This window comes from Cimex lectularius, unplaced genomic scaffold (genome assembly GCF_000648675.2).
Source record: "Cimex lectularius strain Harlan isolate CLEC.00 unplaced genomic scaffold, Clec_2.1 scaffold174, whole genome shotgun sequence".
NCBI classification, from domain to species: Eukaryota; Metazoa; Arthropoda; class Insecta; order Hemiptera; family Cimicidae; genus Cimex; species Cimex lectularius.
The window spans coordinates 881,012-1,147,176 of record NW_019392881.1 but is presented as its reverse complement, the minus strand read 5'-3'; the positions used below and the strand labels follow the sequence as shown (position 1 = coordinate 1,147,176).

Below are 266,165 nucleotides of genomic sequence, written 5' to 3'. Positions count from 1 at the left end.
ATTTCCAAGTAGCGGAATGCTACAGAGGTAAACAAACAATATCATTTGGAAGAGGATTAATAAGTGTTGACATTCATACAAATGAGTAATCCTGTAAACGTAAACAGAATATTTTATATAGATTTTTTTTAATGAAAACTTAAAATCCTGCATTATTTTCCGGACAACCCGATATCTTTGCCGACAATATTTACTTTTATTAGGTTTCGTGGTCCGATTGACGAAATAAATTATTTTCAATTAATTAATCTTTAATTAAGGTTTTTGGTGGAGATAAAGAAGTCAGTGTCAAGAGCGGGATTCGAACCCACGACCTTCGGCTAAATACTTTTATTTGTATTGGTCAATCGGACACGAAACCTAATAGATGTAATAAGCAAAATGAAGTATACTTCACTAAAGCTCTCCATGGCCATTTCATTTGTCGTCCAGAATCAAACAGATTACACTTGAAAAATGGCAAAAAGGAGGGAAAATTCAAAAGGTAGGGATGAGATGGGAGCTGGTGTCCGAGAGGATCGAAGTCAGGATAGCTCAAGTGGTAGAGCAGTGGCGTATTTAGCCGAAGGTCGTGGGTTCGAATCCCGCTCGTGACACTGATTTTTTTTATGTAAACCAAAAACCTTAATTAAAGATTAATTAATTGAAAATATTTACTTTCTATATCTTAATTCTAGCTGTTTATATATAGTATCTATATATAGTAGATTATCATTACCTCTAAAAAAAATTCAAAGTTAGCAGTTAGTTGATTGTTACCAGTTAAATACATTATGATTATCATCACTGTTTACATCAGCTACTTAGGTAAACATCATTTTGCCATGAAGTTCTCTTTATATAAAAATCTGATTGCCGTATGCGGTCTGCTTTACTCTCCTCACAGTGGAATTGAAAGACGTATTTAATGACACTGTATGACTTAATTTCATCTTCGGCGGCCCTGCATTCGAATCCGACATATATACAAATGGGTAGAAAATCTTCTCTTTAAGTAAAAATCAGTTTGCCAAAAGTGGTTTGCTCCACTGCCCTCACTGGTGCTTCGCCAAACGTGTTTCTACTTAATTCAATATTGTGAAATACAAAAAGTCTTAATTCGATCTAAAAACTTTCATTTTTATCGATTACAGTATGTTAGTTGATTGTGAAGTGTTTCTATTTATTTTAACCATTATACAAAAAATCTAGTTCATCTTACTTTTCTGCTTATATCAAATAACTAAAAGAGAAAAAAATAAACTGATTTTTCATTCTATCAAACAAATTTAAGCGGATTGATCTTAATTGATCATCTTCGAACGCATTATCGTAGCGATTTCGGTCACTCAACTCCTGCTGATTTCCTATAAACCAGGAAGAAGGTGATACTCCAACGAAAGCGGATCTTCCGACATTGACCTTAATCCTAGACCTAATCGGGTCAAACTGCGCTCTCTGGCAAGCTAAGCTGAATCACAGACCGAGTCTATTCGAGCCGGTTCTACCAGCAGCCAGTGTCTCATGAGGAGCTGGATCAACAGGACCAAATGACATGACGGATACTAACAAAAGGTACAATCATTTTTACAGATAGCATAAGTTTGAAACAGAGAAAAATCAATGTGAGACAGCAGAATATATAAACATTTCCACTACTGAAGATAAACATTTGAAAAACCACAAAAGATTTACCTACTAATCTTAAACAAACTACTATTGTAGTAGAAAAATGTATGTTTATTGTGCAAAAAGAAAAAAGACGATAGCAACACAATGCCTCCTACTTTCCATCAGTTCTTATTCACGAGTCATAAATTGTTTATCTACATACGCTCTAATCTATGACTTTCTATTTGACAAACTTCGCTTGTTTCCAGTCAATTAATTAACTTTTGAGCTTTATATATATAAAACTCAAAAGTTATANATATATATGTAGCAATAATTTACGCTAAAATATACAATGTTTCAGTCAAAATTATACTAGAATGGTACTTCTTATAGTAAAAAATATTCATTAAAAAAATACACAATAACACCGAACGGTTTTGTTACTGTTAATGTTACTGATTTCTTTACTTAATTACATTTTTTTATTATTATTATGTGTTCATTAAAAGTGAATATCAATACACGCTTCCAAACTCCAACCGAAGGGAAACTATATATAATTATTACTATCTTTACTAATAAATAAAAAAAATTAATAACATCCTCATTTGGTAATAATATAGGATGGTGAGGTTTTTATTTTGTATTGCGTAAATAAATGAGATTTGATCTGAGATTTTCTGATAAATTCGGCATCCTTAATTTTCTCTTTCTACTGATGAAGAAACCTTGCTGAAAATATTCCGAACCTTGTAAAGTCGGAAAAAGAAGAAAAATGTATAGATTTATTTGTTGGTATTTGCATTAAACTTTTGTTATTTTATCATAAAATAAACATTTGTTATTTTATTGTTGCCTGGATAGATTTCATTTTTTGTTATTACAAGAAACCAAGTAAAAATTATAGTTTTGTAGTTATGTGTGATGATTAGTGACTGTTAGTATTCGGAAATCGTGAGATGCGGTCTGGTGTGACGTAGGTTTCACGAAAACAAGAAAATGTTCTTTGTCGTGCCAACGTTGCGATCTTTATAGAGATCATCTTCAGGGCCTGGGATTTGCAAACATTGTTTAAATTTAACAAATACATATAGGATGTGGAAAAAAGTAAATTTATTCAATGCAAAAAAATGTTAAATTTAAACAATGTTTGTAAATCCCAGGCCCTGAAGATGGTCTCAATAAATATCGAAACGTTGGCACGACAAAGAAAATGTTTTTCTGAAACCTACGTCACACCAGGCCGCATCTCACGATTTCCGAATAATTTTAGATTGAATTGATTGGAGACGTTGGGAATTGGAATCTTTGGTTGATCCCCACACTTCACAACCGTCATAATATTGTCTTGTAAATTAAAAGTTTTCTTTTTTAATGTTTAATCGCGAGTCAAGTAGTCTTTTTAATAATTTATAACGTCGGTTTGTTTGCTGTTTTTTCAACCTTGTGTGGGGATTCCAAGTCAATCGTTTTTTAGTTGTTGTTCAATGAAATATTTGTTAGTAATATCGACGTAACTTGAACATCCTCATCCTCTTATTTTCACAGTTTTATTTAGATTATATTTTTTATTTTTAAATTGGTTAAAGAAAGCGTATAGTTTTGTTGATGGGCCATCGTTCTATACCTTCTTTTTATCATTTACATCGGAGCCAGAACAATTCTAGTAGTACCGCCCAGTTGTAGTATACTCTCATGTTCGTTGCCCTGGACGCGGAACATGGTTATCGCTGTTTAAAAAAAAAATTGTTTACTGTGTTTTATCAATTACTCTATAGCGATTTTCCCAATAATTTGGGTTGAGGGGTGGGACAAAAGGGATTCGAAAAAGTCTAAGTGGAGACTTTTTCAACAAAACAAAACACAATTTCAATACAACAGTTTACAGTTTCAACAAAGGAAGGGAAATTAGATTGGTTTGAGAAATTTGAAATAAAAAATGAAAAATATACATGGAGATAAACGCATAAATAATATCACAGATTTTGATTTACCCCCAATTTTAAACATATACTTATGACATACAAATTAATTCATAATTTAAAATTGTTTTCTTAGAGTATTTATTATGATAATATTTAGTAGTGTTGCAATATTTTTCACAAGTCCCCACTTCTTATCGGAAAGTCGCGTTGACGAGGGATTAGCGGATTCACTCGTAAATCATAGTATTAGTCTCGGTGGGTTTCCTTCAAATATTCATTTTTTTTAATAGACCAAAGGAAAAGTCCATGAGACAAAAGAAAAAGCCTAGTTTTTATTGTTGGCCGTTGAATTATGCCTTTGGTAATGTGTTCATAATCTGATTGATTAGTAAGGTGAATCTCGAGCTCTTTGGTTTAAACCTTTGTTTACCTTTCAAATCGCATCCTGAACATTGCGCTCCGCGTATTCTCGTTAGGTTTCCTAAAGATTTCCACTTTTTATTATAACTAAGGAAAAGTCGTTTTTGCTGTTTATAGTCTGATTTTCGTGGTCATTCACAGTTTCTTTTAGATTTTATTTTTTGTTTTTGAGGAGAAATAAGAAAATGTACAGTTTTTTTGTTTGATCTAGGTTGAAATATTTGTTACTAATCTGATAATCTAGCCGGAGCCTGAATATTCTGATCCGCCTATTTTTGCAGGGTTTCCTTAAGATTTGCAATTTTTCAAAGAGACCAATAGGAAATTTTTATAGTTGGTTTACGGATTAAACGTATGTTAAAAAGATCCTGAACATCTCCGTCTATCATCACAGTTTCCTTTAGATTTTATTTGTTATTTTCCATAAGACAAAAGAAGAACTGTTTGATTGTTACAAAGTTAGAAGGTTTCCTTAAGATTTCCTATTTATTTATTTTTTCAAAAAAACGAAATGAAAAAAATTTTGTTTAATGATTTAAAAGCTGTTATCAATGTGGTCGGTCATAGATTGTACACCTTGCTCCACCAACTCTCGCCGTTTCCGTTAGATTTTAGTTTTTATTTTCCAAGAGATCAAAGCAAAAGTATAGCTTTTATGATTGGCCTTTTAATTAAATCTTCGTTAATAATATGATTGTATATTCCTTGTTTTCAGTATTAGACACATCGACTATTTTTTCACCCACGAACCTACAGGTTACAGTCCTTGGCAATGTACGGACTGAGTTCAAGAAAATTTGAGATCGCCTGTAAAACACTTAAAAGTGTTAATCTGTAGACATATTTAAGATTGATTTGATGATGACCTTAAAATAGGTTAAAAACTTGGCTGTGATCTAACTAAATTTGCTTTCTTCTTCAAGACCATACCTAGTGTTCGTATATTCACTGTTTTCTAGTCATTTGATGGTTTGCTTTTTTTTCGAAAGAAAAGGTAAGTTTTTGTTTGATCTTTAAGTAAACTCTTGTTAGTAATTTTTGTGTTTCTTTAAAATTGTATTTATTTTTATTTTTTAAACGTAACTTTAGAAAAAGGAGCGCAATTTATTTAGACTGCCTGCTTTGAATATGTCCAAATTACTTTCATTTTATTTATTACAATAGCTACTATTCCTTATCCTTCTTTTCGGACATAAAATATTAGTTATATAATTATCACTTGCATAAATTTAACTATGAAAAGTCTCTATTTTACATGAACGGGTTGATCTGAAGAATTGTTGGACTTAAAGTGTTGAAAATTAAGTATCAACGTCAAAGCTGTTGAATTAACTACGGGTTACTATTTAGTTTATGTCACAGTTTGTAATCCAAACATTATTTATAACGAAAACAAACTATCACAGCTAACTGATTCGCTCTTTATACATAAATAGAACAAAATTATAATTATTTCGTTCTTCGAATTTGTTGTGTTGAAGTTTTAAATTGTTCTTTACCCCCGTCCGCCCGTTTGTTTTCGATTGAATGTAATCTTAAAGCGGTGACGATAAGTTTTATACGGTTCCTTTATTTTTAATTAACAGAACTTTATCCCGTTGATAAACAATCTATATTAGAAAGATAGGTCACCAGTGGAAACCTAGATTGTGGTTATCAATGAAATGATTTTCACGTACTCTCTATAACTTCGGAATACCCGGGAAATCTAGCTTCTCCTAGTTACCATTCACAAAAAATTTGTCAACAATTAATCTAAATTGTATAAATTATTTAACTTTTTTCTTCACGGCTGTTAACCTACTCTTGATTAAACATACACAACATAGATACAAATTATATTAAAAATTTCTTATATTAACTTAAAAGCTTAAATTTAATCTAAAATTTCTTCTTAGCAAAACGTATACAAATAATATCACTTGAAAAAAAAATTACAAATGCAAGTAGCGAATCAATCATTATACACTTACCTATTATTCGTGAGGAGTGGTCAGGAATGAAGTATTTTAGATAAAACAACATCCTCCACAGTACACAACACATCATCAACTTAATCACACAAAATCCATTCCATTCGTCCATACACTGTCACTCAAATTAAGTATATTTCTCTCCTCCAACCACATTAAAATAACAGACCAACCACAAAACAGTACATACATGTGTAGAGATTAGTGACCGTTAATCGATAATTATTCAGATATCGTGAGATGCGGTCGGGAGTGATGTGGGTATCAGAAAAACATTTTCTTTATCGTGCCAACGTTTCGATCTTTTATTGAGATCATCTTCAGGGCCTGGGATTTACAAACAATGTTTACATTTAACAAATACATTTAGGATGTGGATAAGTGAATTTATACAATGCAAAATATATTTTATATTCAAACAAAGTATTTCTACTCACTCAAAGTGTTTGTCTTCTGTGTAATTGTGCCATCCTTGTGTGTCGTGTTGAGAGTGCCAGTGAGATTTTGCTGTTTCATGTTTATATATGTTTGGTTTTGAGGGGGTGGGGAAGGAAGTCGGTATATAAAAGACAATTTTGTGCAAGGCGTCGGCTCCTTTTAAGTGAAAAAAGCCGACAAAGGGGAACAATGTGTTGGTAATAGTTCGGCCAGATTATTCTTTCAGGATTATATAGAAAGGGGATAAATAGGAAAAGGAAAGCTAAATTGTTGGAAAATTAGACTATGTGAAAAGTATTTGATGTGTGGAATGTAATGTAATGATGTATGTAATTTCCCTTTGTAAAACAGTAGATTTTAAATTTAAAATCCTGAACTGAAATAATTTCTATTGTTTTGGTTGCGTAAATTTGGCATTATTTGGAAAAAAATCGGCTGAATTTTCGGAAAAACCTAGGAGAACTGTAGTTCTACTAGTACAAGAGTAGAAAGTTTTGGGATTTTAATCATCCGTGACTGTTCAAGGTGACAGTTGTTCTCCTGATTATCACCGGTTCTGTGACCAACAACACCATTCTTGGCCAATAATTTAACAAATAAATTCTAAAAAATACAAACACGAATTGTTAGAAAAGTTGATTTTCTTTAATGGCATTTTTTGGAATAATTTTTAACATTGTTTCCCCCACAGAGCCATAATCACACACGATTTTAACGAAATGCAATACGTGATTTACTATTTGACAATGTTAGAACGATTAACTATCCCCAATGATTTTTTAATATAGATCTTGAAAGGAAATAATAGCGTTATCTATCGGATATAAATATACGTCGATTCAGGAAGTAGACGTGAATGAATAAAGACGTAGTTTTTATCTGTATACAGCAAACACACGAAAAAACTCACAGCCACAACCAAACATGAAACAATGGAAGAATAGTAGATAAAATAATTTACATATCTCATATAAGCAAAAAATAATTTACGATCTAAACCGCCGATAAAGATATTTGAGAGATTAGGTTCGAGATATTTAAAACAAGAAGCACAAGCGATAAACCTCTAACAGAAGAAAAAAAATAGGTACTATCATAACCAAAAATATGTAGAACAAAGCAAATCTCAACAAAGACACATTAATCAAATCAGACAAAAAGCTGTGTTAAATGTAATGTTAAAAAACATGTTATATATTCTATATTTGGCTAGTTAGTTTGTCTTACACGATGATATCACGTTTTAAAAATTGAACTACTGTTTTTAAATAAAAACATTATTATATAGGTAAAATGGTAAAAAAAAAACAAGTGTGGCACTTTATATGCTATTGCTTATCATTCACTACATCATCTGATTTATCTTCTAGTTCTACAAATTCAGCTTTCTTCTGACAGTCTTTTAGTTTTGATCAACCCTTTTCCAGTGATATTGAAACAGGCAACCTATTTCCAGCATATCCTATAGCTAAAACTTCACCTGTAATTTTTAAAAAAGTTTACAACCTTTCAAATCATATATATGGCATCATAAATGCCATANTTATTCAGAAATCGTGAGATGCGGTCTGGTGTGATGTAGGTTTCAGAAAAACATTTTCTTTACCGTGCCAACGTTTCGATCTTTTATTGAGATCATCTTCAGGGCTCAAAGTGTTTGTCTTCTGTGTAATTGTGTCATTCTTGCGTGTCGTGTTGAGAGCGCCACTCTATATTTATATTATGAATATGCGTTTTGGGTTTAAGAAAATAGTTAATATCTTTAAAATACATCCTATACCATTAAATAAACCTCTTTTCATTCTAGTATTATTCTAATTTTTTACAAAAACTATTTCTAACTTTTCTGCAATTACATTTTTTGTATGATTAATTAATCTTAAAGTATTTACAATATGTCTTGATTTACAACTATTATCAGTTACATAATCTACATTTTTACTATTTAACAAAATATTATTAGAGTAGACAATCAATACATGGTTATAAAATTCTTCCAAATAATCTAATTGATTAAACAATTTCCTTAGTCTAAAATAATGAATAATTATTTCAGTATGTTCAGAAATTTCCAACTTTGCCAATCCAAGGTTTACGGGAATTATGCCAATGCCGTTTGTAATATCAATTATGTTGATTCCTCTGGTTGTGGTCCAGAAGAGGAGTGGGAAGAACCTGGAATGTCGCGAGAATTTGTTAATTTTCTTGGTTTTTTAATATTTGATATGCATATTTTGTCTATTGTGTTGTGATGACTTGGGATGATTTCGGCAGTTTTTAGATTCTTATTTATGGATTTTATTTTCTCCTTTTTGTATTTAGTCTTTGTTTTTGCTTGACTTTCACAAAAATTCGTTCGGTATATTTACTTCTGGTATTTCTATTCTGTTTTCGTTCCGTTTTTTGATAATATGGTCTTTATGCACTAAAGAAGTTTCATTGATCTTTTTATATAACAAATCTATTTTCCTTTTATGATTACTGACATAGTTACTTAAAATTTGTTGTTCTAAATTGATTTTAAAATTAGATTCGTTCTGTAAAGCCCAATGATTATTTCAATAGGTTTTAATTTTGTTACTGAGTGAAGCGAGTGATTATATGCCAAACTAGTATAATTTACATTGTTATCTGACACAACAGTCTTTGGAACATTGTAAGATGTAAAAATTTTTATTAATTTATTCACTATTTCGATTGCTTGATTCGACTCTATTTTGTAGGCTTGAGCAAATTTAGAAAAAGTTGTTTATATTATTGTTAAAAACTTTTTATTCTCTAGCGTAATTGTGTCAATATGAACAATCTCAAAAGGTCTGCTTGGTGTCGGAGTCAAATTGTACTTTAAATTCATGGGTTGTCTATTGTATTTTGTTAAAAGACATACTTCACATCTATTAATAAATTCCTGTACAGACTTACTAATATTAGGCCAATACATTTAATTCTACTTTCCGTTTCCGTGATGCCCCTATGTTTTGTTTTTGAAATATGATATTTCTCTATAATTTCATTGATATCGGATTCCTCTGAAACATCGATACGTTTTTCTGTACATTTAAAAAACTTTAGTTCTGTATAAGTGAATACCTCCATTATTACTTTCGCAAATTTTTCGTATAAATCTGACTCGAAATACAAGTGATATGCCGTTTTAGGCACGATGAATTCTTTTATAAATATAATAACGTCATTAGTAAAATCGTTCTTTGAAAATTGGACGCTTATTCTCGTTTTTGAATTCCCGAACAACTTAATAATTTTGGGTTTTGTCGGATTAAATTCGACTTCTGAAATTATTATTTGATTTTTACCGAAATTAACCGGACCCTCAATAATCGGTATATTTGTAACCGTATTTCCAATTCCGTTGGAATGTACCGTCGCATCGTCATCGTCGATGTTTTCACCTACATTTCCATCAAGTTCATCTACATTGACCGTGACGGATTCATTTTCTAGATTTATATTAGATTCGTTTTCCAAATTTAATCTATCGGGTTCGAGATCTGGATTTTGTAAATAAAAGTCTCTAATTATTTAACTAAGTCTATTACTTCGTCACCGGTTTCATGTATATTCAATTCTATTCTCGAAAGAGCATCAGCTACCTTGTTCTATTTTCCTGTTTTGTACTTAATTTCGTAATTGTATTCTTCCAGTTTGAGTCGCCAACGTAATAATTTAGAATTCGGCTCCTTCATAGAAAACAGCCATTGTAATGGTCTGCATTGTATGACAAATTTCCTACCGAACAAATATGGCCTAAAATATTTTGTTGACCGATCAATTGCGAGTAATTCTCGTTCTATTATCGACAATTTTGTTTCGGATTCACAGAGAGTTCTACTAGCATAAGCTATAGGCAATTCTTTTCCATCAAAATTTTGGAACAAAACTGCGCCCAACGCCACATTGCTGGCATCAGTCGTTAATATGAATTGACGAGAAAAATCGGTGTATTTTAAAATTGGATCATTCATTAATATACTTTTACAAATATTGTAACTGTTAATATAAGATGGTTCGTTGATGTTAATTTTCGCTCCTTTTTTTAGACAGTGTGTAAGGGGTTTCATTATGTCTTTTCAGAGGATCTTCGGAAGAGGTCAAAACAGTGAAAACTTCCTTACGGTTTTCGCCGAGCTTTCGACAGTTTTATACTGTCATCTTCAGGGCCTGTTTTATTATCATATAAACAAACAATTAAAACATGAACAACATGTTTGTTTATATGATAATAAAACAGGCCCTGAAGATGACAGTATAAAACTGTCGAAAGCTCGGCGAAAACCGTAAGGAAGTTTTCTCTGTTTTGACCTCTTCCGAAGATCCTCTGAAAAGACTTCTTGTATCCAGCAGGTCGATAATCTAGTTCATCGTTACGGGTTTCATTATCTTTGCAAAGTCAGGTGTAAATTTCCTATAGTGCCCGACTAGACCGAGGAATGCTTTAATTTCTTTTATTGTTTTGGAAAGGGGATATTCTTGGATAGGTCGTACTTTATTTGGATTCGGTTTAACACCTTCCGGAGTAACGACATGACGTAAATAATCTACTTCCTGTTTTAAAAATTCCGTTTTGTCCGGTTGTATTTTAAAATTAGCACCTCTAAGTTTTTCGAAAACTTCCCTTAACGTTTCCATGTGCTCTTGAAGACTGGTACTAAATACTAGTATATCGTCTAAATATACTATAGCATTTTTTGTGCCTCGAAGTATGTTGTCCATTGTCCTTTGAAAGGTTGGTGGACTATTTTTTAGACCGAAGGGCATACGAAAGACATTCATAGTGGCCCCGTTCTATTGAAAATGCCGTTTTTTGAATGCTATTTTCATCCAACTCGATTTGGTGAAAACCTGAGGCTAAATCTACGGTGGTAAAATACTGACATCTCCCTAATTTGTCAAGTAGTTCAGTAATGTTAGGAATTGGATATTTGTCATCTATTGTTTTATCGTTCAGTTTCCGGTAGTCAATTACTATTCTCCATTTCTGACTTCCAGACATATCCAATTTTTTTGGAACTATCCGGATTGGTGAATTCCATGGAGAATAAGACGGTCTGATAATTTTTTGTTGTAACATAGAATTAACTTGTCTATTGATTTCCTCTCTATGAACGTCCGAATATCTGTACGATTTTGTATATATGGGAATTTCGTCCCTTGTCCGTATGATGTGCTTTACTTTATTGCTAAATGTAAGTGGCGTACCTTCTTCATAAAATATGTCCATATAATTATCCACCAGTTTCATAACCATTTCTTTTTCTTCGGCGTTACTATGTTCTGTGCGGAATTTTTCCCAGTGTTGTTTAAAATTGTTCGTGTTTACATAATCTAAACCTAATTTTTGTTTCTTTGTTGTACCGAGCATGTTAAAATTATTATTAATTTTTGAACTCGTATGCCGCGATTTAATTTCGTAGTCTTCTAGATTATTTACCACGAATGGTTGTGTCATTTTTAATTTAATGCTAGTATCCTTTGGGTTGTACATTTTACAAAATGCTTCATTATTTTTAATTTTTACTAAGCGTTGTGGGATTTCTATTCTCGCTACGTTTTGTTAATTTAATACACCTTCTCCATCTTTAATGTTTTTTACTTTTATTTTTACAGTTTTTTCGCTTCTGGACTCCAGAACGTAACTAGTCATCTGAGATCCAACCGGTGTACTCCCTGTTGGAGGCTTCTCTTGACTAGAACGCGTATCAAAATACAAAATAGGAATGTATTTTCCTTTAAAATGAAGTTTGTTAGATTTAAAATCTAATTGTATGTTTAATTTCTTAATGTTGTCTAATCCCAGAAGTAAATCAAACTTATTATGAAAATCAAACAAAAAAATTTTTTATTTTATTTTTGTTATTTAAGATGGATAGTAGGTACTATAGCATTCCTTTGAAGTTCAATGTACAGTGGTCACTTCGAAAGGATCCTTTTTTATATTATTTTTACAGAATTCAAAACCGACAAATTTTATTTATAAACGAACGCGTGCTTCCCGTGTCAATGAATATTCTAGTTTTCGTCTCTGGATCTATAAAATATGGTAGTTCGTTGTCCGAAGATTGTTCATTATTTGAAATTTGTTCCTAATTGAGTAAGCCCTAAAAAATGATTCTCTGTGGATTCTATTTGACTATGTGGTTCGTGTTCCTGTGTTTCCATCTGGAACACTTGCGGTTGTGGATGAATGTTTGACTGGTTACTATTTCCAGTAGAAATACTCATTGGTGTTGGTGTTCTGTTTAGAAAAGTTTTGATTTTGTTTGTATTGATTTGGTGGTTTAAAAAAAATGTTTTGGGGGAAATTAGGTTTGAAATTCTTTGGAAAGTTATAATGTGTCCCTTTACTAATTGGTGGTCGAAATTTTTGCGATCCAACTTGTGTTGTGTCTTTGTTGTTTTCGCGCAAGTACTGAAAGTCGTTTAATAATAGTTTTTGTATGTCCGTTAATGCCTGTGAGTTTCTGGTTGCTAGATTATTACGCAAGGGGTCTTTTAATGAACAGATGAAATTTGTAGCTATAATTTTTTCCTTGAAATTCTATCAAGTATGCTTTTTGTTCATCTGATCCCTTTTCGGTAAGTATTTTTGCTCTGAACGAGTCAAACTTTTCTTTTATTAAATTTAGTGATCTGAAAGGGTTTTATATTTCGATCTGCATTATCTCTAGGATAATGCTGGCCGGTCCTTTCCTATCACCAAACTCTTTGATTAGAAACTGCTTCAACTCATCCCAGTTTGCAAATTGTATGTTCCTTAGGGCTTCGTTCGCTCTATATGTTAATTTGTTGTTAATGTGTATGTAGGACATAGATTTTTGTTTGTTTGTTAAAGGAGGTGTTAGAGAAGATACAATGTTTTGTGCTTCTTCCACTTTTAATGTAAATTGTGTCCGAGTTTTCGGATTGCCATCGAAGTTAGGGATGGCATCCAAAATGAATTTTAATTCAGCAAAATTGGGCATTTCAACAAGTTATAATTATACAATTATATTAAAGTTATAATTTTAAGTTTAATTAGGTTATAACAATACCCAAAACGTTTACAATTAAAAACAATAAATTTGTTATAAAATACAATAATTTCCTACTCACAAACTAAATTTCATCCTCATCAGGTCCGATGCAGCAAATTCACCGTTGACACGATTGGTTTCCAATATTCCCTTGAAAAACCTTTGCGATGTCCTACCGACTGCGCCAGTTACGTGTGTTGACTAAACGAGAGTCTTTTTAAAAAGAACTTTATTAGTTAAACACACTTACAATTTGAGAAGAACCTTTCCTGTTCACGGATATGATTAGTCTGAATCTGTCTTCACAAGTGTAATGGGAATAGTGAACAGGGAAGGGTATTTTGCTTACATAGGCTTACAATACATTCTTTGAATTTGTACAGGGGTAATATCATTTGTCGCTGAATTAATAGTTTTGTGCAGGCGTAACTTATATATAGTTCCTTCTGACGAAACTCAGAGAATCGATTCTACTCTTCGTTTGGAGCAAAAAATGCCCAGGAGAAAATTTTCGTAAAGTTCTCTATTTTGAAGGTATTCGTCAATTTAGGTTTTTTCAACTTTTCACTACCTTACCACATAAAAACGCTTACAACTTCCAAAATGTTGAGACTACAACAAATCCAATTGCACCATTTGAAAGAACGCTAAATTTGCTGTAAGATATTTCTATTTGCAATAATCTGAATGACATAAAATGTTAGCCAATATCAGTTGGAACATGTCAAAATTACAAAATTAAAAAATTTTGGTCATGATTGCACGTTCTACTGAGGTTACTAAAAAATACCTACAACTTGTCAAATTTCACAAAAACTTCATCTAATATGCTTTACGTTGATATTTCCAGGTTTTTAAATAACGTTCAATTGTTATTTTTCAACTCTACTAGAACGTAAATATATATATACATAATTGCCTATTTTGATTCAGAACTTTAAACTTTACGTCTTGTTTTTAAAATAATTATATTCAATTAATTATTAGGGCTAAGAAGGCATGCAATACAATGAACTAATTCTTTCAAATATTTCCAAAGTTTCAAACGTTGTGCTTTAGTTTTTATAAATGGAATTTAAAAATGAATTGCAGATTGTTCAGTACTTTCAAATGAAGTTAACAAAACGAAATCACTAATAAAATTACGTAACAACGTTATTCAGGAGAAAATTCATTGATTCAAAGGTGAAAATTTTCAATGTTTTTTGGACAATTTCTTTAAAAATGTATTTATCCAATTTTGAAAATCAAACGCTTCAATATTTTGCTTTATAATTTGTGAAATCGTTTTCATTGATCATTTATCCCAGACTGGCATTTGGAACATTGTCCCAACCCCGTGGTCAGTTTTGGTTTGCTTTGAATTTCCAATAGACTTAATTTCAGTTCTTCTTAGGCATGTCGTACAGGTTTGCCAGGGGTACCTTCGTGACCACCACCGCTATGTATCTGGCAGAAATAAATTGTCAAGCAATTATCCCATATACAGTTATTCCTCGCTCTACAAACACACTTTGTCCAAGAGCCGTTGCGGGTTTTCGGACCGGGGATAAACGAAATTTTTAAAAATGGCCTTACCATCTTAACAGTCAATTAATTAATCTTAATCAAAAATAAAAACAAAAAGTAATAGTAAGTAAAACCCTAACCCACAAATACACTCTAAGGCAAAAACCGGACAGTATTTTGTTGTTTATTTCAAACTATTTTTTTTTCATAATATTTGTATAGCATACTACATACTTAATACTAACATACTATATTCTTTATANTATATATAACATACATTTAAAGTAAATTAAACGAGAGCAGAAATTCATGCGTTTAATTAAAATTATTTAGTTGTGATGATTTGAAAGAAAAGCAAAACAACGGAAAATAGTGATTAAAATTTAACGAATAATTTATTACCTAGTTTTGGTTTTTATAATGCGTATTACATCCTCAGTCCTCGTGGAAGACCTTAAGGCATCGAGTAAATAAGCGATTTTGTCTTGTGAAACAGAAACTCATTTCTAAACAAGAGAGGTTCGAAGATGTTGGAGGCAGCGAATGATTTCTAACTCGTCCTTTTTTAATGTCCCAAGTTCTATGTGATTCATGTCAGAACATGCTGACCAATTCATTGTGGTGGTCCCTAATCCTCCTAGTAATGGGCTCTAACTAAATGCGGTTTAGTAATATCATTAAAACAAATTGCCCCTAATAAATGGAGCGCATGTGACCACAGGCTTCCAGAAGAACTTCCTCGATAGTACCGTAGTGCATTCAAAGATGTATACAGATCAGTTGTTGATCTATCCATGACGATCAGTTCGGTGCGCGAATGGGGACGTTGTTTCCATCCCATACCATAACTGTCTTTGAAATGTCTGATGCATGACACATAAAGCAAAGCGTTCTCCACACTAGTCCCTGTTATCTGATTGCCACAAACCAAACCAGTGAAGAGAATAGCCCCCCCTGTTGTTCAAGTGTCCAAGTTAGTTTCTAATTTGCGAAGTCGCCTTTCTACTCAATGCTTCTCAAGTGTAAAGAACCTGATGCGGGTCGTCTAGAAGAGACTAGGCTATAAACACGAAGCCTTCTGATGACTATTTTAAAGCCCACCCTGACCGTTTGGAGTTGACTACATTTCAAGGATTTCCTATCGTCTCTAGCCGTAGTACATCGCGGTCGATAACTTCTCTTCGAACAAGACTTCAGGAGCCCCTAAAACGCTGAAGACTGTTGTGGATGGTAGAGCGTGGCATACCCAAGACTATGAACGGACTTCGTCCTTCGTTGGCCAACGCATCTGCCCGGGCGAGAACTTGACCTAATACAGTGCTTTTGAGAAAAAGTAATAATTTGTTCCTCAAATTTATTGTTTCATCAAAAAACACAATTTTCGTTCGAAAATTTGGCTCCGATAAGGATTTAAAAAGTAAAAGTAACCTATAAAGTAGCCAACATGTTATTAATGTTGTCGTTTAAATCAAGTTTTATCTTTATACATAGTAATTATGGAAAATAAACAAATAAAAGTGTCCGGCTTTTGTCTATGAGTGTATGTCAAAAGAATAAAATTTGTTGTACTTATAGATGTAGCAATATGTGTGAAGCTATCTATCTAGCCGTAAGATCCGCGGGGGGGAGTGAGGTGTAAATAGAGAAAATTGTTAAACCAAAAATTTTAAAGTACTCTCTACTTGTTGTAGCTACATATACATGGTGTGTAAACTTCTTTAGCCACCCGTTTAATTCAAAGACAATTAACCTTAGCAAAAAATGGTCTAAGTTAATTTTGTCTAGGAATCGCGTGATGGTAACTGATTTAACATAACTTTATAATACAATTGGGAAATGACGCTAACTTTGTTATTTTAAATAAGAATCCCATATTTTTATTGTAGAATTCGATTCTACAGCTTATTTTCTGCCTCTTCTTCGGAAAGGAAAATTTTGATTCGATCGACCATTTCTGAATTATGTCCGATTGTTTTTGCAAGTTTTGACCAAGTTATGGTAGTATCATCCATTTCGTTTATGCTTTCTTATCTAATTGTAAATATGTAATTACAAATATTAATGTTTCGATGTTATGAAACGTCTAGGTAAATTTCGAATGTCAATGACTTCTTTTATTGTAATTTTCGTTTTATTATTTATTTATATGTGCATACGGATGAAAGATACTTTTATAAAGAATATACATCACAAGGTTATAAACAATTTAAGTACTAGATAAACAAAATTGATAAAGTTATTTTCTCGAAGATAATCTTCTTGAAATCATTTGGATTCTATCGCATAATATATATATATATAAGTTATAGTTTCGATGTAAGAAACTAATTTTTTAAAAATAAGGTTTATTCAATATAAACTACAACTTTACACAAGGATTCTAATTTAAAGTGTCTGTACTGTTCGGAGTCCCGAGAGGATCTGTGAAAGAAAGGGGTCATACAATACAATCTACATTTTATGCTTATAATCTATTCTCGGAATTTGTATATGGGAAGAATCGTTTGTTGCTGCATTAGTGGTTTCGTGCAGGCGTAACTNTAGGGCAATAAATTAAAATACTTGCCAAGCTAAAACTAAACACGTCAAAAAAATTTGGCTACTTTATTAAAAAACAACCAGTTCATTCAGATCTCTCATGATATATATATAACAGGAGAGATCTGAAATTTTTTTGGCATGTTTAGTTTTAGCTTATATAAATAAATATATTGGCTTATGTATATATATATATATATATATATATTATATATTTCATGTTCAGCTTTCCAACAAAAGTGTATTCAAGAGCCGAGAGAAGAGATATGCTTGTTGCTTATGATGCTGGGGAGAGAGGAAGGTCTGAGTCTATTCTGTACGGGTTGCTTACGATTTCTTAACGGTTAGCATATCCTTTGAATTCATTTAATTATCCTTTTCTTCACTTTTTTCAGAGAGAGGTTTCCGGATAGGTTACATCCTGATCATCGTATTTTCCTGCGTTGATATCAGAATTAGGTGAGCGTGGGTCATTACCTATGCTAACGTCCGGTAGTAACGTCCCTCACGCGTCTTCCGTCGGGCATGGCTCAGAAATGCCTATCAAAATTTTCCTTCCAGTAAAAGTGGCATAAAATAAGCTCTAGAATCGAGCTGTACAACAAAAATATGGGATTCTCATTTAAAATAACCAAGTTAGTTTCATTTCCCATCTAGATGAGAAAGTTGTGTTAAATCTGTTACCATCATGCGATTCCTAGTCAAAATTAAATTGTGGTTTGTATAAGACCATTTTTTGCTAAAGTTAATCGTTTCCGAATTAAATGGGGTGGGCCATCTTGTTACAAAAAGCATAACTCCCTCACACGTCTTCCATCGGGCATAACTTAGAAATGGTTCACCCTATCAAAATTTTCCTTTCAGTAAAACTGGCAAAAAATAAGCTCTAGAATCGAACTGTACAACAAAAATATGGGATTCTCAATTAAAATAACCAAGTTAGTTTCATTTCGCATCTAGATGAGAAAGTTGTGTTAAATCTGTTACCATCATGCGATTCTTAGTCAAATTAAATTGGGGCTTTGTGTAAGACCATTTTTTTTTACTAAAGTTAATTCTTTCCGAATTAAATGGGTGAACTATAGACGTTGATACACCCTGTTGTAGACATTTTTTTAGTTTTTCACCAAGACATTTACAACTAATAAATTAAAACAAACAAAAAAATGACACAGGTTTTGAAAAATTAATGCTAGTTTATCAGGATCTATTTATAGTTTCTTTCTGATTCAACAGGTTATCTTCCTTTCATAAAACTCACTGTGACCGCATACAATCTAAGCGCGCCCTTGATGACGATTGTTCCATGCGATAACACTAATTCTGTAATTATCTACAATAGCAAATCAATCAAATTCTTAGAAATCATTATTTTTCCTTTTTATAACAGCAGCTTATATAAGGAGAGGATTGTCCTAAAAACGGACAATTAAAGTGTCGATTCCCATGGAATATTTGTTATCTTCGAAATGTTAATTTAAAAAGTACCTGTTTTCCTTCTGAGGACAGGAATTATTGCATAGATAAGATTTATGAGGAAGTTTTGTAATATGTAAATACTTTTGTGTGCAGTCCGATCGTCAACAGATTATCATGATCCACTAATTTTTCAAATTGCAATAAATCACTTCAATTTATTTAAGGAATTGCCATTTGTCAATTCTTTTATCGTCGCTTTATCTAATTCCATACAATTATGATTCTGAGAATCAGGGTGAAATTGTCAACAGTTGACAAACCCCACAGTCATTATTTCTAATTCAGGCTAAACTCGTATAATTTTTTTCCTTACAACATAAATTTTATTTTATTTTTTCAACCTAGAGACAAAAAGAAGGTTCTTTTGTCAATTTTTCAACGAGTTAAACATTAGTCTCAAATTTGAACACTCATTTCCTTAGTCCTATTCCTGCTACAATTCCATAATATTTAAATTTTGTTTTTATTTTTTAAACAAATATGTCCGAAAATAAGTGCATTTTATTAGATCTATGTATTATAGTCTGATTATTACATTATCATGCTAGTCCGCCTTCTTCGCTCTGGTATTTTATAAGTTTACAATTTTGCTAAAGCTCTTAGTTTTCAACTTTAAATACCAAATAAGATAGAGATAAAAGAGCCAAAAGGCTTTCTACACCTCAACCCAAGTAGATCTTATTGTATTCCTCTATTTTTCTAACTCACTGGCCAGCTTCAGATTGTCAATCAACCTCCATAATCTTACCATCGGCTTCTTAATTTACGTTGACCCTCACGAAAACATAAAACGTGTTCTGCGGTCTCTTCTTCTTCCAGTAGCTGCATAGCGTGTCTTCTGCCTGTACTCCTATCCGACGCATGTGTCTTCTTAGCTGCCCTGTCAAGAGTCTAACCAGAAATCTGATCCTGGCGGTTGCCCTCCAGTAAATCCTTCGAAAGACTCGCGGATGGCCCTTCCATGAATCTCTTCGCATGCCTCTATTCGAGTATTGTACCACCAGGTTTTGCACTCAAAGGATCCATCTATGGGTTTGCCTTTTTTTGTGGCAAGATGCTAGGCAACATAAGGTTCAGGGACGAGAGAATTCATATTGGCTCTTTTTTGGCCATGTCCACTTTCTCTTTGTCTCTATGTCCTGAATGCCCAGGGACCCATACCAGGGTCTTGTCATTGGTGCCACTGACGGTCTACCAGGACTTTTTACCTGTACCTCGCATGAGGCTCAGGCGTTAAGGCCGCCTGACTGTTCGTCGTTATATTCCCAGAATGTGTTCCTAATCTTTTAATTTCTCTGGCGCAGTGGTCAATTGCTATGATATCAGACTGGAAAACCATAACGTATTTACCTAAATTTAAACAGTCTTCGTATTTATCCCGAGGACTCCTGCTACCGTGCCTTTATCTGTTTTTGAGTAGTCGGTATACCAATAGGAATTGACCTTCAGAGGTATTCTTTGGCCATTTGACCAGTTATATTTTGGAATAGTGGCATCGACTGGCATGTCTTAATGCCTGTATCTCGATCCTCAATTGCACAATCCGTTGACATGGCCTATCCTTCAAGATGATTGTCCATTTATGAGCCACTATTCTGACTTCCCCTGGGATTAAAATCTGGAACGGAGGAACGTTTAACACCTCCATGGACGCAGTTGTACTCATGGCCCCAGTGAGCTAAACATGTCTTTTGAGGGTCACTTAGCAGCTTGATTGTTTAAGATTATCTTCCCTACCAGCGGCACCGTGGTAGCTCCGCGCCCATTGACCATCCTAAAAACCACGCAACACGCACAGGAGGTTGATAGGTTTATCAATTATGTGCAATTTATTGATGTGTATCAATTATTTAGATGAAAAAAGGAGATAAAAAGGAGGGAAAACTCAAAAGGTGGGGTTGAGATAGGAAGTTGGTGTCCGAGGGGATCGAGGTCACGATAGCTCAAGTGGTAGAGCAGCGGCGTATCTAGTCGAAGATCGTGGGTTCGAATCCCGCTCGTGCCATTGACTTTTTGATCTCCACTAAAAACCTTAATTAATTGTAGTAAAATAAATTTATGTTCTTACAGTTAGTTTAATAATTGTGAACATGTGGTTCCGATTCTTTACAATTTACGTTAAATGTTAAATTTTAAATGAAGAGGCCAAAGAAAAAATTAAGGTTTTTTGGTTTAACAGCGTTTCCGATTTTTATTTTTAAAAATGGGAGTCATTTGTCACGAATATTTATATGTAGAGGCTGAAAGAATGTTTAACGGTTTTTAAGCACGTTGATCATTCGTAACCATTTAAGTCGGTTAGTTTGGGAATTAATCATTTTGTTATAAATTCCTTGATCAGCATTATACCCTTTTTCTCACCGTATTTCCTAAATATATGAAATTTAATTTAATTTATAAATGTATACTCCAAAAAATAAGTGCGAGTTAGGTTCTATAACAGTCTGAACGTCGGTATGATTCTTTAAGATTTCAATTACGTTTATTTTTTAATCGTAGAGACCTAACATGAGTAAAGACCTACTGTTCACACTGCATTTTCGTAAGTTATGCAATTTTATTTTTCATTTATAAACAAAGATACCAAAAAATAAGTGGAGTTTAGTCAGTTTTGGAATTAACTGTTGTTTTACGGTCTGATCGTCACTTGATCATCCTGGTCCACCTTCTTCGTTGTTTTTCTTTATCCATATCAATTTTATTGTTGTTTTTAAACCAGCAAGCTTTAATTATTCGCGTTATTACATTAAATATAATTTGGCCATCGCTTCTTCTTATTCCGCCTATTTTCGCATCGTTTTCTTTAAAGTCTAATTTTAAAGCTGATCTATCGTCATCTCCGTCATCATAAGCTCAGTTCGAGTTACCACCTTCCCGAACAAATTCGTTTACTTATAACCTCCAAACGAAGAGCAAGATGGCAACGCCATCGTTACCCCTCTGATGATGTAATATTTAACCTTCTAAGTTCGGTTCTGAAACTCAAACCTGTCCAAGTACTGTCCATCCCAGTTCCAGTAATAGTTCGAATCCTTATCGACACAAGAAAACCCCCTCTGGCTAGCTACTAACGAAACCAAACACTATCAACTGCGTTCTCCAATTACGTGTCCGAATGGTTCCTGGGCCAGGTCAAACGCAGAAATGTGTCAGTTCCTTTTCGACCAACTTTTCACAGTTGGTATTCCTCATCCAGATCTGAATACCATTTCATGCTCAGATCATATAGCTGAATTCCTTGACCCCCTCTCATCTCGCTCTACGTACTTAGCCCATCCACCCAACAGACAAAATATCTTAGATTTTCCTCCTTTCCGAAAGGAAATCTCAGGTCAACTTTTACCTCTAAAATCATCGGAAATCTACCAAAAATGCAATAGAGTACATTATAACTATTTATAATGTAATATTTCCCACAATTCATTTCCCCACCCGGTGGAAAATATCTTCAGTTACCCAAATATCAAAATCACACAAGTCCCTCTGTGCCCTATCCTCTCATTGAATAGTCTTCTTCCTATTTTATCCAAAATCTTTGAAAGTCTCCTCTTTCAAATACTAATTCCCATACTCGAATCTAAAAACATAATTCCCAACCATCTATTTAGGTTCAGCAGTGCTTCTGAGTATTCGACACGATATCCGCGGCTCCAGAACCTGCTTTACAAATTAAATATTCCATCGAACCTACTCCATTCTGAAATCCTTCTTCTCGGATTGATAGTTTAAAGGGAGAATCGGCACCGATTTGTCACTCATCACACCAATCAAAGCTGACGTTCGACAAGGAAGAATCCTAGGTCCAATCCTCTCACTACACTGCTGACTAGACAGTCGGAAAATAACGATTTTTTATCTAAGACTTGTTCAATGGTTTTTAATTGTTCACAACTGAGTTTATTTTTATGGGTATGCACTAATACAATGCCTAAGGCAATGCGCTTACCAAATTGTACCAGTACCCGACAGCCTTTTTGAAGTCTGCTCATCCAAGCACATAACTCCAAACTATGCGGACGTCACCGTAATCCTATCTACACACTCCAATCCTTTCCTGGCCACCGGAGCAATCCCACAATATCTAAGCCTCATTACCGCCAGGTGCACTTTGTGGCGAATCAGGAGTACGAACAAAAAAGCTGGCATGTAGCATTTACGCTCAGCCTACCCACCAGTGCATATAAACAAAGGTAATATCTCCATCCTAGTAAGTTAGCTACCTTTTACGTAGCAGACTTACATCGAACGCACATACAAGATTTAAAAAAAGCAAGAACTTCACCAAAGATATGGAACACTAAGATACCTACTGCGATCAAAATCAACACTAAACATACATACATACAAACTAACCGCTTAAAAAACTCTTTTCAGACCAATTTGGACTTAAGGAGTCGAACTGTGGAGCACGGCAATCCTCCAACATCCACCGAATCCTGTTCTCCGCCTTAACGCTCGCTTCAACTTCAAAAGATCCATAAAGATTTTAAAATCCTATTCGTGAAGGATTTCGTCCGAACACGCTTCCTCAATTTCCACTCTTAACTATCCACCCTAACCCACTAGCCCCCAAACTCTTTTATCAACGCCCCACCCCTTATATTTAATTTAAAAATGTAGAATTCAAAACGGAAATGATGTATTTCTTAGAGAGAGAAAGAGTTAGATTTTATTTTTATAAGTAAATGCAAAAAAATGCGATTTAGTCGGACTGTTGGGATGATAAAAATAATCATTTTACCATTACTTTGATGGACCACCTATTCTCGCAGTACTCACTTCCGATTGATATTTTATTTTTATTTAAAAGCGTAGAAGCCACACAAAAATTGCAGTTTAGTCGGTTTCTACGAAATGTCAATATCTCAACTGTGTATCAGCCCAGTATTTAGATATATTTTAATTGAAGAAGACAGCAATAAGGGGAAAATTATTCTTCGTATGTACAGGGAATTTGAATTTGATGATCACGTGAACTTGTTCATCATATCTTTCATTTCAAAACTTTAGTATGTACCTCTTTCCACGACAAAATCATTTATGTCTTAAAGCAATGCTTCTTTTAAAAACAGAAAATTAATAATGAATGTTGCATGGTAAATAAAACATGTGCCTAAACATATGTTTTCGGGACAATTATTTAATATTGAAGTGTCTATTATTGATTACCCATTACGATCAAACTATTTAAAACATAAAAACTCAAAATCCTAGTTTGCTCTCGAGGAATGGATAAGGACGCCGACGTGAAACAAGTGTTGGAATTTTTCGAGCTCAACGAGACCGGACCAGTCGAAGAGAAGACTATGGAAAACGATGGTGAAACGCTACCCGCGGAAAACGAAGAACGGCCCATGGAAAAAGAGGCGGTCGCAGAGAAGAAGATCCTTTGGCTAGAGCCGATGGTGGCCATCCTCCTCATCATCGCAACCATATTCTCGGCCTATTACTTCACGGTGATGTTTGGGACCAGAGGCACGAATGTCGAATCGATACCGATATCTGATGTTGACCTTCCCCAGAGCACAGAATAATAAATGCTTTGATTCGATTTGATTTGAACTTTTGTACGTAGAGAACGTTTTTATATTTTAACTTATCGGTGACACCATTCCTGGTCTGATTGAACAGTTGCAAAAGTTCTAGAGTTTTAAAACTTTACTTCTGAAGTCATAAGGTGTTTTATACCACTAAAACTACCCTTCATTGAAAAAATATGGTAATTTACTGACCGTATTGCTTAGGTTGATAGGTATGATAAAAGCCAATCAGAGGTCAGAGAGGGCAAGGTTATAAATAGGCTAGTTTTTTCCATGAAGGGTGTGCTGGGAACAATTGATTGGTCCATTTCTTTATGGGGTTGGGCAAAACGTGTATTATGTGTTTTAAACTTTACTAGTGTGTAGAAAAAGTGAAGTTTAGTTACAAAAGCTTTTACCCTAATAGCAGATTTAAGATGCGTAATTTCAAACAATGCGCCCCTGACCCGAAGAGACCATGGATGTGGCCTCTTCAGGATTATAAGCAAGGTGAGACATTGTCTCTTCCTATTTCAAAGAATTTTGTTCAAACCGATGTGTCCGAAAACCGATGATTGCTTTATGTATGTTGGTCTAAACTATTATTTATGAGATTACTTGATGTCATCACACGTTGCGTCTAGAGGCAAAAGCGTTTATCCTAATTTCAAATCATGGTAGTCCAAAGTAGACAGCCATTGAAATAATGCATTCATTAACCAGAAAAGACCACAAATGGAACAAAGTCAGTTGATAAGCAGGGTAAAATAGTACAGTTGCTCTTTCTAGAAATGTTGAATGGAGGAGTGAATGCGGAGTTCATTCCTTTTTTTTTTTTTTTTTAATATTTCCTACTCACAATAAGTTGTTTTCAACGATGCGGATTTCGAGCTTTTAACTCATCATCAGGTTGAAGGGGTTCTACCACCTGATGATGAGCAAAAAGATCGAATTCCGGTTCGTGAAAACAACTTACTGTGAGTAGGAACTATATTTTTAAAAACGATTGCTCTTTCTTTGTCTGATAATTTTCGATTTTCAAATGCCAAGGATATGCCAGACCTTCGGCTCGATCGTTGATTGCTTCGATGTTGGTCATAACTTCCAAACCGTTATTTATGAGTTTAACATTACATTTACATAGTTAATTTTACATACTTACATGGTGACAACATACGGTAGGCTTAGACGCAAAAAACGTTTACCATAAGCATCATCCGAGTTAATTAAGTGGAGCACTTTCAAACATGTGCCATTGACCAGAATAAGCCCTAGATGGATCTATGTCAGAGTGTAAGCAGGGTGAGACACGGGCTCTTATCATACACAATATACAATAGATTGGATATAGAGGTAAACAACATTTATATCTAATTGTACATCATCGTAGTTGCCTAAGAGGCATACATTCAAACAAGTGCTACCGACCAAACAGACCCTAGATGTAACTACTCACTACTGTTATAAGCAGTGACTCTTTCCTGATAATTATGCTCTCAATCGCCAACGATTGGCTAGAACTGTGGCTCATTGCTATGTTACAGTTGGCCAGAACCGTTATTTATGAGTTAAAACTGTACAAACTTCCTTCAAGAGTTATCAATTATCAAGGGAATTATCCTTCTTTCAAATACCAGAGATGTGCTAGCTTGCTCGTTCAGTGCTTTATTGGTGTTGGTCATAAGTGGAAACCATGGAACTAGGCAGGGATAAAAGCAAGGTGAGGCAAGAGGCACTTCTTAAAGTTGATATTTCTTACCTATCCGGTATACATTATTTTCAATGATTCCATTATAAAATTGACGTAATTGTTGGCCTAGCCTGAGTTCCAATTATGTTGACAGGAAATTCCAAAACCAAATATGTACTGATTTAGACTTACTGTGGCAATCGAAGCCCTGATTTTAGTCCATAATCCTTTGTTAATAGAGTATCCTGGCTCGTACTCTCGAGCAATTCACCAACATCGACCGACCCTCTGAAGAGGGATCATCTGATGTTCCCAGAATGAAACATCGGATCCCAAATGTATTACGATGCAATATCGTTCACTATAAGCTGGGTAAATTTTTTTAGCTCATAATTCAGACTATCTCGTCTGAATACGATTAAGGTAAATAGAACGAATAAAGAATTGAAGTATTAATGTAAGTAAATATATATGAACAGAGGAATAAGATGCAAGGTTCAATCGCGTTTTCCCTCATCCTATGTTAAACACTATACGTTTGAAAATATTTTAAGCAGATAAATTAACCTCAGAAGGATTATCAGACCTTTGGATTGGCTAAATTTTAGGTTATGTTAGGATGAACGTCATCATTCCTAGAATTGGTAGATTGGTTTATTTAAGACAATCTATAACTAGGATCGAGCGAGCTTGGGCGGACCAACTTATTTTACTTTTACCTTAGACGATTTTAAGACAAATATTTTTCTTGATCTCTTTTATCATGACTATCGGTTTCTTTTAACAGACAATCCACAGTGGTTCTTAATACGTGTTGCGTAAGGAAAAAAATTCAAAATATGACGTTAGAAGAAACGTCACATAGCGGGACTAGTCAGGCCAGATATCTTCAAATGGGTCAAAATCAAATTTTCTTGAGGATTCTTGTTAGCCTCAGATTTTCTTGGTTTCAAAAATAACCAAAATGCTACAAGATTGTTTACAAAATTCCTCTCAAGGAATCCCGCTAATCCTAAATCTAAATGTCTTTCTAATACGTTTCGTTCGACGGAAAGGAAATATTTTCGATTTGAAAAATATACTTTTTCGTAATTTTCAGTTAAATTTAAATGGTCATTTATTGTGGCTTTGTCCACTACAAACTACACCGAGTTTTTCGAGCGTATTTTTCCTAAAACTGTAAAATCTGTGTTCTTGTAGTTGGTCATTTCTGAACGTTCTGGTCTTTCCCATCGTTGTTTTGGTCTGTCCGACGTATTTCATCTTGTCGACATCCTCAGAAAATGGTTTTAACAAAAATTATTATTAACAAAAGCTAAGAGATCCAACAAGCCAAAACGGCGAAGATAGACAAGTGAAAATTATCCCAAAATGTTTTACTACACTATCATCCTTGTCCTGCTTTCGCAAAATTGTCAGCTTATTTTTCATCGTGTGTGTATCACCTACTTCGATGTGTTTACCAGTCCTGTTTTATTGCATTCTTCTGCATTGTGGCAGAATTTCGGCAAATCCGAATTTTTGCTAATTAGAAAAGGACACAATCAGTTTGGGCTAACTACCTTACTGGTAAATTTATTTGTTCCATTTCTATATTTTATAAACAAAGTTTTCCACCTATTTTTAAGAATTAGTTTTAATAGAGTCATTTATCTGCATTCAATTTATAACCAGCAAGAGTTTGACAGTAAAATTATGAATAACTAATGTTAATTTTTGAAAAATCAAAAGCTTTATTATAGTAGGATAATGTTTTTAAATTGATGTTAGACATTAATTATGATTTGGCAAATATCATCCTACTAAAATTCCTATCTATTAATCCATTTTTTTTCTTAAGTAATATAAAAACAGTAACTAATATGCTAAGCCTAAGCGATGGGTCGTTTATTGTTGATAGTGTCATTTTGACGATTTAGTATTTTATGCTGTAATTTATAGTGGTGGAGTTTTCTATCGGAGGTTGTATATTCTTTCCTGCATTCTTACCCTCGGGCCTTTTGTAGATCCTTCCAGGTAAGAGTTTTATAGGATTGACAAGCTACTATAAATATATTCATCCTATACTCTCTTTTGGAGCCTAGGTTCTTTCCTTCGTTGGCTTTAAAAAGGAAGATTTACCGTATTAAAAAACCTATTAAAGTAATAAAATCGTTTTAAAGAGCATAATGCAAACACTGTAAAATCAAAAATTTGTCATCGTTTGTCTTTCGTCTTGCCTTTGGAAGGGAAAGATTTGTCGGGAGTTAGCAAATTAAATGTAGGTTAATTGAAAGGGTCCTAATGAACATCGAGGTTGCATTACATGCTAATAAATGTGGGTATAAAAAGAGAGAGAGGGGAAAGAGTGAGTGAGAGTGAGAGAGAGATACAGAGAGAGAGAAAAAGCAAAAGAGTAAATAGAGAATTATCGATTGATTAAATAGAGATGAGAGAAAGGGAACAGTGAATAGGAAAGCAAAGAAGGAAATTATCGATAGATTAGATAGAAAAAGATTGAAAGAAAGAAAAAAAGAAAGATAGATAGATAGATAGAAAGAGAGAGAGATACTTGATACTTTTATTTATTAAGTGTTATAGCATAGGACATGTACGTCCTGTCTTCCTGCTACCACCGCTAAATATTTAAATACATATTATCTCTTGGTAGTTCAATTTACAAGTTAATAATATAAAACATTATAATTCAGTGGAGTACAGCAAATATAATAATGAGTGGAATGTATTACTATAATGTGAGAACAAAATAAAAAAACTACAAAAACTTAATTTTAACAAGCAACTTAATAGATGTACAAATAATAGATGTAAGATATACGTGAACACATAAGTAAATAGCTACTGATTTGTTTCAGTAAATAAACTCACATTCATCAGCAAAGCTTTAAAGTAATACAAAAATAACAATTAAATTCTATCTAGTATCGAGAGTAGTAGAGAAATTAAAAAGAGTACATCTTATAGTAAATAATAAGGTAAATATTAAGATTTATAAAGAAACATATGAGAGAGAAAGAAAGAGAGAGAGAGAGAGAGAGAGAGTGAGAGAGAGAGAGAGAGAGAAAGAGAGGATGAGCGCTAGCACTACGCACTAGCGTAAAGAAGAGTATTATCGATCAATTAGATAGAGGAAGAGAGATAGATAGAACAAGGGAGGAAGGGATAGGAAGAGACAGAGAGAGTGAACAGGAGAACAAAATAGAGAATTATCGATAGATTAGATAGAGGAAGATTGAAAGAAAGAAAGAAAGAGAGAGAGAGAGAGAGAGAGAGAGAGAGAGAGAGAGAGAGAGAGAGAGAGCTGGAGAGCAAAGAAGGTAATTATCGATAGATTAGATAGAGGAAGATTGAAAGAAAGAAAGAAAGAAAGAAAGAGAGAGAGAGAGCTGGAGAGCAAAGAAGGTAATTAGCGATAGATTAGAAAGGGAAAGAAAGAGACAGAGAGAGGATGAGTAAGCAGTAGCGTAAAAAAAGAATTATCGATCAATTAGATAGAGGAAGAGAGATGTCGGAAGGGAGGAAGGGAGAGAAAGAAAGAGCGTGAACGGGAGAACAAAATAGAGAATTATCGATAGATTAGATAGAATGAGCGCGTGAGAGAGGGAGTGAAAGTGTGTGAGGGTGAGTGATCAGGAGAGCAAAAAGGGAATAATGGATAAGATTAGATGAAGATAGATGGATGGAGAGATGATTGTTGGAACTGTAAACTAATGCTACAAAATAACAACTATGACAAAGCAGTTTCTTTAATAAGAACGAAAAGTCAGAACAAAAAATTATAAAAATACAATAACGACCAAAATAGTCTGAAAGAAAAACCAAATGGTCAAAATTAGATGTGATTTGGGTGCAATTGTTTAGTTAATTTAGTTTGATTTGATAACGACTAGTTTCATGAAGTCGCAATATTACGAAAGCTACGAGCTGACAGGCATTTAATATAATGTAACATGGACAAAGGACAGAAAAATACCAAAATTAGCTTTCCCAGCGAACGTCTATATCGAAAACTCCACCCGTCCGTGATGGTCTCAAGGTCCGTTATAACAGGTTGTTTACGATGTAATCATTCATTAGCCATTTCCTTCGGCGGAAAGCGATAATTACATACGATTCGACCAGCATAGAAACTGCTGATGCCGTCTGCTATTTTCTGATGTTCTATTTAAGTTTCTGAACAATCGCAAAAACGAACATACCTGGTCTTCCGTCGCCCGCATGATTTTGATGAATTATGCCAAATTGTACAAAACCAAATTGTACGTTTCTTTCCAAGGCAGAGATTTAAAAGTCCTTATTGTATTTCGAAAAAGCCTCGATCTTTTACATTGGGCAAAAAAAGTCCAGTTTTTAATTGAGGTCGTTCGATAATTGGCTAGTTTTATCTTATCGCTTTCATCTTTTTTTAAAACCAAATCATAATTTAATTACTAACTGTTTTTATTTTGACGCTTTTTTACAGACAATCTATATTTGGTAGGTTAAACACTCAAAAATTAAATATTTTAAGGGTTGGATACCCTATTTTATTGCAGATAAAACCTTCTAAATTCAAAAAATGAATTTTGATTGAATTCTAGCTGCAGAATATAGTGCACAAGCCATTTTTTATGCAAATGATAATTAAGTTATTAAAAATATGTTTGTTGTTATTATTTAATTGTTATTAAAAACTGTTTTTATAGTAGCTAGTGGGATAAATTTTAATTTATTGATAGATATTGTGAGAAAGAGAGGGAAGGGAGAGGGGGAGGGAGAGAGAGAGAGAGAGAAATTGAGTGAGTGAGGGAGTAAATTAGTGAGTTGGTGAGAGAAAGGGTGAGAGAGAGGAGAGAGAGGGAGAGAGATAATTAAATTTTTGTAAACATGACATGTGACATTTTCTTTAAACGTGATTAAAATTTATTTGCCACAATATTTATTTAAGTGTTGAAATTAAATAATAATCAGTTCGAGGGAAAAATGAATGTACTTGTGAAATTTTATACTGAATCATACGACAGTACACTGACGACGTTACGACAATATGTAATGTACGTCATTTTACACAAATGAGCCTTGATAAAAGCAAAAACTACACCATTTTTGACAACCGTAGAATTGTTTCCGAGAATCAATTAAAATGAGGCAGAACTTTGATTATTTATCTCAGGATGTTCATGCAATCGTTGAAAGTACTTGTGACATCTCAAAAATATGAAAGTCATTCTAGTTTAATAAAAGTGCCTTGCGCCTAAAATATTTTTCAACAGTTATTTACGTTCGTTGGATGAATGTCCATATTTGGCCAACCTTTTAATTATTTTTGTATTGTTTAAAATGTTTATATGACAGTTCAAGCTGTATAGTAGATTACCAGATATGAACGAACAACATACTTGTGCACATCGGTCGGTGAGTGATCGGTCTCCTCCAGTTTTTGGAAGAAATGTAGTGTAAAGCTTGTCTTAAATGCCTCTCTGTTAAACGTCTGTTGTGATCGAATGTATGTGTTAACGTGAATCATTAATAGAATAGGCAGATCAGGGTGGTCGAAAAGTGACAAAATATACGTTCATCACTCGTCAGACTTCGCCAATAAATATCAAAATGAAATATAATTTTTATATTTATTTAGAAATCGTGAGATACGGTCTGGTGTGAAGTAGGTTTCAGAAAAACATTTTCTTTATCGTGCCAACGTTTCGATCTTTATTGAGATCATCTTCAGGGCCTGGGATTTACAAACATTGTTTATATATTCCAATTACATTTTGGATGTGGAAAAGTGAATTTATACAATGCAAAATATATTTTTTATGTATTCACTCAAAGTATTTCTACTCACTCAAAGTGTTTGTCTTCTGTGTAATTGTGCCATTCTTGCGTGTCGTGTCGAGAGTGCCAGTGAGATTTTGCTATTTTGTGTTTATATACGTTGGATTTTGAAGGGGTGGGGAAGGATGTCAGTATAGAAAAGACATTTTTCTATAAGGCGTCGGCTTCTTTGAGGTGAAAAGAGCCGGCGAAGGGAAAAAATGTGTTGGCAATGGTCCTGAAGATGATCTCAATAAAGATCGAAACTTTGCCACGATAAAGAAAATGTTTTTCTGAAACCTACATCACACCAGACCGCATCTCACGATTTCTAAATAATTATCGATTAACGGTCACTAATCACCACACATATAATTTTTAAATATAATTATTTTATAGTATTACAACTTAATGATTTAGGCACGGTACTTCGCCAATATTGGACAAGGTTTTTTTCCCACGATTTAATACTAGGGGAGGATCTAGGTCTGAGGAGAAGGCACGCCAGACTCAGATTAAGCCATATGCTTTCACACACCGACTTGGGACAAAATCTGCGTGTTTTGCATCAAGAAAAAAGTTGCTCGCAATGTACAACAAAAATTCATCGTTCCTTAGCTCTATATAGGAATCGTGTAGGCTGTCAGAAATGAACGTCTTAGTTTGACACAGCACCAAACTAAGGTAACTAATCAGGTCTCGGTGTCTCCTGTCCGATATTTGGAAGAAATTTATGTATTAACGTGAATAGGACCAAATTATAGATTCGGTTCGCAGCCTATAGTTTCATCACCCCACAGACCTGAGCAAAATGAACTTTGCATTTTTGCCCGATGTTTCCAGCAATATCTGATGTCTTTAATAAACAGGAAAGTATTAATATATTTGCATGGTTCCATCGTGGATATGTAACATAACCCACCTGTAACACTAACGGCCCACCTAACCTAACCCAACCCATGTCCACTGTACATTCCTTGTCTCGAGAGTACGAGTAGACTGCCATATACGAGCACCGTACATGAGCATAGCAATCTGGTTCTCCCGCATTAAAAATCTACTGCTGTTCAATTTAACATACCATTTTCTTTTACTTTAAGCAAGATGGTTAGGGCAAGTTGTGCAGTTTTACTTTTCCCAAAAACATTTGATGTGTAATGAATCAAGAAAGTTATCATCGAAATGTAATGTTTTAATGAATACAAATGAATCTTTATTAGTTTGAGTTAATTTAGGAAAGAGTGAATTTTTATTTTACTTCAAGAGAGAAAAAACCCTACAAATTAACCGCATTAAATCATTCCGACCATTTACAATTTATCTTTTCATTACTGATTAAGTTTTTTCTTTTCATTTTGCGTTATTAATTTCAATTTTTTTTTCAAATTGATAACATTTATGTTAACAAACGATTAGAAACTCATTAGGTGCAAAACCCTGCGTCTGTTTCCTTTGAAACTCGTAACAAATTATTCATTACGTTGAAATTTGTTAAAATCACCTTTTAGTGTAAAATGGCAACTTTCTACCTGAGGCATCAATTACGTTAATATTAAAAAATCAATTTTCGCCTTTTTTTTTCATTTCATCCCTGCTGTTAAACAATTGCCACTCTTTCCTTACCATTGTCGTTCCCTTTCCGGAAGCAATTGAACATTTGAACAACAATGCCATCCATTTACAACAGCGGCTGCACGCAAGTTACATTCAACCAGTGTACTGTTATTCAATTTAGACTTTATTCAAGATAAGCAAACATTCGACACAAAAACAGACTATGGAAAATATATACTTTTCACTTTCATTCACCAGATCAGACACAACACATTTTTACTTTACAATTATTGATACTTATTCAGATATCGTGAGATGCGGTCGGGTGAACATTATTCATGTATTTTATATTTTAACAACACAAAATACGTTCGGTCTGGTATGATGTAGGTTTCAGAAAAACATTTTCTTTATTGTGCCAACGTTTCGATCTTTTATTGAGATCATCTTCAGGGCTCAAAGTGCTTGTCCTCTGTGTAATTGTGCCATTCTTGCGTGTCGTGTGGAGAGTGCCACTTGTTTGTTGTTTTTTTTGTTTTTTTTTTTTTGTTTTTTAGGGTATATTTTGTTATTTATAAAAATTGTCAAATAAAGTATTATTTTTATTAAATTCATTAGTTTTCGTGGTCAGCTTGACCAATTAATATCTTTCAATTAATTAAGGCTTTTAGTTGAGATAAAAAAGTCAGTGTCACAAGCGGTGAGATGGGAAGTTAGTGTCCGAATGGATCGAAATCACGATAGTTCAAGTGGTAGAGCAGCCGCAGCATAATCTAGCCGAAAATCGTGGGTTCGAATACCGCTTTGACGCTGACTTTTTTAACTCAACTAAAAACCTTAATTAATTGGAAAATTATTATTAGTGTAAATTCAGCAGAAAAATACTTAATTTGGTCGTTTCAGATAATTTTGGCTTTTTTTGCCTGGCAAATGTCTTCGTGTTAGATTTTCTAATGTTGAATGTATTTATTAGCACGATATTTTTTTTTATACCTGGCATGTTTTTAACTATTTTTGGCATCTTTCCGGTAGCAAGTCTTTTCCTATCGTATAAAAATTCCCTTCTTTTGAGTCCAGAAACGTTCGAACGGCTGTTTGCAAACTTTCAAAATTTTAGCCATTTAAAACATTTTGTAAAGACCAAAATATATATTAGTCGCAGGGTGAAATGTCCGGAGAGTAGTAAAATTTCCCAATAGAGATTAGTTAATAATTGTTTGGTCCTCCAAGAAACTCGGGACGGACGTTGTACTGGTGAAGGACTACACCTTTTTTGTTTTCTAGTGCAGGCCGATTTTTGCTTTATTTGAAAATCTATACGGATTAGCTGTTCAAATTACAGTTCACTATTAACGGTTTGCCCTTGTGGTAAAAGCTCAAAGTGCATTGGGCCGGATCTGTCCCACCAAATGCACAGAGTACGTTTTTTTCATGCGTTCTGTGTTTTGGAAGAACTGGGGGCCACTGAGGTCGCAGTGTCATGTAACATTGAGGTTCTTTAGCGTGCGCACCTAGCCGTCTGGCCTTATCATACGTTTAGATTCTCAAGTTAGGAGCGACTCGCCTCCGCGCACGGAAAATCTGCTTCTTCCGTGAAGTTCGGTGTAGATGCCCGCAAATCCACAGACTAATCGACAGACATGCTGACTTCTCCAGCTTGCCCCTTCCGAGGGGGTGGGTTAACTTGTGCGTTTAACCAGTGTCGCGCGTAAAGGGATACCCAAAAGGTGGTCGAAATGTATAGACCAAGTCTCCGACGCACTCCCTAGATAGAGACTACAACTCTATCTCCCTGAGTATAGGGGCTCCTCTAGCGTCGAAACCTCCGGATGCGCTCCGGCCGCGGTTTCAATGTTAGTAGAATCTCTAACCACTCGCTAATTTTGTATGTGATCCATTTCTCATCACCTGTTACCAATCTATGAACAAATAGGTCGTAACAGTGACGACAGAGGAGTGAAGAGCAAATTAAGATGCGATCCGCCAAATTCCTTTCGCTGAGTTCGTATGGTATCCACGTAGGGTACTTTTAAGCAAACCCATGCCTTTGGATGTGGTTCCCAATGGTCGTAGAGGAAACATTTAACATCTCTGCTCTTTCTCGGGACGTCAAAAAACGATTTTCTTCTATCCTATACCTCAATATGTCGTCAACCTCAGAGGGTCGTCCATTGCGCGTATCATCTTCAAGGAATTTCTTTCTCTGAATCAACCAAACCACCGTTGGACTTTACGAACATTTACAGCATTAGTACCAAACACTGCACACAAATTTGCAGTTCCAATAATTTGCACTGTTCCCTTTGTGGAATTCATAAAGTAAACAACGTCTTAAATGCATTTCGTACAAAGGCTTGGTTACCTTTTAAATTATTCGAACTAAAGATTTTGACAGAAATTGAGGAGAAATAAAGCCTATAGACATGTAAATATTGAGCTAATTAATCCTATAATTGAAAACTCACATCACTTTCTTGCCAAACTAATATAATATGATGAACAAGCCAAAAGGATCGGAAACGGCCATGGTGCAGGTTAACCAACTTGCAAAACCCCAAGACGAAATCACAAGAAAAAAATAAAATGGGCTAGAAGATTGATGAAAAGGAAACCAACTGAGGACTAAGTGCATCAGTACAACTTTTCTTTTTTTTTTAATCACTGAAGAGACAGCGCAAAGTTCGTTGCAGAATATGCAAGTCTAGTTTCCCATTTTCAAAAACATTGCTATTTTTGTTCTAAATTATTGCTAAAGATGAATAAAAATCTACTCGGTTATGCAGTAAATAATATATTTTTGTAACTTTGTGTGCCAGAGGTTCAGCCAAAAGAGGTAGGAAAGACTTGTTTAATCGCTTCTCGGACTATGGATAATCCAGACGCATAAAAGACTCTCAAATTCATTGACAATTCTTCCAATATTAACTAATTACCTACATCTTAACCAGCACTACAAAATAAATATATATATATATGTGTGTGTGTGTGTGTGTGTGTGTGTGTGTGTGCGTGTGTGAAGTTTATATGTTTTATTTATTTATACACAACTACCAAATGTAAAAGAGAGTTTTCAGCCAAAAAATAGCACAATTTTACTCGAAAATAATTTAAAGTTGGTTGACAAAGATTTTTCAAAACGTGGGTTTTCGATATATGAGAAATAGGTGAATTAGGCGTTAAGTGAGTTACAAATCAATTAAATAAAGATCTTAGTCAATGACAAAGAAAAATTTACTCTGTATGCGGTACATAGCATGTTACAATAAGCTAAAAATAAGGAGCTTGCCAGAATCTTTTTAATACTTGCTGAAGATAACGAAAACTCAGGAAGGCCAATCGAGGCCAATTTAACGCTTTATTCGAAAATAATTGACGCTATTTTACTTAAGAGTCGACATAGATCCTCGTCGTTTTACAGGCAACATTACATGGTTTCAAACTGACAAAATCTTGTTTTGTTTTGGTTTTTTAACTTCTTATTACTTGGATATCATACTAAGTATAAAAAGAGTTGGTCAAGAAAAGTTTGAAAGCTAAGAAGGCCAATGTGATCAATCGCGGCCAATTTAACGCTTTATTTGAAAATAATTGACTTGAGTGACAACGATTTCGCAAACAACAGTAGTTTCTTATCTATCTCCAAATTAAATAGATATCATCTTTAATACTATAATTTTATATTTAAAAAGGACCAAGGGATAAGGCAGTTTGAAATGAGATATCATCGAGCTGGAGCTTAATAGTCTTTTTTAAATTCCTCTAAAGGGCAAGAACCATCCCGTACCATTTTCTGATTGAGTTGCTTATATAGTTTTGCCTATTCCTGTTGAAATTAAAAATTTCGGAAATTTGTTGTTAGTTAATCTAGTTAGTAGTTAAGAAGTTGTTAAGTAGTCGTTTGTTGGTCAGTGATAAGTTGGATCCGTTGTCAAGTAGTCAAGTCCTTAGTCAAAATTGTTCATTATTTTTAGATGAGTGGTGTTTAGTGACCATTACTTGATGATTATTTGGAGGTCGTGAGATGCGGTCTGGTGTGACGTAAGTTTAGAAAAGCATTTTCTTTATCGTGCCAACGCTTCGATATTTATTGAGATCATCTTCAGGGCCTGGGATTTATAAAAAAAATTATAAATTTTACACATACATTAGGATGTGAAAAAAAGTGAGTACAAATATTTTGATTGAATAAAAAAAAATTCTAGCATTGTATAAATGTATTTTTTTAATCTAAAATTTTCTAGCATTGTATAATTTTTTTTCACATCCTATATGGATTTGTAAAATTTAAACAATATTTACAACTCCCAGGCCCTGAAGATGATCGCAATAAAGATCGAAACGTTGGCACGACAAAGAAAATGTTCTAAAACCTACGTCGCACCAGACCTCATCTCACGATCTCCAAATAATCATTATTTTTAAAAATGAAGTTCACGTCAAACTTTTGTATTAAAAACAAAATTGAAGTAGGTAAAAACATATCAAACAAAATCATCACTGGAGATGACTAAACGAACAAATGAGAAAACCAGGATGAGCAGAAACGACTATTATTATTTATTATTGTTAAGACGATGAGTAGGAAATAAATTGTCTTTTCTTATTGTGGAAAATTTATTTCCTACCGATCATGTTATTATGGTGTTCCACAAAAAATATCAGGATGGACACCATGAAAAAATTATTATTATTGTTTTTCGAGATAAACAACGTTGATGTTCATTTTCTACACCCGAACAAACCCGAAATACACATTTTTGGAAAATAAAAAATGTTTTTTCCTCAAATTAGTTATCTTTAAAATGCCTCCGATTTTTTTTCTCGAAAATTGTAAGAATTGTGATAAATTTGAAACGCCTCGACTAATCTATAATAAACTTTACAGAAGTTTAGTATAATTTTGGTGTCAGTGAATAGAATTGAAAATATAAAATAAATATTCAGAAATCGTGAGATGCGGTCTGAAGTGATGTAGGTTTCAGAAAAAACATTTTCTTTATCGTGCCAACGTTTCGATCTTTATTGAGATCATCTTCAGGGCTCAAAGTGTTTTTCTTCTTCACTTCGATTAACGGTCACTAACCATCACACATATAAAATAAAACTTTTGTGAAGCTTTTGTTGCTTTTAACCTTATTTTTCTTACTAACAATGACATTAAATCTAATTCTTGTTTAAATCCTAAATGAAGAGAAATCGATCTTTCTAATGTTAAACATTTAAAATCGAATAAAATCCGGAGGTGTTACGAACATTATTTTAAAACGCAACATTAATTAAAAAAACAGTTCAAATCAGGTTTAAATAGATGAAAATCTGCTTTACATATAAGCGGGCTTAAAATATCATACTTATGCCGTTGAAAACAGAAAATTACAATTTTTATTTTTTAGATTATTTTATAGTAATTTTAGGCGTGACAGTAAAGTCTATGTTTTGAGTTCGAACGTTAAGGTGTTATTTTATTTCTGCACTTGATTTCGGTATAATTTTAACATATCAGAAATTTGAGCGAAACAATCTTTCATCAAATGACTAAAAGGCTTCTGTGTCACCAAAATATGTCCTCAGGAAAAAAAAATCAAGAATTATCAGCCAATCGAAGAAAAGTTCCCTCATCTCCTCTATCTTAAAAAATTCAAGATAACTTTTCTTATCGCACAGATATAACACAATCGCAATTGACTATAAGTACGACAGTTACAACAGTCGATGTTTACAGTCCTTGACAGTGGGTGAATCCGTCGATGGCTTCTGTGTAAATGTAGATCGTCGATGCACCCCTGTAATCAACGATTTGTCAAACTATTTCGTCAAAAATGGAAAAAGGGTTGCAATTGGAGGAAAGTCTCTTGGGGAATAAGCAGGACCGTGGAACAGCACGGAAAGAACAGTGTGTATATAATTCACTTCAATAATATTGTTTGTTTCCTTTCAAAAACTAGTGAGTAAAATAGATAACATAATCACAAAATTATTGGAATTATCAATTTAATTGTCTAGTTTATCAGCTATTAGATTTTTCGGACTTTACAAGCTTTCTTTACATACTTCATTTAGATCGTGCGTGAAATATTTAAAAGCAAACCCAATTCTGTTGTCTCACAGAACAGAGTTTTGTCAAACTTGCATAAAATATATTTTCACCTAATTAAACATGGTTGTTTTTACCAGAATTCTCCAACATATTGAATGTAGTCAAATATTTTAATTAATTATACTAAAAATCTTAGGTCTTGGTTGGGATGAAAAAGCGGGATCCCGCTTGTGGCACTTGCTTTTTCGTCTCAACCAAGACCTTAGATTAAAAGTATAATTAATTAATTGGTTATTTGTGACCACTAAATACATATATAGATCAATAGTCAAATATATTTTTTTTCTTTTTCTAATGTAGCCGGTTATTGTTTTGTAGGCATTCGAATTCTCCTTCAAAAAGGAGGAAGGTAAAAGCTCCGAACTCCGCCCAATAAATACCGGGTGATTACTTATAAACTGCCCCCCCCCCGTTTTATTTGTTTTGTTTGGAAATAATTAAAAAATAGATCCGGTCATTACATGATTTTTTACTTAGAATCTGAATCTGAAGTCAACAATTTTCAACGCACGGTATGTCCCTAGGGCGCAGCAACTTTTTTTTTCAAATGGGAAGATATCATTTTTAGTATGGGATTAAATTCTACGACTTTTTTAAAGAAGATTTTATTTTTACTTTACTAATTTTCTAGTAGAGTTTGTCGTTTAAGAGTTATTAAGGTGTGAAAAACTAAAAGTTCAAATTTTATTTATCTCAATCGTCATTCATTTACCTCCTAGTAACTTGAAGTTAAATACTAATTACTAATTCAATTACCTCCTAGAAGTAACTTTAAGTTAATTACTAATTTCTAATTTAACACCCCCCTAGTAATAACATTAAGTTAATTACTAATTTCTAATTTAATTAACTCCTAGTAATAACTTGAAGTTATTACTAACTACTAATTCAATTACCTCCTAGTAACTTGAAGTTAAATACTAATTATTAATTCAATTACCTCCTAGTAGTAACTTTAAGTTAATTACTAATTTCTAATTTAATACCCCCTAGTAGTAACATTAAGTTAATTACTAATTTCTAATTTAATTAACTCCTGGTAATAACTTGAAGTTAATTACTAACTACTAATTCAATTACCTCCTAGTAACTTGAAGTTAAATACTAATTACTAATTCAATTACCTCCTAGAAACTTTAAGTTAATTACTAATTACTAATTCAATAACCTCCTTTTTTAAGTAATTAACTTAAAATTACTACTAATTAATACTACTAGTAGTAATGTTAAGTTAATTATTAATTTAATTAACTCCTAGTAATAACTTGAAGTTAATTACTAACTACTAATTAAATTACCTCCTGAAGTAACTTTAAGTTAATTACTAATGTGTAGAGATTAGTGACCGTTAATCGATAGTTATTCAGATATCGTGAGATGCGGTCGGGTGTGATGTAGGTTTCAGAAAAACATTTTCTTTATCGTGCCAACGTTTCGATCTTTTATTGAGATCATCTTCCTGAAGTTTTGAAAATGTTTTTCTGTTCTCACGATATCTGAATAACTTAATTACTAATTAGTAATTTAATGAACTCCTAGTAGTAACTTGAAGTTAATTACTAATTCAATTACCTCCTAGTAGTAACTTTAAGTTAATTACTAATAATTCAATTACCTCCTAGTAACTTTATTAAGTTAATCCTAGTAAAGTAAATTTTCAAAATAGACACCACCGATCTCCTTACAAAGCAAAATCCTATTATGAAATTAATTTCACACTTCACGGAAAGTATCTGGTGATATCCCAATATCGGCAATTGTCACAAATTAATGAAATGCGTGAAAATTAATTGTACGAACTGTCCAGCTACATACATTGGAATTACATCGCTATATCTACAAAAACGGGAAAAACAGCACACCTATGACTGTAAAACACCAAAACCAATCCAACAACATTGGCCACACACCACATTGAAAAACAACGCAACTTTGGTTTCGAGAAAATACAAATACCAAACGGGGAAAAAACAAATACAAACTCAACTTTCTAGAAAAGGTTTACATTAACAGAAACACACACACACAGCATTAACTTCATTACAGTTGGGCTGGGAAAACCCGGTCGTAGTCACGCCAACATCACATAGCAAATAAACTATTAAACCTTATTTTTATCTTTCCCTTTCCTTCGTTATCGTCCTTAAAACTTCCTTTCCAATAATGAATGCCGAATTTGTGATCCGTCCAGAAAATCCCCATTCTTGACTTCCTTCGAGTTAAATAAAACCGCCTATGATCAAAGAAAATTGCCCAGATTTACCGCATTGTATAAAAAAGCAGCATACAAATTCACGTTTCACTACTACACTTTCAATTTAGAACCTATAAGCTATACGTAAAGGTATAATTTTGATCTGATCTTGAAAATTAGAATTGAGATATAAAATAAAACTTTTGAGCAGAATTTGTTGATTTTAACCTTATTTTCCTCACTTTAACATTAAATCTAAATTCATTACATTTCGTGGTACGATTGACCAAATAACATCTTTCAATTATTTAATCTTTATGTAAGGTATTGGTTGAGATAAAAAATATTATTAAATCTAAACTTTATTGATAAATTCAGAAAGAAGAGAAATCAATCTTTCTTTCTAACGTTGTTCTAACATTTAAGATTAAAAAGTTAAAATCGAAGGTGTGAAAAACTGTTTAATTAATAGAGTCGAGATGACTTTTTGTAATTAGTGGTTGTTATTTTAGGATTGCGGTCAGAAACAACAAGTTTCTACGCAATAATTTTGTCGAAATCGTAAGGGGCGGTCAAGAATGAGGTAGTTTAGAAAAACTACTTTTTCATGTTTTTGCCGATGTTCCGACCTTTATTCGGGTCATCTTCAGACCCGGGTAAATTACACAATATATGTTCATTGGAAAAAATACAATTTAAGAGGTAAATATAAATTTTGAACCAAGTATTTCGTACTCATGTAAAGTGTGGTGCTATTCTTGCGGTGTCATGTTTGTGTTGTGTGAAATTGTTGTGGACAATAATAGCACATCAATTTCATACAACGTCAATATGAGACCACAAGAATAACGCTACACTTTATGCCCTTAAGATGACCCGAATTAAGGTTGAAACGTCGGAAAAAAATTATTAAACAACCGGTTATTAAATAAAAACAAATTTAAGAAGAAAAAAAAAACATTTTTTGTTAAAATTTTGCTTTTATTGGACACTTGAAATGCACATTTACATAGGGTATCATTGTGCCACATTAAAAAATTTGTGTTGCAGGTTGTCAGATTACTTTTTTAATTAAATTTGTTAATCTAATTTGAATCAAACTACTAAGAATAAAATATTGCTTAAAATAATAGAATTGAAAATTGTCATAATTATATTTCGACGTCCTAGAAGTAAAACCAAATAGTGAATTACTAGCATATAGGCTTTTCTATTTTTGAAAATTCAGCCCATAATTTATAATTTTGATTTGTCTAATTTCTAAGCTTTTTCAATAAAATGTATTTATGTTTTAGTCCAAGTGATAGCTCTGGCTGTGGGTTAGGAACATTCCGTCCAAAATGGTTACAACACTTAGCCCACACCAGATCCTTCATGATCGTGTACGGACTGCTCGGAATGGTGCAATCCATGACATTCGTTTATTTTATAGCCACGCTGACAACGTTAGAAAGACAATTTGGCATACCCAGCCGAACAACCGGTAAAGATTTTTTGAACTTGAATAATTTTTTATATTATAAAATTTTTTATTGTTTGTAGGAGTCATGATCAGTGGAAATGAAGTCAGCCAGATACTCCTGTCGCTGGTTCTCACCTACGCAGGAGGGCAAAGAAACCGTCCTCTATGGCTGGGTTGGGGTGTGGCATTGTCAGGTATATCCTGTTTTATCATCACTCTGCCACATTTTATATATGGACCTGGGAATCATGCTCTCTCTTTTACTAAAGAATACATTGAAGAACATGGAATTAACCAGACATCGATTGATCTAAGTAAGTACATGAAATAATGATTTTCTTCTAAAAAAAAATTATCTAGTGTTAATTACACTAAAGCTTGTTTGTTTTTAAACATAATTGAATTTGTCTATTTAGAAGAAAAGATGGGCTTGTGTTCTAAAGAGAGATCTGTAAAAGACTGTGATATGGGAGAATATTCCGTAATCCCATCAGTTCTTGTATTTATTTCTCAATTCATTCTTGGTATCGGCAGTACTCTTTACTATTCCCTCGGTCAAACTTACATCGATGACAACACAAAAAAGACAAAAACTCCAATGGTATTAGGTAAGTTTAGCAATAAATAATCATAAAAATAACAATAATTGGCCACATCGGTTAAGGCATTGGCAAGGCACTCAACACTGTAATGTAAAGGTCCTGGGTTCAAATCCAGCAGCCTTGCATTATAAATGTGTTTTTTTTTTTTTTTTCAAAAACATCCTGAATCAACTAAATACCAAATAACTGAATTTCATTTTCAGGATTCACTTTTGCCTTAAGGACAATAGGGCCATCAATCGGTTTTGTAGTTGGATTCCTTTGTCTGAGCGTTTATGTGAGCCCAAATTTGACTCCTCTTATTGATAAAAAAGACCCAAGATGGATTGGAGCATGGTGGCTAGGTAAATAGGTTGTTTCTTATTTATCTTGTTTTTTTTTAATCATTCTTTTGTGTTAGGCTGGTTGGTATTGGGCTCAGTGATGCTTGTATTTGCATTCCTTATATCTTTATTTCCAAAACATTTGCCCCCAAGTAAAAATAAAGTCGACGATAAGATGAACGTCAAAAAGAAGTCAGAAACTCCACTTTCTGAAAAAGAAGCTCCTTCTTTTAAAGGTTTCTGTCAATTTTATTATAAATTTTTTTAAAGTTTTTTTTTTATAATATTATTATTGTTTCAGAGTTTCCCACAGCTTTGAAAAGATTGCTCAAAAATAAACTACTCGTCATTAATATATTCTCAGGTGTGTTTTACATTCTCGGTAGCTCTGCTTATATTACATATTTAGCAAGATACATTGAAGTCCAGTTTGAAAAAAGTGCAACAAATGCAACTATTGTACTTGGTAAGCTGTTAAAAATAATTATTTTGCGAAGTGGAAAATTAATAAATCGTGGGTTTATAGGTCCTGCGGTACTCGGTGCTATGGTCATCGGGTTCCTGATTTCAGGCTATGTCATATCAAAGTTTAAACCAAGACCAAAATACCTTCTAGGATGGAATGTTATTGTCGGAATGGTGTATATTGTGGGTGAAATCACTCTTATGTTTATAAGTTGTCAGGACACAAATTTAGTCGGCTTTAACAGAGATACAAATAGGCAAGTTGTTTTTATAAAGTACGCTTGGTCGAAAAGTATACGTATTTCATAATGACATCTATAATGGTGAAGGTATTACCATCGATTAATATCGAATGAAACTGTAGAAAAAAAAACTTATGTTCTTGTTGTACTAATGCATTTAAATATAAAATGGCTTGTTTTATAGAATAGATGTAATCAACCACTGTAACAATGATTGTGGCTGTGAAAATCTAAAGTATTCACCAGTATGCTATGAAGAAAAACTGCTGACTTTTTACAGCGCTTGCCATGCCGGTTGTCATCAAGCTAACAAAGGCGATAAGAACAAAGTAAGTCAAAAATTCTAATAGTTATTAAAATGATTGTTAATAAAGAATTTTTAGACTTATGAAAACTGCATGTGCTTATCAAACGACCCAGAAGAGAGTGCTGAGTATGAAACATACATTTTGAAAGATGGGCCATGTCTCATGCCATGTGGATACAATTTTCAAATATTTATAGGCCTTATGTGCATCATGCAGCTTTTAGGGAGCAGTGGGAAAATTGGAAACCTTCTAGTCAATTATAGGTAAATCAGTTGGAGAATTGAAAAAAAATTAATATAGATTATTTAAACCATTTTGTTTGAATTTTTCAGAGCTGTGTTACCTGAAGACAAATCGTTTGCGCAGGGTTTTGCTTTATTGTTAATAAGTTTATTGGCTTTTATTCCTGGGCCAATATTGTTTGGTGCTATTATGGGTAAATTAAATACTTAAAACAAAAAAAAATATATATAACTGAATATACATACATTTTAGATGCTTCATGCCTAATTCGAGATAGCGATTGTGCAGAAAAAGGAAACTGCTGGTTTTATGACAAACATTCATTCAGGACTAATTTAAATATGGCATCCGTTGGTACGTATCTCGTTAAGAAAATAATAAACTCTATCTTGACAAAAATTGTTTTTCAGCTTTTACAAGCATAGGAGTGATCCTCGACGGTTTAGTCTGCTACATGGGAAGAAATCTTCCCCTTTATGATGAGGAAGAGCAAGCAGAGGAAAATGGACAAATCAAAACAAGCTCAATGTAAACATACAAAAAAATGAAAATTGTTATTTTACTTAATTGGAAAGTACCTGTTTTGTGTACATAAAAATTGTACATTTTGTTTGTAATTTATTTTTTAAATATATTTCTATGTTTTACTGTTTTATTAAATGCTCATTCCCTCTTGTAAATTAATTTAATATGAATTCTAAATGGTTAAGAAAAATTTAACTGTGACAAATAATTTAATACAGAAAAACACAACTGGAAAAATGAAAATATATCAAGTTTTTGGAGAATAATGTGAAAGAACAACACCCATTTCTAAAATCAGGCAGGGGTCACCCTGAGGGTACAACCAGGTTTTGTTCAAACCATAAACAGGCCTTGCATACTAAGTCAAACACATCGCTTATCTGCCACCTCTTTGCATCACAAACCTGGATGGTAGATCAGCCCTAAAATTTACAATTGAAAGACTCCTGTTGCTTTATTCAGCTTACATGGCTCAACATCACATTCTCATCAGAAGAGGTTACAAACAACCAAAAACAGAATCTTAAGAATAATACCTGCGCACCGTTGTACAGTGGTTTCATACACAATACAGCACTCCATTTGAACCACAAAATGCCTGTTTTATGTTCTCAATCAATGAGGCTTGTGAGAAGCTCCACATTGCAATGTTAAACCACCGAAACACCCTCATGTGGTAGACACCTGAGATGGACCGCAACTACATAAACCAAAGAAAAACAAAAAATGCTCTCAAGATTCACTGGAAAACTAATCCCAAAGCGACAAGCATTCAATTGCTAATTGTTATAAATGAACGATAGTTTAAAGATATATGTGTATATAAGTCTAGTGAGGCGTCTATTGGATTTGTTAAGGATGGTTAGGGAAATGATTGATAATGTAAGCTCAACTTTTTCATAAAGTTGTCTTGTTTATTACCCATAAACATAAACTGGAATTTGAACTTCTTTCTCTTCCAGTACACCTTAACATCACTATTTCTAATTAGCTTACAAAAAGTAAAAACTGTTTGAATTGAGTTTTTATTTTTCAAGAACCATCCTGATATTGCTTTAATAGAAATTATTATATGTGACTCTTTTCTTATAATTATTCGGAAATCATGAGATGCGGTCTAGTGTGACGCAGTTTTAGAAAAACATTTTCTTTATCGTGCCAACGTTTCGATCGTTATTGAAATCATCTTCAGGGCCTGGGATTTATAAACATTGTTTAAATTATACAAATACATGGAGGATGTGAAAAAAGTGAATTTATACAATGTTAGGAATTTTAGACTCAATCAAAGTATTTGTACTCACTCAAAGTGTTTGTTTTCTGCATGATTGTGCCATTCTTGCATGTCGTGTTGAGAGTGCCAATGAGATCTCAACACGACACGCAAGAGTGGCACAATCATGCAGAAAACAAACACATTGAGTGAGTAGAAATACTTTGATTGAATATAAAAAATCTTTTTTTGCGTTGTATAAATTCACTTTTTTCTACTTCCTACATGTATTTGTTAATTTTAAAGAATGTTTGTAAATCCCAGAGAAGATGATCTCAATAAAGATAGTAACGCTGGCACAATAAAGAAAATGTTTTTCTGAAACCTACATCACACCAGACTGCATCTCACGATTTCTGAATAATCATACTAAAAGTATAATTATCTTATGAAAAAAAATTTAATTAAAAAATTACCCTTGTTTACAATAATTTACTTAGTTTAATTAAGTACATTTTAAGCTATTATCAAAGAATAATTGTTAGTGCATGATAAAATGCATACAAAAATTACAAAGTTGATATAGTATGAACAGATTGTACATTTTGTCCACTCCAAACTCAGTTCATAGATTCAAAACCATAAATTTCACTACTGTAAATAGATTTGATGCTGGGTGTTGGGAGCATTGCGCCTCACTGAAGATGGTGCAATTCCGAAATGCATTTGAGTAGTTCAACAGACCCACGAGTGAATATGAACCCAATAAGTGACTCAAAGCCGGTTCAGCATGTAAGTTGTTGATATTATTTAAACATTAAATTTATAAGTATGTTATAGTTTCAAAGAACTCGTGAAAGGATTCCTCAAAAACTTGACAAAGGAAATGATTCTTTTCTTTTCGTTCAAATCAACCTTATTCTGATTTTTATTAAAAAGAGAGAGAAATATAGTTTCCTTGATTTAAACAATTTCATGAAGACGTTCCACAATTCATTGCAACTGTTTAAAAATAGGTTTAATTTCTGAGTTGAAATGTAATTTAATGTAAAAAAAAATTCAAATCATGAGATATAATTGTTTATTATGATGTGAAATATTTATGATAGTTCACTGTTGCCAAATTAAGGATTTTTGTCCTTTTTTCATAGAATTAGAATGCAAATGTTTTTAAAATCATTGTTTGGGCTCTCAATAACTGCTAGAGCATCAAGTGGGGAAATAGGAAGACTTATGTTCATGTTGATTGCTGAATGCTGAGCAGTGAACACACAAAAACCTTCCTGCGTGTTTATGTTGTTTACTTATTAACTCAACAAAAGACCTGCTGAGTAAAGAATGATAATTATATTAATTGGTCAGTAATAACAATTAAATAAAAAGATCAAATATGAAGCTTGTAAGTATCCTGTGCATTTCTAGGCTAGTCTCATGTTGTATTTTTGTTTATTATTTATCATATTTTGTATAAAACATGTTGGCCGCATGCTGAATATATTCTACATTATATTTACAGTTTACTAGATTAAAATAATAATTATGAGTCGAATTGAAATTTTAACAAAAAATTCTATAAAAAGCCATATTTGATTTTGTTTTAGTACTGTTTAAGTAGTCATCCAAATAAGCCATGCTATATATTGAGGTTCAAAGAAATCACTGTCATGCTGGACTGCGGTTTGTCAGCGCAGACTGCGCTCAACTTCATTCCGCTACCGCTTGTCCCGAGCTCCAGGCTCGCTAATCTGCCCGGCTGGATGCCGAGAGATTCTGTCGAACCGCATTTGGAAGGGGTACAAATCGTTGACCGTATTTGACGTAAGAACTTTCATTTTTGTTCTTCTGTTCTTGCAGGAGCTAAAGGAATGCTGCGGAAGAGTTTTTGTCGACTCTTCGCCCGAATTTTGCCCACCTCTCGCCAACATGGTCGACTATTCGGAAATCGACATCGTCCTAATTTCAAACTATTCATCAATGCTGGCCCTTCCTTTCATCACAGAAAAGACAGGTTTCAAAGGCGTCGTCTACGCGACAGAGCCAACATTACAGATTGGAAAGTACGTAATCAAGTATTTCTTATCAGACCGGTTTTTATTTTTTATTTTATTTTTATACTCTAGGCTATTCTTAGAAGAACTTGTCGAATACCTTGAACAAACACCAAAAAGAAATCAAGCAAAGTACTGGAAAGAGGTTTTGCATTTACTTCCTAGTCCTCTGTGCGATAGTTTCCGACCAAGAAGCTGGAAACGGCTTTACTCGCTTGCTAAAGTCAAATCAAGTCTATCAAGGATAAAAGTTGTCGGATATGATGAAAAGCTGGTTTGTACTTATTTCTTTTAAAACACTGAACCAAAATTATCTCCAATTTTTCTTAATTTTAAGGATGTTTATGGTGCACTTAAAGTAACTGCTGTTAGCTCGGGCTATTGCTTAGGAAGCAGCAATTGGGTGATTAGCTCAGATTACGAAAAAGTGGCTTATGTCAGTGGCTCCTCTACGTTAACAACTCACCCTAGGTAAAAATTTAAAATAATAAAAAAATTAGATAAATTATTTTGAAAAATTATTGTGTTTTTAGACCTATGGATCAGTCAGTTCTTAAAAACAGCAACGTGTTGATTCTCACAGGCCTGACGCAAACGCCTACTTCTAACCCTGATTCGATGCTCGGCGAATTATGCGTAGCAGTTGGTTTGTTCAATTAATTATTTTTAAAAAAATATTTGTTTGATTTGATTGTAATTTTAAGCAATGACTCTAAGAGCAAATGGGTGCGTTTTGATCCCTTGCTATCCTTCCGGAGTCGTTTATGACATATTCGAATGCCTTTCGTCATATCTCGACAATACAAACTTGGCGACGATACCAATGTTTTTCATTTCGCCTGTTGCTGACATGTCACTCGGGTACTCGAACATTTTGGCAGAGTGGTAAGTTTCCAAATGGCAAGATTTCTTTAATTTTTAAAACTGATATTACCCGGTTTTCTGCAGGTTGTCCAATACGAAACAGAGCAAGGTTTATCTGCCGGAAGAACCTTTTCCCCATGGATACTTGGTGAAGATGGGAAGGCTGAAACATTACAAAAGAATTTACTCCGAAGGATTTAGCACAGACTTTAGACAAGTGGGTATTTCAAGGCTATTTTGAATATACAGTGTTCTGACAGACCCATTTTTCTCATCTAATGAAACAAATTTAAATTATTGCGTTTTATTCAACAACATTGGTGAAGTTGATATGGATATGCCTATAAGTATCAATGTATTAGGTGAGTGCATAAGTTTTTTAGTTTTCAGAAAAACAAACTTTTGAAATATAAATGTATTTTATTTTTAATCCTGTAATTTCCTTCATTTTCTATAACATACTTCCAATGTTTTGGTAGCTGAAATATCCTTGTAAATGTCTGGATAAGAAGAAATTTGTGAGTGCGATTGTCAGAACATTTTTGTTCAAAAATTCCCAACCTTTTAAGTGGCTCTCTAGGGAGCAGGACAATTAAAAATTGAAAGTGGCAAGGTCTGGAGAATACAGGCTGGGGCATTTGTTGTCAGTCGAAAAACAGCGATTTTACTCCAAGTGAGTGTCATGGTGCATCAATTCACAAGGGCTGGTCGTTTTTCCTTCAGTGCTGCCCTAAGATGCTCTAACTGCGCACATTATACCTATTATACATGAACACTCAAAATGTGGTGTTTGATAAGCCTCGTGCCTCTTGTTACTATGGAATTTGCGTTCCTGGGAAGTGCGTTCTGCTTCCTCGTTGGCTTGTTTGAGATCTGTGGCATCTGATTTTTTCAAAATGACGAATCATCTTCTTTCCTTCCCATCTTCCTTTTCTTTTTCCATCTCCTTTTACATATATTTTTCTTCCCAAAAGGTAGATTGGGATGAGGCCAAGAAGACAGAAACAACATTTATTTTCTTGTCAAGCTTTTGGCAGAATATATCACCTTCATCAGGACTTCAAAAAAAATCATTGTACTATATGAACAGGGTTCTACCCGTTATTCACACATGTACCTGTTCATATATAGTATAACGATTTTTTCAAAGTCCTGATGAAGGCGAAATATTCTGCCAAAAGCTCGACAAGAAAATAAATGCTGTTTCTGTCTTCCTGGCCTCATCCCCAATCTACCTTTTGGAAAGAAAAATATATTTAAACTGAGAAGGCTGATCAATCACCATAGAAAATATTAATCTCTTTTTACCTTTCGTCTCGTTCTGCTTTTCTTTTGTAATGTGATTTCATCATTTGATTATAAACACTATAATTATATTATTGTCATTATTGATTTGCATATTTTATTATATGTTTTATTATTATTGCTATTATTATTTTACTTCGTTTATAAAACTTAATTTATTTCTAAAATATGTACAAGTAAGGGGGCTTAAAGCCCTATTTGTACCTTTAAAATAAATAAAATAATACAAATAAATCAAGAAATGTGAGTATAACGTAATTGCCGAGATGAACATCAGTGTAGATTGAACAATATCTCCTACTACGTTAGAAACGTTAAGTGGATCTGTGTTTTTCTATACAAATATCAACACGCGTTTTGACGGTGTACCAAACACCATGTTTTGAGCATTCATGTAGAATAGGCCTAAGCGTATGGTAGCATGGTAACTGTTCCCAATAAATTATTCCTTGAATATTCCAGTAGACAATAGGACCTTATGAGGGGGCAATCCTGCTCTTTACATCCAATGGCGGAGTTTCATTCTTCTTGCAAAAGGCCCTTCAGTGTTTAAAAAATTTTTAAGAGAGTACTTCTCATCCCCAATGACCAAATAGGAAATAAACCTGTCCAGTTTATTCCTATTTAGAAACGCAACAAGCCATGTGGTTTTCATCATCTTTGTTCCTGAGGGACGATTTATGGGTTCTTCTAGAGTTTCACAGCATAACACAGAGATTAGATTCTTTTTTCTATTGTTGTGCGATGTATCTTAAATCTCTCTGATGGCTCTGCTACACTGTTTGTTTTCGTCCTCCAATTCTTAACGAGCCATCGCTTTTAAGTTCATTACGTGTTCCATGATGTGGGTGGTCTTTGATTCATCTATTTCCATTTATAAAATGTCGGAACCACTGTTGACTCACATGTTCAGTTACTGTGTTAACACTGTAAATTCCAAATACATTTCTACAAGCATCTGCCAAACTCATATAGCAAGCTTGTCTTTTGGGATCAAATACGCCTTTCTTAAAAATCTCTTTCTATACCGTTTTTCCCTATATAATAATGGATCTCCTTTGTAAGGATGAAAGTTGAAATTGAAAAATAAAAAAACTTATGCACACCCAATATATACATTTTTAAGATTTACATTTTACAATCAATTAAAAAGATTAATTATTAAAGAAAAATGAAGTTTTTGCCTTTTATGTTCAGAGGAACTCTTCTGATCAATTGTCTGAAATGTCTGTCGAATCTTGAGTGTGAAAAGTTCAAAACTATATCTTTATATTCCTGTACCAGTTATTTTTTTTTATTATTATTATTATTATTATTATTATTATTATTTTATATTTATTTTATTATATATTAACTTTCAGCCTTGTATTGTTTTCTGTGGGCATCCCAGTTTGAGATTCGGCGATGCTGTCCACTTTATTGAGCAGTGGGGCTCCAATCCACTCCATACCGTTATTTTTACAGGTAATTTTTTTTTCTGTGTCAAACTCCACAACAGAAAATGTTAGAATAAATTAATCTTTGAAATTTTTCAAACAGAGCCCGATTTTCCATACTTGGATGCTTTGGCACCATTCCAGCCTCTTGCTATGAAAGCTGTGCACTGTCCTATAGACACAAGTCTTAATTTTACCCAGGCAAACAAGTTGATACGAGAATTGAAACCAGGTACTTTGGTTGTGCCACAAGCTTACACTCAGCCACCTCCAGCTCATGCACACCGATCCGAACTGGCTATTGACCAAGTAATAATTTGACTTCTGTGTTTTCATTTCATTTTAATAACAATATTTATCGTACAGGAAAGTCGATATGTTATTTCAATCACAAGAGGGGAAGTGGTTTCATTGGCCGTTAAAAGGCACACAGCGAAAGTCAGCTTGTGTCCAACTTTAGCCGATAAAATTTTGAGCTCCGAAGTCCGTCCTGGGATAACCCTGGCGACAATAACGGCAGCGTTGCATGTCAAAGACAACCAGCACAATATTACTGAACTGCCGGAAGAGCCGACTTCAAAGAAGAGGAAGCTTGCCTTGAAGTGTGAAGAGGCTTTGAAATCGCCGAGGTACGAATGGGGGACGCTCGACGTAGAAAACTTCATCAAAAGGTTGAAACAGGAAGGAATCAACGACACAAAAGTGGAACACAATATGGGAGGATATATCATACATTTGGTATTTGTCTTTATCAACTTACCCATTTATTCATGAATTTAATTAAACATTTACATACCAAAACCACACAAAATCCCCTGTGCCCCATCCTTTCATAGACCAATAAGTCTCATTATTTTAAACAAAATCTTTGAACGTTTCTTCCTAATTCAAGTCTAAAAACAATTCCCAATCAATTTTGATTCTGATGCCTCTATTCTTCTGTTCAGCAGTGCTTCAGAGCTTCAGAAGCATTTGGCTGAATATGAGACCCTGGCCTCTTTTACAAGTTAAAAAGTATCCTCACTCACACCTACTGTCTCATCCTGAAGACCTTCCTTTCGGAACAATGGTTTAGAGTGAGAATTGGCACTGATTTTTCACCACTCGCATTAATCAAAGTTGGCATTCCACAAGGAAGTATCCTATGTCCAATCGTGAACACCATCTACACTGCTGACATACCTTCACATCCAAACACACAACCTATGCGGATGACACCACAATCCTATGTACACACTCCAATCCTATCGCAGCCTTAGAAGTAACACTTCTTCTGAAGCGATTATCGAATGGTGCACTCAGAAGCAAATCAGGTTGAACAAGCAAAAATGCCTATGTGTGACATTTATGCTGAAACATCAGTACACATACACAACAAGGTAATACCTATATCCGACCATGTACGCAAACTTGGACAATTATGATACTAGAATAGACTTACATGGAACCCACATGCACGATTAAAAAGACAAGAACTTAACAAAAGACTGGGACTACTAAGCCTATATTAAAAATTTAAAAAAAAAACTGCTTACAAAATATTCATCAGACTGATTTGGACTGACAGAGTCGAACTGTGAGGCTAGGCCAAATCCTCCAATATCCAATGAATCCAAAAGTTCCTAAATGTCAGCACTCAAAGGATAAATAAAGACCTTAAAATCTCATTCGTAAAGGATCTTGTCAATTTCCACTCTAAAAAATCCCTAACCCACTAGTCAAAACGCTTTCCTCAGCGACCCACCCTTATTTTTTTTCTTTTCTCCCCACTGCCTCTTGGTATTACAATCGGTCAGATTTGTTTTTAATTATCTATACTATTTGCTCAATGTATATTTGTATTGTAACATTTTTCATTTTATTACAGCAAGAAGAAGATACAGTCATTCAAATTGAAGATTCAAACACTCATATATACTGTGAAGCGAATGATCTCTCGCTAAGGCAAAAATTAAGAACGATCTTAATGCAGTGTTTAAATTCTTTTTAATTAATGTATTATGTATTTAAATAAATTAATATAGATGTTATTGTATATTGTAAAAATGTCATGTTTTTCTTTTAGCTTGCTCCAAGTTATTGTGATAAATATATAGTCATTTTTTATTTTAAATCATCTTTTTCTTTTCTTTTTTTTTTTAATGAGGGTGTTTCAACTACTAGGTATATGAAGCCTCAGTGTGCTGGTGTTTTTGAAAAAGAGCCCATTTGTAAGTATGTCAGGTTCGAACCCAGTGACCCTCAATTCTAAACCGGAAGCTTTACCTTACAGTGATGAATGCCGTGTCAGCACCTAAACTGTTGCGGCCACTGACACCCAAATTATTCACAGTTTAAAAAATAAGTAGAGGCAAATGAAATTGTTAGAGGTATAAACTCGGAGATCTAGCCTTCATAAGAAACTAAGATAAAACTTGCATTTCATTTCTTTTTTTAACAATAAGATGACATCATTAAAACATAATTTAAATATAATATGCTCGGTGATAAAAATGGCAGTGAAATTTTCAACTTTTACTTAACCATACTACATCCTGTTCAGCCTAAATTTGGTAAAAGATTATATCTCTCTGAAGATGATGTAAAGCTCAAATGCATTTGAATAATATCAAAACCAGTACATACCTATTGAAACAACCTGACTAACTTCAATTTTTTATATACCCAACAGAAAATAATTTCAAGCTTTTTGAAATTATTTTTCTCTTTTTTTAATTTTTAACGCTGATAATCAATAAAATCGGTGATAAATGAGAAGCCGTTGTTTGCAAACTGAAGAGCATCTTCGTTGCAACTCTAATTATTTTCTGATAAAGCGATAAAACAGCCTGGAGTGATGATGGCGTTGTCCTTCCTACGCTTTTATTATCTCCAATTTTTTTTTTGTAATATTTTTCTATTACAAACTTCTTTTATACATTTGACATTCAACTATATTGGAACTAACAAATATAATTTTTTTGCCACTTCAAAACTATTGTTTTAAGGTCTCTTACATGAAATAATGCCAATTATTTTTTAATAAAGCGTTAATCCGCTTGAATTGACAGCTTTTGTCTTCATTTTCACCAAACATCCTTTTTTCAAAAATATTTTTATTTATGAACTTCTTTTGTACATGAAAATTTTGTTTTTGTAGGCCTTATTATTATTCAGATTATACGGTGGTTCAGCGATCCTGTTCCATTTTCTATATACATTATTCATGTATTTTATATTTTAACAACACAAAATACGTGCGGTCTGGTATGATGTAGGTTTCAGAAAAACATTTTCTTTATCGTGCCAACGTTTCGATCTTTATTGGGATCATCTTCAGGGCTCAAAGTGTTTGTCTTCTGTGTAATTGNTTTTCTAAAACCTACGACACACCAGACCGCATCTCACGATTTCTGAATAATTATCGATTAACGGTCACTAATCACCACACATGTATTTGCAATGTTAAGAAATAAAAAACACAATTTACAAAAAATTGTTTTGTAATGTTAAAAAATAAAACATATTTACTTGAAAATGCCACAGGATCGCCGTAACTTCGTAAAGATTAATTGTTTACATTTTTTCACTTTTTGTTGAAATATTTGTCTTGTAATTTTGTTGTAATGTTAAGATATGAAATATACGATTTGAAAATGGCTGAAACGTACTCGTAAATAAACGTGGGCCTTAGTATGTTATTATTTTATTTTTTATAATAATGACGATTTTACGTTTCGACGATTCTGTGCCATTTTCGAGTAAATATATTTTATTTTTTAATATTACGGAAAAACATCTCAAGCAATACCTTTCATAAAAATATTAATTAATTGAAAAATGTTAATTGGTCAATCGGACCACGAACTGTAATGGATTAGAAAACATTTTTAATAATATATCAACAAAAAGTTTAAAAACGTAGATGTTTTTTGAAATGTTAAGAAATAAAAACATACATGACTTGAAAATGAGACAGCATCGCCGAAACGTAAAGAAAAAAACGTATTTTATTTTATTTTTCCTAATAATAATGATTTTACGTTTCGACGATTATGTGCCATTTTGAAGTCATATATTTTATTTTTTAACATTACAAAAAATTGGTAAAAATATTCCAACCAAAAGTTTAAAAACGTAAAGCTGTTTTAATGTTGACAGATGGGACAGGATCCCGAAACGTCGTAAAGAAAAATCATGTATTTTATTTTTTTTAATGATTTTATGATTTTTTTTCCATTTTGCGACACAACTTGCACGAGAAAATAACAAAGGAAGAAAGCATGTGGAAAGAGGGCAAAAGTTTTCTGAGAGTAAATTAGAGCCTCCAATCCATTTCTTAAAGAATTATTTTCGATAGGAAAATAAATTTGTTTACGCAACTACTTTGATATTGTTTTTGTATTTAAATTATTAAACAATCTCATTAATAGTTCTTATCACCTCTCTCAACTACAGCTACATGTCCCTTCGTTCTCTCTTAAAACCAATGTTATGGAAGAGGACAAGAGGAGGGAAAAGAGGCGCCCCTCCGAAACATTAGAAGAGAACCGGCGGCAACACTGGGACTATATATTTTGCATTGTATAAATTCACTTTTCCACATCCTAAATGTAATTGTTAAATGTAAACATTGTAAATCCCAGGCCCTGAAGATGATCTCAATAAAAGATCGAAACGTTGGCACGATAAAGAAAATGTTTTTCTGAAACCTACATCACACCCGACCACATCTCACGATATCTGAATAACTATATTATTTATATTTTTTGTTATTGTAAAATGTCTTTTTTATAGTGGATTTCGATCCGTAAATAAATAAATAAAAAATAAAATAAAATAAACTATTTTTTTTCCGCGAAAAAGAAATCGGACTTCCGCAAATGTTAAAACTTTCCTCATTTTTTTCATACGTGAATAGTGAAAAGCGCGAATGTTAAGGGATTACTGTACCTCATTCTTGACCGCCCCTCATGCATTCAACAAATTATTAAACAACCAGTCACGAAAAAACACATTTATAAATTATTTTTTCTTCGACTAATTTGACCATGATAACTATTCCCTGGTACTTGGTAGACATAATTGGACTTTGTTTTTATTTCCCAAATAACACCAATCATCAACCAAACCAGTCATCACATTAATGAAATGAATTTAAAAAAATGATTGCATCAAATTTTGGCGTGTCTTGCGTTGGAGGGGGATGTGGTAAGGCGCGAGGAGGGTGAGTGGCACTGTGCTGTGATGTGGCTGCTCGCAGAAGGGAAAGCGGCTCGAAGTCGTAGTTGGAACGGGACGAGGACGAGAGTCGAGCGGAGCCGAAAGCCGGCGTGGAAGGCGAACGGAAACGAAGCGGAGTGGATCGGACTTAGAGCCGGGATCAGCCGTCGGGCAGGCGGCCGAGGCCGAGGCGGAGTCGCTGTGATGCCAGGCGGCCGGCGGGCGAAACTCGGTCCCGAGCTGGCTCGCCTCGTCCGCCGGGGAGGGGGCGATGCAGTACGCGGCCACCCGAAACAACGACACAGCTCACAGCTCGCACCACGCAACACGACCGTTCACCGCACTCCGCCGCATCGGCCACAGCGGACGAATTCTCTCGAGATTTCATCGATACGGATACACGACCGCTAGAAAGGACTCTCCAACTCCTCTACGAAAATAAACGGTAAGCCGTTTAAATAGAATTTAACCCGATCTGCCCAGGTGACATCGCCTTCTGGCCGTTTTTGGCCTTCGGGTCGGAAAAACCCGTTGCCCGCCTTTTGAAAATAGGTTTCCGCCTTACAGGGGCGTCTCGGCAAAAGTGTTGCGCTTTCGAGGCTCGCCTCCTCGCCATTTTCTCCTCTCGCGGCCCCTGCTCCACGAACCGGGCCCTCGCTCCGCTCTTCCCGACCCGCATTTATTTTTAAAAACAAGCCGTTTTTTTTCCTTTTTAACCGTCCTATTGACTTTTTATAAATTCATATCTTTAACTACGCACGTCAGATTTCTTTTTTCCCCATTTTAAATGAAATCCCACTAAAATGGAAAAATCACTTGATTACACCTTGTTTCTAATTTTCAATTAGATATAATCAATTTAAAAAATCTATCTTTACATTCTACAAATCAATCTTTATATTTTATTTCTAAAAACAAAAACCCCAGAATTTTGACATCAAAACAAAAGTCGGTTAAACAGAAGAAACGTATACCTGTTCCTATTTTCGGGACTAAAATAACCGTTAATCCCTTGCACCGCACAAGGATTTTATTTTATATCTTGTTTTGTCCAAAATTGCGTCATTTTTTATTAAAAAAAGAAAAAACACTTAATAATAATAAATAACTTTTATTGGATTACTCTCTAACAAATTATACACTTTATTTTGTATGTACAATAATATTTTAAAAGATTTAATGAAGAGAAACGCGCTAATTCTGCGTGGAAATGAACATAAACTAAAAACCTTTAAAATCGATTCCCGAGGACGTGGGGTTTTTGTTTAAATAATTTTCCCTCGCAATCTCTGATATTTTTGTTTTTATAAATCACGCGGTTCAACTCTAATTCCCTGGCAAAGGATGTTATATGTTATACATAAATGTTTTTATATATTTTGTTTTTTTTTATATTATTATTTTTCCCTTTTGTCTTCATTTATTTTTGTCTACAACTATATATGTAATGATTATTTGGAGATGGTGAGATACGGTCTGATGTGACGTAGGTTTTAGAAAAACATTTTCTTTATCTGGCCAACGTTTCGATCTTTATTGACATCATCTTCAGGGCCTGGGATTTATAAATATTGTCTAAATTATACAAATACATGAGAAAAAAGTGACTTTACACAATGCCAGAAATTTTAGATTCGATCAAAGTAATTGTACTCACTCAAAGTGTTTGTTTTCTGTGTAGATGTGTCATTATTGGGTGTCATGTTGAGAGTGCCAGTGAGTTTTCTATCCCAACTTCCTTCCCCACCCCTTCAAAATCCAACGTACATAAACATAAAACATGAAAATCTCACTGGCACTCTCAACACGACACCCAATAATGACACATCTACACAGAAAACAAACACTTTGAGTGAGTACAATTACTTTGAATGAGTCTAAAATTTCTAACATTGTTTAAATTCACTTTTTTCACATCCTCCATGTATTTGTATAATTTAAACAATGTTTATAAATCCCAGGCCCTGAAGATGATCTCAATAAAGATCGAAACGTTGGCACGAGAAAGAAAATGTTTTTCTAAAACATTTAATTAAGGTTTTTAGTTGGGATAAAAAAGTCAATGGCACGAGCGGGATTCGAACCCACGATCTTCGGCTAGATACGCCGCTGCTCTACCACTTCAGCTATCGTGACCTCGATCCACTCGGACACTAACTTCACATCTCAACCGCACCTTTTTGAATTTTCCCTTCTTTTTGCCATTTTTCAACCGTNGGATTCTCGATCGAGGTCACGATAGCTCAAGTGGTAGAGCAGCGGCGTATCTAGCCGAAGATCGTGGGTTCGAATCCCGCTCGTGCCATTGACTTTTTGATCTCAACTAAAAACCTTAATTAATTGTAATATATTAATTGGTCAAGCGGACCACGAAAATAGTGAATTTTTCTAAAACCTTCGTCACACCAGACCGCATTTCACAATCTCCAAATAATCAGTAACTAACGGTCACTAAACACCACACATATATATGTAATGTATACAACGTGCATATTGGATTTGAATTTATGATTGTGTCATTAGGGCGTTTTAGAGAAAGCTTTCCATTGGTAGCCGCTCTGGATTAATAAATTTGTATTATTCATTGAAGAAGTATTTTATCCATATTCTTTTAAGTCGATTACGTGGTAATTGTGGGGAATTGAGTAATTGTAGTGTGTTAGGGTGAATTTTATAATTCACTATGTAGTCTGTAATATGTTTGGACGGATGAAAAAACTGTTGGCACGTGAAGTTCTCTGTAAAGTGTGTTGTTGTTGTTTATGTTAGGAGGCTCAAAAACAATTAGTTTTAAAATTTTGGATTTTAATTTTTGATTGGAATATTTGCCGATCCATAAACTTGCCACCCATACGTCCAAATAGATTTGAGGAGGTATGTGTATGTTAAAAGTTGTGATTTTAATGATTATTTGGAGATCGTGAGATGCGGTCTGGTGTGATGTAGCCTTTAGAAAAACATTTTCTTTATCGTGCCAACGTTTCGATCTTTATTGAGATCATCTTCAGAGCCTGGGGATTTATAAATATTGTTTAAATTATACAAATACATGTAGGATGTGAAAAAAAAAGAATTTGTAATGCTAGCAATTTAAGACTCACTCAAAGTGTTGGTTTTCTGTGTACAGTATTTGTAAACACTTTGAGTGAGTACAAATACTTTGATTGAAACTAAAATTTCTATCATTGTATAAATTCATTTTTTCACATCGTACATGTATTTATACTTTTGTCGACACCTTTTAACTCAAAAAAGCTGACCCTCATAGAAAAATGGATATCTATCCCTACTTCCTTCCCCACTTCTTCAAAACCCAACGTATATAAACAAAAAAAACTTTAATATATCACTAACACTCTCAACACGACACACAACATGACACATCTACACAGAAAACACACACTTTGAGTGTGTACAAAATACTTTGATTAAACCTAAAATTTTATACTGTGTACGCCATCGTATAAATTCCTATTCATATCGTATAAGTATTTGTATAATTTAAACAATGTTTATAAATCCTAGGCGCTGAAGATGATCTCAGTAATGATCGAAACGTTGGCCCGATAAAGCAAATGTTTTTCTAAACCTACGTCACACCAGACCGCATCTCACGATCTCGAAATAATCATTAATTAACACCTCACATTTGATTTTAATGGTAATTTTGATTATCGGTTAAGTAGGTAATAAAGCGTTTTAAATCGTTTGTTGAGTGTCTGTTTTTCTAATAGTTTACTATATTTTTATTGCAATCTGCTTAATAAACGGTGAGAAATGAAATATTCACATAGTTGATTTGAGCAAGTAAAAAGGCAAAAGAAAAATATTGAAAAACAGAAAATTTCAACTTTTTTTAAAAATTATCTATTAGGTTTCGTGGTCCGATTGGCCAAATAAATTCTTTTCAATTAATTAATCTTTAATTAAGGTTTTGGTTGAGATAAAAAAATGGCAAAAAGCAGGGAAAATTCAAAAGGTGTGGTTAAGATGGGAAGTTGTTGTCCGAGTGGATCGAAGTCACGGTAGCCCAAGTGGTAGAGCAGCGGCGTATTTAGTCGATCGTGGGTTCGAATCCAGCTCGTGACACTGACTTTTTTAAATAATTTTAACTTAATTTGGTTGTAAAAATATTTTAAATCTAGAATTTTTTTTAAAACTATAAACACACTTAATTCATTTTTATGCAATTTATTTCAGTTGGTAATGCATTTCGGGCCACGTCCCTGGTCCCTCTTCAAGCTCGTTATTTAGCTAAATTAAACTCAAACTTACTTGGAGTTCAATTTTGCTAAATATCGAGCTCTGAAGAGGGACCAGGGACGTGGCCCGAAATGCATTAGCATCTGGAATATATAGCATATATATAAATTGGCGTCTTTAGTTAAAAAAATAAATAAATAAATAAATAAAATAACCAACATTCTATATGGAAAATTTCAAGATTTTTTTTGCGGAATCAGGGCCTATTGATAAGAAGTGGCGTACACGTGTCAGGTATTTTGGAGTGTAGAATCTCAAAAAAAAGTTTGGACCAAATCCGTGACCCACCAACCTGCTCCTCCCCTTGTCAGCTTTGGGCTGATGATCTTTAAACATATGGCAGCCTCATGTGTGTGCCAGAAACGACCGTTACGTCTCTAAAAAAAAACGCGTTGGGTAGATGTAAATGAATTATTTTATTACTTTAATAATCTTCATAAATTCAAGATATGTAGTCGTTTTCAATTAAAAAGTAAATAAATAAGAACAATTTTTCTGTTGTTGGAGATTTTTTGCTAATACTTATGTTTTCTCAAAATTGACAGATTTTGATTTGATTTATACAACTGATATGTATCTGTATCTATAAAAAAATACACTAACAAAACCTCAGATTTAGGCTGAAAATCGTTAATCTCGTGGCTGCGTCGTGCGGGGGTCGTTACGTCTCTAAAAAAGGACTGGGGTCGATTTAAATGAATTATTTTATTGCTTCGATAATTTCCTTTATGATTTAACAAAAAACTTTATTTCTCCCTGAAATTCTAGAATTTTTGTAATGAGCTTGAGTAATACTCAAAGAAAAAAGATGGTCGGAAAAAGATCTTGTTTCCAATTTAATTAATTTGATATATAATTTAATTAATTAATTTGATAAGCTAAAGCTTAAGTTTAGAAATAGACTCTTTTCTAGCTATGCAAATCGTCGAGGTTTCATGTGTCATGCTGAGGTGATAAGTTTCTGGGAATCTGAGGTGGGAGATGGTGCTTCTCTAGCTTTTCAAACGATTTCCATGTCCTCATTGTTTTTTTAATATATATAATTATATTAATCCATGTATGTTTAGCGGCCATAATTGCCCATATTAATTATTTTAAGTAATTATTGTTTTAATCTAAGGTCTTGGTTGAGATGAAGAAGTGATATGAACCCACGAACTTTGGCTACCCCGCTCGTGGCTATTGCTAACTTTTTCATCTCAGCCAATACCTTAGATAAAAGGAATAACTAATTGATATTTATTGGTATACTGTACATTGTTCTAATGGTATAAAACTCCCGGGCAAAGCACTAGCACTTCTGCCAGTATTGCACCCGGAAGACACGTGTTGTGAGAAACTTGCCAATGCTTTAACTCAGTTTGTTATGGGATTCAGGCGAGGAGGTCACGGGGCCATCGTCGTTTGAAGCGACGTGGAGGGTTCTTGGGATGGGAAAAATTGGAGAGGACGTTTGTTTTGTAGGGTTAGGATGATTTGAAAGATTGGACTGAAACTTAAGGAAGCCAGAACGGATCACCTCTTTGACGGAGGGAATGTTAATGTCATTGTGGATAGTTAGATTGGAGACATAGTAAGGAGTTTGGATAATTCTTCTGAGGACTTTTGATCGGAAAGCTTGGATTCGTTGGATGCTACATGGCCCACAGTTCCACTCCATATGTCCAAATAGGTCGAAGTAAAGTTTTGTACAAAGTTAGTATCGTCTGTTTAGTTCTTGTCGTTTGTCTTGCAAGGACTCAACAAGGACAAGGATTCCACGTCAGTCTACTAACTATTTACTTTAGCCCTAAGTATTCTACTTGTGTACATTTCGGTAGTTCTTTATTGTTGACGTATAAACGTGGGCAAGGCTGTTTGTAAGCGCGAAGGTAATTTGGGTGCATTTATCCTCGTTCATCTTCTTAATTTTCCACGTTTTGCACCATTCTTCAATGGGCACAAGATGTTCACAAGATGGATATTGGAAGTGGCTTATCTAGGATTGAGTTGACAAAATAGCAGTATCGTCCGCATAGGTTGTAAGAATGGTGTCAGGAAGTATCGGCAGATCATTAGTATAAATTGTATACAGGATGGGACCAAGAGTGCTCCCTAGCGGGACGCCGGTCTGGATCGGTATGACTTTCGTCAGTGTTCGTTCAAACAAGTTTGGGGTTTGGTGATGAATGGGTAGGAACGCTTTAGTTTGAAGAGAACTCCCGGGTGCCAGAAAACGTCAAAAGTCCGCAACACGAGTTTTAAATTGGTTTGGGAAACTTTCTTCTTCAATAGGAATGTACATGATAAATAGTCTTTAATAGTTTTTTACCTTGCATTTCATCCAGTTGTTTCAGCCTGTTCAGGGCTAAAAAAATTAGGAACTGCCAAAGGAGTCCCGTTTTTCTGTACATGGGTAATCCTGTGTAAAAGGACTAAGTGCGAAATAAGTGGAGACTAGGTGGAAGCTGGTTAGATGAACAACGCTAGTATATATTTATGCTTATTGTTGAGTGATGATGCTGGTCAGCCTGGATTTTCTGTGGCTTCATTTCGTCCATTATTAATGCTTCGAATGTCACGGAAAGTCTTGGAAAACCTGGCGGTGGTATAATATCTGGTATCTGTTAATATTAGATCTTGGTTATCATAATACCCTAGATAAAATTATTCTCTTCGAGGTTTTTTTTTTGAAGAGTTTTGCTTTGAACCGATTTCCTTATCAGTTTAAAACGGATTCCGTTGGTCGATTCCCACGGCCCGTTCGTCTCGGGTCTGAAGCGGTCAGAACTGAAGCCTTATCGTAGAAAATCCCGGTTCCTTTCTTCCCCTCCTATGTAGGTTGGCCATGTGTCCATCCCGCTTTCGTGCTTTTGAAATCGATCCTAACTGCACGCAAATAAAAATGCCGACAGGTGGTGGATTCAGCGAGGCTCGCTGGCCTTAATCGACAATGGCCTCGAGACCTCCTTGCCCCTTAATCCCTCACTCTAGGTACCAGCATTGGCCGGCTTCTCATAGCCGTGTCCTCCGGGTGCTAGTGCTGTGACCGTTTCATAAGAACAACATACAGTGGTCACATTTGTAATACAAATCAGTATAGGCCAAAAATAAATAAATATATGTATATAAATTATAATGGCTATTCTGAGTTGCTTCTTTGGGCCTGAGAAGCCTTCTTTTGGATTTGGGTCTGAGGGCACCAAACTACAAAAACTTTTTAATCTACACCCAAGTAGAAGGAAAAATATGTCGATGATTTGGAATTATACTGGAGAAAAAAATAATTTGATAATGGAAGGTCGTTCTGAGGTCATAGCTCTTGAGCTTATCCAATTAAAAAATTCGAAACTTAAAAAAAGTTTCGAGCTTATCACTACATCGTATAAAACCATATAATAACCCCATAATAAACTTGATACCCAACATCATTGAATATAACAGTCAGCCGTGCCATCTTTCTGTAAAAAATGACCTCCGCCCTATTAAAAATTAATATCTGCCTTTCTATAATGCCGACTCTTTTATTTTCAAGCTGATTAATCCATGATATATTGTACTTTATAATATTTTAGACCAATCGCCATGCGATATTTTGCTGCTTCACGAATGAAGTGCGGTCTGTAGGCTGTACAGGAGTCATGTAGGATATGCTAGTTCATTTCTATTTGCTTTTTATTAATACCTCTTGATATGTAAATGGTTAAATGGTGCAGCCTAAATAGAACATATTTGCCACTCCAGAAACGAAATTTAACTCTACTTTGCAATGTAATATAGTCCTTCCTTTGCTATAATTTTAATAGGTGCTGCTTTTTACTGCTCCATTTCGACAACGGAAGCACCCCAGCCACTGCGAACCACCCACATCACATGAGAACCGAACCCACATTAGCCTGGCACCTTCAAAAGCAAACGACGCTTAGGAGCTCTGTCATAGGTCAAATACATCGGTATGAGCGATGGCCCAGCCACCCCCCAAAAGAGGTATACTGTATAGCGCTTCTTTTAGTATTGGGAGTTGTTCCTAAAGTGAAGTTTTTAGTTTTATGAGGTGAACCCTCCTCACCTTGGGCAGAACTACTGGCTCCTACGAGTCTATTCCAGTAGCAGTCCACTAGATTCGTATCGGTAATAAGACCACTTATCGGTTTAGCCTTGTAATTAGTTGCTGCCTCCGAGGTGAGTTTGTGACCAGGACGCCGAAGTTGACTAACGCCTATTACTACGCTAAGCGCAAGAGGCACTATCGCCAAAAAGGTGCAGCAAATTGGTGATCTATGAGGCACTAAGTGCCTGGGCAGAGAAACTCACCTCTTAAGAAATCTCTCCACCCCAAGTCACATCCGCATACCTTCGGTGAACTGTTTAAAGTATTATCCTTCTCAACTTTATTGGATTCACCCCTGGAACAGACGACAACTACAAAGCTTAGCTCACCCTTCTGGGTTGCTTCTCGAATCATAGGCCTTACAGACACCACCTTCCCCAGCAGCAAGCAGTTATGTAAGTATGTCCCGTTCTTCACTTCACCATCCCCCGGTCAAAATCTACCATGACGAGCGTAGTAAGAAGTTATCATCGCACTTCTCGCTTTCTTGTGACGCCTACTATCTTCACCGAATCACGGGAAGCGGTGAATCCGTCTCCTGATACCAAACATCGTTGGAGGCCCTGTGAAAATTGCCGCACTTAGACGAGGAGTTTCCTTATCCGCCAAACGTTCAGTTTAGTCCGAAACTACAAACATTTCCCATTAAGTATTCGCTTAAAAGTCGAAATATAAACCTGTTGTTTCATAATTTGATGAATTCGTGAGGACATTCACTCTTGACCGCTCCTCACGACTTCTACTACTGATTAATAATCTAAAAGACATAGGAAATTAAAAAGAAGAATTAACCATCATTGATATAAAATCAATGTATTCTTCCACAACAGATACAAATTCAATATTTACACGATAAAAAGTAAACCAAACTTATAATTGCCAATTGAACAATTAAATCACTAGCTGACGAATGAAAGGATCTCTTTCACCTCTCATTCCAGGTCTGGAGTGAAATAAAAAGGAGGCCTTTTATTTGTATTTTTATAATACGATATCTAATTCAGTGCCTACTTAGAAGTAGTTATCCTACTATTTAACTACACTTCCGTTGGGAAATAAAGTAATCGCAGTCTCACACTTTCTTCGTGATGGGGTACCTCATCGAACATATTAACCTAATTGGATTATGTTGTTGTTATGTTATGTAGGATTTTATGAAAAAGTAGTTTCCCATTGACAAGTTTATATTCTACCAAACTATGTACCAAATCGGGTCGAATAAACACAGCCATCGTTAGATAAAATTTAATTGAGAAATAAAATTGTGATCGCAAATCCTACATGACACGCATAAATAAGAAATAAATAGGTTTTTTTAATTTTACAACTTATTAGTCGTTAGTATATAGGCAGCAGGGATATTGGTATCAAATCGATTTCACGACATTTGAAAAATGGCAAAAAGGAGGGAAAATTCGAGAAATGAGGTTGAGATAGGAAGTTTGTGTACTGTATATATTTATATATACGGACGGGGGAGGGTGCATAACCATCTGAACTGCAGGGCTTCCAAGTTCAAGCCCAGCTGCATGGGTAAGAACTCGCAGTGGCCTAGTGGCAAGACCCCTGGGGGTACCTAGAGAAGAGGTTGTGTTTCATCCGTGGCCATCGACCAGGGCCCTTGCTATGATTTCCGAGTAACCTCCCGACCTCCGGGAGTCGGAACAATCGGACTGCCGAAGCGTGCAGCCTACCAGGAAGGTCTTCGCTGACGGAGTACCTCGAACGCGTGAGGTATGGTGGACGGGGGAGGATGTTTTTCGGTGGTGCTCGTCTGGGCTGCCTTACCGAAGGCATGATCTCCTCTAGGGGGTGGTTAGAGATTCCACTAAAATCGAAACCGCGGCCGGAGCGCATCCGGATGTTTCGTTGCTAGCGGACCCCTTACCTAAGGAGATAGAATTGTCTTCTCTATCTAGGGAGTGCGTGGGAGACTTGGTTGATGCATTTCGACCCCTTTTGTGTATCCCTTTACGCGCGGCACACGGTTGAGTGCACAATGTTAACCCACCCCCTCGGAAGTGGCAAGAGGGAGAAGTCAGCATTTCTGTTTGATTAGTCTGTGGATCTGTGGGCTTCTACACCGAACCTCACGGTCATACAGCCAACCTTGCGCGGAGGTGAGTCGCTCCTAACTTGAGAATCTAAAGGTGTGATAAAGCCTATAAAGCGATAAAGCGTGCCGGGTGCGCACGCTAAAGAACCTCGATTTTTATAACACATTGCGACCCCATTGGGAAACGTATTGTCTCCCTATTACATTCTGAAGTCTTATCTCTGTTGATAGACAAGATAAGACAATGGCCAAGTTTTCAATGATGAAAAAGGCAATGTATACTGTCGTATTTATCAGATACTTCCATTAAGATGAATGAGATGAGTCTTACTTTTCAACGGAAGAGTATCACAACTTTCGATGCTAGTGACAATGATAGCGCCTTCAAAATCAAGTTTTGGGTTTATTCTGTTTAGAAAGAAGAGGTGTAGCGTTTTTCAGTGATAAATATTTTTTTAAAGAAAAACTGGTGCTTGCGAACTGCACGTTGATCGATGAAATATGTGTACACTTAGAAGTTCGAAGATGTCCTTTGAGCACTACTTCCCAACAGCTCGAGAATGCTGCAAGACCGTGAATGGGTGGTCAAACCGTTTTCAATTTCGACAATCTTCAACTGAATAAGAATGTTTGATAGACATTTGTTCAGACTCTACCCTGAAATCTACTTTCGAGTCCGATACCCCCATTTTTGACTCCGACTGGAAAACAAAAAATTTCAACGGTTCTTTGAAAAAGCAAAAGTTGTTCTTGTTCCAGTTGCAACAACTTACCCAATCGAATCCGGATTTTCTATCTATTCAGCCACTATAACTAAATACAGAAGTTGTCCAGATGCCGAACCGGACATCCGACTCCAGTTATCAAAAATTAAAACCAACAATTCCAAATTGTGCAGGCTAAACACCTCACTCTTCAAAATAATCAATTGGAATTCATGTTCAAATTATTACTTTTGAAAGTAACTCGAGGTTTACATAACTATTGATTCCGTTCTGTCCAATTTGATTTTTGAGTTCCGGATTTTGTATGTAAAGTTAAGTTATGTCAACGAAATGTTCGTTTTCTTAGTGATATCCCCTCCTTCACCTAATTAAAAATGGACTGGCTAATTTTGTAAAAATTTTATTTACTATATATACTATAAGTATCTAATTTTAAATATTTGAATGGAAGGGGTCCGCTGGCTAAAAAAATTGGGAAGCCCCTGGTATAGAGGAATACAAAGCTTTTCTGTACACAAACGTCCAAAGACTTGTCGGGCCGCGTTTCTTTGAAAATAAAGTACAGTACTTACAAGAGTCTTTGGATATGTCACAATTTTGTATATCCCACGCTAATTGCCCCAATTAAGTCGGTCGATCGTCTTTTTTTTTGGGGGGGGGGCATCCGACAGCTTGGTCATTTCAGCCCCGAGGGAATGCGAACTTAGTGACCTGTTCTTTCAAAATTTGTTGAAGTCCTGAGGAGCGGTCAAGAATGAGGTAGTTTAGAATAACACCTTTTTATTTATTTTTTGCCGTCGTTTCGACCTTTATTCAGGTCATCTTCAGCGCCTGGGTAAATTACAAAGCATACGTTGATTGGAAAAAAATATAATTTAAGATGTAAATATAAATTTTGTACCAAGTATTTCATACTTACATAGAGTTTATTTAGAGATAATCAGATGGGGTCTGGTGTGACGTAGATTTTAGAAAAACATTTTCTTAATAGTGCCAACGTTTCGATCTTTATTGAGATCATCTTCAGGGCCTGGGATTTATAAGCATTGTTTAAATTATACAAATGCGCATCAGATTTTAATACGAATTTATACAATGATATACACAATATAGAAATTTTAGGTTTAATCAAAGTATTTGTACACATTCAAAGTGTGTTTTCTGTGTAGATGTGTCATTGTTGGGTATCGTGTTGAAAGTGTTAGTGAGATATTAACATTTTTTGTTTATTTATTTTATGTAATTAAAAATAATAATTTGCTGATTCGTGAATTGGGTTCAGGGGTGAAATACTTGGGAAAATAAATAAAATCTAGATAGTACCAACTCATGCCAATGGTAAATTTACGTTAAAACTTCAATTCAACGTTCAACAATCGACCATCTTGTCAAGTCTTCTGAGTCTGTTGAAATAAGTTTCTGTTTTAAAATGATGAAAAGAAGAGCTACAAAAGCCGAAAAGGCTACAAAATTAATGTATGACTATAATGTTCAGCCTGACATAGTTGCTACATAATCTTTTGCTACATCTACTTACTGTATGTATGTGTAATTTGTATTTATTAACTTAAATATAATTATTTAGAGATCGTGAGATGCGGTCTTGTGTGATGTAGGTTTAGAAAAACGTTTGCTTTCTCGAGCCAACGTTTCGATCTTTATTGAGGTCATCTTAAGGGCCTGGGATTTATATAAACATGGTTTAAATTATACAAATACATATGAATAGGAATTTATACAATGACGTACATGGTATAAAATTTTAGGTTTAATCAAAGTATTTGTACACACTCAAAGTGTGTGTTTTCTGTGTAGATGTGCCATTGTTGTGTGTCGTGTTGAGAGTGTTAGTGATATATTAAAGTTTTTTTGTTTATATACGTTGGGTTTTGAAGAAGTGGGGAAGGAAGTAGGGATAGATATCCGTTTTTCTATGAGGGTCAGCTTTTTGGAGTTAAAAGGTGCCGACAAAGGGAAAAAAGGAGGTAATGGTTTATCGTTCGGGTATAGATAGCCATTTAGGATTAATATAAACGGGGATTATTAATTGTTGAAAACTTAGACTTCGTAGAATTCTTGTGGTTTCATATTGAATTTGTGTGAAAGTGAATTTGTATTCTGCTATTTTTGTGATTGTGACAGGGTGGAGGAAATCTGAGAAATTTTCTTTGATCATAGATCCCACCCAAAAATTTCAAAATTTATATTTACATCTTAAATTGTATTTACCCAGGCCCTGAAGATGCCCCGAATAAAGGTCGAAACGTCGGGAAAAAAATGAAAAAGGTGTTCTTCTGAACTACCTCATTCTTGACCGCTTCTCACGGCTTCAATCAATTTATAACATTTTATCGATCCTTCATGGCTTTTTCGGCGAATTCTCAAGAACATTGCGTCCGTAATATTGTGCGTAACGGTTTCTTACGCAAACGGTGCTGTAACTAAAAATAAGATGGTTTAAAGAAAAAATAAGCTTGGATTCAACACTAAGTGTCGGCAGATTGATATTATTTTAAATATAAAAGGCTTCAACTGACTCAGAAATCCCACAAGTCAGGACAATTTTATAAGCAGTCGGTAATATTCCCTTAAAACGGGATATCGACAGGTCGAAGCCATCAGTGGCTCAGTGCTCCTGACGCAAATTTCCGTTAATCGATGAAAGAAAAAAAAAATGACGTTAGACTATAATAGAAATGATTCATAATTAAACCACGGGTCTTGACATTATGTTAATAATTTAGTGATATATAAAAAAAAATTAGAAAGGTCATACAGAAATAACCACGTTAGTCCTAGGCTAAGTTTTAATATTTTGATGTTAGATCTTTTTTATTTTATTGTTGAGTACATTTATTACCTCATTTACATTAGTAATGAGTGGAATTTAGAAATGACATTTGTGTGGCATGAGGGAAATAACAATCGTTGTTCTCCCAACTATACGCGAGGACCATTCTTCGTTTAGTAGGTCGCGAGGCCATGTCCTCTTCAGTCTTCTAGTGGGATTATAAGGGTGGTTTATATTAGATAAGGATTGGGGTGAGAGGGAAGTTCATTGTGGAAGGTGGAAAATGTTTTGGGAGTTTGTTTTAGTTGAAAGGTGTGACAGCAATCTGTAGAGTAGTCTGAAATGTGCCTATCATTTCAGTTGTGGGTGTTGGTTCCAGGTTAGTCTTGAGTCTAGTTGGAACCGAAAGTAGCAGACGCTTTTGATGTGGAAGTATTATTGAGGAATATTGTATGGGGGGTTTGCATTGAAGGGTGAAGAAACATAGGTGCTTTTGCTTTCGTTAAGGTTTATACGCCAGTGTTTGTGCAGGTATGCAGGAAGTGTGCATGGAGCTCGTCTGAAGTAATTATGGGATCGGGTTCAGAGCTGTGTGTTGGCAAAGAATGCAAGGATGGTGGAGGATGAAGTCGGGAAATCTGCAGTGTAAAAGAGATAAAGATTGGACCAAGCACACTTCCCTGATGCACTCTCATTCCCAGAGGACAATAGGCCTATCCTTGTCCGACTCTGGATGACAGATCAAGGATCCAAAGTTCAATAATTGTACCAAGTTTAAAAAAAATTAATTAAGAAGATATTAAGAAATTATGTAATGTTAGACTTAGAAAAAATTAATTCAACTTTCAAGATGTGGATTTTCCACAGCCAATTTTGTACAAAATTTTGATTATTGATTAAGGTTAAACAATCAATACTTTTCAAATTACATAAAAAATTGATGAATGAAGGTATTAATTTTAATTTTTAAATTAAATTTTTAGGGAAACTCACAAATTCATTTTTAGGCATTTATGGCTTATTAACTCCTATCCTCTTTGTCCACTTTGTCTTTTATATTTTAATAGATTAATGTTCAAAAATTCAACAATTCTGCCAACAAGTTTCAAAAAATTCATTTGGCCAGTTATTGAGGTATTAAATAAATATGGGTCTGGGTGCTATTAAATATAATGCTGGTGTCCGAGTGGAAATTTTATCGTACATTAAGATCAACAAATTCAATAATTCTACCAAATTAATTAAAGTTTACAGTTAAGATAAAAAAGTCAATGGCACGAGCGGGATTCGAACCCACAATCTTCGGCTTGATACGCCGCTACTCTACCACTTGAGCTATCGTGACCTCGATCCACTCGGACACCAACCTTCCATTTCAACCACACCTTTTGAATTTTCCCTCCTTTTTGCCATTTTTCAAATATCGTAATTGTAAGATATTAATTGGTCAAGCGGACCACGAAACTAGTGAATTCTACCAAATATTGCACCATCAAATTCAATTGGTAAATTATTGAGCATATTAAATATAAAATGCATTTGAGGGATAGCAAATCGTATAAAGTCACTTCACATTTATGTAGGATCCAAGGTGGTTACTAGGTCATAAATTTCCGGTTCTTAGTAATATCTCTTAGCAAAAATTGTACAATTATTCTATTAAGCATTTTTCACATAAAATAAAAGCAATTTATTCATTTTTTTAATGATGCGCATTGTGCTGCCAATTTCTTTAAAAAAGAAAAGTTCCTGATTAATTGTGCTTGTGTGTGCGCATGTGTGTGTGTGTGTGTGTGTGTAATATGTGTACTAACACAAGGCAATCAATCCTAGTTACATTACACTATTCAACAATTAACAAAATGTTTATCTGGGCTTCAGAGAAACTTGTATCGTTGGGACTCTTTTTTTTTTTTTTTAATGAGGGTATTTCAACTACACGGTTATATGAACTTTTGGGGTGCCAGTGCCTAAACCGCAACGGCCACCAATGCCCCTCATTGGGACTTCAAAACATCTGAATTCTCGTTAAAAATAAAAACAATTCTGAGTATATACGACACAAAATTTAATTTCAAATTTCAGTCAGTTTTTTTCTCTCTATACAATAGATATTTCATATACATTGAAGGATAATGTTACATAATTTATTTTGAAGAATAATGCTTTCTTTACTTTATCTATTTATATTTTCCGTATACTAATAGTAAACCTCAATTAATAATTGTTTCAGTTCGACAATGGGTTCAAATTCTCAGTTGAAACCCGAGACGAAATCTAAACTGAAATCAGTCGACACATCAAGCAAGCAGTCATTAAAACATGCGACAAGTTCTCCTTTGAATCGCAGCAAAAAATCATCGCACAGTAACGACGATTCTCCCCCTGTGAAAAAATTCAAGCAGGAATTGGCGCAGCGTCATTTTAACGCTTCAGACGATAGCGATTCTGAAAAAGAATTACAGATCGACAATTCTTTACATCTTAAAATGGACATGTCCAGCGCAGACTCGGACATCTCCAATGATTCAATACTTTTGGAAAATTTAAAAAAGAATACCTCAACTCCTAAACAAGCCGTTTCATTTTCCCGTGATAAATCTAATAAGAAACACAAGGAAAAAATATATTCCTCTTCAGAAAATGAAGGTATTAAAATTTTTGTTAAAATAAATTTTTTTATTCTTTTTTCATATTTATTTATTTTATTTTTTTTAGAAGACGTAAAAACAAATGAAGTTCCAATTGCAGAAGTGCCTAAACCTGAAGCAGATGATATTTATTTTGATGGTTGGACCAAAGCTGATGTTGCTGAATTAATAAGGAAAATAGATGCCGTCGTTTCAAACAAAGACACCTTAAAATATTCTTCGAGGGTTGAAAAACTACCATGGGATCAAGTAAGTTTTACTCAAGTAAATCTTAAGACAATTTCTTAGTTAAATTACTTATTATCCAATTGCTATATTTTCAGATAAAATTTGGCACTTACACTGCAGCGGATTGTAAAGAAAAATGGAAATCCATCGAGAAGAAAATACGAGGCTACAGAATATTAAAAGAAATCCTCGAAGACGCTAAAGTATGGATTGACCAACCATGGATAGATTTTTATAGAGGGGGCAAGAAAAAAGTAGGAATTATCACTGTTTTTATTTACTTTATTTATGTAAATGTTTATAAACGATAGCATTCTTTCAGAACAGACACCCAGAAATGCCAAAGAAGCCATTAACGTCGTATATGTTATTTTATATGGCTAAAAAGGCAAAAATAGCAGAAGAACACCCTGGCTTAGGAATGGTAAGTTTGCATTAAGTTTAGATAAATGCTAACAACTTTAAATAAATTATGAAGTAGTGTGAGTGTGCAAGTGAATAAAACTACACTCAAATGCCAAGCTTTTATCTGTATGTAATCATCATCAGAGTGTGTAGAATATTCAAACCTCTACTCACATAAATTTTAAATAAAACATCATAAATGGCGCATTTGCTCTTTAATTTTAAATGATTGAACCAAATCTACGATTAAAGATGGCAAAATGCATTTGTGATAACAAAACCAAATCAGAAAGGATGAAGACCAAGATGATTAGTTTTTTTTTTTTTTTTTTTTTTTTTTTTTTTTTTTTTTTTTAAATTAGCTCCATGTATTTTTATTTAAGTTAACACCACCAAACTTCATGACTTTTATTGCAATGCATATTTTCTCATTACAAAATCAAAAATTTCAACCCCATTTTCTGATTTTAGACACAGCTTTCAAAAGTTATAGCTGAAAAGTTCAATTCGTTGCCCGAAAAGAAGAAAGCCAAATATCACAAGAAAGCTCTTTCAATGAGGCAAGAATATCAGGAGAAATTACAAAAATTCTAGTAAGTTAACTTTTAAAAAAATGACTTGTTATCAGATTATTAATCAAACTTTTTTTATCTCCAGTTTAGACCATCCAGCCGAAGAGTTGAAACTGGCCAAAACAAAGAAAGCAAAAGCCCAAGCTGGCCCATTGAAACCAGTCCCTCCAATAAAAGTGATTATATTTAAGAACAACATTTATCAATTAATTTAAACACAAATGCTGATGTATTTTTATCATTTTAAAGCTCTATGTTGATAGTAAATTAAAAGCTCATGAGAATGAAAAAGATGCTAATATTCCCAAATTGAGGTTGGAATATAAAGAAAAATGGAAGACTCTGAGTAGAAAAAAGAAAATCCCATTTATAAGATGGGCATATGAAGCTGAAGCGAAGTATTTAGATGATCTAAAAGCATACGCAGCTGTAAACCCCAATGCAGAGCTGCGCCAGTTCAAATCAGTACTTTCGAAAGAAGAGAAAAGCATATACCAAAGGTAAGCTTTGTTTATTAAATTGTGTATATGACAATTTTTTATCTATTATGTTTTCAGAATGGAAGGCAAACCAGAAAAGCCTCCAAGCTCAGCATACAGCCTCTTTTCAAAGCTGAAACTTAAGGATGAAAATTTAAAAATGAAATACCCGACACCGAAAGAAAGGCTGCAAGAGATCGCCAGGTTATGGAAGAATGTTCCCAAAATTGAAAAAGACGCCTATGCCGCAAAGCTCAAATGTGTAAGTGTGTTATGTTATAATTAACGGACAGTCTTTTAATGTGTATTTATTTACCTACATAGCTCTTGGAAAATTACAAATTGGAATATGCATCGTACTTGGAATCCTTGCCAGAGGACCGACGAGAAGAAGAACTAGCGAGTAATCTACCTAAAAAGAAGGCTAAACCAGAAACGGAGGCAAAAAATAAAATCAATACTCTCTTTGCCAAGTCTAAACAAGTGAGTTTTCTTTGTGTATAATCATTTTGATTTAAAAATAAGAAATCCAAAACACAAAAACCACGGTTGTTTTAACTTTCAGAAGCCACAGAAAAACCTTAAAGAGGCTGTTTTAGCGAAAGAACCTGCTCAACCACCACAGTATGTAATTTTCTAGAAATTTTATTTAAATTGGATAAAAATAATTACAATTTCTTTTTCTATTTTCCTTTCAGAGATTCTTACCAAGTGTTCCACGCAGATATGATCAAGATGGGCTATCCTGAAAAGAATATTGTCAAAACTTGGAATTCGATGAAGGATTCTGAAAAAGACCAGTACAGAGTGAAGTTAGAACAGTTGAAGCAAAAATACATTTTAGACTACAAACAATTCTTATCTGTAAGGAGCAGAAAACTTACACTGCGTGTATTAAAACGAACCTTATAAATAATTATTGTAATTATTTCAGAACCTGACAACTGAAGAGTTGATGATCTATTCAGAGACTAAAAAAAATCGGCAGGACAATGATGCTTTAAGTGAAGAAGAAGAAGACAGTTCAGATGATGAAGAAGAGGTAACGTTTTTCAAGGAAGAAGACACTCTTAATTAATATTTAGACCGCATTATCATCCCTGGACAGCTTGGTTGCTGTATCGGCTTGACACGGTCTTTTGGCATTATTTTAGGCTAGGTTCACACTAGGGTAATAGATACACATTACTTGGGCCCGTTAAAACCTTAAGGAACAATAAAATGAGTTGCCATCTTTACGATTGCAAAATTTTTAGTAAAATACATAATTCAAGAGACATGCTGGTCTTGCCATCTTCGTGATACAATATTTTGAAGGGTAAAGATGAACGCTTTCGTTTTGTTCTGCACTGTCTTGTGCGTATTGCTCCATTGCAAAAAGTAATTTTGTGCTTAATTAATATGCTAGCAAATGGTGGAAGTGTTCTCAAATCAAACACCGAGCATCACTGGTACATAAGCAAGGAGATCGTATGAAGTTATGTAAAACACAAACACCTTTTATGATTTTTATGCACACTCCTCAGTATAAGTAATTAGGCTAGGTGGTTCCATACATGCGGTATTCGCCAAATGCTGCTGAACATTTACCAAGTATTGAGATGCTCGTTTTGGAATTTGCCAAATAGCGTGCCTGCATGTGAGATTCATACACCCAGCCAGTTTGTGCAGAAACAGCAATTACAAATTTGCCAAGTGCTATGCGAGGGCTACCAATTGAGATAGACTGTCATTGTGCAGCTGTGGTTACTGTTTTGTGTAGTGGCTACTAACTCAGTCACAAATCAGTCAACAGAATACTGTTGCCTGATCCGTTTCCATTCATCAAAAACTTTGTTCCAATTTTCGTGATTCAGAAGTGCAACGTTCGAAATTATTGATTCTACTTAGTATAGACCGAGGAACTGCAAGACTGTTATGTTGGGCCAATCCATTCCTAACCGACAGAAACAACACTACGATGTTCTTTCATTAAGACATCTGTACTAGTTAGCAATTGTTTATACTTGAAAAATAAATATCATCGTTGATTGATTCCCGAATGTGTGGATGCTTTGAGTTTGCCTACTTCGGGATGGTTAGGGATTATCCCACCTTCAAGAAGGAAGAATCATAAGATTTGCCTACTTCATAAATATTTGTGCCTTTTGAAGCAGACAAGGAAACTGACAATTAGCTGAGCAAAGCAAGCACCAAGGGGCGTCGGTGGCTGCAAGGTTTAGTCTTTGACACGGCGCTCATCACTGTAAGGTAAAGGTCCCGGGTTCGAATCCAGCAGCCCTGCATTCGAACCCGACATACTTACAAGTGGGCTTTTTTCAAAAACACCGGCACTCTGAGGGTTTATATGACCTCTGCTGTTACGAAACCTCAAAGCAAGCACCAAATATTGTTGATCGGCAAATAATCGAGTAGCCATCCTCACTAGTTGGGATTCAGCATGTCTGGATCCACCTTAACACACAAAATTTAGATGTGCATGATGAAAGCACACTCCACTTTTCATCCCTCTACTATGGCAAAATAAGGAATGACTTTTTAGTGTACCAACTGCTAAAATGGTAGGGAAATGTCAACACCATTAGCAATTCAGACTTCAATGGAGTTGCAGGATTCGAACCTAACTTTCTTTGGCAGTGGCTTATAGGCTAATGTAAAAAAACACTTACAAACATTCTTTTTTATATCCTCATGTAAGTAGGGCCTTAATAATCGGGCAAATCCAAAGGCACTAATACTTACGCTAAAATTCTACTAATTATTCGACCTCAACTCTACACCATCATAAAAGATAAATTCTACTAATTTTAGCATGTCAAGTTTACTTGATGACTTTTTTTTAAAACTATTTTATAAACAAAACAACACGTGTAAAAGTTAAACCAGAATAGTCAACTAAGATCTTCACAAGTTTCAAGTTATGTTTCAACTCGAAAGAAATGTCTCAAGACTTGAACAGGAGTTAAGACTTAACGCCAAAAGTTTAACTGGATCAAACATTATATAATTTTTACATTTTGTTCAATTTCATGCTGCTTGAATTATATACAGTTGGAGGTAGAAATAAAATTGGATATGGTTCCGTTGTCCGAAGTAGAACTGGTGGACACTTGTTGCAACTGAGACTGAACTGCCTTGTAAATTAAGATATATACCAAACCGTTTGTGCCTTTTGTGTTTTGCCGCTCCTAAGCCATATCTGGCTCTTTGCAGCTTCTTGGCTTGCGCTGCTAAATAGCTTTTTCAATTATAGACGAAAGCTATATGTCTTGTCTATTAGACGGTCACATCTCTATTCCACCTGGCGAGCACTTTGTCACAGTTCTTTACTGTGTCCGGGATGGGCCTCGCGGAGGTGGCTCGCTCGGGATATTCAGGTGGAGGAGGTATAGGCTTATCTGATTTCTAATTATAGTCTTTCATTTATGCCTGCCATCCTTTCTGTCTCGTAACGCTTTTCCACATCTGCTGTGTAGCGTTGAACCCCGCCCGAGTGGTGATCGCTCTTCTTAGGGTCTCCGTGATCGCTCTTCTTAGGGTCTCCATACTGGCTATTTGTTCATTTATCTCTTGAAGCCAGCGTACACAGAGAAAAATGTGTTTATCGCAACTCAGTACGACGTGTTCCGCTGTCTCTTCGTCACCACACTCACACATCTGGCTTTCATATCTGGATTTCAGTCGGAAGGCATGGAGCTTTGCAGTGAAGTCTCCATGTCCTGTTAGGAGCTGAGACATGTAATGGTCGATGGCGAGATGTTTCATCTTTAGTCTGTCTTCCATTTTTGGGAGGAGCTGGTAGGTGTGGCGTCCCTTGGATGTATCATCCCATCTTAACTGTCACTCTCTTACCAACCATTCCTCTGCCTCTTCCTGATATATACCAAACCATAAAATTTAATGTATCACTGGATGTATCAATGGATCACTGAGTTTGAAAACATAATATGTCCTGATTTGTAGTTAGCAAAATCCTCAAGTGTATTAGAGAACAGTAGGTGAGCGATTCCTAAATAATGATCATTTGGCATTTTTGTGAATACCTTGCTGGTTTTTATCTCCTTTGCGACTTTGAGCTTGAGGACCTGGAACAATTAAGTCCACCCAACTCCGAATCCGGGGGTTCACTTGTGCCTTTTGCGCAGATTTGCTCACGACCCAATTTCGACACTACTGGAGATCAGATGGACCCCCTGCTGATTGTGAACTTGGGGATGATCGTGATCTCCTGTTTAGCAAGGAATTTGATCTTGGCACTGTGCATCCTCCCTCAGTGTAAGCCGCTAAGCAATTAGTCGAAATAAAAATTTGATCAAAAGTCTCAAGAACACAGCTTAATGTTTGAGAATACTATTAGTACTCCATTACTAACTACTAATGTATTTAGTTTTAATATAAAATTACTATTTTATGCTATATTGTTCATAATATTAGAATGTATTTTAACTGGTTTTATTGAATTGACTAAGCAAATATCATTTCTAGGTTAAAAAAGACAAAGCGCCTTCCTCATCTTCAACTTCTGACTCGTCATCCTCTTCTGATTCTTCAGATTCTTCTTCTTCAGAGGAAGACAATTTGAGTGATGCATTTTAACGTTGTTTTCTGAAAATGACCTTTATATATATAACAACAAAGACTGTTATTTTGTATACATTGTTGTATTTTGTACACATGTTTGTCATTGATGTTTGCCCAGAATATTCATTTTATCGTTTTTTCTTAACGTGATCTGTCTTAATTGTCATTGACAGAAAAATAAATTTAAAAAGTGCATTATGGTAAACATTGAAAACCTGTTAAAATCCAAAAATTTGTAAATAGTTTTTTTTTTATTGAATAGTTAATGATATGATAACTTCTCAAGAAACAATTGTATAAAGTTATATTTTTTAAAACATAAATACAGTAAGTGTACCTTATTCAATGTTGTATCCATCCTGCTTCCCTTTTTTCAGAAACTTGGCACGAAAGTGAGCTACATACCTTGTTATGAGTATTCATACAGCTAGAATTTGTATTATCCTTTGATGATTTTTTTAATAACCTATAGGTTTTAGGTGAATAAGAAAGGTAAATAAATTTAAAAAAAGTAATTTATTAATTAGTTTTATTTGTAAGTGGAACAAAGTATGCATTGTTTTTAAAGATTGCATTTAAGTATCTTATTAATTTGATTGCATTGATGCTCTTTTAAATTTAAACTAAGCAACTTTCAGCCAAGACACTACGATAAAACTTAGAATAAAATTATTCAAACTAAAAATTAAATAGTCTTACATTTTTCAAGAAAAAAATTAAAGCTTAAAAATACTAGGAAATTACAAATAGAAATGAATATTGTGAGATTTTAAAGAATTCGGCCTGAGGCGACACCGAGTGCCAACCCAGCAACGAAGCACGCCAAGAAAACATGAATCTCCTGAAAAGCAAAATAAGCCTCATCTCCAAGGACATTCCTGTGGTACCAGGTCTTGGCTTTCCTTTCCTTCTTCTTAAGAGCACTTTCCACCTTGTCAAGTTTACGATCAACAAAGCGTTCCACCTAAATAAGAATACAGCTACTGAAATGTCTACAATAAATCTATAATTTATTAATAAGTAAACACGCTTTAGATCTACTACGTATAATTTCAGAATCAAATGTACATCTATAAAAAAACTTTTGTTTTAAAAAGAAAAAAAAATTGAGGTGGAATGCGTTTTATCCTAAATCTGTCACATATTTTCTTCCAATTGTTCGGTCTAAAGACATACAACTATAAATATCAATTTTTTATATTATTATTGCTTAGAGTTAATTTGCCCACTTAAGTGGATGCAATTCCGATAAGGAAACCACCAGCATATCCGGCTGCCATATAAGTATTGTCTTGGGCGAATCTTTTCACCTGAAAATAACAAGCGAGTGAAAGACTGGTGTTAGTAATAATTAGCATTCCATCCTATTAAATAAAGAGAAGAGTTATTAAAATGCAGATATACAAAGTCCAAAACCAAAGCTTTAATTTCCCTCACTAATTGAACTAGTAAACAACGAATTGACGATTATTTACAGAATATTTACACACATTTGACACAAACATTTAATTTTAAAAGAGAAGTACTATTTATTAATATTATATTGGATGGTACTGCACAAGAGTTAGCCGGTAAAGAAAAACTGTCTATATTTTGAACATTTATATAATTTCCCAAATAGTCCATTTTATTACTTATTATTCTTCTGAATATGGAAACGTTTCAGGGTGTTTTTCATTTAAATTTATATCTGGGATTGCACACCATCAATCTTTTTTTTTTACATGTTTTAGATAGTGGGTCTGTAAAACTGTGTTCGTACTATTTGATAATTGTTTCATGGGCTGCCGAACCCCCATCGGCCACAGCAGGATTGCCAGGGATAGGCCTGCCAAAAGATAAATATAACAGTCACTTAGTTGACACACCGTGACGATCTGCTGTCCAGAATGATCAGATTTTTTAAAAGAAACGTGCACGTTAATTTTTCACCTATAAGCAGTCCTAAATAAATGGTGGACATTCGCTGATGCAGGTGGTCGGATGTATATGATCAATTTCACAGTTAATTTATTGCGTTATTGTACGTTATATGGTATAATTTAATTAGTATATATGATGAGTGTCAATTAAACTTGTTTAAGCATATTAGCTAAGCGAAAAGTGCTAAGCCTTAAGAAGTTTTCAATAATATTCATGTAAATTAAAAAGAGAAGTGAACCCAAAACGCTATCCTGTGAGGCTCTTGAGAGAAAAAGTGGCTCTGATGAAATATATCGCATGTTTCTTTTTGAAAAATAACAAAACTTGAAATGGTTACTGGCAATTCTAAAAATGTCAAGGTACTGAATGTTAAATTTCCTTTTTTTCCCTGTACCATCAACAGTTCTTTCACGCTCATCTAAGATTGATATGCCGATTTCCTTCCATCCACATAAGTATCAAGAAATCATGGTTTAAGGTAGAGAGGTAAAAAGTAACATTTAATTTCTAATAAACAGGAGGCCTAAAATTTGTCGAAATCTAGCCAAGATTTGACTCTTGACATGAAAAAATACAAAAATTGTACGCCCTAACATCTCGGCCACTAGACACTGTTATATACAAACAATTAATTAAGGTTTTCAGTTGAAATAAAAAAGTCAATGGCACGAGCGGGATTCGAACCCATGAACTTCGGCTTGATACGCATTTGAAAAATGGCAAAAAGGAGGGAAAATTCAAAAGGTGTGGTTGACATGGAAGTTAGTGTCCGAGTGGATTGAGGTCACGATAACTCAAGTGGTAGAGCAGTGGCGTATCAAGCCGAAGATCGTGGGTTCAAATCCCGCTCGTGGCATTGACTTTTTATTTCAACTGAAAACCTTAATTAATTGTAAGATATTAATTGGTCAAGCGGACCATGAACTAGTGAATTTAATAAGTTTAAAATGAAGTATACCTTCACTAAAGCTCTCTGGCCATTTCATTTGTCGTCGAGAATCAAATAGATTACACGACATTTGAAAAATGGCAAAAAGGAGGGAAAATTCAAAAGGTGCAATTGAGATGGGAAGTTAGTGTCCGAGTGGATGAGGTCACGATAGCTCAAGTGGTAGAGCAGCGGCGTATCAAGCCGAAGATCGTGGGTTCGATCCCACCTCAAAGGTTTGCCACTTCCCGATGTGCTGACTAGTGTCAATACCTAAGGGGAGTCCATTTACACCGTAAGTGGCCGGGTTGCTAGTTTCCCCCTTAAGCCAGATGCCCAGAAGATCGTCACTTCCCTACCAATCCCCTCCAATAGGGGCTATTGACAGCCAGGTCATTTCAGCTCCAAACACTGCAGCTATAATCTAGCTTGATAGTAATTAAATTAGATAAGTTAGTCGCACAAATAAATACATTCATACATTGCACCCATTCTGATTAGTCGGTGGAGTACTGGATATTCCTCCATTAACCTACATACAGTATTAATAATTTAATCTAAATTAGGATACTTTTATAAATATGTCGCCAGTGATATACACTGTGAAGGGGCGATGGTGATGCTAATATTACCCCTCACTACACACTAATAAATACATGCATTCAAACACATAGAATATAACTATATACAGTAAAAAAACCATGTCACCATGTCCTCTTAAAAATGGAACAGGTTACCCAGAAACCGACTGCTGTTTTCGAGAACAATTCTTAAATCTGCTGGTAAATCTGTGCGTCAATAAAATATTATAAATTAATAAGGCTATAGTCATTGTACTCAGTACTAAATAAATTCAAACAAGGGGTGAAAAAGTCAGTTTTGGTCGGGATTATGAGAAATAAGAAGTCACACAAAATTTGTGCTGTTTATAAGACAAAATATAAATAAGAGAAAATTTGTGATTGTGTTTACAGAAAAAAATCAAATTAATTTTAAATATCATAATTTGAAGAAAGAATAAAGTCTCAATTAATTATACACAATTTTTTTGAAATGAAAAATTTGTGTCACAGGCGGGATTCGAACCCACGACTTTCGGCTAAATACACCACTGCTCTACCACTTGAGCTACCATGACTTCGATCGCCCATGCCACAAACTTCCCATTTTGACTCTCTAATTTAATCCAATTGTAAAAGCCGAAAGTCGTGGGTTCAAATCCCGCCTGTGATACAAATTTTTCAATTCAAAAGAATTGTGTATAATTAATTGAGTATTTATATAAATAAGTAGAAGCTGATAAAATAATTAAAAATTTAGAAAGAATAAAGTATCTGTGCTAAGATAGCTCTAATCAACTATTCATTATTACAAAACAAAAATAAAAGAAATGGCAAAAGCAGTATTTACATGCAACTGTACAGTGTTTATTGTATTAAAAAATAAACAAAAATAATATAAAACAAAGAAAGAAAGACAAAAGTGATGCTATTTATTTGGAATTGAAAGAATTTAAATATTTATTTCCTCATAAAAAAAGAATAGAAACATCAACCTTGAGCTAGCTTATACTATAAGTTACATAATATTCTACTGTTCAATGTTAAATGACTGAAAATATATCATAAAATGGGGAAAACAACTGTACTTCCAAAAAAAAAAAAAATTTTTTTTCTCAGAAATGTTGAAATTGAAAAAACCACTAAATTTTTACACAAAATATGCAATTGGAATCTAATTGAGTAACAAGTATCACATGTCTGACTTGTCTGAGTCGTTTAAATTATTTAATCTGAAGTTGAACTCGTGAGAGATAAGATGTTTCACTCAATTTCCTATTTTTGTAGAACATGAAATTAAGAAAACAATTCAAATATAATTACTAACATGTATTGTATAAAGTTAAACTAGTTAATGGTTAAATTATTCTAGCTAAATGGCTTGATAATAATAGATGTTCATAGGTTTTAATCTTGACCATGATTAATTGCAAAAGTCTCGATTAAGAGTATAAACTAGCAAGCTCGACAAAAATTTATTTCCAATTGACAGCTTTCATCTTGATATTTTGTAATGTAAAACCCAAAAGCAGATCCAATTGTTTAACATTTAGTGGTAGCTTTGCTGTTTACAATGCAAGCTTCACCTAATTTGGTCATCGAACAAGCTAAAATTCACAGTACATTTTTATAAGTGTAATGAAAAGACAAAGGAATTATATCCTTCTTGTGCAACGCGTAAATAATAAAAGTAAAGATCCTATTGTGCAGTGTTTTGATAATTAATTTTAAATGAAAGTCGCTTAAATTTATAATGACAGAAGATTTTAGAAGGGATCTTTGTAATATAATTTATATAATACCTCAGTCTTATTTGTCCCGGTGCAGAAGTTAGGCTACAGGGGCTATCAACAACTAGATCATTTTATCCCAATACATGCTATGTTTAAAATCAAAACCCACTAACATTCTCACTCACTTTTGCAGTTTTTCTATTTATATATTTATAGGGTGGTGGAGTACTCAATATTCCTCCTTTATCCTTTACGTATATTATACAACTAATCTAATTGAGGTCGTTTGGGTAATCAATATTCCACCATTGACCCTCTCACACAGTGTTCACACTAATAATTACATTCACCCTCAACTTACACTATAGACACAAAACTAACAATATTATATACAATAAAAGAACCCTGTTTCCTCCAAGAATCAGAACAGGTGACCCGGATACTTGCTGCCGAGCTCAAGTACAATTCTCATATCAGGTGGTATTCCTATGGGCTCGCTCCATATAGAAAGCGGCACATGCTTTGGCCTTAGCCCAAAGGTAAGAGTCCATGTGTCAACCACACATGGTCTATTCTTAATTCAGGTGAGGATGACAATTCTTCAACGAGCGAGATCATCTGAGAGCCACTTATTGGCAGTGCTCTTGATACATGAAACCTCTGCCAGCCAGACCCATTGATACTGACACTTTCTTTTAATCAAGTTTTTATTATATTTTTAGCAGCAGGAGGCTGGATCACGGCGGTTATGTCTGGAGGTTGGGAAGGCCTTAGCAACCTCTTCTGCCTTTTTGTTACTCTCCAGCCCAATGTGTCTAGTTATTATGTACTCAATACTCCACCATCCCCACCATACCCTACATATCACACTAATAAATACATTCACTCTCAATATATACAAAAAACACAAGCTATCAAATACTATATACAACAAAACCATCTCATTCCTTCAAAAATCAGAACAGTGGATTCAAATACTCGCTGCCTGACCCAACACAATTCTCAAATTGGGGCTCTCCACTTGTTCTCTGTATGAAGCCAAGAAATGACACCCTTCAATTAAATCAAGACACATGCTGGACAAATGAGGGCCAGTCTGACCCAAAATCAAATGTTCGTGTAGCCAACCTCACACATTTTACTCTTAATCAGGGACCCCTCTTATTCGATTCAGATCCTTTGAGTGTTTCTTATTAAATGGCCTTTGATATATTTTATTGTATTTTTAGCATCTGAAGGCTGGACGCAGTGGTCAGGTCTGGTCAGGAAGTCCTAGCCTTAATTGCCTCAGCGAAGAAGACCGGACATTTGTTCTAGAAATGTTAAACACCCTGGCCATATATGCTTGACTTCTTCCTTTTTCCAACAACGATTCCAGCCAAATTTGTATCAGTTAAAATCACCACTCAAACAAATTTGAAACTTAAAAAGACAACATTTAAAAATCACCGGGATGTTAGTAAGTAGCTTTGCAGAAAAACCAACAAAAACAAGATTGTCAATTAAAAGATTTATTTACAAAATTCAATTGTAAACTCAAGTGGGAAGTTTTATCAGTGTTTTATTTACCTCTAATTCTTTAAAACGGAAAACATATTATTGTAAGATAATTAATGGAGGTTGTCTACGATATAATTAAAAATATTAAAGATGGCCACTTTTTGCCGCTCAGAGTGTTTATAATGAAAAATTAAAAAATATCAAGAAAAGAAATAACTACTTGAAAAAAGTAATTTAGTCAATTAGACCTCTCAACATAATGGATTTAGTAAGTAAAAGAAGAATCATTGCACTAACAGCTTCCTGTGGCCGCTTCACAAGTAGTAGAGAATCGAACCCTGATTACACGACATTTGAAAAATGACAAAAAAAAAGAGGAAAATTCGAAAGGTTGTAGGTTGTGAGAGGGAGTTGATGTTCGAGTGGATCGAAGACATGACAGCTCAAGTTGTAAAGCAGCAGCATATTGAGCCAAAGGTTGTGGGTTCGAATCCCGCTCTTATCACTAACTTTTTCATCTAAACCTTACATAAAAATGTATTAGGTTTCGTGGTTCACTTGACCAAATCAATTCTTTTCAATTAATTAAGGTTTTTGGTTGAGATAAAAAAGTCAGTGTCACAAGCGGGATCGAACCCACGACCTTCGACTAAATATGCCGCTGCTCTACCACTTGGGCTATCGTGACTTCGATCCACTCGGACACTAACTTCCCATCTCAACCCCACCTTTTGAATTTTCGTTCGAATTCCGCTTGTGACACTGACTTTTTTATCTCAACCAAAAACCTTAATTAATTGAAAAGAATTTATTTGGTCAAGCAGACCACGAAATGTAATACATTTTTATGTAAGGTTGAGATGTAAAAGTCAGTGTCATGAGTGGGATTTTCATCTCAACTAAGACCTTACATAAAAATAATAATTAATTGAAATAAGAAATACGGTCTAATTGACTAATTAATTCATAATAGAAAAAATATTATCGTTTAGTGCCTAAAAAAGGCTTTAGTTATAAAATAGAATGAAAGAAGAAATGCCTCAAAATCAGGTGTATGAATTATTTCAATTAATTATTTTTTTAATGTAAAATCTTGGTTGAGATGAAAAAGTCTGTGTCAAGAGTGGGATTTTCATCTCAACTAAGACCTTACATAAAAAGAATAATTAACTGAAATAAGTAATTTGGTCTAATTGACTAATTAATTCATAATAGAAAAAAATATTATCGTTTAGTGCCTAAAAAAGGCTTTAGTTATAAAATAGAATTAAAGAAGAAATGCCGCAAAATCAAGTTTGAATAATTAATTGAAATAAGTAATTTGGCCAATTAGATAGGAGAAAATATTTTGTTGAAGGGTGTTTGCAGGTATTTCACCGAAGGCCGACGATTTCGTCACGAGCGCGTCTGCAGGGCAGTCCGGCGATCACAGAGAGCAGCAGGCGCCCGTCCTTCGTGATTCGTCAGACATGTATTCGTCAGGGAGCCAGGCGAGCACCAGTCCCGATTCCCAGTTGACGACGCTGCCCGGATCGATACACGGCTTCGCCGGCGGTCAAGGCCGTCATTTATGATCATCCGAAGGCTCGTACGAGGAGTCAGTCGCGTCTCGGCGATCATGGAGGGAGTATCGAATCCGAAAGTCGTCTTCGTCCTGGGCGGGCCCGGGGCCGGCAAAGGTACCCAATGCAGTAAAATAGTCGACAAATACAACTTCGTACACCTCTCGGCCGGCGATCTGCTCAGGGCCGAGCGGAACACCCCAGGCACCGTCTACGGCGACCTAATCGAGAGCCACATACGGAACGGGACGATCGTCCCAGTAGAAATCACGTGCAAGTTGATAGAAAGGGCGATGCGCGAGTCGGGACGGACCAACTTCCTCATCGACGGCTTCCCGAGGAACAAGGACAACCTCGAAGGGTGGCAGCGCGAGATGGAGGACAAGGCCGAACTGCTCTTCGTCCTCTTTTTCAAGTGTTCTGAAGATGTGTGCATCGAAAGGTGTTTGAAACGGGGGGCCGAGGGGAGCGGCAGGTCCGACGACAACCACGAGTGCCTCAGGAAACGGATACAGACTTTCCTCAACGACACCATGCCCATCGTCAACTACTACCAACAACACGACCTCGTCAAGTCTGTCGACGCCGACAAAAACGAAGATGACGTCTTCGCAGACATCAAAACCATTTTCGACGGTTTTATGTAAATTCGTCTATATACATATGTACAACTAAAATACGTGCAAATAATCCACAAACAATTTTTCTATTTTATTTATTATAGATATTAAATTTCTATGAAGTTAACGGCTTAATATTTGTATCATAAGTGCACGCTTTTAGAAATATCGTACACTATTGCAGATTAATAAATAAACATGAAATTTAATATAATGTAGTATAAAATAAATAGTTTTCAAATAAACGTTATTACTGTTTAATATTAATTTCATTTATTTATTTTTACGAGGGTTTGAAAAGCAGAGGTTATATCAATCCTCGGGGTGCTGGTGATTTTGAAAAAAAAAGCACATTAGTATGTCAGGTATGAATGCAGGGCCGCTGGATTCAAACCAGGACCTTTACTTTAAAATGATAACATCCAGTGTGGTGTAGTTTTCATTAGCTCCTTAAAATAAATAAAATGGCTAAAAACTGTTCCGAGTGATCATAGTTAACAGAGATCTGGAAAGATAGCCCCCAATAAGGTACATGGATGAATCAAAGATGGGGCTGGGACTAGGTGTAGGGATAAAGGCTGGATTATACCCTAGCAAATGGGGACCGCGGCGGCTGAGTGGTTAGAGTCATTGCCACGCTATCGGTCCTGAATTTGAATCCTGGCACAGCACATGGATTTTTAAATTAAAACAGTATAAAAGTGATTGGACCCCTCATCGAAGACACCCAATTGGTAATTGGACATTAGGCCCTTTTTTTCATACCCGAACCTCCCAAACTAATCAAAACAATCTTCCACAAATGTGCATTATGAAAAGTATGAAGGTTCATACTCATCTACATACTTTAAGACAGTCTGGCTATAAAAGCACTAAATGCATTTAAACTAGACTGGGAATGTCTAAAATGGCTTTAGGAAAACAACAAGATTGTTTAAAGTTAGTTCCTCAATATGAAAATTTTTTAAATTCACTAATTTCGTGGTCCGCTTGACCAATTAATATATTACAATTAATTAGGGTTTTTAGTTGAGATAAAAAGTCAATGGCACGAGCCGGATTCGAACCCACGACCTTCGGCTAAATACGCTGCTGCTCTACCACTTGAGCTATCGTGACCTCGATCCACTCGGACACTAACTTCCCATCTCAACCCCCATCTTCAAATCCCACTTGTGCCATTGACTTTTTTATCTCAACTAAAAACCTTAATTAAATGTAATATGAAAATTATTGAAGGAAATGAACAGGCTGGCCAACAGGCAAAAAAAGGGGCAGCGAGGGTGTGTGTTAAAGTTGGAACAGGAAATATGGCTGGAGAAGGAAAAACTCGAGCTGTGGGCAAAAACACCAGGTATGTAGCAAGCTATGAGATTTATGAATCTCTCAAAATGAATGACAAGTAACTCTCTCAGCAGGAAGAATTTTAGGAAAATTACAGGCCTCTATTCCGGCCACTGCCTTTTTAACTGTCATCTGAAGAAAAAGGGCAAAGTTGAGACAGAAACTCCTCTGTCAGGAGGAATCAGAAAAGTTGTCTCATCCTATGTAAATGTGAAGCAATAATCCATTTTCACCAGGGTCACTTTTGGTAAGGCCGTTCTCATACCAAAATTGAGTACCACAGTGTCCGCTGGAAAAATACATTTTCCCAAGGTATGGCGGTAATTATAGCGGTTCCACAATAGAACTATGTAGGTAGCAACTGAGAAAAGGTTTGGAATCCTTTTTTGACCACCATCAAAAAATGTACCACCCTGTATTTAAAAAAAATATTTTTTTAAAAATGCCGTTCAAATTTTTTATCTAGGTTGTGTAGTGTTTAAAAAGCCAGGGGTGACAATAGTAAATTGCCAACATATAAGAGTGAATTTAATTTGTAAAAAGGTAAATTGGATTTACAAATGTATGAATTTAAATCTAAAAAGGGTCAATTTAACTTAAAAAACCTGTAGAACAATATTGTAATTGAATGAATATGCTTATCTAATTACAATTAGACTCGCTTTCTTTTCAAATTTTTCCTTTAATGATCAATCATAATTATTCATATTTGTTTTTACAATTGGAAGCCATTATTTCAACAAAACTTATTATTAACTTTATTCGATTATTCAAATGTAAAAAAAAAGTAATGCGATTAGTAAGAAAATTGTGAAAACGATCAGGAAATTTTATTCCGTAATAACACTTGTGTCTACAAAATTCCTTTTTTTCTAATACAAAAGATGTGTTTCTAGTCAGTTTCACATATTTTCTCTCAACATGTAATAACTATTAATATTACTAGAATTGATTCAAATTTTAATTGAGCATGAACTGCTCGGCAGTATGTAAGGATAAAATCATCAAATATCTAATACTGATGGTGATGAGCAATTAAGCTGGACAATACAGAACAGTATTGGTTCAACACATCACTTTACTTGGTCTATTTATTCTTTGCGGTTTGAGTGAATAGTAAACCAGTGGCCTACAGACCCAGTAAAGTGATTAGTTCATCCACTTACAAACACAACACACAAACTTCAATTTCATTTAAACATTAAGGAGTAAAACTTTAGTTTCGTCTGTACATTTATGGTTTTCACTTAATAGAAGTGCTCGCCAAACAAGATTAAAAAACGTGTGGTATTTAGTGTCTGTTAATTACCGATAAATAATCGTTTTAAAAAAGTGTCCCAAATTGTAATTGCAGTATTGAAGTAGAGGGGGGCTTGCAAGATATTGAAAAGGCTAGTTCTGCGATTTGAGAATACGTGGCATATGTGCACAGATGGACACAGCAGATGATCAAGTTTTCTAAATGAAACTGGCTAAATAGCTACTCTCATTTAGAAGACATATAACAAAAAAAATCTAAGGGAAGAATAATCTTTGAATCATGACATCATAACTAACGAGTTAATGAGTCACTTTTACACAGGTCTAATTTTAATGTGGAGATAACTGGTTTTGAAGACCTATTATCATTGGTTTTATGAATTAATTTAGATTGTACACAATTTGTATTTATCATTGTTTAATCCTTTGCATGGGTATTTCAAGAAGTATTAAGCTTGATACATAATACACTTGACTATTTTGTTTAGAATAAAAAGACTTCTGATTTAGATCCTGTGATCATCTAAAAATTTCATGTCTAATATGTTTAGCTCTTATTTGTTTTGTATTAAAGGCCACGTAGAAAGCTGAACATTAAAGTTAAAAATTAATTTGTCAATTTCAAGTCTTAAAAAAAGCAATACTTAACTTACACTTAGTTGACTCGTCTAAATAAAGCAACCTAAATTTTACAACCTATATCACAAAACTGTGATAAATATTTTATCATTACTGATAGTGTTTGAGTTACTTCGGCTATGACTAACCCAAGAAAAACAACAGAATTCTAACAATTTATATCGACATCAATTCTTTTAATTTACGTACCTTTTTATATCAAATTATGCAGATTAGCACTTTAATTTGGTAATTTATGAAACCAATGCATGAGTTTTCTTATAAATATGGCGATTTTTTAATCGTTTTTATTTATGTTAAAGGAACATACTTTTTATGAATAGCTTAATTTTTCTTATTTATAGGCCTTTTTTGAGGGTGGTTAATTTTTTTCCAAAAAAAGGCCTATAAATAAGAAATATGAAACCATCCTTAAAAAGAAAAAAAGACATCAAAAACTAAACATACCTTATCCATAAGTTTGGGCCCTTTCTTCGTGGCAGAGGTTTCGACGGCATCACCGACCTCATCGACCTTCTTGTACAACCTGTCCCAGTTGACTTTAACGTAGCCGTTGTGGTTTGCGACCTGGAGAAGTATTATACCACCACCGAGAGCAACGGCGGCGACCTTGCCTACCTTCATCATCAAATAACCGGTCATCCTAAGAAAAAAAAAAAAAAATTTTTTTTAACAAACATTTTAAGAAAATAGTCTTGATCAATTTCTCAAAATTTTGAAGATTTCTTTTATTATTTCTATTTGTAAATAAATTGGATGGATGAATTTAAGTATTTGTATATTCAGTTTTTTTCCAATATTGACAGTAGTTGAAGTTTGATTTGAAGGCCAACTCTTGTTAATTTTTTCCCCTAACAGAGTTGATGAGAATTGTTTGTATTGTTACAGTGTGTAACACTCCTAATCTCATTCAATGTAAATTTAACAAGTCGTCCTTTAGCAAATTTAAAAAAATAATCTCAAACCCAAAACACGTTTTTGGAATTAATTTATATGGCTAGTCATAAATTAGCTATTTGCTTTGTTCCATTGATTTCAAACAAATATGAAAATTAAAAATAAACTGCTATAATGATGTTATGTTTGACATTTCATTATTGGTGTCAAGGAGCATGAAGAGAGAGAGAATTGACCTTTGGAATTCAACGATTTATGTAATTATAAGGTTTTATTGTTTTACTTCAACGTGAACAGGGGGAGAGGCAAATTAAATTATTTCTTATAAAATCCATTTAAAAATATACATAACAGGTGGAAGAAATATGCTAAGTTGCCAGAAGTGGATAAAGTTTTGACATGGTAACTAAAATCATTGAACTTTTATTATGTCGTACGTTGATTTTTAAATAATTTAAGTAAGACAGGTAAGACAAATAGGATGTATTTCTATTAGCCTGTCATAATCGGCTAAAAGTTACATGCACCGCACAGGCTTCTCGTTAAATCTTTTTTGTCAGATCTTTCTTTTAATCCCAAAATAAATTTATTTTTGAGTTGAACGATATGGCTTTTTAAGTAATTCAAATCATTCAAATTTTACATACACATTTTCTCTACCAGTCACCTAAATACAAACTATAAAACTATAAACTATATAAAAGTACATTCATTCGTATCTTGTTTATTCAAAACTATATGTATTTTTATTGTTATATTTATTACTACATACTTATTTTAATGTAAACCAAATTAAATGAGATCAGAAATTCATGAGTTTTAATAAAAATTATGATGGTTTGAAAGAAAATTATCCAAAATGCTGGATTATCGTTTAGTGATAGATTTAAATTTAACTAACAATTTTTAACTTCGTTTTGCTTTTAATAACACATATTACCTCCAATGACCTCACGGAGGGGTTAAGTCTCCTAGGCATTGAGTAAATGAGCAACTGGAGTTTGTTTTGTGAAACAGAAACCATCCTTCAATAAGAATGGTTTGTTCAACGCTTGTTGGAGGCAGTGAATGATTTTAACTTGTCTCTTAATCATGTACCATAAATTTTCCATGGATTTCATGTCAGAATGTGCTGGAAAATTCATTGTACTAATTCCTACATCCTACAAGTGACAGCTTGAGCTATGTGCGGTTGAGCATTATCATGCACTAATACAAAGTTGTCCCAATAAATGGAGCGAACGAGATCACAGCTTCCAGAAGAACTTTTTTTTTCAAAATGAAAAATTTGTGTCACAGGCAGGATTCGAACTCATGACTTTCAGCTAAATACGCCTCTGCTCTACCACTTGAGCTTCCGTGACTTAGATCGCCCAGCCACAAACTTCCTCAATGAACCTTTGAGTTAGTGTAGTACCCCATACCATAACTGACTAACTTTGAAAAGACTGACTCGTGCATGGTGCTTGCATCTCCATGCACTGTCCTAGTCATCTGATTGCCACAAACAAACTCATGTGAAAATAACACCCCCCCCCATTTTTATTCAAGTGTCCCAGGGAGATACTGATTGGGAAATAGTTGCCTTCCTATCGGTGCCTCTCCAGTAGTAGAGTACCTGATAAGTAATGTCTAGAGACTAGGTATTCTCACAAAGTCTTCTGAGGACTATTTTAGATCTTACCATTTGGAGTTGACTATATATCAAGGAAGCCATTAAATGATGGTTCAGTAAGGTAAGAGTAATGAAAAAATCGCCTCTAGCCAGTGTATGACACACACTACTACATTTTCTTTGATCGATTCTTTCAGTGGCCCAACACTGCTGTAGACCATCATGGATGGTAGAGCGCGACATACCAGGTCTTGGGCTATGTAACAGATGCTAAGTCTGTCATTGACCAAAGCATCTGCCTGGGGAAAAATTCTAGACTGATTGATGATTGAATTGATTTTTTAAATTTTTATTCTAAAGAGTATACGATTAGTAACACTCTATAAAGGAAAACAAGTTATTAATGCTGTGTTTATGTTCTAAGTCAACTATTAAATTTTATATCTATTTATTATGTAAAATAAACAAATAAATACAACTGTCTGTTTTTGGTTGTAGTACATTTATAAATTATGCTTAGGAAGAAGCTTCCACTGAGAAGAACCTTGAAAATGACTGATTAAAAAACCCATATTCATTTCTTTATGCGTCAAAAATTTTGACAGGGAAGATAGAATCTCAAAGAAATATTGGGTTGTCCGGAAAATAATGCAGGATTTTAAGTTTTCATTAAAAAAAATCTATATAAAATATTCTGTTTACGTTTACAGGATTACTCATTTGTATGAATGTCAACACTTATTAATCCTCTTCCAAATGATATTGTTTGTTTACCTCTGTAGCATTCCGCTACTTGGAAATAATTCAGTCATCCTTATAATGTCAAAGCGAGAATTTCGTACGATTTTCTTTTACGAGTTTAAACTCGGCCGAAGCGGAGCCCAAACGGCTAGAAACATTAACCAAGTCTGGGGCGAGGGTTGTGTTAATGAGTGCACTGTGCAAAGGTGGTTTAAAAAATTTCGGGAGGGAGATTTCAGCCTTGAAGATGAAGAAGGTCGTGGAAGGCCTTCCTCTCTTAATGATGATGTTCTGCGATCAGTGGTGGAAGAAAACCCCAAAACAACTGTTCGAGAACTTGCAGAGCAACTCAAAGTCAGTAAAACGACCGTCGCTGACCACCTCAAGGCGATTGGAAAAGTGAAAAAACTCGAAAATTGGGTTCCACACTCATTAAACGATCGCCAAAAAAATCAGCGCTTTGATGTTTGTGCATCACTTCTTTGTCGAAACAAAAATGACCCATTTCTGGCCAGAATTGTTACATGTGACGAAAAGTGGATTCTCTACGATAACACTAGACGTTCTGGACAGTGGCTCGACAAAGGAGAAGCTCCAATACATTTTCCAAAGCCCCCAACTCATCAAAAAAAGGTAATGGTTACGGTATGGTGGGCTTCATTTGGTTTAATACACTACAGCTTCTTAAATCCTGGCGAAACCATCAATGCTGAATCATACTGTAACCAAATTAATACCATGCATCAGAAATTGGCAGTAATGAAGCCCTCTTTGGTCAATCGGAAAGGGCCCATTTTGTTGCATGACAACGCTCGACCACATGTGTCACGTGTAACGTCACAAAAATTATTGGAGCTTGGCTATGAAACTTTGCCTCACCCACCCTACTCTCCGGACCTCTCGCCTACTGACTACCATTTTTTTAGACACCTGGACCACTACTTACAACACATAATATTCAAAAATCAAACGGAACTGGAAAATGCATTTATTGACTTTATCAATTCTAAAAATTCTGAATTCTACTCAGACGGAATTAATAAGTTACCAACACGTTGGGAGAAATGTATTGAGAGTATGGGAAATTATTTTGATTAAAGAACATTGCTTTAAAGTAACTAGTTTCTTTTTTTTTGTTTAATACCAAAATCCTGCATTATTTTCCGGACAACCCAATATAAGATCAGCTTTGATTGTGGCACAAGTCAGGTTGTTTTTCACTTGTTTACAAAAATTGGATTATACTCAATTCAATACAGCTTTAATTAGATTTCTACTTTTAGCCCACATAGACAAACATTCATTCTTTAATAACATGTATTCAGAGAGGACTTGGTTGAAGATGATTTTTTTTTTTAAATTTTTAAATGTGTGAACAAATTTTTTCAAGAATTTCAAGCTTTTTTAAGCCAGTATGTCACAATTGAGATATACGAAGGGTGGAGAAGCCATATTCAACCCACAACTAGCTTTAAAAATGTTTGGTTCTTACATTCACAACATATTATTACATAAATTACAATTACAAGACTACTCAAGAAAAATATTGAAAGATGAGAACCCTGTGAAAATGTGAATAAGAAGACCCTAACCATTTTTATCCTCCCTTAGCGTTGTAATGAGCTGAGATCCACACCCAGGCCTCCTATTGCCACTTCCAGTCTGTCGGAATTGGGGTAAAGACCAGACCATCTCAAAGAATCGTTAACTGCCTGTACGACATTGCTGGTGACCTCAATGGCTCATTCTCACAATAATATTGCGAACTTCTGATTCAAGATGATATATTTCCATTGTTAAAAAGAATACAAATAGATTAAATTGGAAAAAAGATGAGAAAAGGTGTTTGTTTAAAAAATGGGTAATCTTCATGTTTAGTATTCTTAAATAAATCCATTATTAAAAAGAAGGATCAACAAATTTTTAGTTTTTGGTTTGTATTTTCTATTTTGCTTTATCCAACTAACAATAACATATTGGTTAATTTAAGTAAAATTAATAGAACAAGAATAAATTATGAATATCTCAGCAGGAAGGATTTTAGGAAAATTATAGGCCTCTTTTCCGGCCACTGCCCTCTCAACTGTCATCTGAAGAAGATGGGCAAAGTTGAGACAGAAACTCCTCTGCAGGAGGAATCAGAGAAGTCGTCTCATCCTATGTAAATGTGAAGCAGTAATTCATTTTCAGTATGGCCACTTTTGATGCCAAAATTGAGTACCACAGTGTCCGACTGGAAAAAAACACTGTAATTATAGGGGTAGCTAGTAAGTAAGAAAAAAAAATTTCCACCCTGTATTTTTTTTAAATGTATATTTTAATAAAGGTGCTATTTAAATTTTTTATCTAGGTTATATAGTTTTTAAAAAAGCCAGGAGTGACAATCGTAAGCTAACAATACTACATGTATATATGAGTGAATTTAATTTGTAAAAAGGTAAATTTGTAATGGAAATGTATGAATTTAAATCTAAAAAAGGGTCAACTTGATTTTTAAAAAACCTGTAGAACAGTTTAATTGAAAAAAATGATGAATGGTAGAGTGAGTGTGGTGTTCAATCCTTTTTTATAGTTCCTACTCACAGTAAGTACTGTTGGTAGTAGTATACTTACTGTGAGAAGGAACTATCTTTTAAAAAGGGTTGTAATTGAATGTACATGCTTATTTAATAAGACTTGCTTTATCTTCAAATTTTTCCTGCAATGATCAATAACCATTGCTCAAATGTCTAATCTATTTTAAAAGTAGCCTTGATGGTATAAAGAGAATATAAAATTTCCTGACACAGAATTATGAACACCCTCAGGAATTACAATATGATTTAGACAAACGGTTAGCGGAATACAATAACCAACTTATCCATGAGTTTTGCATTGACATATAAAATTCTAAAAATAATGAAAATGATTATTCATTAGCAATTTATTAATTATTCCTATTTGTTTTTTAATTGGAAGCCATTATCAATAATCATGAATCAGGACAGTATGCATTTTATTTCTATAGAATTTATTATTAACTTTATTCGATGATTCAAATATAAAAAAAGAGTCTGTTGGAATTGGGGTAAAGTTCAGGAGACCTTTGTCCTTTGACCTTGATCTTTGATTGAATCTAAAAAAATTTCTAGCATTGTATAAATTCATTTTTTTAATCTAAAATTTCTAGCATTGTAAAAATTCATTTTTTTAATCTAAAATTTTCTAGCATTAAATTCATTTTTTTTAATCTAAAATTTTCTAGCATTGTATAAATTCTTTTTTTTTAATCTAAAACTTTCTAGCATTGTATAAATTCTTTTTTTTAATCTAAAATTTTCCAGCATTGTATAATAAATTCATTTTTTTTAATCCAGAATTTTCTAGCATTGAATAAATTGATTTTTTTTTAAATCCAGAATTTTTAGCATTGTATAAATTCTTTTTTTAATATATTTTTTTCTTTCCAAAAGGTAGATCGGGGATGAGGCCAGGAAAACAGAAACAACATTTACTTTCTTGTCGAGCTTTCGGCAGAATATATCGCCTTCATCAGGACTTCGAAACAAATCGTTATACTATATGAACAAGTACATGTGTCGATAACGGATAGCCGATAGAACCCACCTTCGATAAACGAATTATTTTTAATCTAAAATTTTCTAGCATTGTATAAATTCTTTTTTTTTTTAATCTAAAATTTTCCAGCATTGTATAAATTCATTATATAAAAATATATTTAAAAAAAGAATTTATACAATGCTAGAAATTCTAGATTTAAAAAAAATCAATTTATTCAATGCTATAAAATTCTGGATTAAAAAAAAATGAATTTATTATACAATGCTGGAAAATTTTAGATAAAAAAAAAAAGAATTTATACAATGCTAGAAAATTTTAGATTAAAAAAAAAGAATTTTCTAGCATTAAATTCATTTTTTTTAATCTAAAATTTTCTAGCATTGTATAAATTCTTTTTTTAATCTAAAATTTTACAGCATTATATAAATTCATTTTTTTTTAATCTAGAATTTTCTAGCATTGAATAAATTGATTTTTTTTTTATCTAGAATTTCTAGCATTGTATAAATTCTTTTTTTAAATCTAAAATTGTCCAGCATTGTATAAATTCATTCATTTTTTTTTTTAATCTAAAATTTCTAGCATTGTACAAATTCATAATTTTTTCCCCACATCCTACATGTATTTGTGAAATTCAAACAATGTTTTTAAATCCCAGGCCCGGAAGATGATGTCAGTAAAGAAAATGTTGGCACGATAAAGAAAATGTTTTTCTAAAATCTACATCACACCAGACCGCATCTCACGATCTCCGAATAATTATAAAAAAAAGTTATGTGATTAGTAAGAAAATTGTGAAAACGATCAAGAAATTTTATTCCATAATAACATTTGTGTCTACAAAATTCCTTTTTTTAATACAAAAATATGTTTCTAGTCAGTTTCATATATTTTCTCTCAACATATAATAAATGTTAATATTACTTGAATTGATTCAAATTTTAATTGAGCGTGAACTGCTCAACAGAATGTAATGATAAAATCATCAAATATCTAATACTGATGGTAATGAGCAATTAAGCTGGACATACAAAACAGTATAGGTTCAACACATCACTTTACTTTACTTTGTATTTTCTATTTTGCTTTATCCGACTAACAATAACATCAATTAAAATTAATAGAATAAGAATAAATTACGAATATCCCCATTCGTTTTTAAGCAGTTTGTATAAAACAGCTCCGTGACTGACTGAGAGACAAAGCACAGACCAAGCCGCTGGATCTAAAGCACTGATATTTCAACAGTACATTCCTATAATGACATGATTGGCTAGATGTAGATGTAGATGTAATAGGGTGTAATATACCACACCCTTTAAGAGCTATTGTATCTGCCGTTCTGTGTCTAAAGTACACCGGTAAGTCCTATTTCGTCAAGGAGCTTGATTAGTAGGCCCGGTTTCAATGGTTGAATCTCTTCTATGGTCACATTGTACGTCCTCCTGCATGCAAGTGTAGCACCGCAGTCTGTATAATTAGCCACTAAGAAAGGATTCTTTGAAATTCCATCCATAATGGGATCATATGGACAATTGTTTACCATGTAGAGATCAAAGTTAAATGAAGAAGAAAACAATTTGAAAAACGAGACATTATAGAAAGAAAGCCATACTAGCCCTCTGCATCGCATTAGAAAGGTACATTAAAACCGAGTCCCACGAGTGAGGAAAAAGCTAGTGTGACACATGATGATGCATAAGAACCAATAATTTATTTATTTGTATGTACTTTTAGTAATGTTTTGTATTCAGCATGTAGTAATTTATTGGAGCATGAAAATAAAGGAAAAACTGTCATTTGTTTCTCTTGGACGGTTTATGACTTAGGGCCATCGAGGCAAACTAGGCAAGATGACAGTTGTTTTTGGCGCATAGCTTTGCGAACCATCCGCAGAATGGATGAAACCGTTTCGGTTTATTGTTTTATGAATTTTTTTTTGTTATTCTAAAAAAACCTTACCATCCTGAAGCACAACCGATTATCAGTTGTTTAGTGGCCGAGGTCTTTCCGACGTCTTTGATCACCTTGTCTACGATGTTCTTCGCCTCCTTGGAGACATCGTCTATGGTGATCGGGTCGGTTTCGTTGCTGGAGCCACCCCTGTTCGTCACAGTCGGCATTCTGGTTGTTCTATTGTCTGAAAATTTTTCGGGGAAAAAAGCATACGATTAAGAAAGGGCGGAACAGTCGAGACGGAGCAACTTACTAGATTAACAGAAAAATCTACCCTTAAACTCTTTCTAATCAACTAGGTGAATATTTAAAATTTAAAAGTGAAAACTTTTAGGTGATGCACTGCTTATCAATCAGCTGCTGTTTCTAGATGTAGATCGCGACCCTGAGGTTTAGCTAAGGTTTACTCCAAATAGAAATAAAGTCATGTCTATTTTTAAACTTAAGATCCTTTCTTTTCATTCGTCACATTTGTTTCAATCCTAAATAAAACGCAGTTTAATAAAAACCCATAAACAAATATAATTTGAAAGAAATAATTTGTTATTAGAACTTCCCCCCTGCTTGTAAAGATTCAACATTCAATACCTTGCACAATTCTTGACAAGTTGCAAAGCCAAAAATTAAATCTTTCTTAGTAATGCAAACTTTACAAACAAATAGAAAAAAATAATTGCAGGAAATATTTCCTTACTAAAAACAAGTTATGAATCAACAGAAAAACCCAAAATTACGAGATTGACAAACATATATTCGTAATAAATTTGTTTTTATTCCTCCGTATGATACAAGCTTGGCAGTAAATTATAAAAATCATAAAGTACCTATAATGTTTGGCAAATTTGGCTCCCTCATTCAGCAAAATTTTTGCATTCAATATCCTTGGTTATTAGGCTTTTCTTTGTCTCTGGCAAAAGTAGGCTTTCTTATGTAATCAGGCAACAAATCACAGTCGAAATAACAATAATTGCTCATATTTATCTCTCAGCCTTTGCTGATTATCCAATTTTTTTAAATCAATTTTTAACCTTGTCGTAGAAGCCACCAATGTCCTGAGTGTTACTCCAAGATCTTACTGGGTTCTAATTAAGGATATTAAAATATAAAATGTTAGTTGCGCTTCACAACAATTAAGTGGGACTTTCTTTCTCTTCCCCATCAATTTATGTATGCTTAATAGCACATGCACTTTTTTTGTTATAGACTAGTAAATTTCTAAGATTATTTAAACTGAAAGTAGTAGATTTTAAGTCCTTTCATTTTCTTAGATTTAATAATTTGCCCCTTGTGCAGAGAAAGGTTGCTCGATGTGTCCCACATAAAAGAGGCATGTCATGACTTGGCTCCATACAGAGAGCATGTAGGCATGCCGCCAGACTTAAGAAGAGTTCTCGAACATGGTAGCAAGTTTCAGAGTCCCTTGTTCCCCTTTTTAGGAGAAATTGGGTTTTTTATTGTATATATATGCCTTATGTGTCTATATGTTTGTCGGAGTGCATGTATTTATTAGCGTGAATGGCGAGGGGTGAGGGTGAAATATAACGTCATCATCACCCCTCGAATGTTGAGAGCGTATGAGTGTGTTTGGGGTCGATGGTTAGGGATGAATGTATTTACTTGCATTTGAAAGGGTAAATAGAATATAGACTTAGTTGGGGGATGAAATGACCTAGATGTCGGAAGCCCCAGTCAAAAAAAAAATTATTTCTAACCTGTCCATATTAATACAAAATGACCATGACTAGCATGCACCCAGAAAACACGTTATAAGAAACTAGTCTATGCTGGCACACAATATGAGGGTTTTGAGATGCAGAGTGCAGAGAGGACTTCGGCAAAAGGGCTAGGATGGATTGAGAGTTTGGGTGGAACTTTTCTAAAAACAAACAAATTTTCATCAAGGCCATATTGAGACACATACTATACACGATTGTGGATAGTGACATCCATGTGTGAATTATCTTAACTTTACTATTATTATAATAGTTCAACATTTATTGATTTAATAAAAATAATTGGTTGATAGCATAGGGTTATTATGCAATTTGTATTAATTAAGCAAGCATAAACAATATAAAAATACGATAATAAAAGAGAATTTATTTACAGTATAAAGAAAAGTAGTTTAATAAATTTACATCAAATATATACATTTTTCTACCTTAATATTAATAATACGGATTAACTATTATTTTTTCTGAAAGAAACTTGTGATTGATCGTTGTTTGTTTCCTTTGGGCGAAACTTTCTTGCCCTTTCCCTTCTTGGGTTTTTCTTCCACCGTCTCTGGCTTCTCTGCCGGTTTGACTTCTTTTTTTGGCGTTTCGATCACTTCAAGTTTTGGCTTTTTCTCATTAGAGGCTTCATCGTCGCTACAGCTTTCAACGACGTATTCTTTCTTGGTTACTAAAAACAATTACATTATAAAAAATTTTATTAACAAGATAATATAATTTGATCGGATCTTACCCATAAAACCATTATCATCGACGAAAACGTTGTCGACTTCTTTTTTCACCTTTTTCCTTCCTTTGGTAAAAGGCGTCGCTGGGATTATTTCTTCTTCACTATCAGGAAGGGCTTCAGCGAGTGTCTCTTGCTCAGGTGTTGGAGGAGCCTCTTCTGTATACTCCATTTCTTAGGGAGAGAAAAAAATATATGCAAAAAAAAAAAAAAAAAAAAAAAAAAAAAAAAAAGCTTACCTTCATCACTACTTTCTGATTCACTTGCCAGTACGATTCGTTTTCGTTTTTTATTTGCTAACTGACGAGAATCTTTGCTTTTCTTTTTCTTGCTTTCATTCTTGTTTTTGACCAATGGCTATAAAAAATATTGATAGCAATTTTAATATAATTTTTTACTATTAAAATAAAGTATGATAAAAATACCTTTTTATCTTTTTCATTTTCTTCAATTTTCATTTCATCATTTGTCTCATCTTTGTTTGAGACATGGATGTTTTCTTTGAATTCCTTCTTTTCGACTTCCTTAACCTCTTTATTTTTTGCATTTGTCACTTGCCTGCTGAACAACACGCCAATGCCACCACCTTTTACAGGCCCTGTTTTTTTCTAAAAATAATAAAACAATTAAATATAAATAAAAGATTTTGATAATTTACGTGCATAATTTATTATGTACTTTAGTGGTATTTTTCTTCGGTGATGTCCCTTTTTTAGAAATTTCTGTCTTTTTAGGCGAAGTTTGAACTTTCTTGTCATTTTCTAACTATAATGGATAAAATTAATAAGATATAAGTATTTATAAACTAGACAAAATGTATACCTCACTCTCCTGCTTAGATTTCAATGGTTCAGTTTTAATCTGTTTGTTTGGTAGACCGTTGTTAACTTTGGTGTCCGCCTCTTTTACAACCTTCTTAATCGGCTGCTTGACTTCTTCTTTAACGCTGATCGATGCAAACTTTCGTTCTATTAATTTTATTTCTCCGTTGCCACGAATTGATGAAAACCTACTCGGGCATGTTTAGATTAATGCGCGCAAAAAAAAAAAAGGATAACAAAGACGTACCTTTTGTCCTCTTTGGTCAATTCGTAGCTTTGGTCGGCATTGTACAAATCGGTGCCGGTTATGCTGGCCGCTCTCTGAACGCTGTAGACGTGCTCGGTCGAAACGGTGGAAAATTTTTTCTTGGCTTCTTCGATCTCGTCCGATTTAACGAGAATAAATGCAAACTTCCCTTTCTTTCCTTGCTCCCCACCGATTAAATAAGTTGTGAGAATTTTATCAGCATTGTCTGACGATTCAGAAAAAGCATACAGAAGCCTATAAAAATAGTTTTAACATTTCTAAAAGTTTCTTTATTTGTTATCATTCTAATTGTATGTTAAGTGTAATGCCCAAGAGCCTAACGTAAGGGATCATACAAATTAACTTATAAATATTTATTTTTTCTTAATTATTATCAATTCAGTTTTGATGGGGTTTTAACTTTTGACTCAAATAAATGAACATTCTAAAAACCAAAATTTATTTAATTTTAGAGTTCAATTCATCATCAATCACTTCCCAGTGTAAAATAAATAAATCCAATAAATAAAATAATCACAAATCAGAATATCCTTTCCCCAAGGACCCCAATCCACCATGGAGAAGCAAGTGTTCCACAAGGCAGCATCCTTGGTCCCATTTTTAATCAGTATACACTGCAAATATTTCTACCAATCCTCAAGTCAAATTCATCATCTGCACAAGCAGCTTTCAAGCTGAAATGCATGCCATCAACACTTGTGATTGAGGCCACACTGACAAAAAAAAAAAAAAAAAAAAAAAAAAAAATCAAGGTCAGAGAGCCAAGCAGCCATTAAAGCATTAATACATAAAAATATCGAATCAAAAATAGTCAGTGAATCAATCCAAAATCCGGGGAAACGATGACATCTTGGAAAAAATGGTAGTCGGTAGGCATGAGGTCTGGAGAATAGGGAGGTCATAACCAATATCCAACAGTTTTTATGTTGTCACATGTGAAACATGGGGTCTAGTGTTGTAATATAACAGAATCGGCCTTTTCTGATTGAACAAAACTGGCTTCAAAATGCCAATTTCTGGTGTATTGCTTCAATTTGAGAGCAATATATTTCAACATTGATTGTTTCACCAGGATTCAAGGAGCTGTTTTTTTTTTGTGTTTTTTAAGAGTTTGTGGCTTTGGAAAATGTGTAGCTGCTTCTCCTTTGTCGATCCACTGTCCAGAACATCTGCTGTTATCTAGAGAGTCCACTTTTCATCATAAGTAAGAATTCTATCCAGAAAAGGTTTGTTTCTCTTTTGGCAAGAAGTGTTGCATAAACTTAATAATGATGATTTTTCATCATTTAATGCCTAAGGAGCTTTTGAACTTGTCACCTTGCCAATTGCCTTAAGGTGGTCAGCAATGGTCGATTTGCTAACTGAAAGATTCTCTGCAAATTCTCACAGTTTTTCTAGGATTCTCTTCAATCAAAGCTCGCTGAACATCATCATCTAGGGAATACATTTGTCTTCAAGGCTAAAGTTTCTCTCTCAAATTTTCTTAAAGCAGCTCTGAACTCTCTCACTCCCACTGCCACCGCCCAAGACTGCATTAATGTATCTAACCATTTGGGCACCGTTCGAACGGGGTTTAAACTAGAAAATAATGAAGCAAAAATTGAGCGTTTACATGCTAATAAAGACTGAATTATTCTCAGTAACGAACCGATCACATTTTTGTTTGGAAGAGGACATTTGTACAAAAGAATAATCTATTAAACATAAACAGTTTATTATGTAGAGGGGTAATTGAAAGAAAACATGAAAACCTGATTTATTTTCTGGACAACCCAATAATACTCAATTTGGGGTGAGGCAAAAACATAGCACACTTGGATTTTATTTCCAAGCAAAAACAAATCCCTCTAAGTAATCAAGACTAATCCAGTTCTGTTTCTGCTTTGATTGTGATAAAATTTACCTGTGCAATGAGATGTTGAGATGAGCAAAATCTTTAACATCAGTTTAGAAAAATATTATTCAGTAAAGGAAAAATTGAGGATTTTTGCATTTCTGATGTCTTAAAAAGTACCGGTAGGAGTAGAAAAGTGATTTTAAGGTTTCTGAACCACACCCACGTTTCAACCTGCCTTCAGAGACAGGTTCAAACAAAGACGTGACCCTCAGGTAAGTACTACCCCCGCACAGTATAGACTGGGGACCAGTATTAAAAGAAGTAGGATGGAGTATTCTTCCACTCCACCTTCTGCAAAAGGACCTGCCAAAAAACCAAGGCAAGGAAAGGCAAAGGAAGAACAGGTAATGACACATAAACCATTGTTTAAAGTTGATTTTAGGAAAGCCAACAAGGATTTCTTCACAAACGATGAGGCACTAGAGTTGAGATCACTGATCTGCAACAATGTCCTCGAACTGATTGAGGAAGAAGACAAGGACCAAAGCGTGGATTTCATAAATTCAGGTCTTGTTAAAGGAGGATCCATGTTCATGATAAGCTGCGGGGATGAACTCATCGTCAAGTTTGTCAGGGAGATGCTAAAGAAGCTGTGGGATGAAAGGGAATATGTGGTCCAGAAGCAGATGCTAAAAACTCCAACAAAATCCAATGATGACACTGGAGTTGAACCGCATCAGGGTGAAAGTCTCCATACCCTCTCTACTATAGATAATGGAAATTGGTAAGGACCTATCTCCACTGACAAAGAACGATGGAAGTGACTCTAATAGAGAGTATGGATAGAGGTAAGGATAATGTAGGAGCAGGCGGTCCTGGTGTGGAGGGGATGTTTGTCAGTGAGCTTTCTAGCGAAGCCGAGGATTCCCTTCTGAATCAGAGTTAAACAGTCCCCTTCTCATTTAAGTAACTCACCCCGAGTGTACCATGGATTATTCATGATGAATCTCAGGGTGTCACAAATTAATGTGCAGCACAGCAAGATTGCCACGGCCGAAATCAGTAGGGACATGACTGTGCTGCAAACATTGATTTATTTAATACAGGAACCCTATTTCTATAGAGGCCTAGCAATCGGTTTGAAAAATAAAACTTTTGAACTGTTTCAGGATCTAAGGCATAACAGGCCGAGAACATGTATTGTGGCCCATAAGGAATTAAGACCAATTCCTATAACCAGGTTTTGTTCTAGGGATATCATTACAATATCAATTGATTTCAGGTATGCTAGGTCTAGATTTGAAATCTTTGAACGAGCGGGCATCACCAAATCACTCCCTGAGATAAAATGGTCCAAAATCTTGGGGTTTGTGAACAAGTCCAAGAGATTTATGCAGGACACGTGAGCCGACCAAGTCCCGGACCTTTTAGGGATGGGGTACGAGTCTACCCAGGCATTTAACCCCTCGGGTCTTGGTCACCCACCCTGCGTAATATATAAGGTTTTTGAAATCTCCGGAAATCTCCTGGAAAACTGTCTGCCTTAACAACATGACAAAAATGGATAATTTTAAGGACACTTTCAACTCTACTTTAATGGGCCCGTCAAACTGCTGCATGAACTGGGTTACAGACAAATTTTAAAAACATCCAAAGGGCTGTTCCCACAGTTCCTCACATTCAAAGGAAAAAAATGAAAGGAATACTAGCCCTAAGTACGGCGCATAAAGAAGGACAGAAGAAGTTTGCCTGCGATCATGTTCAATGGAAAGTGCAATGGAAATCCTGTTTACTGATGAAAAAATTCAGAAAAAATACCCTGTATGCAACCAACGTCACAACCATCAAACATTAAGCCCAAGATAATAAAACTAAACAAATTCCTCGCAGAAGGCCAAGAATACTGAACATTTCAAAAGGTAAAAATAATATACTACAGCAAAAATGGACATTAGACGACAATGAGGTGTTAAGTATAAAGTTACTTACTGCTTAGCCGTGTTGACGTGTACTTGAAGAGCTTTGCTCAAGTACTTATAAGTCACCTTTTAAAACAGAAAACGTATCAAGAAAATCAAAACAAAAATTAAAAAAAAACAATTATGGGAAACTTACGATTTTATCCTCGACCAAGACAAAATCTTCGATGTTCCTTAAGTATTTCTGAAGCTCGCCCATGTTTGTTTTTAAGATTTGTATATTTTTAGATAAAATGTTAAGCTAAAATGTGAATTAAACATGAAAAAAAGCATTGAGAATAGATAAAGAGAATCGAAATCAAAAACTGACCTTACAACACACACAAACTCGTCTTTAGTAGCTAGTTTTTGTTATGGCAATCGATCATTATGTTACTTTAGAATTTAATACTGGTTTAGTTTAAAAACTTATGTAAACATAAAATGGCTATTTACAAATAATAAATTTAATGATTGAGGTTTCTAGCAACATGTTAAGGTTACTTATAACGAACATGCACACTAGCGCCTGTTTGCCGCGCAAGTTCAAGGTCAAACTGCACGCACTTTTAAGCGCAAAAAAAGGACAATTCAATTATTTTGTTTACGGTTTTATAAATGAATAAAAAAATTTATGGCATAACATTAAAGAATTTTTATATTTCTATTTATATTTTATATATATATTTTTTTTATTATAAATATATTTTATATTTATATTCCATCCCTAACCATCCCTAACACAGGGATCTTGTATTAGACCTCTTTTTTTTTGTCTATTAACGATATATCAGGTTCAAATTTCTACTTTGTGCAGATGAACTAAAAAATTCTAGAATAGTTGAAAATTTTGGTGATGCTATCTGCTACAGTTAAACATTGATAGGTTCATGGTGCAAAGGCAAATCTCTCAAATTGAATGAGTTATTTCAAGTGCAATAAAAAATTAATTTTTAATTTTTTATGCAAAATTGATGGCACTCCTCTCCGTAGAGTCAATAGCTTTTGTGAACTTGGGATTCTGTTCACATCTCTTTCATCTGTAAATCTTATTGATGTCATTAAGCAAAAATCATTAAAAATATTAGGTTTTATTAATAGAGACACCAAGCACTTTAGTAATATTCAGTCAATCATTTTGTCCATCAGTGTATATTATAATGTTAAGATTAGACTTTCTATTACTTTTGTAAATGTGGATCTTTTGTTTTTGCATTATTTTTGTTATGCTTTATTTATCAATATTCTATTTAATTTTTCGATAGTGTACATCCCGATTTTATTGAAACTCCATAATAAGTTGTTAAGTAGGAAGTAAATTGTCAATCCAAAATAGGAGCTTATTGTGGAAAAGACAGTTTACTTCCTCCTCATCAACTTAATATTCTATTCATTTATGTTTAGTGGTCTAATTGACCAAATTACTTATTTCAATTAAATATTCTTTTTAGGTAACGTCTTGGATGAGATGAAAAAGTTAGTCTTGAGCGGGATTCAAACCCACGACCTTTGGCTCTATAAGCTCGTTACTTGAACTATCGTGATTTTGTGTCTGAGTGGATTGAAGTCATGATAGCTCAAGTGGTCAGAGCAGTGGTGTATTGAACCCTAGATTGTGGGTTCGAATCCCACTCGTATCTCTAACTTTTCCATTTCAACCAAGACCTTACATTCAAAGAATAATTAATTCAAATTAATATTCTGTTTTTGCTATTATTTATATGAGATGAATATTTGTGTTTAATAGGCATTATTTGCCTGTCTATGTGAAAATAAATAAACATATACATATAAAACATATTTTTCACAAATTTGTTTTAAAAAAATCGTTAATTGACGGTTTTCTGGATACAGATTGGTCTGTAATTCCTAATATTGGGGTAAATTAAGATTACTTTTAGGAAGTAAATGCTGCCTAATGATTGTTTAATGCTACTTCTATTAAAGTGGTTTGCATTGCGAAATTGTCGATTGAATCAAGATTTAGAAAAATGAAAATTATGCAAGACAGCAGATGACGCATTGATCAAGTGCGGCGGGAGACAGTATTGCATTTTGCAGTTTGTCGTTGTGCGCAGGCCGGAAGAGCGCGACACTGGCGCCTCGCCTCTTTTGAGTCAAACACGCATCGAAAAGGACAAAAAAGTCCAACCAAATTCCCCCGTTTTCGCTTTCCTTGTCGGCCCCTTTCTCCGAGCTCGTATCGCCCGTTCACCGGGATGAACCAGTAGAGGCGCACCACCTGAAACCCCTTGAAAAGAGGCTCAGACGGCATCGGCAGTCAGGTGCACGCACGTAGACACTGGAAACGTGTGCACTGTGCGCCTCGCGCTCCGCGAAACCCGATCTGCCAAGGTTTCACCGAGTGGGCCGCTTCTCATCTCAACCCCTGTCTCCTTTCCACACCGCTCACTCGCGTTTCTGCCCTGTGAGGAGCCTCGAGCGGATCCTCGACCATGGCGAGAGGTCACCAGAAGATCCAATCCCAAGCCAAGGCGGCCGAGCGGGCGGCCAAAGCCAAGAAGCAGCAGGGCCACAACGCCAACTCACAGAAAAAGGCAGCACAGAAGGCTCTCGTCTTCGCCTGTGCTATCTGCAAGGTAATACGTTTCGCTTATTCACGAAATAAACATAAAACGTCAGACAGTTCAATCATTTATTCAAGGTAAAAAGGACGGGAAAGTTTTACAACTGATGACCCGTCCAAAAGAGAAAGCCATTTCTCCTCTTTACAAACGTCTGGCATAGTAAAAGTTCTATTTATTGATTACTCGATAATTCATCCCCAGAAAACAGCCAAAGACAAGGAGGTCGACCAATTTTTAACGATGACAACCCTAAAACCATCATCTCCTGGCCTCAACATGACAAGTTAAGGAAAAAAATCCATTTTATGTGTGTTTTTGGATATTTTGCGGAAAAAATTGAAGTTTTGTGGCTGATTCTACCAAAAACACAAGTGTAAACACTTGTCACAAAATTGCACTCAAGTTTGCCCCTAAAACATCCTAAATACCGAAAATTCAAGGGGTTTAATTAAATAAATGCTATGGTTTTTGACAAAGTGTGCCTAAAATGTTTTCAGTGATTTTTCTAAGCTCATGTTTTTGCTGACTTGTCAAGGAAGTACCAACGGCAAACGCTTGTTACAATATATCGGTTGATTTTGTATCAAAGAAAGCACAAGAAGTGCTTTAGATTTTGCTAAATGATTATAATCTGAAAATGTTCAGTGATACTCTCAGCTAACAGATTATAGATGTGCCTGTAAAGTCAATGATAAATTTTCCCTGAAAAAGAAATTATAGTAAAAATCACAACTGCAAACAGAGAAAACTGCAAAGAATTGAGAAAGTACCAAAATAAATTTAAGTCTGCCCCAAAAACTCTCTTAAATACTAAAGAAATGCTTTGATTTTGCCAAAGCTGAAGCCTGAAAATCTTCATAGAAATTTTCTGGTTTTTGCTGACGTCAAGAAAGTACCACCAAAATTTCAGTTGATGTGTGTTTTAACTCAAATTAGACTCATTTGATATTAATTTTGCATGTTTTGACAGTAATAATTCATATTATCAATGGCAGCATAAATATTTGATATAATATTTTTTGTTTAGAAAAAGAAATTGTGAATTTTGTGCCCCATTGTTTTATCCATTCTAACAAAAATCACAACTGCAAACACTTCTCACAAAATAAAATCTAAAAACTAACATGCGCAGATGTGCCTGCCTGTGGAGGTCAATGACAAATTTACACTGACACGGAAATTTCCTGGTTTTGCTGACTTGTCAAGAAAATACCAACGGCAAACACTTCTCACAAAATGGGAGGCAATTTTGCCCCACCATATAAAAAATAAATTCATTATTTATCCATTCCAACAAAAATTACAAACTGCAAACACATAAGCAGTCAGTTTTGCTCCCTCTCATAAAAAATAAAATAAATAATAATAATAAAAAATAAAATCTAAAGTTTTGAATTTTGCCAAAGCTGAATCCTTAAAATTTTTGTTGATGTTTTCAGGTAACATATAGATGTTTCAGTACAAGCTAGGATATTTTTACACTGAAATAGACATTTCCTGGATTTTGTTGATTTATTGAGAAAGTAACACTAGAAATTTAAATGGACACTTTTTTCAACTCAAATTCAGACTCATTTGATGCTTTAATTGTATTAGGTTTTACAAAAACAATTAATAAATTCTTAAAAAATGTTTTAGATTTTTGTAATAGCTGGTGCCTGAAAGTTTTTAGTTATACTTTCAAGTAACAGGTTATCGATGTGCCTGTTTAGGACTCATTTACACTAAAATATAATATTTTGCTTTTGATGGCTTGTCAAGACAGGCATGATGTAAACGTTTATTACAAAATAATAGCTTTTACAAAATCTGAAGAAATGTTTTAGATTTTGCCAAAACTGAAGCCTGAAAGTTTTCACATGTCTACAGTCAATGAATTTACCCTGAAATAGTGTCCTGCTTTTGTTGATTGATCAAGTACCGAATTTTTCTGTTTCCTATAGAAATTTAATTTGGCGCTTGTTTGAACTCAAATTTAGATTATTTACATTTTTGTATCTGTGAGTTTTTACAATAAATATTTTGTCAGTATTATATGTTTTGAGTGAAGGCATGGCGGTGTTTTGCTTAATAATTAATCCTTTATTTATTTTTTTAAACTGTTCTGCCAGTTTTTATTTTTTTGAAATCTTTCGGACCAACACACACACATCCTCCTCAGTCTCTGGAAAGAGATATTGAATTTTTTGGCTTGTTTATCTGTTCTACCTAACATCACAATCTTCCCTGGACTCTGAGATTAAGGAATCTCCAGTGAGCTTAGAGGAGGTGTCAATGGTGACTAGACACCAACCCCTCCTTGATAAATCCCTTTGCATAATAGAAAGATTAAAAGCATTAGTTGCGAGAGATTTGTGGGGTTTTGTTCTTTCCAGGCCTGGGTTTGCACTGCTGACTTGTATAGACTTAAGGCTTAATGACTAATAAGGTCACAGACTTTAAAAAAAAATCAAATTTTTGTCGCATTTTGACCATGATTTTAACAAACATGGGGCCTGTCAATTTTCAGTGCCTGCTTAGGTCAATATCATTTATAACTGAAATAGGTGCTTTCCTGACCACAGGAATTTTCAAAAACAACCACAATTTATTGTTAATTTATACATTAATTTACAATAAAAATTCGAATTGTCACAAGTCAAGTGAAGAATAAAGCTTCGTTTTAAGGCAATATTCAAAGGCCAGGAGATTTTTAGACAATGACAACAATATAGCAATAATATCTTTGTCTCTTTTGAACATTGTTTAGCTATAAATTATTAATTTCATGTCCAATTGTTTACTAATTTTATCAAAAACACAACTGCCAACACATGTCACACAACAAAGTTAATTTTATCGCAAAAAAATTGATAAAAGCTTAAATACTAATTTACGATTTTTTATTTTCCCAAGGCTGAAGTCTAAAACATTGTAAATACTTTAAGTTTTTAAGATGTGTGACGTAAAATACATTTATAAACTAGATTTGTACCTGGATGGGAATTTTAAAATTGATCTGGAAGGGTTTTATTTTACAATGAGTTATTTTTACAATTAACCCTTAGTTAATTTTGAAAAATCTACTTTAGTTTTGATTCTACAATTTTTAATTTGTTGTAAAAAAATAAATTTATTTATACAACAAAACTTTTGGTAAAGGATTGCTGTTCTTAATGAATCAATGGGATTTTAAACCTGATACAGAAATACAGTTTTTTGAGTGGCTTGGAAATTTGAATCAGTTTTCATTCCTCTCCCCTTTATTATAATTGATGGGGCACTACAAAAAATTTCATCAGGATATTTTCATAAGCTTTGTTTGGTTTGGTTTTGGACAAAAAGTCAAATTAAGTAATTACATGTTTTTTGCCATCTTAACCAAAACCTATTTTATTAATTAAATTATAATTCTCTGTTATTATTATTTTTTATAATAATCATATTTTTTAATTAATTATTAATTAATATTATGCAAAGTGTTGACTCGAGGACTCGAACCAGGACATCTGACCCTTTTCAACAAAGTTTACTTCTAATTGATGAGATAATTTTTACTATTTCCATTGTATTTTCATCTTAAGAGTGAGAAAACAACTTCTAAAGCATTTCTGAATATTAATTCAGTAAAAAAGTGCTGTAATAAAATTTTGATTTGAAATTTAACCTGATATGGAAATATGTTTTTATTCTCTGTTTGCAAAAACGTGATGTCTGGGCAGTTTAATTATCAATTTTCTGTCCATTTATCAGTTTTCCTGTTGATATGGGATCATTGAAATAAAAGTACATTCTCTCAGTAGTTTGGTGGTATAAAAATGATACTAGGCTAATCAATTTAATTTTGTTAAGAGGGAAAATAAAATGCACTTTAAAAACACTAATAGATTAAAAAATTTGCAGTTATTTGAGAAGTATTGCTTAAAAATAGATAATATAATACAAAAGTAAAATTGTTAAATTAATAAAAAAGGAATGACAGTAAGGTCAGTAATCTTTTGAACAAGAAATTAAAATATTGTGTATTCCCTGACAAAAAAGCCAATTAAAATAAATTGTTTTCTAATATATTAGTATGTATGTAAAGAGATTGGACTTGATTTGAATTTTAAAAAAAGTAAAGTTTTTAAAAATCTAAAAATTGTACAAAGTGTAAAAATATATTTAAAATCCAATCTAACAGGGGTTTGTTTCATATTATAGAGAAAAAAAATTAAATTAAACTCTTGCATTATGGCTTGTAACTGTTGCATTCATTAGCAGTATTAAGAAATGCAGGAAAGTTGCACAAGGATAGTTGAGCGAAGGATTTGCCCCCTGGTGAAAGTACCATCCGACCTGTCGGGCTTTCACTCTCTTTTGCTTTTTCCACAAATGTTTTGAGGAAAAAGGGAAAAAACACATTTTCTATTTTTATTCTTAATAATGATTTAATCATCTATTTTTTTTTCTTGTTAGTGTTTTTGGTGTGTGAACTTGATTTATTTGTACAAATCAATTAAATTTTGTTAGGACAGTTTAAAATTTTACAATGGATATTAATGATTGTATCTATGGTCAGTTCATATTTGATCTAGCTATCTATGTAATTAAAAAATGGAGATAATTTTAATCTTAACAGACCCGAAGTTCAGTCTGAACTAAGTTAACAATTGCATAATAAGCTGAAAAACTTTTAAAAATTAATTAACTAAAAATGATTAACTAATCAAAAGGTGCGACAAATGTGAGATAGTTTGTGGCCTGTAAGGTGAACAGCTTGATTTGCTCTGTTTCTGTCACAAACCCACTATAACATGGTGAAATGACAACTTGAGAATAAACAGTGAAGCTACAAATAATAAAATACTTTTCAAGGATAGTCAGTTATGATGAGGTGGAATCGACATCCATGCCCGTATCGGACTGATTGTGATACAGAATCAATGACTGCATTGACGTTCCATTGACGAAGTTCTTCTGAAAACTGTGGTCTCATGGCTCCATTTATTGGGGAAGACTTCGTATTAATGCATGATAATGCTCGATTGCACGTAGCTCGAGTTGTCATGCATTACTTGGAGGATGTAGGGATTACATAGCAAATTTGCCAGCCTGTTCAGACATGAATCTTGTAAAATACTTATGGGACATGATAAATAGATGGGTTAATGGACAAGCATTAAAACAGCTTCAATCTGCTCTTGTTGAAGAATGGGGTTCTGTTTCACAAAAGAAATCTGTTTGTTTATTTTCTGAATGTCTAGGGTGTTAAGGCCCCTGCGAGACAAGAGGTCTAGTAGAACCTACCACTAAACAATTTTCTGGTGTTTTGGTGAATTTTCTTTCAAACCATCATAATTAAATCATTTTTATTAAAACACACGAATTTATGATCTCGTTTAATTTGGTTTACATTAAAGTTAGTAATTGTTATAATTCATATAACGATAAAAATATATACTATTTGAAATAAACAACAAAATGTTGTTGAGTGTCCATTTTTGTCTTTGATTTTTTATTTTGTAGGTTTTATTCTCTGAGTTTTCTAACAAAGTTCTATCGATATATTTGTTTGACTTATTTCAGGCCCAGATGCCAGATCCAAAGACGTATAAACAGCATTTTGAGAACAAGCACCCAAAGAACCCGATACCGAAGGAGCTGGAAGAAGCCGAGGCGATGGCATGACTCTTCTTGCCAGTCAGAAATATTTCTCTAAACTTAAAAACTCACTTCATTAACAAAATTTTAAATACCCTTGTTCCTAACATACAGAACAGTTTATGACCCTCAATTAAACACTAGGAAATTGTTTTTGTTCTTTCAAAATAAAAGAAAAATAACTTTAACGTCTTGTTCATTTAAATTAATGTTTATTAAAGAGAAAACATTCAACGTTTTCCTTTGATGTATGCGGATATTACTTGAGAAGTGACGGTGTGCCTTTTTAATCCTGACTTTGTTCAAAATTGTTTTGATGACATCCTTGGCTTAAAAGTCAGATGGATTTTTTTTTGTTTGTCGTTTTAACTTTCACTTTTTATGCGGTCACAAGCCCATACAGTTGAAAATTTTGATTTCTTTTTGACAGTTATTATGTATATTTGCGCACAGTCGTGTACCTAAAAAAATGATATGAGTAAAGAGTAGATATTACTTTGAAAAGAGCATTTAGACTTTTTATACTATTTATGAATTTTTGTATGATAATTTAAAAAAGAAATGATGTTGCAAATTAGAAAATTTTAAAAACATATTTTGTACATTTTTATAAACTTTATTTTGGCTTGAAGTTTTGGTAATTTACGATAATATAAATTTCTTTCTCTTTTTTTTTTTTTTTTTCATGTTATCACAAGTTATAAATTGAAATCAGGTTAATGTACTTTTTGATTGTTTGTTGTGATTTGTTAATGTTTTTAATAAAAAAGAAGAAAAAAAAAGAAATTATTAGGCATAGACTTAGAGCCTCATGTAAACTATTATAAATATATATATATATATTAAAAAAACACAGAAAGTACACATTGCAAAGGCCTATAAATGATAGAATATAATAGAAAGAAAATAAATTAAAAACCTTTGACATACCATGGCTTGGTTTATTATGTAAATACCCCAAAAATGTAAATTATTTCGTTTCCTAAAGAATATATATGAAATAAATATGCGCTATAAATAAAAAAAAAATTGTTTATATCCCTCTTAACCCTATATTTGGTGAAATTTTTGACAACTTGCAGTTTTACTTATTGTCACTTAATGAAAAGACGATTATGCACTGCATCGGTAAGAAAACTTTTAAAAGTCAATTGCCTTTTTCTTTCAGATTGGATGAATTCGAATGAATACTTTTAGTTATTGTAAAAAGCTAATTGCCCAAAAGAAAATTCTTTGTCCTATAATTTAAATAATGAATTGTATTATTTGCCATAATGTTGAAAAATGTTAGTAGATTTAATAATAATTATTCTCTCACATTACTTTTATGCGATTTCTTTATGTTGTCTGTAAAATGATGAACCTGCAATTTGGTCGTTAATAATCATTTTGGTCTGTCTATCCTAGTTTTTGTCTTTGTTTGATTATTAAGATTTTAGTTAAAAGCCACCATTAACAAATATAAATGTGTCATTTGGTTGGTATCGATCATCCTGTCCTGTCTACTGTGTCGGTGTTTCAGATGCGTTTCAATATTTCGCCATCTTTGGTGTGTCTCCAGACCAACCCAGTAAGTATATGCAGACCAAAATGATCAGTAATGACCAAATTTCAGTTCATTTTGAACTGGCACATGGTTCAACATGAGTTCACCGACTCGCAGACCAAAACCCATCTTCTACCAAATTTCAGTTACTTTCATGGATATTTTGACTATTAGACATTCCATTAAAATATGGATTTGAATTATAGGTTTATGAACTTGTTACACGTGTCTAAAGGCTAGTGGGAAAAATTGTGAGTTTAGGTACTAGTATTTTTACCTGCTTATTGGCAATATTTTTTTTTTTTTTTTTTTTTTTTTATGAAGGCAAATGATTCCTAATTTTTTGTGAATCTTCATGTCCTAAACATTCTATACAAATTATCAGTTCCCCAAGTTTCTTTAATGCGGGTGAATGGTGTTTTCTTACATTACCTGTAAGCAAAAACGACCCAACCACTTGGATTCCCTGCAAGAATTGGAAAAATAGTCTCGTTTATATCTTTTTCTTCATCTCAGAAAATTTGTAGAGAAAAGAAACAAACATTCTAATCAATTTTTCGCATAGTGGGCCAGAAAGGGTTGTGTTGTGTACAACTGGGAACTTTAAATGGATACATCACATTATTTCAAAAACTGGGTTGTGGGCTTTAAAAAGGGCTTAGAAAAATATGAATTTTAATGTGTGGTGATTAGTGACCGTTAATCGATATTTATTTAGAAATCGTGAGATGCGGCCTGGTGTGATGTAGGTTTCAAAAAAACATTTTCTTTATCGTTTAAGTGAATTTATACAATGCAAAATATATTTTTTTATATATTCAATCAAAGTATTTCTACTCATTCACTTTTCCACATCCAAAATGTAATTGTAATATATAAACAATGTTTGTAAATCCCAGGCCCTGAAGATGATCTCAATAAAGATCGAAACGTTGGCACGATAAAGAAAATGTTTTTCTGAAACCTACATCACACCAGACTGCATCTCACGATTTCTACATAAATATGAATTGTAACGTGAACCCCATAAATATTCATAATTATGGTTAGTTATGTTGTAGTTAATTATATTCCATTGATTGGTCCTTATTATTTACATTCACTGTGTCCTTTTTCCTTCAAGCTTTTCAGAATTTTTTCAATCATTTAATTTCTTTCCTTAACTATTTTTTGTCTCAATTCTCTTACCACTTGGCTATATGTCTAATTTAAAAAAGTTATAAGTACTTTTTCTTCTATATTACCTTTTTTTTTTAATTTGCTCTAATGTCTTTCAGGTTATTTAGTCTCCATTTATTTTTACTTTCATATCTTCTTTTACTTTTTTTAAATTTTATTTATTTTTTATTTTTTGCAAGCAGCGATGTATCAAGATGAACTGTATTTTATTACTCTCGTAAAATATCATATGTAATTTTCTTGCAGGTTTTGGTAAAGACTAAAGATCACAATTAAAGGTTAAATAAAAAACACATATTTGCATGAAACTATGTATTTATGGACAATACACTGTATAAAACCGACTATTTTAATTTAAAATACAAAAACAAAAACAAAAGTTTGCCTGGACCACAAATTACACATCTTAAAAATCAATTTAAAATAGTAGTTTGCGAGTCTTTCATGTTTTTGTTTTCTAAAATATAAATGAAATAGAGAAGAAAAGTATTAAACAGAAGATAGAATATACAATATAAATTTACAATAAATTAAACTGAGCACACATTCCTTGTTCATTCCACCTTTGAAGGCTGTCGTACGGTTGAAGCCTCCCTCATCCTCAGATCACAGTACAAAAAACAAAATTAATAAAGATAATAATGGCTTAAATCTGGTAATAAAAATTATAGTAGTAAACATTGCCGTCGTTATGTGGCTAGTCCTTCGATCTTATGCCGGTTGTTTTTGAAGTCGGGCATCAAATGGAGAAGTAACCACATAGCAATGATGATTGAATTTCCAAAACATTTAAACGTGACAAAATCTACTTTCTGCTCTATGACCGTTACTAAATTTTCATCTCTTTTGTTCAATTTTTATCTTTTATAAAAATTAATATACAATAGGAGTCAATAATTTACAAGCGTATCACAGGAAACTAAAAATTTTCTAATTTGTTTTAATTTTTTTTTTTCAAAAAGCACGTTTAAACATCCTCTTTTTACCAATGGGGAGACCCCAAGATGTTAACATTGTTATACTTAAATTACATAAAAAAAAAGATAAGAGCTTGACAGCTCATTCATTCTTTCTTTCTTTATAAATTTCTTTAAAAAAAAAACAACCGGAATAAATAATGGCTTGTATGGCTGAGTGGTTTTCCCTTTCTGCTTCAAGTCTTTACTCCTGTATTATTTCGTTGTCCACCTTGCTGTTCCTCACTCCGGATTTGCCAGTCCAAGGGTACACTTCGGGACAAGGCTGGCAAGTCCTCATGTACCTGACTCCAGATTTGTGCCAGAGATTGCAAACCTTCGGGTTGTTACATTTTTTTGGCCTGTCCTGAAGACAAAATAAAACAAGTTTAAACAAAGTACAACCAACAATAGACCGGAAAAAATGTTAACTTACTGGATAATTGCATTGGAACGGTGCAAAGTTGTTCAACCTTGAAATTGGTGTTGGATCTCTAATCCATTGGATTGCTTGCCAATTGGTCACTAGCCATACTTCAGGCATTTTATTGATGGTGTCGAGGAAAGAAATAAAGCCTTCTTTGTGGTGTGGATGTGTAAACCATGCAGCATGGTAGAACAAGCCAAAAGGAGCCCTACATAAACAAAAAATATTTAGACCATTTTTGTCTTTATGCTTCTCCTTCTGCATTACCTGTTGGTCGAAAAATGTCTTTCGAAGTTTTTGATGAGCATTTTGTAAACACCTTCAGCATTCGGCGGGTTCGAGCAGGCGTCTCCCATCGAGCACCTTCCTCCGTTAAGATCCTGCCACATGACCATAGGGACTTCCCACACTCCTGTAACATAACAAAAATACATTTAAAATAATCAATTTATAAATTATATTGATTATTTTTTTACCAGGATAAGATCTTGATGGACAAGGGGGAATCATGCAATCATGGAAAATCTTGTAATCGAGAGTGTATGGCCAGGATGGAGGCCTGTTTTCATAAACTGGCATCGAAGAGTCATAAGTGAAGTTGGAATCAAACAACATTTTAAACATTTTGTTTCCACCGACCTATATAAAAAATAAATTAATTAAAAACAATAGAGTTGATACAAATAAATGTTTAAAATTATTTTGATATTTACAGCCAAGAAAGGTGCTCTCATTCCTCGGACATCCTCAAGTTTAACACCTCCATAAGCAGCAAGGATTTCCCTTTGACCAGCTATTTCTTTAGTCCATTTCTTCTGGGAGAACTGTTCACCAAAACTGTGCCTATAAGAACGATTTTTAACTTGAGCTAAATTCTGTAAATAGCAAAACAAAGGAGAAGAGCATTGAAAAGAACATACGAAATGGAATGCGAAGCCATTTCGTGTCCAGCGGCATACAAGTTTTGAACTTGGCTATAGTCGGTCCATTCGTGAGATACGTAAAATGTGGCAGAGATAGGACAGCCGTTGGGATTAACACGACCCTTTTCAAAAAGATCGGAGTAAAGACCCTTGTTCAAATCGTTTACAGAATCATCAAATGTGAGTAGGACAATCTGTGGAGTCTCTTCTGGGGAGAGATTACCTAGAACAAATACATCACTTCAGATTAGTTAAAAAAATTTGACTTAATGAAAGGTTTTCTAAAGTTTTTCATAATTTATATGTTTTTTAGGCAATTTGTTTTTTGGGTGGGATTTGTAGCATTAACTTACTAAAAGCAAATTATTATTAAGGTAGAAGATTTTAAATTGGAAATTTTACCGCGAGTAGGTTTTAATAAAGTGAATTTTTAAAATAATTTTACCAGGGATATCTTTTCCTCCGCAGCTGCAGTCAGGTAGCAAACAAACATCTTTTCTACATTTAGCAGCAGTTTTGTCAACTTGTGGTGTAGGAAAGACGTTAGATGGCCTGAAAAACAAAGTAACATTTATAGTATATTTTGTTAGAATATTTAATGATTATTCGGAAATCGTGAGATGCGGTGGGCACTCTCAACACGACACACAAGAATGGCACAATTACGAAGAAAACTAACACTTTGAGCCCTGAAGATGATCTCAATAAAGATCGAAACGTAGGCACGATAAAGAAAACATTTTTCTGAAACCTACATCACACCAGACTGCATTTCACGATTTCCGAATAATCATTGACTAACGGTTACTAATTACCACACATTAATATTTAATTATAAACCACGGTGGCTGAGTGGTTAGGTCGTCCAATTAGTATGCCATGCTAGCGCTTTGAATCCCAGCATACCCATGGATTTTTAATTGTGAAACTATGGAGAAAGTATTGCAAAGTGGTTCGGCCCCTCGTCTACGACCCATTGAGAAGTTGGACATCAAACCCTCCTTATGATAGGAATTACTTTATTTTTGCTCTTTAAATATGCAACAAGCCAAAATGTCGAAATTAGTATATTGAATGAATGTGGAATGCACAAAAGGGCATGTAAGGCAGGAACGGTGTGCATCCAGTGATGAGAGCTGTTAGTTCACCAACTGTCGCTTCAGCCTCCGATGAGGATTGGCAGGTAAGGTTGTGGATTATAATTCGCAGATTAAGGAGTTTGAATGAACAGGTTAATTTAGAACGAAAATGTTTGAAACGTAATTGAGCATGATGAGGTAAGAATGGGATTTTTAAGTCTGTATGAATTGTATGTTACAGACATAGAAGGAGCATTAACTATTTATCGTTCACAGAATTTTAGATTGTAGGGTTTAGATTGGAACGCTTAGCGTTTCAAGTTTGTATGACCATAGGGGGGCTAACAGGGTAGAGAATATATATTTTTGTTTGTTTCTAAGTATTGATCTCTTGTCAAGTAGTAATAGTTAATTTTTTTTTTTTAAATTTACCTGTGTGGTGGGTATCTGTAGATGTCGACATACTCAGAGGCTTTTCCGACGACAGTTGTTGATGGTTTCAATGTGGGCCTTCCCCTGCTATTTTAACACAACATTAGTATTTCTATTTTTTAAAGATTTTAAATATCTAGGATTGTGATCTTACGATGCAGGAGTTCCTCTGTTTAGAGGCTCGGCTTCATTTGGTGAAAGCGTGTATGTGTGGCTTCCTCTATGTCTAGAATTTCCTCTGCAACAAAAGACAATTCCCTTGTCGGTAAGAATTTACTTAGAAGAATGTACTTGCCCAAAATTGTATAGTGCATTATAAAAATAAATTGAAAGGAGATTCCCTCATGCAAGATTGCCATAGTTTGAGAAAAGGTGTAGATTGTTAAAGGGTGCTAATTTTAGTCATATATTGCAATTAATTCACAATTAGTTTTGTATTAGTCAGCCACAAGCGTTATTTGGGGCCAAGTGAGTCCTAATGTCGGCCTCTTAAATGTACTTAAGAGAAGTACTGTTGTACCGACCTAAATACCGGTTGGATGCCATGCAAAACGCTCTTTCAAAAGCGTGATGGTTTATGAACATGTGAGCTCTAGAATAAAATGATTTCCCTACCTGGTTAAACCAGGGGTAGACTGGGTGTCAATTGTCGTTGGTCGCACCCTGTTTTAAAAACCAAAAATTATTATCCACTGGATCCTATAAGACTTCTACACAAAATAGTGTCTGTACAAAATTTTTCCATACCTTACAGTTTTTTCCGGGTCAGTTTTCAAGAGAGGGATAGGAGTGTCAAGGGTCTTTCGGAGTTGGTCAGTGTACATGCGTGGCGGTAGTGAAGTAGACTCTAAATTACTGCTTTGTGAAGATGGGATAATGGGACTTGGTCTGGTGACCTCTTCATTTAGGGAAGGTTCATTTGAAATAGTGTTGTTGTAGCTTAGATATTTTTTAGGTGGCTTTGTATCAATTGTGTACGGGGATCGTCGGGTGGTGATTGTATCATCTAGGTCCACTACTATTCTAAATCCTGAGTTCCTATTTGGTAATACTCTAGTTTGTTTCTGTGCTTCGATTTGTGATCGAATTCGTGATGAAGCTTTTTTAGTTTGATAATAGTAGTTTTGATTTTCCCTTGGGGATTCTTGAGGAGTTGGTCTTTTTTGGTCGTAACTTACTTGTTCTGATCTCAGTCTGTTTTGTTCATTCATTGCTTGTTGCTCTGCAAATAATTTCCTTCTAATTTCTTCATTTCGTTTGATAATAGCTTCTTCTTCCTCTTTGAGTTTAATCTGTTCTAGTTCTCTTCTTCTTGTTTCCATTCTTAATTTTTCAGCTTCTTCTATCTCTTTTCTCCTATTCTCTTCAGTCTCTTTCCGTTGTTTCTCTAGAAGCTCTTTTCTCCGTTTCTCTTCAAGTTCTTTTCTTCTCAATTCTTCAAGTTCTTTTTTTCTCGCTTCTGCCCTAGCTTTTTCAGCTTCCTCGATTTCTTTTCTCTTTCTCTCTTCAAATGCTTTTCTCCTCGCCTCTTCAATTTCCTTTCTTCTTTTCTCTTCTAATTCTTTCCTTCTCAATGCTTCCAGTTCCTTCCTTCGATCTTCAGCCTTAATTCTTTCAGCTTCTTCTATTTCTTTTCTCTGTTTTTCTTCAAGCTCTTTCCTTCTTATTTCTTCCATTTCTTTTTGTCTTTTTTCTTCGAGTTCTTTCTTTGCAGCTTCTTCTTTTCTTTTCCTTTCTTCAATTTCCTTCTTTCTCTTCTCCACAATTTCTCTAAGTCTGGCTTCTTCTTTAGCCTTTCTTTGTGCCTCAATTTCCTTCCTTCTTGCTAATTCTGCTAATTGCCTTTCTTTCTCTTCTTTTGCTTTCTTTTCTTGTTCAGCTTCATACTGTTGGTTTTTAAGTTGTTTTCGTCTCAGTTCCTCTGCAGCTTCCCTTTCTGCTTCTTCAATTTGCCTTATTCGAGCTTGTTCATAAGCTTGTCTCCTTGCATTTTCTCTCTTTGCTTCTTCCAATTGATGTCTCCTCAACTCCTCAGCTTTCTCTCCTCTTTCTTTAGCCAGTTTCTGCTCATCATAGTTCGAACCTCTCCTTGTTTCAGGAGATTTGTTTTCTCCTTGTTGTTCCAGCTCCAGCGGGATTTGAGTGAAGTCTTCCAATTCATATACAGACTCTTGGAAGCGATACGAACCTCTCCTATCATTTTGTGACTTTTGGGACTCAACATTTCTTTCCTTTTGATCTGGAAATCTAATCGAAGAAGGCCTTCTTTGTCTAAATTCTTCTTCACTTCTCAAAGGTGGTTTACTTTCTGGAAATTTTATGGTTGGCACTCTTTTCTCATCACCCCCTTGAAGCCATTCCAATGATTCAAAGGCTCGGATCGGCTGTGGTTTTGCGGTTACTTCTTTCCTCTGATATTTATTCAAGTCAATAGCTGATTCCGGAATTCTTATAGCAATCGGTCTTTTTGTTTCCTCCTTCCTCGGAATGTTAACCCTAGGTTTAGGTGTAATGTCTATAGTCAAAAATTCATGTTTTGGTTCAGGTTCTTTTACAATAAAATGTCCTCTAGTTTGTAAGCTCACTGGTGGGTCTTCAATTAATTTAAAGGGTCTCGGGGTGTTGGCAGTCTTTAATTGAATTACAAAACTGTCTTGTACAAGTCTCTCAGTTCTAGGCCCTTCAGGACTGTTTAGCATTTCAATTTTTGGCGTTACAGTCTCAGTCTTTGAATTGGATTCCTGCTGAGCTAACCCGGGTGACACTGTGCTTACAACGCTCTTGGTCCCATCTGATTCACTCTCCTTTACCCCAGATCTGTATGGCAATTATTTACATAGAATGGGAATTTGTTTAAGATATCTACATTTTGAAAGACAATTAAAGGATTTTAGTAGTCAAAGTAAAAAATTGGTGAACCAATTTTTTAATGATGGAGTAATTTTTGTCTTAATTGACAAATAATTATGATATTACCTTTTAATTATTATTTTAAATCGAGTCATAATGTTTTGATAGATGCCAATGAAATGAAAATAAACAGATGCAATTAAAAATGGATTAACAGAACGAATTTGAAGGAGCATCCTTTAAATGTCTTTGTATTTAAATTTTAAACAGCTCATAAATTTGTCTTCTAAAAATATTTATAATGAAGCCGACAGTAGGCTACAAAGCCGTCAATTCTACGATATCCAAATACCTGACATGCCGGTGTGTTTATAACACCTTTAGTATACAAGGAAAAATGAATGTACAGTGTGAGTCTATTCAGTGACACAGTGCACAAGTTTTCTTTATTAGTCTATCTTTTGTTTCAGAGGATTAAAATTAAATATAAATATAGGCAAAAGAAAAGACAGAATTATTGTACAGTCATATTTACCTGTTGGAAGGTTTCTGTTGAATTTGTTGCTTGTAAGGGATGTCGTCGTTGGTCTGAAATTATGTACAACAGTAAATACACACAAGTTTTCAACTCAACAAGTCTCGTTATACCTGAATGCTATAAGAATCGTATTCTTGCGGAGTGACGGATTGGTAAATATCGGACTGAGTGTTGTATTTGTTTTTGGAGTAGCCTCTTTGTAAAGGCTCTTGCTGGACTATTTCAATTTGAGGCTTCTTTTCCTTGTACTGTGTACGGTATTGATTTTGATTGTTGGTGTATTGGTAATCGCCTGTAAAGTTTTAGGTGTTATTAAGGCTGATGATTTTTTTTTACACAACATATATTAAATAATTAACTGAGGTTGCTTTTTCACTAATAAGAAAGTGATGTAGAATTTCTATGCAATTGTTTTTATTTAAAATAAAATCACAATCAACAGGAGGTGTGTTAAGCTGTAGGTGTAATTTGACAAAAGTTTGAACTGCAAGTAATAAATATGAATATTCATTTTGTTTTACACATTTTTTATTGCTCCCCAAGACAGAGAATAATAACCACTTGGACTACAATAAAATATAGTAGGTTTTTTTTGTCATACATCAACATGGATCTCATATTTAATTTAGCATATGCCAAAAATATCATAATTAATGAACTAAGTCTGCAAAAAATGAGGATATGACAAAAAAGCAGATAAGATCAAAGAGTCAATTCATCATTCTTATCGAGTTCTGAAGAACAAAAAATGAAACAAAAACAAATAAAAACAAAACAAGCTGAGTTAGAGGTCGATTAATTATATTAAATAGTTGTCTTTAAATAAAGTCTAATGGGTGTTCATACTATATCAATTAATTATACGTTTTATCTAAAGTCTTGGTTGAGATGAAAAAGTTAGTGTCACGAGCAGGATTTGAACCCACGACCTTGGGCTCAATATACAACTGCTCTTGAAGGAAGTCATGAGAGCCAAGTGGTTAGAGAAGCCAAGATTTTAGATAAAAAGTATAATTAATTGAAACAATTAAATAGGTCATTTATGACTGCTAAACGTACATGGGTTCATACTATAGTTGAGAAAATTGAAACTATATAGCTTTTAAATGGAAACAATTTGGTTTGCTTTTTATTGCCATAACTGTTTATATTATAGGTTATTGTTTTTGTGTGGATTTTAAACTTAAAAAATTAATTTTACCATTTCCAATTTCTTTGTAGAGATCGACTTCATCATCGTAAAGATTATAGAAGGGCGAGTCATATTGTGATGGCACATATCTTGACTGAGAATAGTTCCTAGAGGGAACCGGTGTCTGCTGTTCGACGTAGGTCTGTTGAGGAGTGACACTTGCTCTAGACAAATTCATAAACAAATTAGATTATGGGAATCCTGTTTAATTATTCCCAAAAATATTCGTCTCGTTTAATGTTGTTCTGTACAAGTTCCTTAGATTTCCAGGTCATATTGCTTACCTTAATCTGGTTAGGGCTCTTTGTGTGTGTCCTTTATCGTGGTACCCTTTTGTTACAAGACTAAGGTCAATGTCTCCAGACTTGTTTCTGTTCTGTCTCTGTCTCTGTTTTTTCTGCACGGCCGGATTTATTTGGGTAGAAGACGGATAGGAGGGTGTCATGTAGTTTGAAGGTTTGGTTCTTTCTGTGATAGGTTTTATGTTTTGTGATGGTGTCTTTTCGGTTGTTGTTGTAGTCGTGCTTCTGTAACGCGTCCTAGGCGTGGTCGTTTTCTTTGTAAGACTGCTGCCAGGCGTCTGGCATTTATTTCTACCGCGATTAGTGCATTTTGGCACGAGGCGAGCCGTGGTATACAAGGCATATTTTGGTGTAGTCGGGTCCAGATACAATTTCGTCTTTTCAGTCATGCTACTGTCCGTTTCTAAAACGGTGACGGGTCTATCGCTCTGTTCTTCCTGAGATTCTTCAGCTTCTTCCCCTTCTTCGCTTTCATTACTGCCCTCGTCGTAATATTCTTCACTGTCTCCTTCGTAATCGCTACTTCCTTCATCATCATCTTCGTTATTGTCCTTATCATCTAAATGCTGCAATCTTTTTGGCACTTTGGGAGCTTTAGGCGGGTTTATATAAGTCTTATTGGTTATATCGTAATCATCGTAATCGTCGTAGTATTCATCTTCGTACTCTTCACTTCCTTTGTTTAAAGTAGCTTTGGTCGAAGAGGGTGCAGTCGTCGTCGTAATCGAGCCGACCGGTCGGTACATATTGCTGATTTGAACACCCTTCGATGGAATTAAATTTGGCTCCATGTAATAATGAGGCGCTCTTGTTTGGGAATTGTACTTTGGAGTGGTTTGCACAGGAGTTGACGGTATAAACGAAGGATCCACCGCTTGTGTCCTTAGTTCGGATAAAAATTGGTCAAAATCAAAATCGTGGCTGGCAAAAGGGTTTCTTTCTTCATAGCTTGAATCGCGGAAAAAACTGTCAGGAGGGTCTGGAAACATTGGTTTAAACCCATCTTCCGTAATCGGGCTACTTGTGACTTCTGCTGATTGTTGTTTTTCTTTATTTTGTTTGTTTTCTTCTTCTCTACTTTGTTCTTCGCTGTTGCTATCGTCATCTTCATCATCGTATTCTTCGTCATCTTCTTCTTCGTCATCTTCTTCTTCTTCCTCTTCCTCCTCCTCCTCTTCTTCCTTGTTGATTGGCTGCCTGTTGTTTTTATTCGAATTCTCTTGTAAATTCGGTACAGTTTTAGCCGTAGTGCGAACGGTCGTCGTTTGATACGTCGGCTGTTGGGGAAGGTGTGGCCTGTATTGCATCTGTTGTAAAGTCGGCTTGGAATATTGAACCCTAGGCGTCGTGTAAACCTGCTGGTAAGTCGCAGGTGAGGAATGAGGATTGTTAGGTACGATTCTGGCATCGGCCACTTCGAATTTATACTCAACGGGGGGTGGACGAGGATAAGGATGGTTAGGTATGATCAGCGTCGGCGGATGATGCGGTCTTCTGTGGTATGTCTGTCTGACGGTGTGCGTGTTTTGTGGTTGTTGGTGGGTATGAGGACGTCTGGAATTGAGGATTCTGGGTTGGTAACTACTCCAGGAAATAGGACGGCCGTCGAACGTTTCCCTTCCCATATCTTGAGGGCTACAAATGTCAAAAATCCATTATGATCCGAGTTTTAAAGTTCAAAATGGGGCTTTGTATTTACAAAGGATTGTATACAAATTTTAAACTATATCCCAACTATTTAGCAATCAAAAAGTACAATGAACTTTTATAGTACAATGAAATTTTAAACAAAACAAATACATCTTTTGGTTAGTACTTTATGTACAAGATTGAATATATATTTTTTTGTATGTACATATAATATCAAAAGTTCAACTAAATTTTCAGTGCTGATTTAAAGAGATATTTTTAAAAACAAACTAAAAAACAAATCGTGCCAACAAAGTATTTACAGTGAAAAACAAATATTAAAAAAAATATGGGAATTTAAGGGAAACATTATTTTGAACTTTTTCATTTTTCTTTTCGGAAATTCGTCAAGTACCTCCTTAGTATAGAGTGTCGTTTCATTCTCGATCTCGTTGGATTTGTCACAAAATTGTGGTCGGATTTGTCCATTGTAACTTGCCCATCTGGAGTCAGTCGTTTTGATCTGGCTCAGTCGAAAAATATAATTATGACATGCTTACTTTTTCCTTGTTTAAAAATCAAAGTCAAAAAATGTGTCTACTACAAACTCGTGCAGTTCGACTAAATACTTTATTCGTTCTCTGGCCACCTTTTCAAACTTACCTTGTGTATTGCTGCTGCGTTCCGTAAGACACAACCGACAGTTTATCTCTTCCGCCGGAAGGGATCTGAAACGGCTTGCGTTAATTTCCACAAAGCAGTATATAATTCAAACATTTCAAGATAGTATTTAGAAGTTTAGAATAACTCAAGAATAAAAGAACATTTTCTTTTCGAGTTTTAATAGTATTTTCATTTTTTATAGGTACCGGTATGGCGTTTGAATGGGTTGAAAGAGCATCTCGGTCACTAGCAACTTGGCCGATTGTAGATGGCTGGCCACGGTAAACTCTCTGTTGCCTGTCAGATTCTAGCTCTTCAGCTAGCCCTAGTTGTTCCTCTTCGGTGTACAAGTCATGCTAAAAAGAAGAAATTAAATTTGTAGAATAAATTTATTGACGATTCATCAGACACAAACCTTAGGAATCGTCCTTTGGCTCTGTTGAACCCTATGGCTCTGCCTCGGTCTGCTCTCAGGCTGCACTTGCTGCTGAACCTGGCTTGCAGAGCCCGGAGCGCAACCTACATTCCTGGGCCAGTCGCAGGTCTGAAGTTCGTGACTGTTAAGAGGAGTACAATTAGAAAATGGTGTTCGTTGGTCTCGGGGCATTTATGAGTCGTACCTGTACATGAGACCACCTGTACACGACTCGAGGAGTGCTCCACCGAAGACGCACACGTAGTACTGCGTGCAGTCTGTGGGATGTGCATAGTAACCGAATTCTTCTGGACAATCGAAGTCGATCGGTTGGGAAGAAGGCGTGGGCGTGGGCGATCTCCTCCTGTTTGAGCTACCGCTCTCGCTCCCTGAAAAAATTAGATGGATAAGAATAATATAGTACATAAACAATCCAAATTGACCCAAATCATAAGGATCTGACAAACTTTAGCCATTATTTGCGTATGGTCTGAGGTTTTGACCATATCTGATTAAAAAATCGTGTTTTTCAGTTTGTTTATAATCCGTTTGTTTTTTTGCAAGTTGTCGACTTTAAGCTAGACTAAGCAACTAGACAAAACTCCTTCAGGTCATTCTTCCCAACTTATCAATTTTACACAACTTAACTTCTTTATACGAATTGTGATATAGTTTAATATTTAATCAGATTCAAGACCAGAAGGAAAGATCAGCTCGAAAATAGAATATTCAAAAGCGATCGATTTTTTGACCTTGATGGCAGGAATATTTTCCAAGGGCGCGGTGGCAAAAACCGGTGGCTAGAACGGGTTGCACGTCCCGAACTTTGACCGATGCCGTTCGAAGCCCTCCGTACCGATTATGCTAATTCGCCTATAAAAAAACACGCCAAAGGCGGAGAATTCAGCACATTGAGGATAGATAATACGAAGCCATTAAAATGCTCTCCCCTTAAATATAGAAGTTCGTCGTTTTGCATGTTTGGGTTCTTTTGAGGTTCCACGCAGTTGGTTCCCACCATCCAGCCAGTCTGATCTTTGAAAAAATGTCAAGCATTATTTCAAATCTAGGATTTTTATATTATGTATTATACTACGTTTTAGTAATACCACTTTGCATAATATTATCGTACATTCAACTTTTATAGTCCTCGATCATCCTGATGCCCCTATTCTCAGCAAACTTGAGAATAAACGAAGGAAGATTGCGATAGATATTTCAAAACAGCGGGAATAGGTAGAGGAGGATAATACAATAAAAGAGATCAAACTTCATTCGTAAATTCGATTAAATGAAATTCTACTGAGCCAAATGTAAAATTTTGAATAGGCTTTTAATCGTAATAGTTAAAGCATATATTTTTATTATCCTATGAAATTTATTATTCCATGAACTACTGCTTCTTATTAAAAGAAACCGTTATTTGTAAAAAGGAACATTATAGTTGGGACAACAATAAGTATACAAAGAACATGGAACTTGTGAGGAAAAAACACCAAAATAATTCCTATTACTAGTGTGGTATTATAACAATTAATAAAAGGAAAAATAACAAAAAGATAATACGAACATTAAATGATTTACGTATTATAATACAGAAGGTAATAAGGAACATCTAGCCATACAAGTAATGAAATTTGAAATGAATTTTTATGTGGAAATGTTTTTTTTTGAAAATTCAACGAACATTGGATGAATGAGCAGAGCAACATAACAGCCTAAACAGCTAAAATGAACACAGCGAGAACAGGCGGACTAGAAGTGATTTACTTTTACCGATGTTATAAACATATTGGATAACCACTGTTGGTTTGAAATGTCAATATGCTTCGCTTCTATGATGATGCTAAAGTTTACTGTTAATCCTTAGAGAAGAACCATCTGACGATTTAGTTTTTATAGACACGATAGCTCAAGCTAGCAAGTTTATAAGTATTTTTAAAGTGAAGTGACGATAGCTCAAGTGGTTAGAGGAGCGGCGTATTCAGCCGAAGGTCATGGGTTCGAATCCCGCTCGACACAATCTTTTTCATTTTAGCCAAGGCTTTAGATAAAAAGTATAATTAATTAAAATAATTAATATGGTCAATTATGTCCACTAAATACATATGTGGATTAATATAATATTTTTAAAGATAATACTTCCTTATTTACGACAGGTGAAATCCATTAATTTATTTCTGAAGGGACCCGATTTTTCTCTTCAGTACATTTAATCTTTTGCGCCCTTTTGTTTAAATTCAATTGCTGAGCATCCTTTTATTTATATAAATTTAACGACAAACTAGCACAATGAATGAAATTTCCGAATACTCATGGATCACTGGTTCTAAAAATACAAAGTCACCCGGATCTCGTTGAAATCTGATACCCTTGCACTTCACGCGCTTTTTACCCTTTAGAAAAATGATATAATTTACAGTATATCAATCTTTGTGTTCGTGTCCGGAGTAGACGTATTGATCATGTTACACCGGTTCAAAAATGCGCGTCCTTGCCACACCTTCTCGTCCTTGCCTCCCGGGTTTCCGCCAGTCACGTATCCTGGTTCTGGAGTGTTAAATTTGGCCTTTCCTTCGCAATCTGATCAACAGTTAATTCAATAACTAGATCGGAGTGTTTTAACGTACCGATGACGGTACAGAAACGCCTCCGAGGCGGTTTCGTTTTAAGTAAGATTATCTTCTGAGCTGTAATCATCTGTGCCGTTCTGGGCGAGATGGGCTTTCGTGCCTCCGAGCCGTTTTTGTTTCTCTATTTTCAAAAAAGAATCGGGCCTTTTATTTTATAAAATTATCAAGGTTTCTAATTGGCCATATTGCCTAATAGACACTTAATATTTCGTTTTGGAACGTAAACCAGATTGAGATACAACCCTGGAAGTTCTCAGGGCTATCTTGGTCTTTCATCATAAAAATTCACTTCATAACCAATAAATAGGGGATATAAAGTTCCTTTTAAAAAAAGGATATACTTTCGAATTTGAATTCATGTGGAATAATACATTAAGCGGTTCTTGCCTAGTTTTTCCCCTTTTCACAAATACTGAACAACCAAAGGAGGAATTAATGTTAAAAACTTATAGGTAAAAAGCATAAGTGCATTAGAACAGGCACACCTTAACACAAGAAGCGTATTCAGTAAGTTACTTTGGCCTCGAAAGTTATCATTTTAACCTCAAAACACGGCATTCGGCGAGGATTGCGTTTGAATGAAATTCGGTCTTCCAGCTTTGTAACGTTGCTGTCGTTGCTTACGGTGTCATCGAGCCGTGGGAAGACGTCGCCGGGAGAGCAGCACGACTCGTTATGCAACGGACAAAAGCACAATTAGGAACATCAAGTTTCAAAACGGTCATAAAGGCATTTCCTCCTCGTGGACGGCCTGGTGCGGATGGAAGAAGATTTATCACGACAGCCAAGACCTCGGAGATCTTCCAGATCCGACACGGTAATATTTGCGCAACCTAGTCCTTTCCTCGATTCTATTTGTACGGGAAAACAATGACAATGAACCTCGTCTGACCTGGTGCTGAAATAGGTCAGAACCAACTAAGTGCTTCAAGAACTGATCCATACAAAAAATGGACCAAAATCTACAAATCACAAGCTTTGTCAAGCAAACACCGAGATTCAACTGTCATATTATGTGTGTATGTGGCCATCTGGGAATGAGTTTTTTTGGTTGGAAACTATTCCAGAAATAGGATGGCCTTCAAACGTTTCCATCCCCATAACTCGATGGCTACAAATGTCAAAAATTCTTTATGAGCGGAAGCGAGAACAAGCGGACCAAGATTTTCAAATCACAGGCACTGCAAAACACCGAAATCCAATTATGCGGTTTTTTTTAAGTATGAGATCGTCTGGGATTGAGAATTCTGAATGGTAACCACTCCAGGAAATATGATGCTTTCATGCTGCTGATGATGCTCTCGAACGTATGCATTCCTATATTTTTAAGGCTACAAATGTCAAAAATCCATTATGAGCGGAAGCGAGAACAATCGGACCAAAGAACTTCAAATCACAAGCACTGCAAAGCTAGAAAGAAGCTATTAAAAGCTAGCTAGAAAATTGAACTATTAAAAGTTATGACTGTATGAATCGTAAAAATTAAAAATCCCTAATTGTCAAACCCCTATTACATAATGTCAAATCTTGCAAATATTATTTAAGCTTAACTAATTTTTTTAAAATTATGTGAACATGTTAATTCTGTGTAATTTATTAAAGAATGTTATGTAGTTCAAATGGATTTATAGTTAGCAGTTATTACACGAATGGCAAATATGAAAAATAGCCAATTGTGCAACGTGTAGCCCTCATAAGTTAGGGCTTTATTAGCATTACCATTCTATAACAAGTTCTTAAGTGCCCTATATACTACCTAATCCATTAATCCTTTCTGCAGTGTAGAAATTGATTGAACCAAATGAATTTTAAATGGCGCATTTAATTTTTTTTACGTAAGTTGCAATTATTGCAAAATTGACATATTTGAAATTGGGCAATTCTGAACCTGAAAAACATGTAACATTCTCAGTCGCCTACTGTTTTTAAACCTGTTGAATAAATCTATATTATAAATGTAAGTTTTTTAATGAAAACAGATTTACCGGGTATTTTTCTGTGTACATTTTTGATTCGGGCACGTTTCGGGAAATCGGAGAAGAGTTAAACCGAAGAAAAATGCTTACCATTAGGTGAAAATAGGGAAGTGGAAAATGCCACTTTTCATAAACGATTCTGACAACCGGTAAATTTGTGCTCGCGCGCACGTTCAACAAGAGGCTACGACGAGAAAATGACCAATTTGGTTATTTACCTTCGTCTCATAAGTAGACCATTTTGTCCATCATTTCTGGCACTATTGTCAATTTCGTCGATGATTTCAATTCAACAAACCTTTTTGTTGGTAAAAGTTGAATCTGTCTGTTTAAAATTCATTCTTGAACAATCGGGACAACAAGAAAAAAAAGGAAGCAAACTGAATTTGCCTTTTCTTTTTTCTTCAAGACCATATCTTTTTCCAGTGTTCGTAACAGAACACGTAACAGTCAATTGTTCAATGGTTTCTAATTAAAATTATTTTGAAGAGATTTAACAAGATCTGCATGATTTATGATCCATTTTAACTGTCAAGGTTGAAAAACAATACAAAATTAAGAAATTGCATATAACAAAAATGCAGAATTCATGTAAAATTTGTTTACTTTTGTGAAATAAAGTTCTTCCTTCTTGTTAACCAATCAACAGAATTATACTGTTAGTCAATGGGTCAATAGTTGGACCTATACATTTAATTATATGTATTATTCTATGTAAGGTTTTGGTTGAGATAAAAAAAGTCAGCGTCACGGGCGGGATTCGAACCCACGATCTTTGCCTAAATACGCCGCTACTCTACCACTTGAGCTATCGTGACTTCGATCCTCTGGGACACTAACTCTCCATCTCAACCTACAACCTTTCGAATTTTCTCTCTTTTTGCCATTTTCACATTTTTAATACCTTACATAGAAAGAATAATTAATTGAAAGAAGTAACTTAATTAATTGACCATTAAAACGTAAGTGTATAAATTTAACCTGATCAGTATGATTTATGGGTCTATATTGATGGTCGGCCGACCGCAGGAGGTCCCAGAGGATGTGGACATTTCCATAGGTGTATTTATTGAATGCGGTTTTTATCCTCATCCATAGAGAAGAGGGAACTAGTGAAAAAGTGGTCAATATTTTCTAACATTGAAAATTACTCTGCTAATTCGTCAACGTGAATCTTGCATTATTTTTGAACTTTTCCGAAATATTGATCAATTTTTGGTGATTGTGTTCCTTTTAAGTGTTTTCCTGCCTATTGACTTATCCATCGTTCTTTCGAGCAGGATGTGTCAAGTCCTCGCAATTGATCATATTATTCTATTAACTCGATACCGTGAAGTCGTCCGTCATCATGAACTCTGTTATATTTTTAAATTTTTCTTTAAACGTTGGCCAATTTTTGATTCTTGAATTTTGAGTTCTTTGAGGCGTTTTCTTGCTTATCGACTTATCCAGCGTTGACGTCTATTCGTGCGTAGAGTGCGAAGTCCTTGACAGCAAAAATGGATTATAAATCATATTGATCTCGTTAAATCTTTTCAAGGTATTACAAGTGAAAGCCTGAACTCCATTAACATTAGCGAAGATATCCAATATCAGCATGAAGTTTGTATTGTTTTGTATGGTCTGGTACGGTAGGTGATAAGGATACTAGGAAGCGGGGTTTGTACTCCCCAGGCACTGCAGCCTTCTGACTTATTGAACCTTCCTAGTTCCTTAGTTCAGTGCAATAGACTCTATCATTCTCCTTAGAAGTATCAGGTCATTGACTGTCGCTGCTGCAATTTGATTCCCTAAGTTTTTTCCGTACGTTAGGTTGAATCTCTATTGGGCTGTTGCTTCTCATTCGAAGATGATATGGGTGGCTGTTTCCTCCTCCTCATTACATAATATGCAGATGGGATCATAGTTGTATATGCCCATGTTGTGTAGATGTTTTCTCAGATGCCGGTGACCGGTTAGTAGTCCTATCACTCCTCTGAGTTTAGTCCTCTCCAGTTGCAGCAATGCTTTTGCCAGTCTTGGTGAGGGTTGTTTCATCGTAAGTTTACTATGTCTAGCACCGCTAGAGTTTATCCATTTCTCCTTTTGTTTTGTTGGATCAATTCTATATTTGTTTTTGTTATCCCAAGTATAAGTTCGGGGCCTATGCATGGTCTTGCGGATACTCCTCTGGCCAGTCTGTCTGCTTTTTCGTTACCCAAAATTTCCCCAGGTGCTTCCCCAGGTTTTGGAGATTTTGGATGCATTCACTAACTAAGTTTGATGTAATTCTTTTATATGCTTGTGCTTTAATGGCTGCTTGGCTATCAGATCTTATGAGGATTTTTTGCCAGTGTAACTCCTTTTAAGAATTTTCCGGGCATTGATGGCATGTATTTCTGCTTGAAAGACCAAAGTTGTACCAGTACTTCCGTAATGAGTTTGGTTATTCATGTTTTGGGCTTCCCGGTTCCTTCGTTTATTTTGGAGCCATCTATATACTACATCATTGTATCTGATGCTCTCCTGTGTTCTTCCTCTCCTTTATAGACCGTTGAGACTTTATACGATGTTGTGAAGAATGTTTCCGGGATCATATAGTCAGTCCCCATTTCTAAGCATGGGTGTCTGGTATTATTTATTAATTATTTATTTATTTTAGTATTATTTTGTACTTTTCATTGAAATTTGATTGATTTTTGGTCGTAGTGTTTTCCTGCGTATTGGCTTAATCCGTTGACGTCCTTTGGATTAAGCGCCAAGATTTTTAAGTATCGAATTAAAGAAGGCGGACGGCCCTCGATCGTGCAGGGAGTGTGAAGTTCGTGACAGTTAAACTGGGATTCTTAAAGCCGAGGTAAGTGTTATGCAACTTTTGGGCCGCTAACGCGTCCTTGCCGGTTACCACGCCCGTTCCCGACCTCGATTACTAACTGGTCCTTCTTGTTTTCAGTTACTCTCCCTTTTTGCTCGCTCGTGACCGTGCCTCGTCGATTTTCGAACGGGCATGACTTGACGACGCCGATATTTACGATGGAAATTTGATTAACGTTTCAATAAATTAACACTGTGAGCTGTTATAGGCGACCGTGATCTTTAGGCGGCGTCGTAAACATTTAAGGTGCCACTCAAGAAACCGTTCATCTCCATACAGTCAATTTAGTGTTGAATGTTCTGCCTGCGGCGAAATAAATTGAATTGTTCGAGATGAGGGCAGATCACCCGAGCAGAATAATAAGTCGTGAAGTCACTATCAACTGGCTACATAGTACAACCTCACATCTCTTTTCATACCTAGTGTGAACAAAATACTCCAATCTTCAAAATCTATACATTTTATGATCGTGCAGAAGGTTATCGAATTTTTCTTTAATTAAAGTACGTTTTAAGCTGGGAGGCTAGGTGAAAACTTTTTTTCATTTATTTATTTATCCAAAATGCAAATAAGCCAAATTTTGTTATTTACAATGACATACACAATATTGTATTCACATTTACAGTGTGGCATGATTGATTTGAATCGAGTGAAATTAGCCGTTGATGTCATTATGGCGTGACGTCAACAGTACATAGATTTGCCTAAGTACCAAATTCAGATGGTCGCGATGCCTTCAGTCTTCTTTGAGGGTTGCAAGTAAGGGTTGAGCTGGACAAGTTGCGGATTAACGGGTTGTCTGTTTCGAGAGAAATTTATTGTGGCGGGACTGAGCCTGGTTTGGGACGTACATATGTTGAGAAATGAGTGGATAGTATGATGGGTGATGTAGAATGGAGTGTCTATTGTACGAAGGATTTCGGATTTTATTAAGATTGGAACATTTGACAGTCAAGCATAGTAGTCCATAGGACCAAATTGGGGCGATTAGGGTTGTGTATAGTTAACAGTTTTTTGTTAAGTAATGTCAGTTTAGATCTTTTGCCAAGTAGTTTCTTCAGCATTTTTATCGAAGTTTACAGTTAATCCGTTTTAGTCGTGTGTGTGGATTCCACGTAACTCTTTTCTCCGAGTAAAGTCCAAGATATCGTAAGATATCACTATTCGCTGGAGGAATTGGAGTGCCTTTAAATAAACAGTTTTACGATTAAGAATGAAAACTATGTATTTAGATTTTTGATTGTTTACCTTACTTCTCCACTGTCGAAGCCAGAGTTTAAGCATATGAATATGGGATTGGGGGTTGCGGATAGAAGTAAAAGGAGCGATGATTGGAGAGGATTACCGTGTCCTCGGCGCTTGTGAAGGTTAAGGTGTCGCAAGATGAAAACTAAAGACAAATTCTTGCATTGCATCTTCGATAAAATCACTCTGGGAAAGATGGAAAGACGGACAGATGATGAAGATATATATANATAGTCCCTCAGACGGTTTTAAACCATGAGGAACGTCTTTCTTGCTCTGTAATATATACTGCCGATTTGTAAACTTTGTATATATATTAAAGAATAAAGACATATAGTAGTAGTAGTAAATACATAAATAAGTACATAAGAGATAATTAGATAGACGGATTGGGTAGATGTCAAATATATAATACATAGATAAACAGACAAACCGAAAGAAAAATTGGGTAATAAATTAATAAACTAATAAATAAAGATAGATGAAGTACACGACTCGATCTCTTGCTACATGTATGATATATAAACAGATAAAAGACAGATAAACAAAAAGTTGACTTGAAATATAGATAGACAGATTTTTTCACAGATATGTAAACAAATATACGGGATATATAAACAAATATATCTATATAACACATGGAAACAAAAATGAAGAAGAGTATAAATGGATAACTTTTGGATTATATAGGCAGATAGATCGTAAGGCGTTTGCTTAGATATATCGATTGATAGTTAAAAAGACAATAGTAATAGAAACTAGTAAGAATAGTAAATAGATAATAAATAAAGCGAGAGTGAGAGAGAAGGAGCTATAATTAATTTACATGTATTTACGAGGCCAAATAGATTTAGATATTTAGAAAAGGTTTTTTTTGAAGTTATTTGAACTTGTGAAGGTATGTAAATATGCAGAAACTCGGAGAGGTGGATTGTCACTGGAGATAAATGGAAGACATAGAAAGATACAAAAATATATATAAAGAAGAGTTATGGATAAGATATGTAATTTATAAATCAAAGCATCATCATAGAATACACGCTTTCTCTGTATCAGAAATGAGTATCACAAATGAGCGTACAAAACAGATTTGATTCTGTTGTTCTCTTAGGCTTTAAGACAGTGGCTATAGTGATTTTGAAGGATCTCATCTTTAAGATGGAAGCGGAAAGTTATTAACTTTACATACAGCTTGTTTTCAACGATTCTTTAAAAATTAAAATCGTCACACACGGAAAGATTCTGGGATTAATTTTCTTCCAGGGAAAGTATAGCATTTCTGCCCGATCATCCTTGGGCTAATTGTCGCAGATTGGTGAAGGATTGTGACCGCGGATTTTCGACAGCGCTCACTTTTCAAAGAGCTGGGGCAGCACGGGGGCGGACTCCTTTCACTATCTGGCCCTTTCTCCGAGATCGCTCGGCTAGTTGGAGATCCATCAGTTGCGACAACCTGTAATTTGCGCTCCTTGAAGAAAAAAATGATAGTAGTTCTCGTTTGCCATAATCGCCAGTCTTCTATTTTTCAGCAGGAAAACGTTTTATACAATTTAGTAGACGCTTTCAGATAGTTTAATTGGCAACTCGTCAAAGCGCAGTTTCAGATTTCCAGCTATCAGGACTCTAAAATTATCGTCATAAACTATTTCAAAAACCGACACTGGATTTTTTTTTTTGAGTTGTAATTTTTCTATCGACCTCTGTTGCGATTCTGCCATATGCTGATGAGCAAATCTTGCGTTAGTGTTAATCTTTAAAAAAATATTTTATTTATATAAACTAATTTGATAAAGTATCGATAAAGATCGATAAAGTAGGAGAAAAGAAAATCGGGGCTACACATGAAATTTATTATTCAGATTAGGAAAGCAACCCAAGCTTGTGTCAACCATGAAAATGTGGGGAATACACAAGCTTCAATTAACAACTTAAATCTACCATTTACTTCAACATTTAAAAATTGTGTGGAAATGGTCTTTTCTAAAAAGGGCATTAGCAAGGTTTCTGGTATTTCTCGTAATTTAAAAATAATTATTTATACATCTATTGGGTTGTCCGGAAAATAATGCAGGATTTTAAGTTTTCATTAAAAAAAATCTATATAAAATATTCTGTTTACGTTTACAGGATTATGTCAACACTTATTAATCCTCTTCCAAATGATATTGTTTGTTTACCTCTGTAGCATTCCGCTACTTGGAAATAATTCAGTCATCCTTATAATGTCAAAGCGAGAATTTCGTACGATTTTCTTTTACGAGTTTAAACTCGGCCGAAGCGGAGCCCAAACGGCTAGAAACATTAACCAAGTCTGGGGCGAGGGTTGTGTTAATGAGTGCACTGTGCAAAGGTGGTTTAAAAAATTTCGGGAGGGAGATTTCAGCCTTGAAGATGAAGAAGGTCGTGGAAGGCCTTCCTCTCTTAATGATGATGTTCTGCGATCAGTGGTGGAAGAAAACCCCAAAACAACTGTTCGAGAACTTGCAGAGCAACTCAAAGTCAGTAAAACGACCGTCGCTGACCACCTCAAGGCGATTGGAAAAGTGAAAAAACTCGAAAATTGGGTTCCACACTCATTGAACGATCGCCAAAAAAATCAGCGCTTTGATGTTTGTGCATCACTTCTTTGTCGAAACAAAAATGACCCATTTCTGGCCAGAATTGTTACATGTGACGAAAAGTGGATTCTGGACAGTGGCTCGACAAAGGAGAAGCTCCAATACATTTTCCAAAGCCCCCAACTCATCAAAAAAAGGTAATGGTTACGGTATGGTGGGCTTCATTTGGTTTAATACACTACAGCTTCTTAAATCCTGGCGAAACCATCAATGCTGAATCATACTGTAACCAAATTAATACCATGCATCAGAAATTGGCAGTAATGAAGCCCTCTTTGGTCAATCGGAAAGGGCCCATTTTGTTGCATGACAACGCTCGACCACATGTGTCACGTGTAACGTCACAAAAATTATTGGAGCTTGGCTATGAAACTTTGCCTCACCCACCCTACTCTCCGGACCTCTCGCCTACTGACTACCATTTTTTTAGACACCTGGACCACTACTTACAACACATAATATTCAAAAATCAAACGGAACTGGAAAATGCATTTATTGACTTTATCAATTCTAAAAATTCTGAATTCTACTCAGACGGAATTAATAAGTTACCAACACGTTGGGAGAAATGTATTGAGAGTATGGGAAATTATTTTGATTAAAGAACATTGCTTTAAAGTAACTAGTTTCTTTTTTTTTGTTTAATACCAAAATCCTGCATTATTTTCCGGACAACCCAATATAAATAATACATACTTATTTTCATACATATCTGCACAAATTATAATTATACAACATATATACTATTTATAATAAATTTATTTATCATTTACCATCATTATTTACCAGTTATCTTCCGTTTATAAAAATATATATCATTTTATCTATCATTCTTCCTGCCTTTCTTTGTATCTATCTATCCATCTATTGTATTTATATATTTATCTGCCTGTCTGTCTATGTTTTTATTTGTCTTATTTCCTTATATCTCTACCTATTTACCTCTGTACCAATCTATATATGTGTACGTGCATCTATCTATATATCATCTACTTATCGAAATACATGTCTATCTATCTATTTATCTATACATGTGTGCATCTGTATATTTATCTATTTGTCCATGTATCTGTTTGTCTAGCCATTTGTGCATTATGTATCCGTCAATCTATATACTTATCACCGTTTTTATTTGTCCTATTTATGTGTCTTTTTATCTATTTATCGGTCTATCTATTTATCGATCTATTTATCTCTCTGTTTCTTTATCTATTTATCTTTCTGCTATCTCTTTAGCTATTTCCTTATGTATATGTTTCTATATAGCTTATCATTCTTGTTTTATTTATGATACTTTTAGCCTGAGAGAAAATAAACTTTTTTCTAAATTTAAAAATTTAATGATTGGGCATGTTATAAAAGGCATTTATATTAATGTAATGATGTGGTCAAGTTTGGCAGAGTTTTTTTATTATCCAAAGACAGCTTTACCAAACTTTGGACTTTATTTGAAGTCATTCTCAGGATCAGGCTCCATTCTGGAGTTTAGATTTATGATAACTACTCTAAAGAGCCGTAACGAATTCCAGTCTTGTATTACTAGAGGCAATTTTAAAGAAAAAAAGTGTAAAATTTAACAAATAAAACAATAAATATCTATTATTTTACATTTTAAGTTTAATTATCAACAATTTTTTTTTGGTTGTTTTTAGACTTGTTCTTTGTTGAAGATTGTTATTTTATTATTGGCTTTTATTGACTATAAAGCTATCAATCTTATGAATAGTAAAAGAGTGGAATAATCACACAGAGAAGTAAGATAATTTTATGTATATAATTATAATATATAAAAAGATGTAAAAACGCATTTAATATTGTATTATCAGTGTCCTGAAATATGCTTCATTGTTTTTGTCATTTTGTCAAAGTCGAAAGCTTGGCAAAACTTCGTTAAATTCAAAAGCACCCCCAACCTTGACCACAGACTCGATCATTACGCAAGTACAATTATAATTGTTGGTCGATACTATTACTAATCTGTATTAAACCATGTACCATAATAAATTAAGGTTAAAATTTAAAATACGAACGTTACTCGCGCAGGTTATTTTTGTAATTGGCCTTCATTATTTGAGAAGAGCTTTTTAATCTTTGTAGGCGCATTAAGATCTTAACGAATCAATAAAATCTAAAATCACGTATCATTTAGTCATTTGTTTACGTCAGACGAAGCGCGTTAATCAGAAATTCGTGAACACAAGGTTCGTAGAACTTGATTGAACCGCTAAACACATTTCTACGGGTGTTTCAGCACATATATAATAAAACCAATAATCGTCTTTCATCTATGACATGCCTTTCATTTATTTCACAAAACCTATATTGTAATATCGTTTCGAATCGGACAACTTCCTAGCCGGTAATTCCTGTTTGAACAGGAGAGACACGTGTCTTTAATTGATACAGCGGTTTGTTAGAACTAGATCATTAATTACGAGTTAATTGCAGTGAAAGTCTTAAGTTACAGTATGGCTAAGGCCAAATTTTAATGTTTTTATTTATTGCTGGTACTAATTAGAGAAGAATCAATTGACACGAGTTTGTAAAAAGACCGTAGCGATGTGCTGCAGTGAAAACGGATTTGTTAAACTGACTCCAGACGATTTTTAGCGAAAGTCGCGAATCCATTGAAACTTGTAAATTTAAATTCTTCTTTAATTTTAAGAATTAAGGAAATTTATTAATTGTTTATTTTTTGAGAACAACAGCAACAGAAAAGGGGAAGGAAATAGACTGCGCTCTATGCAAATGCCGACATTTTACCAGGATGCCAGGATCGGATAGGGGTCCGGCTTTTCAGACCGGGTCGATAAACATATTATGACCCTTTTTGATGCCCGGCCGCGGACGCCTGTAATTAATAATGACGGGCTTAAGACCGATTTCAATAATCGTAGATTCTCATTAATATTAAATTGCTTTCTGAACAGATCTACCGTCATTAACTACAAAACAAGTACCTGTAACACTCATGTGCCATTTTGTTTCGCCCTCATCTGGTACGTTTCTTAGGGCTAAATACAATTTTTGCAAGAATTTGAGGAAATTTATATTAACTTTATAATTTTATAACTTTCTATTTGATCATGAATAATCTGCATCACGGTCTGGTCTTGAGGAAAAAGAAAATTCAAAAATTTGTTGACATACTTCAAACTTTTCACCAAAGCAAATTCAATTTTTACTGCTTTACAAAATTTTTAATAGACGATTTCAAATTTTTTTGAAGACCGAATCAGTCACAACATTCTGTTTTTAAACAGTTTCAACCCTAAATTACTACATTTAGTCCTAAATGTAGCCCTCCCTACTAAATTATGTCAATTTCTATACATATATAAGATTATTTTGCCTTGCTGATGGCCTTAAAATAGGTCGAAAGCTTGGCAGTAAAAATTGAATTTGCTTTATCATCACGATCCGTTATTCGGGAGTAAAAACGTATCAAAATTAAACCATATGTATTTTGTAGTCATAATTGACCTATTAATTATTTTAATTAATTATATATTCAAAATAAGGTATTGATTGAGATGAAAAACTAGTGGTTAGAGCAGCGGCGTATTGAGCCGAAGGTCGTGTGTTCGAATCCCGCTCCTGGCCCTAGCTTTTTCATCTCAACCAACACGTTAGATCAAAAGTATAATTAATTACATTAATTAAAATTAAAGAAAAATTAGTAATTAAAAATGTATAAAATATAAGTTATACATAAAAAGTAATCGTCGTATACCAGTTTGCTCTGATACATATTTTTTACATAATAAGCCTCGAAATCCGATTACGAGTTGATTAATAGTCTGGATTTTATGTGACTCCATTTCCTTTTTTAAAAAGTTTTTTCCGTAATAGTAATAAAAGCTACATGTTCTCTATAAATCTTACTGGCCGTTGAATCCGGTTTCAAATTTAATCTGAAGATTATAGAAAATTTTATTTTGTGGGTCTGACAAAACGAAGGCGAGACAAGTGTATTGTCACACAAAACGCGAGGAATGTATAAATTATGTTACACAACGAAAAAAATTACATAATATTTTCCTTAACACTTTAATAAATAAATAATATATTTTTAATAATATATGAGTAAGTAGTTAAGAACATTTGGAAGAAACACAACTTGGAAAGAGTAAATTCTCAGTCAAATATTACTTTATCAGCTTCCAAGGCGAATCTTCATCCGACAGCATTGTTCAATGTTGTAAATTAATTTGAAGATTTTAATCCACTGTTGGTCCGATTAACCTTGCTGGAGCTTATACAATCAGGCAGTTAGGATTTTTAGATAAAAGAAATATTATCACCCGGAGTCATACCAAGAGTAGAATTTAATATTTTGTATACCCAGTTATGAAACAAAACACTTATTGTAAATTTGGAATATTTTATTGCTTTTATTTAATTAATGCGACATAAAACAGGAACTGTTAATGTACGGTGACAAAGAATATGTCTTAAACATTTTACCTTTCAAAGTTCGTTAAATATTTTTACTAATTGTATTGTCTTAATTTTATGGCTTTTATTTTGCAAAATTGCTGGATCATAAAATAGTAAAACTTATTAATATTATAAAAACTCTAATGGAAAGTCTTATACATTTCAAAATTGCTAGAAAGTTGTTTTGAATGAGGCAATTTAATTTGAAAATATTTATTTTATGTTGGTCTTGTGGTTCGCTTAATCTCGCTTGCGTCTTGTAAAATAAGCAGATATGATTGTTTTTCGATATTAAAAATAGTAATTTTAAATATAGAATTTTGCATATCATATTTAACTACCATGTTAGAAAAAATAATAAAAACGTATCCTAAAGATATACATTCTTTCTTCTTTTTCTATTCCTTCTGCTCAAATAGAGTGATCCCACATTACACATATAATAAAATAATTGAGGATCCATGGGGTACTCAATATTCCACTATCGGTCCTCTCATAGTACACATTCTCTCTAATAAATATATTCACTCTGAGTGTACATAAAACGAGATATCGATCAAGTACACACAATACAGCCTTAAAAAATCGGAACAGCAAACCCAACTATTTCCTGATCAAGCAAAATTTTCATATCGGATCGCTTTCCTACTCGCTCTCTATAAAGAGCCAACGAATGTAACCCTTCAAATATTTGACTCACATAGAGCAACTTTTCGCTACATGCCGGACACATACACGATCTGTGGCCCAAAAGTAAAGTGTTCGTCTGTCACCATGCTCTTAATATATGAAAAAATTTCTGCCAAACCGCTGACGCTCGATTGTTTTAATTAGAAATATTTTATAGCACTTAGTTTTCTTATAAAACAGGAATATTTATTAATAGAATAATAATAACTCTAATGGAAAACCTTATACTTTGAAGTTTCAAAATTGGTAGAAAGTTGTTGTTGCAAAGAGAAAATTAACTTGACGATTTTAATACTTTGCCCCGATAATCCTGGCAAGCGCGGATATAAAATCATGCAGGTATGATTTTTGAAATAAACGGGCCAATTTTAACCGGAACCCCAACTAGAATACTAGCTAATATTTACTTTAAAAAAATATTGTAAACTATAAAAATATATCTTAAAACTTCCCCATGGTATATATAATCCAGTTTTTATTAATTCCACGGTCAAAATTTGGAATGTCTCGTGCAGTTTTTCAAATGTCTATGTCATTAAACGGGAAGTTTATAAATAATTATGGTGGAAAGCATATACTGAAGTTTCCAAATGGTAGAAAGTTGTTTTGCTAAGTGTAAATAGTTTTTAAGATTTTAACCTATTTCTATAGTAGAAATAAAGAGCAATCTACGGTAGGGACATCCAACCTATATAAACAATGCTTTATTTATTAGGGAAATATATATTTTAAGTTGAGCAAAGAATTTTTTCAAAACGACTTTTTTGGAGAAAGGACTGTAAACTAAAACACGAATTTTATACGGCAGTATGTAACATCATTAGGTTATGAAACGGGGATAAAAATAAGTGCCTTTCGACATAATTATACAACCAAAGCTTTGTAATAGTGTATTAAGATGAAAGTATTCATTCCGCTTAAGCTCGCCGTGCGGGGCGGGCGGTATTCACAATTTTCCGGCTACAATTGCGAAACCGACCCGGGTCACGTTAGGACGATTGTCGCGTCGAGGGGGGGAAGAAAATTTCCGTTTCCACGTGCAACGAGTTTTCCATTTAAGGGACTCAGCCTGTCTAGTAACATCAATATTTTTTCTAAATGAATAGGCAGGCAAAGAAAGGGAATAGTTTTTTTTTACTTTCTCCTGCCCTTTGACAAAGTCAATTGTGGCCAATGACATTAGAGCTAAAGCACTAGTAAAAGCAAAGCGTCCCTTTAATTCATCTGTAATTATTACAAAACGGAAATGGTACTTTTCTTGACCTTTACCTTGAGCGGTTGAAGAACCGATTTGGGTTTTGTGGTGTCGGTCAAGTCAGTACTTAAAAGAAAACCTGTGATTTATTTCCACCACTTCCTTCGAAAATGTTCGACTGATTATTGTCAATAGAACAAAATAAAATAAAACTAACGTAGTGGTCAACAAAAACTTCTTATTGGAAAACCTTGGTTCAATTTACATATTGTACCTCAGACATTTATTTCTAAGCCACGTAGATTATCATTGATCAATAAAATCAACAAAGTTTATCTATATATCGAATGTTTTTAATTTTATATTTACATTAAAAGTTGAATGATTAATCTATTTTATTCAACATAATCAAATGATTTAGTTAAACTTGGCCAATGGTTTTATGTTTATTATTTGCCTAACTTTGTTGTTATTCTGGATCATTATTTTTTGAAGATTTAAATTAAATGGCTTGTTTAATAAAAGATCATTTACTGAATTTTTGATCGAGTCTATTGTAAAATTAATTATTATTGGTTTTTGCATTATACAAAGTGATGTTTTAATATTTTTTATGATTTTATTTATTATTTTTTATTAATGATTTGTTTTGTGTTTTTATTTATTATTAATGATTATATTTTGTGTTTTTAGATGTTGTTTGTTAAAATAATTCACTGACCACCATTATTGCACTGAAGCTGCAAGACTATAGTACAACAATAAAACATATAAAACGAAATAAAGATTGTGCTCAGAAGAAATTTGTTATCCCTCATAAACGTCACTCTTTGTCAGATCATTTGTCACAATAAATCTTTAAAAAAACATTTCTAGGCAAAAAATTAACATTTTTATTGTTTACTAATTTACTACAAACTTACTATATAGAAATGTTAAAAAAAAAAGGTTGTAATGAATATTGTTATTGATTATTTTATGACAGGCAAGTAAGTACTTTGAAAGTAATTAGGTTGGAAGATAATACATTTTTATTCATGCTTTTTCGAAGAAAACCAAAAACTTTGGTTAAGCATAAACTTCTCAAACATTTTATTTTATTTCTCCGATGCTAATTTACGTGCTGTTAGGTGTAATATAGAGGGTATAACACTTGGAAAGTTTCCGGTGTATCACCGGAATTGTTTCAAAGTTATTACCATTTTGTGATTTTAGAAACAAATCGGAGGCTGATGAAAGGGGAAAATTTTGGGAAAAAATTATACTTTGATTTTCGTAAAAAATTGTATTCGGGTTTTTTAGACGAGAAAAACAAATTTCAATTTTTTTTAACTAAAAAAAATAATATTAACATTCTTCGCTAAATTCACTAATTTCGTGGTCCGCTTGACCAATCAATACATTACATTTAATTAAAGTTTTTAGTTGAGATGAAAAAAAGTTAATGGCACAAGCGGGATTCGAAACCATGATCTTCGGCTAGATACGCCTCTGCTCTACCACTTGAGCTATCGTGACTTCGTTCCACTCGGACACTAACTCTCCATCTCAACCTACAACCGTTCAAATTTTCCCCCTTTTTGCCATTTTCATATGTCGAGTAATCAGGAATCGATTTAAATTTAAAAGATACTTGAAAAAATTTGATTCTTGTTGATGTTCTTACTGAAACGACTATAAATTTTTTTAATAATTGAACGAAATAATGGTTTTGATGGTAGCCTAGCTAAAGTTTGAGCCTAATGTAGTTGTAATTTGCCTTTTTTAAGTAAAAAAGAAGGCTTTACATTAGTCATATCATATGAAATTGACAAAAACCAGCCTACAATTGCAAGCTAATATGCCCTCATTAAATATTAGAAGAGCGTTACTGTCGGGAAAGTTTCCTTTTCTGTCCACACGAATCGAGGACTGCAACCATCCGGTCATTGTTGAATTTGAGGAATTGGCACTCTCAGTTTTATCAGATTATAGGTCGGCTGGAAATCATACAAACATCTCCTTCTCGAGGTTTACCTGAAGCTAAAGTTGTTAATAATGGTATATAAGATAATGGAGACGCAGAAAAGGACACCTTGGAAACTCAATTTGCATCGTCCGAGTGTAATTAAACGGCAAAAGACTTAGAGGACAAACAAGTGACTATTAAAACCAGCTTCAAAGTGGTAAACTGCAGGCTTGTAAAAGTGATATACACCAATGGATCTAAAACCGACAGAGGAGTTGGCGGAGCTTTCCTTGACCTGGAAGAAAGGTTGAACCGACAAATGAAACTACTCCTTATAGCTTCTAGGTTCATACGGAAGATATGGCTGTATTGGAGACCTTTGTAGTATGTCGGTGGCCAGATCCTCATAGAGAAGCAGCGATCATCACCGATAACCTTAGTGTAGCCATTAAACAAAAAATTGCCCAGGAAACCCCCTGATTAAAGAAATCTAACTGGAAAATCTCACCATAATTGGCATTATGCATTTCATATCGGTCAAGGGCTCTTCACACAAATCAGTTTAATAATGAGTTTAATTTACTAGCGGAATGTGCAACCCAAAAATGGGTACCAAGAAAACTATTAGTCCCTCGGATATCAATGTCCACCTTAGAACAAATCGCCAAGAAACATTACCAGAACGAAAAGGATATATCCAAAGCAACAGACGGGCGATATTACGCAAATCTCCAACCTCGTATCGCATCCGTACCTTGGTACAAAAAGCTAACAGGCCTCAGAATTTTTTAGGCTACGTATCGACGACAATCAAATGCTCATCATCTGTCGAAGATTGGAATTCTGAAGAATGTGGAATGTTATGTGGTAGTGGCTTGACAGTGAACCAGGAACATATGATCCTTTCGTGCTCCCAAAGGTCGACAGGAAGGGGAGATTTTTTTCAAAAACTTGGTAAAGGCTGAGGTGCCTCGGCCCACCAACATGTCCATCTCTGTGTGTAATACGAGAAACATTCCGACCTTGATAGCTTAGTTTCACACTTAAGGACACACAATATCCAAATACAAAGCCGAAGGTAAAAAGAAAATGGTTCTCTTTTTTGATCCAAGATGAATGTAAAGAAAATAAAACTGAACCCCGACTTAGACCCTTCAGGGCTCAACGCGAGGCATGGCTTATGTGTTACCCACAACGCAAAAACAGTTATACGTACAAGATGATGCTTTGGTTAAAAAATTATAATGGTTTATCTGGTTGTCTTAAGGTTGTTTTTATAAGATGTCAGAATTTAATTTTAATTTTTTCTATAACTGTTTTTTTATTCTTACAAATCATAAAATTTTATGGGACTAGCGTTCTCTGATGGCATTTCATGTTCACCAGAAAGCTATTGCCGATGTAAAGTATGCTATTAAATAAACGTGATGGCCTAAATATCAACCTCTTCCCACAATATAGTTGAATACAGGCGTCAAATATTGCAACATGAAGGTCAACGTCTTGCAAGTTTGTTTTTATTGTATGAAGCATATCATGAATCTAACTTATTCCTGCATTGTGGATTAAGCTTGAACTAGATATTTTAGTCAATCAACTTTTGTAACAAATGCGGTTTCTTTCAAGCTTTCTTTTGGAAAATGAATATTTTTTAAGAAAGGAAAAAAATGTTTTTTTTCTCTGTATTTAGTGTTTATTAACAATTGTATTAGGGTCAGGGAAAGGTAGGGAAATTGAAAGCAAAACCTGGGAAAAGTTGGTAACCGATGAAGTACACGGTACTATTAATTAGGTTTTGATCCTAGTGTTCATCACACGAACATCCTTGAACCCGCCAATGTCCTCATTATACTAAAATTGGTAGTTCGGTAATATAAACGACTATATTTTGCGGAGGCTCTGGTTAAGATTAGGGTTAGCGTTTGGTTTAATATTCCCTTATTAACATAATCATCCATTATTAAAAATAACATTTAGCTGATAATTCGGACGATATAAAAACTTTTATACTGGAAAATAAATTTTTGAAAAATATTCGCAGGTGGTTTCGAGCATAAAACAATGTCCGAGTGAACATTCTACAAGTAATCAACGCGCATCGTAAGTTTCAAGGTTCACATATGTATTCAAGAATATTTAATTTTTCTAATTTATCTACATGTCTTCGCTTTTTAATATTTAATAATATTTTGTTTCACTTTGAAATATTTATTACAGCGTAAAGAAATGAAGTCATTTAAAGCTTCACGGTCCATGTAACAGTTGTTATCAAGTTTTAAGTGGCATTTACGGGATCGCTTGTCCTCGCTGGTTTGTTTTTCATAAACGTTTAGACTTTTGACCTTTCTCAGACGAATTCTGACTAATAGGCCTCGTTTTTCGTCGGTTTAAATATAGCAACGTAAGTAAAACTCAAGACCTTGCCTGCTTGTACACGATTGTCAAAAATGGTTAATCGGAAATTTCTCTCTCTCTTAATAATTCTAACTATAATTGGGGTTTAGATTTAACTTTCAATAACCATTAAAATCATGTTACAGAAGTGTTTTAATTATTGATTTTGTGTTTCATATATTTTATATATTTGACTATGATTCTTGTGGACTAATTTTGCTAATTGTGAACAACTCTCAGCTGAGACGATTTTGATGGTGATTAAAACTGGAGCCGCGACTAATGTGAAACCTGAAAAAGCTTGGCTGGTTATTGTAAAAGGATTTTCCTTAATAAAGTAAAAAATAATTATAAATGATTATTCAGAAATCGAGAGATGCAGTCTGGTGTGATGTAGATTTCAGAAAAACATTTTCTTTACCGTGCTAACGTTCCGGTCTTTATTGAGATCATCTTCAGGGCCTGGGATTTACAAACATTGTTTAAATTTAACAAAAACATTTGGGTGTGGTAAAAGGTGAATTTATTCGATGCAAAAAAAATATTTTTTATATTCAATCAATGTATTTCTACTCATTCAAAGCGTTTGTGTGTTACGCAGAAAATAAACACTTTAAGTGAGTAGAAATACATTGATTGAATATAAAAAATAATTTTTTTGCATCGAATAAATTCACCTTTTAGCACACCCAAATGTTTTTGTTAAATTTAAACAATGTTTGTAAATCCCAGGCCCTGAAGGTGGTCTCAATAAAGACCGAAACGTTGGCACGATAAAGAAAATGTTTTTCTGAAATCTACATCACACCAGACCGCATCTCACGATTTCTGAATAATAATCGACAAACGGTCACTAATCACCACACAAATATTTATAAATTTTAACTTTTTTGTAACATTAACATCTAAAGTGTTATTACACAATTGCAATACGCATATTCTAATACGCTATAAAATATTAAATAAATACACTAATTTCGTGGTCCGCTTGACCAATTAATATATTACAATTAATTAAGGTTTTTAGTTGAGATAAAAAGTCAATGGCACGAACGGGATTCGAACCCACGATCTTCGGATAGATACGCCGCTGCTCTACCACTTGAGCTATCGTGACCTCGATCCACTCGGACATCAATTTCCTATCTCAACCCCACCTTTTGAGTTTTCCCTCCTTTTTGCCATTTTTCAAATGTCGTGTAATCGAGTTGGATTCTCGGCGCCAAATATTAAATAAATATTTATCTATCAGTAAGAAAGCTGGAACATTGGCGAATAGGCATAAGTAATTTATTAAAATATTTGGGCATAAAATCAATCATTAACTATCAATATCTAGTGGATCAGATTTCCCAATACTTTTATTAATGAAAATATTATAGATGGTTTTAATAAATCGACATTTTGACTGCATAAGTGCCCAAAGCCTTTTCCTTTCTAGCAATAACAGACAGTTAAATTAATTACTTACCATTAAAAATTCTTTGACAATTTTGGAGTTTATGCAGCAGAAAAATATAAAAAGAAGTTTTAGATAGCGACTAGGTTCTTTTTGGCATTTAAACAAATCTGACACTGTAAAGTACGTTGATTGGCTTTTATCTATATTTGACTTTATTAAATTTTACTTAAAACTGGTATTTTTTAAATGTTAATAAATTTTTTCCTGTAACCGTTTATGATTGTATAAGTTATTTTCGTACATGTTCAATGTGGCAAATTGAAACAAACTATCATGGATGCAAGTAGTTTCAAACTTATTAGACTATAAAGATATGGTGAGATTTTTAAGTTCCTGGTTTAATCAAGGTAGTGCCGTTGTTTGATCGATACAGAACGATCGATAAGTGCAATTAAGCGGGGAAAAACAGTTATTTTTATACCAAGATACTCGTCGCCCGACCAGTCGTCCTTGCTCCAAGGCCTTCAGTCTGCTGAAAATTGCCAGTAACAATCCCGGTGGAAATACCCCGCACACACCCTCGTCTTTTGGGGGCCAGCCGTAATTATGTTGTGCAGAGGTAATTTCAAGGAAAGCGGATTATCAGGAGCTTAGGTACTCCTAGGAGGAGCTGGCGGCGGTGAAGGAAAATACAGCCAAGGAATCGGCATGCCTCCCCTTTGAGCTGGTGAAATAGTCCATAATACATGAATAATACATGAATTAATATGGGAGAGGCTGGACAATAAGTGTCTGGGTATAATTACAATAATTACTCCATAACACCCTTTAAAGCGAGGCCGAACTAAATTGCAAACGCTCGTTAAATGTAGGAAACTACCGGTTTCCATGCGGTTTGAATTTTACAGGATTATTTCACTTTTTGCTGCTTTGCTTAACTACTGGTGAACTATCGCTTATTTTCTCGTTAGAACTATTTGAAAGGGAAAGTCCCGGTGCATAAGCGATCCTGACTGCCTTGAAAACAAGCAAATATACGTTTATTATAATGAGGAAAACGGACATGCATTACTGAATAAATAGATGGAGTAGAAAAAAAATGTTGACCGGAATAAACGGGATTTCACAACCAGAAAAATCAAATTACGGTTAATATTGCACTATTATAACGACCGATCAAGGGATCAACAACAACATAACGACCGAAAAAGTATGTTTTTTTATAAAAATATTTTTCAATTTTATTTCACATAGGTATTTTTGTTTTTGCCGGTTTAGATTTGAATTATTAAATACAAGGACGTTCAAATAAGTCAAATAGTGCCGAAAAATATGCGTTATCATGGAAAAAATATCAAACCGCAGTTAACTAATAACAAAAACAAATTCAGTTAAGCTCCTTTAACTTTTGTATTTTGTTATGTTTATTAAGGTTAAGGACAAGATTTCAGTTTTTAAACATTTACAAATGACCTATTATCAATTCTAATCATATTTTTTGCTAAACATGTTTAAAATAATCAAGTAATACAGATAAGATGTAAGATTCCGTTGATATCATCATCAATCGTCATAAAAATTATCAAAGTGATCCAGTTAACAATATATCAGTAAATATCTTATGTTATAGGAAAACACTTTAATAACAAATAAAACAATTTGAGAGGTGTTTGTGTACGATATAGCAAAAGAAAACATTCGAAAACGTACAGGTTCGCTTGTTCTCGCTTTTTCCTCTTCTAGGGATCTGTATAATTAATAATAAATAATAAAAAATAAGAAGTTTTAATAAGCATTACAAACTCCATAAGATTGAGAAAAATGTTTGATTTATTGTTAAATGTTGAAACTTTAACAAAGGTAGTAATAACATCATTGTCTATATAAAAACAACTGAAAATTAATATTATTTACAAGTTAAATTTTTAGCTCCCGATTTTTGGGAACAATTGGTCTAGTTTTCTGTCAGCTTTTCAATTTTGTGAGATTTTCCAATACCGAATTTTAAATACAATTTTGACATATCGTTTCTTATTCCATTATTTTTACACTTTGCCATCGTGTAATTGTAGTATTTTTTTTATCAGATACAAGCTATTTCGTTTATTAGTTAACATACTAGCATTAACTGATTATTTTATATTATTATTGATTATTTTATTTTATTGATTATTTTAGTTAACAAAAGTGTATTGAGTTGGTGTTAATTTATAAAAGAGAATAAATTCATATCTTGGAGCCCATCTGTTGCTCATCCTTTTGTAATATAACTAAGATTTTGCTATTTCATTTTGGTTATATAATTTTGATTGCTCGTCCAGTTTTAGAATAATTATTCATTCCTCAATTATTACCATTTATTGATTTTATTGTACAAATTAGGGCACTTATTATTATTTCTCAATAAGGCAAATCGTCAGAACGATAGGTTTTCTTGATTTATTTAAATAAAACTCACAATCGTAAATAGTTTATTTGTCTACATTAAGTTAAAACTTTGTAAAATAATGAAGAAAAAGTGAAAACTTTCTTTTTCAAAGCGACCTTGTTTAATTGTGCTAAATGTGAATGAAAATGGTCCATTTATGGAAATAGGAACGGCGAAAGGTTATGCAAAATACATAGAATATATTCTAATGCGTTTTTCTAATTCATTCTGACTCTCCCTTTCTTCATTTTGGGAAAACTAGCGGCTTACTTTTCTAGCGTTTGTATATTCAATGTATTTAAAATTAATATTATGCCAGTCAGAATTTTAAAAAGAAATGAATTCTGTTGCAGTGGAATGGGATTTTTGGCATTGTTTGTCAGTTGAAGAACGTAGCGAATCATAACAGAAGTAACAAGATTATATATAAAAAAAATTACACAACGATACGTGTAACAATCGAAAAAATTATACGCCACACCGGAACTGAGTTTTATTACGTCATTATATAATCCAGAAATTTAACCAATGCGGAATGTCCATGTTTATTATCGCTTTTGGCCTTTTAATGAACATCTTTAGAACAGAAGTTTCAACGCGCAAAAAGGCCTGATGTACTCAGTGCGATAGATCACACATAACACATAGAAAAGTGAAAACTGTTTTTACAGAATGTCGTCAGTTTTTTGGCATACACTGACTGGAAGTCGCAAATATGAATAAAACCATTTGTTGTTTATTTGTAGATCTGCAAAATCGAACACGTTTTGCATTTTGATGTTTAACGATCATACACGCATAATTCAACAATTCAAATTATTTATCTGTTTTACTATGTTTTTACCCCTATATGAGCGACGGTTTGTTTTCGCTATTGCAAAATAACGAGATTGATTAATGGCGTTGATTTCAGGACTTAAATAAAAAAAGGCGTGTTAAAACCCACTTTCGATGTATGTGGGAGTAGGAGGTATTTTTCTCTTTTAATGTGACGGGCTTATTCACCAACCTTACAATCGGTAGGTGCACCGGTTGGTTCGGAGACTGACCATACATAATCGTGAAGGAACAGCCAATTTTGCAAAATCTCAGTCACAACTGGGTTATGATTAATACGAGATAATAAGATGAAATTAATATATCACTTCTTGTGAAAAATCCTTAAGAAAGCCGCAGGGTTTTTTCTTTATAATTTTGTTTAAATATTTTTGTAATGTATTATAATAGTAGAAAAGTAAGAAAAAAAAAGCTACGAAGGAAATATCAAGATAGATCTTGTTCTACGCTAGCAAATCATGAATTGTGCATTGTGCTTTAACATTTAACTCTTAAAAAGCTCCAAAAATAAGATGTTGTTGCGGTGGATGTTCACTTTTTAAACTTACACTTACATATCTTTTGGTTTTAGAAAACCAAATTGAAAATCACTAAAACAACTAATATTAAAAAACAATCTACAATTTTTTTGCTTATTATTATGACAGCTAGTTTCAACTAGGCCTTTCAACTAGGAAAACGGAAAGAGCTTGAGCTCCAGAATTTTTAAAGTTCTTCTTTTAAAAATATTAAAGTTATGCTTATGTTGTAAGTGTTTCGATCGTTATTTTCTTTAGATTTTTACTAATTATGCATTAATAAAATGTTCAATTCCTCAGATATTGTTCTAAGTGAATAATTATCTTATTGTAAAAATAACGTAATATTTAAATTTGGATGATCTCTCACAAACAAGCGGCTGATCGATTTTATGTTTGTTTTGTTCAGAAAATTACCTGCAACAGAAAACAAAATATGTTAGTTGAGTTTTATTATATGATTAACTTAAAATTAAATTAAATTACATTAACGTTGATTAACTATTTTTTTAAATCTACATGCTTATGTAGCTATGTTTTTTTAAAAAATCCATCTGTCTAAAGTTAAGGGATTCAGCCATACAGAAGGGCCTAGCGTTCAACTAACTTCACTATTTTTCGTGGTCCGCTTGACCAATTAATAACATTCAATTAATTAAGGTTTTAAGTTGAGATAAAAAAGTCAGCGTCACGAGCGGAATTCGAACCCACGACCTTCGGCTTGATACGCCGCTACTCTACCACTTGAGCTATCGTTCCTTTGATCCCCTCGGGCACTAGGAGGGAAAATTCAAAAGGTGGGGTTGAAATGGGAAGTTAGTGCCCGAGGGGATCGAAGTTCGAAGATCGAAAACTAAACTGAAATATATTAAATACATACTTTAGGGTTTTTCGGTATCGACATCTATTCAAGAGAAATTCAACCGAGTCATCTAAAAAGGACGCTAAGCATATACTATATATAATAAAATTCATCAATATATCTATCCGAATGTTGATTGATCTAACGAAAAAACACATTATCTTTAATGAAATTAAAAACACCTTTGACTATTTCGACAAAAATATTTTCCCGATAAAATTTATTCCGGGAAATCTTGGCGAAGAAAATTAAATTTAATCCTTTCAGAACAAAACAACTACAATCTATTTAACTAACTATACCTCTATCTAAAATGTATTTATTAATATATCTGTGGATATTATATTTGCATGTATAATTTTATATGTTTTTAAACTATTTTGTATGATACTCAGAGAAATTGTTTAATTTTGTTCTAGTGACTTAAAATATTTAAAATATACATATATGTTTTTAGCAAGAAACATAGTCGCTATTTGTTTTTGCACTACTAAAATCCACAAATATATGTACCTTTTTGGGATCATCAAAAGTTTCCGTTCATCAAAATTTTCCTATTTTTTACTGACCCAACGGAAACTTTACAAGGGTTTAGGGTTGTATAAACAGCACGCAATGACACAAACATCGCTTTCGTAATTAAATATAAATTAGAAAAATACAATAAAACGTTTGATTTTTTTAATATTTTCAATTTTATAATTTTTTCTCACTCACTAGGGCATAAAATCTAAAGCTTGTTGGCTAAACTTGAAAGATGAATTACACTTTCCATCAGTTGAAATTCCTCTGAATTTGGATAAAATCCAGAGGTGTTATGAATTTTATGTGGAACATCGGACAACGGCTAGAAAAAATAATGTCTAGTTAATCCAGGTAGAAAATTAGCATTTTTTATTGCGATATAAATTCATATAGAGGGCGTCGGTGACCGCAACGGTTTTGGCGTTGACATGGCACTCATCACTGTAAGGTAAAGGTCCCGGGTTCGAATCCAGCGGTCCTGCATTTGAAACAGAATACATACAAACGGGCTTTTTTTTAAAAAACACCGTCACCCCTAGGGTTGATATAACCTCTGCCGTTGCAAAAAAAAAAAAAATCGTATTCAGGGTTGTGAAGGGTGTTAACACATGTACATTATTTTTTTATTATACTTAAAACCCAACGATTGATATATTACAATCACCTTGATGTACACGGACTACAAAGAGAGAAAATCATATTTACAAATTTATTGCTTAAGTTACAGAAAAATTTTTGCTTTGCTCCAAAGGGCCCATTGGCAAAAACGCCCCTACATATGTAGCACCCCTTGCATACCTACTTATGGATCTATCTACATAATTATATACGTATTTGTCTGTAGATCTACCTTCTTTCCTAATTTAAATATGAATTTTTTGTGTAAATTTTGGACCGTTTGTAACTTTGGATCAATTGGATCGAAAAATGGCAGAAAGGATGGAAATTTCGAAAGATGGGTTGAGATGGGAAGTTGGTGTCCGATTGGATCGAAGTCACGATAGTTCAAGTGGTAGAGCAGAGGCGTATTTAGCCGAAGGTCGTGGGTTCGAATTCCGCTCGTGAGACTGGCTTTTTTATTTCAACCAATATTTTACATAAATATTAATTAATTAAAGTTAAATTGTAACACTGTAAATGGCTTTGGCGGATATAATTGGTTAGCATTATGACGACAGATGTGTAGGGAGTTAACAAATTTAATGCCAATCATTACCAATTTTTTTCAAGCGGATGTCATTTGAAACAGAGAATTGTAGAATGTTATTAATTAGACTGACCGAGATTAATCTCTGTCGTGGAACCGTTTTTGTTTACAATCGTTACGTTGTTCCGACAGTTGTTTTTCTGTTTACAAGCTGTGTCAAGCTATTAACACACTTTTATCACAAATTGAATCTGGCTAAAAATACACAAATGCCTCAACCCCCGAAGTCCAGGGTGTCGAAAGTCCGCCATATTTCAAGCCGGCGATGCCCCATTACCCTCAGAAAACCTTCCGATGACGGTCCGACTTTTAAATTAAGTTTCTCCTGTTACTAATTGGCAGAAGAGTGTGAAAGTGAAATTCTCACGGAAAAGATCGCCCGTCTCGGTGTAATTAGTGAGGAAATAATAACGCGCCTTGCTGGCACATAAATTTTATTGTTTCATAGTTGATTATGGAAAAAGTGAACACCACAGCGATTGTCATAATAACTAATGTAGAAAAAACAACAACATGAAGGCCTAATAATATCTTGAGCTAAAACATACAAAATTAACACAACAGTAAGATGAACCAAAAGAAGAATGATTGTCCTCTTGATTCAAATGTACGGTCTCATGATTGACCGGATTAATTATTTTAATTAATTATACTTTTAACCTAAGGTCTTGGTTGAAATGAAAAAGCAAGTGTCACGAGCGGGATTTGAACCCACGACCTTCGATTGATTGAAGACCCGATAGATCAAGAGCAGCGGCGTATTTAGCCGAATGTCGTGGGTTCAAATCCCGCTCGTGACACTTGTTTTCCTCTCAACCAAGACCTTAGATTAAAAGTATAATCAATTACAATAATTAATCCGATAGCAGTGAGATGAAAAGTGTATGAAAAATTAGCATTTATATAAGAAAGTCTCGGTTAGGTCTAAGCGGAACGGTTTTTGCATTAGAAAAACTCCCCTGTTGTATTTGTTCGTAAGCAGAAAGATGGAAAATATAAAAACATAAAATATTTTTAGGAAAAATTACAGTATTATTCTTTTATAACAAAAATGTTTTATGTTAGTAATTACAGTTTTGCCACTTAAGCATTATTACGCATAGATATGCTAAAGTTAAAAAGTTAGAAAATCTTGCTTTCACTTTGTTCTTTTGTACATCCTTTCTTTGTTTTTTGATCATGCGTGGTCATGAACTTGAAATAAACAATAAGATGGTCGTTTATGAATAAAAGAGAGCGATTTGTGATCATCAGGTATGAAGTGGTTGTGGTTACGGCGTCAGGGTCGATTCCTCCCTTAATTGAACTGTTCTGTTCCCGCAGAGTTTTGACAACAAGAGAAAAAACTTGGCAGATGAGAATTTGAACAGACGAGAGGATATGAAAACGATTCGGCTACAAAAAAAAATTCTCTCACAAATTTCGTGCGTGTATATAAGCGACTGCTGGGAAGATGCTTTCACCGGTCCGTCCTTAAGCTGTCTGCGGGGGAGTCATTAGATCTGGCATTTTACTCACTTGCGTCATCACTAACAAATCAAAAGTAGGAATTCATCATCGGATGAGCAGCTAAGTGTTTTATAAGGTTCGAAACGCCCTTCATCCCTCCTGACATCCTTATGACCGTTCCTGCATTTGCGAAACTGAAACTTGATATGAAGCAATTTCGAATTGGCCGGACCTGCTAATTTGTATAAATTATCTCATTTCTAATGCATATGCGTGAATACACGTAGTATTGTGAATTATGCCGTGCGATATGCGAATTGATGAAATCTTGTTTGCAGTCTGATCTTTGGAGATCGTCCATGGCCCTTCCGTGCTCGACTAGCCTTAACATTTTAATTCTGCTCAAATTGGTTGGCTAATATATTAAATCTTACTCCATAGTAATTACGACTTTAATCTAACAAGGGAAGACCAGGTTCGAGGGTCACGGATTTGGATCAAACTTTTTTTGATGATTCTACACTCCAAAATATCTGACACGCATCCGACACATTTGTGAATAATCCCTGGTTCCTCCAAAAAATTTTGAAAGTGGATATTATCCGTTTTTTAACATTTTATTTAGTCGTTCTACTTACTCAAATCAACTATGTGAATTTTATAGCATTTTTTATATAGATTGCAATAAAAATATAGTGCAAGGTATCAGAGTGTATTACTAACCAAAAAACTCTAAATAAAGACCAAATAGTTTTCAAGTAAATGAAATTACGTTTTAGCACCTCTAGATATCTCTAAATATAAACTTGTTAGAATTTGAATTTATCGGTTTTTTTGATTTCTAAAATTGTTAAGAAGTCTTTATCGGAGTATTTAATTGAAACGGCTATAATTAAAAAATGGCTAAAAGGATCTTAACGTCAAACATACCATTTTTTAGCGATGTATGCTCCATAAAAATAAATAAAAGATTTCTATAAGAAAATACACAAAATAACAAAATATTTTTTTAGAAATTAAGCTCGTTGTGTTTAAGATAAAAATAATCGTCCGATTTTGATGTTTGATACTGTTTTAAAATGCATTTGACAATTTCTTTAAAAGAAATTATAATCATGAAAATCGGTACCTTTGGAGAAAAATCATCTTAGCACTTGCACAAGGAATGTCAGTCAGGAAGAAATATCGCCGAAATTATTAGTCAAAAAATTAAATTTTATCGATTTCCCCGAAACTACGATTTAGTTTTTTGTTTAGAGTATAGTTGGTTGAATAAAACGAAGAACATGTTACTAAGTTTTAAATTTTTTTTGATCTGCGGGGCTAACTCGCGTCCCGCGTTGACCTACAAGATTTGCATATGTTCTTTTTTGACTTCCATCTTTTCAAAACTTCTCACAAAAAATGTCCCAATTTGGAATCAAGTCAGACCTAATTATTAATACTAGCCACTTGCCAACAGGATACAGGGCAAAAAATAAACTAATAAATTATATAACCTTCAGATCAAACCTCTGGTTGTCTTGGCTCTGGTCTGTGGTGAAATAGGTAATAAACGATGTACGATGTTTTATTTAAAATATGAGGATTTTTAAATAGCTGAATAAATCATGTTTTGTGATCATGTAAAAAAAATAGTTTAGTTTTTATAAGAAAATAATTTGTGCACTAATGAAATAATTAATTTATTTTTTTGTTTATTGTATTTTCATAATTGTTACATAGTATAATCAACAGCAACTGCTCTGTATCAGTTAACTAGCGTCCGCCTTTGATGTTTGTTTCCTTTTGGTTCAGATTATAAAGGGCAAATGTGTAAAGTGTTTATTATATACAAAGTCCCATTGGTGTAAAACCTTAATTTTATTTATTTATTATTAACACACTTATTGTGAAAATTAATTAGTTTTGAAGTTTAATCGAGTATAAGGTTTAGAGGGGCTTTTATGTTCTATTTTCAGTTTCTCGCTCGTGTATCCTTGGATTTTGTACTGATAAAAGTGTTAACAAAGATTTAACATTTGTAGGGTCGAGGAGTGCAGCAATGGATTTTCTGGTCAAGCTTGGCATTGGTACGAGGACGAACTTTGTTGAGGAATTGGGCAAGTACACGACAGCATGTCATCAAAAACTGCCCAGCGTTCAGGGCGGGGATGCTCCATCACGAGAACGCCGTTTACCGCCACTTTCTTTTCATCTGCATGACTTTTCGAAACACGGGGCCGTTTTGGAGTTGCAGAACATCGGGGAAAAAGTACTAAATTTTAGACGACGACGCGCCACCTTTTAAAACGCCGGCGTGGGCGTTAGGAACGGTTGCGTAACGGCATATCACGCCTTGTCTCCTTCAACAAAGTTATAAAACAATGTTACGTGGAATTAGCCTTAATGAATATTATTGAAATTCCAATTCTAGCGAGTCGAATCTTTTTCCGGTGATATAAGGAACAACCGGATCGTTGGTCGGTTTCCTCTTTTTCCGGTTAGAATGGCTTCACGCCCAGATGAACGAATTACGCAAAAATCAACTGAAAATGATAAAAGAATCAAGCAGACTTATAACGAAATGTTTAAATTCTAAACTACCTACGGATCTCTCACATTTCTCTATTTTGAATTGCATTACGACCTAATAAACCCTTCTAACGTGTCATTTTAACGCCAAACCGGGTAATCTGTATAACTTGCTGGAATGAATGCTTATTGATTTCAATATATTGCGAGAACGAACATAAATAAATATTTAAATTGATAATATGAATAATGTATTAGAAAATTAGCTATTCATAACTTCAAAATCTAAAATTTCCAGTGTCCAGTTAAGTCAGAACAGTATGACTACCGATTATGCTACATATTTATTTCATCGTTTTATATTGTTACATATATCATATCTGGGTGTTCATCCTCTTCTTTGACATCTTCTTAAGACTTACAACGCCATTTCGTGATTCTTCAGTTTCAAAAAATTTTCAATTAATTAAGGTTTTGGTTGAGATAAAAAAGTCGGTGTCACAAACGGGATTCGAACCCACGAACTTCGGCTAAATACGCCGCTGCTCTACCACTTGAGCTACCGTGACTTCGATCCACTCGGAAACTAAATTCCACACCTTTCAAATTTTCCATTCTTTTTGCCATTTTTCAATTTAGAATTTAGTGTCCGAGTGGATCGAAGTCAGGATAGCTCAAGTCGTAGAGCAGCGGCGTATTTAGCCGAAGGTCGTGGGTTCGAATCTCGCTTGTGACACTGACTTTTTTATCTCAACCAATACCTTAATTAATTGAAAATAATTTATTTGGTCAAGCGGACCACGAAACTTAATAAAAAGTTTCAAAAACGTTTCCACAGGATATTTCCAACCCATGTACATACGTTACTACCCTTATAGTTATGTTGTGTAATTGTAGGTAACGCGCGATTGTAATTTTTTTCTATATTTATTACTGCTATTGAAGATTTTCATTTTATTTAATTTTTCATTATGGAAGGTTTATTTTACAAAGAAAAAAATAATTTTAATTAACAGTATAATAGTTAGTGTTTCATTACGAGAAATTGAACCAAAAGATATATTATAGATTTTTTTATACGTACTTATAAATAACGATGTTATTATTTTCAAAACTGCACTTAGTATTAAAGGAGTTGCTATTTATCTTTTGTGTGATATATTTATTTGACTATATATTTACATGTAGACTTTTTTGTGAATTGTCTTTATAAATATGTACTTAATCAAAGATACATAAGCAATGAAGTATTCGCTTTGTTCAATGTTTGGTTTAATAAATAAATATTTGTTTTTATATTGCAATTTAATGTTTAAACTTATGAATTGACGGATATAAATAAATTAAAAATTAAATTACTGGTTTTATAAACCAAAAAACTAAATTTAAAATAAAATTAATGGTTTTATGACAGACAATTTTTTTCTGTCGTGTTTTGATATCAGTGTTTTCTGTTAACGGATAATAATGGAAGAGATATTGGCTTTTACTGATCTGTAGTTGTCGATTGTGTTTTTATTTGTTACTGTGTATACTTTATTGATTTTATTCCATCTAGGTAAGAATGTCAAAGAGTAAAAAGTTCAATATTATTTAGAGTAAGTAATATAAACAGATTTTAATGGAAAGGCTTATTGAATATTATTTTTGGCATTTAATGGATGGATAATTGTACGGTTTTCTATCTCAAATGTCACCCAGCACGGTTGTTTTCAAACGTCTGGCTCGCCTCGGAGGATGGATCGGGGTGCACGCCTACGGTCGAAATTTTCGAATTTCTATTTTGAGGATAATCCTATTTCTTGTGATATGCGTATGCCTTTCTGGCGTCCTTTTGAATTTCCTCTGTCACGGCACTGTAACGAAGAGGTACAGGCTTGCGCTTTGGATCGAATGCGTAGTCCTGTTCGTCGCCCAGATATTCATATTCACTTCCACTTCTGTGAACGCGAAGGAAATTCGTATTTTCGCGAACAATTTGAAAAAAGTGGATGCCCTAGTTGACGTAAGGGAAGAATGTGAATATTTAAAACTTTTTCTTCTCTACACGATTTGCCTCCTCATCTTGGACTTGGTAGTGCACTACCAAATGGGTATATATTTCCACATGGCCTGCTATCACTATTCTGCGGCTTGCCTCTTTGTCTCGCAGTGGGAATTCATATATTTGGGAAATTCGATTTCCGCCAGGTTGAAAGGACTTAGGGAATCCGAGCTCGGCGTCAGAAACAGCCTCGCCATCTACTCTTTCATCCTGAACGCCGTGGATGCGATGAATAAACACTTTTCGGTTGTTCTGCTCCTTTCTGCCGGTCTCACTTTCATATTGACGATTTTCGAGGTTTATTACGAGATTTCAGAACTGTTGGGAACCTGCGATTCAGCGGAGAACAGTTTTGAAAGGGTCCTCGCCACATCGGCAGTTAGCGTGCTGCTTATTTTGGTCCACGCGCATCAAATTTCTAAAATCGCCAGAGTCTGCGATTCTATCAAGAACGAAGTGAGTTTTTCTAATTGGCAAGTATTTATTATAGAACAAACAAATTAATCTAATAACACATTGACTTTGGCTGTTACTATCTTAAAACACAGTATCAACGCCACATAACCCAGCAACCTCAGTTGAAGAACTGCGACAAAAGATAGAAAATGCTTGTCAATCCATCTCTTCTCTCTATCGCCCTGAGCACAGGTGAAGAAAGGTTAAAAAGAGCAAATCTTTGCATCTTTGCGCAAGACATGAAATGGGATTAATAAATAGCAAACCAAATGACTGTTTTTCCCCAGACTTTTTGCTATAACTTTGCCATTTTTTGAATAATTTAAAATCCGATTGTCCCATTGTTTTCAGCATAAAAAATCTTTTAAAATGATCTGTCTTAGGGTCGTGCTTGAAATTTTGAAGTTGAACTAGGCTTGAGGTAGGTATCCTGTATAATTTTTCAAAAAAAAAATAAATAAATAAAATAACAATTTGAAACTAGTCTAAAAAGGTATTTTTTTGATAACGTCATTGGCTCAAGAGAAATTCAGCCCGGCCATCTAAAAAGAGCACCCTGTATACTGTATCATTACAGCATACTATTACACATTACTATTGTTTAAATAATGAACATTTATTTTTCTCATTACTAGAAAAAAGTAAATCGCTACAAACATCTCATAATACATGTAAAATAAGTCGGCGGAAATTAATTTGATCCTTTTGAAAAAAATGGTTTCTCACCTGCCAATAATCAATAAGACTTACAGAAACCTCTCTTAGAAAAAAACAACTCATAAATCTATGAAATAGTAATAAATAAATAATGATGTATTTTAGTAGCTTCAGCGTGCGTTGTCCTTACACGTCTTTATCTATTTTATTTTTGAATATATTTCGTATCACTTGGCTGTTTTGCAATTATAATTAATTTAATACAGATGTGAAAGACAATAATATTATAAAAAAATGTTTGTTTTCTGTCTTTATATAATACTGGGCTGATTTTATTGGATCAGGTTTCGTAGAGTATTTCATCATTTTGTCGCAAAGGCAGCCTCACGTCTAGAAATATTCGTACGCCTTTATAAGGCTGATTCCTTTATAAGGTTCCGTATTGTCACTTTCGAAAAAGCCAAGTTCTCCTATTGCTAAAAAATAAACCACAAATGAAAACGTTAAACTTGTCCCATTAGTCGTAGATATATATTTTTTTAAGAAAAGCATAAAATACAATAGTTGCCTCGGCTTGTTTAAAAGCCGTTCGGAGACAGGTCTGGCGAGTATGCGGTATGGGGCAACATTTCTTAATTGGACGAGTGCCATGCAGTCCTGCCTTGCCGAGAAGTATGAAGGTCTGAATTGACCAATACGAGCTGTTATGTTGGCCCACTGTGGTTTCCATTTCTAAACAAAATGGAATTCTTTATTAAAATCCTATCTACCTGTTATCTTAAAGCACATTTCTACATGGGCCACATTTTAGAAAGCGAATTCTTTTTGAAAGCATAGTTTGTTTTGTAATGACAATCTGTTTCACTACTCTGTTTCATAATTTTTAAAATTAAAACAATTAAAAAAACCGTTAAGACATATGTACATTAATAATGAAACCTTACATAAAATTTAACAGCATACAAATTTAATTTTTATTGTACTTTCTGTTTCTAATTTTTTATTAATATTTTTCAGTCTATTCTTTATAATGAATCCTTATACGCTCTCACATTAAGGGACAAATTTATACAAAATGATGTAAGTTTTATTTTTATAAACATTTTTTTTATTACCTTTGCAACTTGATTTTTATTTCATTTTTGATTAAGCCCATAGTGAAAATTCACCTGGCGTTTTTCACCCCGTTGGAAATTACAGCTTACGACTTTTTCAAAGTCGACTCTTCTATTTTGCACGTTGTAGGTATACTTTGCAGCTAAGTTAGCGCATCTGAAGTTTTATTTTTTTGTTTCAGATCAGTGGCGCTTCTTTCACACATCTTGTCATACTGTTTCAAATGACAAGGCTGCTTAATTACAAGAGAAAAGACAACTAGATTTTAGCGAAAATTGTGAAAAAATTAAAAATTTTAAAAATTCACTGCATTAATGGCATGTTAGATATTGCCGAATTTCCTTTTAAATATTTGAAGGTTTATTCTTAGATTTTTAATCCTTATTTATATTTTTTTATAATTCACACTGACTCTTAACCGCAACAGAATATAAACAAAAGTTGATTTGCTGCAATAAATATAAAACTGACTAAGCCTTTTAAAAGAATAATTAAGAATATTCCATAACAACCTAAGCGACTTCTGATTTTTATTTATTTTTACTACAATAAAGTAATAAATTATTATTCGGAGATCGTGAGATGCTGGTGCGACGTAGGTTTTAGAAAAACATTTTCTTTATCGTGCCAACGTTTCAATCTTTATTGAGATCATCTTCAGGGCTCAAAGTGTTTGTTTTCTGCGTAATTGTGCCATTATTGAGTGTCGTGTTGAGAGTGCCAGTGAGATATGGCACGACACACTGAAGATGATCTCAATAAAGATCGAAACGTTGGCACGATAAAGGAAATGTTTTTCTAAAACCTACGTCACACCAGACCGCATCTCACGATCTCCGAATAATCATCGACTAACGGTCACTAATCACTACACGTAATAAATTATATTTATTTTTAATATAATAAACTTAAAAAATGTGTTATTTTTGAAAATCTTTGTCTTGATTGGCCCGAAAAACTTCAACGGGTTTGATCCTTTGTAACGCTTGATTGTGTTGGTGCTCCGTGAATTTATTGTTTATTTTAAATTGGGTCGGTTTATATAATAAAATACTTCTATACTTAATTTGATATATTCTTTGTGTAAAAGTATGAAGTCTGGCATTAACCATCTAAGATTATACAATACAAAACAGTAGAGTTAGGTTTCTTATAATTACATGAGAAGGTTGTCTGAAAAAGTTGTAAACGATAACGAATTTAACCGACGTAAGGCAATCCATAATTGGCTGCAGCATCATCGCCCATCACTCATTTCTTGTTAGGTCAGTACAATGGCGATACTTCGAGGCTCCGTTGGGTTGCGAAACTTTCAATCTTATACCAATAGGGTTAAATTTGACCTTTCGACTCTGCAAGGAGAAGAGAAAATTAGCACCGGAAGCGTCCGATGCTTCATCGACTTCACGCCCCGGTGGAAACAACAATTGGAAGATGATCGAAGGGGTCTCGGATCACGTCCGGCCGCCATCGACGGCCTAACGGTAATCCGGAGTAATGACTGCGAGCGAACGGCGTGGGACACGTACGAAAAAACCCTTTGAAACAACTTATTTGAAGTTAATTAAAAAACGGATCCCACTTAATGAACGCTCGTCGTGTTATGAAATACGTGCACGCACTATCGCCAAAGATTGAAGAACCCCTCGAGCAGTAATGACGTTGCACAATTGGCTTCTTCAAACGTCCTGCACTTATTTTCATTCCAAACTGTACAAAACAATTAATTGACTTGATAAAACTTTATACTTTTTGTAATTGGAGTCTTAAAATAGTTAAACTCATCGTTGAAGAATGGAATTAAATGATTTCTATTTAATTTGTTTATTCCATTTTTCTTACTCATCTGTCTTTTACTAATAATTTGTCGTAATTAATTTGTCTCTTATTGTATCGATGAATGGAGTATACATTTTTTCTCGTTAAGTACGTGCAAATAGGAAAAGGGAACATAATAAGCATAGATAGATTTTATTATCTTAACAGTAAACGGAATGCAGTTAAAAATCATGTCTTAATTTTTAAAAAATTCTTTTTTACCCTTTACGGTCTAATGTAGTCTTACAGCACGACGAACTTAAGCATTTTTGTTAAAAGTTTTGGGGAAACCCTGTGAGTTTACTGAAAGAGAGTTTAGGTTTTAGATTGGCGCCAAATAAATCAGTGTTGCCAATAAAAGGGCAGGAACAACACTTCCCCTACCCGAGACTCACGGGATTCCCTGCTAACCTTAAAGAAAATTCCTAATCTTGCCATTGCTCTGATACAACTTTAGACAAGAAAGGTTTATATAATAAACTGCATATGAAAGTTTTTTTTATGACAAATATAAATATGTCTATTCAGATGAAGGATGTAAGATGTAATGTTGAGTTGAAGTGTCGTGTTGGAGATTCCAAGATGGAGATTTTAGATAGGCGCACAAAACATCAATGTTGCCAATACACCGGAAGGGAAAACCTGCACCGTCCATTAACTCATGAGATAAACAAGCTTTAGCAAATTGACAAATTTGGTGTTGCCCTGGAGCAAGAAAGTGTTAAGTGGAAAGTCATAAAAAATTGAACTATTAAATTTAATAAAATTGTAAAAATCAAGTTGGCTTGATCTATGTATACGAATTTGAAAATATATCTTATACAACATACGAACTTTCTCACTGTTTGATCTCATGACAAATCCCTAAAAAATTATTTTATGCTTTATGATTGTGACAATATTTTTGAACTGTCTTTGGGCTATGTTAAAACATAGTTAGCATCTAAATAACAGGCATATTGTTCTGCCAACCCAATCAATAAATCAACCATTTATTTCTTCGTTATTTCAGTATTACTTTGGTTATTTATTATTTGTATAGTTCAAAATTATTAAAATTTAACGGAAATTCAGTTTTCAAATGAATATTTAAAATATCTAAATAAATCGTGTAAGTACAAAAAGAAAATCATTTGTGCTAACTAGTAAGTTTGAGGATTAAAAACACCAATAAACAATTTTCTCCTGTATGTTTTACATTAAAATAAAATTAAATTATAAATTCATACAGATGATTAATTTGTAATGAATGAGAGTTATGTATTAGAAAAAGATTGTAATGTGAAGCAGGGCCGATGGATTCGAACCCGGGACCTTTACCTTACAGTGATGAGCGCCGTGTCAACGCCTAAACCGTAGCGGCCACGATGCCCTCATAAGGGACTTTAAGCAAAAAAAGAAAATCCTGACATCGAGGAAGTGATTAATAGCTACTGCGTCAAGTTAAACTACTTTGCTCAAAGGGTGTGTGAGTTGCAAGATTTTTTCCCTTTTAAATTGCCAAAGCGTGAGAATAGATTTCCTTGGAAAAGGAAAGCGAAAGCACTCGTAGATGAAGCATTATTTTTCTGCAAAATAACGCCAATTGGCTCTCGTCGAATGCCGAGGAACAAGGACTTGCTGAAAATGGGTTGGCAGGTTTGAAAGCTTTTGAATGGCCTTCGTGCCCCGCCCACTATTGGCAGGTTGGAAATTGTTGGCAATCTGTCAAGTAAGACAAGAAAGAAAGTTGAAGTTCATTTAGTAAAATGTGTTTTTAATGCTATACTAAAGTGTTGAAATCTTGATTTAGATGAAATGTCTATGTTTAGTTTAAAAAGTGCCTCTTGTAAATAAGTTAACTTATAGATTAACTTATAAGCATTATAAATATGTAAAACAAATTTAAAAAATTGGTACTCCTCATCCTCGAAAAATGGAGAAAACTTATGAATGAAAATTATAATTTATCTGTTTCTCAATTTTAAGAGTAAGAATGAAGGATCGATCGATCAATGATTTGAATTCGACAGAAATCGTTATTTTATGCTAATGTAAAAACAATTATATTTAGCAATTTTATGCTTTTTTTCATAATAACTGTGTCTTCTGCAAGTGGTGTAAGAGGTAAAGGGAACATACGTCTCATCCTTTACAATCATCTTTAGGAAAATTTATTTTTCATCGTTAATGTTCCAGAGGCAAATAATAATTTCTTATTTAGATAATAATTGATCAACCCTTGGTTTAAATTTGTACGCCTCATCCTTCAATAAGAAATTAGATTCATATTTTTAGAAATTAGAGGAAAAATAAAAATTTTGTTTTGAAATTTTATGATCGTGAGTTATTTCAGAAACGAAAGGGGTCGTGGTCGTCTTCTCCCATGAGAAAATTGTTTATCATTGTGACGAAAGTATAAATTTAATAGTGTTATTTGTCAGATGTAATAATTTTCTGACAAAATTGTTTTCCAGCCGAATTGACATTTTTAACATCAGTAACCAGTAGAAGTTGAAATATAACATGTTTCTCAAAAAATTAATTTATTTAATAAACATTCAAAAAATTCGTTCATTCTATAATTTCAACTGAATCCAATTAAATTAATTACTATACTTCACGTGATTTAGAAATTTTCATGTGATCAGATATCAGATTATTTGTTTGTGTTAGGTTTATAACTTTGACACGAAAAATTAACCAAATTTCATTAAAAAGACTACTAGAAAGTGAATAAATTTTGTATAATGATTATTCGGAGATCGTGAGATGCGGTCTGGTGTGACGTAGGCTTTAGAAAAACATTTTCTTTATCAGGCCAACGTTTCGATCTTTATTGAGATCATCTTCAGGTCTCAAAGTGTTTGTTTTCTGCGTAATTGTGCCATTCTGGTATGTCGTGTTGAGAGTGTGTGAGATACTGTATAATTTAATACATAAGATTTCAAGTGTAATTGAAATGTAAATCGAAAGGTGGGAAATAAGCTTTTAATACTTGAAAAAAGGAAGAAAAAATGTCAGAAGATCTGGTTAACTATCCATTTTTCATCAGTGCTTTGTATCAAATTAAAATTTATTTATAATAGTTTCTATAATTCTTAACCATAAAAAAAGACAAATAAATAGATTCTAGTCAGTCTTAAGGTTTTTTGTAATATTTGAATTAGTGTAATACAAATATTTAAACTTACCGATATAAAAGTATATTTTATACGACTGCACGTGTTATTTATTTTTGTGGAATTAAATTAATAAATAAACTGTTTTGCAGTAACTTTGCAATAATGATGAATAAAGTTGTTTGCGAACAAGTGAGTGGGTGAGGTAGTAAGTGGATGAGTGAGTGAGTGAGTGTGTGTGTGTGTGTGTGAGAGAGAGAGTGAGAGAGAGAGAGAGAGAGAGAGAGAGAGAATAAATGAGTGCACTAAAAAACTTAGCGATATAAACCAATATTTTATACGATTGGAAAAGTTGAGTTAAATTATTTTTGGTTCAGGCTGTAATAAATTTTTAAATAAATTATTTTGTAGAACCTTCGCATAAAATAAAGATTAACGTCGTTAAAGAACGAGTTGTTATAGGGCTTTGGGAACACGACGGAGTACATATTTTTGTATAAATATTTTTTCATCACTAATTTAAAATTCCGACTTCTTTAATCTATCTTCTTATATTTGCTTTTTGGATTGCACTCTATGAATATAAATATGACAGGATAAATATCGGCTGTAATTAAGCAAACGTCTGTGAAATTTTATGCAACTCACGACCACACACATTCTCCTCGGTCAAGATTTGAACCGCTGGATTACTCGTTGTTCTCCTTCACGTAAAAAGTGTTTAATAAAAAGGGCCAGACATACTTGTTAACATTATATAACACATTGTGCCTTACATCAAAGGTCGATCCTTTGATGAAGAGGGAAATATCGGTGTGGAGAAATTGGAAACGGACGGTTCAACACAGCCGACCCAATAATTCGTGTGGTTAGCGATGGTTTTTCTCCCTGCACCGGTTGCAACGTTATGCAACGAAAACCGTGGTTTTCTGCACGGGAAAAGAGATCGTGACGCCATCCGTGTTTACCAATTGACCTCTGTGGTCGACCACGAATGCCTCGTTCAATGGGTTTTCGATGTCTACTGTTGATTTAATAAGAAAAAAACAATAGTTCCATGTGTAACACCGGTTAAAACAATCGTGATTCCTGTGCACCAGGTATTTCGACTTTCTTTGATTCTTGTGCGATTTCTTCTCAAGATAGCTACATACCCAAACACGCCTGAAAGACCAAATAATCGTACTAGCCCAGACCAGAATGATCAGAACGACGAAACAATAGATGTATTTTAGTTATTTATTTTGCAGTATAACCAACAAGTATATATAAAGGGGGCGTCGTATATTTAGGCGTTGACACGACGCTCATCACTATAAGGTAAAGGTCCTGGGTTCGAATCCAGCGGCCCTGCATTCGAGCCCGACATACTAACAAATGGGCTTTTTTTCAAAAACACCGGCACCCCGAGTGTTTATATGACCTCTGCTGCTGTGAACCCTCGTAAGAAAAGGTATATATAAAGATTTGAAGTATAAAAATTAGGTCATTTTTTTGGTGCAATAACGTTTTGGTTGACTCAATTTCTAGCAAATCCACTTCTAATGATAACGGCCGGTCTTCATGAGTTATGAGGGAGGTTTGCGAAAATTGTCATAAAATTGCACAATTTAAAACAAAGGTCAAACAACGGTTTCGAGTCCAGGCAAGGTTTGCACAACGTTGGAGGAGCCGCAGCCGGTCTCGTTATCTGGTCATCTCTGGAAGACACGCGCCGTAGAATTTCCATCTCTTGGGGGCGATAATTAATAAAAAGCTACAGATCTGGGCCAAGCTTACATTTCACTGGTTTTAATGTTTTCATTTTTAACCCCTCCTTCTTCTCGATGCTTTGTTTATCCAACGGAAAAGTCATGGCACTGAGACATTTTAATAGACTGTAAATTAAAATTAGCTTTTTTCCGAAATAGTTCCAACCCTACCAATCATACAAATAGAAGAAAAATTATCTTAAGATGTAATATATTTGCTGTACAAACAAATCACAGTGAGAAACTTAACTTTTACCTTTTTAATTGACTTAAAACATGCTTATTTCCGATCATATAAACGTTTAATAACGTCTATATCGTAATTTAACTTGTAACTGACTTACCATTTTTAAAATTCATTTTGTGTAATTAGTAGTCAGATAAAATGATGAGGTGATATTTGTTTTTCGCTTATAAAAATGATTTTTTATATAAATTAGTAATTTTTATCCATTATGGAGATAGTAGATAAACACGCCTGATCCATAATGTATATAATGAATAAGATGTGTAAGATTATACAGATTAATAAAGATACATATATACTGCTTGTTTGTTTATTCACATGCCAAACGTAGATTTTTCTTACTTCTCATTTATCCAAATTGCTTAAAGTTATTTAATTTGATCAAAAATTATCTAATTTATTCATGTGGTTAGCATAGATTTCTTATATCTTACATAATGGAAATTTGCTTATTTATGAAGTTCACATAAAGTAATTTCAAATAATATAATAAAGAAGAAAAAATATTCAACTAATTCACAAAGATTTTCTATAAAGCACACTTTCACTAAACAGTGAGAAATTTATTTATTTAATTTAATTTTATTTTTTTCAGTTTATGAAAGCTACATTATTGTTCCTCTAGGTCTGTTTGCTCTTAGCAGCACCGCACAGATTGTCAACAGGCCAAACAGAACCGTTAAGAATTCACACTAAAGGGCTAAAAGTGTTATATTTATATATATATATAGACAGAGAGAGAGAGAGAGAGAGAGAGAGAGAGAGAGAGAGAGAGAAAGATAGGTAGATAGACAGAGAGAGAGAAGAGAAAGAGAGAAAATGAGAGAGAGAGAGAGAGAGAGAGAGAGAGAGAGAGAGAGGAAATTAGAAGAATAAAGAAGATAATTCCAAAAAAGAAGGCATAAAAGGTGACTAAGAAAAAAAGGAGAAAAGGGTAAGAAGAAAGAAGCGAAAAAGATTAGTGAAGTGTCTATATAAAATTTGAGATAGAGAAGATTGAGCATTAACATTTTTGTTTATTTCCCGTACCAACTTAAACGGAGTTAAAGTAGTTGAAAAACACGATAATTTAAGGTCCAATTTACAATTAATTAATACTCAATAAAAAACTGATTAAAAAATTATAACGTACTATTTGATAATATCAGGGGAAAAGGCGGATCAGGATCGCAAACGATACGTTCAGGACACGTTAAAAGGACAAATGAAAATTCTTCAATTATAACGTTCGTAATTTACATTCTGTTTGATAGTCGATACCGGCATGGTTGTTTTTGTGACTGTTTGATTGGAAATTAATTTGGAAGTGTATTTTTCAAAACACGCGATGCTCCCGGTAATTGTAAAAACGTTAATAAGACTCTTACTTCATGTCCCCGAGGCAACGCCTGTTTAAGGAGGCTTCAACCGATTAAGAAAGAAAAGCGGACGTGTTTTTGTTTTTTCGCTCTGGCAGGTCATTGAAGTCGTGATTCGTTGGGTAGAGGACCGCCTCGGATAGTAAGATATAATATAGAAAACCCCCTCCGGTCATTATTATATATTTACTTCCGCCGTATGTTTACGTAACCGCACCGTGGTATTTGTGTCGTAAAGAGTTAGAATATCAAATTGTCAAAAATGTAATTGTACAAAAAGGGATATTTGATTTTTCAACCCCTACGGTTATGTCATAGTGAAAGGAATCATATAAATGGATAGGGGAACGGCACTTTTGATTATGCGGCAACGTTTAAAACACCTGTTTGACTTCACGGCAACATTAACAAATCGTATGAAAGGCAGGGCCTGGAAGAAAACGGCAAATCTTTTCGTCCTTGATCCTGCGAATGGCCATTAAATAATTATAAATAACTAAGGAACTGAGGTTTAATTGAACCTTTTTCTAGATCAATCAATTTAAAGCACTTTAACTCTATATAATCAGAACCAGCTAAGTTGCTTAATTATTAATTATTTACGGGAATTTACGAATTGCATAAGAAGTAATTATTTTTGAGGTTTCCGTTCTAAACAGTTTCCGATCTGCCCTATCATCGCTGCATTATACTGTCAGACGCAATTCGGTATTTCGCCATCTTCGGTGGTTTTGTATTACTTACCCTTTTTAAAAATGATTGTGATATATTAAATTATTATGATTATAATAATTTATCTAATGTGCCAGACTAGACAACCTAGAGGTTAGATAGCATCTAGTTTTGAGTGGTACACCTATATATTTATGTGCGTGTGTGTTATGAATCAGTAGAATCACACAAAATCAACACTGAAAAACGCCATCAAACTAAAGACCTCAAAAGGAAATATCCCAATTTATTTATTTTTTCTAATTTAAATACAAAAACAAATATAGAAAATTTAGCTCATTACATTAATAACAACAGAAAGGAGAGAGAATGAAAGAGAAAAAGAAAGAAAGAGCGAGAGGAGGGAGAGAGAAAGAAAAAAAGAGAAAGAGAGTGAGAGAGAGGGAGAGAGAGAAATAGAAAGGGAGATAGGGTACAATTAGCTAAACAGATGAATAGATTAAATTGATAAAGCCAGAGAGAGAGAGAGAGAGAGAGAGAGAGAGAGAGAGAGAGAGAGAGAGAGAGAAAAGAAATTAAAATATTGAACAAAAATAGAGGGAGGGAAGGAAATAATGGGAAAATAAGTAAGAATGATTAGATGATTAATGAAGTGGGAGTATGAATAATTCGATATCTACACCACAGACCTAAGAAACGTCAAAAATATTTATTTTTCTTAATTAAAGTATAGAAAAAGAATATTCTTTTATTATATCCATATCGATTTCGGGGGCACCAGCCTCCCCTCTTCAATCTGGTTTTGACCATACTGAAGAGCGGAGGCTGCTGACCCCGAAATGGATATCATATAATAAAAGGATATTTTGAAATTGTTGTAAGATCCTGAAAGAAACATAATTAAAAAAAAAAACTCCGAAAAATCCGACGGAGCAACGTTGATCTTGACTGTAAATCGACTTTCTATTTACTTTAATTATTATGTGAGTCTCTCTTTTCTGAATTATCCTTAAATATTTACGGCGAAGAATATAATTAAGTAGATACAGTCTAAAATTTAACCTTATATTTTTTCACCATCTTCAGTAATTGAAGTTACAAAAACCTATTTCCCAGACAAAAGACCAACAACGATTATCTACCGAGCGCCCATTAACTCGCAAATCATACAGCATAATTCACCTATTTATTCACTTTCTAATGATTAACCCCATTTTTTTTTGGAGCGATTAAATAATTAAAATAATACACCTCACGATTAACCCTATGTAAACATGATTGATTTATTTGAGTAAAGGATTTTACTTTCTGAAGCTGTTAAAATTTTTTTTGCAGTATTGAGCAGAAGGCATAAAATCCTGGTTACGATCTAATTAATGCAAAAATATTATCCCAAATCCCTAAAAAGCAATAATTTTCATAACGTATCTCTTCAGTGCTCTTCGTACAACCCACTTCTCCACTCTGCGAAAATTCTCTTCAATAAAGTTAACCTCAACCCGACAAACCCACTCATCTTCCTAGTTCTTTCTTACAGACCATCAGTTTTTTACATAAATTCAGGAAGATTCTCGAAAAACTACTGTTGTCCGCCTTTGTAACGAAATCACCAATTCAGCTTTAGGAGTTGCCACTTCATTATTCATCAGGATCATCGTGTTGTAGATACCATTGCTACTGCCCTCGAGCTGAAACAGTACTGCCCTGGTGTCTTCCTGGCCATATCTTAGGCATTTGATAGGGAATGGCACCCGGGACTTCTCTGGAAGCTCAAGGGCATCCTATCCATCTACTCTATTCCTGATACTAAAATCATACCTTACCGTCACATCCAAACTGTCCAAAACACTTCTTTCTCCTCCATTTACCCGGCGCAATCTGCACGGTTAATCTACTCACTCACATTTTCATTTTACCTTTGTCGATGACATATCTATACTCACCTCCGATAAAGATCCCTTACAGCTTCACGTAATTTCTAAAATCACTTACACACTCGAATCCTGTCTCGGCCATTGGAGAATCAAGGTTGATGAAACTAAATCTAAATGCATTCTTATCACTCTTAACAAAAAACTCTACCTCCTTTATATTTCAGTAATCTTCTCAACCACTTGCGAACTCATCCCCAATACTCGGATTGTACTTCGACAGAAGACTTACATCGAGACTCAAACGTAAAAATTTAAGAACAAGATTCAGTCTGCTAAAAAGACTACTTGACAATCGATCCAAATTTACAGTAACAAACAAAAAAAGACTACCACTGCCCAGCTAGCCCCACTATGTACATGTGGGCTTGAATTGTACGGAACCGCTAAGCGTTCCAATTTTAACAGAATACAATACAAACCCTACAATCTAAAATTCCACGAACAATAGTTGATGTCTCTAACAATACAATTCATACCGATTTAAAAATCCCATTCTTATCCCACCTTGCCCAATTCTATTTCAAAACTTTTCATTCTAAATTAGCCGATCACTCAGACCCCTTAATCCGCGAATCGTCATCTTCAACATTACCAGCCAATCGTCGTCGGAGGCTGAAGCGACTTTGGCCACACGATAATTTTGTTGCCTAACATCGGCAAACGATAATTGCCAAGTGATCTCCACCCTGATGATGAACCGACCTTACATGCCCTTTTGTGTGTCCATGCATACATGCCCTGTGTACAGGTTCAGACAGCTTAATGACAATTTCAAAATTTTTGCTTGTTGCATATTTAAAGTGAAGTTTAAATAAATTAATGAATTAAACAATTATTTATTCATAATTGATTTTATTTTTAACATAATTATTTTATGTAAGTGACTACAGTAATTAGACTAGAATTGAGTTTGTTTATGGAAAACCAAACTCGGAGACACCTTCGTTTTCTTTTTGAATCCATCAAATATATTTTTTGATAAAATAATAATTTATTATAGTTGTATAATTCTTGATGTAACTTTTAGGTATGCGATCAATAAACCGATAATAATGTAATATTTACCATATTATTCTTTTTATGTAAGGTCTTGGTTGAGATAAAAAACACAATGTCACGAGCGGGATTCGAACCCACGACCTTCGGCTGAATACGCCGCTACTCTACCACTTGAGCTATCGTGACTTCGTTCCACTCGGACACTAACTCTCCATCTCAACCTACAACCGTTCGAATTTTCCCCCTTTTTGCCATTTTCAAATGTCGTGTAATCAGGATTCGATTCTCAGCGACTTATGAAGTGGGGGAGCTGTTAGTGAAGTGAAACTTCTTTTGCTAAATTAATTAAATATTAATCCATTTTTGTGTTAGTCGTCAATTGACCAAGTTACCTCTTTCAATTAATTATTCTTTTTACAAGGTCTTGGCTGAGATAAAAAAAAGTCCGGGAGGGTCGAAGTCAAGGTAGCTCAAATGGTAGAGCAGCGGCGTATTTAGCCGAAGGTCGTGGGTTCGAATCCCGCTCGTGACACTGACTTTTTATCTCAACCAAAACCTTACATAAAAAGAATAATTAATCGAAAGAAATAACTTGGTCAATTGATCACTAAAACATAAATGGATTAATATTTAACATACTTGGTTGAGCCTAATTAAACCGTAGTAGTTAATATTTTAAATGGTTTTTATATAGCATTAGTGTTTTGTGAAAAGGATACGGCGGTTAGTAATCTCGAATAAAAGAAAGAAAAGATGTTAATTTTCAATACTCAGGGTTACAAAATTGTTTACAAAGAAGGGTCCCGGCTTACAAAACGTTCGGATTCCATTGAAACGAAAGGGAACCGCGTTGTGCGGGAGGAATGCGTTGCGCTCTGTTTCGCTCTTTCCGAGTACTTTAATTTTATTTTCACTCCGGTGACAAATACGGCTGAGGACGATGTATCATCACGTCGAGGATTTGGGTCACGGCTTTCCTCCTTTTGAGTGTAGGGGCTGATGAAATTTTCGAAAGATCACTTTGTCCCACAAGCGTAAAACGGATTTTCCTGCTTAAATTTGCCCATGTATCACCTCTTACTTCAGTTTTGTTTTCCGTCGGTTATGCAAGCAGAAACGTCGGGTGCTTATGTGTCTGCCACATTCAAACTAGTAATGGATCGGAAACGAGCTGACTAGTCGCTTTCTCTGAAGCTTATTTGTGTAAATTTAGATCTAATTATGTAATTAAATGTCTAAACTCCCATTATATCAATAATGGAATATTGATGTTTTATCTAAATGGAAAACTGGAATTTGTTGAGTTTTGTTAATCGTGGCAAACAACACGAAAATGACCCAACTGATTTTTTAGATTATAAATAACATTTGAAACAGCCGTTGGTTGCGTGTTGTATTACCTGTTTTTAGAAAATTGGGCAAATTCTTTTCTCGTTGTTCAGCACTATAAAAATAAAAGTACAGCCCAACCAAGCGTTGAGATAATTTTAATAAATATTCTTATATTTTTGGGTAAAATACTTCTTATTAAAAATCTAAAGGTTTCTTGAAAAGATAGGTCAGAACCTTACCAATACTATTTTTTCAAATTGTTCTTTAATAAAAATCCTAGGGCTTTGCAGGGCTCCGAACCCAATACCCCATCGTGGCACGATTTGGAGGTTATTGTACTACTAAGATATAAAATACACGTGAAACGAATATTTCCATATGCTAACGTATTCAAGACAGATATTCATTGTTTGTGATTAATAGAAATTAATGGATTTTTTAAAATGCCAAAGTAAAAAAGCAGAAATAGATTATCAAAAGTGCTTTGATGGATATCGCTTTGATCACCATTTTAATTTTTGATTTCTCAATATAACTTGTTTATTTCTATTCTGATCTTTTGGCGAATACTTTCATTACAAGCAAATAACATGTGGTACGTTAATTAAACAAAGTCAAACATTAAATAATTTACTTGTACATCGGTCAAAAGACACAAGACCGTGCTATTGTGTTGAATGTATTTTTGTTCTGAAATAACGAATAAACCTCTCGATATTAACAAATACAACACGATCAATTAACTCGATTATCTCAGCCTGAAAATGAACATTTTTTGTTTAAAAGTGCGTTGATGGAAATTATTTTTATTGAATTAAATTGGATTTATTCTACTTTGACCACCTTTTCGATCCTTCGTTACACTATATAGCTTGTTTCGTCCTTTCTGTTTCTTTTGTGAACATTTTCATTAAAAAACATTAATGTTTTTGAAAAGGCACATTGGCAAAATGGTTAGCAGTCCCTAGACTCTTTTAGATGTCGAGTGGGCTATTAACTCCGGAACAGCACACTTGCCTCACAAAACTTTTTGAATTTAACCCACTTAACGCTAATAGCATAGTTAACGTGAATACATTTATTATCTTGTGTAGAAATCGTCTGATGAAATTGAATTATACCATGCTTTGACAACCTTTCTGTACGTTCCTTTCTCTATATATTTTGTTTCTTTTTTAATAATTTAACCAGGGCATAAACTACAGCCAAACTTAACTAGCCATAGCAAACCTGTTAGCATACCCAGATGATACTATTTGTTTCGAAATAGCACACTTATGTCATTTAATTTCTCGAATTGGCACAGTCTACACGATAAGACCTATAAATTAGCGTGTAATTGTTGGAAATCATCATTGAATTAAATTAGATTTTATCCTGCTTTTTGATCTTACACCACATAGCTTGTTTCATAGTGTGCCATTCTTTCGTAAACAATTCCATCCAAAAAATCGAGAGTGCTTACGAAATTAAACTTTGGCAAAATAGTTTACAGACGCCAGATACTGCTGGGTCAATTTCTCTCGAACAGCGCAGTTTTCTCACAAAACTTTTTGAATTTAACACAATTAACGCTATTAGCACAGTTCATATGAGTGCATTTATTATCTTTTATTCCTTGATGGAAATGGTTAGATGAAATTGAATTATATCCTTCTTTGACAACCTTTTTTTTCTATCCTTTATCAATCTAATTTGTTTACGTTTTGTAGTTTGGGAAATTTTGTGACATCATTGCGCTATTTGAGATTGGGATCTATCTGCTAACCGGAATGCTATTTTTAAAATATAACTACTAAAGTTTAGTTAAAATATTAAGAAAGACTAAAAAAAAGTCAACTTTTTGTACTATCCTTTCTCAATCTAATTTGTTTATTCATTGTGTCAGTTTGGGAAATTTTGTGACATCATTGTGCTATTTCGGAAAAAACAGATCAACTGGGATCTCCCTGCGAACCGGAGTGCTATTTTTAAAATATAACTACTAAAGTTTAGTTAAAATATTAAGAAAGGCTCAAAAAAGGTCAACTTTTTGTACTATCCCTTCTCAATCTGATTTATTTATTCTTTTTTGGGTCTTCCTTAATATTTTAACTAAGTCCATTATATTTCGTTGTCCGATTGACCAAATAACTTCTTTCAATTAATTAATTTTTCTGTAAGGTATTGGTTGAGATAAAAAAAAAGTCAGTGTCACGAGCGGGATGACACTGACTTTTTTATCTCAACCAATATCTTACAGATAAATGAATTAATTGAAATTTTAACTAAGCTTTAATAGTTATATTTTAACTTTGGCAAATTTTTTGAAATAGACAGTACCTGCTGTTAAAATATTTTATAAAACAATTAAATATTCTTACTTGTAATGCTTTTATTGCCATAAGTGAATAATCGAGCCAATCTCGCAAATATGGAGTCTAGCATACAATCTGTCACGTAGGCTCCAAATTGGCTTATCGAAATAGCACTAACAATTGAAACATTTAGCACGAATACCTCTATTTTTGCGATTTTCAATAATCTATGAAGCAAAAACGTTTTCATATTTGGTATAAGTCATTTACTTTTGAGGAAGGAGATAACGAAGAAAAACATAATACAACTGACACCCCAATTTAACAGGTTCGTAAGAACTTTTTTACAACAGTGTACGCGAGTGGGTACAAAAAAGAAAAACGAAAGAACACTCGTTATGCACCTGTGTTTTTTCAACGGTAAACAATTTCGCGACCTATAGCTCATTTTCCGCAAGGCTTGCCGGTTCCCCCGGTATTCAGAGCGAAGGAGGGTGAAAAAGCGAAATCGTACGTCTCTCCGGCTCATTCCTCCCGCCGTTAATTACCAGTGAAGATTTATTCATTCGTCCCAGACCCAACTTACGCACAGGACCGGCGGGCATTCATTTATGCAACGGTTGACTTTCACACTTACCTGAAACAAATAAGCAGAAAAAATTAGCTTGGTGCATACAAAACAAGTAGGAAGTGATTTTTAACCAATTATATGTGCAAGTATGAAGGAAGTGTTTGGCTGGCATGATTTTTAGTCAACTGTGACTTTCAGTTTAATTCAGTAACAATTAAAATTAAAGACACTAAAACATGCCACAAACCTTAAATATTTATTTGGAGATCGTGAGAAGCGGTCTGGTGTGACGTAGGTTTTAGAAAAACATTTTCTTTATCGTGCCAACGTTTCGATCTTTATCGAGATCATCTTCAGGGATCAAAGTGTTTGTTTTCTGTGTAGATGTGTCATTATTGTGACGTGTTGAGTTCTGTGTTGATGTGTTTAAAGTATTGTGTTATAACAGCATATATATCTTAACATATATATCTGATTAGATTATGTAGGAATTTCAAAATAAATTTTAGCCTAAAGCTAGCTGCTTTTATCAAATTCTTGTCCGACCTATTAAAAACCACCAAAATTTGATTCACATTTTCTAGATTGTCTATATTTCTTATAGGAACCTCGTTGGCAAACTGACATACAATTGGACTTCACGCATAATACATTGGATACAAGTTTGATTGATGAATAGCGAGACTAGGCGGACCAAATAAACAAATGTAGTGACCTACGGAATGTAAACAAGTTTAATTAGTTCATCAATTATTATTGTTACATCAATTTCTTGCTCCTTTTATTAAAAATAACCAAAATTTTTTCAATTTTTGTAAATTGTCTCTTATAGGATCCATGTTGAACTATTCTGGCTTAGAAATCGACCTTCGCCGCACAATAAATTGGGTATAAGTTTGATTGATGAATAGCGAGACTAGGCGGACCAAATATAAGCAAATCTACTGACGAAGGAGTATAAATAAGTCCAATTAGTGAAAAATTAATTAGTATTGTTTTATCAAATTGTGATAACAACAATCCAAATTTGATTCAGACTTACTAAGTTTCTTAATTTTTTTTATAGGAACCATGACAAACTGTTTACAAAACGTCCTTCGCCGCAATATGCATTGGGTAAAAGTTGATTGATGAATAGCGAGATCATGAGAAACCAAATATAAACAAAGATGAGATCTAAGACACAAAAATGAATAACGAACTGCACCAGTTTTAGGGTTCATGATTTTTCAGGCCATAGGAAAGATTTTTTTCAATTAAGATATTGATTATTTTTTGTTCTATTTATGCCAATTTCTAATGGTGTGAGTCTATGGCCCAAAAAATCCGAACGTTGCAAAATTACAAATTGCATTTACGAAGACAAATAAATTCTGAATTTGATCTACAAACAGCAAAATAAAGATTATCCATAATGGAAAATAAGAAAGGAAAAACAAGAAAAAGAAAACATGTAATTATTAGATAGCTTGAAAATTATGTATCTTTATACTGTGAATCTTAGAAGACATAACAGTAATATGTTGCAGTTTTTAATGACAATTACTATTTTAGTAGGGCTCATACGCAAGAAAGATAAGAAAACAAATGTAAAGGTAACGAAGACAATGACCAATGCCGGCCCTAAAACTAAAAACTAAAAATAAAATTGCAATAAATTATTTATTGAATTTGCCACGCTATTTTTACCGATAATATTCCATATTAACTTATAAATTTATCTGGCCAGATAAATAAATACCCATAGGGCGTGGCTGAAAGGGGTGGCTTTTGGTTTGGGGGTGGTGCGTCAGTTCAAAAAATAGGTCTAAAACCTCCCGCTCCGAGCAGGAGTTCATCCTTCGCCAGGAGCTACCACTGTTTATTTCAACTGCGCTCCTTTTAACATATTAACAGTCTCTATATGTTAATCTTTGCGTTTTAATTGACCAACGAGGCATTAAATTACCTGCTTATAATCCCTGTCTTGTTTAATTGGCATAGCTCGTTAATCCCGGACGGATTTCAACTTGGACAATTTTCAGGATCCAAGGCCGTTAAATTTTAAACAAAAATTTACGCACAACTAATGATGAAGAATTAAAAAAAAATGGCCATGTTTAAAAACGGTCCCAAAGACAAAACGCTTGTGAAAGTGTTCCAAAATTAAAACAAATTTAAAACTGAAAATAGGTCACTTTTACTTTTTTAAACAGAGGGGCCAGAACAAGTCTTAAATTAGACAACGACCGGTTTGTAACATAGGACCTTAAAATAAAACATTCAGCAAGACAAGGCCCATTGTCAGTCATCGCATCAAACCACAGACCAATCAGTAGATCAGAAGCAAAGAAAAATAATTAACACAAAATTAACTCAAACAAATCCTACCAAATCTATCCAAGGATCTTTCGATTCTCACAAAAAACAACTTCCGAGACTTGGCTTATACCGAAGACTTTAAACTCGTTGGAAATTCAAACTTCCTCATTTTTCTATTCACAGGAAAATATAAAATACGAAAAAAGTTTATTAAATGGATTTTACTCTTATTAAAGAATGTCAAATATGTTCTGATGTATAAATACAAAATAATTCACTCAAATCATGCAAAAAGAGTAAAATCTAAAAATTTCCGGGTTTCTCGCCTTACTGCTTCCTTAGTGCTTCCTTTGTTATCATTTCTATACACGAATAATCTGGATGTCAGGTGGTCTGGATGAAAAAAACAATTTCAACGGTTATTGCTAATTATTTCTGTATGTATCAAAAGCTCTTGGATGTCTTGATCAAAATTGTGTGGGTGCAATTTTTACTAAAATAATAAAAACAGAACGAGACAAATGGACCAACTTAACTTGACCTAAATCAGTCAATTTTTTACAGGATGTTAACGATGGTGTATTTTTGTTGAAAGAATTTTTACCAATGACATATAAAACAACGAATTTTTAAAGTTGCAGTGTCACATCTTAATTACATCAAATCCAATAAAATGTACATGCATTTTATCAAAAGCAGAAACTTTTAATATCCATCCTTTAATTTTTCTCGCATTTTGTTATAATATTATACAATGACTTTCATGTGTCTTTACATAAAACAAAATGACAGAAAAGTTGAACCACATAGTGTAAAAGTCAAGTTTGGACATGTCAACTTCGAAGTCCAAAAATAATCCTACCAAACGTGCACAAAAGAACTCTAGACTTCAGAAATTGTTTATTTTAGTAAGCCAAAACGCTCTTCATCGGTGATCGCCAATAAAACTAACTTATACATTCATGACAGCCGATGATTCCTTGATTAATAGATAAATTTGGAAAACTCTTATGTAAAAAACACAGGAATTATAAAGTTTTTGAGCAGGAGGCTTCCGCGTTTCTGGGAAGGGAAAAACTATGTAGGCCGTGATCCATTACCTCTACGCATGCCTTGTCATACGGTCATTCGAAACGAGTAAATCATTCCCCATGGTGATCATACGAATTTCCTCATGATTTCTGTGTGGACAAGCCTAATATTTTCCTCCCTGTGAAAGTTCATTGACAATCAGCCCACAAAAATTAGAAAGTTCAGTTTAATCCTGGATTACTTAAGGGGATTAAAAAAGGTTAGACACCAATCTGTAAAAATTGGATTTCTCCTTGATTTTCGTAATAGAAAGGAGGAGAATAACTTTGGTGTAATATGTATTAAAAATACATTAATTTTTGTTGTTACGCTTTTCTTGGTGTTACATAAAAGCTCTACAAACTAAATGAAAAGTTGCCTGAGCAATATAGATAATGGGTATTTTTTTAAAGGATCACGGACGTTAGGGCAAAGTGGAATTATTCAATGTTAATTGCTAAACAATTCAAATGTCATTGTTTGTACGTAGATTGAAATTACGAATGTCGAAACCCCTGATTGATATATTTCCGAATCGAGTTGGCCCTTAGCCTTGCTCTTTTTATAGAAAGTCCCACAAGGCTTTCGTTCGAGTTGACCCATTTCGCCATAGGGGTGCCGTGAAGTCGATTGTACATTTTCGTACCTAAAGGCACCGCGGAGTCAAGGTCCGGAAAGCCTCGATAGCATTGCGCCAAGAGGCAGACAACGCCCTCCGAAAATAAAATCAGGCCGAAAGACTAAATTTAACAAATTACGATACCTTCCCGTTATGAATGTTGTGTGTATGTGAGGAAAAGTACAGGGATTAAAGTTTAATCCGCCTCGCCTTTTCGTAGGACATTTCAAGGCGGCTTACTTCTGTTGATGCCAATTTTTCTCAGATACCAATTAATCGGCTGTGCTCCCAAGAAACCTGTTAAGATGTGCAGTTTTAGTATGCAAGCAATCTCATAAAAGTATTCAGGTTCTATCACCGGTGAGCATCCGCTTCTCCGTTTCTCTCTTCTGCATGTCATGGAACCTAGAAGACGGTAATACTCTGTTTTGCATACCCAACCTCTTTAGTTTGGATTTGCAATTCAGAACCATCTTCAAGATGTTGATGTTCGAGTTGGGTGCTCAGATGATTGCTTGGCTAATTGAGTGATTTTTTAAAATATTTATTTTGTATCGCTCCATCGTATGAACCATAAATTCCGAGTACTTCATTTTAGGACCTCTCTACCTTCCTGTGCAAGGAACCTTCGGCACCCTCTTGACAAGATCGGTGCGGAAGTTTAGTTTAAAGTCATATATTTGGTTCATTCCTTCCATTGCGTTTTGATCCTCCTAGTGATTCTTCTTGGTATATGTTTGACATGGTTTTATTATGATTTGGTGGAGCTGTAGGACCACGACTACCAGCTGTAGGATTGTCATTCCACCAGTGTACGTACTGGGACTACTATGTTTTTTTATGAGTTCTTTTCGGTTTGTCTGGTTGAGTTTATTGGCTCATGGAATGGTTTCAAGTGTGAGAATGGATCTCATCATCATCGAGCATCCAATCCAATCCAGAATATTGCTGATCGATAACCTTCGTACTATCGTGCACGCCATCGAAACAACAATGAAACCGCAATTACGTTTTCTAATAGAACAGAAATTAGTTAGTCTGGAAAGTGTTTCAGATGTAATTTCATGTTTGTTTTTTTAATTCGCGTAGAGCAGTTATTGCCTATTCCACAACCATGCTGTCTAACCTTTTCTCAATTTAAGACAATTTGCGCGAAGAGTGTTTAGAAAGGGAACCGAAGCGGAATAAACTACCTGTTTGGTTTGAATTGTAATTAACAACAATGAAACCCAGTTTTGCGCAAGGGTGTCTCAACGGCGGGATTTTGAGTGGAATGAACCCTTTTGCAAAATCGGCAACGATTGTCGGCGGAATAAAGTAAAAGACACGAAAGTAAAATAACACGCCTTCCCTCGCGGGTTTGTACCTTTCTCGAACACCTAATTAAAATGTCAGAGTTGAAAGGGTAAACGTTGAATAACAGAGTTCATTAGGGGGTTGCACAACCCTTTGTCGACGTATCGCTAAAATGTGGGTGTGTTTTAAAGCTATTTGCACATCTTTAATCCCGTTTTAATAGAATATCTCCACGTAATAAAAAAATATATTTACTCAACAACTTCAGAAGAACTTAGTAGAAAACAGATTGCTTCGCCCCTCCCAAAAGTATCTTTTAAAGATAGAAAACGGCATTTTTACCAATCTACAAACAAACTGGCACAATTTCACTTCATGATTGTTGTACACAAAAGCGAGATTACGATGGCAGTATTTTCATTTCTGTTATGAACCGTTGTCAGATGTGTTTCGGCATTGTCGTCTCCTCAAGAATGTATGAACACAAGACTTTACAATCCTTCCTACAGAAATCTTTAGCAAGGTAGATTCACCCGTTCTGTACATGGATTTTAAAATTCTAACCGTTGTATAAAGTTATTCTGTTTCTTTTGTAGGTCAAAACAAGGTTTGCTCATCACGAAGCCGGCATTTGTCTTGCCGATTATCAACAGATGAAGTTTAAACGGTAATTTACTTGAGCCCTGCCAGAATTTTTAACTTGTGCTTGCTAAAGAAGAGAACTTGAATTGCTTCTAATTACCATTTTCGTCTTTTGCGTTTTGTAAGCTTGTCTTTCAAAAAACCACAAAATAGTCTTCATCGTATTTTTTCGAATTACTTCATTTTCTTAAAAACATAAATTGTGATGACTACCTGCTAACTAATCATGATTTTAAAGTGGTCGTAAAACAGACTAACTGAGACCAGGTGGACTTTTGATTTATATCAGCAGAACAATTTTGGATTTCATCTGTAGAGAAATAATTGGATGACAATGTTGAGAAACTATCGTCCTCATATAAGCTAGACTCGACAAAAACAAACATTTGTTACTTAAACCATGATAACTTTTTATATTATTGTTAAGGAAAAAATATTGTTATTAAGTTTATGCACATACACACAATATACATAGAGACACAAAAAAGGACAGAGAAAGATAGTTTTCATGAAAAATAGAGAAAAATCACTTCTGAGAGCCGATTGATTACAAACGGTACAGAATTCATGAAAGCAAGAAAGATCAATAAAAGCAAAGGAGGTCAACCTAGATAATTAAGTTATGTCATCTAGGAAGTCAAACAATTTTTACCGTGCTTGACCGTGGAAGAATGGTGGTCGAGCGAAAAGCCCGTTACCTCGTACAAAATCAAGTAAAATTTCAGTAATTATCTTAATCTGATTAGATCATAGTTTATTAACGGCGTCTTTGTCCCAGAAGGGCTGAGAATGTCCAAAATTACGTCCTCGACTATTTTCCGTCTCAGTAGAAAAATGAGACGAAAAGAAAGAATTAGGTCGGAGGGTACGTTATATAAGGACATCAAGTACAGGATCTGTGGTAAACGAGGACATGGACTGTGACTTCTACGTATTTTTAATCGTGATATATTGTTTACCCAATACAAATTGCCTTGTTTACTGCATGGGTAATAAACTCTCAATACTGGTCAAAAAGATTTCAGTGTATTCTTGTATTGTAGGCTATTTATGGCTAAATGGATAAAAAGCTTTTGACAGTCGTAGGGTCTGGAGCGAAAAAGAGTTAATGCCGCTTGCCAAAGAGGTGCCAATTTAAGCGCGACCGGTGCTGGAGTCAATTTGTGGAACGAGAATGACAAGCGGCTGCTGATCATGTGGGTGCGGGCGGCCCTGATCAGTCCTCGATGATAACAGTGGCTGAAGACTGTTTCGCAATGTAGTACGGCCATGCCCCACCCACAGCCCAGTTACAGGAGCACTTTCACTGTTAACGGCCTGGCCTTCGTCACTGGGATCAGCTGTGACTGCGTGTCAGAAGCTCCCGAGAGAGAAATTAAATTACCAGAACATTGTTTCGAGAGGAAGATTAATAGCACAATCAAACGGGACCGTGTATGCGACTTTCACTCCTCGCATTTCTCTTGCTCATCTCATTTCAAGTCCCGACACTAATAGCATCCAACCACCGTCAGTTAGCCATAAAATATTTGAATATAAATAATTTCCGCGTGACTTTGATTAAGACCAACGGTGGCAAGAGTAATTAATGACTACCTGGATGAATTCAAGCTAAAAGGTATAATTAAGAAAAATGATTTTTCATTTGTACTGACGACCGGAACAATTTTTAAGTTTTATTGGGTTGTCCGGAAAATAATGCAGGATTTTAAGTTTTCATTAAAAAAAATCTATATAAAATATTCTGTTTACGTTTACAGGNGTATGGGAAATTATTTTGATTAAAGAACATTGCTTTAAAGTAACTAGTTTCTTTTTTTTTGTTTAATACCAAAATCCTGCATTATTTTCCGGACAACCCAATAATATCTTTATTACACTAAAGGCTAAGGTAAAATCGTGTTCGTTTAAAAGTTACATTAATGAAGCTGATTTGGCTGCTCACGGTGCCAATTAAGGGCAACAAATTAAATTTATACCGAAATGGAAGAATGAAAAAAAAAAACATTATATAGGTGATTATATTTTTTCCTTTTTCAAGTGACCTTTCGCTTTTTTAATTGCACGATGTAACAGAACCTCGACCTAAAATAATAAAATTTTGACTATTTGGTTGACACGATTTATCGGATAAGATAAACTGTTTTACAGCGCAATGACTTTGAGAGGTGGTGCATAGTAAAACATCATTTAATGATTGTTGTTTAAACAAATATTAAAATATTTTTACACGAATTTGACTTGATTTTATCAGTCAATAAGTTCCAGTGATTTTAATAATTTTGTTCTCAACTTTTTATTATCTTGATCCGACGAAATTAACATTTCTAATATCTTTTATTATAATTAACAATTTAAAAAACTAAAAACCTTTTAACTAAAACTTGTTAGGCTGAATATAATTTAGTGAACGTGTATATAAAATATTTCCCTAAACCCGATCGCAAAAAGCTGTATTAACTTTTCAAATTGTTATTGCTTAAGAACAATTTTTAGAAGATAATTAAATTTTCAGTATTTCATTTCCTACGCAATAAAATCAGAGTAAATATTTTATAAGCGTTTCACTACATAATTAAAATTTTAAACATCACATCTAACGTATTTATTTTTTACTAATTGATTAAAGAGACATAAAAACAGTTAAGTGTAAAATAAAACAAAACTTTTTACTGTTATTGTTTTAAAATTGTTAATACTTTAATAAAGTTTATCTTAGACGTTATCGCAACATTCCTAGAGCAAGCAGTTCTACCCTGGAGTCTTTCTAGACGTCTCCCCGGAGGTCCGTTCGATTTCGAGGCCCCAGGGTATACTGCTGAAAAACAAATCTTTCCTTTCCAGTACATACTATCTCATCCTAACAAATACCTACCAGATCGTCATTTCCTTGTTACCTACCAACCCCCTACCTCTTAGGTCCGTTTAATTCTTTCTGTTTTTCAAGGGAGTTTGATAGGTCCGTTACTTTTTACCATATATACTGTAGACTTCTCTAAACACTTTAACACACTTGCCAGTATTTTTGCTGATGATAAAGCAATCCTCTATGAATCGATCCTGTCCTATTTGATCCCTCCAAGACCTCTTTACCATAAAACCGTGGCTCAGTATATGGGGAATAAAAATAAATGAACATCCCAAAACGGGTACTTTACTCTCAAATGAAAAATTTCCCTCTCGTTCATTTTAATCAAATTTAATTTCAAGTACTTCGATAACTTCAAGTATATCGTACCATGGACCTGGGACTGTACATCAACAAAAATTGACATAGAATACACCCCAATATAATAGAACTAAAGATAGAAGACAGCCTAAAAAATATGCTAGACATACATTTAAGACACACAACAAAAAAATATTTGGACTGGAGCTGCACAGTGCGGCAGAAAAATCAGGCAACAGGATTCAATCCGTCTCCACCTCCGGCCACCGATGTTCCTTTCTATGTCAGTAATCATACGATTCGCTTAGACCATCGAATGGCTTATGTTACTGACCTAGCCAAATCCCGATACCTCAAACTTCACTCCAAATCATCTTTTCATTCCAATTCCCTCATCCGTGACCTTTCCACTCTTACCCTCACTACCAATCTACATAGGAGGTTGAGGTCATTTAGTCTAATGTTGGACACTGATGAAACTTAACTTTCACGCTTAACACGCCACTCATCTTTTTTTTTTCTTCGTGTGACCTATCGGCTTATTGCATAAATTGATGCAGCAGAAGACTAGTAATAATAATTAAAATAAATAAAGTTTATAATTTTGACAATAATTTGAATCGGTTGGGTGCCATCGTAATACATATTTTAAAAAAATTTTGTTTTACATAAAAATTTAACTTTTTAAGAATTTCATTTCCTAATTATAAGCAATAAATAGCCACTTAATTCTGCAATAAATTCGTTTTGAAGGTTAAAATTGTCACTAATTTTACAAGGTTTAAACTGTCATTAATTTTTTCCGTTATCTCGGTTGAAATTGACGTCATTTAAGATTATATTTGAAAGGCAATTTTTCAGTATTTAACTTTCCGATTAATTTAAAACAATATGACCTCGCAATAATATTGTGTGAAGGTTAAATGAGTCTAGTATCAATTTATTGAGGCATTATACTATAAAAACAGATAATCCTTTAAAATATACTATTATGGTTCTATTTTATTACAAGCGATATTTCATGCTGTTGATTTGATGATTTGACTAACATAGTTTAATGTGTTAGTAACGTCATATGACATAATAGAACTAATATGACTCAAGAATATACGTAACATATATAACAGGACTGACATGTTATTTAAATATATGAGTTAGATAGGAGATTGATTATTGTAACTCTTAAAAGATTATATTTTCGAGTGAGGAAAAAATGGTTGGTTGTTAATTGATAAATTAAAAGGTCTTGTTTCTGTGAGCAACATTGTTAGCAGATGTGATTGCGCAGAAATTCGTCAGAAATAAATAGTTTTTTCTAAGTTAACTGACAACATTCATTTAACAATCGCTGAGCTGTCATAATTCACTTGAGATGCATCATATAAGGAAACTTCACTTCTAAGTGGTAAATCAAAACCGATTATTCCAAATATCACACTAGACGAATTGCGTGCGAGAAAGAGCCACTGTTATTTTCGCCTTGGGGGTTCGAGTAACATCCTTGACCTCAAATGCTAAGTTGCTGAACATCAATTTACTTCGTACACGATTCACCCATTTTTTGAGAAAAACGATGGAACAGACGTCAAGAAAGTGAAATATACCGTATCAGAAATCTTAATTCTAAAGAATGCTTAAGTCTGGGCGATCTTTAGAAATCACGCCCTTGATCTTTATTAAGTTCGACTTTTAAGACTTTCTTTGTCAGCCACCCACGGCTCGATTGGGTCATGGCAGCAGTGGAGAAAGGCAACGAAGGCAAATGCAGTTTCATTACTATTTAGGTTTCGTTCTCACTGACATTTAAATTGGAAAAATAGTCCATTTAACGGCATTTCTCAAAACGCTGAGTTGGTAAATTGAATTTTTGAACAAATCTCAAACTGAAAGTTGTAAATAATTTTTGTTCGCCTAAGACTTTTTTCAGAAGCGGCTTAGGAATTGACGGTCGGATTAAGAAAACTGGATCAGTAGATTTGAAATTGTCTTTAGAGCGAAATGTATCTATCCAACTCCAGCATTACACTACCACAAAATTTCACTCTTTTTCGAACTAATTTTAAAAGGTAGAAATTTTTCAGAAGCGGCACATGAATTTGACTGTCTGGGTAGGAAAAATAGATCAATAGATCTGAAAATTACTTTAGAATTAAACGTACTCGTCTAATTCGAGCATTATAACATTACAAAAATTCACTATTGGCGAGTTAATTTTAATTTAGTTGAAAATTTCGAAGAGTGGCACGTGCATATAAAAAATAAAGTTTAACAAATACAACAAAATAGTGTACTAAAGCTTTGGAATTATAAGAAATTTTTAAGGAGATATTTTTCAACACACGATATATTAATTAAAGGTGTGTTGTCAAAATTAAACATTTAATTATCAATAATTATTACATATAATGTAATATGGCTATACTAACACTATATAGCATTTTTAGATTGTAAAAAGTCCATGTTATTTCTTATAACTTTGTTCTAATATGTTAAATTAATGAAAAATAGTGCAGATCAATGGTACAGTTTGAATTAAAAATGTTATATGTACGCTAGTTTTAAAATATCAGTCTAGAATATTATGTAGTGTTTTTAGTACTATATCACACCAAAAGGTTCAAAATGTTACTGTTGTTCCTTCCTAAAAATTATACTATTGTACAAAACGTGTGGTTTTTAGTGACCGTTAGTCAATGATTATTCGGAGATCGTGAGGTGCGGCCTGGTGTGACGTAGGTTTTAGAAAAACATTTTCTTTATCGTGCCAAGTTTCGATCTTTAAATTCACCTTTTTTCGTGGTCCGCTTGACCAATTAATTTCATTCACTTAATTAAGGTTTTAAGTTGAGATAAAAAAGTCCGTGAAAACTTTGCACAAATCGCGGAATGTCCTGTATAACGTCCCTCATCGAAATCAGAGTCCATATGGTTTTGTCAAGCCAAAATGGCGTCTGTTGATTTACATTTCAGAAAGCCATGTTGAGACTTGGAAAGAGATTCAATTTTATTTTTTGAGAGGATAAGACGATCATGAATAATATATTCGCACCCTTCCAAGGTTCAAAATTTTACTGTTGTTCCTTCCTAAAAATTATACTATTGAACAAAACGTGTGGTTTTTAGTGACCGTCAGTCAATGATTATTCGGAGATAGTGAGGTGCGGTCTGGTATGACGTAGGTTTTAGAAAAACATTTTTATCGTGCCAACGTTTCGATCTTTATTGAGATCATCTTCAGGGCTCAAAGTGTTTGTTTTCCGTGTAGATATGTCATTCTTGTGTGTCGTGTTGAGAGTGCCTGCCCAAGCATCATTGAACAAAACATCAATTTGTAGATTTAATTGAAGATACTTTCATTAAAATGTGCTCTTAAATTATATGTATTGTACAAGTAGGAGGAGAAATAAAAAATAATTATTAAAATCTTAAGGGTTGTTCTCACAAATTGTATTAACGATTTAGTTAGTTATAAGAAATTTCTTAGGACTAAGTAGGAGGACTAGTTTCAGGAAGTAGGAAGATCATATTAATTGTCAGGGCAATAAACCCAAAGGTAACTGCTTATCACATTGAGATCTAAGATGTAACGAGAATATTTACGATTTTCATTTATTCCGCATACTATTTGATTATTTGCATTTTTAGTGCTCTAAGTAACGGGATGGACGGACCAGTTTCTCATGCTGACAGCCTTGAGAATTAAAACGAGGCCGCCGAGCAAGTGCACTTTAATACACCTTGACTCAAGTAAAAAACATCCTCGGAAATACGAAACCGACCCAGATTACACTCCCCCGCGGGAGAAAATATCTTAAATACCGCATCGATAAATTGCCAATCAGTTTCTTTCCGCTGTCCAGTTTCCACAATAGCTGGGAGGAGCCGCCGGCGGTAATGGCACGCTTGGGTTGACCACATCGCTTTCATCCTCACACGACATGCCGAGGATGGAACGGCTGCGGTCCGGAGAAACTCTCGTTTTTCGGTGTCATCCGGGCTTTCGCCCGTGGACCCCGGTAGGTCACGTAGACCGGCGGATCTCGGAGGACCCGCTAAAACTTAATAACACTCGGAAATTCGATTGTTTTTAATAGAAAGAAAGCTGAATGGGATAAAACCGTGAGAGGTGGAGAGGTCCTGAATAATGTGGAAAATAAAACACTTCATAAGGGAGAGAGCTACGACGGAATTATAGTAGTTTGATCCCTGCTCAAATCAAAAGATTCAGTTTTCGATTTCAGCTTAAGATGAACCGACACGTGTCTGAAGAAATAGAATCATTGAGAAAGGCAAATAAATCATTCCATCACTTTATAATTCAGGTCATGCCATGTGAAGTGTTCGTATAAAAAACACCCTGGAATTTTTTAAAAGATCCTGCTGTTTTATGTCCAACATTGGTTATCTACCAATTTTTTAAATTAACTCGTCTCAAAAGACAACCACTGAAATCTTGACAGCTCGAACGATTGATGACTTCTTATTAGAGCGTTCGAATTCCGTGGACAGAACGCGTCCCGAAGAGTGAACAGCGAGGGAAGACGGGCCAGAATGAACGGAAGTGATCAAACAGTCCGTCAATGCCAATACCACCCACGCCGCTTTACATAAGTAGTTTATGACATAAGTATTTTCAAAGACACTTGAACAAATGCCATGCCAGGAATAATTTTATACGGCTATTGAAATTTAAAGCAGTTTTTGTTTGTTTCACCTCTCATCTTAAATCAACTTTTGATTACTAATTTAAGCGTTAACAGCAAATGAATTAGTAGACAAACAGTTAAAACTAGAATTAATTAAAAGTCACTTTATCAGAGTTAAAAGTTCATAATTTATCATGCGGCTCAAAGTTTCGAAAAATCAGCATTATCCTTTATATCGATTTTGTATTAAAAAATAGTAGAGTCTGCAGGCTTTTATCAAAAAGGGGATGCACTATTATATACGTTTGATACACTGACTTATTTATTTTTACTTACGCGTATGTTTTGGATTTGGATTTATGTAAGCTCAAATCTGTATATATGTGTGTACATATATACACACGTATGTACCGAGTTGAGCCTATCAGTTCTCGCAGTCTACCGACAATTCCAACTAATCAGCCATTCCGGGTTGGCAGGTACACGAAACTATCAGTTCTATATAAACAATTCTGTTTCCTCCAAACCTCGAGTACAGAGTAACCAGAAAGTTGCCACTCAAGCTCGATTCTCATATCATCCTACACGCTCTCTATATAGAGCCAATAGAGTTGCACCCATTAGTTAGGTGGGACATACGCGGGCTTTGGGGAAAAGTAAGTGTCCGTGGGTCAGCCTCGCATGGCCTATTCTTAATCGCGTGCGGATATCGCTTATTCCTCGAGTCCGGTCCACCCCTCAGATAGCTTCTCTGTCGACCCAGAGAGTATGTTTTTGGTGTGCAGAATGCTTAATGTGTCCAATTTAATTAAAGGGTATCATCAAACGGTTAGGTTAGAACGAGCATGCATGGTACACTAGAAGATTAGTGATCGTACAAGGCAGAATGTTAAAATGATAAAAATAACAGGGAAAGTGGCTAAAGATACTGTACACCTCAGTAGCAGAAGTTCTCGATAATTTCAAAAATGAACAAAATTAGTTACATATTTGTAAAAGATGGAGAAATAATTTATTTTAAAAAATAATGGCAACAATATCGACACTACTATGGCGAATTTGAGTATGAAAGTTTTCTTACATAAATAAATAATAAATAACCGTACAGATGCACAATAAATAAATATATAATAACTGTGGCATAGCCATATTAAGTGATTAATTAAATATGATTAATGAATCTATTTTCAGTTTTTATGCAGGTTGTAGTCCCCTCTGTTTTTTGCTATTAAATTTAAACTCAGCGTGCAAAAAAGAAGCTAGCTATTCTCTTAATTCCCCCTTGAGATGCATGTAATTAAGTCTGCATGAAGATTATTAGTCTTAGAAACTTATTTTGTGTAATTTGAAGAGTTTTTTTATTATGGCTACTTGTACAGCTCTGAACCTGGCAGGCCTATAAAAGCATGGCTTTAGCTGCTTTGTAAATCGTTAACTTATTTTCCAGGCTCATTTCAGGTTCCCTACAAAAAAGGGTTAAGTTATTTTTATAGCCTTTCCTCTTTCAAGTCCTTTAAGGATGTTAAAATGAAAATTTGATTTTTTTGATCACAATATCAGGCGACGTAACACATACACTTTCATTTTTTATGTTATCAGTAAGGAGAAGGTGTTTTTGTAAGTAATATTGCCTATGTTTTTGCGGTATTGAGACTGAGTTTCCATACTGCAAAATCTTCTAATCCTGTGCAAATTTTTAATTCAGGATTGATAAAACTGTCGATAACCTCGGAGGAACTAATTTCACCGGACAAGCCTGAAAACTTATCATATATCATAAGTAAAAAAAGTAGCCTAGATTTTTTAACTTATCTCATCTCGAAGGATAAGACAATGGAAATTTGCCGGGTCGTTGCCGCGGGTGCTGGTCGCAATTGCGCAAGAGGCGAAAGTAAGGCACGAGACCTACGACAATTAGCTCCACATTCCGGCAGACTTATGAACGGCCTGATGTCGATGTTTCTCCGATTGTTAATACGATGTTGGCCCACTGTCGAGACCATGCCCACCGACTTATATTCACGCTAAACGGCCATAAATAAAAAAAAATGGGCGTGCAACACAATGACCTTTGTGTATCTCAGGAACCAGTGACTAACGTTTGAAAGTTTTAAAGAACGACTTAGAATTTATTCACGTCATTTTTTCGCAATGTTAAGGAGTGTCTGACTAAGTTGGTATTATTATCAACAAGAAAATCTCGTTTCAGAATTAGAATCCCGATGACATTTCCAACTTTTATCATGTTTTATTATCATATATTCAATTTTTTATATCTGCAATAGGACAAAATTAATAAATTCACCTCAACCGACATAATTGATCTATGGAGAAGAATTTTTTTTATTAAGGAACTCAAGAATAAATAGTATCATTCTTCTGTATGATTCAGAATTTGCAAAAGATGGCCCCATTAAACTTATTTCAATAGCAATTGGTACATGATTTGACCTTTTATTTACAATATAAAGTTCATTGAGATAGAATCTTGACATTTATTAATATCAGGAATGTATAATATAGAAAAGACCGATCTCGCAATCACCATGATCAATCAATAGACTGAAAAAATTACTATCGAGATTGGCATAGTTATTTATGTAATCGGCAATGAATACGGAATTCGACCGAATCGATGATTTCCCATGGCCCAGAAATGCAGATTAACTAAATATGCACTTTCCATAACTTTTCCTGGTTTTGACTGAATGCGTAATTACCATTATGAATAGCTCTAGAATTTTATTTACATGGGGCGGAAATGGAAGAAAGACGAGTTTTCAAATTCAAAAATGATTTTATATCTTATTGCTTACAGATCTGTATCATTACGTTTATTTATATCAGAGTTGGAACATAATATAATTATTACAACAGAACTGTTTCAAGATTAAAGACGATATTTACACATTAGGATGTTGTTACGAAAAAACCCTTTCACATAAATCTCTTTGCTAATTCTATTTACAAATCATCAAATAATCATTACGGTTTTTTATTGTGTCCCATTATATTCTGACCCTAACATAAAATTAAGCCTCCACACTCATTATCATTATAGCACTAATTGCCCGTCCTGACAGGACTTTTTCTTGTCCATTTTCATCAATTAGTTGAATAGAATTGCATTTAGAATGCACGATTAATCATAATTTATCAGGAAAAATAATTTACGATCGTAGTTTAATCTGTTTCTTTGGGACATGAGTAATTTTAACTGACTTACCATGTTGTTATTGCGAATGACACCTAATCTAGACTTAGAATAATATTTTTTTATATTTTTTTAACGAGGGTTCACAACAGGAGAGGTCATATAAACCCTCAGGTTGCCGGTGTTTTTGAAAAAAAATCCCATTTCTAAGTATGTCGGGTTTGAATGCACGGCCGCTGGATTCGAACCCGGGACCTTTACCTTACAGTGATGAGCGCCGTGTCAACGCCTCAACCGTTGCGACTACTGACGCCCCTTTAGAATAATTTGTCATAATACTAAAGATTTTAGTAAATTTTTTTGGTACAAATTGTACTATACGGCAATATAAAAATATCGACAGACTCCTTTATCATCATCACCAAATCATCAGTCAAAATCAAGCATATTTATTGAATTTAAATTGAACAGCAATTCGGGAGCTAAATTTTTTACTGTTTTAAAGTCAAAGTTTAGTTACTTTTTACAGTTTTAAAAACTCGTTAGTATTTTTTACTAAGGAATTATGAACCTTGAAGTTATACATTTACTGTAATGTGCAACATAACGAAAGAATTTCATCATAAGTCCCTACGTAATCAACCGTGATTTTGGACGCTTCTGATCCACCTTAAGGTTAAATTTTACCCAAATTATCCATTTAAGGACTTTTCATACGACTATAATTTTATCATCATTTTTATTAAGTAGGACCGAAGTGGTTATTTAATAGTTTGTTTAAGTACGTTTTAAGTCGGCCCTCCCATTGGTTTTTAAAACAGTTTGATAGATGTTATGTAGTAATTTGTACAGTTTTTCATTGTGGTTTTTTGTTTCCATAGTTAAAAAGTCTTTTGTTTAATTTGCAATTGTCAAGTCGCACGTTGTTTTTTCCGTTGTTGTTCCGGCACGCTTAAATTTCATGAATTTTTTTGTGTCGTAATAGCACTTCGACCGTTTGCTAAATTCGTTTATCTAAACTGTTATCCGCATTGAAGTTTACAACTGTATCCTTGTTGTTGGAAAAAAAGACAATAAATTACCGCATGGCTAAAACCAGGATGTTCAATGTCTCCAAATCAAAGTCCCATTTTCGAACACTCACCCTGAAAGGGACAAAAAGAGTAAAATTCGTAATCAAACCAGGGAGGATAAAGGCCAACGTGTTTTTTTTTATACTGCCCAGACACACAGCCTTCCAAGGACTCCCGGACGAAATGTCACCGGTCTTTTCTTTTATTTCATGCCGGTTGCGCCAATCCACTGATCTATAGGCCACACAAAGAACAGGTTGTCGAATCCAGAGCGACACAGGGTGTTTTGTAGAAAAGGTGGAGCCGCATATATTTGATACTTTTAAAAGGCTTGTTGACATTTTCAAACGCAAGAAATTTGTCTCAAAGTGATCAAACTAAAGAGCGAGGTATCTTGAACCCGTATACCGTGTGGAATTTGTTTGAAAAGTTTAACAGCGGATATATAAAAGAAGCGGTCAGGGAACTTCACAAAGCCTGTCACCAGGGAGTGAAGGATGTCGAAAGATACCATCAGTGTACACGGGTAAGATGAAAAAGTGCAACATGATTGGCCACTTCAGCGACCCTCAGAAAGAGTAGAAAGTTTCGCCAATCTTTTAAAAATCAATGTAATACGAGATTTTACCAAAAGATACAAACAGAAATTGCGTTCTTCATAACACTGAGCAATGGCAAGTTTCAGTGTCTATAAGGAAGCAGTGTGTAAAAACCCCATGCTCTAGTTTCTTTGGATCCACAAAGTTTCGATGTCCTATGCAGTCTGTAATCTACTGCAAACAGAAAGAATGTAAGCAAAATCATCACAGAGTATGCAAGTGAAGGACCTTAAAGTTGTTTCCGAAAGATAACACTCAACCAACAGAAAAATAAAAAGTTTGAAGATCTTTATGGCAGTAAAGCCCTGACACACCCGCCTTATATCCCACACGTCTCTCCCTCGTATACATGTTCCGATGCATGGTATACTTCATTCAAGAAAAAATTGAAGATTTCGTTCAATTCGAGATTGCGGTGCAAGAACTTTTCGATATGTGACAGCGGAGGATGGAGAAACTGGCCGCAACAGACTTATGTTTTAAATATATATTTTTTTTTAACGGTTCTTGTTTACAAAATATTCTTCATTAGTGTACAACCGATATTTAAAAATAAAACAAAGAATCATCTAAGTTTTGTTCTTTTGTCTTCTACACCTCATCAGCATGCTTTTTTTAAATATATAGAAGCAATTTGACATAATCGAACGCAGTAAATCAATCTCAAGTTCGCGACTTATATTCATAAATTGAATCTGGTTTAAAAAAATCTAAAAGAATGAAGGACATATTATTGACCGAACAAGTGTAAATCAGGTCGGATGTTGGTTCATCTGACAGCATCCCTTGCTCAATCTGGGCGGTGTCTCTGTTAAAATTAATTAACAATAATGGTTGTAAACTAACGAGCTCATAAGTACCACGGCATTGTTCGTTCGCTTTCACAAACCTTTGGGCTTTCAAGCGCTATTTGCAGTTCTCCTTAAGGAACCGCTAGGTTTAATTTCCTGCCCGGGCTTGAGTGTTCAATGAAATGCCCGCTTGGCCGCATTAAAATGGCAAACCATATCAGATGAAGAAATAAAATGACAGAGATTAAAAGAAAATTGTGCAACTAGCAAAAAACCTGCAATATTAATGACATAAGAGGCTAGAGTAAAAATAAAATCTTCCAAATAGGGAAATAATACAACTTAATTAATTTTCTCATACTAATAATAAGAAAATTAAGTTATTTTAACGTTTGTTACTTTAAATAAATAGATAATTAATAAACTAATATTACAATACTACAATCAAGTGAAATGCTTTTTTTTCAATAGATTATGTTTAAACAAAAATAATTTTATAAGAATCTACTCATTCAGTGTCTTTAAATAATTAGAAAAAAGAAAAATATAAGTGATAAAAATAATATGTAGAATCAATACGATCAAAATTAAATAAACCATCAAAATAAAATACCCAGAACTATTGGGCCAATGCAGAGACAATTAGCATTTTTAGCCACCGTAGTACTAACTTTAAGCACATTTTATAAATGGATTTATTTTTTTACTTACACTATTTTACTCAGCATAAAAAACATTTTTTTATGTCATCGTACGGTCTATCCAAGATTTGCGTACAAAGCGAGAACTGGCGGACCGGGACGAAAAGTAACTTTACATTCAGGACTAATTTTATTTCCTTTAATGCATTATATTTTTATTCTTTCTGTCGTCTATTTTGTATATATTATATACATATAACATATAATGCAAATCGAAAAACGCAAGTAGCTCATCCGCATCAGAGCTAAGTCCTCAGTTAATTTTTTTTATTTAGTTAATTTTGCCTAGGAATCGCTTGGTGGTGACAGATTTAACACAATTTTGTCATCTAGCTGGGAAATGGCACTAGATTTGTTATTTTAAATGAGAATCCCGTATTTTTATTGTGGGAGGGTGTGATTAAAACTAGCCCCCAATTGAGGTTGGACTCGTGGTGGTCGTGGTTAACAAAAAAAAAATGTACTTAAGCTGGAGGGTACTGGCTTACCGGAACCAGAGATATTGTGCCTTCTCTATCTTTCCGGGGGTGGTGAAAGATACAGGTGAAAAGCTGTACCAGAAACCACAAAACTTCCTTTTATGGATGTGCTCTTTTAAGAGCACTTCTGAACTTGGCCTAGCATTGCACTACCTCGCTAGCCAAGGAATGTGACAAATCCATGTAAAATCTTCCTGGTGTTCTCTTAGAGAACTAAGCGTTTGAGAAATCTCTTCGGGGATAAGTCAGGATGATCCTCATGGGTCTCAACATCCATGAGTAAAGATGGGAACGAATGTACAATTCGATTCTAGAGCTTATTTTGTATTACTGAAAGGCAAATTTTGGTAGGATCGATTGGGTTTATTCTATAAGCTTTGACAGTTTGCGTGAGGACTTTTGACTGAAAGGATCTGATGATCTGGGTACTAAATGACTTGGGTGAACTTCCCAGTTTCTCTCCGCATGTCTAAAGTGGTTGCTGTAATGACTTGTATAGAGATGGATGAGTTTTGAAGGTTAAAACAAACTTAGGTCTTAGAACTCTTTGCGGTTGTCTAAGTCTTTTGTTAAGTTTTGTGTGGGGATTCAACAGTCTGCTGTCTGTTTACAGTCCTAAGTAACTGATTTGATTAGAAGTTGGTTGCTCCTTTTTGTCGATGTACAGTAGAGGGCAAGAAAAATAGTCTGTACGTTTTTACATTTAATCATGTCCTGCACATTTTGCTTTAGTCTTATACATGCTTCAGGTGTTCTTGGATGTTAACGGTTGTTGTTAGCGTAGGGCTGAGGTTAAAAGAATAAATTGCAGTGTTATCCACGTAGGTTTTAGGATGGATATGGAAGTCAGCAGTTATAAATTTATATCAGTTTATATCAGCAGTTATATCGGTATAATTACCATAATGACCCAACAGAATAGTTTTATATTCATAATAAAATCCTGAAGATGTAATATTATATTAAGCCCCAAGTAGACTTTACACGATGGATTACTATTTTAATCTATTTTATATTTTCATAGATCATCACAAAGTTCAAATGTAAGATAACTATATTTCTACGTGAAAAGTCAGCTTTGGATCTTACAGATGAATTCACCCATGAATATGATCACGTGCATTAAGAAAATTAGAGGAGAAAATAAGAGCTTGGCATATTTCTCAAGCCGAATGTGAAATTCTTCTTCAATTATTTATTAGCGACATGGATGTTTCACAATTTTTACGTTTTAAAATTGAAGTTTTAAGTTTTTTTAAATTATTAATTTTAACTTAATTATTTGGGCACTCTCAACACGACACGCAAGAATGGACAATTACACAGAAGACAAACACTTTGAGCCCTGAAGATGATCTCAATAAAGATCGAAACGTTGGCACGATAAAGAAAATATTTTTCTGAAACCTACATCACACCAGATCGCATCTCACGATTTCTGAATAATTATTAATTTTGTTGAAACAAGTCAAAGTAAGTAGAATGAACATATATTCAGATTTGATAAGAAATGAGAAAGTCAGATTTTTTGCAGCTACCGAAAGTTCGCACACAGTGGCTTATGCAACACGTAACCTGTAGACAGTTGGCCGAATTAATCAATCAAAAAATAATACCAATAGCCTCCGGTGACGATAGGCGTGTGTTTGGTCACCGGGTCCGATTAAAAGCACACCGGAATGAGCAAAATCGGACAGAGACGAGATAAATTGCTCACTGTGCTCAATCTGTGGAAAAATCGGTTTGTGGGATTACAGCCTGCATAACTATTTTTAAAGTTACAGAAAAAACTTTCTAAATCAGGCCTGACATGAGAAATATACTAGTAGAAACTAATCTTCTTTGTTTTTGTTTCCCCTTCTACAATGTTAAATAACAGTGATTCTTCATTAAAATTAACGTTCGAAATCTTTCGAACGACTGAAATTGAACACTTAATCAAATATTTCTGTAGCGTAAGATTTACCAGTGTTGGTTTTTCCGGGAGGAAGCCTGTTTACGCTGGAAATTTCCAGTTCTGTGGTTATTTAAATATTGCGGTTTTGATTTCCGTCAATTCGCAGAGATCGTTGCATAAAAGAAGGCGTAACAAACGTACTTTTTTAGACATTGAATAGTAAATTTTCTTTTTCATGGTGGAAGGTCCAGACGTGTTATTCTGTTATCATAGTCAAATCTAGAAGGTATCAATAATTTCAAAATTTCAGTACAAACTTTCGATTCAAAATACTTTATAAGACTTTAACAGTTTTGTCAGGATTAAAAGAATCCTTGCTATAAATTTTAATTTTGTAAAGTTTCAAGGTGATCGTACAATTCACAGTTTTTAATAGTCACCAGGTCCTTCATGTTCAGCCATTTTAACCGTGCTTTTATATAGTATTATATCATTTTCATGTCATTTTGCTTGTAAGTTTTTATTAATTTTTATATTTGATTTGATTTGTGCGAATGTATGAATATATAAATGTGTAAGAATGTTGTCACGGTTACAAAAATATCATGACGCATAACTTATAAATAAATAATAAATACACTTTCTAATATATATAATAACTAATTTTCAGAATATAATAAGTTTTATAATTCTATAATTTCCATTTTAAACTGGATTTGTACACTTTTACCTTTTTTATATTACATTTTAATATGAATAATTCAATAATTATTATTAAAAAAATTCTAGACGTTAGAACTGGTACAATTATTAAGGAGGGAGCAACTTTTATTACATATTTAAAATTGCATGATAAATATAAAAATATAAACAACAAATTTTTGGTAAAGAATGAAACCGGCCCAATGAGATTCTCCGAACTTTAGTTAAAAAAAGTTTTTGAGTTTCGCATCGAGTGCAACCCAATATTCATTATGCTTTGAAGTCTCTCGTGTATATATATATATATATATATATATATATATATATATCACAAACTACCTACCCAACTAACCCATCGATTCCCTATCGTAAGAGGAATCTGTGTGCAATGTTTTTATGGCGTAAATTGGGTTGCAACGGAAAAAATTCAAGCGAGATAAGAAAATTCCTTCTCCTGAGGGGTTGTACTTTTTTCCTTTTGGAACACTTTTCTTCAAAACTGTTCATTATATTATAACGATTCATTTTAAATTTTATAGAATAGGTAAAAAATTGTAGCGAACAATGTTTTTAAAAATCAGCCAGAAGCGAACATTTGTTAGGCATTGTATTACAAAATCTTCTCACAAATTTAGGCTGTTGTCCAAAACTAACGATTTACTATTGTTCAAAAAACACTAGCTACGAATAAGTAGTAAATTAAGAAAAACAAAAACGATTGCTTATAATAAAACCAATAGATCAGGAGAAAATGGTACAGAAAAATGGTAACTTTATGGGCTTTCTTTGAACAACTAAATGACCTTGAAAAACAGGTAAACTGAGGAAACAGAAAATACAGACTCTACAGACTGCAGACAGAGAAGTGGAGTTTTCAAAAACATGGGGAAAACGGTCGCTACCCTTAAGATATCATTAATTAATTGGTGTATCTTTTTAGTTTATATACTCTAAAATACATGGAACCTTTTAACCCATATTGTTGTAAGATCAACGGAATAAAAAATGTGATAAACAAATTGATAATAGTTACGATGCCTTCTAATTTTACAAAACCACATAAGCTTTCATAAAATTAATGATATATTAAATTTCATATAATATTTATAAATTTCATTTTACATATTTATTTGACAATAAATTTAGTTGACAATTCAGTATCTACGCATTCAGGTGTTTTTTCAAACTGAAGAGGTGAATTTAAATAATTTTTTGTTCTACGTCCAAAAACTCAACGTGGATTAACAGTATGCTAAATGCTTAGCATTTATTGAAAACCTAAAGCACTGAAAGACCTGAAAGTTCAAGAAAGGCAAACATTTTTGTAAAAAAAAAAAATCTTTACGTTCGATTCCGATTCTATAAAATCATAAAAGTCGCTACAAATATTATGCACTGAAAGGCAAAAAAGTGGCCACCCTTAGTAATTTTAATTATTTCGTAGACAAATCCTCCAATAATTATCTTACAACAATATTTGGTCCGTTTTAAAGGATTAAACGTAAATAAAACACAGATAAATTCTCTACTTGTTTTTACGATTGGATTTTGTAAATAAATCTTTGAACAATCAATGTCTTCTTCGTTTGTTTTTCTGTAAAGCTTCTTTCTAACGTTCGGGTGGTTTGATTTTTTGATGTTGTACTATTTTTAAGTTTCAAATTTGTTTGAGTAATGGTTTTAAGAGATTCAGATTTGGCTTGAATCATATTATTGTTGACAGATCGAAGAAATGAAAGTTGCAAGAACAACTGTCCGAAAGGTCTTCTATCGCTACTAAGATACCGGAGGTTAATCAAGGAGGTTGCCATCGTGTCTCATCTCAGAGAAACGATTGTTTTATTTTTTCGAATGTGCTCCGTAATCGACATTCTACCGCTTTTAAGATCAAGCAAACAATTTCAATAAGTTAGAAATGCTAATGTCGGTTTACATACAGGCGAAAACTTTCAGAAGCTGGAATACGTGCGAAAGCCTGCCACTGGACCAGAACTTCTGACACGGCACAGAACAGCTCGGTTACGTTTCGCAAGAAATCACATCAATTAGTCTGAGCAAGATTGGATTAAAATTTTGTTTTCCGATGAGTCAAGGTTTTGTTTGAGGTCTTCTTACGGCCGAGAGGGTTTAGGGAAGAAAATGAGAGCATATATCTCCGCAAAATTTTCACTTTGGAGAAGCTGTGGACGTTGAGTTGTTATGGTTAGGGCAGGCATTTCTGTGGAAGGTCGATCTTAATCGAGGTTTCCCTAAAATTTGCGCAAAACATTGAAGATATGTTATCAGAAGAACTTAATCTTTGTATGCCACTAATTGGCGAGTTTTAATTTTGTGCATGAGAATGCAAGGCACCACACTGCTAAAAACTTTGAGACTACTTGGGACGAGCTATCAAAGTGGGTAAAAATCGCCCAGTGTTGCTAATTAATTTGGAAGAATCAAGGATGGCGCTGTAGGAGGAATATGAAAATATTCCACAGATTACATTCAAAACCTCATAAAATCGATGCCACGTCGAATGCAAGAGGAGGAAAAATACTGAATTGAATATTTTCCTCATTAAATTCACTAATTTCGTGGTCCGCTTGACCAATTAATACATTACATTTAATTAAGGTTTTTAGTTGAGATGAAAAAAAGTTAATGGCACAAGCGGGATTCGAACCCACGATCTTCGGCTAGATACGCCGCTGCTCTATCACTTGAGCTATCGTGACCTCGATCCACTCGGACATCAACTTCCTATCTCAACCCCACCTTATGAGTTTTCCCTCCTTTTTGCCATTTTTCATCCGAGTGGATCAAGGTCACGATAGCTCAAGTGGTAGAGCAGCGGCGTATCTAGCCGAAGATCGTGGGTTCGAATCCCGCTCGTGCCATTAACTTTTTTTCATCTCAACTAAAAACCTTAATTAAATTTTCCTCATTGTTTACATAGCAACATTTTTATTCAGTTAAATTGTTTAGTTAGCTATATCTTATATTGGGCTTTAAAAATATTTAGCAAACAAGAAAATTTTAACGGTTGCAAATATTTACTAAAAAAGCGAGGGTGGCCACGTTTTTTTGCCCCCGGTGTTCTATAGCAAACTTTGGACGGCTGGTTGATTTTCCCCAGACAATGTTTATTCGCGTTAAAAAAATCTCCAGTCATGCTGACATGCCCAAAGACATTCCGATATGGATCAATTCATTTTGCGTGGGACACGGGAGGGGCCGAGGTCCGGTCTCCGGATAACTGTCACAACCGAACGCAAGACGGCGAATGTGAATAAAGTGAAAGATGTTTTTCTGGAGTCTGGACGACCACGGTCCGCTGCTCATCTGGTTTAGTAAGAGTGTTTTTTAAAGACCCCTTTTCGAAAGGGAAACTGTCTCATTGTCAGACACATTCTTGCACCATGAGCCAACAAGCCCTGTTTCTTTTTTTACCAAATCTTCGACAATTGAAGAATTGTCTCTCAGTCCTGAGAGTGTTACATACGTTAACAATCTTTTTGAAATTTGTCTCAAAACTATAATTGCTTCACGTTTTTCTTAAGATTTTGACTAATTTCGCAAAACGAATTAAGCTAGTATTTCTATCTTTTATACAATCATTGTACTTTAACCAATAGAGAGAACCTATATATTTTCAGCTCGGTAAAGGATTATATTTACATAGCTTAGTATGGTAGAGTAAAACATGTATCCAACTTGAGATTATCCAATCCATTTATTTTGTCATACGCAATATTACACAGATCTGTTAATTCAAATCGGAATTTGTCAGATCGTGTTTTAACGATGAGCCACGCACGTTAAATAATACAAACATGATATTTTTATAATGGTAGGAAGGTTTACTTTTGATAAGTAATTTTAATTGTCTGCGGAGCAGGATGTAATTGAGTCGGAAGTGTACACATTTCAGCCGTTTGATATGTCACTTCGTTGGTCCACCCAGTTTCCCAATGTTCATCGATGCTGTTGTAGTACTTGCTCAAGTTCAAGTACAAGAAGTATTTGCATTTTGGTTAGCGGGAGCTCATATGTATTTGAATACGTCCGATACCAGAGGAGACTTAGCCAGCTGGAAAGGGATCGGATAACATTTAGCGTGAAAACATGACTATGGAAGGAAAGTTATATCATATCTCATTTCGCATCTCTGTTTAGCATTCCGAACGCGGCCTCGCTCAGAGTCGTGTTGCAATTTGCAAATACGGTTCCGTCCGTGCTCGCCGTGCACCACCAAAGCAAATGGTTTGGCTCGACTATTTGAACTCAATTGTCAACAATTAGGAATTGGAAGAATTCCATTCGGCTGACCTTCCCCCCAAAAAATTTAATTATAGCATTACAGACGTTCTTCCGGCTTCCGCGTTTGCCAGGACGAAATTCCGTGTCTCTCGAGTGGTTACGCCACGCCCAAAGGACTCCTAATCGGCTCCTTCTCGTTTTTTCGTAATATCCTTAAGTTTTCACTTCGGAAACCGTTAATTCCGATTTATTTTTTTTATATAATACTATGCCCTTGTTTTATAAACAAATTTATCTGTTAGCTAATGTATCGATATGTGTTCAACCTAATTTAGCTGTGGTGTCTAAAAGGATTTAAACTAATATCATTATAATTCTTACAATCCTAGTCACATCTGATCACACTTTCGTTATAAACGTTCCCTATAGGGTAAAGTTTTCAGGTTTTTAAAGTTATTTTTTTAAAAATAAATTTTAAATGAATAAGTTTACAATAGAGAAAATGCAAGACGTTACACTTATGGACAAATCGTTTTTCTGTTTTATTTTTTACTTTCTAGCTAGGGTAAAAAGTGATAATTTCTTACGCAAAAATCCATCGTTTTTCTAGGATAAACAGGAAAGATTGTTCAAACAGCAATTCAATTCGATACAAATAGTCAGATGCCGATTCATTTTTACACCTTTCAGACGTCCACTTAAGCCGAAAAGCCCATGGACGCTTATTAACAGGCGGATCACAGATATATATCGAAGTAGTGTCATTAGTTTAATTAGATCTATTTCGTTCCATGTCAAAAATTGATTGATTCAAATGCAACATCATGCCGGCTCTTTTCAAAATAAACCTGCCTACTAAAGTACATAACACGATTGGTAATGCTTTCGAACCATTGGAAAAGTTTAATCGCCATTTCAAAGTGAAAGATAATCGTCTGAAAATTATGCCAGTGTCTGTCTTGGAACAAATTGGATTATTCTCGATAGAAATAAATTTTTATTTCCGATCTGAATCTCTCGACGTACTTATATGCTTGATTCATCAATAAATTATATTTGTGTATTTTTTCAAGTTTAAATTGGACTCAGTTTATAGGTCAACTACATTTTATGATAGTCATATAAGACTATAAAATAATGTCAGAAGCTAGAGAAAATGTGAAGATTGTGTATAAATAAAGATAAAGTTTACATAATAATGTGCCTTCCAACTTCTAAAGTAAATAAAATACGAAATAATAAAAAAAGAAATACGATCTCAGATACTGGAAAATAATGTGATAAAATAGTTTAGATACTAACCATCTAACAACATCAATTTTTTGAAAAAACGCCAAAAAAAGAGAGAAAATTAAAAAGGTGGGGTTGAGTTGGGAAGTTAGTGTCCGAGCGGATCGAAGTCACGATAGCTCAAGTGGTAGGGCAGCGGCGTATCTAGCCGAAGATCGTGGGTTCGAATCTCGCTTGTGTCACTAACTTTTTTATCTCAACTAAAAACCTTAATTAATTGAAAGATATTAATTGGTCAAGGGGACCACGAAAACTAGCGACAAGCATAAAACAAAGACAGATTTGTCATCAGGTCAAATTCCTTACCTTATTTAAAGATTGCCAAATTCGAAGGTGATAATGTTGGTTTATCAAATTATCTCTAATCTTTAAACTTAAATGTCAACTAATAATAATATGATTGATAAAAATAATAAAAATGATAAAATCGAATGATAAAGTTATCTTTTCCTCGTCTTTTAATCTCAGGGAGACTGAAGACGTATATTTCATTTAAAATATCCAGCATTAAATAAATTAAAGTTAAGATTTATTTTTTATTTTTGTTAGTTCTCATAAATTAATTAGTACGCACATTTAATATTATTTGTGCTAACTTTGTTATTATTTATTGTTTAAACTTTTTATATAGCCATGCTTTTGTGCATAATATCTAATGCAGCATTTTATTTTCAAATAAAGCTTTTTATAAAAGTTCATGCTGTTATTTTTTCATGAAAATGATAGTTTTTTCTATTGGAGGTTTATAGTTTGATTACAGTAGAGGAAAGTTTAACAGGGAGAAGTGCCGAATTAAAAATTCCCTTTCCTATTTAACTAATCAACGAGTACTTCGCTAGCTGGGAAGAGCGGCAAAGTATGACCTAGAACGTGGAAACTTCATTTCTACTTTCTCTGAAAAAAATATTCATCGGATATATCATACAAGTTATCTCAGGGTATTGGGTACTTTCACGAGTGGCCGGCCATCTCGTTCGTAGCAACCCAATTTCACGGCCTTAATGTTCTGCAAACTGGAATTCATCGATTGCTCCCTCGTGCCCGCTCGAGGGTTAAGCATTTGAAAAGAACAGGGACTTTCTTAAAGCGATTGCAATCTGTGGGTGTGGGCTTTTAAACTAAGACAAGCTTACTGGCAGTATGCTGTAGAAAGGCGACAGGAGAACACGCTTACCTGAAACAAGCAAGAAAATAAAATTAATATTTTCACTTAATATGTATTTTAAAAAATATATTAAGTTATATATTGAAAACCAAACGATTCAAAAAATTTTTTTCATTATTCATTGAGTTTTGCAATTTCTGTCCCCAGGACCGAAATGCGGATCCCTGGGAATGAGAATGTACGCACGCTAATGAAAGTCAAACAATACAATTATACAAGAAACTAGACCATAATGGAAAACTTCGTTCACATCGGAGTTATTTATTTCTACGTAATTATCAGTTATTTTTTTATTATTTATGTATAATGAACATATGTGCCAGTTGCACATCTGTGCTGTGTTTCGTGCACCGTTTGTATGTGAGTGTGTGTGGGCTTAAACAAATGTCAGATCCGTTTCGAAAATGGAATTGCCTTAAAGGCTTAAACGGACTCACGTTGTATTAATGTAATTTACCATATACATTTGTATTATTTATTTGACATTGATTTAAGCCTATTGTATGCAAATAAAAGCGTGATATATATTTCTGAGTTGATCCTTCAGCTAACAAAAATAAGAAGACTAGGAAGTTTGTAAACGACCAAATTTCAAGTTCGAGGTGATAAAGTTACAAGAAGTCACAATCTTTATAGTCAACTTAATTTTCACGATACATAGTCACTAAATTCAATCATAACATACCGGTTTGGGAGTGTAACATAAGTGATAGAGGTTTTAACATTTGCAAAATGAAATCGGTATAAATCTCCAAAACCTCCAAATCGTTCCACATATTTCATTCTGTGGTCTTGTGCATGGGGAACAATGCAATACTAGATAAGTGTGTCGAAAGAAAGAGGGAAAGAGAAAGGGAGCCAAGTGACACGGAGGTAGGAGATACTGACAAAGATAAATATAGAGGTGGATATAGGTAAATACGCAGATAAAAATAATTATAGGTTATAAAAAAAAACTAAAAAAATAATTATGACAGATTAGATCGCGCGGCGAAAGGTGAAACACTTTGGCAAACCAATGTGACACACGGGTTTAAACTAGTTCATTTCTTCAAATAACGATGAATTAAAAAAGATTAAGGCTGTTTAAAAGAGACAGAATGAAGGAATAGAAATGTGAAAGATAATGAAGATCTATAGATTAACTTAAATAGGCAAAACGATGGAAAGGGACTGAGATAATTGTTTCGTGTAAATTGAAACGTTTCAAACGAGCGATTGAAACAAGAAGAGTGAGTGAGGAGAGATAAAGCTAGAGGCGTATAGATAGATAGCTAGTTAGTATAGATAGTTAGGTAGATAGATAAATTTATATATATATATATAGAGAGAGAGAGAGAGAGTGAGAAAGAGGGAGAGAGAGGAAGAGAGAGAGAAAGAGAGAGAGAGAGGGAGGGAGAAAAATGAGAGAGGGATAAAACGCCACAAAAAGATAAGGGATAAAAATAAGAAAAGAAGGGGAGAGAGATTGAGAGAGAAAAAAGGAAAAAAGATATAGGTATACAAATAGAAAAAGGAAGAGAGATGAAGATATATATATAAATATATATATATATATTTAGAGAGAGAGAGAGAGAGAGAGAGAGAGAGAGAGAGAGAGAGAGAGAGAGAGAGAAATAAAGAAAGAGAGAGAATGATAGGAAGATTTGAAGGTGATAGAGAGAGAAAAATGAAAAAAAGATATTGGTAGCAATAGAAAGAGAGAGAAGAAAGTATAGAGGTAGGAAAAGTGAAAGTGAGAATGACGAAAAGAGTGCGAGAGTGAGAGGAAGAGAGGAAGTTAGAAAGAGATAGAGTGATTGAGGAGGATAGGAAGAAAAATGAGAGAGTTATGAAAAGCCCACAAAATAGATAAGGGATAAAAATAGGCAAAGAAGGGGAGAGGGATAGAGAGAGAAAAAAAAGAAAAAAGATATAGGTATAAAAATAGTAAAAGGAAGAGAGAGGAAGTAAAAGGAATGTATGGAGAGAGAGAGTGAGAGTGAGAGAGAGAGATTGAAAGAAATAAAGAGATATAGATAGGTTGATAGAGAAAAAAGAAAGAGATAGAAATACAGAAATTAATAATGAGAAAGAGAAATAGTGAGAGAGAGTGAGAGAGAGAGTGAGAGTGAGAGAGAGAGATTGAAAGAAATAAAGAGATATAGATAGGTTGATAGAGAAAAAAGAAAGAGATAGAAATACAGAAATTAATAATGAGAAAGAGAAATAGAGGGAGAGAGAAAGAGAGAGAAAGAGAGAGAGAGAGAGAGAGAGAGAGAGAGAGAGAAAGAGAGAGAGAGAGAGAGAGGGAGCGAGAGAGAGAGGAAGAATTGAATGTAGAAAGAGATAGAGAGGGATAGAGAGAAAAATGAGAGAGGGATGGAGAAAGAAAAAAGGAAAAGGAGATACAGTAATAAAAATAGGAAAAGAGAGATAGATAGAGAGTTGCTTAAGTGACTAACCGTCACATTCAAAGATAAATAGTGTTTTTAAGCACGGACATAAGAAGATTATCTGCATGAAATCTTTTCATTGTGAGTCGTCATCGTGGAATGCGTGTCTTCTTCAAAAAAACGAAAACAATATTTAGAAACCCGTTTCGTAAACCGTCCTTTACTCCTTCACCTGCCGGGTTTCCATGGTTTTGAGCACATTGTACCTCCAATCTGAACATCAGATTTCGACATTGCGATCAAGGGGAAAACATTATCGGATAGGCCGATTTACATATCCCTGGGGGAAAACTAGAAAGTCGAGGCGGCGAATGGAGTGGCTCAACTTTTCCCGATACGAGATGGCCAAGGACCAAACGACGCCAAGGTCGGAAAGAATGACCGGAAGATGCAATGGTGCGCGAGGATTCAAGAAAGTCGGATACACACGTTCCCCGACAATCGAAATAATTTCAAGACCTTGATGAGAAATCGACGGGATTAAGCAACATCGGAAACGCACGGCGATAAAGGGAAAACTCGTAAAAAAATTTCTTGAAAATTTCAGTGGTATTTGTGTCACGTAATATGGACTATAGATATTTCATAATTTCTACTTACGCTTTAGCTCTATGTTGAATCAATCAGCCTTTTCTTGACATTTCATTAATTCTCATTGCAAAATCGTCGTTAAAACACAAAAAGCACCATTTGAAGTGGGCTTTTTTTTTTATTAGCCAAAATATTAGTACTTATGAAAATGAAATGTCTAATTTCGATAATATTACCTAATATAGAATGAACATTAAGAAAGCCTGCGATTCTCAATTTCAACATTCCATGGTACTCATTTAAATTTAGACAAGCATTTTTTTAATGTGTGACACGAAGCGGAATTTTAATTAAAAGCCAAGTTTTGTCTGTCAGGGTTCAAAGTTGAAAAACGATGCAAGAAGACATGTGAGGATATGGCTCGCCCTTCCTCGGTAAGCTGTATCGCAAAATCTGATATTTAAATAATGCATGTTCTAACACAATTAACAAATCGTTGCTTTTTGTAAATATCAAATAATTTCGCCGGCGAAGAAAAATATTTCAGACTTGCGAAATTGTGGGCACGTTTTCATTAATGGTAAAACTTTAGATATATCTATATATAGATATATCACCGCATCCTATGTAGCTACCATTACGTCTTTATTTATCATCTCACTCCTGTTTCTCAATTTCTTCCATTAATTTTCATTGTTATTTGTATACGGCTATTATTATCTGTCTAAATCTTCTTATTTTTTCTTAACTAATTGTTTGTTCAAAAGAGAGAGAGTGAAAGAGAGAGAGAGAGAGAGAGAGAGAGAGAGAGAGAGAGAGAGAGAGAGAGAGAGGGAGCGAGAGAAAGAAAAAGAAGAAGAGAGAGAGAAGGACTTTTCATATAAAAAGATATTTTTGATTCTTATCGTTTTGTTTATCAATCATCAAAAATTTGCTCTCAACGTTCTTGAGCCATTCTTCTTATTTCTAACGTAAAATACAATGTATATCTAAGTTTAGTTCTAATCACTTATCATTAATTATTTCAACTAATCTGGCTTTTTTGTCACCATGGAACTACAAAATTATTTAATTCAAATTACTTATTCACAAAAATATTCTAGTTAACAGGATAACTGAGCAATTAAATAATAAATTATTAATATTATAAGTGAAGAAAAATACTTTTTCAATACAATACATAGATATTAAATTGTCAATATAAATCTGTAACTAAAAGTTTTAGTCACTAGGCAGTAATATAAAAAAGAAGTTAAATTTAAGACAATGAATTATTAGCATCAACCATAACTTGATAGGTGTTCTAAGAATATTCTGGACATTGTTGATATTTTTACATGGTTTTATGCGTATCCTAGAAAACGTTATTACTCGTTTTACTGTAAATGACCTCTTTAAAGATTTGGTTTTGTGTTTAACAACTAGCAGACGGGAATTTGCAAACCTAGTATCTTGATCATGAATTTAAGACATGTACTTAAATTTCACAAATAGATATTTTGGTTGTTGAACTTTTAAAATTTTAAAATTGTACATGATGGATTATAACCGATTAAATCTTTAATTTTGAGAATTTTTTGTTTAAAAAATAACGAATTTATTGTTTTTCAAAAAACAATTTGATTTAACAACAATAAATAACAAGTGGAAAGTTCATTTCTAGAAGTTTTACTTTCTAGAAGCATTATCGGCATATTTTCTAACAGGGACAAAATTTAAATATATGCAAATAATTTTCATTAATTTAAATGTTTGAGGGTTAGAAAAAATATTGTAATCTTTTGTTTCAAATTTACAGTACAGAAAAATATTTGGTAATCTGAACAGTGAACTGAACGTGTTGTTTATATAATATTTTATTGATACCCGAATTGATTCGTGGTAATATACAAATTAAATTTTTGTTTTCATATATTTGGTCAATTCAGAATCTGACGTTTAACTACTAGAGATGGTTGATACAGTTAGTTACAGACCTGCACTCTTCATGATACTTGAAAATTTGCAATAATATTATTATATGATAGTTTATTGAAATATTTAAATTACTATGGCTAAATACCTCGCTCTCAATCTATTCAGAAGTAGAAAAATAGATAGACGCACATTGCGATTGTTTTCTACGTTGGGCATAATATTTTGCAAATAATACTGAGCATGACATTTATTTAAATAGTACAATTTCATAAACATGTATTGAGTGGTCTTGATCATTAAACTATTATAATATTTTGAAAAACTTTTTTTTGGTTTTAGAAAATAATCGTGGATGTTTTCTAATTTTTCTCGTTGGCCAACGAACCAAACCGTTTTGATAGCATTGTGAAAGGTATATTTGTTTTTCCATCTGATCTTTTTTCGGGGCCCAGAGTGATTTAAATACAATGGCAAAGAGGAACAAGTGTGCTTGTTCGATACTCAAGGGTGTAATCACTGTCCCGCGACAATGCTAATAGTCGCACTATACACGACCTCACCCGGCGGACCCATTATTGACCCGACGCCTTTCAAGGGGTTTTAAGTGGGTAAACAGATTAAAGAGGTTCAACAGCCTTGGCGATTTGCACGACGGTGTAATTTAAGATTTAGGATCGAGAGTAGGGCAAATCGGGCGGTATTATCAATTACAATTACTTTTAGCAGTTTAAGATCGAAACTACACTGTATTTGCCCTGAATTTCGTTGATTTAAAGACTTTTTAACATGTATTTTTTATAGAAATGCAATTGGTATCAATGACGCATAATTATGGTTCTCTGTATGTCTATACTTTTTATACAATGACAATGTGTCATACAGACGTATTAGCTTTAAGTTTAACCCTTGGCTTTTTCTTTGAAATAATGATATAAAATGCTTAATACTAAATGTGACTGTTAAGTAAGAGGTTTTCTTCACACGGGATGATATTTTCTTATAATCTTACATTACTTGTTACATAACCCTTATTGAAATTACACGCTGTGGTGAGTGAGAGTTTTGTTATCAACTGATTTTATCAAAAACGGACGTTCCGTCAGCCTTTGAGGAAGACCAGAATGCCATGTTGGTTCGAAAAATGTTTTTCATCCTTGCGGTTTGTTGAGGGTAGCAACACGGCGAATGATTGCAGTAATTTAGCAGAAGCGAGATTAGGCAGACCGGTGTTTACCAGAGATTTTCAAATGACAACAAAAGATCGCGGCCGCAACGGTTAACTCATCACTGTAAGGTCATGTCTTGGGTTCGAATCCAGCGGCCCTGCTTTCCAACCCGACATACTTAACAATGAGATTTAAAAAACAAAACATATTTGTTTTGTTTTTTAAATCTCATTTGTAAGTATGTTGATATATGACCCCGGGGGTTGACCTCTCTGTTGCGAAACCCGAAAAAAGTGTACATCTAAAATAGAGGGTGTCATTTTTAGATGGCTCGGCAGAATTTCTCTTGAACCAATGACGCTACAAAAAAGTGTTTAATATTTTTTTAGTCTAGTTTCAAATTTTTACCTATTTTTGGAGAAAAATTATACGGTGTATTTCAGGCCCAGTGAAACATCAAAATTTTAAATACGACCTATACATCCTTTTAAAGGATATTTTAGGCTGAAAACAATAGTGCAATCGGATCAAAAAATAATAAAGTTATGGAAAAAAGTTTGAAAAAACGCATTTCGTATGTTCCGTTACTTCTTCACTAAAGAAACATTAATTGCATTTTTACATTCTGTCATTGTTTGTCAAACTCGCATTATGAGAGCAAATCTTAATTCCTGGAATACATAAATTTTTGCAATTGTACCTATTCGTTACATTCACTATCCATCCAAAGTGAACCAAAGAGAACATTTTTCCGTTGATATGTACGACTGCTATATTGATAGTGGTATTATGCGTCGTCCAGTCTGAGGTCGTACTCCAGAAATTTCCTGATCGCCCCAGATAACGTTTCTTCGTGTTGCTCGCAATATGAGAGGTATGAATGGATGATTTGCTGTTCAATCACCAAGAAACGGGAAACGTAATTTCTACTTGGGGATGAATATTTTTTGTATGTTCGCGAAAATCCGAATTCCTCTCTCCGAAATGTTGGATGAGTTTTAGGTTTTTGAAAAAATAAAATTCGAGATGTACTTCGGACTTGCAACTTTAAGCCGTCTCGCTCTCATCAGGTCCAGGGACTTCGGAGCTCTGGTTATGACAGGCGTCTAACATTCCTTGCACAAATGTCGATTTGGTAAGGAGAAAAGAACTGTCTTCTCTACATCCTTTGGATTCATGAATCAAGTTCACCTCTAATGGCATACTAAACGTTGAAATTTTCGAATGTGGGCAGAAGAAAATCCGTGAATTTTGTACTCTTGCCATCACAGTATCAATGTTTGATGTGGACCTCTCGGAAATAAATTAATTGGGCCTTATTTCTACGAAAATAATTTAAATGGTGCTCAGTTTCTCAATTTTTTGAGGAAGGTTTTACCAAAACTATTAGATGATGTTCTTCTATACCAACGATAAAGTATGATTCTCCAGCTTGATGGATGCCCGCATACAGTTCGTTCCAGGTGAGAAGTAGTTTGAATCAACATCCGGGATAGGTGGATAGGACCTCATGGCCCGATTTGTTGACCTCCGCCTTCACCCTATTTAACTCAATTTGACTAATTTCTGTGGGGCCATTTAAAAAACAGTGTCTACGCCAATCACAACTCAGCAACCTCAATTAAAGAACTGTGGCAAAGGAGAGAACATGCTTGTCCATCCATCTCCCCTGACTCTATCGCTCCGAGCACCGATGAAGAATGAAATAAATAGCAAACCAAATGACTGTCCTTTTTTCGAAACTTGCCACAACTTTGCCATTTTTTGGCCAATTTAAAATCCGACTGTACCATTGTTTTCAGCGTAAAAATTCCTTTAAAATTATTAATCAGTATGTTTGAAGTTGAACTGGGCCTGAGGTACCTTGTATAATTTTTTTTCCAAAAAGGTTCCAAGGTAAAAATTACAAAGTTGACTAAAAACTATTAAACGCGATTTGTTTGGTCATTGGTTCAATAGGAACTCAGCTGGGCCATCGAAAAAGGACACCCTGTATATTTGCTTTGCACATGTGTATATATATATATACATGAACAAAAGGGAACACCATTAGACTATTTTGATTGTTCAATTTAAACACTCGCACACACACGTATATAAAAATCTTTTATTTGGAATATTACTTCAATACTTGATTTTTATCAAGTTTGTGTGTACGAATGGCCAGAGTATAAATTTTGCAGGGTTAAAGGTGCTTCATGAAACCCGCTTGCCATACTAAACCGATAGAAGGTTTTCTAAATCGAAAAAAACACGTTACTGTGGGAAAACACTGACGATTTCTACATACCCACATCCGAAACGTCCAAATCAAACTACACGCGATCCTCCCGACCTTTGCCGAAGATTTATTCCTTCGGCCGGTTACACAAGTCTGAAGGGCTCGTTGCTCAACTCTTCATGAACTGTAGAGTGGAACGAACATCAAGACCGGCCGGCGGTGTGCTATCGGATCTGTGGGTTAATAGAAAAACACCGAGGCCCATTCTTTTCAACAAAAAAATTTTCTATTACAGATGCATTATCTATCCGTTCTCGAACGTATAATTATCAAAATGTGCCGACAGATTTATAGATGTGGGTTTAACCATCGAAACGATGAACATCTGCATTTTCCCCTTGAACTTTCCACTCCCGAGAGAAATGCCACTGCGGTTAACCGAAGCAAATCGCAATATGATCTGGGAATAATTTAATAACTGGAGAGTGACGAATGTCGTCGTTATTACTTTCTTGATGGAAAAGAAATAATTTTGCGGACGATTAAACGTAACCTGCGGCGTTTGAAGCCGATTCCCAAACGGCAACAATAACATTTTTGAACAAAAAGATAAGTAAGTGTCTTTTTGAAGAGCATATAAATGATAGATATTTCCGGGCTAAATTATGTAAATATCAACAGTAAGGCATATAACATTAATTAAGCCGAATCAAATTATATAACAATATATAATTAATGTGATCAATATATTGGAAAAATGATAAACAGTGTACATATGTTGTTATTAAGTAATATAAAAAAGACCTATTTTGTAGTTTGAAAGAAACCGTTTTACCGCACGTTACTAAGAAAAATTAATTAATATTTATGAAAGGGATTGGTTGAGATAAAAAAAGTCAGCGTCACGAGCGGGATTCGAACCCACGACCTTCGGCTAAATACGCCGCTACTCTACCACTTGAGCTATCGTGACTTCGATCCTCTCGGACACTAACTTCCCATCTCAACCTCACCTCTCAAGTTTTCCCTCCTTTTTGCCATTTTTGGTTGAGGCTTGAGGTTTGATGTGACATAATTTTTATCAACCTGTAAGAATGGCACAATTACACAGAAGACAAACATTTTGAGTGAGTAGAAATACATTGATTGAATATAAAAAATACATTTTGCATTGTATAAATTCACTTTTCCACGTCCTAAATGTATTTGTTAAATGTAAAAAATGTTTGTAAATCCCAGGCCATGAAGATGATCTCAATAAAGACCGAAACGTTGGCACGATAAAAAAAATGTTTTTCTGAAATCCACATCACACCAGACCGCATCTCACGATTTCTGAATAACTGTAGGATAATTTTGTTCCATTTTATCAAAACTGTCTGAAAAAAGTACCTCATATTCATTTACATATTTCTACAGAAGCCGGAAAAGGAATTCAATTCAATGCCAACATCCAAGTAAACTTCATCATATAAGCCATTGTAGTGAACCGGAAACATAAAGATTTACTTATGAGCGTGAAACTTTCATTTCGTTCATTTTGTTCTAGTTAGCATATATGACATTTGATGGATAGGGGAACTTCGGATTTTTGCACATATTCTTGAGAAAAAGTACTTTCATTTTCATTCAAATTCGAAAAAAAGATTCTTTGGAAAGGTATGCCAATATTGGTAAAAACTCAATAATCTACTGAATACGAGAACTTAAGGATTTCCTTCTGAGCGTGAAACTTGAATTCGTTCATTTTGTTTCAGAAAAACTTAGCAAATAAGACATTTTTGGCAAGAATGTGACTTCAGATTTCTGCAAACATTTCATAAAATTGTACGAGGTTTGTTTCGTCAAAAAAGTACGCCATTATTCCTCCAAGGAGACGCTGGATATAATATATTTCTCGGGAAAAGGGTACCTGAGTTTCTGGGAAATATTTTTATAAGACACCGAAAAAGGATTAATTTTAAAGTTATGGTAATATTGGTTTAAAAACATTCAACATTTTAGTCAATAGGAGGACAAAGATTTCTTTCTAACCGTGAAAATTGAGGTCATTCATTTTGTTGCATAGAAACATATAAATGACATTTTTCTAGATAAAGAAAGTTTAGATTTCTGCACATATTTCATAAAGTTCTAAGAAAGTGGCTTTGTTACAAATGACAATATTGAACCTAAAAGACACTGTATATAATATATTTCCCGTGAAAAGGTATCTCAGTTTCTCTTACGTATGGCTCGGAGAGATTTCATTTTAAAAGTATGTCGATTTTGTTTTTGAGCCAACTCAGCACACCTACGTTACACAGTACATTCAAACTTCGAAATTCATTGAGTGTTTTTTAACAATGTAAACATAAACAATAATGAAAACCGTAGATTATTTTTTTCTATGAATTCAGTATAACGACTTTCTTGGCGGAAAGGTCATTTGGTGTGAAATTGGTATTAAAGATGTTAAGGAGAATCTTCGGACGAATGTTATGAAACTCGGTATTTACTTATTCACGGTCTGTTATGTAAAACTTAAGAACATTTATTTTTCTGCATTTCTTCTAACTTTATTGGATATTGCATTAATATAAATTTTACTAACTATAAAAACATTTCACTGCTAATATATTTAAAAAGGCGGTCGATGTTTGATTGATGTCCTTTTGGAAATATGTTTATGACGTAGTAAATAATACGGTTTTATGGTTGTAATAATTCGACAGCAGGGGATTATTGCAGAGCGGGACTTTCTTTAACTTTTTTTTAAACGCAGGAGGCAAACAATCAGCGGTCTGGAAAATATTCGGCCGATTGTCTGTCGTCAGAAGTGAGAAATTAATCTGGGAAGAATCACACGAGAGCGTGAATGGCTCCATTCCGAGTCTTGCTCAAGCGTTGGCCAACGGTGTCGTGTTGTGCAACGGGTCCTGGACTTTAAATATTTTTTTATTGCCGGATAACGAAGATATCCGAGCCTTCGTTTAGCTGGACGTCATATCTCGTAGTTGGATTCAGTTCCTGGAAGGTTGACGATTTATGCAACTTGGGCTTTAAATGTAGTAAAACGTCATGACTCGAGATAAGGAAACCGTGGAGGACGTGCTGTGATTTAGAACAAAGTGAGCGCTTCCATGTTACAAGAAACGCGATTTTTCTTACAAAATTGTGTGTTTTCGACTTGACACGTTTAATCGGATCAACTCCGTTTCCTCCAACACGCGGAGATTTTGAGATCTGGTTTTCCATCATAGCTCAGCTCTCACAAGAAAGTAACATGAATAAAAAAGTGAGAAAATGATAAAACTATATACAAGTTCACGTACAAATCTGCTTAAAAAACAAAATACTTAATAAATAAAAAATATCTGATTAAAATGGTCAGAACGATCCAAAAGGTTAACTGTTTTGTTGGAATAGACCCAGGGGCAAAATAGGACTTGAATCCGTGAAGGTGAGTCAGACCGATTTGGGTGATTTCCCTTTCCAAAACTATCCCCGATAAAAAACATGAAGTGAAACCAAAACGCCTGAGTGACTTGATTGGTCGGATACCAGTTTCTTAACTGGGTCTCCTGCCCGTGTAGCAGGTACTTTCTGTTTCGATAAAACACAACGTGGAAGAATACTCCGAGCTTCTAGCTTTTCATTAATCAAATCGTATGATTTAGTATGTTGAGAACGTCTACATACAAATAAATACATAATGATTATTTGGATATCGTGAGATGCGGTCTGGTGTGACGAAGTTTTTAGAAAAACATTTTCTTTATCGTGCCGACGTTTCGATCTTTATTGCGATCATCTTCAGGGCTTTTTGCTTGGTGTCCATATGTAGCTGAAATCTGCGGTCTGGTGTGACGTAGGTTTTAGAAAAACTTTTTTTTATCGTGCCAACGTTTCGATTTTTATTGAGATCATCTTCAGGGTCTACGTCACACCAGACCGCATTTCACGATCTCCAAATAATCATTAACTAACAGTCATTAAACACTACACATTTCTACACGAGAAGAACGAAGAACGAAGAACGAAGAACGTGGGATTCTATGAACAGTTTTCGACTACTATGGACACCAAGCAAAGAGATCTGAAGATGATCTCAATAAAGATCGAAACGTTCGCACGATAAAGATTCTAAAACCTACGTCACACCAGACCGCATCTCATGATCTCCAAATAATCATTAACTAACGGTCACTAAACACCACACATAAATACATAATGTGTACAACAAAAGTCAGCAAATTAAAGTTTATTTCACTCACTCCCTCTTTCGCTTTTCTTTCTCCCTCGCTCTCTTGCGGTTGGTAGTTAAACGAGATAGTTAGAGAGTCGGTTAGAGACTGCACAATTTATTGATAGTGCGATGAATTATGGTGACTGAATTATTTAAGAGAGTAAGTTATTTAGCCATTGAGTGAGTGATGAATTGAGAACGTAAATGATCTAGTTAGTGAATGAGAGAACTGAAGAATAGGTGAATGATTGAATGAGAGAGCAAGTCGATTAGTTTCTAAGCTGTTAGTTTATTAGTTTGAACATGAGTGAAAGATCTATTTATTGATTATATTAACTAGGGACTGATTAAATGAATTTGGTAGATATTGAATTTGTGATTGAGAAATGATCAAATAGTGATCAAATTGTATAACAAATTAATAAGTTAATGATTAGATGAGATAGTAGATTATGGGCTGGGTGGATGAGTGATTGAATTATTGAGAGAAGGAGTAACTAAATGAATGGCATTGATTGATCGAGTGGTTGCATATGTGGACAAATTGAGCAAGGCACTGAGGAAGTTAAAGAGTGAATTTTAGTTAATAATTGCGTTAGTGATGGAGTGAATTCATAAATGATTTATTGATTGATTGAGTGAGTGACTAATGGAGCAAGTTAGTGTATAAAAAGGGAGATTGAAGATTAAGGGACTGATTCCATCATTTCGATTAGATTGTGAGTCGTTATGTCTTTGATTAAAAAAGTGATTTTGTGAATGAGTGAAGGAACGAATTAGGTATGAAATTAGCGAATGACCTGAATTGATTAAATTGATTATTGAGAGATGTGTCAATTCTGCGACTGGGTGCAGTTATTATCAATTGAATAAATGGTTCAATAACTTGTTTAGCGATTGATATAATAATGAATAAATTAATGATTTGATGATGTGTTAAATTGTTTGCCGGATAAATGAGTGATTCAATTATTACGTGAGGGGAGTATTTAGAAACTAAATGACTAAGTCATTACTAATATTTAGCCGAATTAGTAACTGAAAGATATTGATTGACTAAGAGGGTTAATATGTGATTGAATTTGCGGACTGAGCAACGTAGTGAATGAAGATAAATGGATCGAATGACTGTGTTAGTCTAGTGAAAGCGTGCGAATGAGCGGGCAAAATAAGAAATTAAATAGTGAATGATGTCATAAGAGATTAAATTAGTTAATTATTGGGTTAGTGACTGAGTGCATTTGTAAATAATTTATTGATTTTATGAGTGACAGGATGAGCAAGTTAATAAGTAACAACACGATTGAAGATAAAGTGAGTAATACGGTAAGTCGATTAGCTTGAGTGTCGCTAGGTCTGAGAAAAAGTGGTTTTGTGAATGAGCGTAGAAATGAATTTGTAAAATTAGTTATGAAATTTTCCCTAATTTTGAGAATTGATTAAATTGATTATTGGGTGCAAATGAACGACTGGGTAAGTATATTTGTCAATATCGGAGATATTGAATAGTTGATTGAATAAATTGTTCAATATTGAGCGATTTATATAACAAATTATTAAGTTAAATTAGTTTCTGGGTGATTAAAGAATATGTAAGCGATTGAATCTAATTTATTATTAAAACTGATTTTGTGAATGAGTGAAGGAACGAAGTTATGAAATTAGTGAATGACCTGAATTGATTAAATTAATTATTAGGTGCAAATGAATGACTGGGTAAGTATATTTGTCAATATCGGAGATATTGAATAGTTGATTGAATAAATTGTTCAATATTGAGCGATTTATATAACAAATTATTAAGTTAAATTAGTTTCTGGGTGATTAAAGAATATGTAAGCGATTGAATCTAATTTATTATTAAAACTGATTTTGTGAATGAGTGAAGGAACGAAGTTGTGAAGTTAGTGAATGACCTGGATTGATTAAATTAGGTATTTTAATGAATGAGTGGAAAAGTGTGTTTATCAGTGAACGAGAAAATGAGTGATGAAGGAAAGGGTAAGTTGTTTTATAGTATACGAATGAGCAGATTTGTGTGTGATTTAGAAAGTCTTTTGGTGAATAAAATATTGATTAAGTAACGAGCAAATAAGCAACTTTTAAAAATAATTAGTGTGTAAAAATCACATGGTAAGTGAATCGCTGAAAAAATTGATTGACTTGAAGTTAGTTATTAATGTACAGTTCGGACTTAAAAGTTGTAATGCAGTCGTGCAATACAATTATTGAAAGTAATAGTTAAACATTTAAAAATGTACGAACTAGCCTATTATCATTATTTCAAACCATTAATTATCCACAATATTTAAAAACAAACAAATTAACGTTTTGATGTAATTCAGATTTTGAAGAATTATTTGAACCATTATAATAAGTGAATCATATTATTTAGTGGGCTTGTGCTTGTTTGTTTGTGTGTGTGCGCGCGTGCGTGTGTGTAATTATATGTGCGTGCTATTACTAAAACATGAGATGTGGACGATACTTTCCAAATATTTGGACATACTTTGATGAATTATTTTATAACGTATTAGCTACGTATTAGTTGCAAGTATTGTTTGTTTTGAGCAGAAGCTTACTGAAAAGATTTTCTTAAAAAGGAATACAGTCGATTCCTTCATAGTTGGAACAATTCAGAATTCAAAGCTGGGAATGTGTTTACACGCTCTCGGGGCGTTTCTAACCTCCCCTGACAGGATAATCGGTTTTCTAATTCCTAAGGCCGATATCGTTAAAAAGGACACGTAAAGATATAAAAGACGTCGTTTGAATCCTGACCCAGATACAGATTTCTCCTCGCGGTGAACCAGAGGTGAAAGAACATGTACCGTTGTTGTCGTTTTCTTGTTTCGGTTTCGCTTTCAATTCTAAAATTATTTTGTATTTTTAGTCGGTCGGAATTAGAACGTTCCCCGTATTTACAATAATTCACTTCTTTTGGTGAAACACACATGTCTGACTTTCTTAAACTAGTTAATTAGTCTTTTAGACTGTAGCTCGAGTTGATAATCACTTGAAAAGAGAGCCCCCATCAGTATAATTATATTTAAATTATAGAGCCGGACTGTATTAGGCAATTTAATTAATTTCTATTCCCAGTGTATATTTGGTAATATTTCCTAAAGTTAAACACGACGTTAAAGAAAAACACAGTTGTAACTAATTAAAAACACCGTCGTGCGACTTCTACTCACCGAAAAATCCACTTAGTGCAAGTATAACTTAGAGCTTACCTGTAACAAAAAATGACAATATTAATTACTAATATAGCTTGTATTACCAAACTGATGTTCCATACTACTAGAACAATAAATAATTAATATAATTAGAAAGTAATAATATTGGTCCTGATCAAGACATATAATTTATCACCAGGAAACTAGTATTAACACATAAGTGGTATCAAAAGTGGGTGAAGAAAAAATTGTCTTCCTGTAGTTCCGGAGTGAAAACAGTAGGAAAAACTGCCGTAAGGACACAATGAAACGGCAATGGTCTGTGAACACATAAAGACAAATTGGAGAGTTGCGCAAACTGACGAATGTGCGCGCGGTTTGGTCTTTTCAGGGCTCGGCGGAAATGTAAACAAGCTGATTCGTTTTGGCCATTTTATAACCTTTTTATCTGTGGATATGTAAAATATAAATTGCCCCATATGTCATTTTTTTCAATTTATGACTTTCGACCGATTTTTACACCTTCGATTGATAATATTTCACGTAACTGGATAAGAATATATAATTTTCGTGCCCTTTGTGGTATAAACATTTTAGCTATTTTAACAACGAATCAATATAACACAATTTTCGAAGAAAAAAATGTTACTGAACTCTACCGAAATGGCCTTATATGTTTGCCATTTAACTTCTCACTAACACAATGTTAATAAAATTTATCCGACATGTTCCTATACAATTATGACAGACTTCAGAGTAGTGTGGTGTGACAAATCAAAAGCCTTTTCATAAAGGGGAAAGATAGACGGCAGGTAAACATTGTAGTGGGTAAGGGTGGCTGACTAAGATAAAGTACATAGTTTAGAGAATTAGTGCTTGGTAGAGTGAATGAGAAAGTTAGCTTGTGAATGAATGCTTGAGGAAGAATATCAATAGGTAACATTCAAAATAAAGTAGTTAACAGGTGCTGACCAATAATACAATAGAAATATGATAATGATTCGCGATATGTGAAACATAGGTGAATAGATCGATATATAGATACGCAAGGGAAGTGATAGTCAGAGGGAGGAAGAAAGAAATTAATAGCCTGATTGCAAGAGAGAGAAGGGCAGAGTGAATCAGGAATATATAGATAAATTGACAGACAAAAATATAGATAGAAGAGAGAGAGGTAGATAAACATGGAGATGATAGACAAAAGAGAGCGAGAGAGAGTGAAAGAGTGAGAGAGGAAGAGAGATAGATAAACATGGAGATGATAGAGAAAAGATAGGACTAGATAGATAGGTAGATAGATGGATAGAAAGAGCGAGAGAGAGAGAGAGAGAGAGAGAGAGAGAGAGAGAGAGAGAATGAATGAATGAATGAACGAACGAACGAACGAACGAACGAATGAATGAACGAATTAATGAATGAATAGTTTATTAACCTAAAGCATACAAAGGACCATAGGAAACTCTCTTCCCATGGAGTCAGGAAACTTAATGTTAACATTTAATTTTATTCAGCTCTAACAGCTAGTAATATCAATGTATGGTAATTAAATTTTCATTTTTTACAAGGTGTCTAATGCCTATTATATTATGATTTCTAATTAAGGCTTAAATAGAACATTGATAATTTAATACACATTAGTAATAATTAACAAATAAATAAATAATAAATGTATAATAACAGTAATAATTAATAAATAGCAAATTAGTAATAAATAATTAATAAAAATAGTACATAATTCATTCTAGTGTAATAGTATAGTATAATATACATATATAACACAAGGCTATGGTATTTATATTTTTACTTATTATTGTATTTTGTCAGTAACTCTTCTTTTAATAAAGATTTCGTTTTTACGTATGGTAGAAGTAGTAAATTGTACAGCTTGTTTTCACTATAATTATTGCTTGCTACTAGAAAAGGTGCATTGTAGATAGCAGTTCTAATTTTAGGCAATATAAATTTATGTTTATCATATCTAGTTTTCTTATCATGGATAGGCTTATACAATTGAAAGTTATTTATCAGATATGATGGTTTTTGACTTTTTAATAATGTTATTAAGAACATCGAGAGTATTAGTGCTCTTCTTTCTTTGATTTTTAAAATTTTTGCTTTTGCATAATATGGTGTGACATCATCAAAGTATTTATTCGATGTTAAAAACATATCTTATACAAGCATTTTGTGCTCTTTGTAGTTTTTCTATTAAAAAAAAAAAAAAACTTATATTATAATAGCATAGGCAAGCATAATCAAAGATTGGGAACAACAAAGATTTTATAATTTGCAATGTTACCTCAGATGGAATATCAATTTGGATTTTTCGTAACTGGCAAAGGCTTTGGAAAGTTTTTTTTACAAACGTCGATGGTTTGTTCTGACAAAGTTTCATTGGATGTGACACCAAGATTCTAAATGATTTTGACAGCAGTATTTGGAGAGGGAGAGGTAGATAAATATGGAGATTATAGAGAAAATAGATAATAGAGAAAAGAGAGAGAGAGAGAGAGAGAGAGAGAGAGAGAGAGAGAGAGAGAGACAGACAGACAGACAGACAGACAGGCAGACATACAGTGAGAAGAGTTCTCGGCAGCACAAAACGAGGCATTAATTGCTAAAACAACAGCTTACAAACCAAACGTAACTAATGAAGTCAGTGATGCTGATATCTCTATTGACGATGTAACTAATGTTTAAATCGTTTGTTTGACTTTAGATCTTGGAGGCGAACCAAATCAGACAAATGACTGAAATAAGAAAGTTTTAAAAAACGCGTTTTCCTATTACATATTCCATTCTGATTACTTTTGGAGCAGACGACAAACAAAAAAAAAAAAAACCGCGGGAAAGACAAAAGATGTATATTTATTTACGTTTCGGGACAGACAATTTCAAAAAGAACCTTCAGCCTGAAAAATCATCAGCCCGTTGTAGCCCCTTACATAAAACAGGACTGTGCGGTCAACTCTTGTGATCCCGTCGGAGCTTTGTCCGCCTAAGGCTCATTTATATTGCATCAAAGTGTTACGCAACGTCTTAATCTCATCTAGGGGTGTCACGGTACATCACAAAGCGGGCGTGCCTTCTTAACGACCAATCCGTTCTCGATTTATTGATTGATTAAGTTAAATTGAACACCTCCGTTGAAGACAGGTTATTTACTATAACCGATCACTGTTATCTTTAGTGTAATGGTCTCCTTAGGGCTTGGAAATTAGCTAATTGGATAAATCGTATTTTCTTTTGTCAGACACTATAAACACTAAATAAACATAACATTTTATTCGGTTTTGGATGATGGCAGATAATAAAGGAAAGAAGTTATTATAACATCGGAAACCAACAAATAAAACGTAGTTTGACGAATAGAAAATTTTAAAATTGATTCTTGATTCAAATAAAAAAAACAAAAAAAACCGGCGTGAATCCAGCGTTACAGATATATAGGGTAGTCTGTCCTGTTTTTCAATATTGCCTCGTTTTTTATGATACAATTCTTGCTGCTTTATAGAATCGAACTGCTTCCTTTTGCATAAACCGCTCAAGAAAGCTTTCCACTTTCTTGTTTAAACTGTTTTAAATTATGTTAAGATCTTGATCTTGATGATATCGGGGTTATATATCGGGTTATGTAAAACCGACGTTTTTTACAGTTCAAAATTGTTTTACTATATTCGCTATGCTCACAGGTTCGTGGCCTTGTTGAAAGATGAACCTCCCCCTTGTCAACTTTCGAAGAGTGGGCTCCTGACTATTAATAGTTTGTTAAAGCAAAAAAATTATAATAATATTAACATGATTAACTCTGTTTAAAAATATTTTTCCTTTGCATGAAAATAATCATAGAAATCTATCAGGTCCATCCAAATTAAAACACTCTTAATCACTAAAAAGCATTTTTTAATCTGCTCTTAACGCTGTGTTGTTTTTTACGTAGATAATTATTTTTCTAGAAACTGCACTTTGATGCATTTAAGTTGTTAACTTATTCACTTGAAGAATGTTGAGATTTTCTCTTGGGGACTCCGATGTTACGTTTACTTGTTTGTCCTATCCTGGCTGTTTTAGTCTGCTAAACGTGTTTCGGGTTTACGCCATCATCAGCGGTCCATACAGACCCACCTCCAAATGTTGGCTTAACTATGTGATATCAGGAACGACAATTCATTAAAATGTACACATTTTCAAATAGGTTTTTGTATCGTTAACTATTTCTTACAGTTGATTTACAATTTATCAAGATACAAACACGCTGAGATTGAATCTGAAGTATTTCGCAGTTCGCATGCCGGTCAGCTCGGTGTGACCAATTTCCCCGTCCGGTCTGGACGCATTTCCCATCTCGGGCCTGAACAGGAATGCCAGTTTAAAATCGGGCGTGGACTTTGTCAGCCTCCTGATGCAATCCCGGTTGGATTATGCAACCAGTCGCCTATGGTAATTCGATAAGCTCAAATAAAAACGTGAACCCCGTTGGACGGAATGTTTCAAAACTGTCTGGCTCCGGTTTACGCTGTAAAGAAAATCCGGCTTGCGGCGTGTTTTCGCTTCTCGCCTTGAAAACTGAAAACACAATGGAAACCGTTCGGAAACAATTGAATGTCACCTGCCCGGATGCGTCGAATTATAAAAAAAGGTGCGTCTGGATATGAAAATTTCACAACTTTTCTCACCTCATCTCTCAGTTTTTATACTCCATAACTGCAAGAAAACTGTTTTGTTTAAGACCATGTTGTTAGTAAAACAAAACTCAAAACAATATCTTTTCCTGATGTGAATTAGAGACACACCAACTACTGAACACTGTGATAAAAATCGAATGTGTAATCTATGAGGTTCGAATCCTGCTCCTGACCCTGACTATTTTATCTCAACTAAAAACCTTAATTAATTGAAAGATATTAATTGGTCAAGCGGACCACGAAAACTAGTGAATTGAATAAGTTAGATGAAGTATATCTTCACTAAAGTTTTCGTGGCCGTATTATTTGTCGCCGAGAATCAAGTAGATTACACGACATTTGAAAAATGGCAAAAAGGAGGGAAAATTCAAAAGGTGGGATTGAGATGGGAAGTTAGTGTCCGAGTGGATCGAGGTCATGATAGCTCAAGTGGTAGAGCAGCGGCGTATCTAGCCGTAGATCGTGAGTTCGAATCCTGCTCGTGACACTGAATTTTTTATCTCAACTAAAAACCTTAATTAATTGAATTATAAGTAATGTTGGATATGCTATATTTTGAAAAATATAAATTGATGAAGGTAATAAAAACTAAGCTAGCCAAAAAAGGGCAACATACAGTTGATTGACATAAAATCATAAATACATTTTTAACCGTTTTTAACTAAGATAAAAATAATACTTTTTTGTGGTAGCGTTCTTCAGTAAAAGATAAATTCTCGGAAAGCTAATGTCAAACATTTTATGTCTCTGGACCGTTTATTCTTGCTATAAAATTGGCCAGACTTGAATCAGCATCTCTAGAGGGTTAGGGCTGTAATCGACATTGCTGACAGTTATTCAATCATTGGCAGAACATAAAAACTAACGTTACATTTAAAGATTTTTATAAGGTCAATAGATTTGGAAAAAAAGACAAAATTCTAAGAAATTATTCTAGAAGAGAACCTTTGTGTGCTCTAAGAAATATAAACCTGTTATAGTGTTGCAGAAAAAAAAACAATGGAGATTTTTTTCCAGTTAAACGTAGAAAAACGGAATTGCGGAAATACTAGAATTTTACTGATATATTATAATAGTAGAGGTAAAACAGTTATTACAACTGCAATATTGAATGGCGTCTAGTAATTTGATGGTAGTTTGCCTAACGGTATTGAGAAAAGTAAGTAGACGATCAAGTTAACAATAATCGATAAGGTAATAATCAATAATAAACTAATAAGTATGTTAATTGAGAGAAAAGTTATTAATTAACATACAATATTATTTCTTCATTACGTTTATTGAAGGTTTTAGGGTTTTCCTATAATTATTAATATTTTTTTGGTTTAGAGATGGTTAGAGACTTTTGGTTACTTTAGTGGTAATGGTGCTGGGTGTTGGTGTTCGAGTTAATGAGTTCTTCACTGAAGATGGTGCAACGCCGAAACGCGTTTATGTAGTTCAACAAACCTGCGAATGGTTCAGCATTTATTGGTAAAGTTGTACCTCATATGCTGGTATAAAAAGATTAAATGAAACTGTCTGAATATGGAACACCAGAAGGAACTAAAAAAATTTAAATATATTCGATAGTTTCCAGCAGTTTGATTCTAGTCGTTCTTTTATAAATGTCCTGTTTTTTTTTGTTTTTTACGTGTTTTATGTTCTTTTAATATCTTTGTCAACTGTCAATACCTAGGTCAAACTACATCAAAATACCTTTGAAACAGCAAGAACAAACGGACCATTAAACAACAATGATGATATTTGATCGGCCTGCAGTAAGTCTTAACGCTGAAGGAAAGTGCCTTTTATCGGTTTGCAGGAAATAAAACTTTTGTGCGATAGAATTTACAACGAACGGCTGTCAGTTATTAGCCACTGTTGTCAAATTGAGGGATTAACTTTTTTAAATTAGTAGCTAAGTTAGAAAGTGGGCGGTTAAATGTAAGCAAAAGACCGCTTCATTGAATCCGAAACCACTTCCCTTTTTCCGTTTCGTCTGCTTCTGTTTGAGGATTTCCGTTGCGCAACGAAGCCCTGCGGATCGTTCGACGGCTGCTGAAATCGTACGAACACCAGGGCACACAATTGAATAACGTCAGCTCGGAAGAAAAGACCAACTTCCTATAAGAGCGACAATAAAAATTAATAGAAAAGTGAAAGGATGGATCATGCGAACTTTTTTTTTTACTCTCCAATTAAGTTTTCACATAGGTTGTTTAAGAAAAAAGTAACAACCTTTATTAGTCGCAGGGTCAGTGGTCCTTCTCAGGTTTAAGTGAAATTAAATGATTGACTTGTTAAGTCAATTTCACGCAATTTTCAGCGGTTCATAAATTAAAACATTTAAAAGGCTTAACAATTTAAAAATGAAAATATATATATTTAAAATTCCTTTTAATGGTAGTTTTGCAAATGTTTTCAAACATGCATTTACTAATAAAATTAAAGTAATTAAAATATAATAACTTAAGAAAAATAATTTAGTTTCAGGTTCCTTTATTGTCAATTGGTGTTTTGATAGGAATAATAAAATTCAGATCTCAACGATTGGACCGACTGGAAAGTTAACATACGTTTATTACCATTCCAGCTGAAGATTAATGTTTTTTAATTGGTTCAAGAGGCAGCAACTTTATTTTGTTAACAGTCGTTGAACCTTTATTTATATAACTTTAATTATTTCTTTTGAATTTAAAAATTGTCATTGTTTGGTTATGTTGTCCAGACTGTCACCAAGAGTGCCTGGCTGTGTTGCTGCTACTGTCGGAACCTTGTACGTGTCTTTTACAAATTAACCGTCTCATTGCTAACTTGTTTCTTAATATCTTCTTAGCAGTTGATTTTGTGATTGTATGTATATTGTAGAATTTTGAGAACTCAAGAAAATGAAGAGACTCGCATGGGAACTCTAACTGGAGAGAAAAGAACACCTTATGATAATTAGGCTAGACAGACAACAATTATTAACATTCCCCCTAAACGCGATAAGGAACTCAGGAGAAGAGCATCCGTAGTCCCATTAATCAGAAAAATATATGAACAACGTAAAGGTATCGATGTCAGTGGGAAAAAGTCGTCCTGGCATGGGTTCCCGGACATTGGAAAAAGTTGCGCGTAGGTCATACCTTGATTACAAATGAACCTTCGAATGGGGGCGTAACCACGAAGGTGTCCGTTATGTGGAGAGCTTATAACGGTAGTGCATATAATAACGGACTGCAAAGAACTAACTCAGCAAAGAAAGAAAAAGCGCGTCCTTGAGACACGGCAGCAGCACAAATCGCTGTTCCTGTGATATGCTATTTATTGGAATGAATGTATTTATTTTCGTGAATGCAGGGGATTATCCTCCAAATTCCCCCGAGGAATATCGAGTACTCTGGGTAATGTAATTCATTATCGAGAATGGAATAGTTTATTCCCAATTACCCCGAGGAATATCGATTATTCTGGGGTGGAGTGAATGAATGTGCAAATATAATTTATTAGCGTGAATGGTAGGGTTTATCCTCAATTACACTGAGGAATATCCAGTACTCTGGGGTAGTGTGAATATAGTCGGTGCGTGAATGTAATATATTAGCGTGAATGGTAGGGTTTATCCCCAAATACCCCGAGGAATATCGAGTGGGGTAGTGTGAACGTAGATATGGTGCGTGAATGAAATTTATTAGCGTGAATGGCAAGTTTTATCACCAAATACCCCAAGGAAAATCGAGTACTCTGGGGTACACCAGACTATCATGTGTATTTGCGTTTGTTATTTGTTTTATTTTATCCACAATTGATGAGCCCTAAGGGGCAAGGAGGCAACAATTGGACAAAGAAAAGAAAGAGTTGGTTATCGTTGTACCATAAAATATCGAAACTCAGCTGAAGAAACAGAAAAAGAAATTAGTAGTTGTAATACACGAGAAAGATAACATTCAACGGACCTAAAACTAAATGAAGAGATAGTAACAGCTTAATGAAGGAACATTCGATATTCATTGCCACAAGACACGAGCAAGTTTCTTCTGGGACATAGGCACAGATGGATATAATACCTACCAAAGGTTCAGAAAATAAACACTTGGAATATTACATCTTACATCTAATATCTGTCTTACCAATAACCTTTGAAAAAAAGTTTCCCTATTAACATTTTTGTGTTTTTCTCAAGATTGTTATGTGGTTATGTTCCAGCAAGAATTTTTCTGTTTATAATAGTTTGTTAGGAAATTATTTAAGAAAAAGTTTATCATTTTGTCATTAATATGGTATAGTAAACTTTGTGTTCTATTGTTGTATGTATCTACGTAAATTATTGTAGAAAAATAACCAGATATTGTTTCAATAATAATTTTGTTGTATTAATCGTCAATTAAATTGTATTTCCTTCTTCGTAAGTATCTTATAAATTCCGAATTTTGAAAACCATTTTAAAAACCTGTTACATAGGATAAATTTAAATAATCACGATTGACCAAGAATAAATTAATGTATTGAAAATAAAGTGCTATTTCTCAAAAATATATTGCTCCATGAAACTAATATAAGATATATTCCATCTTGATCTTATGTACAAGAGTTTCGACACATTGCAAGTCCTGATTAATATCTCATTTGCAAAATCAAATTCAATAGTAAAAAATGCGACAATCTCTGGTAAAGTTTAAGCAGACCATCCACAAATCTTAACGGTATGACAAGGGTAAACATAAAAGCCGTTATTTCAAACGTTTAAGAAATAATTCTAGAAGCCTTGGTGCGTTATCGCCGACATCTACGGACAATAGTTCCCACGATAAAAGCGTATAATTGCACAATTAGAATGGGAGAGCGGTTTGTTTTGAATCCCCGATTCACCTCAGAGGGGGGAGGAGGACTTTTCCCAATTTTTATATTGTGTCAAGATAATTTCCCGTCATTAACATAAACAGCTTAATTCTACTAAGATCTCAAGTACACAGGTGGCATTTATTCGCGATTGGATTACGTGAAACTCGATTTTTTTATATATGAAGCTCTCGTAAAGGTTGTCGAGGATTCTCGAAACTTCCGTTAACTTCAATCCTTAATTTTTGTATATTAGTCAAATGTAAATATGTAAAAAAGGAGTACTGACTTCAGAGTTAAACATTACGTTACTTAGCATTAGTCAAACCCCTGTGTTACATTTTATGAAAAGTAAACACATAAATAAAAATATTTTTAAAGACTATTTTTAGAAAGATAGTGAATAGTAGTAGGTTTATGATTTATTTCGTAGATAGAGAATTTTGTTTACACTTCGACGTGCATACCATTACGAAATACTATGCAAGTCCGGAAATATTATGAAAACTTCGGTAAACGAGATAAACCGGCGGTTTTCCCCTTCGGTGTTTTTTTCCACTTTACATCTTCGCATAAACGTCCGGCTGTTTGCAATTGGATACAGCAAGTTGGAAAATACCTGACCCATATTCGAGCAATTTTCATATATGTATGTACATGTAACTCTATTTAACAAGTCAGGAGCTTAATGGATTGAGTCAACATTTAACTTCGATGGTTTACGATCTGTACAAGGCTGGTTGGCACATCTGGCGTACAGAAGGTGAAAACGCGAAAAAAATATTCAAGAAGCCGTTTTTGGAAACAAGTGTTAAATAAAGATAAATGCTGAAATCAATATGAAACAGTTTCAATGTTTGCTTCTGCGTAAGCATAAAACCTGGGGCCAACAAGGTCTCTTTTCTTCGCTGGTGAACTAATTCATTGAAATTAAATTCACCTTTTCCGATTACAGGTATAATTTTAGGGTACAAGAAAAAAGATTTAGCAGTTACTTGAAATAAGGAACTAAATGAATTATCCACTTTAAAGGTCAATATAAAATTATTTTTAAAACTATAAATTCCTTGTTTGGTAGGGTAGTTTTAAGTTTTATTTAATATTTCGATCTCAATTATAAATTTTTAGCATAATTCTTCTATATGGTATGAATATTTTTTTCTTATCAAAAAGCAAGGAAGTAAATTTTTTAATGCTAGTATTTTAGGGTACATTTAATATTGTGTTTTGTCATTCCAGTAATTTAGTCTGTTAGGTTTATAGTGCAAAAAATGAAAAAAATAATATTGCAATTAAGCCAGTTTGTCATTAATAGCCGAGGAACAACATAAATTATATTGATTAATTTTCGTTGCAGTTGAAAATGTTGAGATTTAAAAGGATCCTATTGCCTCATATGGTAATTTTTAGGCAATTTGTAAAATTTCAATACTGTCGATTACCAAGAAATATCGGCCAAACGTCGGTAATTATATCGTAAATAAGAGGAAAAATTGTCCCCAGAGTAAAAGTGATCTCCAGATTTCACGAATTTAAATTTGGGTCAAGGGGGCTGGATCCGATGAGGATGGACAACGGCTTTTTAAAAGGCCATCCTGAATCGGCCGAATAGTCGACGTTAACCTCTGATTATGCCGGGCGCAGCACAATGCCCCAGACTTCCTGGGGGTGCCGTGCCGTGGCCCGTCACCCACTTTCACCGACCCGAACAAAGGGTCCCCCGGGATCTGGATCACGGCGATTGCATCATGATTACGTCTCGACGGTTCAGGTAGCGTCTCAAGATATAGATAATCTCCTAATGGATTATTATGTGATTACGATTTATAATTGATTGATACGTTGAATTTTTTATATTCGGACTAGAGGCAGAATCAGTCAACCAGGTTAAACGACAGGAATAGGATTTGTTCATAATTAACCAATTTAAGTGGGGAAAAAAAGAACAACCGGTCTAACCAGCCTTTACGGTTTACTTTTAAAATTGGCCGGCAGGCATTTATATCTTTAACGTTTCTGTAAAACACACCTAAAAAGTTAAATGTACAAACATTTATAGTAACTAAAAGAATACAAACACTTGATATTAGAACTACTGTTAAAATAAATGCATAATTTTATGTTTGGAAAGAAAAATTGATTTAAAAACTTAGTTTTTTTGTACGCCGGACTGAACAATTTCGACCAGGATAAAAAAGTATTTTCAAATGCTGATTTTTTAAAACTAGATATGATTGCATTGTGTATTACGTACATCGTTCGCAATTGTTATCGTTATTTCCTATTATGAGATGAAATACAAACTTAAATAGAATAACGGAAAAAGGTTTTTCTTTTTAAATAAAGTTGACTTAGTAACCAATGCGTACAAAGTGTTTTGGAATTATTTAGTTTAATTTTCTTTGTATGTTGTAGCTATTATACTACATTTTATTGTTTGGTAACGTGTAGCGTATTATTATTACATATTTGTTTATTATAAAGTTTGCTATTTTGTTCCAATTTTAAGCGGCCCATTTGTCTATCACATGTATTTACAGCCTTTTTTCCCCCAATATTGACAGTCTATATTATATTTTTTTAACAAGTATTGAAATGCATGTATGCTGAATTGGCCATACTATTAGTGTTTTTTCTATGTTTAGGCTTAGTAAGGAGTAATATAATAAAAATGACATAATATTAATGTAAAAAACTTAGTCAAATACATCACAAAAATGCATTAATATTCGAATCAGCATACCTTCTAAAGGGGCACTTTCAACACGACACGCAATTACACAGAAGATAAACACTTTGAGCGCAGAAGATGATCTCAATAAAGATCGAAACGTTGGCACGATAAAGAAAATGTTTTTCTGAAACCTGCCTCACACCAGACCGCATCTCACGATTTCTGAATAAATACCTTCTAAAATTTTGCTAATACAAAATTCATAATTCAGTGAGACTTGTCTTTTTAAATCAATTATTAAATTTAATACAATACATTAAATAAACAATGAAATTCGATACAAGAAAGTATTCACCTGTCTTCTACACCATAGGGTCCGCATAATCTCGCTATATTAATATTTGGCAATCAAAATGTTTCGTTTTGTTCCTGAACAATTAATTGCAACAATAATTAACTCATACCTTAGCTGCTGAGCAAATATATTTTCAGATGTTTTAGTAGGCAAATATTAAAACTTGAACCTTTATCTGGTTCAAAAAATAAGTTTTTGCAATTTTTTTACTATAGGCACATAAATTCTTTTTCCTCTCGAGTTTAATTATGTAATATATTCAAGTACGTATTAAAATATACCTTGAATCTATTTTTCTTTATTGATAAATTTTTCAGGTTTGGAGATAAAATAATAAATATGATCCTATTTTTCTTATGAGGCTGAAAGGTTAATATTAGCCAGTTTTTCTATATGTAAGTGCAATTTTTATTCTCATTTGATTTATTTAATTTATAAAGTCGTATTTCTTTGTAGTATTTGAGGACTGCTAGGGATCAATTTTTGTTTATTCATAAATTTTTATGGTATATTATACGCTAATACTATTTATTGGCCAGTTTTGCTTATGATGTCTGAAAAGGTATTATTGGCCAATTTTGTTTTTATGTGTGCATACATTTCTTTTCCTCACTAGATTTATTTAATTCATAAAATCGAATTTCTTTGTGGTATATGAGGAATGATTTGGAACAATTTTTATGTATTCATAAATATTTACGATATATTACGCCAAATATGTACTACATATTGACCAGTTTTGCGTACGAAGTTAATATTGGCCAGTTTCTTCATATGTGTGCATAAATTGATTTTCCTCGCCAATTTTGGCTTATTTATAAGAGTGGATTGTTTGGTACGTATTTGGCGACTGCTACGGACCCAGATAATGGCTGTTAAACTGTTTCAAAAAGTTAATCTTTGCTGGTTTTCTTACTATTTGTTCATAAATTTATTTTCATCACGAGTTTAATTGTTTAATTATGAAATCATATTTCCTTGTATGTTGTACAAAACTGTTTTACAAAACAATTTTCAGGTATGTTTGTAGGTCAAATATTCAATATTTATCATTTTTTCTTGTAAAGTTAATATCTGCCAGATTTTGTTTTTTCTGCATAGGTTTCTATTGCTCATAGGTTTAATTATTCTGCCCTTCAATGTTGACCCGTTTCGGATACGTCGAAAAGAGTGAAATTACATTGGCCCGATACAATTTTGTAGCAATTTGTCGTGCTCGACTCCTCCTCATCGCTGACCCCAAAAGTCGGCAATATCCTCTCCGAAACGCCGGGACCGAAACACCACGAGACCTGACGTCCTTGGCACGTACTTTCTCCTCTTTCAGGGGTGACCGAGGATCGGAGGATATGAATTTCCTAATCGAACTGTTTCATCTTCAGTCTTACAAAAGGGGAGAAAAATGCCATTGTGCCAAGAGGATTTGTACCGTTTTTTTAGTCACCGGCGTGAAATAACATAACAACATATTGTCCGTGCGGCCGTTGTAAAAATTCAGCCCTCGGGCAATTATCGCCTTGGAAAGTGAAGCAACTTTCTGCCGGTCAGTCACCGGACGGATGAAAGTTGTAAGTGCACGCAGCTTTTTCAGCTTTTACCGGCCCCTCTTGAAGATCCCAACTTGCAAAAGCGTCGACAATTTTCTGCATTTGTTTTCACTTCAAAATTAACACAGAAAAAAAGGCCCATGTGTTATATAATACAAAACTATCATCATAAAGTTCTTATTTACACAAAATACTAAATAACCAGATAAAAAATTACAGAACTTTACTTCAAGAAACATAATTGATATATAATATACTAACTTAATTTAATTTATCTTTATTCTATAGAGTTAAAAGATGTTAAAGTAAACTTAACTTTCGAATGCACAACACGCTTCTTGTACGTGCACTTTTTCCTGTTTGAACGAAGGCGGAGGCACTCAACGTAAAAACCCTTCTGCGCCTAGACGAATTTGTATATTAAACGGCTTTCTACTTCAAGTCCAATTACACCGAAAAACCGTATCGAGAGCAAATCGGTAGCGTATGTACAGCTAAATAATTCATGAGGGGAATGATATTAGGTTCGGGCTGAGAAAAGCGAATTAATGACCGATCTTACAACATATTTTCAGGCCCGACAATAAATCTATTGCATGAGTCGAATAGGCATAATAACCGTAATAAAAGGGGCAGTTAAAATCTTGGTGTCTAATATAAAAATTTATATTAGTTGACGTCAAATTTAAAATAAAATTAAGGTTCAAACTTCGGCACTTTTCCTTTCATCAACCTACAAGTAGATTTTCGAAAGTATTACATATTTATTTTAAGGTAAACTAGAACTTAATAAAATAAATTAAAACTTAAAACTGTAATTAGAAAGAATAAGTTTTGTTCGTGACCATCGACTGCTGCATAGTTATGAATGTTTGGTCATGACGAAACGATGCGAGTTGCACACCAAAAATATGGAAATTTGTTTGATCCATTGATTGGATTTTTACTAAGGATTTCATTATGTGGTATTACTCGGGAAGTTATCTTCCGAGTAATAAATTGTGAATTAGCCGTTGTAGGATAAAAAAGTGTCGAAGATAAGGAAGAAAGGTGGAAATTACGACGGAAAGTCATTACAAGACGAATAAACCACTAATTGATGTAACTACGGCTTGAATAAACAGAAGATGAAAGTTTCTGGAAGTTGGCAAAGCGAAAATATTGGGGGTTTAAAACATTACACAATACCGTCGAGTTAAAGTGATAATTAAAATTAAAAAAAGACGGAAATTGAGGGAAATACTGTTTCTATGGAGAAAACTGAATTTCAATTCAAAACATTTTCTGGCCTTCGGATGTGTTCAATTTTTAAAATTAGTTAACGTACGTACAATGCTTTCGATATTTATTATTGTACTAATTTGAAATCAACTTGTAAACACAACTAAAAACAAAATAATTAATAGAAAATAAATAAATTGAACATACATTACGACATTTTAAAACATAATTACTGATTTTGTAAAGTAACAACGCTAAATTAAGACATATTTGCTTTCAAATTTTAATTTTTTTGGTGAAACTATTACGCTAGAAACATTATTCATTCAATTAATTATTCTTTTTATTTAAGGTCTTCGTTGAGATAAAAAAGTCAGTCTCACGAGCGGGATTCGAACCCACGACCTTCGGCTAAATACGCCTCTGCTTCTACTTGATCTAGTGACAAGTCCATGATAGCTCAAGTGGTAGAGCAGCGGCGTATTTAGCCGAAGGGGGTTCGAATCCCGCTCGTGACACTAACTTTTTCATTTCAACCAAGACCTTACATAAATAGTTATTCAGATATCGTGAGATGCGGTCGGGTGTGATGTAGGTTTCAGAAAAACATTTTCTTTATCGTGCCAACGATTCGATCTTTTATTGGGATCATCTTCAGGGCCTGGGATTTACAAACAATGTTAACATTTAACAATACATTTAGGATGCGGAAAAGTGAATTTATACAATGCAAAATATATTTTATATTCAAACAAAGTATTTCTACATAAAGACACCTTACATAAAGATTAATTAATTGAAAGAAGTTATTTGTTCAATCGGACCACGAAATATAAGGGATTATTCAGTTATGTAATACTTTTGAAAAGAATAAGGCAAAACTATGTACAAATGACTTTGCAAAGTGTTAGAAACATTCAGCAAATAGTGAATTATTCAAAAGTTTACTGTTTGCATTGTGAGTTTTTATTATTATATAAATTTTGGAGCTGAGGTATCAAATTTCACCTCATGGTCTAGTGGTAATAACCTCCACAAATTTACTCCTATTTTTAATTGTTTCGATCATTTTCTGTTTATATTGCAACACGATTTCAATTTAAACGTAAAACAACAACCCTCCAAATTATTTCACGTAACCTTTCCTCCCAAAAAAATAATACGAATCGCATATGATCAATCAATCACGTTCCTTGGCAAATATGCAAATTTCATAAGGCCATTAAAACAATTTAAATTGAACTTTCAAAACTATTAAAAATTAAATCAGTTGCTGAGATATGTTGAATACTATAACGATTTAATAATTCAGGACATAACATTTTTAATCAGTATTTTCTTTTTCTTTTCTAAACCGAAATTGCACATCAAAAGTTGAAAATTGTGTCGACTTATTTGAAAAGTGTTTGGACTCGAGTGTCGGTCGGTATCTTTCCTAACTTTCGCCTTGATCTGCCCACGACACTCGTCGGTCATTACTACCCAGATAGATGTTAGAAGGGGAGCGGTCCAGAGGGGTGAAGGTTGTGTGCCATAGGCCACTGGGTTGCACTTAAGAACAAAACCGTTCTTTTTCCTTTAATCTTCTGATTAGATCAGACAAGCAAATACATATTGGGGGCAAAAGGCTACGGCCTTGGGGCAGCGCACCTTTCTTTTTAGAAAACGACCATATTATTCGACTGGTCGCAATCCTTCGCCCGTGGGGAAAGGTCGGCAAAAGGGTACACCAGGATAGAGTTTCCGGCCGTCTCCATCCGCTGTATCATACCCGGAGGCGAGTTCGATAAATTTTCACTGGATATGATCGTTGCGAATATTTTTTTAAAACGACATTAGAGAAACGAAAGTGATGACGAGGAAAGGAAATCCTCAGCCATGACCCATGACTTGTCACAAGTAACCATTAGGAACCAAGTGAAATAATACAGGAAAAACATAAAATAAATCCAAAAACACGAAAATATAATTAAAAAATAGTATTAGCTGTGAAACATTAAAATTAATTTTAACTCTACTAGGTCAAGTTTGTCCTAGTTATAGGTCAACCAATCAGAATTAACATGGCTTTAGCTACAACAGCAATACAGTATACTCTATCAAAGAAAACTGTAATCTTAACCGTCACATAGTAAGATTACACATGTAATTATGAAATTTAAATAAAATTAAATACCAACCTTGACATAACAATGCTTGGAAGTTGTATAAATAGACCGTACCTAAATGACCGGTCGAATTTAGAACACTCCCCCAATAAACCAGCGCGGGATGAAAGTAAATTAATTAACATGCTCATATGGGCCTTGAATGTTTAAATTTGTGCTGGATTGCCTTGCGGCTCGGTGGAACATAAGCACCCGGCAAAATCTCACAACGATTTCACAATTTAATTGAATGTCCTTTTTCGAACTACTAGACACTGGCAGAAGTCAAACACGAACACCGATTAAATGGCATTAATGTGTGTGTGTGTGTGTGTGTGTGTGTGTGTGTGTGTGTGTGTGTGTGTGTGTGTGTGTGTGTGTNGAGAGAGTGTGAAAGAGAGGGATAGACAGAGAAAGCAAACGATTGGTAGATACATAGAGAGTTAATTGGATAGGGAGTGATAGGCATATAGATACAAACATATTGAAAGCGAGAGAAGAGAAGAGAAGAGAAGAGAAGAGAAGAGAAGAGAAGAGAGAGAGAGAGAGAGAGAGAGAGAGAGAGAGAGATGAATAAATGAATGCATTGAAATAGAGATAGCGAGAGATGGAAATGTCGAACACTGATAGATGAAAGATAAGATAGATACATAGATGACGAGTAGTAAAAATATAGGTACCGATCAATATGTACACATACAGTAAAATAAAAGGAGAAAAACGTTGTTAAATTGTACAAAACCTGCGTTATTTATGAATCCCAAGAAATCGTCCAGAAAGCTCAAAACATGGGTCAGATGAAAGAAATTTATTGGATTTTAAAAACACGTTAAATAAATTGTCTTATAGATAAATATGTAATTGGATTGATATAAAAAGAATAATTTATAGATAAACAGTTTCATATTTTATGTGAATATAGAGAGTAGTTGAGGGAAATAGTAAACAACAAAAGAAAGAGATAGAAACAGATATTTAAAGGCAATATATTCACAAAATATAGCCAGATAAAGGGACGACACAAGAAGAAAGTGAGAGTGATTGACAGAGAATTATAGGTCATCATGTTTAAAATAATTTTTAAAGGCATTGAGTGGAAATGTATAATCGGTATTGATAGCTATATTTTTATTTTCACGGCAGTAAAATTGATTTACAAAAATTATACACCTTTACTGGGCGTTATGCACGATTCGACAAATAATATAGCTTTTTCCCCCTTTTCCAAAGTGCCCATCAACGCATTTGACATTTGCAATGCGTGTCGACTTGTTAAAACATAGAACTGATTAGATATTGCTTTGATGACATAATTTTTATGTTCAAGCGAACGTTGTAAATAAGCCTGGACCCACTAAAAAAGAGGGAAACTTGCTATTGATTGAATTAAACAAACAAATTAGACTTAAAGGGGTGTCGGACAATTTTTTTCAAAATTGATTACCAGATAACTACATAATTATCGGAAAACAAATTGATTATTGATTCTTAAAGATCATCGAATAAGCGTTTAGATTATTATTCACATTATTGAATTTAAAGGACATACAACTACGAGGGTGTAAAATCTTTTTAGCTAGTTAGTCAAATATCTTCAAAAATAAGATTATATTCGTCTTTCATTTTTCTTATAATGCCCATCAGTTGTACAAATATTCATTTATTACATGTTGGATTGAATTAGGCAGTTATGAAGTACCTTGTGATTACGCCGAGGTTTAGGCCGAAGGTCTGGTAGACCTTGTGGCTTCCCACTACCGTCACCTCTGAACAAACAACTGTCACTTTTATCACGCTATTACTAGAAGAATTTTTCTTATTTTAAGAAAATCTATTGATTTTCCTTTATATTGCATTTTCTTAACTGTATCGTACAATCACTCCTGGTCATGTGGTTTCAAGATTTTGTTGATATGCGAATGACCCTCATAGTTTTTTTTTTTAAAGTTATGGCTCAATGAAATTTTAATTATTTTATGTTCAGAAAAGCGATCGAAGAGTAACATTTCCACGTGGGTAACGAGAAGTAAGAGAGACTTTAACGCTGGGTTAAGAACCGAGATGCACTTTCAGTAAAGTCCCGGTGGCTCTGAACAGACAAAACCTCGTCTGAAAGCGGTTCGAAAACCCACAGTCGTTTTAGAAACGTCAAATTTTTGAACCGGACTAGTTGTTTGAACGGAGTCGAACCGCTTCCGCTATTTTGTTCCGTTTCTCCACCGGTCACCGGCGGGCGGACATCCCGGGAGAGATCTAGATATAACGAGACAATGGATCTTAAAACCGTCTTCTTTTGACTATTACGCAAGGGAAGGCGGATATGCTTTGGATAGGACGTGATCTGTTTGCAAACGGAAAAAGGAAATCGGCTAATTTGCCAGTCTAAACCTGGTAGCCGCGGAGAAAGTGATGACCGGTCAATTTGCATCGATTCTACCGCGCCATGGTAATTGATTGATCGCGGATCTCGTCATTGGAAGCGCCTAATCGAGTTATTTAGAGAAGGATTTTACACAAAACGACCGTGAAACAAACATAGATTTTTTTATCCTAGAGGCTTCCCTTATCGGAAACAATAGCGCATAAGTTACATAAAGAAAAGGCTAACACATAAATATTTAAACTTGTGATGTTCTCACTTTCTACAATACAGCTCCGAAACTAGATTATTACAACACATACATTTCTCAATACATTTCTTGACTTATTATAATTTGATGAAATATTTTTCAAATGTTTTGGTCAAATGTTATAGTCAAATGAAACCAAAAATTTGAAGAAAACATATAATATTAAAAATTTCAAAATATTTAATAGATTTGGGATCAAGAGTATCAACAAAAGACTATTTACTTCACTTCTTGACGTTTCGGGGCTTTATTTTCCCTTCTTCTAAGGCAATGGTAATATGATGGGTTGACGTTTTGTCTTAAATTTTACATATAAACATGAAAAACCAGGTTGCAGTTAAAAAAAAGGAACAACTGTACGTTAAAAGCTAACGAAAATGTGGCAAATTTGGATCTCTCCGGTATGAAGATTTTAATTGATCAGATTAACTTATAATCTTATTTTTGCTCTGAAGTTTTTTATATGTACAAAATGTTTTATTTGTAAGAAACTAATGTTTGTTTCTTTACAATTAAGACAGTTAAAGTAGGACTTGGTTGTAACAAAAATTAGCACATCTTACAAAAATATGGCCTGGAATGTATTCAAGAATCGTATGAGAAATATTTCATAACTTGGTTTTATTAAACAATTATAAACTTTGTGATAAATTACAACTTTTTAAGTTTTCCCTTTAAGTTATGGGGTTTTTTGGTCAAACCAAGTTTATAAGATTAACAAAAAATTTTAAAATGAAAGAAATTCAAAATTGCGAAATATTTGACAGATTTTATCCCTAAATATATACTATATTTACAAATTTGTTGAGGTTGTGAGGAGTGGTCAAGAATGAGGTAGTTTAGACAAAACACCTTTTTCATTTTTTCGCCCACGTTTCGACCTTTATTCGGGTCATCTTCAATGGATAAAGAGTGGTGTTATTCTTGTGGTGTCATATTGGTTTTGTGCAAAAGTGTTGTCCACACCAAAACCAATATGACACCACAATAATAGCATCACACTCTATGCGCTGAAGATGACCCGAATAAAGGTCGAAACGTAGGCAAAAAATGAAAAAGGTGTTTTTCTAAACTACCTCATTCTTGACCGCTCTTCACGACTTCAACAAATTATGAAAAAAACAGGTCACTAAGAAACACATATATTTACAAAATTTATAAAGAAAATATTCATCCCCGTCCGTTCAAAAATCGTTTAGTATGCTCATAATGGTTCATCACCCCAAGTACAACATTCGATAACGCCTTAATTACTTTCTCTTGATTCACTCTCCAAAAGTTATGCTTTTCCAATACCGCTTTAAAAGTTCCGATTTAAAAAGGTTCCGCGAGGTTTTACGTTGTGTAATCCTAGATTTATACAGCAATGTGGCCAGAGAATTTTTTTTTCGATTGGCAAAAATAACGTTAATTGGACCTCATGTAACGACTCTTAACCCCAAGGCGGTAAAGGACCAAACGAACATTTCCCTGATACAGTTTACCATCACGTCCCTGAATAAGTGTGCTTTGAAGTTGTTCTTCATATCGAATGTTTCTGATTCATCGGGCGTTTCACATCAAGGACTCCAATTACCATACAATCATAACTGTTACTTTCGTTTACTGTCCCGGAAGAGTTGAGAGAAAAGGTGTACCGTTGAAGCGTAACACGAAACTTCTCAGATCCATCAACTGTCTTCTTGGCCACATTAATTAAACAGCGCGATGATAGTATATTTATTATTATTTCAATCATTATAAATGATCGTTTAATTATTACTTTTGGTTAGTTGACAGCAAACTCTCATAGATTACGTTAAGATCGATTAACAACTAATTAAAATATAAAATAGATTATTAATTTATAACAATTGCTTCTTGGAATAATAAAAAACATATAATAAAATAACTTTTATGATTTGCTTTTACTCTCAGTTGGGAGAAAGACAATTTAAGACTATTTGGCAAACACATTCGTCAACTATAAAATATTACAACCTTTTAAAAATGATATACCAATTACGTAAATTCACCTGTGAAAATTATTTTCATTGATGTTTCTAATTGTAAATGTACCACCTGTAGTATAACAGCTCGGGGTGCTTCAAGGGCCAATTCTAAGGCTCACTTTACTAACATTTGAATTAATAATGTCAAGTTAAGGTAGTTGCAAGCCCAAACTATTTTATTTGCTAAACTGTCAACGTAATCAGCTTGAAACAAGACAATTAAATATTTTCCAGTTAGATTCAAACCTAACTTACTGTCGAATTTTAAGCTTTTTTTTTCAAGATTACTCCTTAAATTTAATAAAAATTATGATTTAAATATTTTTAATCAAACGTAGATTTACTACTTTTATGTTAAATCTAATTTAATTTATGCTTGTCTCATCTGGTCAAACACGTGTAAAACAAAATATGATACTCTCCAAATAGCTCAAAATATATGTTTTAGATTTGTTTGGTTTATTGTCATATGCATGTAGTTCTTACTGTCTTAAGCTATCATAGAAAATTTATAAAATTGATCGAAAAATAAACTTTAACCTTGCTTCAAAAATACCCTGCTTCAATCTTCTTGTTTTTTTTCTACTCAAAAGTTTGTAAAATTTCGTTTTATATTCAGGGGTGTGGCTATTTTGACTCATAAAAACCAGAATAATATAGCCATGATAAACTTTAGTATTTTTGTTATATCAATTATTTTAAAATTAATTATTGTAAAATTAATAAAATAGATAAATAATGAAAAATCTCAAAGTTGATTTTTGGCGATTTTTTTTCCATGTGTGTTCAAAATTTGCACACCCAACCTTGGTTGTAAAACAAAATTAAAAATAAAGAAAGAAAAAACCAAATAAGGAAATATACTTTTATTTTTATTATTATTGGTAGTACTGGCCAAGTGTAAACAATTTTTCATTGAAAAAGTTGTATGAAGATAGCGAGAACGTAATGAGAAATTACCAATTCATTTAAGTTTAAAATAGATCAATCGGATTAAAAAACTTGCGTTGAAAAAACTGAAAAGAAACGACGAGACGGGTGGACCAATTTGTGTCTTGTGTACTGTATATAATTTTTGATCACTCTTTGACTTCTGATTACATATAAAGGATAATCTTACAAAAAGATGATGATGATCGAAAACATTTAAAAGTAAACAACGCTTTCGGGCTGGATTTATTACTTAATTATCTGAGTTAGTCTTGTCACAGAACTATTTAGAAAAGTAAAAAAAAAAATCTGTTTTTTTAAATATATATAAGTCAATAAGAATAAGAGGTTCTTAGGAGCCTAATTAGCTCGTTATATTTAAAATTGAAAACTTTCGCAATCGCTGGTCGATTCAAGAAGCTTTATCTGTTATGAAACCCACTCTGAAAGTGGCCCTTGATGGAACCGCCGGCGATATGGTAAAGACAACCTCAGGTTTATCACAAATCACTTTTCTCGAATCTTAAGTGCTGTGACCCAGAGGCGCGAAGTAAGCTTGCATCGGGTGATATAATGTACTTAGTAAGCACTTTTTGGTATAAGGGAATTGTTGATAATATCAAGGAAAAGCTCGTTATCACGTTTATCTGATAATGTTCACAATGATTGGATAAGTAATGAGAAACCGCCGACTGAAAATGAAAACATTTGTCATGCTCTGATAATCAAATTTACACATGAAAGATCCAAAACTATTTTAATAAGGCAGCGAAACGATTAAAAATCACCTTACTAACCTACAAAGCTGAGTCATCAAATCTTTCTTTAAGATCTGTTTTTCATATTGTTTCACTGTTAAGTAAGCAGATGAACAAATAATACTTATAATAATTATGTGACAGTTTTAACGGGAAAATTTAAGCAATCGGGCTTGTAGAAATTTCATAATAAGCATTGCTTAGTGGTGACGGGTATAAATTTTGGCGATTTCTGCCGTCGGTGAATATCCTTCGTTATGAACATCCTCATGAATGATGTATTTTTTGAAAATAGGTCAAGTATATATATGATTGTGTAAATTTCACCGTACATTTAACTGCTAAAAAACCACTTAGACAATTATTTTTTTATTTGTTGGCTGAAACCTTGTCTAGAAAAAAGTACGATCCGAGACGGTATGAATCGTGCAAATCTATCGCTTTAAGTCCCTTTCATCCCATTTCTGACAACTTTACTGGCAAGCCGAAATGAAAGTCGGTAAGATGCCAGAATACGATAAATTCATTTCATCCGGTCCACCAAGGTCGTCGAGTGCCTCGAATCATCTAACGATACAGTTTCTGAGGTCACGAAGATGGTTGCAGTTTCCGAAAGCTGCCGGCGGACCTTTCACTTCCTCGTGGGCTTTAAAAACGCCCTTCACGCGGCTAAAAAGGAAAACCTGCAATTAACTCATTAATTCTATGAGCGTTACTATTTATAAATAATTTCGTGGGATTAATTACGCGTGAGTAATCAAGGCGTCAAGTTTTCATTACCTGCCATCTGCTGAAGAGCAAGCAAGGAGATCCACTGAAAGATGGTACATTTAATGCGTCTGCTATGTTTTTATAAATGTTATAACTTCAAATGCTTATTCTGTATTAATAATTTGCAATTAAATGTCAAGATCGGCTTCATTCTATAAAAAAGAGACCAAACCCGCCCTGTATGTTCCAAGTAATATATTTCAAAATTTTTTCTCCGCTTTGTTGTCCTTCTTGATTCCATTAGGGATTATTTGTTTTATTTTACTTTTTATTTGGCCAATTTAAAAAGGTTGGTAGATTTAGCGTACTTTATAAATGACGTTTCAACATCGTGTGCCACAGTCATGCATTTTTATTTCAGGAAAAATTGTTTTGTTATACTTAATTTATAATATTTAATAATTCCCTTAAATTCTATATAAAATAGAAAACGTAAAACTTGGAACGCAAAACATGACTTCCTACTTTCAGAAGGTTATAACATTTCTATAAGCTTTGTAGTTATAAGCTTCAATGTAAGCTAAACAGTCTTACAAACTTAAAGCTTATTGAGTATATTTTAAATACAAGAAGTCAATAGCAATCAAGTTTATGTAATTAATTTTTCCATAAATCGTTTATTTATGTTTTATTAATGCTTCCATTAACCTTTTTCGTTTTTTTCTTCTCATGTATTTGCGCTTAAACCGAAAAATACAACAATCAATATACATCATCAGTTTGCACCCTCAAAATCGTTTACAATATCGCTGCAAAAACACAAAAGTTTAGTGGGAATATAATTTGCTATAATTGACCAAAATCGACTAAACATATTAATTTGAACAGTATTTGATCATTTTGAATTTTTTTTTTTTATAGTAACAACTGAAAAAATATATAGACAGATAAATAAATATATTGCTAGATTTATAGAAGGAAAGGTTGATTGATAGCGAAATGGGGGAAAAGGTACGTGGACAGGGATAAAATATAAGGAGAGATAAATATAAATGGTGCAAGAGGGAAAGGTTGAGAAAGTGGAGGAGTAAGAAAAAGAGATAAATTGATCGATAGAGATAGATTGATAAAAAGAAAGGAAGTGAGGTGGATAGAGATAGATCGATAGATTGATAAATAGATAGATGGATAGATAGAGAGTGAGAGTGAGAGTGAGAGTGAGAGTGAGAGTGAGAGTGAGAGAGAGTGAGAGAGAGTGAGAGAGAGAGAGAGAGAGAGAGAGAGAGAGAGAGAGAGAGAGAGAGAGATGGAGTGGAAGAGAAAACAGAAGGATTTTTCATATAAAAAGATAATTCTAAATAATAAATAATAGTAGCTTTAATGGGAAATAATAGTATTTATTATGTTGTTTATTCTAAAATTTTGCTTTTGCGTTTAGGACCCAATAAATAATTGAGTTATCCAATATTTTAACTAAAAGAAAATTTAATTATTGAACAAAAACACCTATATACATATGTAAACATATGTATTACGCATTGTTAATATTATTTCCATTAAAAATGTATTATTTATTAAAAGCTTTTCTTTATATGTGAATAAAAATTATACCATTACTAGGTTTATTTGCATAAAGTTTAGTAGCCCTAAATAATAGTAACGATAATATTTAATTTTTAATAATGTAATGTAAACTGGCTGAAGACTCTAAAACTCTTTTTACATAATAAATATAATAATATGAAATTACATGTAATTTCACGAGGGGGTTAAAAAATGATGATTAACCGCATAATTAAATTCTAGTTAATTACTACTCCTTAATGTATATTATCCACAACGTCGAATAATTATCGGAACCGATCGCTTGTTAAATGGTGTATTATCCTTTCACAGATGTGGTTAATTATCTGAGTTGATTTTTTTCGTCTTTATTCTTGAAAATTATATATTGTGAGAGATTTGAGATTTTTTTGTGACACAAATTGGATACATAGTTAAAAAAACGTTCAATTATTATTTTAAGGACCAGAATTTAAAAAAAAAACAATCGTAGACTTCTGAAGATGCTTGTTTATACTGAAATTGCAATTCACTGTGAACAGGTGAACCAGTTCATCCGCATCTGGGCGAAAGTAACAGTAATACCGTTCGCCGTCCCTCGCTATGCGAAAAGAAGAGCACCGCCTTCCGAAAAGAAGAAAACAAACAAAATCAGATTTTTGTAAAGAAAACGTGGCCGTGTCGATCGATTTTGACCGTGTCGCTTACGTAAAGGGGCAAACGTTGGCCGAATGTTTCAAAACTCCCAGGCGCACATGTAATTTATTTATTGGTCTGGTTTTGGATACGTTGCTTAACGTACCCAACGTAATTTATAAAGTAAGCAACAATCTCGTACGGATATTTTCTATTCACCTTTTATCCCTGTCATTACAATCAAGTTTAAAAAAAAACCATTATGGTTTGTTAATGTTCAAATATGGCCAATATTGCTTGTTCTTACATCATTTTCGTTCAATATATTCACACAAACTTCACATACGCAACACTCACTTACTAAGAACAAAGCAATTTCTTTTTATTATTACTGAATTTATAAAGTTTCAATATTAAAGGTTCTTCGTAAATTAATTGTAGATAGCAAAGGAGCTGAAATTAAAATTCAAAATTCAGGCTAAAGTAGTTTACTTTCGTTTCGGAAAAATGAGGTGATCAACATGTCAAACCAACTGACTAAAGCAGGTCATAATTTATTGCTTAAGTAATTTATGCTGTTCAACTCCTTGGCTTTTCTATGTGATATCTCTCTGATAATTAATCCAAAAATTAACAGTGATAATTATTTTATTATGTTACGTTACACTTTATGGTTTTTACGAATTACATCAAATTTTTTTTTATAAGTGGAAGATATTTTCAACAAATATAAGTATATTTTTTATTCAGCACCAAATCTGTGGAATTAAATTAAGTGTATTTCGACCGAAAATTGTTAATTTTTACTAAAATATCAAAGACGTGAAAAACATTATGATAAAAAAAATCGTTGTGATTTTGGTAACAGCCAATAATATGTTATATTATTACAGCTAGTACATTCTAATTTCATTTTTAACATCGTTCACTTTAAAACTTGATACTTAAAAATTTGCCACAGGGGGGACCTTAAAAACCCTCAAGTACTTCCATACTACTATGTTTTATTTAAATTAAGAACAAAGAATTTAGCCTTAAGTCGAAGATGAAAGATAAATTAATAAGCTGGAAAGCAGACTTAAGTAATAAATAACAAAACATATACTTACTGAATAAACAGTAATTTATACACGATTGCGTAAAAAGTGCAAATTTCCTAGCGCTCTCTTTTTAGGTCAGATTTATGTTTTGTATATTTTACAAGACCTTTTTTGCTACTTTAAATATATATGCTGGATGACCCATAAAGAATTGATATCAATGCACAAATTAATTAAAAATGTATTCATAATTTTTTTACGAAGCTATATAAACATTCATCGATGTGAATTCGTTTATATAGACTGGTATCAAAAATATAAATTTAATTTTGGCAAATTTTTGAATTTATTTCCCTTATTGATTATTGAGCATAAAACAAATCCTAAAATTCTCTGATTTCATATGTTGGAATATTACTTAGTGAGTGAAAATTTTAGATAATTTCAAAATGAATAAAATATTTTTTCTCAAATATGATTTTTAGTGATAATCATTTATAGCCAGAACAAGCGTTAAACATTTGAAATTTAAAAAATTGAAAAATCTACAAATTTGGCCTTTTTTGAAGTTGTTAAACTTTTGAATTTTTTATATTAAGTGCTTTACCAGATAAAAATATATCTTGTCAGATATATTAAATAATTATCTCAATAATTTTTTCATTGTTTCAAACCGCGATTTTTTTGCATCTATCATAGTTTTAAATTTAAAATTGGTGGTTTCGAGTGATCTGCGAGTAGATGAACACTTGTTGAATTGATCGATACTGATCGACTATACTGGGTCCGTTTATTTGGTATCGTTGGTTCAAGACTTTGAATTTTTTTCTTTGGTAAGAAATTTTGTAAAAAAAAATTTAAATGTTGCAATATTTTGAATTTAACTTCGACTGTATCTTAGTATAACACTGATCGTAAAAATATATTTCAAAAAATTGTACTCACCATTTAGGAGGAGTAGAGCGGCGAGAGCGAGTAAAACTGATCTCATATCACTTTAAGAGCTAGCACAACTGACAAGTTGGTTGTTGCTCCTCAACCACTAGACTGACTTTCCTTTCTCTTGAGCGCCTTGTGGTCCCCTCTACGTTTACCCCGGAGGTTGGAGGGGCCTGGAAACAACCCTGGTGGGGCTGCGGGGGTGTTTCCAAACTCTTGCAGACGCGGTGGAAGCCGTCGGCGAAGAAATCACGGCTTCGACCTTATCGAAACGGCCCAAGAGCTCGGAAGAACGATCGCCAAGGACGGTTTCGTCCAGCTTTAACGCGCTGTCCCGGCCTTCTCGCCCCATTTATTTACATCGCAATCTCCTGTTTTCACCATACTATATGATATTCGAATTCTAAACTATTATGTTCAAGGTTAAACTTGTGAAATGTAGACGAGAAATTGAAAAGCGATATCGAATCAAATAATAATGGATCAGAAGAAATAATCTGAATTTTGAATTGACTAGTTTATAGTCTATGATAGAAATCGTGATTATTAACATATATTATTTAGCTGCTTGATGAAAAGTTATTTGTGTCTATATTCTCACATAAGCAACTTGTTCCATTCGACAAAGTTAATTCAATATGCACCAATAGACTGATTATTTTCTTTCCCGAAGTGTTTTATTTATCAAAGGAAATATTCACATGTTTACCAAAAAAAGTCGTCTGCTGACACTCAAAAAGAAAAATGAACTGAGTTCCTAAAAATAAATAAACGTTGGAAAAGTTTAAGAAATTTTCTAATTCATTTCTGTTGTTTCACTCCCTAGTTTTGGATTTATAAATTAATTTATTTAGTCTTCATCAGAAATATACTTTTCAAAATGAAGACTGAATAAAAATTCAAACATTTCTGACTCATGTTATGAAATTTAAGCAAAAGGTAATTAATTGCACATTCAAAAACATGATGTAATTGGTCGTAAATTTTTTTGTTATACGGCTCATTATCTATGAAAATATTACATTTTATGGCATTCTGTTTATTATGTTCTAATTATTAAAAAACGATGGGTGTGGTTTGAATTAAATTACAATTTCCGCTGTATCTCAAATTTTCGACTATTAATTCTTCCTTAAATCAGAGCTTTATAAAACTGTGCTTTTCGAAAAACAGCCATGATGAAAAATGAATAATAAAAAGCTTGCCAATATAATAAAAATATAAATATAAATGTAATTACATTTAGACTACATCGCGATATTGATTCCTATATTTCCTGATAAATGACGACTCTAGTTAAAGTCTAAATAGAATTACATTTAATTAATTAGTTAATGTAATATTTCAACATTAGGCCGTGAGAATGGAATAATATACAATGTTCCCGGTTTTTGAAGGAAAGAGGACTGTTTTGTATAGTATTCGCAGTTTTTACCTAACGTGCGTTGAGAGGGAATGTATTTAATAGCGTGAATGTGAAGTGTAAAAAGGCTGATGATCGAATATTGAGCATTCCATCGAATCGCAATAGATTGGTTATAGAGGTCTGACCCCGGACTGCCAACACCGGGGTTGTTGATTCTCGGGGCCGGTCGGCAATTTATTGTAAATTACACAGCTGGAATTGCCAGTAGATTGCTAGAGTTAATGGGCTAAACACTGCACAATATGTGCGTACATGTGCAGATTGGGCTTATATAAATCCATATACACCATGTTCCGTAAACTCGGCTAAATAAACTTACTTCGCTTGGCTTGTCCTCAACCCGATTCGGATTTTTTCATAATGTTATTTTGATAATGTCATGATAAAAATAAGGGCTTGGTTTCTGGCCTTATCAATAAACGTAAACGCTTCCTACCGACTCCTTACTGCATTAATCAGGAGTCGCTGATCGCTGCTTCAGAATGAAGTGCGGCAAGGAGTAATTATTTATAAGACCAATACAAGCTGGCGTCCCTCAAGGGAGCATTCTTGGTCCTATCCTGTATACCATTTATACTTCTGACTTCCTATACATTCTAAGACCACTGCATCAATTTTGTTACAAATATAAGTATAAAATTAGCTCTTTACATATTAAATTGAAAGATAAGGAAAAAAATTGAATTTATCGAATGTTGTTGAATACAGGTTCTCGATAGTAAATGTCAATTGGTCAAACAAAATGGAGAATAAAAAAATAGAATTTATGGTCTGATTGTCAGAACTGGATCGGACTATCAAAACATTCAGTAACAAGTGTGTATTTGACTTTTGTATGTACAAGTAATTGACAGTCTCGATTACTCACAGAAAGAATAAAAGCTCATACTAAAATTGAAAATAATAATTGCAACATTCACGCAAATACTATGGGCTTGTTCAATTTATAAAAATATTACTACTCTTGAAAAGAGATTTTTGGTAAAGAAAGGAGAATCTCGGGGATAAGTTTACAGTACTGTTCAGTCCTTGGCAATGTTAGGACTGAGTCGGTCTTCTAGAAAATTTGAAATCGCCTCTAAAAAAACTTAAATTTGTCAATCTGTAGACCAGATTCTGTAAAGTAAGATTTAAAGAGACAATAATATTCGGTGATTTGGTTATTTCTATTTATTTCATTATGTGTAATTTTTTTTAATGCTTATGGGAAATGTTGGTCCAACCTGACCCCTCAACGTAAATTGTCAAAGTAATTTTTAAAAAATTAATTACTTTATTTCTACCCTGTACAGATATAATATATATGTATATTATATATATAAATGTACAGTACTAGCACTAATGCAATCGCTGGACTAGGAGGACATCATGAGAAAAGAGCCTATGCTGGCACTCAGTGTCAGGGATTAAGGATCTAGGAGGACTTGAGGCTATTGCCGATTAAGAGGCTTCATGGCGGGTTGGTTTCCGGGATGAGAAGATGAAAAGAGGGCTCGAGCAAATCTGTTAGGATAGATCGAGAGGTTGGTGTGAAACTTATTGGAATCGGCGGATCAGTTCGTTCAAAACCAGCACTGTTTAGATCGTTATGGATAGTGAGGTTAGTGTTTTTCTCAGTATTTTTGATTGGAACGATTGGATGGTAGATGGCTTGCAGAACCCTCCACTCAAAGTGGAAATCGTGAATAAGACTCATATTTTGCTTTTGACGGTAAAGTCAGATTTCGCTCCTAGACTTCGTAGTTGTCCAAGTCTGATGTTCAGTTGTCTATTAAGTCTTGTGTGGGATACCACGTCATTCAGCTAAGTATAGTCATATTTGACTTGAATGGGAATCCCTTTGTGTTGTTGTCAGTGGGGGGCAAGACTGTTTTTTCAATGTGAACGTACAAGTACTTATATAGGAATACATATGATCATAAGAATATATATATGAAAGAAAAGTGACAAGATCCCAAATAACACGTATAAACAGATTTCAGAACGCAGTCGTCTAAAATAGCGAGAGCAGGCGGACCAATCAATCATTTTGGACTGTGCAATATGTTCATTCTTATCGACCACACAGAACAGGCTTTCGATCGACACAATAGTACGTTCAGAATGTTTTTATCAATACGGATCAGTTACAAGTGATAAATGTGTTATGTTCTTCTTATGTAACATTGAAATGAAATATTCGAAATATATATACTGAAAATTTAGTTGACATTTAGAATTGTGTTTCTGCATGGTAAATAAATTTACGTGTTAAACGTTTGGATAAGTATCGAAAACTGGTCTGCTTACTCTCGCTTTAAAACGAGATCACGTTTTACCTTGACGACAACATATCGGGTGATTTTTTATTCCTAATAAATTTCCCAAAATCCGCGTTTAATTGATGTTTGCAAAATATTTTCTTTCAAAAATGATAGAACGAATTCTAAAAATTCCCTCTTTACTTGAAAAATAATCAGATGCCCATCCAACCCTTGGATAATAAAAAAAGTGAAATATGAAGAAAACAAAAACAAAACACGAGTACAATTAAAATTAAATTCATTCTTTAAAGAAAGTGAATGTTGCATTACCTTAGAAGATATTCATGTATTGTTAAAATCACTGGACATTTTGGTTATAATAATTGTAATATTTTATATGATATGTCTGTAAATGTATATATATATATANAATATATATATATAACTTGTGAAGCGTCACTCCAAATTAAAAACCGATCGAACTGTTAAATTTAGCGTCTAAAAACCTTTCAAAACATGTAAATTGATGAGTATTTTGCCATTTAAAGTAGTTAAGTCCCTTTTGGCTCAAGAACAGAACAGAATTTTTTATGTACAAATATATACGTTATATACAGTGGTTTAGAGAACTTTCTGTCTAACAACACTTACCTCTTGCTGATTAAGTTATAATTTAATTATTATTAATTACATGATATTATTTTTTATTAGGGGAAACTACTAGTTTATAAACCCCGACTACCGTACTTTATTCTCCTGTGCATGTAACTGTCGTTCAAACTATTTATAATTAGTTATTAGGGAGCAAGTTGTACTATTATTAGCGTCGCATTGATTTAAAAAAATTATTCGTCGCAACTTCGATTCGTGTATGTCGGGGAGATTCTGTCGCAACTCAGAAATATGTTCTATGTTCTGCACAACGTGCAGCGTGGCGACATACTAATGTCCTGCATGCGATAATTCAGGAAGGGCCTGCATATAGGAGCGTCGTCCTGACTTTTGGCTTAAGAGAAACTAGACGAAAAAGAAAAATTTACGTGACTCGGGGTTAAAAAATACGAAAACTCCCCAATAATAATATTAAAACAAATAGGGGGAAGAGCGGTTAAACTCACCCTGTATGTGCATCAAAAAGTTACATCATTATTTAAAAAAATTACCCATAATTAAATTTACTTGAATATGAACTAGAATGTCCAGGTTTTAAAATGTCACGAGGCTTAATCTGCTTAAATTAGTCATGTTAATGACCTTCATGATTATAACCTATATTCACTACAATTACTAATGCTTACTTCATGAGCTTTCCTCCTTGACGACCTTTCAGTTGTGAATTGTTGCAAGAGTGAACGAATGAAAAGGAAAGGTCGTTGTAATACACAAAAAATCTTTACTTATTGTTGTTTTGGATATTTGAAATTAAAATTGTTCAAATATTTTTAGATCCGCCCGTAGGATCAAGGAAAGTTTCCGTGTTTTTCGTTAAACCCAAGGTTAGCCAGATGGGCAGATCCAGTTATTGGGGTGTTCCCGCAGTTAAAGCATACCCGGGCGACAACGTGTCACAATTCCAAAACATCTGTCGGATCTGGCCACCATAAATTAAAAAAAAAAGAAAGCGAATATATAGAAGTTCAACGTCCGAAAATAAGGTCTCTGATGACAATTAAATATATAACAATAATGTAATGAAATCCAGTTGATGTGAAGAATAAAATATGCTGAAGAGTAAAAGACACGTTTTTTCCATGGCACAGTTTGAAATAAAATTGAAATTAATATACTATAATATAATATATAATTAATTATATAGCAAACATTGTTTTTGAAATTCATATGCTTTCAAGAAAAATAAAGTTGTGTATCATATAGGTTTATGTCAAATGTGGGATTTTCTTAAAAATTGAATAAATTATTGTATAAAAACTATAAAAAAAATATGTTTCAACAGGTCTTATATTTCTTTTTTGGAAAGATGTACTTAGCCTATACTTTAATCGAAAAAGTAATTAAAAAATATAATATAATAATAATAAAAGGGGCGTCGGTGGCTGCAATGGTTTAAGCGTTGACACGGCGCTAATTACTGTAAGGTAAAGGTCCCGGGTTCGAATGCAGGACCGCTGGACCGACATACTTACAAATGGGCTTTTTTCAAAACCATCGACACCCTGAGAGTTGATATGACTTCTGTTGTTGCGAACCCTCGTAAACAAAAAAAATCCAATAATATAATGATAATAAAAACCGAAACAATGAAATCTTCCAGTTGAAACGAAGACTAAAGCGTTAAAAATAAGTTCAGAATAAAAAAATTGATATACCTATTATAAAATATATATCATATTTTAGATGTAATTTTTAAATATTTTAAGATTTATTTACATCTCACTCTCTCTCTCTCTCTCTCTCACACACTCTCTCTCTTCCTTTATCTGGATCTCTTTCTTTCCTTTTATCTGACTCTCTTTTTTTATTTCTCTCCTACTTCTGGGTATTTATCTCTATCACTTTTTATCTATGCCTATCCCTCATTCCTTTTTGTTCGCGTTCTCTCTCTCACTCTCTCTCTCCCTCTCTTTCTTCTTCTGTGTACTACTATTTTTATCAGTATCCTATTATATAAATACATTTATATATATATATATATATGTAGGGAATTAAAGGTCTCCCACAAATAAAAAGATAAAGATTTAAAGTTTATTGGTAAAGAACACATAAACAAAAGTAAAAGGATAACTAGTTAACATTAAAATACATTAGCGTAAAAAGAACCGTGTTCGTAGGACCGCGTGGTGGTAACAACTAAAACTGTCAGCTGGGGTCCAGATAGAGGGGAGAGACAGAGTTCCCGCCATGTAGGGCCTCCGTTGACGTAGTGGCGGTGAACATCCTACAT

At 34.0% G+C, this 266,165-nt stretch overlaps 9 protein-coding genes and 1 long non-coding RNA gene across 16 annotated transcripts in view; 5 read left to right on the top strand and 5 right to left on the bottom strand.

Annotated features, from left to right (window-relative positions):
• The window catches only part of LOC112127692, a 31,299-nt gene extending 17,484 nt beyond the window's left edge, over nucleotides 1-13,815 (bottom strand). Inside the window, exon 1 of the long non-coding RNA XR_002910688.1 lies at nucleotides 13,460-13,815. This is a non-coding gene — a long non-coding RNA (uncharacterized LOC112127692). The remainder of the gene's footprint in view (nucleotides 1-13,459) is intronic.
• Nucleotides 1,464-46,006, top strand: LOC106665030 (solute carrier organic anion transporter family member 4C1). Of its 2 annotated transcripts, none has more exons than XM_014391178.2 (13): nucleotides 1,464-1,554; nucleotides 43,052-43,239; nucleotides 43,299-43,532; nucleotides 43,635-43,826; nucleotides 44,024-44,164; nucleotides 44,221-44,379; nucleotides 44,445-44,609; nucleotides 44,670-44,865; nucleotides 45,035-45,179; nucleotides 45,234-45,421; nucleotides 45,491-45,594; nucleotides 45,654-45,755; nucleotides 45,812-46,006. In XM_014391178.2, the coding sequence occupies exons 1-13, from the start codon at nucleotides 1,535-1,537 to the stop codon at nucleotides 45,931-45,933; spliced, it is 1,956 nt and encodes a 651-aa protein (XP_014246664.1). In that variant the 5' UTR covers nucleotides 1,464-1,534; the 3' UTR covers nucleotides 45,934-46,006. The 2 variants fall into 2 exon arrangements, with proteins under 2 accessions (XP_014246664.1, XP_014246662.1); XM_014391176.2 differs by lacking the exon at nucleotides 1,464-1,554 and adding an exon at nucleotides 39,158-39,358.
• Nucleotides 46,007-48,390: 2,384 nt separating this feature from the next.
• LOC106665031 (integrator complex subunit 9) lies at nucleotides 48,391-54,905 on the top strand. The gene is made up of 12 exons (XM_014391179.2): nucleotides 48,391-48,538; nucleotides 48,741-48,932; nucleotides 48,994-49,196; nucleotides 49,260-49,461; nucleotides 49,525-49,658; nucleotides 49,721-49,833; nucleotides 49,892-50,072; nucleotides 50,136-50,268; nucleotides 52,718-52,820; nucleotides 52,896-53,101; nucleotides 53,159-53,530; nucleotides 54,660-54,905. The coding sequence occupies exons 1-12, from the start codon at nucleotides 48,530-48,532 to the stop codon at nucleotides 54,780-54,782; spliced, it is 1,971 nt and encodes a 656-aa protein (XP_014246665.1). The 5' UTR covers nucleotides 48,391-48,529; the 3' UTR covers nucleotides 54,783-54,905.
• Nucleotides 54,906-58,052: 3,147 nt separating this feature from the next.
• LOC106665040 (nucleolar transcription factor 1-A-like) lies at nucleotides 58,053-81,176 on the top strand. Of its 2 annotated transcripts, none has more exons than XM_014391194.2 (14): nucleotides 58,053-58,439; nucleotides 74,153-74,568; nucleotides 74,641-74,819; nucleotides 74,894-75,052; nucleotides 75,121-75,222; nucleotides 75,675-75,796; nucleotides 75,861-75,951; nucleotides 76,025-76,275; nucleotides 76,333-76,516; nucleotides 76,579-76,737; nucleotides 76,820-76,878; nucleotides 76,953-77,118; nucleotides 77,189-77,296; nucleotides 80,740-81,176. In XM_014391194.2, exons 2-14 carry the CDS (start codon nucleotides 74,160-74,162, stop codon nucleotides 80,848-80,850), a joined length of 2,100 nt encoding a protein of 699 aa, XP_014246680.1. In that variant the 5' UTR covers nucleotides 58,053-58,439; nucleotides 74,153-74,159; the 3' UTR covers nucleotides 80,851-81,176. The 2 variants fall into 2 exon arrangements, with proteins under 2 accessions (XP_014246680.1, XP_014246678.1); XM_014391192.2 differs by having other exon boundaries at nucleotides 58,054-58,439; nucleotides 74,638-74,819.
• Nucleotides 81,177-81,332: 156 nt separating this feature from the next.
• LOC106665042 (FUN14 domain-containing protein 1A-like) lies at nucleotides 81,333-102,597 on the bottom strand. Of its 3 annotated transcripts, none has more exons than XM_014391196.2 (4): nucleotides 102,499-102,597; nucleotides 101,681-101,858; nucleotides 93,352-93,547; nucleotides 81,333-81,799 (listed from the first exon to the last, which is right to left on the bottom strand). In XM_014391196.2, exons 1-4 carry the CDS (start codon nucleotides 102,527-102,529, stop codon nucleotides 81,605-81,607), a joined length of 600 nt encoding a protein of 199 aa, XP_014246682.1. In that variant the 5' UTR covers nucleotides 102,530-102,597; the 3' UTR covers nucleotides 81,333-81,604. The 3 variants fall into 3 exon arrangements, with proteins under 3 accessions (XP_014246682.1, XP_014246683.1, XP_014246684.1); XM_014391197.2 differs by lacking the exon at nucleotides 102,499-102,597 and adding an exon at nucleotides 101,928-102,080; XM_014391198.2 differs by lacking the exon at nucleotides 81,333-81,799 and adding an exon at nucleotides 81,866-82,145 and having other exon boundaries at nucleotides 102,499-102,594.
• On the top strand, nucleotides 88,928-89,870 carry LOC106665041 (UMP-CMP kinase). The gene has a single exon (XM_014391195.2). It carries the CDS (start codon nucleotides 89,050-89,052, stop codon nucleotides 89,686-89,688), a length of 639 nt encoding a protein of 212 aa, XP_014246681.1. The 5' UTR covers nucleotides 88,928-89,049; the 3' UTR covers nucleotides 89,689-89,870.
• Nucleotides 102,598-103,803: 1,206 nt separating the features above from the next.
• Nucleotides 103,804-109,554, bottom strand: LOC106665136 (DNA polymerase delta subunit 3-like). The gene is made up of 10 exons (XM_014391354.2): nucleotides 109,353-109,554; nucleotides 109,179-109,283; nucleotides 109,053-109,108; nucleotides 105,206-105,460; nucleotides 104,960-105,146; nucleotides 104,816-104,902; nucleotides 104,563-104,745; nucleotides 104,377-104,494; nucleotides 104,144-104,311; nucleotides 103,804-104,080 (listed from the first exon to the last, which is right to left on the bottom strand). The coding sequence occupies exons 2-10, from the start codon at nucleotides 109,239-109,241 to the stop codon at nucleotides 103,863-103,865; spliced, it is 1,335 nt and encodes a 444-aa protein (XP_014246840.1). The 5' UTR covers nucleotides 109,242-109,283; nucleotides 109,353-109,554; the 3' UTR covers nucleotides 103,804-103,862.
• A 1,495-nt stretch (nucleotides 109,555-111,049) lies between these two features.
• LOC106665103 (zinc finger protein 706-like) lies at nucleotides 111,050-118,161 on the top strand. 2 transcript variants are annotated; one of them, XM_024229017.1, is made up of 3 exons: nucleotides 111,050-111,621; nucleotides 111,811-111,892; nucleotides 117,157-117,247. In XM_024229017.1, the coding sequence occupies exons 1-3, from the start codon at nucleotides 111,478-111,480 to the stop codon at nucleotides 117,183-117,185; spliced, it is 255 nt and encodes an 84-aa protein (XP_024084785.1). In that variant the 5' UTR covers nucleotides 111,050-111,477; the 3' UTR covers nucleotides 117,186-117,247. The 2 variants fall into 2 exon arrangements, with proteins under 2 accessions (XP_024084785.1, XP_014246790.1); XM_014391304.2 differs by lacking the exon at nucleotides 111,811-111,892 and having other exon boundaries at nucleotides 111,085-111,621; nucleotides 117,157-118,161.
• A 2,092-nt stretch (nucleotides 118,162-120,253) lies between these two features.
• Nucleotides 120,254-259,713, bottom strand: LOC106665061 (stress response protein nst1). Of its 2 annotated transcripts, none has more exons than XM_014391233.2 (19): nucleotides 259,601-259,713; nucleotides 131,568-131,751; nucleotides 131,363-131,504; nucleotides 131,154-131,303; nucleotides 130,948-131,012; nucleotides 128,363-128,517; nucleotides 127,272-127,453; nucleotides 127,159-127,211; nucleotides 124,521-126,590; nucleotides 124,389-124,436; nucleotides 123,928-124,011; nucleotides 123,774-123,857; nucleotides 122,708-122,814; nucleotides 122,260-122,485; nucleotides 122,053-122,182; nucleotides 121,816-121,978; nucleotides 121,607-121,751; nucleotides 121,349-121,547; nucleotides 120,254-121,279 (listed from the first exon to the last, which is right to left on the bottom strand). In XM_014391233.2, exons 1-19 carry the CDS (start codon nucleotides 259,644-259,646, stop codon nucleotides 121,118-121,120), a joined length of 4,395 nt encoding a protein of 1,464 aa, XP_014246719.1. In that variant the 5' UTR covers nucleotides 259,647-259,713; the 3' UTR covers nucleotides 120,254-121,117. The 2 variants fall into 2 exon arrangements, with proteins under 2 accessions (XP_014246719.1, XP_014246718.1); XM_014391232.1 differs by having other exon boundaries at nucleotides 123,774-123,860; nucleotides 259,601-259,712.
• Nucleotides 128,525-130,941, bottom strand: LOC106665062 (DNA ligase 1-like). The gene is made up of 2 exons (XM_014391234.2): nucleotides 130,700-130,941; nucleotides 128,525-130,290 (listed from the first exon to the last, which is right to left on the bottom strand). Exons 1-2 carry the CDS (start codon nucleotides 130,771-130,773, stop codon nucleotides 128,634-128,636), a joined length of 1,731 nt encoding a protein of 576 aa, XP_014246720.1. The 5' UTR covers nucleotides 130,774-130,941; the 3' UTR covers nucleotides 128,525-128,633.
• Nucleotides 259,714-266,165: the final 6,452 nt, after the last annotated feature.

Bases quoted from the DNA above. Each gene is read 5' to 3' on its own strand.
- LOC106665041 (XM_014391195.2), top strand. From the start codon at position 89,050: ATGATCATCCGAAGGCTCGTACGAGGAGTCAGTCGCGTCTCGGCGATC.
- LOC106665061 (XM_014391232.1), bottom strand. From the start codon at position 259,646: ATGAGATCAGTTTTACTCGCTCTCGCCGCTCTACTCCTCCTAAATG. The intron at 124,012-124,388 runs GTAGGGAAATCA...CTTTTGTTGCAG, and splicing joins TCTACCCCTGGTTTAACCAG to AGGAAATTCTAGACATAGAG. The intron at 121,280-121,348 runs GTAAGTTAACAT...TTTTGTCTTCAG, and splicing joins CGTTCCAATGCAATTATCCA to GACAGGCCAAAAAAATGTAA.
- LOC106665103 (XM_024229017.1), top strand. From the start codon at position 111,478: ATGGCGAGAGGTCACCAGAAGATCCAATCCCAAGCCAAGGCGGCCGAG. The intron at 111,622-111,810 runs GTAATACGTTTC...ATTCATCCCCAG, and splicing joins TCGCCTGTGCTATCTGCAAG to AAAACAGCCAAAGACAAGGA. The intron at 111,893-117,156 runs GTTAAGGAAAAA...GACTTATTTCAG, and splicing joins TCCTGGCCTCAACATGACAA to GCCCAGATGCCAGATCCAAA.
- LOC106665030 (XM_014391176.2), top strand. From the start codon at position 39,285: ATGGAAAAAGGGTTGCAATTGGAGGAAAGTCTCTTGGGGAATAAGCAG. The intron at 39,359-43,051 runs GTGTGTATATAA...TTTATGTTTTAG, and splicing joins GGAACAGCACGGAAAGAACA to TCCAAGTGATAGCTCTGGCT. The intron at 44,165-44,220 runs GTAAATAGGTTG...CTTTTGTGTTAG, and splicing joins GATTGGAGCATGGTGGCTAG to GCTGGTTGGTATTGGGCTCA.
- LOC106665062 (XM_014391234.2), bottom strand. From the start codon at position 130,773: ATGGACAAATCCGACCACAATTTTGTGACAAATCCAACGAGATCGAGA. The intron at 130,291-130,699 runs GTACTTGACGAA...TGACATTTGTAG, and splicing joins CGACACTCTATACTAAGGAG to CCCTCAAGATATGGGAAGGG.
- LOC106665040 (XM_014391192.2), top strand. From the start codon at position 74,160: ATGGGTTCAAATTCTCAGTTGAAACCCGAGACGAAATCTAAACTGAAA. The intron at 74,820-74,893 runs GTAAGTTTTACT...CTATATTTTCAG, and splicing joins AAAAACTACCATGGGATCAA to ATAAAATTTGGCACTTACAC. The intron at 76,517-76,578 runs GTAAGTGTGTTA...TTACCTACATAG, and splicing joins ATGCCGCAAAGCTCAAATGT to CTCTTGGAAAATTACAAATT.
- LOC106665031 (XM_014391179.2), top strand. The intron at 49,834-49,891 runs GTTTGTTCAATT...TGTAATTTTAAG, and splicing joins CGAATTATGCGTAGCAGTTG to CAATGACTCTAAGAGCAAAT. The intron at 53,102-53,158 runs GTAATAATTTGA...TTTATCGTACAG, and splicing joins CCGAACTGGCTATTGACCAA to GAAAGTCGATATGTTATTTC.
- LOC106665042 (XM_014391196.2), bottom strand. From the start codon at position 102,529: ATGAGGGAGCCAAATTTGCCAAACATTATAG. The intron at 101,859-102,498 runs GTACTTTATGAT...AAAAATTTTCAG, and splicing joins AAATTTGCCAAACATTATAG to ACAATAGAACAACCAGAATG. The intron at 81,800-93,351 runs GTATGTTTAGTT...ATTCTTATTTAG, and splicing joins GGCCCAAACTTATGGATAAG to GTGGAACGCTTTGTTGATCG.
- LOC106665136 (XM_014391354.2), bottom strand. From the start codon at position 109,241: ATGGGCGAGCTTCAGAAATACTTAAGGAACATCGAAGATTTTGTCTTG. The intron at 109,109-109,178 runs GTAAGTTTCCCA...CTGTTTTAAAAG, and splicing joins TCTTGGTCGAGGATAAAATC to GTGACTTATAAGTACTTGAG. The intron at 104,903-104,959 runs GTATACATTTTG...TATCCATTATAG, and splicing joins AATCTAAGCAGGAGAGTGAG to TTAGAAAATGACAAGAAAGT.